Below are 279,998 nucleotides of genomic sequence, written 5' to 3'. Positions count from 1 at the left end.
AAAGCAGGTTACCCTGCATTGGTCTTGGTCCTACTCCAAGTCTGCTCTGTTTTTTTTTCTACTTGGGAACTGGCAGAGCTCTAGCGTGTCTGAGATGGCTCCCAGCTGCTAAGGAGGAGGAAGAAGGGCCTGGCTTCCCACGGCCACCGGAGGCAGAAGATAAGGGATTCCAGCCTGTGCAGGGGTAGTCTACTCCTGGGTCAGGCCAAGGGGCCTTCACACAGGGATGACTCTGGGTTAGACCAGAGAGGGTGGTGGACAAGCCTGAGGAAGGAGGAAAGCCCAGCCCATTCTGGACAGACTTTATTTATGGCTTTCTGCCTGGTGTCATAGTGTCCAGGAGTTGATCAGTCTGGAGGAGCAGAGAGTCTCCACTGAGCACCGCTGGTCTGCGGCTGGAGGAGCCTGCAGAGAGTTGCTTCAAAGGGTTCTGTCTTTTTTGGCTTTGCAGAGGGGCTTCTCGGGTTGCAGCTTCAAAGGCCATTGAGAGGCAGAGACTCTTTCTTAGGGTCAGTGTGTGAGGAACTCAGCCTGACACTGGGGGGGCGGGGCTTATCAGTCCCCAAGTTCATTGTTTCTGGTCGCCCCCAGAATGCTTGGGAATTGCGCCCATCCTTTTTCCCGCCACCCTCTCCACTTTTTTTTTGGCTGCGTTGCGTCTTCATTGCTGTTTGCAGGCTTTCTCTAGTTGTGGCGAGCGGGGTCTACTCTTCGTTGCGGTGCGCGGGCTTCTCACTGCGTTGGCTTCTCTTGTTGCGGAGCATGGGCTCTAGTGCAGGCTTCAGTAGTTGTGGCACGCGGGCTCAGTAGTTGTGGTGCACGGACTTAGTTGCTCCGCGGCATGTGGGATCCTCCCGGACCAGGGCTTGAACCCGTGTCCCTTGCATTGGCAGGCGGATTCCCAACCACTGCGCCACCAGGGAAGCCCCCCCCATTTTTAATTAGTCTTTAGGTTCTAACAATGCCATATCCCAATCCATGTGCCCAGCATTTGACACTGGCTTCTTGCTAATCTCTCAGGGCAGCTGGCAGATTTTCATGTCTCCTCTACCTCACTTGCCCAGGTAGGGGTCCCCCAAATGGATCCTCATAGAGTAGGGTACACATATCCCCCCAGGAGCCCTGGGCCCTCACTTTGTAAAGAGATGCTTCATTTGGGGGCAGTGATTTTTCCCTCTTACCCCTCATTCTCCGTCCTCCCTGTAAAGAAAACTAAGGTCTGAGTATTGACAGGGACAGATCTGGTCCCAAAGGCTCCAGCTGGGATTCATCTTTCCCATCTTGCCCTCCCCCTTGGGGATTCATGGACCAGGGTGTCACTGAGGGATCCCTGCATCTGTCATTCTGGCTCTTGGGCGAGTTAGCTGAGGAGCCTCCCTGTGGGCCATTGGCCTGGGAAGGATCTAAGGATCTGATAGGAGCCTCTCTAGTTTCCTCAGCTTGCAGACCATGGGAAATGTGGCCTGGGGAAAGCCCCTGAGAGGATGGATTCCACAGTGATTTGTAGGGAGTGGCCTTGGGCCGGTGGCAAGGCTGAGCTGGCTGGCTGGGTAGCCCAGGCTTCTAGGAGTGGGGACCTTGGGGAAGGCACTGAGCCTCTGCTTGCCATCCAGCTGCTCAGGGTCTCCTCCTCCTCTCCCCAGGGCCGGGGTTGGGGGGGCCGGCAGTAGAGGTAGGTGCCGGGGGCGGGGGCGGTTCACTTTGGCTGAGTTTGAGGAGGATCCTGCTTGGCCTCTTTCCAAGTCCAGTTATGTGACTTCCGGGAGAAGGGATCTGAGACCTGAGGAGCGGGGGTGCCTCTCTATTGGGGTGCCTGCAGTGAGCTGGAGCTGGTGCCTGCAGTGAGCTCTCAGGCCCAAGTGGGGCGAATAGGGGAGCCTATTGATACAAGGGAAGTGACGACCCACCTTCTTACAGTGTCACAGTCTACCAAGGAGCTTAAAGAAAACAAAAAATGAAAAAAAAAAAACCCCAAAAAACACAGAGTGCTGGGTTCACGCCGGAGAGTTCAGGATATTTTCCATGTATGCAGGGGTATACGCTCTTCTCCTCCGTCCTTAGGCCCAGCCACCAGGAGCCCCAGGGCCCCAGGCGCTGAGCCGGGCGAGCGTGCTCTCTGGAGGCGCAGCATCAGGCCTGGCCTCCCGCCCCTGCTGTCCCCGGTGGTGGAGCCAGAGTCCAGCTGAGGACGTGGGCTGCTGCCGGGCTGAGGGAGAGGAGGTTACTGCCCGCTCCTGAGGCTCAGGGCACTGAGCCAGGCCTCCCTAGCTAGCCCTGCTGCAGGAAGGGGCTCAGGGAGCCCAAGCGTTCGGGGCTCTGTTCTTTTCTTTAACTCTTGGGTTGTTTTTTTAGAAGAGAAGGAGTTACTGGTGCTTCAGAGCCCAGGTGTGGAGCTTGGCCAGGCCGAGCTGGGACTTCATGAACTGTAAGCAGCCTTTCCCTGGGCCCCTTCCCCCTCGGGAGAAGCCTGGGGCCCTGGGCGAGCTGGGGGCTCTCACCCGGGAAGAGTGTGGAGCAGCGTCTGGGAGGGGCCTCTTCCAGGCCCTGCCTGTGCCGCCTGGTCTGGGGACTTCCTGTTCCGGGAGCACCTGCCTCAGCGGGTTGGGTGTTGCTCAGGAGGTTTTGTGGGCGCCCTAGTGAAGAGGCCCCGGCTCCCACTCTGCAGGCCCCCGCCTCACTTCTTCCTCCCCTTCAGCTCGGGCACTGGTGGGAAAAACTCGAATCTAGGGTGCGTGGGGCTGGGCTCTCAGCTGTGGCCACCCTGAGTTTTTTCTGTCATCTCTAGCTGTGGCTCATTAAGGCAGAGAAGCAGGCTGACTGCCTCTCAACAGCTCCGATGACTCCCTTCCTGATGAGGAGAGACTTGTGGCAGGACTCCAGAGGTCCCAGACAGAGCCCCCCACATTGAACTCCATCCTCCCAAACGCTTCCTTCATGCCTCACTCCTTTCTCCTCCCACCCCCCCCACTCTGGGTCATGTTTCTGTCCGTCTCTGCATCTGGTCAAGAATCTGACCCTCCTTGGAGAGAACAGGGGTTGAGTGCTGGCTGAAGAGGTGGAGCAGGAATCTCCCGGTGCTGGGGGGGGGCGGGGGTCCTTTGATTTGGTGCGAGTCCCCACCCAGCCTGGCTTGGTTGGCTGGTCCTAGCGGTTGCATAATCTGGGCCTTGGGGCCAGCCCTGTGAAGCTGCCAGGGACAGTGTGTACGAGGCAGAGCTGCCAAACAGGCCTTGCAGGCAGCAGCCTCTGGGAAGGGGCGGGGGTTACTCCCCGAGGGGCTCCACAGAGATGCTGGGGAGCCTGACCTCGGTGGGAAATCCTTCTGCAGGCTTCTAAGGAAGCCACCTCTCATTCAGATTCCTCTGCTGATCCTAAGACTTCGATCCTTGCGTCCCCTGATAATCTTACCTCCCTCTCCAGCTTGGGATTGCCAAGCCAGCCCTAGCCTCCAGGCGGTGGGTGCGTGGACCACGCGCAGAGGCCAGGTGCCAGCTGCTCTCTCTCCCGCAGGAGCCACGGCTTCCCCTTCAGGGTCTTCTGGCGTAGGGGCTGGGGGCTGGGCAGTGGGGAGGTGAGAGAAGGGTCCAGTTGTGGGTGGTGAGTAGGGGCCATATGGCGGCCAGATGGTCTCTACTCCGCCTGAGGCCCCCCACTGGCTGGGACAGGCTCCACGCCATCCCGCTGCGGCTTGCTCACCTGGGCTTCCACTGCCTGATGGGCTCGCCAGCCTGTTGGACTGCCTTTCTCCTCTTAGTCACACCACCAGGCTGGCGACAGGATGGGTGTTGCGGCTGTGACCGTCAGCCTGCTCCCCTCACACTGCACCCAGCCACCTGGCCACGATACTGCCCCCAGGCTTCTCCCTCAAGTTGGGGGAAGGAGCGGATGGGAGTGCTTGGTGGGACCATCTGAGAGCCTCAGGAGTGCCTTGAAGCTGGCTGGTCCCAGGGAGCAGGGGCATAGTGTGCTAGGGCCGGAAGGTGGCTGGAAGTGGCGATGGGCCCTGAAGAACTCCCCCAGGCCCTTCTTCTCTCTGCAGGCAGGATTCTCCTCCCACCCCTGGGCTCTGCAGGCCTCATTCGCTGGCACGGCTGCCAGGGCGGTTGAAGGGGGCGGGGCAGGTGTGGTTTACACTTCTGCTCTCAGGCGCCTGCTCCCCTTTGTTCTTGGCACTCCTGCCCGGGCTCCGCGGGCTCTGCCGTGTGCTGCTCAGGGCTGGACCTGGCTGAGCAGAGGGATGGAGGGAATGGGTTACGGGCCCCATAGGGCCCCACCGCTGACCTGTGCATCTCCGTTGGCTCACTTCCCCCAGAGGCCTGGCATGTCACCAGGGAGCCGGATGCCCATGGCTGGCTTGCAGGTGGGACCCCCTGCCGGCTCCCCATTTGGCTCAGCTGCTTCACTTCGACCTGGCATGCCACCCACCATGATGGACCCATTCCGAAAACGCCTGCTTGTGCCCCAGGCTCAGCCCCCGATGCCTGCCCAGCGCCGGGGGTAAGACCATCCTGTTTCTCCCACCCCATCTAGTGCAGCTCTAGTGGTAACAGATGGTTTCCTTCTGTCCTAAGAGCTTCGATGATTGAGGAAGACTCCCAGGTCTCCTGGGGGAAGGTCCTGGGGACTGGAGAGGTAGATGGCGAGTGGGGGAGGTACGTTGGACCATTGACCTCTTAAGTGGGTTTCTGTCCTCCCAGGTTAAAGAGGAGGAAGATGGCAGATAAAGTTCTACCTCAGCGAGTGAGTATGTTGGGAGGGGGCCTAGGAGGCTCACCCAAGGGCTGGTTGGCTGAGGGTGGAGTGAGTCTCCCCTAACCCTGGGGTGAGGGAGAAATGGAGGAAGGAACCAGAGCTGCAGCTGAAACAAGCTGATGAACCCCTTCTCCCTTCCTCCAGATTCGGGAGCTTGTCCCAGAGTCTCAGGCGTACATGGATCTCTTGGCTTTTGAGCGGAAGCTGGACCAGACCATTGCTCGAAAGCGGATGGAGATCCAGGAGGCCATCAAAAAGCCTCTGACGGTGTGTGCAGCCCCAGCTACTTCTGGGCCTTGCCAGGCTTCTCTGCCTCTCCCTGGCCTTGTTTTCCAGGGGCCAAGCGAGGGTCTGTGATGGGCTAGAGCAGGATTTTTCACATTGTAGGATACAGCCCATTGAGCATGAACTCAATTTAGTGTGGTGGGGCCAGCATGTTCTCAATGAAATATAACATAGTAGAAATTATAATAATTCTTCACAGTAGTAAAGGACTTAACGACATTTTTATTTCATGTATTTATGTGTGTAGATCCTGGATCATGATTTAAAATGTAAATATTGTAGATCGTGGTCAGAAGTTTGAAAGGCAAAACTACAGGGTAGATGAGGATAGTTCCTGTCTTCTTCCCCATCCCTAGAGAAGCTTTATCTAGAACAGCCTCTTGAATGGTGAAGGCTTTCCAGGAGATGATATTCTGGGACCATCATGGGTGTTTGAGTTTCATTTAAAATAGGAGCCAGAGGCTTCTGGTTTGCCTGATAGCACCCCCTGTGTACCTCTGTCACACCACTGATCCCCCTGTGTTGGAACTGTTGGTAGTGCATCTGTCTCCCCTATGAAATTGTGAGTCCTTTGAAGGCCAGGACTGAAATTTCCTCTCCTGATTCCCAGTGCCTAACCAGGGGCCTGGCCCACAGTCACTGCTCTGTATTGATGTTGAATGAGTTCAGACGGGAAGATTGGGTAGCAGTGTTTTCCAACACACTGGTCCCCCTCTAGCTAACCGGTCGTCTTTCTCTCTTTAGCAAAAACGAAAGCTGCGGATCTATATTTCTAATACGTTCAGTCCCAGCAAGGCAGAAGGTGATAGCTCAGGAACCGCAGGGACCCCTGGGGGAAACCCCGCAGGGGACAAGGTGGCTTCCTGGGAACTCCGAGTAGAGGGAAAACTGCTGGATGATGTGAGTTGGGGAAGGAGGTGTCTGGAAGGGAGGTGGCCTGTGTGGGCCAGACAGTTGGGCACTTCCGGGGACGTCCTGCATGAGGGAGAGGGCACTGCTCACAGTTCATGCTTTGCACAGCTCTGAGCCAGTATGAGGTGGGAGATTTGTATGGTTATTACAACAGTTTTCCTGCAGATGGCAGTAAAGTGTCCTGAGGAAGGGGTGCCCCTTTCTAATTGGCTGACAGTGGGGCTGCATAGAGCCCCTTCCCTGTCTCAAGTCTCTCACTTTTCCCGGCTTCCTTCAGGGCCCAAGAATCTTCAGTACCCTGAGCTTCAGGGCTGAAACAATATTCCTCTGTTTGGGGCTTAGTATAGCTTAGGCTTGAGCGCTCATCAGCACCCCTATCTCACACCCCTTTGCATCCCCAGCCTAGTAAACAGAAGAGGAAGTTTTCTTCATTCTTCAAGAGCCTCGTCATTGAGCTGGACAAGGAACTGTACGGGCCTGACAACCACCTGGTGGAGGTGAGAGTGGGCCTAGGGTTCAGGAACACAGGGTAACATGCCAGGTGGCCAGAGAAATGGCCTTAGTCCCCTTGCAGGGCCAGGTTGTGTATGTTCATGCCCACCCCCTTGGTGATGAGCTCTGCTCCCCTCCCCCCTGCCAGTGGCACCGGATGCCCACCACCCAGGAGACAGATGGCTTCCAGGTGAAACGGCCCGGAGACCTCAACGTCAAGTGCACCCTCCTGCTCATGCTGGATCATCAGGTGACAAGTGCCCTGGGGCCATGTTTGGGGTCACAGGGACTCTCCTCTGGGGCATTGGGGCAGGTCCCTATTGTAAAGCCTGTCCCTGTCCTATTCTTTTTTTTTCACAAGAACCCCTTCTCTGACTCCCCTCTGTCCATCCCAGCCTCCCCAGTACAAGTTGGACCCCCGACTGGCGAGGCTGCTGGGGGTGCACACACAGACGAGGGCTGCCATCATGCAGGCCCTGTGGCTCTACATCAAACACAACCAGCTGCAGGACGGCCATGAGCGGGAGTACATCAACTGCAACCGGTACTTCCGCCAGGTTAGCTGGACGCCGTCCCCCCTCTAGTCTCGCAGCCTCTGTCTTGCCTGCGGCTTCAGAGCCCCACTGGGCTAGTTCTCAACCACGTTCTTCACACTGCCCCTGGGATGGTCCACTTCGCCGTGTGCCCACAAAGGTATCACCAACCCTCTGGTGCTCTCTCTAGATCTTCAGTTGTGGCCGACTCCGTTTCTCTGAGATTCCCATGAAGCTAGCCGGGTTGCTGCAGCATCCAGACCCCATTGTCATCAACCATGTCATTAGGTAAATGGGAAGAGGGGGAGGAAGGCTCCTCTAAGAGCAGTTTACCTTTGGCTTGAATTAAAGCCAGAGAAAAGCAGCAAGTTTGGTTTCCTGCTCCCCGAGCGTGTGCAGTTTGGCCCAGGTGGGTGGGGTGGAGCTGTGTGCTCACGCTTTCCCTCCCCTGTGTTGTGTGTAGCGTGGACCCTAACGACCAGAAGAAGACAGCCTGTTACGACATTGATGTGGAGGTGGATGACCCGCTTAAGGCCCAGATGAGCAATTTTCTGGCCTCCACCACCAATCAGCAGGAGATCGCCTCTCTTGATGTCAAGGTGGGCCCCTACCCTCACAGCCTCCTCTGGGGCCCACAGTGAGGCCAGTTAGGCTCTCAGGCATTTCCATACATGTGGCACCTTGGGATGGGATCCGAGTCCTCTGGGGTTAGGGCTGGAAACAGCCAGTCTGACACATGTACCCCTTTTCCCAGATCCATGAGACCATTGAGTCCATCAACCAGCTGAAGACCCAGAGGGATTTCATGCTCAGTTTTAGCACTGACCCCCAGGACTTCATCCAGGAATGGCTCCGTTCCCAGCGCCGGGACCTCAAGGTGTGCTCCTCTTTCCTGAGGTTGATCCCATGTTAAGCTCTGGGTGGTTGTGCCCCCATCACTATTCTTCCGGTTCCAGGGGCAGATAGATCAGGGGTGGGAATCATGTTCAGCTTTCCTCCTGGCTCTTTGCAGATCATCACTGATGTGATTGGGAATCCTGAGGAGGAGAGACGAGCTGCTTTCTACCACCAGCCCTGGGCCCAGGAAGCAGTGGGGAGGCACATCTTTGCCAAGGTGAGGCGGCTGCGCCCCATCTGCCCGCCTGTGGTTGAGCGGGACTGCACACCAGAGGGGAGGGCGAGCCGCTCACAAGCGCGGGCGGTCAGACAGGCCTGAGCCACCCGTCTCTCCCTCCTCCAGGTGCAGCAGCGAAGGCAGGAACTGGAACAGGTGCTGGGAATCCGCCTGACCTAACTGCTCAGGGATCCCTTCCTTTCTTCCCAGCCCTGGAGCCACCCCCTCCTCAGCCTGGAAGGGGACCGCCCTCTGGGGCACAGACATGTAGGATAAGGAGGGGGGAGGGGTGTCTCCTGTCACCCTCGGCTCCCCAGCTTTAGTTTCGTAAGTGTAGTGATAGGATTCCTTGTTGCTTGGTCCCAAAGCCTTATTACTTACACGTTGGCTTTAATTGGATTCACAGCAGAGGCCTCCTCTGCCCCCTGCAGGCAGGCCCAAGTAGGACCTGGAGGCTGTGCTTTGACATGGTAACCGAGACCTTTCAGAACCAAAGGCCCCTGGCTTTGCTTGTTTACAGACCCCGTTGGGGCGAGTGTCAGCGCTGGCTCTGGGGAGCTGGGCGAGGAAGAGGGGCACAGCTCACACTCTTCCTAGCCTTTCCAAACCAAAGTTCTTTGCCATTCCTACCAGCCCAGCCTTGCTGCTGGTTTTTTTTCCTTTCTTGGGTATTTGCACTATTCGTGGAGCAGGTTTTTCTATGCGGGAGCCACTTTTTTTTGTACAGGGGTAAGCTGGGGTTTTTCAGGGAGCCCTACTTGGTGTCTCCTTCCTTGTTTTCTTCTCTCAATCTATGCAAGCGGCTCTGGCCGCCATCATCTCCTGAGAGGCCAGAGGGCTGCCACCCCAGCTCTTGGGCCCGGGGGGTAACGCCTCCTAGAGGGAGGGCACACTAGTTCTCTGGCGTGGCCTGAGGCATGGGTGTGTGTGGGCAGGGGTAGGTACAGGGGAGAGATGGCGAGGACTATTGTCCTTTGGAGCTTGTTAAGGAGGGTGGGCCTAGGGCTTGGCAAGTGCCACTTCTGGCAGGTTTGGAAATTTCCAAATAAATCTTTGTTTATTGGTGGTGCCCAGACCTGGTGACTGAACAGTGCGGCCACTCATTAACAGACTCAAGTCCTCAAGGTCTTGTCCTGCAGAGCTTTATTTGAGGGACCCACACAAAGGACATCCGCCTCACTTCCACAGCTTCTTGATGGACATGTTTTTCTCACTGTCCTTTTGCATGACCTGGAGAGACAGAGCGAACATTTAAGTTAGAGACTGGGTGAACACGTGCCCCATCCCCACTGCTCCAGAGCCACCATCAGCAAAGGCGGAAAGACGGAGGCCTGTACCTTGGCTACTGCCATCTCGAAGTCCTCCTGGGTGACGTGGACTCGCCGCTCCCGCAGTGCGTACATGCCGGCTTCAGTGCACACGCCCTGAGCAGGGAAAGGAAGACAGGCGCTGGGGCTGTGCCCTGGAACCTGGAGCTTCGTGCTGCTGCCCCCATTTCCTTGGGCCCTCCAATTACCTTCACTTCAGCCCCTGATGCTCCTGGCATGAGCTCAGCAATTTTTCTCAGGTTGATCCCCCGGGTCAGGTTCATTTTCCGAGAATGGATCTTCAAAATGTCCAGCCGGGCCTAGCGATGGGAGAGGAAAAGCCTGAGCCCGTGGCCTGCCCTCACGGCCGGAGCCACTGCCAGCGCTGCCCATCACAAACCTCCTCATTGGGGGGTGGGAATTCAATTTTTCTGTCAATGCGCCCTGGGCGGAGCAGCGCTGAGTCCAGGATGTCAATCCTGTTAGTGGCCATGATGACCTGAGTAGACAGAGCAGGTGGCGTCAGCTAAGCCCTTCCTGAGGCTGCAGCCTCACCCGGGGCCTTCCCGTGGCTCCTCCCACAGCCGACCCCACTGCACCTTGATGTTCTTGGTGGCCTCGAAGCCATCCAGCTGGTTGAGCAGCTCCAGCATCGTGCGCTGGACTTCACTGTCCCCTCCGGAGCCTCCCTCCAGCCGGGAGGAGCCGATGGAGTCGATTTCGTCCATGAAGATGATAGATGGAGCGTGTTCTCGGGCCATGACAAACAGTTCCCTCACCATTCTTGCCCCTGCACAGAGGCCAAGCTGGCGTTAAGCTGATGGGCCCCCCAGCCCCCGCCGCCTTATAGTTTTCTTGTTTCTGGCCACAGTTACCTTCCCCGATGAATTTCTGCACCAATTCAGACCCAGAGACACGAATGAAAGTACAGTCTGTATGATGAGCCACAGCCCGGGCCAACAGTGTCTTCCCAGTGCCTGGGGGTCCGTACAGCAGCACTCCCTAGAGAACAACAGGACTCAGGGCAAAAAGCTGGCCTCCATGTTTCATTCAATGAACATTTATCGAGTGTGTGCACTGTGCTAGATCCCGTATTAGATGCTAGAGATAAAAAAATGAATGTCAAGGCCCCTTCTGGAGCTTATAACCAAACCACTTGGGTGGCCTGGCAGCATCTCTCCCCCAGCCCCTCGGCATGGGGAGGGCCAGCGTAAGCAGGCTCCAGTCTATCCAGCCTGGGGCAGGAGATATACAGTAGCAGCACGGTCCTCCCATAGAAGCCCTGCTCACCTTGGGCTGCGCGATGCCCAGCGCTTCAAAGAGCTCAGGATGCTTAACGGGCAGCTCAATCACTTCTTTGATCTCCTTGATCTGCTTGTCCAGGCCACCAATCATCTCGTAAGTTGAATCTGGCACCTTCTCCACCATCATCAGTGACACCAGTGGGTCTACCTTGTTGGGCAGGATCTTGTGCAGAGTGTAGCTGTCATTTCTGAGGGCCACCCGGCAATTGGGTGTCACCTGGGTGAGGAGAGAGAGGTTCAGGAAGTGGTGTGGTGAGAGCTGACCCCCCACCTCCCACCTCCCCAGCTGCACTCACATCATTGATGTCGATGTTCTTATCTACGTCTACGACAAACTTGCCCTCAGGATGTACCTAGAGAAACAACGGCTCATGACCTTCCTCCCCGACAGCCACCAAATCACCGACCTCACCCAGGAAGACACATGAGTCTTACAGTAACGTGAGAACAGTGTCCTCACTACACACAAAGGTATGGGAATGCAGTGGGCAACGGGCTGGTCCCTGGGGTCATGTTGCCTTTACCTTAACCAACACTTTCTTCTTATCCATGGCCCGGACTACTTCCCCCACATAGGAGCCCTGTTCCTGCAGCAGCTGTAGCTCTTCCCGCAACAGGCGAACTAGATGCGAAACAGACACAATGGCCACCCAGATTCTTTGGTGTCCCCCACCTATGACTTGATTCAACATGCATGAACTAAGCACCGTTGTAAAGTTTTGAAGGGAAGGCCTCAAAAAAAAAAAGTCAAAGTTCAGGTCTTTAAGGAGATTACGATGGGGCTGAGGAGAGAGATGTGCATGTAAACAGAGCATCATCTTGGACTGGGAAAAGCAATAGGCACCAATGTAAAGACTCACTTCAAACTGCCCACACACAGCCTTCCCATCCTTCCCCCTCACCTTTTGCATTAAGCTCATTCCTCTGTGCCTGCAGCCTCCGGAGATTTTGGCTCTTATCATTCACAATCAGCTGTGGAGGACAAGAAGCAAAGGGTGGAAAACAGTAGGCAATTAAGATCTTGGCCGAAACCCTCATAGGCTGATATGAGCCAAACGAGGAAGGAGCACAAGGCACCTGCATTCTCCATTCAGATTCTCCAATATGATTCTAACGACCCTATCCTGTCCTCCAAGAGTCCCTCTGGAGTGTAGGACAACCACAGGAAAAAAAGGCTGCTTGTCTAATACTGGTCCAGGAATAACAAACCATAGTGGAGAAGAATTAACAGCTGGCTCACATAGTCAGTTTCTTGCAGACTGGTAACATCGTAGAGTGGGAAGACCTCTGAGTCAGAAGCCTAAGTTCTAGCCCCATTGCTGGCAATTAACAGTTGGGTAAAGCCAATGAAAGCTATGTTAAAGATCTAGATCTGTTACCAAACTGCAAGCATCACCTATCCTGCCTCTTTTCAGGACTAACGTGAGAAGCAAATGAAAGCACACGTAATGTATTTCAAAAATGACAAACCAGACTTCCTTGGTGGCGCAGTGGTTAAGAATCCGCCTGCCAATGCAGGGGACACAGGTTTGAGCCCTGCTCTGGGAGGATCCCACATGCCACGGAGCAGCTAATCCTGTGCGCTACAACTACTGAGCCTGCACTCTAGGGCCTGCGAGCCACAACTACTGAAGCCCGTGCTCCGCAACAAGAGAAGCCACCGCAATGAGAAGCCCGCGCACCGTAACGAAGAGTAGCCCCACTCGCCGCAAAGAGAGAGCCCGCGTGCAGCAACGAAGACCCAACACAGCCAAAAATAAAAATAAATAAATTTTAAAATATATATATATATCATAGTCTCTTCTAAAAAAAAGTGACAAACCAAATATGATACCTACAAATGTACCTGGAGTTCAGAATTTTTCCTTGTGGCTCTCCTCCATCCAACTGACATTATTTTCCTTATTTCTGTGGTCCCTGCTCCCTGTTTAGGCTAGAGCACTGGGTTGTCCAGTTCCTTTTCATTCAGTCCTACGGAATCAGCATTGTCCAGACTCCTCAATTCTGTCTTCCCTCACTCTGCCCCAACCCTCCCTCTGATAAATCTCATCTTCTGATCCTATGTCTTCTCTTTTATAAGAAACCCTCTCATTCAGGCTTCTTCTAAGAAGAATGACTTTTGGCTAGGGGTACCTTTTACGTTAAAATTTGACTTATAAAGATGTTTAATGAACTGTGAATACTACCTTCTAAATGATGAGACTTGAGAGGAACAAGAGGCTGTTAACTTCATATACTTTATACCGTTGGCTTGTTACTTCTTCCACTGCGCCCCCAGTGGAATTATATGGATTTGCAGAAATCCGTTCCATCAATCCCTCATCCCCCTTCTAGCTCCCTCTGGACCTTTGGAGTCCGTTCTCACCTGGAGTTCTTCAATCTTGGACAGATAATACTGGCGGAGTCCACTGCCTGCCTTCCCCTCTTCCAGCTCCATCTGAAGACACAGTGTAATTAGTTACCAACAGGTTAAACATCCAAGGGATAAAGCTACTTCCAGCTTGGATTTCGGAGATTTAAGATTTGGGTTCTAAGCCCTCACTCCATCTCTTCGGAACCATTTCTCGTGACTAAACTAAAACAGAATGAGAACGGTGCCTACCTCTTAAGACTTCCAGAAGGATCAGGAGACGACACACCCGGGAACGCTACACAAACCCCAGGTGTTATTACTACAGGAGGAGCCAGCAGGAAGGACGTGTCCCCCGACTCCCTCGACTCGCGGAAGGATGGGTTCCCGCTCCCACCGCTCCTCTCACTTACTCGGCTTCCACCGGGTCTTCCACTCCCGGCCCTGCCTTGACCCGCCGGGGGAGGCGCTGACACAGCAGATCCGGTCCCAGGTAGGGCCCAGTCTAGACTGGCCCACCCACCCCCACTCCCCCCACCCTCTTGCCCCGACCGGCTGCCCACCTCGGATCACACCTGTTTCGCATCCAGCCCCAGTCCCCGCCCGACCACCGCCGCCATACCTGCTCTGGTCCGTCAAGCGCCATCTTCCCTCTTCCGCGGCCGGCATCAGAGCCGCCTTGGCGCGCAGGCGCAGAAGCAGGGGCTTGGGGACCGAAAAACCAAGGCAGAGAACAGTTCCGGGTCAATGGGCGGGGTGTGAGGACAGACGGTAACTTAAACAGGGGCCATGAGGGGAGGGGCGGCGGTACGTGAGATCAGGAGCTTTGAAAAGGGTTAGCAGAACTCCTAAATATTACTCTCCAGAAATTCGGTTTTGGTTAAAGTAACCATTTCTCCTGGTGCCAGCTTCCAACTTATAAAACCTGGGGACAGAAAATTTTTGTGGCCACGCTCAAAATGGCGGAAAACTTGGAGCCGGGGACGCGAGTGACGCAAGCGGAAGCGGAAATACGTTTGCTGCCCACACGTGCCGCTTCACGGGTGATAGAAATGGTGCTGGGTGGTGGTGAGTAGTGTGGACTGAGGCTCCGAGTGTGTGTGTGACGGCGAGTGGGAAACGAAGAGCGGAATCTAGTGCTCCGGGAAGAGACGTCCCAATTTCTGCTTTCTCTCCATATTGAGTGGCGCTCCCACCATGGGCAAAAAGGGCAAAGTCGGGAAGAGCCGGCGAGACAAGTTCTATCACTTGGCAAAGGAGACGGGTGAGTCAGGGTTCGCGCCGTCTGCGAGCGGGCGTGCCACCAGTCTTGGCCGGTTCGCCCCCTTTCCGAATATTGAGTTTTCCTTCCGTAGAAAGGGTGGTGGGTCGTAAGGCCGCAGAAATCCCGCTGGGAAAGCGCTTCACGGGCCTTACTTTGTCGCCGCCTCCAGGTTACCGTTCCCGCTCTGCTTTCAAGCTGATCCAGCTGAATCGCCGCTTTCAATTTCTGCAGAAAGCCCGAGCCTTGCTGGACCTGTGCGCTGCACCAGGTGGATGGTGTGTAACACCCGGCACCTGACGCTCCTTGTGGACGCGTTCTGGATTCCAGCCCTGGATGATTGAGAGTTGCATTTGGGGTGGGAGGGAAACAGTAATACCAACCTCAAATTTCTCTACTCCCCAGAACGTAAACTGCAGGGGGAAAGATTTGGACCGTGTACTTACGATATGATTGGCTGATACCGACCAGGGTTCTTGGTTTTCCCCAATCAATAGAAATGGACTAGAGGCCAGACAAGAAATTCAGGCAAGGTTTTCTTGGGGCCCCTGCTGCAGCAGGGAGGAGCGAAAACAAGTAGCAGGTTCCCTTGCTAGCCAGCTCCCCAAGGAGGGGGCTGGCTGGTTCCTTATATAGCGTGAAGGTGGGGGTGTGTCCGGGGGTCCGGCCTGAGGGGCGGCTTAGGTGGTTTGCCCACCCCTTTGGTGGAGCTGAGTGCTGGGGGGCATGTGCAGTGCCCTGCTGCCTACACCCTGTTTTTGCTCCCAACTCTTCAGAAGTGACAGTGGGGTGGTGTCTTTTTTGTGTGTGTCCATAATTTTTGTTTTCTTGTCCATAATTCACCCCAACTGGGTATGCATGCAATGTTTAGTCCCTTATAGTTTCTTTGTATTCTGTTGCTCGAGTTGTTTTGTCCAGGTGCAAGTATTGCAGCAAAGGGTCCGAGGTCCCAGCCTGTCTCGTTTCCACTGCACTTAGCAGGGACCCCTAACACCGGGGATGAGAGATCACATTGCTGAGGGAGGGGAAGGGACAGTCCAGGGTGTTTTAATCTTTACTTCTCTTTTATAGGCTGCAGGTAGCCACCAAATTTATGCCTGTATCCAGCCTTATTGTGGGTGAGTGACAGGTGGTGCTCCTGGATGTTCCAGGGGCTGGGAGTGTGAGACCCTGTGTTCTGCATTTCCTTTCTCCCTGCTTGAGACAACCTTTTGGAATACTCTGCCCTAATACCTTCTAGGAGTGGATCTGGTTCCAATCAAGCCTCTTCCCAATGTGGTGACACTCCAGGAGGACATCACAACAGAACGCTGTAGGCAGGTAATAGGAATCTCTCTTTTCCTGTTTCCTTTATATGTAGACATCCACATTCATTCCTCTTCCCACCCTGATCCCCTGAAGGCACGTTTTTCCTGTTAACCATGCCTTGAGCAGTGCCTGCATGTTGTTTATATAACAAGGCCCATAATATTGCGTGTCCGCCCAGCCTTTATTTATTCAGGAAAGAGGTCTTTGGAGTTGGAGGAAGTGCAGAGATTTCAGTGACATCCTTTCCAGCGAATTCACTAGTAGACTGTAAGGTCCATGAAAACAAACGTGTTATTTTTGCTATTGTTGTATCCCCTGTCCATGGCACAGGATTTGGCCGTGGTGGGCACTCAACAGCTGGCTGAATGAAGGGCTCCATTCGTAGCCATTTCTGTATTTCTGTTGCTGTGGTTTCTCTCCTCTGTAGGCCCTGAGGAAGGAGCTGAAAACCTGGAAAGTTGATGTTGTGCTCAATGACGGGGCCCCCAATGTCGGGGCTGGCTGGGTCCATGATGCTTACTCACAAGGTGCCGGGATCGGGGGGCATGGAGCTGAGGGTGGAGGTGGGCATGCCCTCTCAGGCTGCAGAGGTCCTCAGCTAACTGTCTCCCCCCCACAGCCCATTTGACACTGATGGCTCTGCGTTTGGCTTGTGATTTTCTGAGCCGTGGTGGCTGCTTCATCACAAAGGTTTTCCGTTCCCGTGACTATCAGCCCTTACTATGGATTTTCCAGCAGCTCTTCCGCCGTGTCCAGGCCACCAAGCCCCAAGCCTCTCGTCATGAATCTGCAGAGATCTTTGTCGTCTGCCAGGGTGGGCATAACTTCCCTTGTTCTCTTGATTTAGTCTCCCACCTACCAAAGCACGCTTTCTTATATATCCTATTATCTTAGGATTCCTGGCTCCTGACAAGGTCGACAGTAAATTCTTTGACCCCAAATTTGCCTTCAAGGAGGTTGAAGTTCAGGCCAAGACTGTTACTGAATTGGTGACTAAGAAGAAGCCAAAGGTGTGTTTGGCGAGTGGGGGCCACCCTCAGGTCCTGGGACTCGGGAGGTTGGGCCTGGTCAATCCTACAGACACCCCAGAAGGGACTGCTCAACATTCATTATTTCCCTTCCTAAGGCTGAAGGCTATGCTGAGGGTGACCTCACACTCTATCACCGAACTTCAGTCACCGACTTCGTCCGAGCTGCCAACCCTGTTGACTTCCTTTCCAAAGCCAGTGAAGTGAGTCCCCAGACTCGAGGGGTACGAGGGAGCCCCAGAAACATGGCCTGAACACCTCCCCGACTCTTTTCCCTCCTCCCGAACAGATCTCGCTAGACGATGAAGAGTTGGCACGGCATCCAACTACCACTGAGGACATCCGGGCGTGCTGTCAGGATATCAGGGTGCTGGGGCGTAAGGAGCTCAGGTTTGCACTGGGGGTGGGCATAGGTGCTGTGAGCCCCGAAGGCAGGGGACAGCCCTTGAAGGACGTGATGCTGGGTCTCTGGGAACAGGATGCTGCTGTGTTAGAGGTTTGGGGTGGGGGCCTGAACCTTAGGACTTCTGTGGCTCAAACGTGAAATTCGGGGTATGGGCCCAAAACGAGGAGGTGAGGACAAAAGGGAGACAGCAAGGTCAGGAATGGTATCTCTGGGGCAGGTCCCTACTGAACTGGAGAACGAAGCTTCGGCGGTATGTGGCCAAGAAACTGAAAGAACAAGCAAAGGCACTGGACATCAGGTGAGGAGGGAGCTAAACCAGGGCAATTGTTGACTGGGTGTTGAGGGGAAGCATCTGGGAAAATAACCGACTCCTGCAACTACTCTGTCAGCCTCAGCTCAGGGGAGGAAGAGGAAGGTGAAGAGGAGGAGTCCGCAGCTGGGATGGGGCCGCAGCCCTCGGAGGAGGAGGAGGAGCTGGACCGGACCCTGGCAGAGATGAAGGCCCAGGAGGTGGCGGAGTTAAAGAGGTGAGGGGAGCTGGGGAGGAGCTTGGGGAACCGCAAGGCAGAGTCCCTCGGTGGGTGAAGATGGGGAGAGAGGGTGAAGGCACGGATGGGGATCTTCAGAGCTGGGCAGCTTTAATTCCTCAAACCATACCCTCAGGAAGAAAAAGAAGCTGCTGCGTGAGCAGAGGAAGCAGCGGGAACGTGTGGAGCTGAAGATGGATCTTCCCGGGGTTTCCATCGCAGACGAGGGGGAGACTGGCATGTTCTCCCTGCGCACCATCCGGGGTCACCAGGTGAGGCGGGGTTTGGGGCCCACTGAGGGGACAGGAGGATCTGTTTGGGTATTTGGAGTTGGGGCGTCGGATGTCTTTTTGGTAAGTGTGCTGAAAGATCATGGCTCATGGTTGCTGTCTTCACCCGTAAATGACGTGATATGGGGAGATTGGGAAAAAAACAAGAGCCTTGTGTCTCAAAGGCCGGGAAAGAACACACCCCTAAAATAATGAAAGTAGGAAGATTTGTGAGTGTGGCGTAGATTTATCCTTGTAGAACTAGAATATCAGAACCAAGAGGCCCTCGTTGCAGGAAGCTCAGGTTATAGGCGATGCAGCCAGGGTGCCTGGGTTACGAGCACGTGTGAGGGAGGGTCTCCCTCAAGAGGGGCACAGCGTTCTTCAGTTGACTGAGACCAAGTTAGCACCTTGCTGCACCCGGCTGCGGGATGGTGCTTTCTGCCGAATACTGGAGTCTGCTTTTCCTGGTAAAAGCAGCATCACAAACAATGAGCTTTCGTGGCTCTCGTGTGGGAAGGTAGTAACCAGCTCGTATTGTTGAGGGGGCAGTAGAGCACAGTGGTCCTGGAGCAGACTACCACTTACGTGCTCTCTGCCTCAGTTTCCTTATCTGTAAAAGAAAATGATAGACCTACCTACTAGCGTTTTTGGAAGGAATAAAAAAAAGATGGTGTAATTCCTGGTATGTGATTCAAGAAATAGCTATAGTTGCCACGAGGAAAACAGATCTTGGAGTTGACATTATTAGTGAAACAGTGCTTCCTGTTAGATGTATACGGCATGGGCTTCTTTATTCAGTGGAAACAAGAGTTGTAGATGTTATTCGCTGGTGATAAGGTGCCTTCTGAAAGTAATTTTTTAAAAAGCAGTGTTTTAGAACATTTTAAAATCCGACGCTAATTAGACCGTGGGGTACTTTTCCATAAACCTGTTTCTGCTACCACTGAAGAAGACACAGCTGAATGATCTGGCCTAGAGTGGGATGTTTTAAATGGTTAATCCCATCACTTCCCTGTCTGTAAAAGAAGATATTATGTACTTGACACAGTGTGTTTTCTAGCGTTGCTGAGGATAAACTAAGGTGATGAATATGAAGGAAAAAAGCAGTATGTACCTTGTCAGTGCCCTTGATCTCTGTTTCTCTGTCAAACCTCAGTTGTTAGAGGAGGTAACACAGGGGGACATGAGTGCTGCAGACACGTTTTTGTCTGACCTGCCAAGAGATGACATCTACATATCAGATGTTGAGGAGGAGGATGATACATCTCTGGATAGTGACCTGGATCCAGAGGAGCTGGCAGGAGTCAGAGAACCTCAGAGTCTAAAGGACCAAAAGTGGTAAGGAGGGGGGAGGGGTGTGGGGAGGTGTCTGCAGGGCACCCTCAGCTCAAGTCCGAAGCAGAGCTGGTGGCAGGGCTTGCCAGTTGGAGTGTGGGCAGCAGCAAGCCCTCCAGGGCACTGACCCTCCACCCACTTTCCTTGGGTGTACAGTGTACGGTTTGCTGAAGTGCAAGATGGTAAAGAGGAGGAGGAAGAAGAGAATCCATTGCTGGTACCATTGGAGGAAAAGGCACTACTGCAGGAAGAACAGGCCAGCCTGTGGTTCTCAAAGGTGAGCAGAGGCTGGTGGCCAAGACACACAGGGACTGGCATTCCCTGGGCAAAGGGTGCCTGACGATTTCCCCATCGCAGGATGGCTTCAGCGGGATTGGGGATGATGCCGACGAGGCCCTGGAGATCCGTCAGGCCCAGCTGTTGTACGAGAGCCGTCACAAGGGGCAGCAGCTGCCACCACTGCCTTCCGGTGTGAAGATGGAGAACAAACCTCCCCCGTGCCAGGATGAGGCCCCTGAGAGGGCAGAGGCTCCTTCAGGGACAGAGGCTGCCACTGGCCCTGGCGGGGAAGAGAGAGATGACAGTTCTGACAGTGACAGCAGTAGCAGTGAGGGTGAAGAGAGGTGAGTGGTTGCAGCTGATGGGAGAAGAGCTGAAGAGGAAGCAGTGATTGTAACCAGTACTCTGTAATTGGGAGTTTGCAGCTCTGACTGCAGATGGAGAACTTTAAATGCTGATGATTCTAACTTGAGTGGTCTGCAGTACAGCCTGGGTGGCAAGATTTCTGGAAGTTCCCCAAGCATTTTTAACTAAGAACCAGGGGTGAGGTGAGTAGGAGTGGGCCCGAGTGGTGTGGCTAACGGTGAGACATGCGTGCACGGTCCTCCTCCCTCCCACAGCTGGAAACCACGCGGCAGGAAGAAGCGAAGCCGTGGGCCTAAGTCAGATGATGATGATGTCGGGTTTGAGGTCGTGCCTATCAAGGACCCAGGCGAGAGCTCTGCACCTACTAGAATGGGAGGCAACATGGAGGGGTCAGTGTTGGGGACTGAGCTTTGACTTCCTTCCTTCTTCCCTCTCTAGTGAAACATCGGATACTGGACCCTGAAGGCCTTGCTCTAGGTGCTATTATTGCTTCTTCCAAAAAAGCCAAGAGGGACCTCATAGATGACTCCTTCAGCCGGTAGGGGGCAGAAGGTCCCGAGAAGGGGTGGGGCGAGGAAGAGGGGAGGAATGATTTCTTTGAAAGCCTAGATTGGTGTCCTCTCCACCAAGGTACACATTTAATGAGGATGAGGGGGAGCTTCCAGACTGGTTTGTGCAGGAGGAAAAGCAGCACAGGATACGACAACTGCCTATTGATAAGAAAGAGGTGGAGCATTACCGGAAACGCTGGCGGGAAATCAATGCACGTCCCATCAAGAAAGTGGCTGAGGCCAAGGCCAGGAAGAAACGGAGGGTAAGCAGTGGGGCTGCCTGAGATTCTGGGTGGGTGGGGCAGGGGTAGGAAAAGAGGTCAACCTGACCGAGGTTCCCCCACCCCCCCCCACAGATGCTGAAGAAGCTGGAGCAAACCAAGAAGAAGGCAGAAGCTGTGGTCAACACAGTGGACATCTCAGAACGGGAGAAAGCGGCACAGCTTCGAAGGTGAGGGGCAGGGGGGTCACCCACAAAGGTACACGGGGGTGAAGGAGTGGTGGAAAGTCTCTAACCTGTGTCTTCCATTTACAGTCTCTATAAGAAAGCTGGGCTTGGAAAGGAGAAACGCCAAGTCACCTATGTTGTAGCCAAAAAAGGTGTGGGCCGCAAAGTGGGCCGGCCAGCTGGGGTCAGAGGTCACTTCAAGGTGGTGGACTCGAGAATGAAGAAGGACCAAAGAGCACAGCAACGGAAGGAGCAGAAGAAAAAGCACAAGCGGAAGTGAGCGGAGCCACCAGAACCTCTGAGGGACTGACTGTAAGGACGAGGAGCGATTCGGTGCGGCTTCTGGCCTCCTTTGTACCAGCCCTACCCACCCTTGCCTGCACGGCAGTCATCTGAAGAGACAGATTTGAGGTACCTGAACTCGTGGTGGCCCTGGGCAGTGAGGGGGACATCTTCCTGGCTGGAAGAAAGGGCTCCCGTTAAAGCCCCGCTAAAATGTCTTGTCGGTGCTGTCAGAGCCCACAACCCTCCTGTGGTGCTGGGCGAGAAGTCACACCATTTTTAGATCCTAAGGCGAAGTTCAGTGGCATTCACTGTAGTCTATTCTTGGGCAAGTGGGCCTCTCAAGTCTTCCCCCATTATCATCTGAATAAAACCAGGATGATTGATTGATAGATGTCTGACAACAGTTTAGTTCCTGGTAACTTGATAACTCAAAAAACATCTGGGTGTTCACACCATGTGCACTGTCCTACATCATATTTAATATGTCCCGACTCATGGTGACGTAGAAATGACAAGCCATCCACAGGTCCCAGTAGTAAAACATTTACTAGAGCAAGCAGAAAGGAATGCACATCTTAAAGAAACCTTCACAAAGTCACAAAATTTGATGTATGTGTATTTCTTTTCCTTTTATAAACAAGATAGATAGAACAAAAATCGTCAAAATCATTTCAGCAAAAGATTTTCCTACCATTATGGCAAGTTAAAAAAAATACAATGAAATAGGAGAAGACAATTTAAAAGCTGTTGTCAGGTTTTTGTTTTTTAAATTTAGCAACACTTCAGACCCAGAGCAGTCCTGTTTCCAGGACCCTCTCTCCCCCCTCAGCTGTAGGGACTCTGGATCTGGCAGGCTGCTGCTTCATGTCTCAGGACTGGACACGAACCTGGCTGGGAAACCTGAGCATCAACTCTCACTTAGAATCAGACCCCTCCCCTAACCTGCAGATGTTTGGGAAGCGCTTTGCTGCACATCCCCCTACCACCATGGACTAGGCTGCAGAAGCCTGTCTCAAATGGGGCCTGACTAGCCACAGAAAAAGAATTTTATTTGTAGGTGTTTTTAAGGTGACATTTTAGTAAAAAATATGTACTACATATAAACCTAGAGTGAGTTTTGTGCCCTGTAAGGCCCTTTCTTCCAAGATATCCTCAACTGACCTTCGTGACACTCACCCAGAGCCAAAAGAAGCTGCCCAACTCTGACTGTTTCTAAGGACCAAAGCAGCTTCCCAAGAAAACATCTGGAAAATTATCCAGATGACAGGGTAATGTCTCCAAGCTCCAGCTATCCACTAAGGGCAGGGGGTCCTTACACCTTGTGCCCCAACCCAGCCCTGAGACACCTAGTTACCAAAAGTCTTTCTAAAAATAAAATTAAAAGACAATTGATTTCACGCTTCAGCACATACCCTCTAACTGTCCCATCGACTTTTCTTGCGCTTGGGTGGCTCGGGGACAGCGAAGCCATCAGTAGTCTTATCTGTCTTGCTGTCCATCTTGTCCATCTTGGTGCTGTCCACCTTGGGGTCCACCTTGCTTTCACGATTACAAATTTCTTTCCTGCTTTCACCATTCCGACCATCATTTGCACCTCGGCTCTCTCCATGTCTGCCTCCACCTCCTCCATGCCTGTTCTCGCCATGAGGATGGCCATCAGCATGACGGCGCCCATCAGCGTGACGGCTGCTGCTTTCTGGGTAGCGGTATCCCTCTCCATGGCGACCACCGTCTCCATGACGTGGGCTATCGCCATGCCGATTCCCACTCTCTCCGTGACTATGACGGCTTCCACCCCGGTTCTCAGTGTATCTCTCTCTTTTCCCATTGCCACCCCCAATCCCTTCTCGGCCGTTATTCCCTGAAGCTGTGTTGTTGACTCCCTGGGCTCCGGCAGAAGGATAGGTCACTGGGGCACTGCTGAGGTTCCCAGTACTGCCAAAGCCTGGGATGCCCTTTGTGGCACTGGCAATGGGGCTGTCAGGACTGTTATGGCCCTGTTGTTGGGCTGAATTAGTTGGAACTGAATTCAAGCTCCCTGCACTAGTCCATCCACTCGCCCCAGCAGCAGAGCTTCCAGCCTTCTGGTTGGTTAAACTGGCAGCAACAAAGTGACTCTTGTACTGTGACTAAAAGAGAGACAACAACAGTGGGTAAGACAGTAAGTTAAACTTGATGGCCCAGCTAGTTAACTGGATGCCAGCTAGCTAACTGGAGGTATAGAAGGATGATGGGTTCAGAGTTCACAAGAGACACAGAATCAAGCTTGTCTTAGCTAAAAAATGGCAATTACTCTCAACCAGATTACAAGAGCCTTGGAGCCTTGAAGGCTGTTAAGGCAGGGAGGGAACACCAATCCTGCTGTAGGAGGAGGGCCCTGAGCATGACTGAAGTAGATGACCAGCAAGAGGGGTTTCTCTAGGCGCTACACCTGCAGCTCTAGGTAAGCTGCAGTTACGGTGATATTCGAAACTGAAAACAGGAGAAGGCCCTACCTAAATCCAGCAAACATCAAGTCTACGAGGCCAGCTACCATCTCAGGAAGACTAGGGCCCCTCCTCACTGCCCAAGAGTTACCAGTGAAAGCTCTTAACTAAATGCTTAATTTCAGACCGACCTGGAAAGCTGCTTTCATTGCCGTCAGCCGATCTCCCATGGCTCCTGTGGAGGGCTTGTAGGCCTCATAATTGCTCATTACATTGTTGTTACTTCCTCGGTCCTAAAAAATCAACACACTCATGAGGATGGAAGAGTAAGTAGGAAAGCCCACTGCCACAGACTGGGCCTCAATATACTGAAAACTGAAGTGGGAGCTGAAATGGGAATGGGAAATTTTTAGAAAGTTATGCTTTGTGAGAAAAGAGGCACGGTAATGAATCATTTAAAAATGCTTATGCCTTTCAACCCAATAATTCTATTTCTGGGAACTAACCAGAATGGTCAGACATGAGGTCAGATTATGCCCAAAGCTGATCACTTGGTATTATTTACAGACACAAATATAAACATGTTTATGTAATTATATAAAAATTACGTTAAGGCTGAAAAGGCCACAAGGCAGTACAGCACATACATGACTGCTCAGCCTCCAAGTCCAGACCCTAAAGAGTCTGAAACCTCAGCTTCAGTGCTCAGCACAGTGTGACCTCGGGTGCCTCCGTTTTATCATCTGTACTTACTCTGAGTGGCTGTGGAGACTGAGCTAACGTGTGGCTGCCCGGGCTGGCCCTGGCACATATTCAGTTCTCACTACCATCTATCTGCATGACCCACATCGTCATCATCACTGTAACATGGGGACAGATTTTGTATGTAACAAAGACACCAAGTTAACTGTGATGATGCAGAAATGGAGACTGGCAGCTTTCTTCCTTGGCTTAAGAAAGTGACAGGAAACAAAGTTAAGAAAGCCAGTCAGGGGGAGCTTCTGTTACTGTTCTGTGAGAAAAGCTAGCTCTCATATCTCTGGTTCGATTTCCCAGAATGTAGGAATCATTCCTGAGTTTAGTTACAAGCTGTAGCTGGAGTTTACAGAGTGACCCTCGGCTCTAGGCCAGTGCTGGAGGGCTGGTGGACAGACTGCTGGGCCCCACCTCCAGAGCTGGATTCACCAGGTCTAGGGTGGGGCACGAGTTTGCATGTGCTACTGGTCCAGGGACCACAGTTTAAGAACCACTGCTAATCTAAACTGGTATCCTGAGCACGCCTAGTCAGTCAAGGACACACAGGTGCTTCTTCAATAGAAAGTCACGTTAAGAGGCTCTCAGACAAGAATAATCCTAACATCCAGGACTCACCGTGTTCTCAGAGCCGAGGCCAGGCCGCTCCCTATAGCCTAGGCCTCCTCCACCAATGTTCAGCTTTTTCCCTTTCCCTCCTTTGAAGCGGGATTTCCGAAACCAGGCATTCTGCATTGAACACAATTCAAGGTTAAGACATGGGAGGAAGAGGCGCCCAGAGGAACGGGACGAGATCAAAAAGGAAACTAAATGGGAAGAACTTTTTGTTTCATCTTTTGCAAATGTATCTGTAGCAAAGGAGGAACTGTTCACAGGCACCACAGATTAGCTGCTTTTTGGTAGCTTCATCCGTCATATTTGTCAGGAGCCTTATCTAAGGCTTCCTTTTACTGCTCCTTCCTTCCTTCAGGGGCTCCAGGAAGGGAAGTGATTAAGATACACCTCAGATGCAGAGCTGTTACTCTGGCCATTTCTAACTTCCTTGAGGAAAATGAATTTATTCTCTATTTCTCAGACAATCTATATATAACATCTCTGGGGGTGGTTAGAGCTTTATCTGACAATCACATTACACTCAAAAAGTACCTGAGGGCTTCCCTGGTGGCGCAGTGGTTAAGAATCCGCCTGCCAATGCAGGGAACACGGGTTCAAGCCCTGGTCCAGGAAAATCCCACATGCCGCGGAGCAACTAAGTCCAAGTGCCACAACTACTGAGCCTGCGCCCTAGAGCCCGTGAGCCACAACTACTGAGGCCCGCGCGCCTAGAGCCCGTGCTCCACAACAGAGAAGCCACTGCAATGAGAAGCCCACGCACTGCAACGAGGAGTAGCCCCTGTTCACTGCAGCTAGAAAAAGCTCGCACACAGCAACGAAGACCAAACGCAGCCAAAAATAAAATAAATTTATCAAAAAAAAAAAAGTACTTGAAAGGTAGGGCAGGCTGGGCAAGGTGCTAATCAGGGAAGCTGATCAGTCTGAGAGCAGAGAAAGCCTGAGGCACAATGAGATGTAGGAAAATGCCACAGACAAAATACATCTTGTATTTAATTCAGGACTGGCTCTCCGCGAAAGGAAAGGAAACATTATTCTACTCTCCCCTGCAATGCAGGTCCTTTACTCCCAGGTCTGGAAGCACAGGCAGTACCACAGTACAACTGCATTATGGGTGAACAGTTCTGTAGGCTGGCCTATGAATTTGAAAAACACATAAGTCTCTACTATCAGTCTCTACAAATCCATTTGTAATTTGGGGACTGTGTGTATTAAGACAACTCAAGGTTGAATTCAGTAGAATGCCTCACTCAGTTTTAAATGGGTAAGCAGTGTAGTCAAAGGTCTGAGATCTAGGTCTGAGAAGTAGTGAAATACATTTTTTTTTTTAAAGACATCATACATTTTTAGCCCCCCAAAGAAAAAACTTTGGGGAAAAGGGCAGTGAGGAGACTAGTAGCTTTCTTTGATATTAGATTTGCTCACAAGTGTGACATGGGGCAAAAGCAGAGAGAAATGTCACAGGGACAGATTTTAGCACAAAGGAATAGCTGTTCAACATAAATGTTGCTGAAAAGAGAGGATGAGAGGACAGGCCAGATGAGTTTTAATGTCCTACAACACCAACCTACACTTCACAAGTGCTGCCTGCCCAGCTTTGCTGTCATGTTTCTATGTTATCTGCCTCTGGCATATTGAAATTTTTTCGCTTAGTTTTACAACCTGGAGCAACCTGAAGTGTGTCCAGCCCCTCACCTGCATGGCCAGATCTAGGAGTTCCTTGGAAACATGCTGATTGGCTCCTTCCAAGTTCCGGACAAGGTCACCGGCAAAATTGCTATCCTTGGGTGTCAGCAAGGTATAGGCCACGCCTTTCTCACCCGCTCGTCCTGTTCGGCCAATCCTATGCGTATGGGTATCAATATCTCGTGCCACATCGTAGTTAATGACAGTCTTAATTGAAGGAATGTCCAGACCACGGGCTGAAACAAAAAACAAAATTCTTTTATTCTTTATCAGGAGCCAAAACACCAAAGTGTCCCCAAATGCTAACCTAAGAACCCACATTCCTCTTATCTAAGCAAAGTACATGATTTGGTGTGCTGAGATACAGGCATGTAAGCTGCCCTTCTAGAACAAATGCCACTATCGTAGATTCTATGATGCTGGGTCAACTTAGTGTGTAAGGGACATCTATCTTCTACTATCAATAACCTGCCGTGGCCTCACTCTTGCACCAGAAATATGTAAAAAAAAAAAAAAAAAAAAAAGTAAAACCAACATCAAATGTGTCCTGAAGCTGAGAAGTGATCTCCTTTCTGCGAGAAAATACCAGTTTTTAAGGGTAGCTATTAAAACTCAGCAGAACAAACTCAAAAATCACACTTCAAAACTTTTTCTGATCTTGAGTGAAGTATGCCAAACTAAATAATCAATGTAAGGTATGTACTATATTCAGACACACAACAGGGGCATAGCCCACGATGTGACTGTGTAAACAATTTCTTCCCCAAGTGTCTTCCAACTGCAGGGATTCTTTTTTTCAGAGGAACATTAAATGAAAAGTGGTGGGCTTCCCTGGTGGCGCAGTGGTTGAGGGTCCACCTGCCAACGCAGGGGACGCGGGTTCGCGCCCCGGTCTGGGAGGATCCCACGTGCCGCAGAGCGGCTGGGCCCATGAGCCATGGCCGCTGAGCCTGTGCGTCCAGAACCTGTGCTCCGCGGCGGGAGGGGCCACAGCAGTGAGGGGCCCACGTACCACAAAAAAAAAAAAAAAAAAAAAAAAAAAGTGGTACCCAGAGCTCCAGACTGTAATCACGGTGCTCTGAACTGCTGCACCACGGGGTGTGGCCAGCCAGGCCAGCAGAGTGCCTTCAATCAGCCTCCTCAGATATTAAAGGTCTTATATAGCAAGACAGAGCACCCTTATAGCATGGTTACTGGGGAAATTCATACCCTACCTGCAACATCTGTGGCCACGAGGACTGGGATGTCCTTTTTCTTAAAGTCTGAAATAACCTTGTTTCTTTCACTCTGATCCATGTCACCATGGAGCAGGCCAAGACTATGACCCTCCTGTTTAAGGTTATTGGCTAGCTCTTCAGCATTGGCTTTTTTAGTAACAAACAGGAGGACACTTCCTGAAGAGGTAAACTCCACTAGACGCCGGGTGAGCCAGTTCCATTTACTAGGCCCAGAATGCAGAATCTCCACAATCTGAGTCACATCTTCATTTGCCTGAAAAGAAATAAATGAAAAAGATAATTGCGACATTTGTGCCACAGGGCACGTGAATTAGGACCAGCCATCACATTTTCTACCTGCATCTGGAAGAACCTTGAATAATCCCTCTTCTCCTTGGGCCTTTCTTCAGCAAGTCAAGTGTAGCTCAAATTTTACATCCCTTAGCAAATCACAGTGCTCTCCACCTCCCCTGACGTGTACATATACCTAATGATCTGTAAGCCCCAGTACTTTGCTCAATACTTCTCTATATGCCTATTCAGATTATTCCCAATAGAGTAAGCTCCTTTTCTGTCCTTCCCACTTACTGTTCCTAGTACAATTCATACATGCAAATAGAAGGCACTTAGTGATGAAAAGCAGACAATGTCAAAAAGCTAACTGCACAGAACTTTAATAAATATACCAAGCAAACTAAGGAATTCTCAAAGCAGCCTTAATTGATTTCCAAATCACAATTCAGAGAAATTTTCCACATAGGACATATTTATAGGTAAGGAAAAAAAAACCCTTAACTCATTTTCACCAGGCCTTTCAAATCTCCCCACTCCACGCTGTGCAGGCCTACTCCCACAATCACTTATGATGTCAGTTCCATCCTAACTGACCAGTAGTCTTTCGGGCAAAACCTGCTTTTACCCCAAAAAAATATTTTTTAAAAAAAACCTTTTATTCTGGAAAAAACTTTAACATTCAAAAAGAGTAAAATGAACAAAATCAACTCCCATGTATCCATCACCAAGCTTCAACAATTACTAACATTTTGCCAATCACGTTTCACCTATTTCCCCCAACCCTGGTGTTTTTAAAGCAAATTTGAAACATGTTGCCTCATCTGTAAACGCATAATATTTTTTTCTCAATAGTGAGAAATTAATTCCATGTCACCATAGTAAGAGAAATAATCCACTGGGATCCTATCCAGCCCTGCTTAGGGTTACCTCTCCAATATCCCCCTGCACCACACGAATAGGGTCAATCAGGATGTCTCTGGCCAGTTTTTCAATCTTTTTCCGAAAAGTTGCACTGAATAAGAGAGCTAAAAGGTAAAGTAAATTCTGTTAAAGAAACAATATGACTTCTTTTCTGAATACCCACTAAGCTTCCCACTGACACTGCTTAGTTTTTAAAAAAGTAAACCCACCTGAACTTTAAATTTAGTTTAAAAATTAATTCACTAAGAAAAAAAAAAACTTGCCCTTATTCTAACTTTATGCATTTTCAGTTAAGACGGGTCGTCAGCATGGTTCAGAAAAAGGCTCTTGACTTCAAATCAGCATATCTGCACTGTGTATTGCCTCTAGCCAGTGATAAAACTTTATGAATTGGGGCAAGTAATTTAATCCTCAGCCTTGGTTTCATCATCTATAAAAATGAGCAAGTTCTATCTAATGATCTCTAAGGTCCTGTCACCATCATTATCTTCCCCTTTATGGTTCCTCACTAGAACACACATGATCATTTTTGCTGCCATAGCTGTGAGTGCTTATAAAATAAATAGGTGTTTATTCTGAGTACAAACATGGCTTAATGAAACTGCTTCATACGTACTCTGTCTGTCGGGACGGACATGACTTGCTATGGATCGCACCTGGTACTCTGGAAGAAGTAGAACAGTAAAATTAGTATCATACCTCTGTATGACAGTTTGGGATGCCTGGGAAAAGTCATTTTAGTAAAAATCTTCACATGAGACATTATAAGAATTAAGGAAATTCTGGAACTCCTAGACCTATCACTCAGTATGAAACTCAGAAACACTTACCCCAGCACCATTGGCTGGGCCCAGGGATGATCCAATCCATAAAGATAGCTATTTAGAATTTTCACACAGCTGGTTAAGTCAAGGAGGACCGGAAAGCAAAAGGCCTTGAATGATATGACATCCACCTACCTAAGAACACAGACCTTGACCTTCACAAAGGCATATGAATAAAAATAAAGCCTAGAGATGATATTTCCCTTATATTCACAGGTACTTTCAAATGTCCTCAACCCAGTTAAGCCTAACATACTTTTCCTGAAAAAACTCCTAAAAATAGTTAATGTCTTAGCAATATCTCTATGGTCTAATCCTATCCAGGAGTATTTTTAGCTTCTCTCGTGCAGAGAAAAAATTAAGTCTAGAAAGATATGGAAAAAACTAGTATCATGAGGACGGGGACAGAAGAAACTGGTATTCAAGGCATACCAAATCCCATGTCAAACATTCGATCTGCTTCATCAAATACAAGGTAAGAGACTCTTTGAAGGTTGGTAGCTTTCTTCTTCACATGATCAATAAGTCGACCCTATGAGATCCAGAAAATGAATAGTAAGCATAGTCATCCCAGTGTCTGCTGGACACTGGTTCCAGGATCACCCACACTCACCTCCCACGAGGACGCTCAAGTCCCTTAAACAAAATGAAGGAGTATTTGCACATACAACCTACACACACCCTCCTGTATCCTTTAAACCATCTCTACTTATAATACCTAACGCAACGTAAATGCTACGTAAATAGTTGCCAGCACGCAGCAAATTCAAGTTTTGCTTTTTTGGAATTTTTTTCCCCTGAATATTTTCAATCCTTGGTTGGTGAAACTCACAGGGAAACCTGCCGATGTGGAGGGCCGATGGTATAAAGGCATTTACAAGAACTTTCTAGAGTTCCACTCCTGGGAAAAGTGCTAATACTCCAGTCTTAGACCGTAATAGACACTAGTCTGACAGCCTCAGACTTTACGCACTACAGAGCCCAAAAGAACAGAAAATCTGAAAACTCAACAGGATTCTTCCTTTACATTAATTTTGATTTAAATTGTGGAAAGATGGTCAGAACTATTTTTTGTGAGGCATTCTGAAATTACCTAAGTTAAAGCCTTATTAATGGGTTTTAATGTTTAAACTACAATCTTCTAGGCAGTTCTGACCATACCCTGAACAACTTTCTGATTCTTGGTGCTCTCAGTAAGCATCGATCCCTTTTCTAGGAGAGCATAAGAAAAACTGTTTGCTATAGAGGGGAATTCACAGCAGAGAGAATCTTATTGGACTGCTATTTTAGGCTAGCAATCAAAATTAAACCAAAGCCACCAGCTGTCATTGCATCAGAGTATTCTTAACCCTGCTTTACCACATTTTAGGGGAAATGCCCTCCAACAACTAACCATTTTTCTTCATACCAAGAGAGGCTGATATTTAAACCCAAGACATACTTACTGGTGTACAGACAACAATCTCTGCCCCTTCCTGAAGGGCCTTGGCCTGCTCCCACATGCTCCCTCCTCCATACACGGCTACTGATCGGAGATTATACGCTTTCCCAAACCGCTTGCATTCTGCGTGGATCTACAAAGTTGACATAATGACGTATTAACAAACTGTGACAACAGACACCTCTGTCATAACCCAAAAGGGAGCTATGAAAAACACACAGAATGCGATATCAATAGAAAATCAAAAGCCAGAAAATGCTTTAAAAACACAATTTTACTTATAAAGTAAATGAACAGAGTACCATTATCATATCTTAACAGGCTATCTAAAATCTTGTTGTGATTATTCTTTTTCACGTCTCTTCCCGACCCTGTTACTGCCCTTCTACCAGACAGAATGAATTAACCCAGGAGGAAAACTTATAATACAGTTCCCATATTAATTTGGTTATACAGAAAATCTGTAACACATAATATTTTCCAGAAGTTTCCTGGTAGCACAACAATGTGAATGTACTTAATGCCACTTAACAGTACATTTAAAAATGGCTAGAATAGTAAATTTTGTGTATTTCACTACAATTAAAAAAAAAGGTTCCTGGTAATTCTACCCATTTGACTGGCTAGTCCCTTATCAGGTAACAATATGGAGGGGGGCTTCTACACAAAGCACATACCTGCTGACAAAGCTCCCTAGTAGGACACACAATCACTGCAATTGGTCCATCACCCGGTTCCAATTCTTTCTGGTCCATTATATGAATCAACATGGGCCAGATAAAGGCCGCAGTTTTCCCACTGCCTGTTTTGGCAATACCAATCATGTCTCTACCACTTAATGCCACAGGTACACCCTAGAGAAAAAGAAAAAAAAAAAAAAATCCACTCCAAACTTTCAATTTTAAAGATGTGCTGAAGGAAATTCTGTGGAACGGTAAATGACTATTAATGACATTTATTTCCAATGGAACAAAAATGTCCTGGGCTACGCATACTGGCTATGGAATAACAAGAAATACCTGGAATTTCCATTAACTTCTTGATCTGTAGGAAATATTATCATTGCTAAAATTTTTAAAAATTTGTCCCCCTTGTGAAGGTAGACTGTCTCATCCACATACTGAACTGCGTAGAAATGAATAAAATCCATATATAAATGAGAAACAGAAGCTATTACCTTCAGTTATGAGAATTTTCAGGCCATGGACAAAGGAATCCTCATAATCGACAGTGCTAAACTTCTCCATGCACAAATTTTATTTTGTTCAGTCTAGGCCTAATGAACTATTTTCTTCAGATCATATTTTCAAGACATTTATCAGACACAAAAGAACATTTCCCAGCCCCTTAGCAACTTTTTTAAAAAATAGGTTAAGTAGATTTATTAATATAGGTTGCTTGTGAAAGACACAAGTGGGCAGGCAAGAGGGCTCTGCCCCAAGAACTAAGCAGACATTTTTATAATCAAAGGAAAAGTGCGGAGGAGGAGAAGACCACCTCATGTCCTAGGTCACAGGCCAGTTCCTAGGACAGGCTGCCAAGTGAGGGTCCTTCCTTGGCTTTGCACAGGAAAGAATTCAAGAGCCAGCCATAGTAAAGTGAAAGCAGTTTATTTAGAAAGACACACATTCCATAGACAGAATGCAGTCAACCTGAGAAGGTGAGAACAGCCAGCAACTTCTTAAGAGTGGTAAAAAAATTCACTTTTGCTCTTTAATTTTTAAACGTTTCAAAAATTCTATCCATGTCAATACAGTTCTAAACTTTCATTGCTTTGACTTGTTAAAAAAAAAAAAAGTCACAATGTCATTCTACTTCATTTTTCTTTCAATATGTTTTACTTACCTGGCACTGTATTGGAGTGGGCTGTGTGTACTCAGATTTCCGAATCTGGTGCATAAGTTGCTCATCAAACCCAAAATGAGCAAAACTACTTCCTGGTCTAGGAGGTGCAGCACCAGAAACCTAGAGATAAAGACAACTTGCAGGAATGACTTGTACTTCAAAACAAACAGCATTAGAAGTTCAAGAATATTTGCCTGTATCTACCTAGCATTTAGTTGGGAGTATGAAGAAGTGAAAATATAAGTCTGTAGCTAAGAGCCTACACTGTTTGAAAAGGTAAAATTCAAATAATAACAGGTCTAAAACCGCATATAAAAAACTCCAAGATAAATATTCCTGAGATAATAGTCATATCATTTTAAATGATTAAGGGCCTAGAAATCTCTTAAATCAAAATCAATTTTCTCATAAGAAATAAAAAGATGTTCAGTAAATTGGAAAAAGCCATTAATATACTTCTTCCATTTGCATAACTATTAACCAGGTGGTAGAAAAAATAAAATTTACTCTTGAAATAAAGAGTGCAAATGAGCTCCAAATTCAGACACGTCTATACCCACTAGTTACAAAGATATTGTCTACTGTCTCCAATTTCAGTGATGCCTGAAGAGCTAACATCCCGCTTAGTGATGATCCAGACACTGCCAAACGTTGTTTGAACTGCACCCAGGTGAAGAACTGGGCTCCACCTCCATCAAGGTTTCTCAGGTGATGCTGATATTTCCAACCAGGATTTCACTTAAAGGTTTTTTGAAGGGGTACTTCTTGGAAAACAGACAAGTACATACGTGTACACACACACACACACACTCCCACACACCTACCCTCAGAAAACACAAGTTCAAACATCATGTAGCAACTGGTAAGGCCAGAAAGTTGTCCACACAAGAGCATACATCACTGTATTATCTGTGTGTTTCACTTAACATCTAGCAGCACCCTAAACAATGTGGTCAGTGTGCAACCCAAAGCTTTGTAGTGGACAATTTAAACCATTATTCTGATATTAGTACATGCATATTTTTTAAAGTTGTTAATTTCTTCTTCTAATTAAAAATGCATGCTGTATATAGTTTGAGAAGCAAGTGTATCTTAATTTCGAAATAGTCTAAAACTTCCAATATTGTCCACATCTATTAATCTTGTCTCCTCTTCCTGAAGATGGGAACCCCTTGTCTTCATCTCTAGCCCACCCAACGCAGTTCTTAGCACACTGTTCTCACTGCAGAAATACTTGCTGATTAGTTTTAAGGTCACATGACCTATTGTTCCAACACAACACACAAAGTTGACTGAACACATACATATAGTATTCATGTGTATCACATGAAAGAATGAATAATCCTATCCTAAAACAGCTATAAGACTAAAACAACAAAATCAAGACACAAGAGCCCAAGGGATCTAATTATTACTTTATCAAAGATAGCTCAGGGACTATTAGAAAAGAAGTTCAAGATTATTTCAGTTTGGATAAGCAGTAATACTAACCCTGCACTAATTAACATTAATATGAATATTTGCCTTAATGGCTGACTTACCCGAAGATTGAGCTTATGCCGGAGATCTATTAGCTGCTGTGGGGTGAGGTTGGTTATCTCTTCATGTTCATTGTAAAAATTTTTTTCAAATGGTGGATAGTCAATCTGCAGGTCCAATTATTCAAAGTTAGTCTAGAATTCAAGAGTCAATCCTGTAAGTTTGATTTTAATGCAAAATAACCTTTCACAAATATTATACAAGTAAAGCCATAACCAGCTAGAGAGAACAAAGGAATTCATTTATTCATGACACAAATCCCGAAAGTACAGCCAGTACTTTTTCTTGTTCCTGTTTTCAATATAAACACCGACCTATTTCCTAAAGAGACTCTTAGGACACCTCAGGTTTGAACAGCCTTGATGCAGACTAGGGAATCTCTAATGCCAAAAAGGACTCAGATATTCCATCATATAACATTTAAATATGTTTTGCAGTAAGCTGTTCACCTAGATCTCGGCATTTAAAAACATTTCTAATATTTCCTTTGGGGAGAGCTCTACCTTTAGAGGGAGTTCCATTCTTTTTAAAAACATGGAACTGTTTACATAACTTTTAAGAAATGTATGGCCAAGCATTTCCAGTTCCAAAGAGGGAAGAAGTCATTTCTGCTAATCTTTCATAGCTTACTGTACTAAGAATACAAAACACTAGCATATTTACCACATGTGAATCTGGCTAAATGATTCTCTTTCTGACATGATATGTCTACAATAAACTTATTCTTTAAGGAGAACTTATGCCTTTCACAGGTGGTCAAAAATTTCATAACTCGAGATACAGCCTAAAATTAATTATCTTTCTATGGTACTATCAACAAAAAGAAAGAATTTAGTTTTATTATTAACAGGACCTTTGGTTATGCTCCCCACAATGCTGCACTAAGCCCTTTTCTTCAGTTCTCTTCTCTTACCAGAACAGAAGGTCCATGAGGGCAAGAATTTTTGTCTTTGTTCACAAAAATTTACAAATATGTAAATTTTTTACACACACACATTTTTTTTTTAACCCAGAAGAGAGGAAAAAAAAAAGAAGAATGTGAAGAAAGGGGTATCCTTTCTTCATATCTGGTCTCTCCTGGCAGACTTCTCATATTAAGACAACTGTGGGATACCCCAGGCAGGATAATGAAGTTTGACCACTTTGTCAAATATCTCAAATATTTTATTAAATGAATATTTCAAATATTTGAGCTTTTCCTTATTAGCTTTTCACTCTTTATCATGCATGCATCCTCCTAGATCAGTTTCAGATATTTAACTTGCCACATGTAAAAATGCCAACTCCTTATGTGGTAACAGCTGTGCCAAAGGAAACATTTAAAAAGCTGAATATAACCCATACTCCAGTCTAGACCAGTAGTTCTCAAACTTTTTAGTCTCATGTACCCTTTACACTTAACAGAAACACAATGAGCTTTTGTTTATGTAGGTTAAATCTACTGATATTTACTGTATTAAACTTAAAACAGACAAATTTTAAAATTCATGTTAAAGTAACAACAAACCCGGGAACCTACCTCAACATAATAAAGGCCATATATGACAAACCCACAGCCAACATTGTTCTCAATGGTGAAAAACGGAAACCATTTCCTCTAAGATCAGGAACAAGACAAGGTTGCCCACACTCACCACTATTATTCAACATAGTTTTGGAAGTTTTAGCCACAGCAATCAGAGAAGAAAAAGAAATAAAAGGAATCCAAATCAGAAAAGAAGAAGTAAAACTGCCACTGTTTGCAGATGACATGATACTATACATAGAGAATCCTAAAGATGCCACCAGAAAACTACTAGAGCTAATCAATGAATTTGGTTGAGTAGCAGGATACAAAATTTAATGCACAAAAATCTCTTGCAGTCCTATACACTAACGATGAAAAATCTGAAAGAGAAATTAAGGAAACACTCCCATTTACCTTTGCAACAAAAAGAATAAAATACCTAGGAAAAAACCTACCTAGGGAGACAAAAGACCTGTATGCAGAAAGCTAAGACACTGATGAAAGAAATTAATGATGACACAAACAGATGGAGAGATATACTATGTTCCTGGATTGGAAGAATCAACATTGTGAAAATGACTATACTACCCAAAGCAATCTACAGATTCAATGCAATCCCTATCAAACTACCAATGGCATTTTTCACAGAATTAGAACAAAAAATTGCACTATTTGTATGGGAACACAAAAGACCCCGAGTAGCCAAAACAATCTTGAGAAAGAAAAACGGAGCTGGAGGAATCAGGCTGACTTCAGACTACACTACAAACCTACAGTAATCAAGACAGTATGGTACTGGCACAAAAACAGAAATATAGATCAATGGTACAGGATAGAAAGCCCAGAGATAAACCCATGCACATATGGTCACTTTATCTTTGATAAAGGAGGCAAGAGGATACAATGGAGAAAAGACAGCCTCTTCAATAAGTGGTGCAGGGAAAACTGGACAGCTACACGTAAAAGAATGAAACTAGAACACTCCCTAACACCATACACAAAAATAAACTCAAAATGGATTAAAGACTTAAATGTAAGGGCAGACACTATAAAACTCTTAGAGGAAAACACAGGGAGAACACTCTATGACATAAATCACAGTAAGATCCTTTTTTGACCCACCTCCTAGAGAAAGGGAAATAAAAACAAAAACAAATGGGACCTAAAGAAACTTAAAAGCTTTTGCACAGCAAAGGAAACCATAAAAAAGATGAAAAGGGACTTCCCTGGTGGCACAGTGAAGAATCTGCCTGCCAATGCAGAGGACACGGGTTCGAGCTCTGGTCCAGGAAGATTCCCACATGCTGCGGAGCAACTAAGCCCGTGCACTGCAAATGAGCCTGTGCTCTAGAGCCCACAACTACTGAAGCCCGCGTGCCTAGAGCCCATGTTCCGCAACAAGAGAAGCCACTACAATGAGAAGCCGCACACAGCAAAGAAGAGTAGCCCCCACTGGCCACAACTAGAGAAAGCCCGCGCACAGCAATGAAGACCCAACACAGCCAAAAATAATAAATAAATAAATAAATTTATTTTAAAAAGATGAAAAGACAACCCGCAGAATGGGAGAAAATATTTGCAAATGAAGCAACGGACAAAGGGTTAATCTCCAAAATTTACAAGCAGCTCAATATCAAAAAAACAAACAACCCAATCCAAAAATGGGCAGAAGACCTAAATAGACATCTCTCCAAAGAAGATATACAGATTGCCAACAAACACATAAAAGGATGCTCAGCATCACTAATCATTAGGGAAATGCAAATCAAAACTACAATGACGTATATCTCCTCACACCAGTCAGAATGGCCACCATGAAAAAATCTACAAACAATAAATGCTGGAGAGGGTGTGGAAAAAAGGGAACCCTCTTGCACTGTTGGTGGGAATGTAAACTGATGCAGCCACTATGGAGAACAGTATGGAGGTTCCTTACAAAACTAAATATAGAACTACCATATGACCCAGCAATCCCACTACTGGGCATATACCCTGAGATAACCATAATTCAAAAAGAGTCATGTACCACAATGTTCACTGCAGCTCTATTTACAATAGCCAGGACATGGAAGCAACCTAAGTGTCCATCAACAGATGAATGGATAAAGAAGATGTGGCATATATATATACAATGGAATATTACTCAGCCATAAAAAGGAACGAAATTGAGTTATTTGTAGTGAGGTGGATGGACCTAGGGTCTGTCATACAGAGTGAAGTAAGTCAGAAAGAGAAAAATAAATACCATATGCTAACACATATATATGGAATCTAAAAAAAGAAATGGTTCTAATGAACCTAGGGGCAGGACAGAAATAAAGACACAGACACAGAGAATGGACCTGAAGACAAGGGGAGGGGGAAGGGTAAGCTGGAACGAAGTGAGAGAGTAGCACTGACAATATATACACTACCAAATGTAAAATAGATAGCTAGTGGGAAGCAGCCACATAGCACAGGGAGATCAGCTAGGTGCTCTGCGACCACCTAGAGGGGTGGGATAGGGAGGGTGGGAGGGAGATGCAAGAGGGAGTGGGATATGGGAATATATGTATGCATATAGCTGATTCACTTTGTTATACAGCAGAAACTAACACAACACTGTAAAGCAACTGTACTCCAATTAAGATGTTAAAAAAACCCCACAACAAACCCATCACACTTTAACATAAATGCTTTAATAAAAGTAACTTTTTTTTATAACTTTCCTTTACATTTTTGCAAATCATTCTAATGTCTAAGAAAATATTTCCTACTGCAAACTGTTGCAACGTTGTTTTGATTAAAGCCAAGGAAATCTGTCCTCACAAAGATATGTAGTTGGAAAAGGGACAGGAGTATTTATTAATAATCTTTTCAGATGCTTGTGGACTTTAACTCTTCTTCAATACTACACTAAACCTTGACAAATGGACATTTCTTAAAGATTATTTTCATTGTGTAATCTGAAACTGTATCAACCAACTTTTACATTCTGTTACATTACAATTCATCGGTCTATCACGCACTTTGAATGGAGCCTTTACTCACGCATGATTTTGTAACATCGTGTATTGGCCATTTGAAAACAATGGTTCACTGAAATGGTCTGCAGATCATCCAAAACATTTCATTATATAATTAAAAAACTACATATATCATGGTTGATTATCAACAGACTTTAAGTATTAGAAAGCTATCAAGCTCACCATGGTGAATATGTTTCCCAAATTCTAATTTTTGCTTGAAAGCTTGATTTTCTACCATTGGCAATAGACACTTGTTTTCCTTGAAGTGTCATTCATTTTCTCAAGTGAAAATGGTGTTCCATGAAAAAAAAGCATCTAGCTTAGCTCACAACTCGAACACCTAAGTGCCTTTCCTTGAGACAACTGTCATATTTTGGCATGCAATAGAAATGATTTGCCCTTCCCATTTTGTCACAGGATAAAAAGACATGTTAACATAAAGGTCAAGATTTAATAAATATTTTTTACTGTTTCATCAAGGATACTGTTAAGTGAAACTGGTTTGTATTTGTTTTGGGTTTTTTTGGGGGGAGCGGTGTGTGACTGTGATGATCTGGCAGGGAGAAGCAACTGGTGCTACTGTCCTGATTCATGTTAATGCATCAGCATTGCTTTTAGTCATTGGTGCAAATGCTGACACAGTGAAAAAGGTAAATGATCTCAGCATTACTATGAAAATTCTTTTGACTTTGTAGACTCTGTGAAAAGATCCTTCTAGGACTCCTTGGACCACACTTTGAGAACCACTGCTCCAGATCTAGAATCACTGTATGCAAGGTCTAGTCTGATATTTAACCTGGATGAAATACTGATTTCCCCCCCCACCGCAAGTGAGTACACTGATATCCTCATTTCCTTTTCCTGATTTAAGGGCCATGTAATTCCTGGTTCCACTTTGAAGGAACAACCCCTCATCTGTTCCAGATCTAGGAGAAATACTAAAGATTTACAGCAATTAAAAAGCAAATGCAGGGGCTTCCCTGGTGGCGCAGTGGTTGAGAATCCACCTGCCAATGCAGGGGACACACATTCGAGCCCTGGTCCGGGAAGATCCCACATGCCGCAGAGTAACTAAGCCCGTGCGCCACCACTACTGAGCCTGTGCCCTAGAGCTCGTGAGCCATAACTACTGAGCCTGTGTGCCACAACTACTGAAGCCCACGCGCCTAGGGCCCATGCTCTGCAACAAGAGAAGCTACAGCAATGGGAAGCCCATGCACCACAACGAAGAGTAGCCCCCGCTCTCCACAACTAGAGAAAGCCCGCAAACAGCAACGAAGACCCAACACAGCCAAAAATAAATAAAATAAATTTATTTTAAAAATAAATAATAAATTTAAAAAATAATTAATTCATTAATTTTTAGAAAAGCAAATGCAGGCCCACGGACCCACTGTGAGATGAAGATGGTAAGTGATGGTGCAGAAAACAAGTACAATTGCTTGAAAAAAACTGAATGTGAGCAAGTGACTCAGCTGTACCTTCAACAGTATAGGCTACAAAGTCTCAACCACTCAGTCACCTTCTGACTCAACCATTTGGTAAAGATGACAAGAGTCCAAAGAAATAGTCTCATGACATAATAAGGAGTACAAATCAGGATATTGGGAAAACCTAAATATTAAAGCTAAAGAAAACTATCAGCTTGAAAGAAGAGTCAAATTCAGCAAGAAACACCATACCTCTGAATGATCAATGGGAGGAAGAGGATCAATGATTTTTTTGGAAGGTGCAATTGGATTTCCATCACTATCATATTCCAAATTATCCTCCTCTTCCTCCTGAACCACGCCAGCAGTTGGATTCTCTGCCATGTACCGAAAATAAGCTTCCTGCAGGAAAGCACAAGAACATAATCATACCCAAGTATAAATGAGAACATTTCTGCTCCTGTAATTAGTGCATACAGTGTACAGATAACTGCACAGTTTAAATACCTACCAAGACTCTTACTAGCAATGATTCCTTTAACAATAGCAGTATTCAGAGGGACAATCAGAGGAAATGAATGAGACGGTTACTACCATAAAATGATTTAGCTTGCTTAAAAGAAGACATATATCTGTCTGTTCCACAGCCTTCCTCGGGTGGGGTGCCCAGAGCTGTGGAACACATGCTGTGGCTTTACCAATCCAAGTTTGGAAGGTGACACTGATTAGAAGGGTCACAAACCTGGGAAAGGCTCACTCTGGTTCCCTTCTCACCATCCCACAACTGAATGGGGAAAAAAAAATACTAACGAATAAAAACCCTAAAGGACAGTCATTTAATTAATGTTCCATCTTGAAACACAAGAATCACAAACAGAACTCTTAGAAACAGGTAGAGGTTAGATGTTGCTAGAGTCCATCCGTAGATCCCACTCTACTCTACTCCTTGACTTATCAGAAGAAACATTAATTTTGGATTAAAAAAATCAAGTTGAATAAAGCTCATATTTGCTTTTGATATCATAGTTGATCAAAAATTCCATCTTCAACATGGGGGAAAGTCACATGAATCTTTATATTACCAACTGGTCACACACGCAGAAAAGCAGCAAGTCAAATGACATTCCCTCCTGAACGTCAGGAATGGCCATTTCAGTGAAGGCAAGCTCTAGCTTGTCCCCAGTACAGACTTTGTGGGGTAAAAGTAAAAGAAATACTGCATAGGAACTCACTTGGTCATCTTCCTCTTCAATGTCATCTCGAATACCCCTGGAAAAACAAGCGGAGAAACAAACTTCCCTGCAAATGTTCCACATACCCAGCTCCATACTTATAGCACATTAGTGTTGAATTCCATACAGCACAGGAACTCTCAACACTAACAATAACAAAGCAGCAATAAGCACACTGTAAACTATCCATCCATCATACACGTCTGGTTTCACTCTGTAAGCCACAGTTTGCATTTCTTTTGAATGGGATGATATGGTACCCCTAGAAACATCAAATACTAACAAGAACATAGGGAGTAAAAACTTTTGAAGAGAGATACCCAAGGACCCCAGGCTTGTCAACCCCATACAACAAACACAGTACAGTGTTTAATATAAAGCATTTTATATTAAAAAAAAAAAAAACCTGCATTTGGTACATGCTAAAAAGACTGTCACAACTTTCTTAATGTGCCCCAGAGTTTCTAGCCCTGGAGTAACTACGTTCAGCCAAAATCCTTGGGGACAGAGAGAAAAACTACATCAACTCTTTTTAAAATTTGGGACTAAAACTCCCAAACAGTTCACATGGAGAAGCGGACCATCGCCACTTGCATCTCTCAGGAGCTGTGGACAGTATGGTTGCTTAGTTCCCATAAGCATCTCTTTTTAATCAGACTTTCTTCCTAACCTAGTGCACTTGGTATCCCTAAGGCAAGCAGCACCGCCAGTGAAGGGCAGCTGGAAGAGGATGCAGCACACAGTAAACGCCAAAGAGAGGGCTGAACCTCCATATGGCACAGGAACCTTGGGGAGGGCCTGAGCACTGACTGCCAAGTAGAGGTAAAAGTCCAACCATGCCTCCCTGTACTTGGTAAAAAAGCCTTAAGAAGAGTATATTCAGCAAGGGGACGAGGAGAATTCTCTTTCCTAGAAAATAAAGTATTTCAAGTTCTGACTAGTGGCTAAAGCATGTCACCCCTTAAATAAATTTTTATTATTTATTAAAAATATACACAGTTTTTTGTGTACAATCACCATTACTTCTTAAAATCAATCACACAGGCATAAGTCTATTTTATATCAGTTATGGGACAAGACTGAAAAATGAACCCAAACTTTAGTAATGATGCTCTCTCGATTCTCTCTGTAACTCATTCTTGTGTTTACTAAAAACTATTTATAGTTGAATACCAAAAAGAATGCTTTTTAATTACTATAAGAAATATTATTCAAGATACAGAAATAACTTTAAGTCATTTGTGTATTTTAATTTTTCTCTATAAACTTTGGGGGTATAGGCTTTGCAATACTGTAGCAATTTTTATGTAACTTTTGAGGGAGAAGAAAACAACTTACTTTACGTTTTTTCTTTCCTTGTCCTTTTCTTCAAGCCTCTTCATGTCTCTAGCCGCTTGATCCTAATGAAACAAAAGGCCGCAAGGAATCACCAACTAAAAACACTGAAAGGCAAATTTCTTTATAAAGAATTTTTAGATTCAAACAAGCACCACCACAGTTTTAGCTATGCATTGTAACAATTGCATTTCGATGCAATCAAATTGTTTGACAATTATTTTTTAAAGAGAAATACCCAAATGTTCTAAAAATTTGACTGTACATGGATTGCTTAATTTTTATCTGCAAATATACCATGCATGGAAAAATTAGCAAAAATTCTTGATTGATCACTTTTAAGAGTTAATGATATAATTACCAATGGGGCTAGTAAAAAGTGCAGATTTCTAGATCTGGCTCTGGGAAGGTGGTTCTCAGCCTGGGGTAATTTTGTCCCCCATGGACATCTGGCCATGTCAGGAGACACTTCTGGCTGTCATAACTTGGGGTGGGGGATTGTTACTAACATCTAGTGAGTAAAGGCCATAGATACTGCTAAACATCCTACAATGCACAGGACAGTCCACAAAACACAGAATTATCCAGCCCTAAATGTCAATAATCCTGAGGTTGAAAAACTTCAATCTAAATAAACCTACTACATCAGAATCCTTTGGGTTGGACTTAAATGCATGTAGTTTTTCCATTTTCCATAGGCAATTCTTATACACAGCAAATTGATAATTATTGATCTAAATTAATTCTTTGTTTTATACATGTGAAAATCAAGGTCAGAAGAATTAAGTAATTTTCCCCAAGGTTAAAACACATTCTGCATAACTGTTTCTTGTTACAAAGTAACGTGAGTTTTTCTGACTTCTTTGATGTAAAAAAAATGCCACTATATATAACCTGGCATAGTCAGATGTTCTATCTAATCAAAAGTTCCTGATAAAGAAGAATTATTTTAAAAAGAAATATTACACATAAACACTATTTTTCAAGGGACTGAGCTATACATAAGATATAGTAAAGCCTATGGGTGAAGATGACTATGCAACGTAACATAAGAAAAGGGCCACAAACACTTACAGAACATATTTTTTAGCCTACATAAATCTTTTTTGAAACACTAGCTAAAAATCAATCTTCATCTAGTTCAAATACTAGAAAAGTTTACACCTTCTAGAAAAGTTTACACCTGAGATCAGGGACTAATGCAATACCTTGGCAACAACACTCTCCCCAAGATCAGATAATATCCAATCTCTCTGTCCTAAAATCAGCAAAACCCCTTTGGATACTATACCAAAAAAATACCCAGAAGAATGATACTATATCAGAAAGATTTAACCTCCAAACAGCTTCAACTACTTGAAATTCCAAGCAAGTGAATGTGGGCCATTCTTGGATACTCCTACTCAAAAAGGGCTATGCCAGCATGCATCACCAAACATTAAATCTAAATTTAAACACAGAAAATCAAAAGTTGATTTTTTATTCTAATTCATCACTAGGGATCTGAAGAAATGAGAAACATAGCCCTTTGGGAAATGTCCATATCTCAAAAAGATGGGGGAAAAAAAAGACATGTATAAGACATCTCAAACACGACAAACCATTTATTTATTGCCTTTAGTTCTAGAGAGAATCATTTAACATAATCTATTTACTAAATTGCTACCATGTTGCAAAGCACATATATGTTCTGAGTAGTTTTGGTTAAGCATTATGACAGAGATACACAAAGCTACAAGAACTCAGATACTGAATGATATAGCAAAAAGAATATGGGCTTTGGAGTTGAATCCTGGCTCTGCTACCTTTTATGTATATATTCTTTGGAAAGTAATTCAAGATGTTCTAAATCAAAGGTGGGAAACTCAAAATACTCAATGGGTACCAATGTGACAATGAATGAAGTAAGCCAGGATAAGAAAAGTTCTATTCTTTTGACACAGACATGCTTTGCTTGCACTTTAGTAAGTAGGAATATTCTAAAGAAGCATGCCCTAATTTTTCTTCTAACACGTAGCTCTGAGTCTTACTTTCTAATATTTGATAAGAGACCCAAGCTCGAGAAAAATATTTCTCCACGCTAAGAAAATTACAGCACAAGTGTGATGGTAAATGGTTCTAAACGATGGCCTCAGTGTCAAGAAGACAATAGGGACTGATGGGTGAAGTAGGAAAAGGCTGCCTTGTCTAAAGCAGGCAGCTATTTCCTCAACAACAGGCTATTTTTTGCCACATAAGAATGCAGGCCTAGTCTTGCCAGATTTTCCACTTTTCAAGAGTCTGATCTTTTCAACAAAATCTACTGATCTTAAAAATGTTGGCTCATATTTTAGAAAAGCAATGTTTAGGCCAAACAAAAACACATCCATATTGGATTCTTTTTTTCCCCTACTTCCTTAGAGGAGAGATGAATTCTGGCTGAAGACTTTAGGTAACAAGTAACTGAGGAATCTAGAAGGACTTCACTTCATAAGCAATGAAGTGACAGTTTTTGAGCAAGAGGAGTCGCATGACAGGAAATCACTCTGTAGCTGTAAACACCACATCGACGGGAGAGCAGGGAGCCTAAAGCTGGGAGAGAATTTAGATCAGGCAAGAGTTAACGAAGGTGTAAGGTAAGATGACTATAGGGGACGTAGAAAGAAACAGATGCAAGAGATACTGTAAAGACTGACAGAACCTGGCAAATGACAAGAGGAAGGCAGCATCATGTACTGGACAAGAGCTAGTTCTCAGGACTACGAAGCAAGATGTAGGGCGCGGTCAGCTAACTGCTACGCGGCAGGAAGCTGAAATAAGCTGAGTCATCCTTCCTGTGGCCACTGCGCTTGCGCTAAGTATACTAATGAGGTTTTAAAGTAGCGACCTATCCGATGCTGGCTCACAAATCGCACCATCGGCGAAAGCCAATCACAGAGCGACACATGTTCTTAATCCCTATATAAGCAGACTGCTATAGGATTGCGGGGTCTTCCTTCCATCTTTCTTCAACCAAGCTGTGCTCCAATAAAGTGTGATACGAGAAGAATCTTGCGTGTGGCGGCTCGTTATTCTGCCGGTCAGAAACGGCTCGCCGCAGCAAGAAAAATTAGATTTGAGTCCCAGCTCTGCCACAGAGTACCAATGTGATTTGGAGAATGAATCTGAATTATCTTAGGGTTCAGTTTTCTTATTAGTTAAAAAATTATATTTATATATAGTTTTTCTGCCTATTCTCCTTTGTTATTCTGAGGATTAAATGAAGCAAGTCATGAACATGCTTGATCATCTGCTAGAAGAGAGGGAGAAGATGTGGCACATATATACAATGGAATATTACTCAGCCATAAAAAAGAAAACGAAATTGAGTTATTTGTAGTGAGGTGGATGGACCCAGAGTCTGTCATACAGAGTGAAGTACGTCAGAAAGAGAAAAACAAACATTGTATGCTAACACGTATATATGGAACCTAAAAAAAAAAAAAGGTTATGAAGAACCTAGGGGCAGGACAGGAATAAAGACGCAGATGTAAAGAACTGACTTGAGGACATGGGGAGGGGGAAGCGTAAACTGGGACAAAGTGAGAGAGTGGCATGGACATATATACACTACCAAATGAAAAACAGATAGCTAGTGGGAAGCAGCTGCATAGCACAGGGAGATCAGCTCGGTGCTTTGTGACCACCTAGAGGGGTGGGATAGGGAGAGTGGGAGGGAGACGCAAGAGGGAGGGTATACGGGAATATATGTATATGTATAGCTGATTCACTTTGGTATACAGCAGAAACTAACACATCATTGTAAAGCAATTATACTTCAATAAATGTTAAAAAAAAAAAAAAAGAAAAGAAGAGAGGGAAGAATCAAGGTGGTGGAGTAGTAGGACATGGAACTCACCTCTTCCCACAAATATACCAAGAATATATCTACAGGGACTTCCTTGGTGGTGCAGTGGTTAAGAATCTGCCTGCCAATGCAGGGGGCACGGGTTGGATCCCTAGTCCGGGAAGATGCCACATGCCGCGGAGCAACTAAGCCTGTGAGCCACAACTACTGAGCCTGCACTCTAGAGCCTGTGAGCCACAACTACTGAGCCCACGTGCCACAACTACTGAAGCCCATGTGCCCTAGAGCCCGTGCTCTGTATCAAGAGAAGCCACCGCAATGAGAAGCCACAACAAAGAGTAGCCTCTGCTCACCGCAACTAGAGAAAGCCTGCGCGCAGCAACGAAGACCCAACACAGCTAAAATAAATAAAATTAATTTTATAAATAAATAAATGAAAAGTTTAAAAAAAGAGGAAGTGGTACCGGACCCCCGCCCTTGGGAAGGAGCTGAAGGAGAGAAGTTCCCATACCCTGGGAAGTCCCATCCCCAGCAGGGAGATTAGCTGGGACAGAAAAGGAGCTTCAGAGGCTCAGAGGAGAGTGCAACAACCAGTTTGTGGCAGGCAGGACAGAAAGAGACCTACACGTAGGTCTGTGCCACCGCCCTGGGAGCCTCAGCATGAGAAGCTCGGCTGCTGGTAAGGGGGTGGGGGGAGGGTGCTGGAATGCAGGGTTTAGAGAACAGACCCCGGGGGAGGACTGCTGCTGGCTGTATGGAGACAGCCTGAAGGGGCTGGAGCGGGGCGCACAGCAGTAGTAGCATTTTCAGAAGAAGCCTGGGCCACCACAGAACCAAAGCACCAATGTTAAGTGGTATGCGAAGGGAGGGGTGGGGCTGCCATTGCGGCCTCCTTCCCCAGGCACTGGCCACTGCCTGGGCAGGCTTGCGAGCCACAGCTGCCACCCTAGCCCCCTCCCGCCTGGACAGGCTTGTGTGCCCCAGCCACCTCGGCAACCCCAGGAGCAACGCCAGTGGGTTGCCCACATGCAGAGGTGTGGGTGAAACCACAGCTGAGCCCCAGGGGCTGTGCGACTCACGAGCAGAGCTGAGATCTCTCCCAGCAGCTGCGTGACCACGGATTTAGACCTCTGCTGCCAACTCTGTAAACTCAGTGCCTGTGGAACAACCGAACAGACCACAGGTGCTCCCGCGGCTGTGATGGGTCTGGCTTTAGCAGTTGTGGGCTCTGTGGACCAGTATACGTGGGGGCTGGGCCCGGCCAGGGTCTGAGCTGCCTCCACAGCTCCCACAGCAGGTCCAGGTGCATGCCTACTGCAGTCCTGGGACCTGACTTCAGCGGATCTGTGCTGCTGGCCGTGCAAAAACAACGCCGGAGAGATACCAGGGCCTGCTGCTGGTGTACCCAAGGTTGAGGTGGGGCCGGGGGCCACACCAACAACACTGTACTCTGTGAACCCGCACAATGGGTGAAAGGTGACACAGCAGAGGGTACTCACAGATGAACAGCTCCAGCGGAGGAATACTCAGTGGCTCCGGTCCCAGTGGGAGCCCTCCAATCACACCTACCTCACACTGCGGATCAGAAATGCAGCTCAGAAACAGATCTGGGGGCTTCCACTCCAACAGCTAGGGAGCAGACCCTGCCCCTGACAGGACAGTGACAACCAGAGAGCAAAGAGGAGGTCTCGCTCAATGCAGGCTCTGGTCACACCACCAGTCACACCTCCTATCAAGGGGATAACGGCCGGCATACACTGAGGAAAGAGATGGCAGACATCCATACTAAAAACAGCCCTCACACCCAAAATTATTAAACCCATACAGGCTACACAGGGACGATACCACATAAAAATAGCCCTCCAAGACAACAGTAAATAATTGTTTCTCCTAAACTCATACAGCAAAAGCAATATGACTAAAGTGAAGAAGCAGAGGAACTACTCCAATTAAAAGATCGAGAGAATTCCCCTGAAAGAACAAACAATGCAACAGACCTCTTCAGTCTAATAGACACCAAGTTCAAAAAGGAGATAATGAAAATACTGAAGGAACTAAGAAAGGCTATCAACAGAAATACAGATTACTATAAAAAGGAACTAAAAACTATAAGGAGACAAGAAAAATTAGAGAATTCATTAGAAGAGATGAAAGCTGAACTAAAGGCTATGAACAGCAGAATGAATAATGCAGAAGAACAAATAAGTGATCTGGAAGATAGAATAATGGAAATCACCCAGTAAGGAGAGCAGACAGAAACCCAATCGAAAAAAAATGAAGGAAATATAAGAGACCTATGGGATAATATAGAGTGCCAATCTATGCATAACAGGGATCCTAAAAAGAGAAGAAAGAGAAAAGGGGATTGAAAATTTATTTGAAGAAATTATGGCTGAAAAATTCCCAAACCTTAAGAAGGAAACATATCCAGATACAGGAAGCACAGAGGGTGGCAAACAAGATAAACCCAAACAGACCTACACCAAGATGTGTTATAAAAAAATGGCAAAAGTTAAAGAGAGGATTCTAAAGGCAGCAAGAGAAAAACAAAAAGTTAATTACAAGGAAACCCCAATGAGGCTATCAGCTGATTTCTCTACAGAAGTGTTTCAGGCCAGAAGGGAGAGGCAAGCTACATTCAACATCCTGAAAGGGAAAAATCTGCAACCTAGGACACTCTACCCAGCAAAGTTATCATTTAGAATGGAAGGAGAGATAAAGAATTTCTCAGACAAGCAAAAACTAAAAGAATACAGCAATACTAAACCTATACTAAAGGAAATATTGAAAGGTCTTCCCTAATAGAAAAGTAAGAATCTATAGGAAAGAGGAGGACCTTCAAGATGGTGGAGGAGTAAGAAGCGGAGATCACCTTCCTCTCCATAAATATATCAAAAATACATCTACATGTGGAACAACTCCTACAGAATACCTACTGAATGCTGGCAGAAGACCTCAGACTTCCCCCAAAACAAGAAACTCCCCACGTACCCGGGTAGGGCAAAAGAAAAAACAGAGACAAAAGAATAGGGACAGGACCTGCACCTCCAGGAGGGAGCTGTGAAGGAGGAAGAGTTTCCACACACTAGGAAGCCCCTTCACTGGTGGAGATGGTGGGGGGGTGACAGGGGGGGAAGCTTCGGAGCCACAGAGGAGAGCGCAGCAACAGGGGTGCAGAGGGCAAAGTGGAGAGATTCCTGCACAGAGGATCGGTGCCAACCAGCACTCACCAAGCTGAGGCTTGTCTGCTCACCCGCCGGGGCAGGTGGGAGCATCAGATCCCAAGGAGAGGACTGGGGTTGGCTGTGTGAACACAGCCTGAAGGGGGCTAGTGTGCCACAGCTAACCGGGAGGAAGTCCAAGAAAAAGTCTGGACCTGCCTAAGAGTCAAGAGACCATTGTTTCTGGGTGTGCGAGAAGAGAAGATTCAGAGCACCGCGTAAATGAGCTCCAGAGACGGGCATGAGCCACGGCTATCAGCGTGGACACCAGAGACAGGCATGAGACGCTAAGGCTGCTACTGCAGCCACCAAGAATCCTGTGTGCAAGCACAGGTCACTATCCACACCTCCTCTCCCAGGGTCCCGTGATCCAGGGACAACTTCTCCAGGAGAACACATGGCACGCGCCTCAGGCTGGTGCAACGTCATGCTGGTCTCTGCTGCCGCAGGCTCGCCCCGCATCCATACTCCTCCCTCTCCTTGGCCCGAGTGAGTCAGAGACCCCTAATCAGCCACTCCTTTAACCCCCTCCTGTCTGGGCAAAGAACAGATGCCAGAGAGCGCCCTACATGCAGAAGCAGGGCCAAATCCACAGCTGAACCCCAGGAGCTGTGAGAACAAAGGAGAGAAAGGGAAATTTCTCCGTGCAGCCTCAGGAGCAGCAGATTAAATCCCCACAATCAACTTGAGATACCCTGCATCTGTGGAATATCTGAATAGACAAAGAATCATCCCAAAATTAAGGCGGTGGACTTTGGGAGCAACTGTAGACTTGGGGTTTGCTGTATGAAACTGACCACTTTCTGATTTTTATATTTATCTTAGTATAGTTTTTAGCGATTGTTATAATTGGTGGACTTGTTTACTGGTTTGGTTGCTCTCTTTTTTATTACTTATAATTTTATTTAATTTTAATAATATTTTTATTTTAATAACTTTATATTATTTTATTTATTTTTCTTTCTTTTTTAATCTCCCTTTTCTTCTGAGCTGTGTGGCTGACAGGGTCTTGGTGCTCCGGCCGGATGTCAGGCCTGAGCCTCTGAGGTGGGAGAGCCGAGTTCAGGACATTGGACCACCAGAGACCTCCCGGCCCCACGTAGTATCAATCAGCGAGAGCTCTCCCAGAGATCTCCGTCTCAACACCAACACCCAGCTTCACTCAACGACCGGCAAGCTACAGTGCTGGACACCCTATGCCAAACAACTAGCAAGATAGGAACACAACCCCACCCATTAGCAAAGAGGCTGCCTAAAATAATAGTAAGTTCACAGATACCCCAAAACAAACCACCAGACGTGATCCTGCCCACCAGAAAGACAAGATCCAGCCTCATCCACCAGAACACAGGCATCAGTCCCCTCCACCAGGGAGTCTCCACAACCCACTGAACCAACCTTACCCACTGTGGGCAGACACCAAAAACAACAGAACTACGAACCTGCGGCCTGCGAAAAGGAGACCCCGAACACATTAAGTTAAGCAAAATAAGAAGACAGAGAAATACACAGCAGATGAAGGAGCAAAGTAAAAACCCACCAGACCAAACACATGAAGAGGAGATAGGCAGTCTACCTGAAAAAGAATTCAGAGTAATGATAGTAAAGATGATCCAAAATCTTGGAAACAGAATGGAGAAAATACAAGAAACGTTTAACAAGGACCTAGAAGAACTAAAGAGCAAACAATGATGAACAACACAATAAATGAAATTAAAAATTCTCCAGAAGGAATCAATAGCAGAATAACTGAGGCAGAAGAACAGATAAGTGATCTGGAGGATAAAATAGTGGAAAAAAGTATCACAGAGCAGAATAAAGAAAAAAGAACAAAAAGAATTGAGGACAGTCTATGTCTCAGACACCTCTGGGACAACATTAAACTCACCAACATTCGAATTATAGGGGTCCCAGAAGAAGAAGAGAAAAAGAAAAGGATTGAGAAAATATTTGAAGAGACTATAGTGAAAACTTCCCTAATACGGGAAAGGAAATAGTCAAGTTCAGAAAGTGCAGGGAGTCCCATACAGGATAGATCCAAGGAGAAGCATGCCAAGACACATACTAACCAAACTATCAAAAATTAAATACAAAGAAAAAACATTAAAAGCAGCAAGGGAAAAGCAACAAATAATATACAAGGGAATCCCCATAAGGTTAACAGGTGACCTTTCAGCAGAAACTCTGCAAGCCAGAAGGGAGTGGCAGGACATATTTAAAGTGATGAAAAGGGGCTTCCCTGGTGGCACAGTGGTTAAGAATCCACCTGCCAATGCAGGGGACCCGGGTTCAAGCCCTGGTCTGGGAAGATCCCACATGCCGCAGAGCAACTAAGCCCGTGAGCAACAACTACTGAGCATGCGCTCTAGAGCCCATGCTCCGCAGCAAAAGAAGCCACCTCAACGAGAAGCCCACACACCGCAATGAAGAGTAGCCCCTGCTCGCTGCAACTAGAGAAAGCCTGTGTGCAGCAACGAAGACCCAATGCAGCCAAAAATAAAAATAAATATATTTAAAGTGATGAAAGGGAAAAACCTACAACCAAGATTGCTCTACCCGGCAAGGATCTCATTCAGATTCGACAGAGAAATTAAAACCTTTACAGACAAGCAAGAGCTAAGAGAATTCAGCACCACCAAACCAGCTTTACAACAAATGCTAAATGAACTTCTCTAGGCAGAAAACACAAGAGAATGAAAAGGCCTACAACAACATACCCAAAACAACTAAGAAAATGGTAACAGGAACATACATGTCGATAACTACCTTAAATGTAAATGGATTAAATGCTCCAAACAAAAGACACAGACTGGCTGAATGGATACAGAAACAAGACCCGTATATATGCTGTCTACAAGAGACCCACTTCAGACCTAGGGGCACATACAGACTGAAAGTGAGAGGATGGAAAAAGATATGCCATGCAAATGGAAATCAAAAGACAGCTGGAGTAGCAATTCTCATCTCAGACAAAATAGACTTTAAAATAAAAACTATTACAAGAGACAAAGAAAGACACTACATAACGATCAAGGGAGCAATCCAAAAAGAAGATATAACAATTGTAAATATTTATGCACCCAACATAGGAGCACCTCAATAAATAAGGCAAATGCAAACAGCCATAAAAGGGGAAATTGTCAGTAACACAATAATAGTAGGGGACTTTAATACCCCACTTTCACCAATGGACAGATCATCCTAAATGAAAATAAATAAGGAAACACAAGCTTTAAATGGCACATTAAACAAGATGGACTTAATTGACATTTATAGGACATTCCATCCAAAAACAACACAATACACTTTCTTCTCAAGTGCTCACGGAACATTCTCCAGGATAGATCATATCTTGGGTCATATATCAAGCCTTGGTAAATTTAAGAAAACTGAAGTCGTATCAAGTATCTTTTCCAACCACAACACTATGAGACTAGATATCAATTACAGGAAAAAAAACTATAAAAAAATACAAACATATAGAGGCTAAACAGTACACTACTAAATAACCAAGAGATCACTGAAGAAATCAAAGAGGAAATCAAAAAATACCTAGAAACAAATGACAATGAAAACACGACAACCCAAAACCTATGGGATGCAGCAAAAGCAGTTCTAAGAGGGAAGTTTAGAGGAATACAGTCCTACCTCAAGAAACAAAAAAAATCTCAAATAAACAACCTAATGTTACACCTAAAGCAATTAGAGAAAAAAGAACAAAAAACCCCCGAAGTTATCAAAAGGAAAGAAATCATAAAGATCAGATCAAAAATAAATGAAGAAGAAATGAAGGAAACAGTAGCAAAGATCAATAAAACTAAAAGCTGGTTCTTTGGGAAGAAAAACAAAATTGATAAACCATTAATTAGCCAGACTCCTCAAGAAAAAAAGGGAGAAGACTCAAATCAACAGAATTAGAAATGAGAAAGCATAAGTAACAACTGACACTGCAGAAATACAGAGGACCATGAGAGATTACTACAAGCAACTGTATGCCAATAAAATGGACAACCTAGAAGAAATGGACAAATTCTTAGAAAAGCACGACCTTCCAAGACTGAACCAGGAAGAAACAGAAAATATAAACAGACCAATCACAAGCACTGAAATTGAAACTGTGATTAAAAATCTTCCAACAAACAAAAGCCCAGGACCAGATGGCTTCACAGGCGAATTCTATCAAACATTTAGAGAAGAACTAACACCTATCCTCAAATTCTTCCAAAATACAACAGAGGGAGGAACACTCCCAAACTCATTCTACGAGGCCACCATCACTGATACCAAAACCACACAAAGATGTCACAAAAAAATCTACAGGCCAGTATCACTGATGAACACATATGCAAAAATCCTCAACAAAATACTAGCAAACAGAATACAACAGCACATTAAAAGGATCATACACCATGATCAAGTGGGGTTTATCCCAGGAATGAAAGGATTCTTCAATATATGCAAATCAATCAATGTGATACACCATATTAACAAACTGAAGGATAAAAACCGTATGATCATCTCAATAGATGCAGAAAAAACTTTTATCAACACTGATTTATGATAAAACCCCTCCAGAAAGTAGGCATAGAGAGAACATACCTCAACATAATAAAGGCCATATATGACAAACCCACAGCCAACATCATTCTCAATGGTGAAAAACTGAAACCATTTCCACTAAGATCAGAAACAAGACAAGGTTGCCCACACTCACCACTATTATTCAACATAGTTTTGGAAGTTTTAGCCACAGCAATCAGAGAAGAAAAAGAAAAGGAATCCAAATCAGAAAAGAAGTAAAACTGTCACTGTTTACAGATGACATGACACTACACACAGAGAATCCTAACAATGCTACCAGAAAACTACTAAAGCTAATCAATGAATCTGGTAAAGTAGCAGGATACAAAATTAATGCACAGAAATCTGTTGCATTCCTATACACTAATGATGAAAAATCTGAGAGAGAAATTAAGGAAACACTGCCATTTACCTTTGCAACAAAAAGAATAAAATACCTAGGAATAAAACAACCTAAAGAGACAAAAGACCTGTATGCAGAAAACTATATGGCACTGATGAAAGAAATTAAAGAGGATACAAACAGATGGAGAGATATACCATGTTCTTGGACTGGAAGAATCAACATTGTGAAAACGACTATACTACCCAAAGCAATCTACAGATTCAATGCAATCCCTATCAAACTACCAATGGCATTTTTCACAGAATTAGAACAAAAAATTGCACAATTTGTATGGGAACACAAAAGACCCCAAATACCCAAAGCAATCTTAAGAAAGAAAAATGGAGCTGGAGCAATCAGGCTCCCTGACTCCAGACTATACTACAAAGCTACAGTAATCAAGACAGTATGGTACTGGCACAAAAACAGACATACAGATCAATGGAACAGAATAGAGAACCCAGGAGAAAACTCCACATTACCTACCGTCCATTAATCTTCAACAAAGGAGGCAAGAATATAAAATGGGAAAAAGACAGTCTCTGCAGCTAGTGGTGGGAGGAAAGTTAGACAGCTGCATGTAAATCAATTAAGTTAGAACACACCAGGCACAAAAATAAACTCAAAATGGCTTAAGGACTTAAATATAAGATATGACACCATAAAACTCCCAGAAAAGATCACAGGCAAAACATTCTGACATAAATGGTACCAATGTTTTCTTAGGTCAGTCTTTCAAGGCAATAGAAATAAAAACAAAAATAAACAAATGGGACCTAATCAAACTTACAAGCTTTTGCACAGCAAAGGAAACCATAAACAAAACGAAAAGACATCCTATGGACTGGGAGAAAATATTTGCAAATGATGCAACTGACAAGGGCTTAATTTCCAAAATATACAAACAGCTCATACAACTCAACAAGAAAAAAACAAATAACCCAATCGAAAAATGGGTAGAAGACCTAAATAGACATTTCTCCAAAGAAGACATATAGATGGCCAACAGGCACACAAAAACATGCTCAACATCGCTAATCATTATAGAAATCCAAATCAAAACTACCATGAAGTAACACCTCACACCAGTCAGAATGGCCATCATTAAAAAGTCTACAAATAATAAATGCTAGAGAGGGTATGGAGAAAAGGGAACCCTCTTACGTTGTTGGTGGGAATGTAAATCGTTGCAGCCACTAGGAAAAACAGTATGACGTTTCCTCAGAAAATTAAAAATAGAGCTGCCATATGATCTAGCAATCCCACTCCTGGGCATATATCCACACAAAACCATAATTCAAAAGATACATGCACCCCTATGCTCATAGCAGCACTATTTACAATAGCCAAGACATGGAAACAACCTAAATGTCCATCGACATATGAATGGATAAAGAAGATGTGGTGTGCGTATGTGTACACACACACACACACACACACACACACACACACACACACAATGGATTATTATTCGGCCATGAAAAAGAATGAAATAATGCCATTTGCAGCAACATGGATGGATCTAGAGATGATCATACTAAGTGAAGTAAGTCAGAAAGAGAAAGACAAATACAATATGATATCACTTATATATGGAATCTATTGATAAATTATGACACAAACCAACATATGTACGAAACGAAAATAGCCTCACAGATATAGAGAACAGACTTGTGGTTGTCAAGGGAGAGGGGAGGAAAAGAGGGAAGGAATGGGAGTTTGGGATTAGCAGAGATAAACTATTATATATAGGATGGATAAACAACAAGGTCATACTGTATCGCAGAGGGAACTATATTCAATATTCTATGACAAACCATAATGGAAAAGAATAAAAAAGAATATATATATGTATAACTGAGTCACTTTGCTGTACAGAAGAAATTAACACAGCATTGTAAATCAACTATACTTCAATAAAATTTAAAAAAAAGAAAAGAAGAGGGGCAAATTAAAGGAAGAAATTAAAGCCAATGTGGGAATTCTCTGCCGGTCCAGTGGTTAGGACTCTGCACTTTCACTGCTGAAGGCCGGGGCTCGATACCCCTGGTTGGGGAACTAAAATCCTGCAAGCTGAGTGGAGTGGCCAAGGGAAAAAAAAAAAAGGCAATGTGATTGTGTGAATTTTGGTGCCATTAAGAGAAGTAAGATGAAATACCTGGCTGAGGAGGAAAAGATGATGAATTGCGTTTAAGGTGCCATTTTTACACCCATGTAAAAATGGTCAATATGATTCTAGAAAAGCAGAGCTGAAACCAAAGAGAGACTATGGAACTAAAGATATTAATTATTCACATAGAAGTTACGTTTTAGAAGAGGATGAGGTCACTAAGGAATGTATAAAGAGTGACAATAGCAAATCAATATAGCGAACTGTAGGAGAATCATATTTGAGAAACAAAGAGAATCACAGAATGACAGATAACAGATGGCTATGTAAGAATTTTTTTGGTACAATGATATGGTAGCTATGTTTTTTAAGAGTTATAGAAATACAGAAATACTGATGGATGAAATGATATGTCTGAGATTTACTTTAAAATAATCTGAAAGAGGGGTGGAGTTGTTAGATAACAAAAGACTGGCCAAGTTGTTAACTGATAAAGCAGGGTGAAGGGTACATGGGGGCTCATTTTATTACTCTACTTTTGTATGTGTTTGAACTTTTTCATAATAAATAGCAAATAAATAAATAGCAAATAAACAGAAAGGGAGATGGGAGAAAAGAACAAAATACAAAATCACAGAAGCCTAGTGAGAAGAGTTTTAGGAAGGAAGAGGTCACAAGTTTCAATTTCCATAGCAAGGTCATGAATGTTGATGATAATGTTGATAATAAGAAATAAACATTAAAAGTACAGAATACAGAATTTGTAATTTTAGCAAGTTCCTTAAGTTTAATTACCTTACATATTTATTTAATAATTGCTAGATTGAATGAGATAATATTCTTTCAAGAATATACCAAGAATTATTAAAACAAAACACACACAACAAACACACAAATTTTGAGCTACTATGTTCAAGGGATACAGTTCAAATTCCTAGGCACGAATCATCTCTGAAAATGCTACAGGGCCAGTGGAAGCATATTTAAGAAACTATAGAATACAAAAGCAAAATTCTCCCAATAAAGGGCCAAGAAACAAACTGACTGAGGACTAAAGCACTAGGTTAATCTGATCTATTTCTAATCACTGAAAATGTTAACATAACAGAGTTGATACTTGCCTCCACTTCAGCCATGAATGCCTCTAAGGGATCATCATCACTATCAGAATCTACTGGCTTGGAATGGAATTGCTGGCGGGTAGGTGAGTTTTCAGCAGGAATGTAAGGTAAATCAACATTGCTAGAATCTTCTTCCTCGTCTTCAAAATATCTGAAAATTAAGATGTATGATTGATAGAGTGAATGTTTAATTTGGGGTCAGGTGAATCTTTCATTTAACACAAATTTTTATTAAAGTATATGTCACAATTAAGAGATTTTGGTCCTTTGGCTTAGGACCTAATTATTAAATTATCACTTAATACATGCCAAATTCTAATACTGCAAAAAAAAAATCACAGCAGATTCTCCATTTCAATAGTGTCTGTTAAAAATCACATTTCCAGTTCTCTCAAAAGGGATAAGTTTTCAGTACAAATTTAGTATATCATTGTTGCATAGATATAGCAAATATTAAAGTGTATGCCATGGAAAAAATTACTTTGTATGAAATATTATAAAGCTAGTTTATTCTTCATAATCCGTAAAAAAAATTTTGAGATGTATTCATGAGGCTAGAAACTTTCTTCAGAAGTTCTGGGCTGTTTTCTGAGAACCAACAGAAAATTTCTAAAATTAAAAATAAATGTTCAGGAATATAGCCAATATTTTATAGTAACTATAAATGGAGTGTAAACTTTAAAATTTGTGAATCACTATGTTGTACACCTGAAACTTATATAACATTGTACATCAACTATACTTAAAATGTTCAATCCAAAATCCTCACCATACTATGTAAGTATTCAGAAAAGAATTTCAACATCTGTAAAAAGTATCACTTTCCCTCTAACAAATATCCCAGAAAAGAATATCTATGTAGCTATCAACTAAAACAAAACAAAAACATTGTTTAGATCTTACCTCAGAATTAAATGAAATAGTAATACAACCAAATATTAGTTTAAAGAAATCACTACTACAGCCTAAAATTTTATAGCCTTTCAAGTCTTCATTTTAAAAGCTCTAGCCACTGTTATGTGCTGCACACACACATAAATGCATATTCATTTATATAGTAGTTTCATTAATGTATCATTTAAAAGTATCTCTGAGCCGGCAAACTGTTCTCTACAATAATGATCCTTGACTTTGCTGAATCTTAAACACTTACTTCTGTATTTAATTGCTAAATAACATACCAACTTTTTTAAATGCTGCTGTGTACTTTAAAAACTCTGATCTTGAGGTGTTTTTTTTAACTAAAAAAAAACCTCAAGCAGTGTCACAACCAGGTTGGGAATAATAGCAATAAAAGATTTCTTCAGACTTGGCAAAGAGAGAAGTTATAATCTATAAGGAATTACAGCTCAAACTTTCAAGCCCCAGCTTCTTAACAATCACCTTCTTAGACATCAAGTTAAAAAAGGTAACCGGTAAATATGTTTCCTGAGAACTGTGGGCAAAAATCTGAGATCTTCCTACCACTATAAGATATTAAACATAACAGTTGTAAGGACTTGGGTATTGAGCCAAACTATGCCTCTGCCAGTTCTGACAACTGCCTGTGTTTCCAAAACAACTTGTATGGTGTAAACAAAAACTTCAGGGCTTCCTTGGTGGTGCAGTGGTTGAGAGTCCGCCTGCCGATGCAGGGGACATGGGTTCGTGCCCTGGTCCGGGAAGAGCCCACATGCCACGGAGCGGCTGGGCCCGTGAGCCATGGCCACTGAGCCTGCACGTCCGGAGCCTGTGCTCCGCAACGGGAGAGGCCACAACAGTGAGAGGCCTGCGTACCGCAAAAAAAAAAAAAAACTTCAGTAAAGACCATCAAAAGCCACATGAATTATTTAAAACTCTTCGGCCACATTTAGGTTTAAATGGCCTCAAATCCTTTTTGGAACAAGCAAAAGTGAAGGACCACAAAAGTATACTCCTTATGAATGAGTAAACTTAACAATTTAACTTGTTAGGAACAATGCAATCCAGTGAGATAACCACTTTAACAAGTCATATTATTATTTGAGAAACAAATGGTTTCTTTGCTTCAATTTCTGTTGATGGAATGAATACCTCAAAGCCTAACCTTTGCTAAATTACCAGGTATTCCCACTTACGCGTTTTCTTCATCAAAGTTGGCCCGTTTAGAACCAATTTTGTAGAAGGAAGGGAGCTGTGGTGGAGCCGACTTTCCAAATCCAGAAGAGCTGGTTGCCCCAAAGGCACTATGGGACTGCTGTGGGAGTTTTGGTTCCTCCTTCTTTCCCGCACTAATAGCGAAACCTCCAAAGCCAAATCCCCTCTTAGTGCCAGGGCCACCTTTATTCCAGTTCATGGTGTCAATGATTGATCTGTTAGGAACAAGAGACACTTACATAAGTTTAACTTTATAAACAGACCACTGATTTTTATGTCAGTTCCAACCTTTGCCTACAATTTTATTTTAAACCTTTGCCTCTCAATTAAAATTTTAACTTCAGTACAGCACAGATTGGCACAACACTATAAATCAACTATATTTCAATTAAAAAAATTTAACTCTGTACTTCAGATATGCAATATGCTAACCTCAATGAAACGGTCACATTTTCTGAAACACTGAAGAAATTGTTATTTCTTTTGTTGAGATCTCAATCTGAACAGGTATGCAGTATTTAATACCATGCCCTTCAAAAGGATTTGATTGCTCATTTAACATCTCATTCAGTTTGCCTATTGTTAAGGATAACAAAGAAATTTCCTAAGCACCGATCAAATGGGTTTAAAAACACCTTATCTCTTATAAGTCTTGGTTCCAAAAAACCTTTTTTTAATGACACAAGTTACCTACGTTTTATAGAATAGCAGAAAACTCAGAACGCGAAAAGGAACAAAATAAAATTACCTGAAATTCCTCTCCCAGATATGCAATTTTGTTGGTATCTTTTGCTTTTTTTCTATGCATATGTGTATACACAAACACACCCCATTTAAAATCAAAACTGAAACCATACTGTACAAATTGTTTTAGTTACTGATTTCTTCACAGTATGATACACATGAACATCTTTAAATGTCAATAAATACATTTCTCTACTTCTGTTTTTTTAAAGTTATGAAACATATCATATATCTTTGTGCATACTCTTATTTCCTTAGGATCAATTTTTTTAAATGCAATTGCTTAGCAAACGGGAATGTGCATTCGAAGTTTTACATTTACAGAAAAGTGTCCATTATACACTGAGTAATATGAGAAGGGCATAAAACAAGGTGGGTGGTATGATTCAATGTAAAAGCATGTCTTACATGTACAGAGATAGCTGGAGGGCTGCTTATCAAAATGTTAATAGCAGTTATTTGATTTTTACTTTTTTCTTTGTATTAAAGTTTACCATTAATAAGAAAAGTTTAAATGTTTATAATAGACTCTGAAGCCAATGTGAACAGAGTTCCAAAAACTGCTTTTTACAATGGCATTGTTAAAGGGACCAGGAACAGCAACAACACGCTCTACTTTTCTGGTTCTATGCCCCTCCCCCATATATAACCTATAGGTTTTGTTTTAACTATTATACAACACTTAGTTCAGTCTGTTTAGTATTAAAGTTGATTTATGCCATGTCAACCACTGCCCTTAGTTCCAGGTAGGGACTGTCTTTACCCATTTTGGACTTTGCATAAAAGTGATTCATGGCTAGAATAAGCACTTTATAAGTAATAGTTTACTTACACTTAATTTAGACCATCTCCTGCCTTCTTCAGGAATTCCTTAAGGGGAATCAACATAATTCTAGTGAGATGAGATTTGGTAAGAGTATTTACAAGCCAGAAAATTTTAGCATCTGATAGTATCGTTTAACCAATCTGTGAGCCTGGCTTTCCAAGGGCTGTTCCTAAGCAACAAAAACGATGGATTCTGAATTTTAACCTTTTTCCTAGTGTATATAATGCATAATAAGAGGCTAGTAATAAATAAGCCATTGAAATCAGAACGTAGGCAAAGGAAGGATGGAAAAAACCACCCTTGGTAGATGTTAAGAATTACATTAACAGGGACTTCCCTGGTGGCGCAGTGGTTAAGAATCCACCCTCCAATGCAGGGGACACGGGTTCGAGCCCTGGTCCAGGAAGATCCCACATGCCACGGAGCAACTAAGCCTGTGAGCCACAACTACTGAAGCCCACGCGCCACAACAACTGAAGCCCGTGTGCCTAGAGCCCGTGCTCCGCAACAAAGAGAAGCCACCCCAATGAGAAGCCTGTGCACTGCAGCGAAGAGTAGCCCCCGCTCACCGCAACTAGAGAAAGCCCGTGTGCAGCAACGAAGACCCAACGCAGCCAAAAATAAATAATAAATAAATAAATTTATTTAAAAAAGAATTACATTAACAATCTCCTAGCAGGAAGACTTTCAATGGTTTATCGAAAGCTTGCTGAGGAAGGTCAGGCAATGCATTGGGTGCTCGGCGTTTATAGATGAAAGATACAGTCCCATTCTCAAGGAGTTCACAGTGTAGTTTTAGCCAGCTTAAAAAAAAAAAAAAATGTGTTCTAATAGAGGTACTACACAAAGTGCATTTATTGATGGCCCAGGAGGAGGGTACCCAACCTATGATGAATTGGGGACAAGGCACAGTTTTTCTGGAGATGACACTGGCGTTAACTTTTTAAATCTGAAGAGGCATTATATCAGGGAAGAAGTGTCAGGAGAGGGAATTTTAGATAGAAGGCACTGTTAAGTGCTACCACAGAGAACTAGAAATATTGCAGTGCAGCTAGAGTTCTGTAGGACATTTGGGAAAATTGCAGGGCACATGTTCAGAAAGACAAGCAGGGCCCAGGGGAACAGTTTAGTATACTATGCTAAGAACATACCATACAAAACTATAGTCCGCCAGTTATAATTTTAAGCAAAAAAAAGGACACGTTTCAGATCAGTATTTTAGAATGATTAGATGAGAGACAGCAGGAAAAGTTGGACACAAGGAAAGCAGTTAGGACATTATTATAAAAATACAAATATAAAGTGACAAGGTACTGAACAACTAAGGAAGTGGCTATAAGGAAGGAGAAGGGGGGTTGTAGATCTGAGTTATTTACTTAGGTATCTATGAGGAAGAATCAACTGGGGTAACCAAATTAGACGTGGGAGCTAAGGAGGAAGGGAGAGTCTAGAATAACTCTGGAAGTTTCTGGCTTTTACAGATTGGGTGAATGGTGGTGCCATTAGTAGAGATGGAAACCTAGAAAAGCCAGGCATGGAGAAGCAGGTAGAAAGTGAGATCAGTTCAGTACCTATGGGAGAGCTAAGGACAGCTGGCAAGTAAGGTCTGTAACTGCAGAGAGAGATCTGTGATGGGGCCATAGATTTGATATGAGACATTTGCATCTGAGGTTACTGATGTAGATAAGCCAGCAGAGAGTGAGAAAAGGGGAGAGACAATCATAGTGTATGTCAATATTTAGGAATGGGCAGGGGAAGAGAAACTCACGTGGAAACTTGAGGACGAACGAAGAGGAAGGGAGGATAGCAGAGAAAGTGACACAGATGGTGAGACAAGTTTTACAGGCAGAAAGAAATGTCTAATGTTAAAAACTAAAAAGAAGACAGGTGAGATAAGAACTAAAAAGCCTCCGTTGAAGGAGTGGGGGCAGGGTTAAGGAATGATTGGTAAGTGGTAGAGGATGAAGACTAGGCCACAAGGAGTGCAGATTACTTCCTAAGCTGTTTACCAATGACAGGAAGGAGAGCATGAGGTGTTAACTAGAGGAATTTCGTTTAAGGAAGAAATGTAAGCATGTTTATATGCTAAAGAGGAAAAGCCAACAAAAAGAAAAACTAAAGATTTGGGATGACAGGAAAAATCATAGGAACAAGGTGTTGCAGAGACCTGAAGAGACAAGATCAAAACCTTTAATAAGGAGTAAGTAACTCTTCCCCCTAGACTGAGGATAGAAGAAAAGGATGGGCATAAATTAATCCTACTAAATAATAAAGGGTTCAAATTACAAAAGAAATAAATCAAATACTTCGTTTTAAAAATTCAACTTCTGCCACAAACAGGCAAGCAATGTGACTTTAGGGGAGTGAGAGTTGCTTAATGGTTTAGAGACATAAGACGCAAAATATGCGTTTAGAATATGCGTAAAGAAATATGCGTTTCTTTAACTCTTCGGAGATTTGGGTCAGCCAAAAGACTGAGAACACTTAAGTGCCCCCAAGCCTTACACTAGTGTGAGCTAGGTCACACTGCCCACGTTCCCTAACTAATTGCCTCTAGCAAGGCCAAACAACTGTGCTATCTATACCCCACTGACTAGAATGTCAGCTCCGTGAGGGCAGGAACTTTGCCTGTTTTGTCCAACATAGTATCCTTAGTGCCTAGTGTATATAGTACTCAAAAAATTTTATGATGAATGAATAACTATCATGCATTCAGGCTCTTCAGAATTCATCCCAGTATTTGTGAAAACCATCATCTCCCGTTATTACAAACCTTGCTATCTAGCCAACCAGTCCTGATTAAATCTAAGCCAGCTCATCCCCAGTGCACCACTAATTCTTAATTTCTTGACAACAGTTTTTCCTACTATTAGTCCATGTATATGGCTACAGATCCTTGACAAACAGAGGTTTGAGGGGCTGTAGCTGATATAAGAAGCACAAGATGGCCAACCTAATCTCTATTTGGTTTCATGATGTTCAAAGAAAAAGAAAAAAAAATGAACCCTCCTCTGCTTAAGCTATTGAGGCTATTAAAATTAATTTTCAGTCTCTAAGCAAACATTGTTTGGAGAAGACCATTAAACAGTTAATAAGAAAGTCAAAACATAGTAAGGATATTAAAAAATTAACTGTAGTCCTGCTATTCGTGGGTCTCCTCAAAGCTCCCTTTATTTGGTCTACACACACACACACACACACACACACACACACACACACACACACACACACACACACACACACACACACACACACACACACCCCTGGGCCTTCTCTCAGGTTACAATATGCCTGGTACATCCTTCCCACAAGCTGGCAAACTCATATCAAATAGCTCTGAAACTTCACCTCTGCCTCCATAAACACTTCTCAAATTGATGACAGAAAAGGTGAAAAATCACCACATGGCTTCTGACACCCAGGTAAAGCTCACAGACTTCATTAAAAACAACCACCAGCAACAAAAACAATCCAATTTTAAAAATGGGCAAAGGACTTGACATTTCTCCAAAGATATACAAATGGCCAATAAGTATATGAAAAGATGCTCAACATCACTAATCATTTGGGAAATGCAAATCAAAACTGTATCACCTCATACTCATTAGGATAGCTACTATTAAAAAAAAAAGGGCTTCCCTGGTGGCGCAGTGGTTAAGAATCCACCTGCCAATGCAGGGCACAAGGGCTCAAGCCCTGGTCCAGGAAGATCCCGCATGCCTCGGAGCAACCAAGCCCATGCGCCACAACTATTGAGCCTGCGCTCTAGAGCCCGTGAGCCACAATTACTAAGCCCGTGCACCACAACTACTGAAGCCCGTGTGCCACCTAGAGCCTGTGCTCTGCAACAAAGAGAAGCCACTGCAATGAGAAACCTGCGCACCACAATGAAGAGTAGCCCCGGCTCGCCACAACTAGAGAAAGCCCGAGTGCAGCAAAGGAGACCCAACGCAGCCATAAATAAATAAATTTTTTTAAAAAAGAAACCTACACAACAGAAAATAACAAGTCTTGGCAAGGATGTGGAGAAACCAGAACCCTTGCACACTGCTGGTAGGGATGTAAAATGGTTCAGCTGCTGTGGAAAACAGTACAGTGGCTCCTCAAAAAATTAACCACAGAACTACCATATGATACAGCATTTCCTCTTATGAGTATAGACCCAAAAGAACTGAAAGCAGGTACAGACATTTGTACACCCATGTTCATGGTAGCATTATTCACCACAGCCAAAAGGTGGAAGCAACCCAAGTGTCCAGGGACGGGTAAACTAAACGTGGTGAGATAAATATATAGCTATAGTATTCAGCCTTGAAAAGGGAGACAATTCTGACACATGCTACAACATGGATGAGCCTTGAGGACATCATGTTAAGGAAATAAGCCAGTCACAAAAGGACAAATACTGTATGATTCCACTTATATGAGGTACCTAGAGTAGCAAATTCAGAGACAGAAAATAGAAGGGTGGTTGCCAGGGATTGGGGGATGGGGAGTTACTGCTTAATGGGGAGACGGTTTCAGTTTTACAAGATGAAAAGTGTTCTGTGGACACTATGGTGGTGATGGTAGCAAAACAATGTGGATGTACTTAATGCCCCTGAACTGCCCACTTAAAAATGGTTAAGTTTTTTTACGTGTAGTTTACCAGTTAAAAATAACCTTGAAAATCTAAGAATCAGAATTCCACTTGCACATGTATTTTTAGATTGTTATTTTATCCAGTTTATGAGAGAATGATGCTGTCTAGACCTCAGTTTCTACTCTGAAATGCAAACATATTTGTGAAATTTCAGTTACATTTTTTCTCTTTAAAAAATAGTGCTTTTTAAAATAAAACATCCAATCTGAAAAGAATTAGCTGTATAATAGAAGCATAAACAAAATGTATAAGCATTTGCTTTAAAGAGAACAACCTGAGTTGGGTCTTAGAAATAACAAACATTGTTTTATATAGATCAATAGCCACTTTTTGCTATGTGCCCAGTACTGAGGGATAACACCTCTCCTTTCCCATAATCTATAAAAGGCGACTCTATGTGGTAAAGTATTAAATGAAGTATAGTGGGTCAGAAATAAATAGTGAAAAGAGAAAATGAATTTCCGTCTTTTTTCGGCAGGTGTTTGTTAATATAGTGGAACTAGGGAAAGTCACGCTCAAGGGAGATGAGCACTCAGATGCTCCGCAAAACCTTCTCCCAGGTACCTCCAGACCCTGGCCCCAAACCTCCCGGCCGTACATTTCTGACCCTGTCATTCCCTTCAATTCAACAGCTCTCCACAGTTACTCAATCAGGCTGGAATGAGGCTCTCCATTGTGGCAAGAACTACTTTACATGCACTTTGGTGAATGCTCTTCCCTCTACCTGTATACCCTCCCCACCAAATCCTATACCTACCATAGTCTTATCCTTCAAAGCCTATCTCAAATACCAACTCGTAGAACTATGACATGAAGATGATTCCCCAAGAGAAGTGGTATCTCCTTCCTCAAACTCCCTTTCTAGTCTTAAAACACCCAACACCTATTCATAACTATTTGTGTTCTTGTTTTATCTCTCCAACTCCATGTTACAAGTTCTATGGCTAAAATAGCAGGCTTATTCACTTTCTTCTCTTTTGTTTTCCAGAGAATACACTCATTATTCAGGTTTATTCAATATATGGGAGACCCAAGGCAATTTACAACTTGGCTAAATAGAAAAATTAAAGACAGCTGAAATACCTGCTTGGTACTGTTTTAGGCGCTGAAATGTTGTGATTTAGCAGAAAATCATAATAGCATAGTAAAGTAGTACAGACTATGGAGCCAAGCTGACTATGTTTAAACACTGGCTTTGCCACTAACTTGATGTGAACCTCATGGAAGTTACTCAGATTCTTTGGCCTTAGCTTCTTCATCTGTAAAATGGTGAGACCATCACCTGCTTCACAAGGTTGGTGTGAAAAAATGAATTCATACACAGAAATACACTTAGAACAAAGCTTGCCAAATAGTGCACAATATGTATTAGCTGTTCTGTTTATCATCATCATTTTTTCTCCAAAAATCAATCTCTCCATTGGTAAACGGAGAATATCAAGCTAGACTTCTCAGGTTTCTTTCAACTCAGGGATTCCATACATCAGTGCCACATGACACTGAAGATGTCAGAGATCACTACGAGCTGACAAATGGGGACAGGCTTCATAAGAGAGCTAGAACCCAGAAAATGGGGTTTTTTATACAGAAAGATGTAAGCTGAGTAGAGAAGTGTGAAGGAAGAAGACATTCTAGGGAGGAAAGCTAGAAATAGCAGTCTAGGGAGTTAGAATAAGTTGGAACATAAAGAAGATAATTTGGCGAGAGTTTATGTTTTGGACAATCAAATAAGATACGATCTAAATGACTTTAAAAATAGTGGACTAAAAACAACTGATTATAAAACTACATTATCACTTGTGTTTTGGGAGAAGAAAGATTTCTAGTGACAGCTGATCACCATCCACTCTAATAATCTGCCTTGAGAACAACTCACACTATAAATCTGTCGGTTCTTTAACAAGAATCTGTTCAAAACCCAAGAATTTCAACACATTCTTCTAAAGCCAAATACAAGTAAATGCTGGATTACACTTATTTTAAAAGCATCTCTCTTCTCTCTGCTGGCTTAAAGAAACTAAGAGCTGATTACGTAAAGATTTGATAAAACTAAAATATAAAGAACTGTACTCTTCCACAAATTACACTAAATTATTACAATGTAAGTCAGTTCTTACCATTTCTCTGCTCAAAACCCTAAGACAGTTCCCATCTCAGGCAGAAGAAAAATGAAATTTTCACAACAGCCTAAAAGGTCCTGGTTGTTCTGTGCTTCCCCCCACCCGCACCCCCGTCCCCCCAGTTCTTCCCTGACCTTATCTCCTACCACTCCCTCCTTTGCTCACAGTGTTCCAAGCATGTTGCTCTTCTAACTGTTCCTCTAACAGGCCAGCATTGTCCTTTGCAAGGTCTTTATACTTGCTGTTCCCTCTGCCTGGAATGATCATTCCTCCAGAAACTAGCTGGGGTCACTCCCTCACCTCCTTCTAGTTGCTTAAATATCAGCTTGTATGTAAATACTTCCCTGACCAAGCTATTTCAAAATGCAACACCTCCCCTTCCCTCTTTGCAGCTTTATTTTTTTACCTAAGGCATTAATTATCTTCTAACATACGGTATAATTTATATATGTGTTTTCTGTCTCTCTTTCCCTCACCAGAAAGTAAGTTTCATGAAGGCCGGGGTCACACACCTCGAACAGTGGTAGGGAACAGGCACACAGAAGGTATCAACAAAAATATTTCTTGAGTGAATGAATTGCAGATTAGGCCATATAATGCCCCTTCTGGGTACAGGAAAATACAACATACATTTTTTTCCCTCCACCGCTTAAAGTCTAAAAATTAATTTTGGTATGAAAGACTTATTGCCCACCTTCCACTGGGCTTGGATCTGGAAAGTTAAAGTGAATTAAAGCAGAATCTCTGCTCTTTAGGAGTTCGGGGGTGTGTATACAGGGGACAATAGATATACAAAGATCATTTACAAAAAGCAATATGTATGGGAAGCTAGAGGAATGTGAATGACTGACCAAAGGAGGGAGGGGCAAAGCTTCCACTAAGGTGATAAGGAAGCTATGATTCCCCCAAACTCTCGACTAGTACGACTGTTCTTCCTTATATTATTGGCGCGTATGCTTGCAACTCCATATAAATTATTTACCCACATCAGATAGGCTCCTAAGTAGGCCGCAAAAAAGTTTGTGTGACGATGGTGATGCTAATCACGGATGTACTCAAAGCTACACCAAGATTACCGACTATATCTTTTACTGTCCTCAGATTTGGCAACTTTTCCCTATCAGGTCCCCCGAGTTGGAGCCTAGCATCTGCTAACTGCTGCTGGCTTGGGTCAGAATCCTCCCCGCGGGTATCCCTCACCCGGAGCCCAGCACCCTGCAAATCCCTTCCCTTGCAGGGCAGGCGGCCGGGAGAGCGCCGCCTCCGGAACGCCGCCAACTGGGCCTCGTTAAGAGCTGCGGGAGAAGCGGGAGCCGTGGGAGGACGGCGAGGCTCGGAAGGGCCCCTCGAGGTTTCAGTCACGCACTCCTACTACTCCCCAGCCCCCTGCGCCTCGGCTTCCCCGAGGCTCCGCCAACTCTTTGTTAAGAGAGGCCGCGGTTCCCTGGCCCTCGCTAGGCCCCACAGTTGCCTTGCGGTGCCCCCGAGGGGTTACGGCCCCGCGTCCAGACCCACCTCGCACAAACCTGCTGCTGCGGCTGCAGAGGCAGCTACTACTACCGCCGACGCGGAGAGAATCCCACGGCCCGAAGTACGAGCGGTCCAGACCCCGTCCCACCGCGCTCCTCGCTCTCCGCCCCCTTCTTCGCCGCCGCCGCCGCCGCCTCCGCCGCCTCTCGGCCCGTAGCTGACGCGAGGAAGGGGAACAAAACCGGACATGCGCAGTGCAGAGCGCGGGCCGAAGGGCGGAGCCTGAGCTATGGCTCCCGGAAGGCGCCGCGAGCTCCTGGCCCTAAAGCTCCAGACTGCCTCACAGACACCTCAGACACCTAACAGGCACTACTGCTGGATGAAGAGTGTTCACGGCCCGTTTAGGAAGTGGGCCTGGAAGTGAAGAAAGTAGCACTGACTGGGAGCCGCCAAAAAATCCCAAGAAAGAGGCTCGAGTGGAAACCACATGTACATAAAATCGTCGATCCTCTAAAGTCCGCTCCTTTGCAAATGCGACCTGGGCAAGATTTCCCCGCGTGCCTCTGGCCACGTGGTCCCGTAGAGCATGGCGACTTTTAGCATCCGGAGCACGGGTTCAGCGTGATGACAACTTGACTGAACCCTAGTGGAGAGCACAGGGATAGGCGCGGGCAGTTCCGGCCCAGGGGCCGGGCTTATGTAACTCTCCCAGCTTCCACACCTCGCCTCAGCTGGGCGGGGGAGGAGGAGGTCTCGCTCGGCCCCCTGAGCTGTGTCCCGCCCCCGCGCCGTGCGCAGGCGCGGACGGGCCGCACGCATTCTACGTAACGGCTGGCGGAGGCTACGTGAAGAGTGGTGCGGCGTGACTGAGCTACCTGGTCAGGCTGTGTCCTAGAGGCGTTGAGGGCAGTAAAACCGCAGTGACCCGGCAGGCGGGGGCCGGCCCGAGAGGCAGGAAGGGTAAGGCGGCAGCCGCAGGAGCGCTGGGCCGGGTTCTAGCACTCGGTACAGGTAGGGAGCGGGCCGTGACGCGCTAGTCGGTGGGGTCGGGCTGGGCCGAGCGGTGACGCTGATTTGCGTGGCCTAACCAGGTCCCTTTTCCCACCCCATCCCCTAAGTCCAGCCTATGGTGACATGCCTCGGTCCCCGCGCCTTCTCGCCTTTCCCGATTTTCTTAAAAACAAACCAGACTTTGTCCACCCCAAGGCCCATTTTTTGTTGGGAGTTCTGATCAGGGTAGGAGTGACTTTTAACGGTTTTTGGGAACTTCCAGAACTGTGAGCAAATGCCAACCCACAGGGCAAAGTTAGAGCAAGCCCACAGCGTGCCAGCAGGAAGAATGGAGCGTAGAATTGATTCTGCTTGCTGGGGAAAGACTAGACCCCGCAGGCTTAACAGAAGCAGCAACCTCTGTGGTCCGTCTTCTCTGAAGGTTTCTAACATGACATGTTTTTATCCAACATGTGTAAGGAGACGGGAATGTCTCCATGATCTCCAGAAGCCTCAGGGTCTGGCCATTGTCAGAAAGGCCTACTCTAAAATGCCAACAAGGAATGATTCCTGCACTTAGTCCTCCTCCGTTTTTAAGTCCAGACCCAATCGCTGAGACTGCCAGGTGAGCTAGCAGAAGAAATCAGACCAGACTTGTTAGTGCTGGGGTGCCCTGCCCCAGGAGTCTCAGGACTGCCTCTCAGGCAGGGAGTTGTGCGTTTGAGAAATGAGTTGACAGGTGCACCAGACAGACTTCTGGGAAGGAAGGCCAAGGCACGGATGGCTTGGATAATTTTAACCTAAATATCCTTAAAGGAGCTCTGTTACAGGGCTGAGTTAACTTAGAAGTGCTTCTGTGGTGTGAACGTTCTAAGTGGAAATTCACTTTGAAATGACCAGACCTTTTGTCAGGGAGTTAATCAAGTTGACTGTGCCAGTGTTAACCTTTATTTGCTTCTATTTGAAAAAGTTTAAAACTGAGATCTGAAAGAGAAACACTAAAAATGAAGTATTTTTACACCTTAAAGGGTGTTCATAAGGCACAGTGGAAGGAAGTAATGGGAACTGCTATTTATTGAGTACCTTCTATGTGCCAAGCACGTATCTCTTGTAATATCCACTACAGCCCTGTGAGGCAAATAGTGAATGACTATCCCTTTTTTGTATGTGGGGAACAGGGGTTTAAGTAATTAGCCCAAGGTCACATGGCTGGCGAATGGTAGAGCTGATGTTTTGAACCAAACCTAACTCCACCAACATACGTGCTCCTTTTCATATGTCTTCCACTTTTGACTGTGAAGCTAAGGGTGTTTGGAGACACATCGCAAGCCTCTTTGAGGTTGTTGTCAAGAGGGCAGCTATGTTTTCCCATAAAATGTCCGCTGGTGTTAACGTCAAAGATCAAATATTGGAAAGGATATAATATTGGCCTATCCTTGGTGGCATATCTCAAATCATTGGTGGCATTTCTCAAATCATTGGTGCCTTTCAAAATTTATGAACTTTGTCCAATTTTAAGAACATTTCTTGAGCAGCCATGAGTTGCAAGGTATTGAGCAATAGCCTTTGATATTGAGCCAATTTCCTTTATGAATTTATGGTGTTGTAAATATGAGATATAGAATATTCACTATGCCAGAGCACCTTGAGAGATCAGTATTGGGTTGGCCAGAAAGTTCTTTCAGTTAGCGAATGTGTTGTTCAATAAAGTTCTTCACGAAAGTGAAAAACGTGTCTTTTTTGAACTTAAAACCGAACGAACTTTTTGGCCTACCCAATACATACTCCCTTTTGCCACCCATTCACTCTGTTAGTACTCAGCTCCCTGCATCCTGGCTTTCATACTTACCACTTCCTTGCAGTTGCCAATAATGACTTCCTTATTAACATTGGGAAATTTTTGGTCCATATCTTACTTGAACTTTCTGCAGCAATTGAAACCGAGCTCTGTTTCCTTCTTAGAAATATGCTTCTCCTTTGACTTCTGTGCTACCACTTCGACCAAAGTCTCTTTTTCTTTAACCATTCCTTAGTTTCCCATTCCAGTTCTCCCTATTATGCACAACTCTTAGCTGTTATGATTTGTTTCAAGACTTTTTGGTGCTTTTTTTTTTTTAAACCTAACTCTTAATACTCCCTGGGGATCTCTTCCATTCTCACACCATCTCTATTTCCAGCTTAGGCGCATATCCTGAACTCCAGGCTTATACTTCAAATGCTTCCTTTCCTCCCTTTGTAAAATAGGTTATAATACCTTTTAGGATATTGTGAAAATTAAGAGATAAATGTTAATCATCTAACATACTGCTTGAAAACACTTAAAACTTTTCAACAAGTATTAAATTTAATTTATTGCCTTCCCCCAATTTTTTCGCTCCTTTATTGCTTTTTATTTCAAGGATGACTTTGTCCAGCTGTTAATCAAGCCAAAACTTGGAATCACCCCAGATCTTCCTTCCCCACATTCCTTATATTCAGTCACTTTATGCTGACAAATATAATTCTTAATACCTGTCAAATCTGTTTTCCTGTTCATTCCCAATACCACTGCCAGTTCAGTTGTGTTTTATCTCTTATCTAATTATCTCAGCCACTTCCTATTTTTCCCACCTCAGGTGCCCTTTTCTAATTCACCCTCTGTGTGAGCTGTCAGGGTTAAATTGCAAATCTGATTGTGTCACTCTCTTACTTAAATCCTTTAGTTGATTCTAATCATCCAAACTTCTCAGTGTGGTATTTAAATAAGGATGATCAAATAAATAAATAAATAAGGATCATCATGATCTGGCCTGTGCTGGCCTTTTTAGCCTCATTTCCCCCATTTGGGTCGACAAACCCAATGTTCTATCATACCAAACTCCTAAAATGCGCTGTTTCAGCCCTCTGTGCTATAGCTGTTCCTCAGTCTGCAGTGCCTCTTCTTGAGTGCAGGAACTATCCTTTTATTTTATTTTGTAAAGAACATTTTATTATAAGAACGTAATAGAAAAATTAGAAAAGTATTCAATATAAAGAAAAATAAAGGCAAAATGTCCATAATCCTATCATACATAATAACTACTATTTACATGTAGATGTATGTATGACCTTCTAAACCTTTTTGTTTGTGTATTTGCTTCTAAAACAACTTGGGTTCTAACTTCATTCATAACAATTTTTAATAAACAAAATAAGTTTGTTTTTTGTATGTATGTATGGTTTAACCGGTTTCAGATTTTCCCTGTCATACTGTAACTCACGTCCTTGAAGCTAGGTTCTCTTGGCATAGTATCTGACATGGTGATATGCTCAGTGAGGGAACATTTTATTTGATATGATAGGATCATTTTATGAAAAGCAGTGAAAGCCAGAGGAGTTTTATATTATTCTTTGGGTAATTGGTTAGCCTTCATTGGTGATTGAACCCTTATGTAACAGAAGTCCTGTTTTAGAAGGATAACGGTAGTTTTTAGTGAGAAGTAGGGAGTAGGGAGAGAGTTGAGCAGGGGAGACCATTTAGGATAATACTGTGGTTCTTGAGTAGGTGGTGTTAGCAAAAATTGCTACTTTAAATAAGTAACAAAATCACTGCTACTGGCTTACGTTGGAGATGCTGCCTGAGAAGTGGATGATAGCAGGGATTCTGGAGGCAAAACTGGCATCAGAACATAGTTCTCTGTCACTTGGTGGTTGTATTACTTAGCATTTCTGTGCCTCATTTTCCTTATCTATGAAATGGGGATGTTAATAAAACCACTTTCTTCAGAGGGTTGTCATGAGGATTAAATTAGTTGCTTTTTGTAAAGCCTTTAGGACAGTGCCTAGCACTTTGTGTCTTAAACATGTGCTTTGATGATGATGATGATGTGCACACATACAGTTGATCTAAGAATGAATAGCTTTTCCATTCATGTATTATTTTTATTACAACCAACAGATAGTTGCATCTCATTCTTCTTTCATTATCCCTCTCCCAGTTTCTATATAAAGCTTTTAATAGGCGTTCAAAAACTGCGTACTGAATACACAGTGTAAATGGAAACCAACCTAAAGAAATTAAATGACTAGTACAAGATTTTACAGGTAACTAGTGAGAGAGTCCAGACTAGAACCCAGGCCTCTTGAACCTCAACTTATTATTCTTCACATAATGCTATCTGAAATGAACAGTATTAAATAAGAGAAAAGTGGGAGAGTCTTATATTTAATTTTTAACTGTTTACAAAATGTGATCGGTATGTGTAGAATGGCAGTCCACTTAGGGTTTTTGTTTTTGTCTTGTTTGACTCATTTTTAAGGGGCAATGAAAGCCTTCCATGCTTTCTGTGTTGTTCTTTTGATATTTGGGAGTGTCTCTGAAGCCAAGTTTGATGATTTCGAGGATGAGGAAGACATCGTAGAGTATGATGATAATGACTTTGCTGAATTTGAGGATATCACAGAAGACTCTGTTACTGAATCTCCTCAACGAGTGATAACCACTGAAGATGATGAAGACGAGACTACTGTGGAGTTGGAAGGGCAGGATGAAAACCAAGAAGGAGATTTTGAAGATGCAGATACCCAGGTAAAGGTTCTTTTTTATTGATTTCTTGGGAAAGTGGAAGGATGGGACAATGTGTAACTAGCACTTTTCCCAGACATTAAAAGTAATGCCCAGGTCTAAGGAGACCTTTACCCTCTGGTATGCTCATTTTTATTCAGTAGGTGGAGCTCTTCTAAATGATTGTGGTATGTTCTCACCTTTTACATTCAACAAAAAATGAATTGTATTTTTCTCCTCTATGGAAAGCCTGGATGGAGGATGGTGGAGTGGGGGTGGATATGTATTGGTATGTGGGTGGGTGGGAATTGTATCATTTAGAACTCAGGGTTGAAATGCATGGGGGGGGGGTCATCATTTGTTTAAAATATGTAAGATCTCTGTGTTCTGTGCTTGCTGCTTTCATGTTCTTTTTTCCTTACAAATGTTATCTATAAAAATGAGATAAAATTGCTGGTGATGTTAGTGGGGGAAAACAGATTGTGCCTCATTTTCGTAGGAGGGAGATACCGAGAGTGAACCATATGATGATGAAGAATTTGAAGGTTATGAAGACAAACCAGATACTTCTTCTAGCAAAAATAAAGACCCAATAACAATTGTCGATGTAGGTATACAGGTTTTGAATCCCAAACTAACCAACAAAATATCTTGCTGTCATTAATCTCAGAAATATAATTAGTGACACGTAGCTGGTGTTGCTGTAACGTGGGAGCCATGAAAGAGTTTGACATCAGTTCTTCTGATGCAGTGGACACACGGAAAAACAACCTGTATCTTTTGTTGGGTTCTTTTTATATAAATTTATTTATTTATTTATTTTATTTTTGGTTGCGTTGGGTCTTTGTTGCTGCGCGCAGGCTTTCTCTAGTTGCGGTGAGCGGGGGCTACTCTTCATTGCAGTGCACAGACTTCTCATTGTCGTGGCTTCCCTTGTTACGGAGCACAGGCTCTAGGCGCACAGGCTTCAGTAGTTGCGGCACACGGGCTCAGTAGTTGTGGCTCGCGCGCTCTACAGCACAGGCTCAGTAGTTGTGGCACACGGGCTTAGTTGCTCCTCGGCATGTGGGATCTTCCAGAACCAGGGCTTGAACCCATATCCCCTGCATTGGCAGGCGGATTCTTAACCACTGTGCCACCAGGGAAGTACCACAACCCATATGTTTTTATTTTAGCCTTCCTAGTTTTATTTACCAAGGAATGAGGAGGATAGACGTTGGGTTTATTTGGGAGGTGGGACTCGGAATCAAGATGAATACAGAGGGCTTTCCAGCGTTTCATCCCATTTGATTATCCTCATATTTCCTTAAAGAATCTTTTACAAAGATGACCTGGAAGGACTTCCCTAGTGGCGCAGTGGTTAAGAATCCGCCTGCCAACGCAGGGAACACGGGTTCAATCCGTGGTCCAGGAGGATCCCACATGCCTGCGGAAGCCCGCATGCCTAGAGCTCATGCTGTGCAACAAGAGAAGCCAATGCAATGAGAAGCCCGTGCACTGCAACAAAGAGTAGCCCCTGCTCGCTGCAACTAGAGAAATCCCACGCGCAGCAATGAAGACCCAACACAGCCAAATAAATAAATAAATAAATAAATAATAAAACCTTCATTAAAAAAAAAAAGTAACACTGAAAAAAAAATGATGACCTGGAAAACCGAAATGGGCATATTTTTCAAAGTATAACCATATTCAGTGACAGTTATCTAACGTATCCACTTCTGTTTATGGGTTTTCTCATTCTCCTTCATACCTTGAGTTAGACTTCGTCCTTCAGCCTCAGCCAACATTAAATGGAACAATTGTTCTTCTTTAGGTTCCTGCACACCTCCAGAACAGTTGGGAGAGTTATTATCTAGAGATTTTAATGGTGACTGGTCTGCTTGCCTACATCATGAATTATATCATCGGGAAGAATAAAAACAGTCGCCTTGCTCAGGCCTGGTTTAACACTCATAGGGAGCTTTTGGAGAGCAACTTTACCTTAGTAGGTAAGTTAGGCTAATACAAGTCTAGCCACCTGTTTGAAAACTTTCTGGTAAGAACTGCTTATTCTGCTCAGTGTAAGCATCTAACTACTTTCATGGACTGCTGAAGAGGATGCTTTTTTTTCTTCTCTCAAGGATCCCTTTTTTGTTAGGTTTTGCATAATGAATAAATTGCATTCATGAAATAATTTTCTCACCTTTCATCAAACATTTGCTGTACAGCTTCAGATAGAATGAGACAATCAGTGTTATCAAAACAAGTTGATAAAAATCTAGCCAAAAGCAAAGAATTTTGACATTTTAGGTAGCTTGTAGCTTGATAAATGCTTTCAATTCATCTTTTAGAAATTGGAAGTCCTTCAAAATTCCTTCAGGTTTTAGGCACTTTAGTGTCAGACCCACTGTAGAGATGTACAAGATGTACACTGATACCTTAGAGGAAGTCCTGTAATGGTGTAGTGTAGGGGGTAAGGTAGACTCACTCACCTTCACTTCAGTTTGGCTTTAAACACTTTGTTTCCCTTTGATAGCAAGCAAGTATCCATCTCTTCTGCCCTTTAGCAGGAATGTGTACTATGTTGTGCTAGGTACTTTGCATACATTGTTTCTTATTTAATATTTAGAACAATACTGTCAGTTGGATATAGTTTCTATAGTTTTCCTAAGGAGGGAACTGAAGTCCAGAGAAGTGTTAAAATTTGTCTAAGCTGTTCAACTGCAACCATGATATTAGAACCTAGTCTACCTGCTCCCAAAGTCCATGCTGTCCACTGTACCATATACTATTTCAGTACTTTTTGACTTGGAAATTAGGAAAAAAATAAGCAGCCTTTAATGCCTTCTACTTCCCTTGGTGTGTTTTCATTTGGTGTGTCAGTCTGCTTTACCTTGTAAAGTTGGACACTTTTTTTTGTACATTTGGACACTTTTTTGTACATTAATGAATTAAATGAAGAGAGGAAATTATTGGAATTTGAGCTTTTTGTAGCTCTTAATACCACTGTTATCATTTTGCTGCAGGAAAAACAAACTTGGATAAAGTTAAATGAAAGGAAACAGTGAGGGAGTGTTGAATAGTTAGTATTAATGGTATTTTTAATTCACTACATAGGTTTTTTTTTTTTTTTTTAACTTTTGGCAGAGACATTTAAACTGACTTTGCTCCATTTTGTACCTACTCTTGACATACTTATATTCCAAGCTGAATGTCGTTAACTAACAAGGACACACAAGTAATGCTAGAGTCCATAATTTTTTAATGGCAGCAATAAAGCATTTTAAAAGTAAAAGGAATAATGCCCATCTGTTGTAATCTATGTCTAAAGGAGAGTTCTATAAGATAGATAAGTATTGTTAACCTAAAGGTACCGTCATTTTGGGGTCAGAGTAGAAGAGTGTGTGGTGATTAGGCCCCAACATTTCCAGTGAATCATGTTAATGGTTTTACCCCTAGGGGATGATGGAACTAACAAAGAAGCCACCAGCACAGGAAAGCTGAACCAGGAGAATGAGCACATTTACAACCTATGGTGTTCTGGTCGAGTGTGCTGTGAGGGGATGCTTATCCAGCTGAGGGTAAGTAGGGAATTTCTGGTACAGTGTATATCTTCCTTTCATTTTTTCCAGTGTGATCCCAAGTCCTGTAAGATCAGTGTCTCATTTTTTTCATGTTTGACTTAAAATGAGATCTAAAAATCATCTTTTGGGAATTCCCTGGTGGTCCAGTGGTTAAGACTCTGTGCTTCCACTGCAGGAGGCCCAGGTTCGATCCCTGGTCAGGGAACTAAGATCCTGCAAGCCATGTGGCACGGCCAAATAAGTAAATAAAAATCATCTTTTTTACTGACTGGCAAATGTAGAGTATATTTGATGAAGCATTTGAGTCCCCCTCCAATGTCTTCTCCTTATAGCAAACAGAAATTGCAATTGTTCTCTTGGGCTTTTTGTTTTTTAGTTCCTCAAGAGACAGGACTTACTGAATGTCCTGGCCCGGATGATGAGGCCAGTGAGTGATCAAGTGGTATGTATTCTTCCTGCTGGTTTTCTCTGTACAGATTGAATTCTTAACTTCTTAGAGCTTGTTCTATTTCTTGCCAGGATTATATTTGGACTTTCTAACAACTTGTGTCTCTTGCCCAAAAAATGGAACCTTTTCTATCTAGACAGATCATCTTCCACTCAGTGTGAAACTGGGGGTGGAGGTGCAGGTGGGTGTGAGGAGACATATGTGCTTTTTGTGGGGAAAGAGGTAATACTTTGTCACCAGGTAGATCAACAGAATCAACCTGGATGATGGAGGTAAAACAGTTGTCACAGACCATTTGCCCTCACATCTGACTCTGCTTTTGGTATCTGCTTTTATCTTTGGCAGTAGGCTGGGGTTTTTTTCAAATATTTTTTGCCTCAAGTAATACATCTTGGGCTGAATGAGTTCATAACACAATATGGAGACCTTATTGTTTGGTATACTTTCTTTCCTTTGTTAAATTAACATGTTAATCTGAAAATTGTGTCCTTCATTAGAAATGCCACATTCCCCCTCCCTTCATTCTTCCAGTAAATAATTGTGCTGACTCCCACTGCAGCAAGAAACAAAAATACATGAGACAGTCTTTTATATAAGCTAGTAGAACAAGAAATGTATGCATATATATCAAAATACAAAGTAGTATTTGGTTAATAAGTGCTATATTGGTAATATAATTAGGTACTTTTTATTGGATTGAAACTCAATTGTTATTTTAAAGGTCTTATTGTTAGTTGGAAACCTGTTTCTTTTATTTATTTTAATTTTTCTAATGTGGCCGCTGATGATTTAACCCACTAGTTTTTAGAGCCTCCTCAGTTAAAACTCAAAGGAGGAAGTTTTGCTGCATCTTCTGCCATCTTTTTGTAGAAATTATTCTTTAGAGTGTTGTGTTAATCATTTTCAGTTCTTTCCTGAGGTAGATTTAATCTTCTCTTTTCCTCTGAGCCAGCCAGCCTTTTACGTTTTTTGCTGTTTTGGGGTTTTTTTTCCCTGCAATGAAAAGCAGCCTCAACAAACATATGGGTTTTTTATATTTTTAAGCCTTTTTATGTGGGTTCTGCTTAAAAGAGCAGAAAACCTTTCTTTAGCAGCTGACATCTTGCCAGATCTTTGCCATATTTCCCTTCATTAACATTTCCCTTCTTCCACATATATACTGGTAAATTTTGACCCAAACTTCTAAAGATATAGTTAATAAGACAAATAGGGCCATGTTTTATCATACCAGACTCTTTAGGCTATAACTTTATCTCTCTGGCCCAATGTCGAGTATTAAAAACTGTTTAACCTGCCTCTGGGGTGTTTCCAACACCAACAACCAATTCTCTGATTCTCCAGATACCAGTTGGGTGTCCAACAATTCAATTCAATTCTGATACTATCTACTTGGAGTTAATGCCAGATCCCACAAGTTAAAGGTCTCATTCCCACAAGATTGCCCACACTTCAGATGCCAGTTGCAGGCCCCGGGCCACCGTACTTCTGACTGCCCAGCTATAAATCTAGAGTTCCCACAGCCCTCCCCTCAGATTCAATAATTTTCTAGAATAGCTCAGAGAACTCAGGAAAACACTTTACTTACATTTACCAGCTTATTGTAAAGGCTGCAATTCAGGAACAGCCAAATGGAAGAGAGGCATGGGGGTGGGGTGGTGCACAGAGCTTCCATGCCTCTAGAGCTTGGGCCCCTCTTCATAGGGTCATTTAGGCTGTTGGCAGAATTCAGTTCCCTGTGGTTGCAAGTTCCTATTTTCCTGCTAGTTGTCGCTGGGAACTGCTCTTATCTCCTAGAGGCCATTCTCCGGTCCTTGCCACGTGGTTCCCCTCCACCCCATAGCCCTTTCACACTTTCACTCTTTCTTCAAGTAGGGTCCAGTCCCTTTTGAGGACTCACTTGATTAGGTCAGTCCACCCAGGATAGTGTCCCTTTTGATTAACTGAAAGTCACCTGATTAGGGACCATCTGCCATGTAACACAGCATAATCATGGTAATGATAATACCATCACATTCATAAGTCCTGCTCACATTCGAGGGGAGGATGTATACACCAGCAGGCAGGCATATTGGGGGCTGTCTTAGAAATCTGCCTATCACAGAACCTAACAGGTGAGTTTTGTTGTTTTTTTTTTAAAGCAAATAAAAGTAACCATGAATGATGAAGATATGGATACCTATGTGTTTGCTGTTGGTACTCGGAAAGCCTTGGTACGACTACAGAAAGAGATGCAGGATCTGGTATGTCAGGTTCTTTTTCAAATAATATGTGGAAACTGTGCCTCTTTATTACATAAATGTTTGACTTCAGAGCATAAAGTAATTATATCACTTGAACAGTTGTATCACTTTGAAATAGGTCAGTACATATTCTCTTGAGAAAAAAAATCCTTGTGCATAATAAAATATCATGTCTTACTTTCAACTACGTCTTCCTCTAGAGTGAGTTTTGTAGTGACAAACCTAAGTCTGGAGCGAAGTATGGACTGCCTGACTCCTTGGCCATCCTGTCAGAGATGGGAGAAGTCACAGAGGGAATGATGGATACAAAGGTAAATACAATAGAAGACATACATTTGTAGACCATTTACGGGGCAGTCTCCCTGAAAGTTACACTGTACAAATTCTTCATTTTATCTTCCTTTCCCACACAACCGGTAAAATACTTTCTTTAAACAATAGATTCACTTGTCAAAAAGACAGTTTTATTAGTCAAGAAATTCTCTCTAAATCAAGAACAAATTGTCCCTAGGATTGCCAATGGCTTTCAGGTTTTTTGAAAAAGGACTACTACTTTAATCCTTATCACCATGTCATTTAGTACGTTTGTTAAAGTTTCCGTTTGTGTAGAAGACAGGTATATAAAGAGCTATTTTTTTCCTATTGGTTATGTATGGTAACAGCACATCTTAGTATCATAAAAATATAGGATAGCTCAAAGACAGTTCTAAATGTAAGTTCTGGGTGATGTGGTTGTGAAGAATTCCTAAAATTATTTCAGATTTTATGTTCATGCTTTCACTCGTATTTTGAACACTATTTTGAGATATATTTTCAGCTGCTCAATTTTGATCATTGGTGTGACTAAAGAAGGGCAGTAGTTTCATCATAGGGAGAGTCCTTATTTAAATTTAATTTTTTTTAAGCTTTAGCCTTCATCATGTGCAAAAGTAAGGAGGATTAAAGAGTGAATATCTATGAAAAAAGAGAAGTGCATCAAACCTACTTTAAAAAAAATAATTTTCTTTTCTTATTTCAGATGGTTCACTTTCTTACACACTATGCTGACAAGATTGAATCCGTTCATTTTTCAGACCAGTTCTCTGGTCCAAAAATTATGCAAGAGTACGTATGAAATAAAAATATTGAAATCAGTTTTCTTCACTAGCTTTCTGTGTTGAAACACCTGCAAGGTGCTTCTGCAATTTCCCTTCCCAAATGAGTGAGGGAAGTTGGTGACAGCATCCAAGTTTTCCTTTGCTTTGACTGCATGCATCGTGAAGGTAATTGAAAACCTATGGGGGACAATCAAATAAGCCTCCCCAGTTTGCAATTGTCACCGCATGTATGCATCACCCACTCAGTGAGGTAAATGAGAATCTAACAGAATGGCTAATAGTAAGAAAATACAATTGGTAGTCTCTGTCCTTTGTAGTCTAGGGTGGTTGTTTTTTGGGGATTTTTTTTCCTTTTTAATTTATGATGTGAATCTGTGACGTTTGATTTGTGTTTGATTGCAGGTGTATGCATTTTGTAATTCATGGCCTTTTCCGGCTTTCTACTTTGAATGGTTGAGTGATTATATTCTTTCTAGTGTATTATCAGACACCCTTGATGCCCGTAAAGTTTCTGGCTTTATAGTAATGTTGTTCGAATGTAAATATTCAGGGTTTGAATTTGCTGTTTGATTTCACATCCTGTTGCAGGAGAGCGTATTTAAGTTTACCCTTGGTGTAGAATTGGTTCTGACCTAAATTTTTGGCTAAGAACTGTGGAGTTGAATACAGTTAAAAGCCAATTTGAATTTTAATTTTGTGTCAAAATCACTAAGGTAATCAAAATTACTTATGCCTCTAGATGGTGTTGCATCATCCTTGCCTTGCTGAACTCAGTAATAATGCTTTGGACAAAGTATCACATTGCGGCATTCATGGAGCATTTTGTGTGTGGGGGGAGGTGTGGAGGGTTGAAAGTCAAAGATTGCAAGAGGATTCTTTGAAGAGTCAGAACTAAATTATATATGCTATAGTAGATTATTTCTCAACTTATTCTGAGCCTGACTCAAAAATAAGATCCTTCATCATAGGAAGATAGATGAAGAGTTAGCAATAAAACATAAAAATCCATCAAAATAGGGCTTCCCTGGTGGCGCAGTGGTTGAGAATCTACCAGCTAATGCAGGGGACACGGGTTCGAGCCCTGGTCTGGGAGGATCCCACATGCCGTGGAGCAACTAGGCCCGTGAGCCACAACTACTGAGCCTGCGCGTCTGGAGCTTGTGCTCCGCAACAAAAGAGGCCGTGATAGGCGATAGTGAGAGGCCCGCGCACCGCGATGAAGAGTGGCCCCCACTTGCCACAACTAGAGAAAGCCCTCGCACAGAAACGAAGACCCAACACAGCAAAAATTAATTAATTAATTAATAAACTCCTACCCCCAACATCTAAAAAAAATAAAAATAAAAATAAATAAAAGGTTATTTAAAATATGGGCCGCATACTTAAATACAGGCTCATTTCTGGCTCCCCAGGTGAGATGGAATTATCCTGCCTGGAGGGGACATCACTGGAGGTGTTGAAGGATAGGATAAAGATACTTGGGAATGCATCCATCGGATAGACGAGTGGACCAGATGACCTGTAAAGCTCCTTCGGGCTCTGAGACTGTATTTAACTTGGGGATGCCAAGCCAAATACTGTGCTGATTATCTGCACAGTTATCTGTTCATCTAAGTGAATTGGGTGACTTATGTGCATGGAAAGTAACTCTCTCTTGCGTTCCTTCTAAATAGCTCTTTCTTTTATGACAGGGAAGGTCAGCCTTTAAAGCTACCTGACACTAAGAGGACACTGTTGTTTACATTTAATGGTAAGTGTTCTGTGTCCTGTCTGAGTTCTTTGTTTTCTGTGAGATGATCTTAAGGAGAGTATTGTTTCTTTCTAAACAATAGCTATAAAAAACTACATTAAAACTAACCCCAGGGACTTCCCTGGCGGTCCAGTGGTTAAGACTTTGCTTTCCAATTCAGGGGGTGCTGGTTCGATCCCTGTTCAGGGAGCTAAGATCCCACATGCCTTGCGGCCAAAAAACCCAAAACATAATAACAGATTCAATATTGTGACTAATTCAGTAAAGACTTAAAAAAATGGTCCACATCAAAAAGAAAATCTTTAAAAAAAAAAACCTCATGCCAGCTTATTGGTTTTTTGATTTCTTCAGTAAGAGATCCTTTTATATATTTTAATTTCTATTTTCTGCTGTATTTTAGCTGCCTAAGAAATTTGGAGAAAGGAGCCTATTAATACAAAAAGAAAAAAAAATTAATACAAGAAGTATGAATGCTGCCATTAACTCAATAGGAAAATGGTTTTGTTTTCCAGTGCCTGGCTCAGGTAACACTTACCCAAAGGATATGGAGGCTTTACTACCCCTGATGAACATGGTGATTTATTCTATTGATAAAGCCAAAAAGTTTCGACTCAACAGAGAAGTAAGACCTGCAGCCTTAAGTTGGAGGCTTTTATTGTGTTTTCCCCCGCAAGGGGCGGTGGGGAGGGGGCCCAGCTTTCGATTATTTCAGTGATTTTATCTTTGCTAGTTGACTTAAAAGTGCTACATGGGAGTGGTTTTATGAAAGAATATTAAATGGGATTTTGTATCTGTTTGGATTGAAATGGATTTCTTATGAATTGCTTTGTTTCCTGGGGAAAGGGCAAACAAAAAGCAGACAAGAACCGAGCTCGAGTGGAGGAGAACTTCTTGAAGCTGACGCATGTGCAAAGACAGGAAGCTGCCCAGTCTCGGCGTGAGGAGAAGAAAAGAGCAGAGAAGGAGCGAATCATGAATGAGGAAGATCCTGAGAAACAGCGCAGGCTGGAGGTAAGACAAACTTTTCTTATCACTGGGGTAAAACTCAGATTTATAAGAATGCCTACTTGCGCCATATTGGCTGTTAAGGTAATTCTGTGTAGGAATGTACACAGGCTGAAAGCTTAGCATTTTCTCAGCACTTGGGACAGTTGATAGCGCTGTAAAAAAAAGAATAATCCTTCCTGTTCAAACCATGTTAGATTGAGCCTCAATCCTGGAGAATGATATGAATTATCCTGTTCCCCCAGCATAGGCCCTTTTTGAAAGTTCCACTATCATCTTTCAAGCCAAACACATACTAAGGTAGAAAGAAATTTGGAATTTTAATAGAAGCCAGGACATGTGCCCTATGGTCCACATAAACTTGTTTTATAAAAATTTTATTTTGATTATAGAATTAGAGAATTCTAATATTTTTTCTTTGTATTTTGTTTTCTATTTTGTACATAAGTAGAATCTCAAACTCAAGAGCTTTAATAAGGCTGTAGTCTGTTATGTTTCAAACATCAGCATGTTCTCATGTTTTGTGAAGTAAGATGCTGCAGTCCAGCTCTAAAATTTTAAACCTTGTAAATGCTGATCAAAAACGAGGAGAACAAAGTTCTGGGAAATGTGAATTTTAATGTGAATAACCTCAAGAATTGAAGAAAATTCTTGTAAGTGGAGGAGGCAAGCTGCCAAGAAAAAGCGAGCCCCTGGACTTCCCTGGTGGCGCAGTGGTTAAGAATCCACCTGCCAGTGCAGGGGACACGGGTTTGAGCCCTGGTCCGGGAAGATCCCACATGCCCCGGAGCAACCAAGCCTGTGCGCCACAACTACTAGAAGCCTGCGCGCCGAGAGCCTGTGCTCTGCAACAAGAGAAGCCACCGCAATGAGAAGCCCGCGCACCTCAACAAAGAGTAGCCCCCAGTCCCCGCAACTAGAGAAAGTCCACGCGCAGCAACGAAGACCCAACACAGCCAAAAATAAATAAATTAATTTTTAAAAAAGAAAAAAAAAAGTGAGCCCCTGTGTGGCACTTTAGTTGCTGGTAGAGTCGTTAATGCTGTTGAGTGAAGTGCCCAGAGTACCACAGCCCTCCTCTCATCCTTTCTCATCAGTCTTTGGTTTGGTTTGGTTTGGTTTGGTTTAGTTGATGGGTATTTTTCCCCTGAAAATAGAGCTCTGTGTTTATGCAATCTTCTTTATAAATATAAATGGCTTTTTAACAGATATACAGGAAGAATCTACATGGACTCATTAATAGATAATGCCTTTCATTTTTCTATGAAAAAAAAGTTCTCCAGTTATTTCTAGAGTTTGAAACTATAGTAGGTTTAAGTAAAAGAGGGGCCCAGAACTTAAGTCAGATTGTAAGTTGCTTGTGGGTGTAAACCATGTATTTTTTTTTAGAACCACCACTTTATAGTATCTAGGCCTAGGTACCTTGTAAAAAGATCCAGTGAATTAAATGGGAAAGGAGCCAAACAAAACACAAAAAACCCTATAGTGAATTTCTGGCTTGAATGGCTCATTTATACCAATGATCTGGACCTTCCTGCCACTACTGGTAGAGCCTTGTTTTGTTTTGTTACATATTTAATTTGAAAAGTATAGAGAAACATATACACAGACATTAAAATTAACCTTAATTCTACCATGTAAGAACAATGTAACATAATCCTTCAGTTCCCATCCCTAAAACCAACCACTGTTAATACTATATAGTTTATTTAGTCCCTCAACTGTGTATATTCAGTGTACTTATTTCATTTCTTAATGTAGATCATCTTATAAACTTTTTATATTAAAAATATAGCAATCTTTCAAGAAAGTGTCTTTCCATATTCTTTTTTTTTTTTTTTTTTTTTTTATTTTTTTTGCGGTACGCGGGCCTCTCACTGTTGTGGCCTCTCCCGTTGCGGAGCACAGCCTCCGAACGCGCACGTGCAGGCTCAGTGGCCCGCATGTGGGATCTTCCCGGACCGGAGCATGAACCCATGTCCCCTGCATCAGCAGGCGGACTCTCAACCACTGCGCCACCAGGGAAGCCCCAGCAATTCTTATAACTATCTTCTGGAACGTTATTTGTGATGCCAGCCTAAATAGTATAGGCAGTATTCTAGTTTTGACTTTTTTTTAAACAAGTACTGAAATCTTAGTTTGCATTCCCTCTTTCTCTCTAGGAAGCTGCCTTGAGGCGTGAGCAAAAGAAATTGGAGAAGAAGCAAATGAAAATGAAACAAATCAAAGTGAAAGCCATGTAAAGTCATCCAAGAGATCTGAGTCCTTATGCCACCTGTAAGCTCTGAATTCACAGGAAACAAAAAATACCAGTTCATTTCTTATCTTAAAGTTTCCCAGTGACTGAGAAATCCTTATTTCATCATGTGTTCTGTTTTTGGTTTGGAGTTTTACAAAGGTCATAGATACATTGGAAGGACTCTGTTACAGTAATTTTCTTCCAGATAATCAAATTATTTTGATTATTTTATAAAAGGAATAATATATGAAATCTGTGTAGTTTCAAAACATCTTAAAAATTATAACATGAATCAGTACTTTTAGTGCTTGATATTTGAAGAAATATCATGAAATTTATAGATATATAATTAGATTGTTGCTTTTTGTTTAAACTAGGCAGTTGAAATGGCTATGAAGACTGACTCTAAACCAAGATTCCACAGATAACTTGGAATTGCACAATAAACATTGCTTGGTGTTCTCTTCTGTGTCTACATTAAACTTGTAAAAAAATAAAATTCAGAACACTATATGTGGTGTTGAGATTTCAGGGACTCAACAGTCTAGTTCAGTATATGTTTATAGGTGGGAGGTGCTGATGACAGTATGATAGGATATCTGTAGGCTTTAGGATACTTACATGTATGTGGAAAATTCTAGGGATAGATAATACAGGAGCACGGTTTCCTCCTTACCTGATACCATGAGCTAATGACAATGTGAATGCTGTATTTTAAGTGGTTGTATGTTTTCTTGAGTAACAAATGCATGAAAAATTAACTGCTTCACCTAGATGAGATCAGTGGTCTATGTGAAGTCACAAAAGTTTTCCTTCTTGGTCGCTGCAACGTATGGGATGCTCACGGAGAAGCTCTGTTCTCTGTGTTATGGCCATATCCCTTTGCTTCTCCTTCTGCTTTTATCTCTTCCACAGTTGAGGCTGGGTATATTCTTTCAAAGAAATAGCCATGAATATGCATAAACATACTTTTAAAAATGAACTTTCCTAGACTATTGAGAGTTCCTTCTGCCTCTTGAGGAAGGAACTCTTGGGGGAGAGGCCCATCTACCTGCACAAGCATTTAGCTTGTTCAGATCTCTGCATTTTATAAATGCTTCCTACTAAGAAAGCATTTTTTAAGTCACTGCTTGTACCAGGTAATTTTTGCTGGGGATGGGAAGGGGTTGGGTTTTTTGTGGGAGAGGGGTGGGTGGGTATTTTTTGTTGATGCTTTATGTGCAGGTGTGTTCTGAGGCAATAACAAGTTGCTGTGAAAACAGCATGTGCTGCTGCCTTTGTAACTGCATGGAAACTTTTCACATGGGTTTTTCTCTAGGTTAATGCAGAAATGTATAAACTGGGAGATGCAAATGTAATATTTTTTTTAACAGTTCATGAAATTAAGTTATTAAAATAACAAAATTTAATTACCTTAATGCTATATAATTCTAGAATTAGCCTTGTTTTACAAACCTTTAACCTGCATTTTAGAAATCAAAGTTGGTATGCTTAGCTATCTTTTGATTAATAAAAGCTTTCTTAAAGTCCCACACATTTGGACCATGGCAGCTAATTTTGTAATTTAAGCATTCGTATGAACTACCTATGGACATATATTAAACTAATTGAAAAAAGTCTCAGAGTGCCGCCTTTACTTTTCTGGGGTTGCCCTACAAGAGTATAAGCCCATAGTTGTTACCAGTTTTTGGTGTTTTGTTTTGTTTTTGGCTGTGCTGCACGGCTTACGGGATCTTGGTTCCCCAACGAGGGATCAAACCCGAGCCCTCGGCAGTGAAAGCGTGGAGTCCTAACCTCTGGACCACCAGGGAATTCCCACTAGTTAATTAATGTTTTATATTTTTAGAGCCCCATTATGTCATTGATGGGCTTCTCCCCAAAGTCCCCCACTAGAGTTAAGACACCATTGTCTCTCCTATGACTGAGAGGACAAAGAGAGGAGACTGTTGTTGACTGTCACACGTTGGAAAACCTGTCTTGTCCTCCAGTATTGTCTGCATTGCCTGGGCACTTAGCAATACCACAACAAGTGCTGGACTGGAAGATAAAGACTTGGCCTTTAGTGCCAGCAAAACCAGTTACCAATCCTTTGACTTTGGGCAGGTCATTAACCTCTTTGAGTCTCTGTTCTGATCTTCCTTCTACAAAGTAAGGGAAGTAATTATTTTCTCTACCTATCTCACATTAGGTCAACACTAAGAGGTAATATATGTAAAATTCTCCTGTAAATGGTAGCACTTCAAAAAATGTATCATCTAGGCCTATTCTCCAAGTGGTGTATTTTTGCTTTATTCTGTTTTGCTTTTCTTTCTCTCAGTGAAAACCAAGCAGATCCTTCCAGAGTTCTCTAACTTTATCTGCAAAACTTGACAGGGTATTATTGGGGCGGGGGGGGGGGGGGTATAGTTTACAATTCTGTTTCCTTAATAATAGAAACTTTCCTTGTCAGGCACCAGATGTGAAACTCTTTTCTTTAGATGGAACTTAGACCAAAGAAAAACATTAATTGGCTTTCTCATTCCACCCATCCAATAGGAATTGGAAACGTGAAAATTACTTAGAGCAGTGTTGTACAAGGATCTAGTTTTGGTGTGAGGGATGAAATACTGTACTTAATCACCCCAGATTCTCTTTCCTTACTGTTCCTGGCTCCATGAATTCAAATTCATGCTTTGAATTATTTGAAAGCATGTAAGAGGGAGAAGACAGTTATACCCGTAAGAGTGGCTTCTGTTACACACTACTAAAACAATAGTGAAAATATTTTCTCAGTTTCTGGAGTTTGGTGATGGGCTAAAGATTTATTTGCATTTGGAAAAAAAGTGTAATGTTTTTATCTGTGTACAAGTTGAATGCCATCTTCTCAGCTCTGTGAACTGAGAAATAATACCAATTTCAGAAGAAAGTTTTTTGTTTTGTTTTTTTTTCCCTGAAAGGGAGAACTTTGTGTCTACTACTATTCTGCTCTTAATGGCTATTATTAGGTTATATTTTCATCTTTTAAAATTAATTGTCCTCTTTAATTTCACCTATTTTGCTTTTCCAAATAGTGTAACTTTTATTTATATAAAAGACACCCAGGCCTTTTAAAATATTTAGTTCCATGGGAGTTATTTGGAGATCAGATAATATCATATCCGCCTAGGTTGTTTGTTGTATCAACTTTGCTTTCCTATCACATTTCCAACTTAAATGCTTAAATAGCTTTCTTTTGCCTCTTTTTCTTGCATGTTAACTGCATCACTTAGCAAGGTTGTAGCAAAGCTAGAATTGAAGCTATTTTCTGCTTCAGGAAAGAGGCCTGGGTTTGTGGGTAGGGACCCAGGTGCTGTCCTAGTGCTGTAACAAGTCTCTTTCCTTATCTATAAGTGGGCATCATCTACTCTGCCCTTTCTAAAATGCCTTTTCAGAGGATATTAGATAACATGCATAAAGTGCTTTGACATATAAAATGCTCTATAAATTAAATAATCCTGCTCAACTTGTTAAACTACACATTGTAAGCATTTCTAGCTCTCACTTGAGTATTCTAGGCAATTAGTTTTACCTTTCTCACAGTTAATTTATGTGGTATCTTAAAGAGGGCAGTGCACTCCGGGTGCTCAGAGTTAAAACAAAATAGCCAGGATCTTCAGTCCATCTCCATTCCTCCAGGCTTCAAGCAAGTTTCAGAAGGTTCCAGAAATCTTGGAGAGTCCCAGCCCTTATGATACAGAAGTGAAAAGGAATAGGGAGTTTGTACATCCTGTGACTCAAGTCAAAAGCAAAGCAAGGAGAAACTGAGTTTGTAAACTCTCAAAATTGACCTTTCATGACACCAGTTTTCTAAGTTATCTGGATTTTGGAGGCCCTTTTGTAAGGAAATTTGCTCCCTGAAACAGAGTCTAGGCCAAAAGTTTCTCAAAATATCTTTTGTGGGCAGTCCTGAAGATGATGAGATCTCTTAGCCCCCTTGACCAACTGACATCCAGTTAGAAAATGACATAGCTACTGGGCTGGACAGAACAAATGAGAAGTACTTACGTGTTTAAACTCCCCATTGTGGTGGCTGCATCAAGTCTGGCATCTTTCAGGCACTGACTCCTCTAGTATCCTTGATTCCCAAGACCACATGTGAAGAAGGTCTTTTCAAGAGAACATCGCAGGGGACGTCCCTGGTGGCACAGTGGTTAAGAATCCACCTGCCAATGCAGGGGACGCAGGTCCGATCCCTGGCCCTGGAGGATCCCATACTCTGCGGAGCAACTAAGCCCATGCGCCACAACTACTGAGCCTGCGCTCTAGAGCCCACGAGCAACAACTACTGAGCCCACGTGCCACAACTATTGAAGCCCACCTGCCTAGAGCCCGTGCTCCGCAACGAGAAGCCACCGCAATGAGGAGCCCAGGCACTGCAATGAAGAATAGCCCCCCCTCGCCGCGCACAGGAACGAAGACCCAACGCAGCCAAAAATAAATAAATAAAAATAAAGTAATTCAAAATAAAAAATTGCAGGGATTTTACTTCAATTTCTGCTACTATCTTGCTTTGTCCATTTACCGAGTTTGCAGCTAGTATCTTATTTGATGACAGAATAGTGAGGATACTGTTTTGGAATGTTAAAGCACTAGATAAGAGCAAAGTGATGTGTGTAAAATTCAGTGAGATCCTGAGATGCACTGGCAGAGTTCACATTCAGTTTCGGCATCAAATTTCCATCGGTCCCTGTTTGAATGGAGCGAACTTCTTCCCCATCGTGGAAGTGAGACCAGTATAAATCCGTGTCAAGGGTCGTAGCTGGCAAGGGCGAGTGTTCATTACTTGATGGCGTATATCCAGTTTTGGATCTAGCCCACCCCACCCCCGTGGGCGGAGTAAGTCACTGAAAAAAAGAAAAAAAAAAAAAAGCAGTGTCGGGGGCTTCCCTGGTGGCGCAGTGGCTGAGAGTCCGCCTGCCGATGCAGGGGACACGGGTTCGTGCCCCAGTCCGGGAAGATCCCACATGCCGCGGAGTGGCTGGCCCCGTGAGCCATGGCCGCTGAGCCTGCGCGTCCGGAGGCTGTTCTCCGCAACGGGAAAGGCCACAACAGTGAGAGGCCCGCGTACCGCAAAAAAAAGAAAAAAATCAGTGTCGCAGAAGGAAGCCTTGCTCCATCCCTTACTGCTTCATCCTTTCTCAAGCCCTGCATGCCTTGGCTTAGGCTAGCTTCCCCAGCAAGGCAAACCTGACAGTTTTCTGCAAACAGAACATGTCTCTCAGAGTTGTGGGTAAGGAAGGATCCAGGACCAAAAATGTCCAGAGGGGGAAAAAAAGATAGTTGAGATATTTTCCTCCTTTTACCTAAGGTGGCACAGAGAAAGGGTGGGATTCCCCTTTGTAGCTTGTCAGTCTTGTGCCCGAGAGGCCAAAGTGAGGGGCATTTGAGATATCTTCAAGGAAACTGCGAGACTGATTTTCCCACTGAAGTCCTACCACACGAAAAAAAGAAGTTTAAAGTACTCAAAGTAGCCAAGTCAGCAGACAGTGTTGGTTTGCCTTATTCTAGTCCCCTTGACTCTACATTACTGAAATCATCCCACTGCCTTCCTGTTTCGGGGATGGAGGCTCTGGAGAGCCCTTTTCGGACCCCGAAGGCCACACCGACGACAAGCTAGGTCTTTGGCTTCCACACGCGGGGGGGAAACGTGTCCCCTCCGTTGGAGACCGAATGCCCTCAGGTATGCGCAGCGCGTAATGAGGTAACTCAGCACTGGAAAACCGCTCTCTGAGAGGCCGCTGCTGAGGGCCGGCCGCACCAGCAGAGATGCGGAAACCAGGAAGAACTTCCCCACCTGCCGGGCCTAGCGGGCCCGGGCGGGCCGGGGCGGGCCTTCCTCTCCGGCGCGGGGCGGGGCGGGGCGCGGCGGGGCGGGCGGGGCGGGGTGGGGCGGGGCGGGGCGGGGCGGTTCTCTACCAGCCCTCCCTGGGTCCCTCTACTGCGCATGGCACGTTGCGTACCTCTCTCCCAGCAACTGGCCTGGCGGCAACGCGGCCTGAAACCAAGGAGGCGGAGCTGAGATTGGGTCGAGACTGCTTGCTAACTCCAGGACCAGGTACCGGGCTGGCGGGGCCGCCTGGTGCGCTCCAGGGAACGGTCCCTCCTGCCCTGACGCCGATTCCATCTCCTCGGGGGCGGGCCTCCGGCAGAGCGGCCATCCTAAGCCCCCCCTCGCCTTCTACGGGCCCCTTTTCACCCGAATTCTCGATTCCCGCGATGAGGGGCTGCAGCCCGAGAGCAGAATAGGCTTGGGCCTGGCCCGGAGACACCGGAGCAGAGTTGCCGGGCTCCCTCTCCTCTTCCCCCCTCATTTTCAGGTGGGAAACCTGGGGCCCAGGTGGCAATTTGTCCTGATCTAGCAAAGAGGAGGCATATCCTAGGCTGCCCTCTCCCCGCATCCCCCCACCACATCCCCATCTCATCCCAGGCTGGATAGCCAGGGGGTCAGGCCCTCGTAAGAACAGAGATCAGGTACTCCCTGAATCAGCCTAAACAGAGCTTCTGACTGTCTTGTTTTCCAAAATGTTTAAGTGCTCACAGTAGATTGGGGTGGAGATGAGGGGCGGGGGTAGGGAGGTGAGCGAGAGAGAAGGGGTGTGGTTAAATAAAATTGTTCAAGTTTTCAGGAAATGGGGAACTAACTTCTATGCCCAGCCTTCTGCTAAGATATCCTAGTATATTCTAACTTGACTTCTCCCAAAAGAGCAAAAGCCGTTCGAATTGATTCTTTTATTATTGTAATATCTGTTGGGGTAGAACCGTATTCCAATATGTATTTGTGGCATTAAAACAGTTTTTCATTGATTGATGGATACTTTTCTTTAGAGACCCCCGAGACTGTTTCTTGTCCCTGAGAGTTGAAGAAACCAAATCTTTCCTGATTTTCAAATCTCCTCAGGCCAGGAGCCTATTCAGCCATATGTTAGTGCTGAACGGGTTAAATCTGTTGCCCCACCCCCACCCTTTAACTAGGTTTCTTAGAGGTACTGTGGCGCAAATGCAGTGTTTATAGTTGTCATCGCAGACATGGAGGAAGTTTAGAAAACCAGTGACAAAAATAGGGAAAAAAGGAAAAATCAAAGTAAATGAACTCCTTTCTATACCACTTGGCATCTGGTCAACCTCAATGTCCAATCAGGTGATGCTTTTTCAGTCATTATATCTTTGCACACACAGTCTTGACACTTCTCCCTAAGCTTCTCTATTATCACTCATGGTTTCTAGAGCACAGGCTTTGGAACAGACCTGATCAGTCCTCCACCACTTGCCTGTGTAACTTTGTTTTTTTTGTTTGTGTGTTTTTTATTTTTTGGCCATACCACACAGCTTGTGGGATCTTAGTTCCCCAGCCAGGGATCGAACCTGCAGTAGAAGTGTGGAATCTTAACCACTGGATCACCAGGGAAGTCCCATGCCTGTGTAACTTTGGGTATTTAACCTCTCTGAGTCTTAATTTCCTGATATGTGAAACGAGGATCTATAATACTTGCTGTGAGCTGATCTCCATGAAGCATTTAGCACAGATCCTGGCACATACTAAGTTCACATAAGTGTCTGCTGCTTTTATTATTTTTACCATTATTAAGTTAACAGATACAGGAGTGCCAATATTAAGTGTTGGTCACAGTAGCCCCTGGGAATGCAACAGTGAATGAAATGCGTTCCCTGCCTTGACAGAGTCTCTCTTCTAGTGGAGGAAACTGATAAATAGGCAATTAAGAGAGTGGTAGGTATAAGGGTTGAATACAGAGGCCAGACATCTAACATGGGTAGGGAGGGGCGGTCAGGGAGGACTTCCTGTAGCACAGGACACCTGAGATGAGTAGTGAAGGACAGGTAAAAGTTAACAGATTGGGAGAGTGTTAGTGGTCCACAAGGGGAAGCAGGATCGTTAAAGTTTTTCTTTGGGTTCCACTTCCTACCTGCCTTTCAAGCTGCATGTCCTAAATATGGACCTATTCCAAGGCTTACTTCCCAGCTCTCTGCTTTTCTCTCACCATTTTCCTCTTTAGTGAATTTTTGTCGCCCATATAGCTTTAACTGCTAACTTCCAAGTCCACATAGCCATCTCTAACCCCTCTTTTACGCATCAGTCTTTTCAGTACTTCTCTAACTGAATGCTATTTCTACTTGGGATATATAACTGTTTTCTCAACCTCAGGATGACCTAAAAACTCAAACTCATCTTTCCACCAAAACTTCCATCTCTGAGCTTTCCCATTTTGTCTTTGACACGCTACTCTTTTCCCAGTTACTTGGGCACACACAAAAAAAGTCGGAGTCATCAGAGTTGTTCACAGTTAGAATGGGTTCCCTGATTAGGTAGTGAGTCTCTGGCATGAGAAGTTTTCAAGCAGAGACTAGATAACCTTATATTCAGGAGTTTTTTTTGTTTTGTTTTGTTTTTTTGCGGTTCGCGGGCCTCTCACTGTTGTGGCCTCTCCCGTTGCGGAGCACAGGCTCCGGACGCGCAGGCTCAGTGGCCATGGCTCACGGGCCCAGCCGCTCCGCGGCATGTGGGATCCTCCCGGACTGGGGCACAACCCACTTCCCCTGCATCGGCAGGTGGACTCTCAACCACTGCACCACCAGGGAAGCCCCAGGAGTTTTTAAAAGCAGTTCTTCCAAAGGGTGGAGGATAGGCTCGATGACTTATGGTGTACTTACTAACTAAATTTCTTTATTTTTCCTTCTCCCTATCCATCTATTTCTTAATATTCCCTCTGCCACAGGCTCTTATCACCACAGATGTGGTCCAGTATAATTGTATTCTAACTGGCATTCCTTTTCTGGGTTATTTTCACCTCCCCCTCTCCCATCGTTTTGCAGATTAATATTCCTTAGAATGTTCCTTAGAACAAGGCTTCTCAAATGTCAATATGATGGTCCACAGATCAGCAACATTACCGTCATATGGGAGCTTGTTAGAACTACCAGGCCCCACTTCAGACCTTCTGAATCAAAATCCGCATTTTAACAAGATCCCCAAGTGATTTACATGCACAATAAAGTTTGAGAGACACTACTGTAGACCACTGTTCTGTGTTTGTCACCTTTCTGTTCAAAACCTACAGTGGCTTCCTGCTGCCTGCTGAATAAGATCCGTGAGCTAGCATGCACTTAAGGCCTGTTAATTGTTCTCATATGTGTGGAGTTCTGCTTCTGTAACCGCCCTCACATTAATTGGAGAGTATATGCAAAGTGCTGAAATACTGCTCGGCACATTTGGTCAGTCCTTCAGTATTACTGAGTGCCTCCTCTGTGCTAGGCGCTACTCTAGAAACCAGGAGATACACCTGTGGATATGTAAGCACTAAATAATCAGCAGCTAATACTATTTTATGCTTGGAATTCCCATTTTCTTTAAGTCCTGTTTGACATTCAAGCCCCACCTCTTCAATGAAACTATCCAGGTCCACCTAGCTAACTGTAATCTTTCCCTTTGCTGAACTTCATAAAGTGTTGCCCATTTCTACTTTTGCATTCCCCAGACCTGCTGAATTAAAATCTTTGGAGGTGGGAGTTTGGGCGGGCATCCATAGATTTTTCTAACAACACAAATGAATTTGAAACACATCCTGATTTGGGAACCAGTGGTTCAGATCATTAGAGAAGCTGTTGAAGTGGCAGCCTAGAACCAGTTCTTGGGTCTCTCCAATTGGGCAGTTATATTTGTTTATACAGTGTTTTGGAATTGACTTTATTTTCTATTTCCAGAGCATAGATAATTCCTTCTGAGGATAAAAATCATCTCTTTATCTACATTAATATTCTCTTTCCTTTCTGTTGTAGACTACAGATGGACGTGGATGTTGTCTTCTCTTAAATTTCTTTGGCTTGATGCTTTGTGTTTAATGTTATTAGACAATGTGCATTCTAATAATCTTTTTTTCCCAAATTCAATCTATATTTTTACTATTTCGTAGCAGGATAAATTATTCTCAGCATGGTGGGGTGGGGCTTCTATACGATCAGTGTTGGGGTGAGAATAAATGCAATTTGGTAAAAATCTATAGATGATTTTGAAAGGCCTCCTCACTCCCCTGGATTGAAAACCATTGCTTCGCTTTCTCTGAAGCTGTTCTAAGGACTTTTAGATTCTGTGTACCACACTAAGTCCCCGCCCCCATTGCTGCACCACTGCCGCAACCCCTCACAACCCTACCCTACCTTAAAGAAAGGAGGGAAATGTGGCAGGGTTTTTTCTAGATTCTTCAAAAGCATTTCTGAGTATTTATTTTAATCATTTTACTTTTAAAATCAACTTTATTCAGATGTAATTCACCTATAACAAAATACACTTTTTTTTTTTTTTTGGTTTTTTTGGCTGCGCTGGGCCTTCTTGTGGCGTGCAGGCTTCTCTAGTTGCAGCGCACAGGCTCTAGAGCGTTTGGGCTCAGTAGTAGTTGCAGTGTGCGGGCTTAATTGCAGTATGTGGGATCTTAGTTCCCTGACCAGGGATCAACGGGCCCCCCTGCATTGGGAGCGCAGAGTCTTAACCACTGGACCACCAAGGAAGTCTCAAATACGCCTGTATTAAGTGTACAGTTTGTTGAGTTTTGACAGATACACTCACATAACCACCATGCAATAAAGATACAGAACTTTTCCATCACCCTGAAAAGTTCTCATGTGTCTCTTTGAAGTTGGTCCCTCATCTCACTGTTGGTCCCAGGCAAGCAAGATCTGCTTTATGGGACTTCCCTTGTGGCTCAGAGTTTAAGAATCCAACTGCCAGTGCAGGGGACACGGGTTCGATCCCTGGTCCAGGAAGATCCCACATGCCACGGAGCAACTAAGCCCGTGCGCCACAACTACTGAGCCTGTGCTCTAGAACCCGCAAGCCACAACTACTGAGCCTGTGTGCCACAACTACTGAAGGCTGCGTGCCTAGAGCCCGTGCTCTGCAACAAGAGAAGCCACCGCAATGAGAAGCCTGTGCACCGCAACAAAGAGTAGCCCCACTCACCACAGCTAGAGAAAGCCTGTGCGCAGCAACGAAGACCCAACGCGGCCAAAAATAATAAATAAAATAAATAACTTTATAAAAAAAAAAAGATCTGATTTCTGTTGCATTTTTACTTTTTCTAGAATTTCATGTAAATGGAAACAGTATGTAGATCTGTGTCTGACTTCTTTCACTTAACATGAAATTGTTGCCTGTATCAGTAGTTTGTTCCTTTTTATTGCTGAGTAGTATTACATTGGTGTATGTACCACATTTTAAAAATCCATTTACCAGTTGGCAGATGTTTGGATTGTTTCCAGTTTGGGGCTCTTGTGAATAATGCTTTTACAAGCATTCATGTACAAGTTTATGAGAAAATATGTTTTCATTTCTCTTGAGTAGATTACCTAGGAGCAGAATTGTTGGGTCATAAGAAGCTGCTACACCATTTTCCAGTGTGGCCATATGTGTTTGCATTCCCACCAGCAACGTATGAGAGTTCTGGTTGGTTGATATCAACACGTGGTATTGTCAGTCTTTATGTTTAGCCATTTTGGTGGCTGTTTAGTGGTATCTCATTGTTGGTTTATGAACATTTCCCTGATGACAAGTGATGTTGAACATCATTTCATGTGCTTAGTGGCCACTCATATATCTTCTGTTCAGATATGTTGCCCGTTGTTTAAGCTGAGTTGTCTTATTATTGAGTATAGAAATTCTTTATATATTCTGTATATAAAGTCCTTTGTAGACACACACACACACACACATATACATGCACACACAATATGTTTTCTCCCGATCTTTTCATTTTCTTAGTGGCGTCTTTCAAAGGCAGACATTTTTAATTTTGATAAAGATCAATTTATCATATTTTTTGTTTTATATTTCATGCTCTTGATGTTCTTTTTTTGAATCTCTACTTATCCCAAGATCATGAAGATTTTCTCCTCTGTTTTCTTTAGTAGTTTTAACTTTCTGTTTAGTTCTATGATCCATTTCAAGTTAATTTTTGTGTACGATGTTAGGTAAGGGTCAATGTTCATTTTTTCTAAACAGATATCAAGTTGTATCCAGACTGTCTTTCCCCATGAAATTACTTTGGCCATTCTTTTGAAAATTAATTGACCATATATGCATGGGTCTATTTCTGGATTCTCTTTTCTGTTCCACTGATCCATTTGTCTATCCTTAGACCAAAGTACACTGTCTTGATTACTATAGCAATAAAGTAAGTCTGGAAATCAGGTAATGTAAGTCATAACTTTCTTTTTCAAAACTGTTTTGGCTATTTTAGGTCTCTTGTATTTCCATGTAAACCTTAGACTCAGCTTATCAATTTCTTTTAGAAGTCTGCTGGAATTTTGATTAGCATTGCACTGAATCTGTAGATCAATTTGGAGAGAATTAACATCTTAATGATATAGAGTCTTCCAATCTATGAACATTGTGCAGACCTCTTATCTAGATCATCTTTAATCCCTCTTAGCAGTGTTTTATAATTTTAAACGTACAGGTCTTATCCATAATTTATTAAAATATTCCTAATTATTTTATGGTTTTGTAGGTATTATTGATGGTATTGTTTTTTAAATTTCATTTTCTACTTGGTTGTTGCTAGTATATAGAAATACAATTGCATTTTATAATTGACCTTTCTAAATTCATTTTAAGTATAATGATTTTTTTATAGAATACTTAGAGTTTTCTATGTATACAATCATGTCTACATAGAAAATCATAAAGAATTTTACATCTTTTCCAATCTATATGCCTTTTATTTCTTCTTGCCTTTTTGCATTGGCCAAGACCACTAGTACAATGATGAATAGCAGTGATAAGAACATTCTTGCTTTCCTTCTGTCCTTAGAAGAAACTCATTCATTCTTTTTACTGTTAATAGATGTTAGCTATAATTTTTTTTTAATTTTTGAATTTTATTTTTTTATACAGCAGGTTCTTATTAGTCATCAATTTATACACATCAGTGTATACATGTCAATCCCAATCGCCCAATTCAGCACACCACCATCCCCACTCCCCTGAAATTTTTTATACGTATCTTTTAGCAAGTTGACTTGGTAAATTCTATTTCTATTCTATTCCTAGTTGACTATTCCCAATTGACTAAGAGGTTTTTTTTCTTTAACTTGTGGGTTAGTGTTGAATTTTGTTAGATGCTTTTTCTCCATTTATTGAAATGATTGTATTTTTACTTGCTTACTCAGTTAATAAGGTAAAATGACATCGATTCATTTTTTAAAATTCCTTAAAATTGGTTGTTCTTTATTTGCAAACAACTTCAAACAAAGACAGTTTTGTGTACATTGACTCATTTTTAAATGTTAAACCAATCTGTTATTCCTGAAGTAAGCCCCACTCGGTCATGATGTATTATGCTTTTAGCCATTCTAGATATAAATTCTTAACTATAAATAGCAAACATAAGATAAGATCAGGATGATATGAAAAAAGATACATTTGAGAAATGGCCAAAGCTCTTGGAAATGGGTAACAAAAATGTAAAACTTAGTAGAAAGGTTGGAAAATAAAGTTTGAAGACGTCTCCTAGAAAGCAGAGAGTTGTAAAGTATGAGTGAAATAAATACAAAATTGGGGGCTAATTCTAGCAGTACACCTTTAACTATTAGAGTTTCTGTTCCTATTTCTTGTCAAAGAAATGATATTCCCCAGAATTGGAAGCCCCAAATCTCCACACTATAAAGGCTGACTAAGTGCAACTGACTAAGCAGCTAGTCCAGACCGCAGCAGGATGGAGGGCCTCTGGAAGGCCGTCTCCAGGGGAAAATTGGAATGGATGAGTTTGAGTGTATGGAAAAACACACTGATGAGACTAATAGCAGAAATGTTGAAGTATTTGGAAAAGTTAATAGCTACATGGAAAAACAAACAAGTGAAGAAATGAGGACATTATTAACTCTATTAAATCATTATTTTCCCCCTCTAGGGGGGGAAAATGAGTGTATGGGGAAGAAGACGTGGTCACCTCTGTTTGCCTCAGTGAAGAACCATGTTTGCATAGTCCTAGTAATGTAAATTTGGACTATTGTTTTAACCAAAATTTATGTCAGAACTATGTTGGGAGAATGAAGGCAGGAATGTAGGGTGCAGGAAGTTGATGTAGGAGAGCTTAGTCTTCCCCTACCATGGTAGGAAGTTAGTAGATAAATGTCTAAAATGGATAAGTCATGACACATAAACAGCATTTAAGAATGATGATAAAAAGGAGGATAAACAGACAAAAGAATTGAAGGTAATTGCTTCTGCAGAGGGGTCAGTGGAGGGTTGGGTCATGAGAAATTTAAAGATTAATTTAAACAAAAAAACCCTATAAAAAACTTCTCTTACAGATATTGCAGTATTTCAGAATGTATTTGGCCAAAGTACATCCAGGTTTATTGTCACTTAAAGTTTCTCTAAACAAATCTTTAGAATCTAGGAATTTGTAGGTCTAGCACAGTGCTTTGAATGGTAGACTCATAGTAAGTTTTTGTTAATCAACAAATATTTCTATAAAAGCAGATTTGACTAACAACCTGTGTCTATTTTCCTTTTAGGTTTAAATTTTTGAAATTGAAGTAGGTCTACACGTTAGGAACTCATGTCTTTTCTTGTAAGTAAACCAGAGCGAATTAGGGTGAGTGTTTCTCTTCTTCTGGCTTTACTATTTTTTATTTTCTGAAAAGCAGTGTGTTTGGCAGATATTTTAGGAGGTTTTTGGGGTTTTTTTTTATGTGATGTTCAGAATCATACAGAAGTGAGGGATGTAGAAAGTAAAGTAGGTATTGCAGCCTCCACGCCTAAGAAAAGAACTTGCAGGGACATCCCTGGTGGCGCATTGGTTAAGAATCCACCTGTGAATGCAGGGGACACGGGTTTGAGCCCTGGTCCGGGAAGATCCCATGTACCGCAGAGCAACTAAGCCTGTGTGCCACAACTACAGAGCCTGTGTGCCACAACTACTGAAGCCCACACGCCTAGAGCCCGTGCTCCACAACATGAGAAGCCACCACAATGAGAAGCCCGTGCACTGCAACGAAGAGTAGCCCCCGCTTGCCACAACTAGAGAAAGCCTGCGTGCAGCAGTGAAGACCCAACGCAGCCAAAAATAAATAATAAATAAATTTTTTAAAAAAAGAAACGAATTTGCAGGCAGAGGCTGGCCAGAGACATAGAATATACCCACCAGCTTGTCTGATAGAGAAGAAACAAGGTGGCTTATTTTATGATTATCAGTCATTCAACATTAAATGAGTTGCTGGCCCTTTTCAGTGTAGACGTGTACCCACTAATGATCTGCCTGTTTCCTACACATTTTCAGTGAGTTTGTGTGTGTGTGTGTTTGTTTGTTTGTTTGTTTTTTGCGGTATGCGGGCCTCTCACTGCTGTGGCCTCTCCCGTCGCGGAGCACAGGCTCCGGACGGGCAGGCCCAGCGGCCATGGCCCACGGGCCCAGCTGGCTGCTCCGCAGCATGTGGGATCCTCCCGGACTGGAGCACGAACCCGCATCCCCTGCATCGGCAGGCGGACTCCCAACCACTGCGCCACCAGGGAAGCCCAGTTTGTGTGTTTTAAAAATCAGCATCGGACTTCCCTGGTGGCTCAGTGGTGGGGAGTACGCCTGCCAGTGCAGGGGACACAGGTTCGAGCCCTGGTCCAGGAAGATCCCACATGCCACAGAGCAGCTAAGCCTGTGTGCCACAACTACTGAGCCTGTGCTCTGGAGCCCGTGAGCCACAACTACTGAGCCCACATGCCACAACTACTGAGCCTGTGCTCTAGAGCCCACGAGCCACAACTACTGAGCCCGTGTGCCACAACTACTGAGGCCCGTGTGCCTAGAGCTTGTGCTCCGCAACAGGAGAAGCCACCGCGATGAGAAGCCCACGCACCACAGCAAAGAGTAGCCCCCGTTCACTGCAACTAGAGAAAGCCCGCATGCAGCAACAAGGACCCAATGCAGCCGAAAACAAATAAATTAATTAATAAAAAAAAAAATCAGCATCAGATTGTAATCATTGGAACACCTTTTTGAACCCGGGCCCTTGGCAGTGAAGGCACGAAGTCCTAACCACTGGACCACCAGGGAACTCCCATCATAGGTTTTAATTGAAGGCTTTTTGAAAAATTTTATTACACCTGAGAACTTCACTAGCTAAAATGACCTCAAGAACAAATACTGGGTTTAGCTTCTTTACAAGCTTCCTAAATGATTTCCTAAAAGACTATCTTGTTTATTATCAAGTACTCAATTTCTAACTGCTGTAGTAATTATTTTAAAATTCTGTAACACTGTATGTGTACTGTGAGACATTGTGAATATACCACTTTCTTTTTTTTTTCTCTTTTGGCCGCACGGCTTGTGCAATCTTAGTTCCCCAACCAGGGACTGAACCCGGGCCACAGCAGTGAAAGCCTGGAATCCTAACCACTAGGCCACCAGGGAACTCCCTTAATATACCACTTTCTTTAAATATTAAGGTGTCAATTATATTTTGTGTTCCAGTGAATATAAATTTTTTATATCAATTTTTTAAATTTACAGTGTTCTTTTTTTAATTTGGAAAAAATTGATATAGAGAATGACGTTATAGTTTAAATTCATAGTCCATATTATGCAACTTATTTCTGAATGTTCCTTAATCTTCCTTTTTCTTATGTTTATGTGGTAAGAATAACTTATATTGGAAAGAGTAAACCTCGCTATTAATTAAGAGAAACAAAACAGAATCCCTCCTTAGCCTGAACTCTACCCAGTGGAAAGAATACCCCTAAGCCAAGCTTTAATACCAGCCCTTGAGTGAAATACAACCTTGATCCCATTGCTTTTATGTACGAGCTGCTTTTCTATTTCAACCTAACCTGATTCAGGTGAAACCAGACCGCTGATCAGTATGATGGAAATCCAATACTAGTTTGAAATAGTCCAGTAAAGTGAACCATAGATTAGTCATGCTAGTTTGGTCCTTGTAAACTTGGTAGAAAATGTAAACGTTGGTGATGTCTTTAGAAATCCCAGCGGATGAAAGAATATGCAGTTTGCTATTTCCTTTTACAAACTAATAGGGGCTTGTGAAAAACTGTTTCATCCCTATTTTCTGTGTGTGAATTCCAGTAGTTTTCAAACTGGCATTAATGATCCAAAGCATCTGTAATAGACAGCCATGGGATGAATAAGATGGAACCAAAAGGCAGTTTTATGTATAGGAAGGACAAAAGCATGCTTCATTATCAGGGCCAGTGCTACTTATTTCTCATCTGTCAGATTTAAGAATTGTTCATCAAATTAGGCAAAGAAGAATAGAGAAAGGAATTAATCTATTGTGTTCAGTTGATTTAAATCCAAGATTCTTTTCAAAACTTTTCCATAGAAATGTAGCTTAACTGTACTGCATGATTCGCTTTTTGTAGTTGTCTTTTTATCTGTCTAATGGCTGATAGTTAATTTTCTGTGGCTTGGAAGAAATACTAATTCTCTTTGGGGTTTTCCTCTTTAGCGGTGGGTCTCGGAAAAGTTCATTGTTGAGGGCTTAAGAGATTTGGAACTATTTGGAGGTAAGTACAGTATGGCATTTAGCCATCACTTCAGGATAAATATCGCTGCCTTTTTGTTGATTAAATCAATTTATAGAAATTAGCAATTTAAGGGCAAGTTGTTATATTTGTTTGGCTACAGCTGTTATATTTACTTGGCTCCTTTTTGAATCCATGCTTTCCCCAAAATTTGAGGACTAATCTGGCAGTTGTCCTTGGCCTGTCTCGATTGTTAGAAAGCCAGTATTTACTTAAAAGCACACGTGTTTCTTCTAAGTATTTGGCTATGAAATACATATTCTTAAAGGAAAACAAAGTAGGTGTTTAAAAGTCTCTAGCCTTGAAGATTTAAAAAATAAAATTATAGTCAGGACAAAGGTAGCAGTGATATAAAAGTTATGGTTTTTCTGATCAATCTAGTTGACTCATCTTTTCATGAGACTTAGAGACTAGAGAAAAAAAAAATCTGTCAGGATAAAAATACTAACTTCCTATTGTAAAATCTAAATGTTGATTCAGAAGTAAAGTAGGTTTGCAATTTTGAGGTTTAACAAATCCAGGCACTCCCCTTTGGCTATTTTCCAACTGAGCTGTTTTGGGAACTGTGATCTTGCCTTAAGGCAAGGAAAATTCTTTTTCTATAAAAATAATAGTAGTAAAGCCCCTTTCTTTTTATCTGTACACCATGATACTCTCTTCAGCTCCTATAGCTAAAGAAATGGGTTATCAGATAGAGTGTGTTGGTTAACTGATCCAAACTACCTCGAGAGGCTTGAGTAATTGAAAACTCAAACTTGCTAGTGACTAGGTAGCACCTATTAATTTATTTTCCCTACTGCCACTCAAAGAACTTCTGGAGTTGAATTATTCATAAACTTTGTCAAAGGGTTTTAGAGAAGACAAATAAGAGTTTAGAAAAATGATGAGTTATTTTTGTTTTGGTTATAAAGAATAAAAGTAATCTGCACAGTAAAGGAAAGGCTAGTGGAACAAAAATACTATGTTCTGGTGCTATTCTCATTTTTTTCCCCAGCATTAAGGGCAATACAGTGGTTTAAAAGTAAACATTGGCATCGATGGAAATTGAGTTGGAAGTCCAGTTTACATTAATTAGCTAAAAGTATTCCAGTTATGTGAATTAGATGAATGGATTTTGGTTTCAGTGTCTTGAGTGTAGGATCTCTGGATGTCTTTTGATAATTCCCTAGTCTCTGGTCTGAGGAGAATGAAGAGATTGTTCTGTATATTGTTTACAGCTTAATGAAGTGTATGTTACCAAGCTGATACAGCTTGGAATTTGTCTTCTGCTCTAAGAAGCCTTGGTTTGATTTCCTTTTACCTATTCACCTGGCTTATCTTTGACTTGTAAGAAGCCCCTCTTAAGCAGCCGCTCCTGCCATTTATATACCAGAAAACTGATGTCCGTGGCACACACACACAAATCTTATTTTGATAAATTGAGGCTAATTTACTCTGCACCCAATATCTAGCAATATAATTTAAGATATTTGGAGATGTGAAATCATTCCAATACTTTACAGTTAAAATCTTTACTTTGATCACTTTTCAGAATAGAGAAAATAAAAAGCACAGATACAGAATTCGTCTTCTTTTGGAGCAGAAAGTCATTTAAGTTGTCCTTTGCTTTATTCATATTCATCAGGAGTAGCAGAGAGCCAAAAAGCCCTTGCTTTATTTTCATTTAGAATAGAATGTATCTGACTGGAGAATCAAATTGGGTAATGGTCCCACAAACACATGTGACTGTATTAAAACTTTTTGTCTTTTTTTTTGGAAAACCTGTTTTCTAGTCCCTGCACTCCCTGGGAAATAGCCAACCATGCATATAATTTTATAATGAATTTTTTGTTCACAGTGTAAGACTCTGAAAGTAGCCTATTGAAAGTAACATTGTGTGCTGATGGAAAGTAATTGTATGACCAGAACTATAGCAGTTGAGTTGTACTCAGTAAAGAATACCCGTAGAATAAGAGCCTTGCCAAGTTTTGAAGAGCCATAGGTTCATGTTTAAAACTCCATCTATCTGCAGCATTTTTACTGTGGATCTCTGGGGCTGTGTGTGTGTGTGTGTGTGTGTGTGTGTGTGTGTGTGTTTATATGTAGCACTGCAGGCACTTTTTGCTGTAATGATTCTTAAGTGGTTTCCATTAGTAAATGTAGTCCTAAGTGCAGTAATTGCTGTTCTGAATGTGGGTGTGTCTTCTTCCAAAACCCAAAATGCCAACACTCAATCTCTCCACTCCAGAGCAGCCTCCGGGTGACACTCGGAGAAAAGTAAGTGATTTTCCAGGCTCTAGCACTGTGGCTTGTTGCATGGAGGTGACTTGTGGAATGTTGTATGTTTTTTTGGTTGGCTTATCATTTTATGTTTCTGCTCATCTGTCACTGAGTTTTATACATGGTATAATTGTTCTCCTTGTGGGGACTTAGGTTTCACGCTAGAGAGATTCTGATGTGTACTTTGAAAACTGAAAAACTCTCAGGCACTTTTTCCGTCTCCTCCCCTTTGTAGCCTTACCAGTCACCAGCCACCCCCACCAAAAACTAAAAGGGACAGTTTCAACACTCTAACATGTGGTTATCTTTCAGTGGCTAGTAGTACTAAGTTTCCCATCCTTAGTCTATTAATAATAGATTTCAGTCCACAGAGATAATATAGATCTCTGTCTAGATTATAAGGCAGGACGTCAAATCTAGTTTAAAAACAAAACCCCATGTTTTAAAGTACAAAACAGAAAATGTATTTTTTTGGCAGAAGTTTCAAGACTCTTGCCCTGCTTCTTACTCTTCTAGTTTATTTTACCAGTGGAAATAACAGCAGCGTGCCAAGCTGCTTTTTTTTTTTTAATTTGTTTATTTATTTATTTATTTTTGGCTGCCTTGGGTCTTCGTTGCTGCGCGCGGGCTTTCTCTAGTTGGGGCAAGCGGTGGCTTCTCTTGTTGCGGAGCATGGGTTCTAGAGCGCGTGGGCTTCAGTAGTTGTGGCATGCGGGCTCAGTAGTTGTGGCTTGCAGGCTCTAGAGCGCATGCTCAGTAGTTGTGTCTCACGGGCTTCGTTGCTCCACAGCATGTGGGATCTTCCCTGACCAGGGCTCGAACCCGTGTCCCCTGCATTGGCAGGCAGATTCTTAACCACTACGCCCCACCAGGGAAGTCCCCAAGCTCCTTTTGATACTGTGAATCAGTGTCTTATACAGAGAGGATAAGAGCCCTTTTCTCCATAGACGTCTTCCTCTTTTCGGATAACAGACCTTTGTGCCTTTTGCAGGCAGCTCCAAGGTGAGTGAAGGGTGATGCTGCTGACTAGGGATTTCTTTCTGAGTAAAGCTTGGCTGCGCTTTCCTAGCCAAGAGCACTTCACTATCAGATTCCAATATTTTCCAGTCAGGAGACCAAAAACGTGCCCTACAGGATCAGTTGGGTATTTTTCCAGAGTACAGCGCCAATTATATATAGTTCTTATATTTTCACAGCGGCTGACGTTATACCAAAAGTTATCTTGTGTGAAACCTTTGGGAGGTTGAATGTGCTTATTTGTTGGACATTTCATAAATATTGTGTTTGTGGGCTTTATTGCATTTTGTCTTTAAACAAGCTCTTTAAACAAAGTTATCCTTTTATGGTCATTTCTGGATAGCAGTAGCTTATGTGTTTTTCAAATGCTTCAAAATGAACAAAGTGCTTTTCATGGTGGGGGAAACTAAGAAAAGACTTCGATAGAATTCGTTTCTTTCTCTAGGCAATTTGAGATTATACATTATACTAATAAAACCGTGCCATGCTATGTTTAACGAGAATGGGCTAAATATCTCCTTTTCATCTGAATTTTGACCTTTTCTAAATCGGAAGCAGTATAATGGACTAACCTGCCTTTCTTGTGGTAAAACCAGACCAAATCTCTTCCTTTCAAAATAGTGCCTTTGTTTGTTTGTTTTCCTAAATAAAGGTCGCCTTCTGTCTGAGTTCAGACTATAGAACATCCACAAAGTAGAAAGCATCCATTTTAGGGTCATTTCCGGGGAGTTGGGGACAGAATGGTAGAGGGGTCACAGCAGCCACCAGACGAGTTCATTTCATGCGATTCTGGATTTGCCCAATGAACTTATCTTCCCAATTACCTAAAGAATTTCATTTTCTAAACCTAACACTTTGAAGTAGTTTTCCATAGTCAACGAAGACAGTAGAAATATTGTCAAGTTACGAACTAATCATATCAGTAGTTTAATGAATCATTTCTCACCTAGGCTCAACAAAAGTGTGGCTTCAGTGTGTAGCCTGGTAGGTAGTATGTCTTACGTGCACTCCTGGCAAGGAAAAGGGAGATAGGTAATTTTAAGAAAAAAGTATCCTATATGTAGTTTATCCAAAGGGAGTTATTTAAAGTGCCTATAAAAGAATTTTTTTAAATCTCAGGTCTCAGCTGTTCCTCATAGTCCTTTTTTTTTTTCAAATTAGAGAAACAAGGAGTTTGCCTAGAGATCAGAGGAGAGACCTTCAAATACAAAGTCATTCTAGGTTTGTCCTCGTTGGGGCCATATTGTTACCTGCTAAAAAATGCAGTCCTTTCTCACATGCAGGTGTCAGATTCTGATCTGTGAAGTTCCCCTGGTAACAGGGAAGCTAGGGAATGTGTTGTAGGAGGGCTGGCGTTTGCGGTATAAGTCAGCATGTGGAACTGTCTCCAGTGGAACCGACTGGTACGTTTGCTCTCCTCTCCAGCCCATGGGAATAACAAGGTCATGGGCAGAAAACCTCCTGAGTTCAAACGTTGCTTAAATAATTACTTTTTAAGTAGATGCCAGTACTGTTGTAGGCCTTGGGGAATACATCAGTGAAGGAGACAGACAGGCCCTGCCCCGACAGAGCTTGCGTTCTAGTAGAGAAGACAGGCAGTAGACAAAATAAACTGCAGTGACCGCTATGAAGAAAATCAAGCAAGATGACATAATAGAGTGACTGGGAGCTGCTTTACTCGGCGGGACAGAGTCTTCAATGAATAGGTGACATTTGAGACCTCAAGGATGAGGAGAAGCAGCGATGGGAAAATAGTGGGGCAGGAGTGTCCCAAACGGAGGGACAGCCGGTGCGAGGTTGCTAAGACTGCTGGTTCGTGGGGGTCAGGTGCGGTGGGTCAGGGCAGCCCCGTGTGGGGCGAAGTCGTGGAAGTAGGCAGCGGCCGGGTCGTGTGGATCCTCACAGGCCAGAGTAGGGGGTGTTGGGTCCGAAAGCAAGCCCCTGAGTTTTGTGTTAACCGGTGACACTGATTTTATTGAGGGCAGGTCGATACTTGAGAAAACAGCAAAACAGAGCAAGAGTCTGTGCAGCGGGTTAGAGGTATGAGGTGAAGCTGGGACTCCCCAAAGTCAGCCTAGCCGGCGGCGACGTTCTCAGCAGCTGGGGAGTCGCCGTGTCGGAGCTCTTGGTTTAGGCTTTTTGCTCAAATTGTTACCGAGTCCAAGCTTGCTCCGCTCGCCGCACACCAGGTCAATAAATTGGGAGACGAGGTGTTGAGGCCAGGGATATGACTTTATTCGGAAAGCCGGCAGACCGAAAAGATGGCGGACTAGCGTCTCCAAAAAAACCATCTTATCGGAGTTTGGATGCCAGTTTCTTTTATAGAACAGAGCGGGGAGGAGATGAGGAAGTAAAGTAAAAAGGCCGTAAGTTTTGCAAATATCACCTTGAATGGCCAGCCTCGGGGAGGGGATGTGTTCATTTCTTCTTTCTCGCAGCCATCCACAGGTGGACGGGGGTCAGGATGCTTCCCTGAACAAGCTTCCCTGAACAAAGGCACTTTGGTTTAACATTCAGGCAGAGGGGCAGGGTTCCCTGAGGCAGGCCATTGTGTATAGACAGTATCCTTTAGTGAACAAAAGCAATGGAAGCAAAGGTTAAAGTAAAACAGATCCAACATGGAGTCAGATTTGGTTCTTCCCTGTTACAAAATCTGTACTCCATTTTGTTCCTTGATTGTCTGTGTGAGGCACTGGCTGGCACCAGTATCTTGTTTTGAAGACAAGATAGTTTCAAGAAGCTACAGTGGCTATTAAGTCATCCTAGAATCTGTTTTCGGAGCATTTGGAAACACAGAAACCTGTAAAAAACAAAATCAAACCGACTTTAACTATCGATCAAGCCCTATTTAGGAGTCTCTGTTTTCTCCATTTTCTCTGTTCCATCTTCTTTGCTGAACAGGAGAGTGACCAAAAAGTAGACAGCAAAAGAGAGAGGGGAAGAAAAGAATTCATATTTATTGAATACCTGTGATACACCAAGTCGTGCTAAGCTCTTTATATATTTTATCTCATTTCATAGTCACAACAACCCTATGAAGTGGGGATTGTTCCACGGATGAGATGATGAAGATCTCAGGGCTTAGAGGGACCTGCCCAGGGTCACAGAGCAAGGGATAGACTGAGTTCAAGTTCTGCCTATCCCTGGCCCCTAAGCCTCGAGTCTTCACATTATACCATATATTTTACTTAAAATAGCCTTTCCCAAATCATCTTCCCCCAAATTTAACGGATGTTAGGCACAAAAAGACTTCTCTGGACAGGTATCTTTGGGAAATGTTAGGTTAAACGAAGTTATACTTTGTCAAATTACAGAACTTCTCAAAGCCCTTAATATGGGAGTACCGCTTGTGGTTGTCCATGAGAAGGAGAGTGCTGCATTTTGTAACTTAATTGGACGTGTAAACTTCTTTCATGCGTTAACTGGCAGGATCTGTGTTCCATGGGGCCTCCTTTGGGGAAATCCTGCATTAAAACAACTAGGTAGAAAAGTGGACAAGAGACAGAAATAGGCATTTTCACTCTGGAGAAAACCCACGTAGCCAATAAATGCATGAAAAGATGCTCAACTTCATTAGCACTCGGAAATGTAAATCAGACCCACAATGAGACTGGCAGAAATGAAGTCTGAATATACCAAGTGTTGGGGAAAAGATGGATCAACAAGAACATACATGTATCGCTGGCGGGAATGTAAATTGATATAACCATTGTGGAAAACCGTTTGGCATTTTTTTCTAAAGTCGAATGTTCATATACTCTGTGACCTCCAGTTCCACTCCTAGGTGTAAGCTTTAGTGTAACTCCTGCATTTATGTGTCAAGAAACACATTCAAGTGTGTTTGTAGCAGCACAGTTCATAATAGCAGAATGAAAAGTAACTGCAAAAGCCCCTTAGCATTGGAAGGATAAATTGAGGTATGTTCACAAGATGAGCATTATACAATATGGCTAAATACAACAATATAGGTGAATCTTAGAAATAGAAAGTTGATTAAGTTGGAACTGGGATTTGCTAACAGGGCTCAATTCTGCTTGACTGGGCTCCTCTTAACGTTAAGTGGTGCTGGAGGTAAAACCCCATTTGGTTTCTTTCGTCACTGGCAGCATCAACTGTTTTGAAACCAGATGTGTTTCAAACATCAGGCACCCCACCCCCACCCCAAGGTGATACCAGCACGTCAGAATATTCGCGAATCCAGCACTTTTCTGTCTCGTGCTGAGCCAAGAGCCTTCGTGTATTCAAAGACCTTTTCCTAATCAGAGGGCAGGTTTAGGAACGCAGCATATGACATGTGAGCTGGCCTAAGGCTCTTTGTTTCAGTTAGACATACATCTCAAGAAAGAGGATCCCAAAGAAAGAAAACTACTCACAGTCCCTAAATCGTACAAATAAATTTAGGTTTGGAAGAAGGAAACTGAACCTATTAAACTGAAGGAAGAGCCATTGGCCTGCCATGTATTTTGCCGGGCACTTTTCCATCAGGACCTCACATGTGACACCCACATCCTAAATGGCTGGAATCCAGCTTCATTTGCAGCCTGGGTGCACAGGGACGAGGGAGCAGGTCACTTCTGCTGCCTGGGATGATGGCTGAGACCTGACAGCTCTGTTCCCTGCCTGCAGCCCAGTGTGTTAGCTGTTTTCTGGCTTCACTTGGAAATGTCAGGGAATGATTGGTCTGGCCTCTTGGTTTGCTAACAAGGGGGCCTCTTATGGCCACATTTTGCCTATAGCAAGATTCAACATCTGATCTTTGGGTTTTTTTAGTCAGGACCTTAAAAATAGGACCCTAGGGACTTACCTGGTGGCGCAGTGGTTAAGAATCCGCCTGCCAATGCAGGGGACACGGGTTCGAACCCTGGTCCGGCAAGATCCCACATGCTGTGGAGCAACTAAGCCCATGCGCCACAACTACTGAGCCCACGTGCCACAACTACTGAAGCCCATGAGCCTAGAGCCCATGCTCTGCAACGAGAGAAGCCGCCGCAATGAGAAGCCTGCGCACCGCAAGGAAGAGTAGCCCCTGCCCGACACAACTAGAGAAAGCCCGCGCACAGCAACAAATACCCAACGCAGCCAAAAAAAAAAAAAAAAGGACCCTAATGCAGCAGGAAATTCAAGAGAAACCCCACCTCTCCATTCCCCTTCTCTTTTCTAAATGTGCCTTTCTCCAGACATCCTTTCCCAAGTAAGAATTTCATAGTTTTTAGCAAATGAGCCAGCTGTTGGGAAGGACAAGCAAACCAAGTGTTGACTAGAGCTGGCCCTTGTCCCCACCCCCACTCGTAGATAGCGCTCACGCTTGCTCTGATATTAGTGCCAGTGACTGCATTGAACAGCTGATGCTTTACTTTCTATTTCTCATCAAGTAGGGCTGGAACTGTTTCTTTGCTCCAGGGTCAGAGTTTGTATGTTTGTTTACATGCCAGTCTCCTTGTGGGTCTGAATTACCATCTCCCCACTCTCATCCCGTCCCCAAGTTCCTCTTACTAACCTGTTTTTCTTTTTCTTTAGACCAATGAGGCGAGCGCAGAGTCGATAGCATCCTTTTCTAAACAGGAGATCATGAGTAGCTTTCTGCCGGAGGGAGGGTGTTATGAGCTGCTCACCGTTATAGGTAATGTCCAGGACTGTCATGCTCCAGGGAATCATGGCAGCCGTCTCAGCATCCTCGGGTGAATGTGTGCCAGAAGCTGTCAGCCAGTTGGCAGGATTCGTGGAGACAAAACTGGCTTTTGTGGTTCTTCTATGGTTTTCTTCTTCCAAGTGTAGGGGAAGAGATCATGTTTCCAGGAGAGAAGCTCTTTTCAATTTTTCCTTTTGGGCTGTACACTTCTGGTGTCCTGGGCCATAGTCAGTTAGAATAGTTGGCTGAGAAGGAACTGATGGAAGAAAAATCAAGAAATAACAGAAATGAAAGTTTTAACTTGAATTTTCTTTTAAAATCAAGTCTCTTTAAGGAAGATGAAAACCTGTGTTGCTCTCGTCCCTGTTTATGGCATTTCCCTTTTCTTTTAGGCAAAGGATTTGAGGACCTGATGACAGTGAACCTAGCAAGGTACAAACCAGCGGGAGAGTATGTGACAGTACGAAGGATTAACCTAGAAGCTTGTTCCAATGAGATGGTGACATTCTTGCAGGTAATCGAACGTGAATGTGACACTTGGAGGGAGGGCTCTTAGTTCCAGCAGTAACCACAAGGCATCTTTACATCTGTCTTCTGAAACAGCTGGCGGGAAACGAAGGTAGACCAAGCCAGGAAGTTACGGAAGCTCTTGGTGAAGAATCTTGGGCATTTGGCATTAAGGGTTCTGTAACACTGCTCAGCCCAATTTATATTCCCCTCTTCTTCACCAGATCCTCCTGTGACTCATTTATTCACGTATTTATTATTCAGAGAGGCTAAGTAACTCGCCCCTGGTCGCTCACACTAGTAAGTGGCAGAGGCAGGCTTCACACCCAGACAGTCTCTTTCCAGGTGCGGGGCAGCTCGCCTGGCCACGGGCGACCGTCTTCCGACTCTTAGTGTCCTGTTTGCCTGAGGTTCCTTTCTTCTGGAGAAGCAAGTAGCTGCCCTCTTGTTAAACTGGGAGACACTGCAGGTCTAGTAAGTGCCTGGGGATGAAGGCTTGCCCTGGGAACTCCCTAGATTTAGGGCCTGGCTCAGTGTATTCTCAGTACAGTTGGCTGCAGCCCCTCCCCCTTCTTCAATTACAATGTTTTTCTGAACTCACGCTTATCTGACAGTGCTCCAATACCAGTTCATGTGTTCAGAGTAGTTTTGGGGTCTGAGGATGGAACAGAATGTCAGTCCCAGCTCAGTTATTTGGGAAAAAACTTACCTGAGTTTGTTCTAGAGCACATTTGAGCTTTGTGATTCTTGTCTTTATCCCGTACAGCCGTGGACAGGCAGAAGGTGCTGCTGCCTATTTGACCTTGGCTCATTTCCCAGAGGCCAGGACCCTGGAGTTGCTGTAGTTCTTTTGTCCAAATTTTTTTTCACATCTTTTGTCCAAATTTATTTTAAAATTCCATCGGTCTTACGCTTTTCATAGCTGCTTCTGAGGAAGGGAGCTCTCAGCCTGAGGTCGCTGGAGAAATCTATTCTAATGTTTAGTAGTTGTTGTTTGTTCTTTAATGCTTTCTTTCCGTGTTTCTATTGCTAACAACATTTTCCTTTATAATAGGAAAACACTTATTTGTTTTATCTTTTTTTTTTAATTTAAAAATTTTTGGGGTCTTTGTTGCTGCGTGCTGGCTTTCTCTAGTTGCAGCGAGTGGGGCTACTCTTCCTTGCGGTGCGCGGGCTCCTCATTGTGGTTTCTTGTCTTGTTGCGGAGCACGGGCTCTAGGCGCGCGGGCTTCAGTAGTTGTGGTTCGCGGGCTCTAGAGCGTAGGCTCAGTAGTTGTGGCGCGTGGGCTTAGTTGCTCCACGGCGTGTGGGGTCTTCCCAGACCAAGGATCGAAGCAGTGTCCCCTGCATTGGCAGGCAGATTCTTAACCACTGCACCACCAGGGAAGTCCTTGTTTTCTTATCTTAAAGAGGAGTTCTGTGCCTCGGCCCTTGAAGTTGAGCTAAGCTTATAACTTCCTAAGTCTGCAGTAGGCAGTTTGTTTTCATGGCCTCCGAGGTGGTGCACTGTGACCCTCTGCTGTGGTGTTAGCAGTTTCCCTGTTGGCAGGGAATGGTTTCTCGAGGTGCTTTAGGATTGGCTGGCAGAGCCCAAGTTAGGCAGAAGCTGGCGAAGGAGGGCTGGCTTCCCTGCTGAGATGGCAGAGCCTGGTTCCTTTCATACTGGTGGCACCTGCTCGGGCTGCTCCCAGGATTCTGAGCAGGGCACGCAGGGAGGCCTAGGTCCCCGTATTATTCGTGCTGCCACCTTCATGTTGAGCGTCCTCCTCGGGGCCCCTTGGTTCTGACTGCAGCTCACCATTGCTTTCAGGGGGAGCTCCATGTCTCTAAGCTCTTCAGCCATCCCAATATCCTGCCATATCGAGCCACCTTTATCGCAGACAATGAGCTGTGGGTTGTCACATCATTCATGGCATATGGTGAGTGGGGAAGGTGTCCTGGCAGGGATGGGTTCTAAGAACTCTGCTGTCAGCTTGCTCACGTGCTGTCACCCTGTGCTCCGTCCCCACGATCCTCTCCCTCAGGCTCTGCAAAGGACCTCATCTGCACACACTTCACGGACGGCATGAATGAGCTGACGATTGCTTACATACTGCAGGGGGCGCTCAAGGCCCTGGACTACATCCACCACATGGGATACGTGCACAGGTGCTTTCTTGGGCCTGTTAACCCTTTATAAGAGTGGTATCTGGGCCCACGAGCCCTCGAGTAAAGGTTGACTGAAGCTAGTGAAGCCAGAGTTTAAAGCAAGGGTCAAATCCTGCCCTTGCCTCTGCTGGGAGGGCAGAGCATTTACCCTGTCAGCGCTAAAGCTACTGACTTTCTCTTTACCGAGCAGCTTGGTCCCGAGTACGAGGGGAACACCTGACGTGGGCCTCTGCACCCCACCTTCTCCTTCCTTGGAGCACCCATACTGGGGTGTGCCCTGGAGTCAGCCCTATGCTGGGAGGCTCGGGAGAAGACAGACTGCTCTGTAGATGGTGTCCAGAAAAGCGGCTCGTGGTAGGGGAGATAATAAAACTAGGACCCCTACCTAACTCCACATACAAAGGAGCACTTCAGATAGATTAAAGGCCTACATGGGAACGATAGACTTAGATAGAAGGAAACGCGAGGAAATATTTTCATGACCTGAGGCATAACTTCTAAATGTTTTACATGCACAAAACAAGGCAAAAAATGGATGGAATTGATAATATCAAGATTAAAACTTCCTCTCCAATACAGGACACCAGGAACAAAGTTAAGAAAGGAGTTACAGCGTGGAAGGTGTTAGTTTTGTCTAAAACACACAGGAGATTAGTAACAAGGAAATTTTGTGATTCAATAAGAAAAGGATAGCAGAGCAACAGAAAGATGAGCAAAGGATGTGGAGTTTATAAAAGAAAACCTGAAAGACTAATGGTCATATGAACAGACACTCAAGTCTAGCAAGAATCAGAAAATCAAGTTAAAACAGGAGGATGTCACCTTCTACCCGTGGGACTGGCTGTAATTCAGAGGCTGGGTGAGGACCAGTGCGGTGAAGAGGTGGGTCTCCTGTCCGGGTAGTGGAAGGTGGCCCAACACAGCCAGTCGGAGTCACTTAGAACCAGGACCATCGGTGCTGCCTCTGGGTGCATACCCCAAAGAAACCCTCCCACAGGCCCATCAGGGGACATGTATGTGGACATCTTTGTTCATATTTGTGGTGATGAGAGGCAGCACGAGTGTCCTTCCTGGAAGAATGGATTAGTAAGTGTTAGACCCCACCCCAGAGTGCAGGTGGCATTTAGAAGCAACAATTAGGTGTATACAGTTGGCAGCACAGATGGGTCTTGGAAACATTACACTGAAGAATGGGCTGCATAGCACAGTACCATTAGGTCAATAGAAACCACATGAGAAAAAACAATACACTTTCGAGAATACCTACAAACAGAACGTACAGATTAAAGGCAGTAGATGGTAGAGGAAGCAGTGGTCTGTAAGCATAAAAGAGAACTTTAACAAAACATAAATAAGTTTTAAAGTCTGGTGACATGTAAATGGGGTCATGCTATTTTTTCTTTTTGTGTATGTTTGAAAATTTTCATAAAAATGCGTGTTCGTGTATATATATGTGATGTATATGCGTATAGTACACACACACACCTGCCAGGGGAGAGGGCTGACTGGGTCTAGTGTGTGAAGACAAAGGTTTGTGGTGTGAGGGGCTCCTGCTGCCCCGTGACCCCCTCCCCGCCCCCCAGGAGTGTCAAGGCCAGCCATGTTCTGATCTCAGCGGATGGGAAGGTCTACCTGTCTGGCTTACGCAGCAACCTCAGCATGATCAGCCATGGGCAGCGGCAGCGTGTGGTCCACGACTTCCCCAAGTACAGTATCAAGGTTCTGCCGTGGCTCAGCCCAGAGGTCCTCCAGCAGGTCTGTGAACTGGGTCTCAAGGGGCCCCCATTCCCCACCAGCTCGTGATTCCCCAAGGAGGCCTTCAGGAATTTCCGGGGATGGGGGTTCCCAGAGGGAGGGATTCCCTGGTGGCAGGTGGAACTGGGACGCTTCTCGCGCGGGTGTTCCACGCCCTTAGCAGCTGATCTCGTTCCCCCCCCCCCACCTGGGGAGGGTCCCAAGCTGCGCCTGAGGCTCCCTTCAAAGATGCTGCCATTTCCTGGGAAGAAGAGCGTTTGGGAAATGTTTGGCGCTCTCTACATCCCTGTCCTAAGCAGGAGCACGTCCTCCTGCTGCCACAGAGCATCAGCAAGGCATTCGTTCCTTCTAAAACAGCAGTGACCCCTCAGTAGTACAGGCGAGGAAAGTCTCCGCAGCCGGTCCCGATTTGGGGACAGGCCTTCTTTTCCTCTCCCCGGTTTTTGCTCCACTCGCTTCTTTCTCTAAGAACAATGGCCAAGGCTACAGTGTGGAGTGACCTGTGGCTCTTTTCTCCTGATTTAGAATCTTCAGGGTTACGATGCCAAGTCTGACATCTACAGTGTGGGAATCACGGCCTGTGAACTAGCCAATGGCCACGTCCCCTTTAAGGATATGCCTGCCACCCAGGTGAGCCTGCAGCCCAGGGGCTTCCTTCTGCCTTCCTGCCTGTCTGCCTTCCACAAACACTTGATGAGGAACCGCCACACGCAGGACACCAGCCTGGGATATTAAGATGAAAGACCCAGTTCTTTCCTTCAAGAGCCCCACCAGTGGGGAGATAGTTGTGTAACTGTTTACTTCTGTCAGTGGTAACTGTGGTGGTAATGGAGCCCGGGCGGGGGGGGGCGGGGGGCGGGTGTGGGCTCACAATTTCAGGCCTGGAGCCCACACACCAGGTGTCTATTTAAAACATATAAATTAAGCTAACAAAGTTTTATAGATGTATAAAATATGTTCTATATTCTTAACTTGATCCATATACCTGGAAGACCAGTTTCTAATTTAGAATTCTTAGACTTCTCAGGTTCTGTGCTACCACGTTCCAGTCAATACCTTTGCAACCTCCAGCCTGCACGTTCTGCTTCTGTTCATGCCCCTTTTAACCACCGCCCTTGGCTTCTAGGTATACATGCAGCCAGTGGCATCGTCTACCCTTGGAGACAGACCCAGGGAAGAGGGTTATCCAGGTCTTATCAAGTCCAGGAAGTGGACTTGGGTCATTTGGGCAAGGATTACCTGGGTCCCAAGTACCTGGAGCATGATCTAGACCTGAGAGGGGGTGAGGGCGGGCGTGTAGGCTCTGAGTCAGCCTCTCCCAGAACCCACAGACTGCTTGCCCTGTGGGGAGAGGAGGAGCTAGAGAACGGCCACAGGGTAGCTCTAGAGGAGGGGATCTGGGAAGGCTTCTGGGAGGAGGTGACCCTTGAGACTTGAAGGCAAATAGGAATTAACTGTGTGAAGAATGGGAACTGGAAGGAAACTCTTTTCGGCAGAGGGAGCAGCATGTGCAAAGACCCAGAGTCAAGAAAGAACAGGACCGGGGTTTCCCTGGTGGCGCAATGGTTGAGAGTCCGCCTGCCGATGCAGGGGACGTGGGTTCGTGCCCCGGTCCGGGAAGATCCCACATGCCACAGATTGGCTGGGCCCGTGAGCCATGGCCGCTGAGCCTGCACGTCCAGAGCCTGTGTTTTGCAACGGGAGAGGCCACAACAGTGAGAGGCCCGCGTACCGCAAAAAAAAAAAAAAAAAAAAAAAAAAAACAGGATCTGGGAAGAGCAGGTAGTTGTAAATGGCTGAAGTACGGGTGCTTCTGGGGGGCTGCTAGGTGACGTGGTTGGAGAAGGAAGCAAGGGCAGATCACAAAGGACTTTGCTTGTGTGCCACGCCAGGGTGTTTGGTTTCTGTCCCAAAGCATGTGGAGAATTGCTGAAGGAGTGATAGCATCAGATACATATTTTATAAAGATGACTCTCGCAGATGGATTAGTTCTGGCAGACTAGTTAGGAGGGTATGGAAATCTATCTAGGTAAGGAGTCTAGGAAGTCTAAGTAAGACAGAAACGGATGCTCAGGAAAGACTTAAAAGGCCATTTTTAGGTAAACAAGGTATGGATGCAGAAACAGCAGTGCCCAGGAGAACCTCCTGAGGTGATGGAAATGTTCTGTACCTGGGCTGTCCAGCGTGGCCGCCACTAGTCACCTGTGGCTGTGGAGCACTGTGGCCCGCGAGATTGAGGACTGGATTTTAAGCTGAATTTAAGTAAAGATAAATAGCTATGGGAGTTCCCTGGCAGTGCAGTGGTTAGGACTCAGTGCTTTCACTGCTGGGGCCCAGGTTCAAGCCCTGGTCAGGGAACTGAGATCCTGCAAGCCAAGTGGCATGGCCAAGAGCAACCAAAAAAAATCTCTGTCTCTGTCTCTGTCTGTCTCTCTCTCTCTGTCTCCCTCTCTCTCTCTCTCTCTCTCTCTCTCTCTCTCTCTCTCTCTCTATATATATATATATATGGCTACATGTGGCTGGTGGCTCCCATATTGGACAGCACAGCTCTAGAAGGATTTCCAGGTTTCTGCCTTGAACAGCTCACGAGGTCCATGAGGACAGCAGTCCCCAAGGTGGGCTGCTTTTACATGTGTGGAGTCTGAGGACTTCGGAACAGCTGCCTAGCCCGCCCCTGGGTGCACTGCTGCTGTGCAGCCCGCTGCAGTGACAGTCGGCCAGAATGAACCCCATCGGACCCACCTGGGCATGGCACACTGGGGCTGGGCTTTAAAGAAAGGACCTGGCTGCCACCTTGACCCTAGGGTGAGGGCTCTACAGTTGGAAGGATCTGATGCCTTACGAAGGGGGAGAGACTGCAAGCCCCTGCCTTCCAACCACGGCGGAGGCGGGTACTCCTTTGCAGTCCTCATTGTCAGTTTGGCCTTGCTAGGGTGTGGCTGCCAGTCCTTTGGAAAAGTCAGACTTTTTCCACTTCTTTCTTTACTTCTCCCGAATCACTCATGTGTTGGGGAAAGTATACTTGTGAAGAAACTCTATAGGCCTTCCAGGGGCCCCCTCCAGCCTAGCCCCTGGCTCTGTCCTCCCCAGATGCTGCTGGAGAAGCTGAACGGCACCGTACCCTGCCTGCTGGACACCAGCACCATCCCTGCCGAGGAGCTGACCATGAGCACCTCGCGCTCAGCGGCCAACTCTGGCCTGAGTGAGAGCCTGGCCCCCAGCCCCCCCAGGACCTCCAATGGCGACACGCCGTCCCACCCCTATCACCGCACCTTCTCACCCCACTTCCACCACTTTGTGGAGCAGTGCCTTCAGCGCAACCCGGATGTAAGGTATGTCTGCTGGGCTGGGAGTGGGCTTTGTGGGGAGCCCAGGGGGCTCTGGAGTGCAAGGCTGGGTTTGAGAGGATGCCTCTGTCCTGTAAAAGTCTGGGTTCCTGGGACGAGTCCAGAGCCCCCTCGGCAGGAGGGGTTTGCTAGGAAGCCAGCCTGGGTAGCTCTGGCTGTTGTTTCTTGGTGAGCTGAAGGAAGGAGAGGGGGCACTTGAGGGTAAGGTAGAAGCAGCAGGACTGGGGAAATCCGGGCACAGGGCTGATGCTGGTCTCTCCTCCCCTTCCTCTACAGACCAAGTGCTAGCACCCTCCTGAACCATTCTTTCTTCAAGCAGGTACAGTAGCACTTTCCCAAGGCTCCCTGGTTCTTTTTCTTGCCTGTGGTTCCAACCACCCTCAGTCCCCTTAGCTTTGGGGTCTTTAGATATTCTCTCCTCCTCCGTTCAAATCAGAGAAATGACCATGTTTCCAAAGCCCCTTAAAGGCGCTGCTCCTTCCTCCCAGAGACTCGTGGCTCCAACAGCCCATCTGTCCCTGGGCCGTGGTCCCTTGCCCCATGATGTCCTGAGACTCAAAGCAACAGCATCCACCCCCAACTCTCTCTCCTCCCCCAGATCAAGCGACGTGCCTCAGAGGCTCTGCCGGAGTTACTTCGTCCTGTCACCCCCATCACCAGTTTTGAAGGCAGCCAGTCTCAGGATCACAGTGCAATCTTTGGCCTGGTAACAAACCTGGAAGAGCTGGAGGTGGACGACTGGGAGTTCTGAGCCTCTGAAGAAGGTGCACATTCTCCATCCCAGGCTGCGTGAGCCTCCGGGACGCTTCCTGAGGGCTGGCTGCTCTCCCACCCTCCTGGGGGCAGATTGAGCAGAAAGGACATTTCTGCCAGGAGTGTTGGCTGCTTACTGACTGGGAAAGAAATTCCTGGAAGGAAACTTTTTTTTTTTTTTTTTACTGCTCCAAAGGCTTTTGAGACACGAGGGAATCCCAACAACCAGGGATTGGGAGGGGCCGGAAAGCTGACGTTCCCAGTCCTGTGAGCTCAGGTGACCTGACCTCTTCAGAAGGAATAGATGCTCTTCTGGCTGTGGCGGCTGAAGTCCAAGGCCAGGGTTTGACTCACCCACCCAGGGAACTGTGCGACTTCTTCCCACTCTGGCTCTCCTACCAGCCTAGTTGCGTCCTTCTCCCCTGCTCTCAGATCCTATAGGTCCAGAGGGGCAAGCAATAAGACTCCCCTCCCCTCGGACCTCTCCCTGATAACTGAAGGCAAGGGTATTGTTTCTTTATAAGCACTAGCTTAAGGCTAGGGCAGTCCGTCCTCCTCCCCCTTTTTGCTTGGGCCCTGACACCTGACACCTTCCCTTGGTTCATCTTTGTAGCTCATTCCTTTCCCACGAAGGGTCCATCTCACCGACTCCTGCTGGCCGCCTTGGTGCTTCCTCCAAGGGCCATAATTTTTGCCTAACCTGAGGGCCTGAGTCCTTATGCAGTGTTGGTTTCATCGCCAGAACAAATTAAAAGTTCCAGAGAATCCACTGGAGAGTGACATTGTTGTGTGTTGGCCATGCAGGCTCGGACGCGAGTCATTCCACCCCCGGTTCTGCCATCTGAGTGGTCCCACGAGTGCTTGTGGAAGCACAGCGGTGACTTCCTTCTTTAGCTAGACAGCCTCACAGCACACGTTTCTTTTAAAACCCATAATGGATTTGTCTCTTAACTATCTAACGTTGAGACGATTAATTTTAGCCTGTGGCCATCAAACTGCTTTGGGGCTGGAAAGGTCTGAGCGCTGGAGACCGGCCTCTCTGCAGGACCACTTCTGGGCCACTGGAGCCCAGGCAGAAGAGGCTCACTTTTGTCAGGAAAGGCGGTGGACGGGGTTGTTTTGGAACAGGACTCAGTGTCTCCTCACCGTTGGGACTCATACTCAAAGAGCAGGTAACCTAAGACCCGGCCCCCGCCCTTCCTGTCGTCCTGGCTGGCAGCCAGAGAGTCCAGGCCAGGGGGTGATTCTCACCTCGGGCTCCTGCGTGTGCGTCCCAGCCTGCACGCGCCCCCCAGCCGGGCCCCTTCCCCCACCAGTCTCCCCAGGTGGGTGCCCCTCTCTAGCCTGAGTACTTCAAATGTCAGATCAAGGAAGTGCCCCTCCCTCTTCCCTGTAGCTGCTTTAACCCATGAAATGCCCTCACTTTCCCTTTCCTCAGAAATTGTAACATCAGTTTTAAAAAGAAAAATAGAAAACCTCTTCCCCTGGGCAGTTACAGGGGTTGAGGGGAAGGGACTCGCACCAGCCGGGAGGGCGTGGGGAAACCTGAAACGGAGGGAGTGAGAAGGCCAGGTCACATTTATTTCCAGCCCTCTTGCCAGCTCGTTTTTTTTTTTTTTAAACCTCAAGTTCCCTTTTCTTAACACCCTCGGCAGCTTGTTTTTTTTCCCTCTGATCTGCTTGCTCCACCTTGCTGTCGGCGCCCCAAGGGCTGATTCTGTGGGGGCCTGAGGCACCAGCCAAGGCGCCCCAAGGGCTGATTCTGTGGGGGCCTGAGGCACCAGCCAAGCGCCTCAGAGAGCTTCACGTTTCTTGCATCACCATAGCCCCCTTTGAGCATCTGACGACAGGTGTGGAAGCTTGTCTGGTAAAGATGCCTGTTAACAGTTTTAGAAGTTCTCACACACCCCATCCAGGGAGTTCGGGGGGCTGCAGCTCAACCCAAACGTAAAACTTCCTCCGGAGAGGGAGGGAGGCTGAGGGGAAGAGTGAAGCACAGCCTGGGTGCCCTGAGCGAGCCAAGGGAACACCCGGGGGCTGGGGATGCCTGCTGCCCCGCTCACTGTCCTGCCAGGTGAGCACGATGAGCTGTTCTGTTCCTGACAAGGCTGTGGGCCTCGCTCTTTAGCCACTAGTTCTACTCCTGCCATCGCACGGCAGCTATGCTTAGGGCTATGCTTCGTGAAACAGCTTCCAGCTGCGACCGGGAGGTGGCTTCCCTGTGCTCCCCGCAGAGCTGAGGCTCTACCCCACAAGTGAGTGATGCTCCCTGGGACCCTTAGTGCCGTGTGCCGGAGAATCCCAGGCAGCCGGCTCGGCCTGGGGGGGCGGGGGGAGGAGGGGGGCAGTCAGGAGGCCTGGCCTTTTACGCCAGCCCTGCCGCTCCAGCTTTGTTACTTGAACGAGTCACTTTAAATCTTCAGGCCTCGCTCCCTGTGTCAAATGAGGTTTGGTTGAACCTAGGATTCCTTGTTTCAAGGATGGAGATCTCTTTCCCTGAAGGGGGTGCCGGCAGGGGCTGGGAGTTCGGGGGTGACGAAGCCCACAAAGTCCCTCCACAGAAGCGCTTTAGGACGGCAGCCTCTGGGCACCACAGCCGCAGGCTCCCGGTTTCCCTCTCTCCGGGGCGCCAAGAGAAGGCGCTGAGGGCTGGTGGCCGAAGCTGACCGAACACGGAGACCCCGGGGCCCTTCTGCGGCGCGGGCCGGGCCTCGCAGCCTCGCGTGGCCAGACCGCGTGCCCGGCCGCCCCTGCCATCTTCCTCGGCGGCCATATGGGCGCGCGAGGCGCCCCTGGCGGCGGGAGGACGAGGCGCCCGAGGGGGCGTGGGAGCCGCACGGGGACGCTGGGCGGGCCTCCGGGGCGGCCCCCGCGGGTCCTTCGTGCCGCAGGGCCCACGGAGCGGGGAAATGGAGGCAGCGAAAGGCGCGCCGGGTTATCGTTTTCCGCCGCGAGGGCCTCGTCGGGAGCGCCATTTGTCCCGCGACCCCAGTCAGCTCCACCTGGACTCGCCCCTGGCCCGAGGCCTGCGGCGCGGGTCCTCCAGCTCCGGTCCCTGCCTCTGTCCGGAGCGGGCCGACGGGGCGGCCGGTTTCGCGAGGATGGTGGGCGCCAAGGCCGAGGGGCGGTGCGGAGCGCTGGGAGAGCGGGGTCGGCGCTGGGGGCAGACAAAGGCGGGGGACGCCGAGCAAGGGGAAGACAAAGCGCAGAAAGGGGGTCGGCGGCGGCGCCGGGGCCCCGGAGGCGGCTCCGGGCGCTGCGGAGCCAATGGGCGGGCGCGGGGCGGGGGCCGGCGGGGGCGGTGCCGTAATAAGGCGGCGGCGGCCGCGGCCGCTCGGGGACCACTGGCAGCGGCGGCAGCTCGTGCCCGCGCACTCCTCGCACCCGAGGCGTTCCCCGGAGACCGACCCCCGCCCCGCGGCCCAGGCCGGGGCCCGGTGAGACCCGCGGGCGGGCCAGGGGAGGGGCCGGCATCACGCTCGTAATCCGGGCGGCCCAGGTCGGGGCTGTGGGCGCGAGGGCCGCCGCCCACGGGGTCCCGACGCCGAGCGCCTCCACCCGTCGCGCTCGCCCGTGGCCCCGAGGCCAGCGTCCGCCCTCCGGGTCCGGCCTCCAGACAGAGGCGGGGCCGAGGTCTCCTCGGCTGGACCCGCGGGAGTCCCGGGTCTGGGTTCCGGTACGCGGGATCGGGACGGAGGAGCGGGGCGCGCGGGCGGCGGCTCGGCCGGGCGGGGCGGGCGGCTCGGCCCGCGAGCGCTGTCCAGGGGCTGGGTCGGCCGAGCGAGGAGCGCCCGGGCCCCCGCGCCTCGGCCCCGAGCTGGGGAGGGTCGGGCCGGGGTCAGGCCGGGGCAGCGGATTCTGGCCGCGCCCCCCCCGCCCCCCCCAGGACCCGCCCTCTCCTGACCTCCCCTCGCACCAGGCGGGGTCCTGGTTTGCGAAGCGCTCAGGCCGCTGCGCGGAGCCCCTCCCCTAGTCACTGCCAGCTAACTGTTCTTTCCCCGACACATGGTTCCACTCAGGGACCCCTGCCCCCTGCGGAGCCGCGTGGGGGACGAGCGGGCCAAGGGGGAGGTGGGTGAGGGGCGGAAGTGGCAAGACCCAGAGCAACAGGAAATGACTTAGGGAAAGCCCCAACCGCGGTCCCCCAGCCCCTTGCCTGTAAACACCCCACCCCCACCCTGCGGGCTGGGGAAGGGCTTGTGGGGCCCTCTCAACCGACTTCCCCTTGCAGAACCCAGCGGGTGCCGCGGCTCCACACTGGGCCTCCATCGCCGCCAGCGAGCCATGTTCCAGGCTGCAGGAGCCACCCAGGCCACCCCCCCCCACGTAGGTGCTCAGCCGGGTGGGAGGGCACTCCATTCCCGCAGGTGTCTGGCCTGAGGGTGAAGGCGTGCTGAGCGGCGTGTTTGCCTGTCTCCCTTCCCCTCCTCCTGACTGTCCCTGGGATCTGGGCTGGTGATGGTCTGGGGCCCTCCTCAGCTGACCCTGCCCCGCCTGCCCTCTCCCTCAGGAAGCCAAAGGTGGCAGTGGCAGCAGCGCGGTTCAGCGCTCCAAGGTAGGGCCCTGAGGCTGGGGTGTGCGGGAGGGCGGGCTGGTCGCTGGTCAGGCCCCTGATGGGGTCTCTCCCGAAACAGTCCTTCAGCCTTCGCGCCCAGGTGAAGGAGACCTGCACTGCCTGCCAGAAGACCGTGTACCCCATGGAGCGGCTGGTGGCCGACAAGCTCATTTTCCACAACTCTTGCTTCTGCTGCAAGCACTGCCACACCAAGCTCAGGTGCGCCCTTGCCCTACCCCCGCCCTGGCCTTCCTGACCTGACCCGACCCGACCCGACCTGAGCGCAGCTGTTCTGCTTCTACAGCCTGGGCAGCTACGCGGCGCTGCATGGAGAATTTTACTGCAAACCCCACTTTCAGCAGCTGTTTAAGAGCAAAGGCAACTACGACGAAGGCTTCGGCCGGAAGCAGCACAAGGAGCTCTGGGCCCACAAGGAGGTGGACCCCGGCACCAAGACAGCCTGAGGCACCTCTCACCATCCACTCCCTCCTCCTTCCGTCGAGGGCCTGGAGCAGGCAGCGGGCAGGGTGGGAGAGAGGTTGGACCGGGCCCCGGCGGGGTCAGGGTGGGAAGGGGATGAGGCCGTCTTGCTCGGGCAGAGGGTCTTGGGGGCAGGGCTCTGCTTCGGGATTCCTTCCTTCTCCCTCAGTGGGTGGGGGGGTTAGGGAACCAGGACTGGGCTTTGCTCACCAGCCCGCTTCCTGCTGCTTCCAGCCTACCCCACCTTACCCCACGGCCCCCTGGGAAGGCCCCCCAACCCAGCTTCCCTATCTAGGTGCCTTTTCTCCAGCAAGGAGTCAGCATGCCCCCCTCAGGGTCCCAAGCTCCCTCACTGCCACCCAGGGCCCTGTGTGGCCCCCACATCTCCCCATCTACCTCTGCCCTTAGCCTGGTCCTGAGCCATGGAGACTGCAGGAAGGTGAGCCAGGATGCCCCCTGCTGGGTCTCTCCAAATGCCCACCAGGACCCAGTGGGGGAGGGGAGGGAAAGTGGAAGAGCCCCGCCCTCCTCATCCCCCCCCCCCCCCCAGGCGAGGCAGGGCATGCCCATTAGGGCTTGGGACCATCCCACACCACGGAAGCAGCAGAAGCTAAAGCACCGGCCAGGCTGAGAGCCACAGAGACTGGTGGGGAGCTGGCAGGGTCACGTTCCCCTCTTCTCCCATTTCTGCCGGTTTTGACTGTTGTAATCAACCCTGTTTTAAACACGTTTCAACAGATCCTGACTCTGTATTATGTGGCCTGATGGGGGGTTTTGTGGCAGGAAGGATACAGAGTCACCACACAGAAGTGAAGGGGGACAGGGTCAGCCCAAAGCACCCCTGGCCTTGATTGGTGGTGGGGGGCTAATGGTGATGGGTGTCAGGGGAATGAACACTGGGCAGCCTGAGAAAAGGGCGTGCGCTTCCCAGCCAGGTCTTCATACTGTCAAACCCAGAGTGTCTGATGACTGAACTCCACTTTGCCCCTCAGTCTGTGTTGCTTAAGGTCAGGCCGTCAGTGGGTAATGGTGCTGCGCCTCGCTGCACTTCAGTATGTTGGGGTACAAGACAGAATCCTTTTGCTGAGTCCTCGTCTGAGCCCCCTTTGCCCTGGAATGGTGGGAACCAACAGATCCAGCAATTTGTATCAAAGGTCTCCTAGTCTCTGTGCCCTTTCCCCATCTGTCCTCTTCCTCCTGCTTTTTCAAGCTCCAGGGAATGGGGCAGCCGTGGTCACCATCCCAAGCAGTCTAAGGAGAAACAGCTCATCTGCTCTTCTGAGGGGACAACAGTTTACAACAAACAAGGCAAGCTTGGAGGACCTAAGATCCTCCCCTGCCCCCACCCCCACCCCAACAGAATACAGGCAGGATGTCTGGCTTGTCCTGCCCCAGACCCAACCATCCCGATTTCCCCCAACTGCCTGTGGACTATGTGACTTGGTGGAACAAGAGGGCAGACTCCTGGGGGATTTGCTACCTCCACCCCATATACGTCCTTAAGTTCCTAAGTGACCTCATGCCCATAGAACAGGGCAGGGAGCTGGGCCTCAAACTCTGAAGGCAGGTGGGCGGGCCACTGTGCTATGTTGCCCCTGGAAATGGCAGAGCTAACAGCAAGCAGAGTTGGCACCCCGAGCCCGGGTCCTCAGAGCGTGAGGAGGGCTGCTGAGAGCCTCACTTGGGGCAGGTCCAACGTCTGCATCAGAGGCCTCAGATGGGGACAAGGATGGTCCTTCTCTGCTCCGAGCTAAGCAACAGCAGCAGATAGCCCTGGGGGAGCTATCAGAGAGGTGGCTCCTGGAGGTGCCCGATCCCTGCCCTGCAAGGATATGACTCAGGTGAGTCCTTCCCTGGGCTGGGAAGACCAGTGGATGCCACAAAGGTCCTGGAAACGGAGCCACATTGATACTTGGGTCAGGTGAGCTGACAGTGCCACCTCAGTGAGTCAGCTGTGGTAGAACCACCCTCGGCAGAGCTCCGAGGAATGGGGGGAAGAAAGGGAGCCACTTTTGAGCTAGCAGACTGGTACCAGCCAAGTCACACCACCCCAGGACCCCTCTTGGAGTCAAGTTCTCATCTGCTAAGGGAGGCAAGCTTGTTGCCAGGCGCCATACCCAGCTTCTCCCAGGTAGACACCTGTTCCCTCCACCCCCCAACCAAAAGCACTGCCACAGGACCCCTTGGGTATAAATGATCCCTTTTATTGTAAGTAATGCACGACACTGGCCTGGCTTTGCACTGCAAGCCCTCGGTCAAGATATAGTCAAGATAACTATGGCTGCAGGTTCTTCTGCACGATCCACAATTCAGACACAGACACAGAGCTGGGGTGGGCAGGAGGGTGGTGGAGTGTGGACTGTCCCCAGCCCTGGCCTCTCCGTGTCGGGCTGGCCAAGGCTGACATACCCCACGGGTTGATGAGCAAGTGGTGGCAGGCCCTTCCCACAGCCAGCCTGGGGCTGCTAGGAGACGGCCCTTCAGATCCTTTGGGCCAGGCCATCCTAGGCCCCACAACTTTTCATCTGGATTATTTAATAAAAAAACAATAAATTAAAATTAAGCAACAGCTTGGTCCTGAGGATGCTGAGCCAGCATGTCCACAGTTTTTGGCACACAAAAAATCAGGGTCGTGGTTTTTTGGAGTGTAGGATTTGTTGGCTTGTTCGCAAATTCATTTTTAAAAACATTCCCTGTGCGGCAAGACCCCGGGGGGGGGGGGGCGGGGGGGCTCTGTGAGAGCCTGAACCTGGGACACAGAGTCGTCTCATCTTGTCGGCACCGGCACCACGCCGTTTCCTGGCGGGGGTCAGGGACTGGGGGCGGGGGTGTGGGCCCAAGAAGAGTGCTACAGCCATCAGGACGGGGTCGTGGAGAGGCCGAGCTGCCGCTCGGCAGCTTTGGTCAAGGCAAGGGGCCAGTCCCCACCCTGGGCCAAGAGCCAAGGTGGAGGCAGGAGCACATGCTCACTGTCTTCAGAGCGCCTGCCTGGGGGTGCCTGACAGAGGCCCCTGGGGGAAAAGGATGGAAACAGGGGCCCAGGCCCAACTGGCACCGTGCAACACACATTCCTGCAAAACCAGCTGCTTTCATTTTCTCTTCTCTCTCTTGAGGCGTCCATCACCTGTAACAGTCTAGAATTGATATATATAAAAACCATCAAATATGATCTGAGATATAAATTAACAAGTACAAGGCCTCACATTACATGATGTGAAAAGGCTAAAAACAGCGATAGAAACTACATTCATAAAAGTGCATCGTCAACATACAACGAAGGCTTTGGCTTGTTCTGGTGCCCGTGGGGAAGTGGGCAAGGCTGGCAATGAGCTGCCTGGCGCTAATCCCCAGCTCCTTGGAGACACCCATCCCTGGGCACTGGCTTTTTTTTTTTTTTTTTTTTTCTTCCTTTAATGACAACTCCCAAGGAAACTGGGTGTTGGAGAGGGAGGAGCTCTAGCAATAGGCACATTTTTGGAGGGGAGGGGCCGGAAGAAAGGACCAGCGCCCAGGCTGAGGTAAATAAGGCCAACTCTAAGCTGCTTGGAGATACTGGCTCCCTGACCCCTGCTGCCATTCCTCCCCCATAGGAGCAACAAGGGAAAGAGGCTGAGACCTCATGGGGATGAGCAAGGCTGGCCAGGGAGGAACAGAGCTTTGCAGTTTGGGACACAGTTGGTGGCATCATAGAGAGCTCTGGCCTAGCAGGTCGTAACCCGCAGACAGCCTGATACAACTCCCCTGGCTGCCCTGAACGGCCCACTCAGGGTAGCCAGCTGGCTCAGATGCCTTCACTGTGTTGTCCATCGTCCTTTCTGCCCCAGGAGGGGAACAGGTGCCAGGCCAGGAGCACAAAGACCATGACCTTCAGCTCTTTCCAATCTGGCCCAAGGCCCAAGCCCAGAGCAGGGGTGCTCAGAGCCCAGAGGGCACACGAAGTCTCCAGTTTAGAAACTGGGTACAGCATAAGAGTGACTCCAACTTGTAAAACAGAGACAATTGCATTGACAAAACTGGGTCTCCCTCTCAGTGGGGGCAGTTCCACATCTCAGGCCCCTGCTTGAGGGTGGGAGGGGGTCAGGGTCATGGGGGCAGGCAGGACAGGCTCCTCCTTCCCTGAATAAGGCAGCATAACATTTGCTTCATTCATCTTTGGTAAAGGAAAGGGACTGGCAAGCTGGCCTGGGGCTCCAGGGGGAGTGCAGCCCAGGCCTCCGCTTTCCATTGGCTGCGGGATGCTGGGCTTTACCTCAGGCGTGGGTGGGCTCATCCAGCCCAGAGATGCCCTGGTGGTCTCCAGACATGGGGAGGAGAAACAAAATAACACTCTGAATGAAAGTAACACTATTCAGACCCTCGTGTCCATCCTGTGCCCCCAGACTCCCGGGGGTCTGGTGCTGACCGTGGTGTCAGGACACAGTGCCGAGGACGGGGCCCACGGCGCCTCGCACGCTGTTGCTAGCCCCTTCCCCTCCAGGCTGAGCTTAGGATGCTGGAGCTTCAGGTCTGGCAGGCTGGGGGCTCCCAGTCCGTGAGGCTGCAGCCACCCTACCTGGCTCTGGGCCCCAGCAGCAGAAGGGCACAGACAACGCTGGCTGGACTGCAGCTCCATGGTCCACAGCCTTGCCTGGGAGAAGCAGCAATTTTGCTGAGCCCCACAGCAGCCCCTCGCCCATGCAGCAGGGGGCGGCCAGCAACAGCGTGGCCTTGAGAGCTCAGTACACGAGCTGTGCAAACTGGTGTGTGAGCAGCTCCTCGGCCGAAGGTCTCTGGCGGGCCTCCACAAAAATACGCCTCAGGAAGTCCCGGCCGTGCTCAGAGATGTGGGAGGGCAGCTGAGGATTGGTGGGCTGGGTGGCAATCTTGAAAATGGCGGCCATGGCTTCATACTCTGCCCAAGGTGGTTTCTCTGTCAGCATCTCCACCACAGTGCAGCCCAGGCTCCTGGAGAGAGAACCCCAGTGTCACCCCCTCAACCCTCCCCAGGCTCCCAGCTGCCCTGCCCACTGTTGTCAAAGGAGGTGCCCTTCCCAGAACACACTGAGACAGGATGGGCCAAGCTGACGGTTGACACCCCTGTAGAGGGGTCCCCAAGGCCAGAAGAGGCTTCAAAGCCCCGTCAGCTTCGTCCATGTGGGCTTCATCAACCTACACCCACCCAGGTGCTTCCTGACATTGGGGAAGAGAACCACTTTAGCATGTTCAGAAAGAGCTCTGAGATAACGGTATTAGTTCCTGTTGCTGCTGTAACAAATTACCACGAACCTAGTGGCATAAATTTATTATCATTTTGGAGGTCGGAAGTCTAAAGTGAGTCTCACTGGGCTAAAGTCAACGTATCAGTGGGATGGTTCCTTCTGGAGGCTCTGAGAGGAGAATCCATCACCCTGCCTTTTCCAGCTACTAGAGGCTGCCTGCATTCCTTGGTTCATGGCCCGTGCCTTGCGTCACTCCAACCTCTTGTTTCCTTTGTCACCTTTTACTGCTCACTCTGATATCCTGCCTTCCTTTTATAAGGACCTTTGTGCTTATACTGAGCCCATCTGGATAATCCAGGATCATCTCCCCATCTCAAAGTTCTTAATCTGCAAAGGCCTTACTGTCATATAAGGTAACACAGGTACATTTACTAATCCTTTTGGCATTAGTATGTGGACATCTTCAGGGACCATTATTCATCCCACCACAGTAACATTGTAAGAGGAAGTGATGCTCTCACAACTTTCAGGCCCTTTCAGAGGATGGACATGAGTTAGGTAGAGCAGATGCAAGCCACCTGAGCACGAGGAGGGAGCGCAAGCCTGCTGCTGTTTAGAGACAGATCAGGCCTTCAGATTGGATCCCAGTTCTTTCAGGGATTTAGCAAACATCAGGGATGTTTTCCATGGCCTAAGTTCTCAGTGATAACAAAACAGTTGCTATTCAGAGTTAAAACACAGCGCATCTGCTGTATGTACTGCTGCAGGCACCACCACCTCTGCCCACACGGAGCCTGCAACCTGGCCTCGCTGGCCAGAGGTGAGTTCTCACTCCCTCCTGCCACACTGCAAAGCCCCCAAGCCTCATTTCTAAGTTGGAGCCGCTACAGCCCAGACAGGGAGATGGGGTCCCAGCACGTCCCCAGTGCTCACCACACGTCTGCCTTCCTTCCGTAGCCCTCACCGCTGATCACCTCAGGGCTCATCCAGTAGGGTGTGCCAGTGACCGAGCGCATGCCCGTGCCTGACATGCAGATGGTCTGCAGGCGCTTGCTGGCCCCAAAGTCCCCCAGCTTCACATTCCCAGCAGAGTCTCGGAGGATGTTGGCTCCTAAGGCATGAAAGGGCAGAGGCTGCAACCCTGGACCCCTGGGCACTTTCCACCATCCTCCCTCTGTCTCTCCCTCCCAGGTCAAAGGGCTGCTGGGGAGGATGGGGGGCTACCATGAATTAGACATGACCTGCACAGAACAAACAGGCTAGTGACGGGAAGCCTCAGCCCTACAGCACCAAACCATCATCACTATGGCCAACATCTGCAGAGCACTTCACAGTATTTTCCCAAATTGCTTAACTGATCTTCATGCCAATCCCCCAAGGAAGCAATTAGGGTTCCACTTTTCAGAAAGTTCGAAATGACCAGGTCGAAAGTTCCCAAGTAACTAGGTCACGGGGACCACACAGCCTGCCCCTGCTCACCCTTGATGTCCCGGTGAACAATCATGTTACTGTGCAGGTAGGACATGCCCTCCAGGATCTGCCGGGTGTATTTTCGGGTCACACTCTCTGTCAGAGCTCCGTAGGCCTTCAACTGGTCTTTCACTGAGCCCTAAAGCCACAGGAGTCAGAGGGAGTCACTGCAGGAAGGTGGTGGGAAGGGGCAAGGCTACTTCCAGCCCCCGGCATTCGGCGAAGGAGTGATTCTTCCGATTCCCATTTGTGATGTGCCAGGCACTTTGCTAGGGGCTGTCAGGCAGCTTGGAGAAAAGTCTGAGACAGTCCCTTCCTCAAGCAACAGATGACCCAAATCCAGAAGGGAGGTCTGTCTACTCTAGGTAAAGGCGCTACTTACTGGACAGTGCAGCTGCCCTGTAAGCCTCAGGTTAGGGTAGCCTGGGACATTTCTCATCCCACACCATCACTGCAGCCAGACGCAGGGCCTGCTGACTCCAAGTCCTGCCACTGCCTCACCTTCCCCCCTGAGCCTCTGGAGTCTCAGGTAATCAGACCCATGTCAAAGGGACCCCTCCTCCACAGCCCACAGCCCACAGCCCCAGGAGAGGTCCTCTCTTGCGTGTCCCACATGCATCAGGGGCACATACCCCCGGCATGTACTCCATGAAGATGGTCAGAGTCTTCTCGGCACGGTCCCGCAGGCAGCCATAGTACTGCACTATGCGCTCGTGCTGCAAGTTCTTCAGCAACTGGATCTCACACTCCAGTGCACTCACCTCCTAGGGGAGAGGCCCAGTGGTCACCTAGGCTTTCAGGGCCCTGGTTCTACCTGCCTAGGATCAGCTCAGCTTGCCCTATTCAGTGGCCTCAGAGGAGTCTGTCTGCCTTGGGAACTTCAGCTGGAGAAAAGGGGGGACTCTCTCAACTGTTTGGCCCTTGTCCACAATGCCGGCTAAGCCTTGGGATGGTGGCACTCCCATGCTGGAAGACAGCAGACAGTGGGGTGGGAGACGGGTTTGTGGGGGCAACTAAGCAGTTTAGATAACTGCTGTATTTATCCACTCAAACTGGAATGAAGGTCACATCCAAAGCTAAGCTCCAAAGACAGGCTCCTTCCTGGTCTGAGAGCTGGGAGACAGAGGCATCTGTTTGGTGAGGGTGGGGCAGGTACTGCTCTTTGTAGCACTGGCCATCACCTCCCAGTTTGGGTTGCTTGGTACTTTGGCACCAACTCAGTTCCTCATACCCAATCTCTCCCCTGGGCCAGGGTCAACAGCAAGGGAGCCTGGGAGGAAGAATGATGGGAGAAGCAACCTGTAGCATCTCGAGCAATTTGTGTAACGAGACAGGTATTTTCTTGAGAGGGAGGAACTGGAAGTCAGACCATGGGGAAGGCAATACCTTGCTTGTCTCAGGACTGTCTGGGTCAAACTGGACCTGCTTGGAAGCAAGTTCTCGTCCTGTGTCCACATCATAGCACAGATAGACCCTGCCAAAGGCACCCTGGCCCAGGAGCTTCCCCCGGCGCCAATTGATGGGGGCACTGGGAGCTACAGGAGAACAGAAGGAAAGAGCATTAGAGTTCGTGCACTTAGTTACCGATATCCTGCCTCATCCTACAGAGGCCCGAGCTGCCCCCTCACCCGGCATCATCACATCTCTCAGCATAGCATCTCCACGCCCATCTGGAACAGGCTCAGTGCCCTGGTCAATCAGACCTCAAGGCCCAAGGCCTGAGAAGCAGAGGATTGGCTAAAATAGTGGTTAAATGTTCATCTGAATTGATTAAATACCTTCATACTTCCAAGGCCCCCAAATATCTCATTATGTCAGGGATTAAGGAGACTGCTCTTCAGTTTAAACATGGAGAAACTAAAGGCCAGAGAGAAGTGCTTGTCACACAACAGTGGAGTGAGGACTAAGGTCCAGGGGATCTGCTGCCCACCCTCGGGCTCTTCCACTGGGTGCGGATGGGCCAGAGCTGCCAACTGCTGAGCCAAACAGCCCCAGTGGACCCGCTGGCCTCCCGCCCTGCAGCTGGTCTGAGCATCCCCTGGGCAGCCTCCACCTGGCCAGGGCCCACTCCTCACACTTGGTTGGCACGTTCCTCTCCTGCACAGAGAGGGCGTTCTCACTGTCCGCACTCCGCAGGCGCCCTCGGGGGTCCAGGTACTGCACCGCCAGGCCCATGTTCTCGCCATTTGTGCTCAGGGAGCGGCTGGAGGGCACCAGGGTGAACAGGTTGCCTTGATGACGCCGTATTCGGGGAAATGTTCTTCTGCCTGAAGGGTTGCAGGGCCAGAATAGAGCAAGTCAGACCCCTGGCCACAGGCTGAATGTGCAAACCGGGCCATAACAGCAGCTCCAGTTGGGTGAGCTCTCCAGAACCCATCTGCCCTCCTACCTGACTCGTGCCAGAATGGCTAATGTCTCAAGCATCCTGAGAATCAGGACAAATGCAGGAATTAGCAAGCAGCCAGATGGTTTAGGGAAACCTAGCCAAAGCGAAAGCATAGGGCTGGCCCCTATGTCCTACGTCACTCGCAGGGCCAATCCACGGCTGATCTATTTTCCTTGGCATTCTAACCCTAAACCTCTGAGGAAGCTCCATTCCGTTTGCTGCGTGAGGCAGAAGGGGGCGTTGGAGAGCTGGCGCCCTGGAGCATGCTGTGCACTCAGACAAAGGACAGAGTTCCCAGAGGCAGCATCAGTCTACAAATACCAGCCTCCCCCCACCCTTTTTTAACCCTGACTCTACTGCCTCAAGCCTGGGCACAGTTCCTCAGGAATAAAGGGAACATGGGGCCTGGAGTGCCTGGGCCACCCGCTCCAGTGGCTTTTCCTGGAGGAGCTTTAACCACATCCCTTTTGAGGTGGCCAGCAGGGGGCAGGGTGGAGGCACACTCACCATCATTGTAGTCCTTGTGGTGCACGGACACGTGGTAGCGCCGGGGGTAGGTTCCACCTTTGACCCCTTTGTCATAGAGCTGAGTTTCCCGATCTGAGTAGGAGAGAGGAATCACTGGCTTCTCGACAGGCCAATGTTAGTGATCCATTTAAGCCTCTAGGTCACCTGAGGCCTCAGAGCAGCAAGCCCGAGAATTAAAATACAGCCCTGGCTTCTCTTCCCAACTCAGCCATCAAAAGCAGACTGCCTACAGCCCCACCCGGACACCCCGCAGTGCTCACCCAGGCTCTGGAGAACTCACCCGAGAATTCCTGTCTGTTGTCTGGGAAGCTCTGGGCTCGGGACATTCGCGATTTCCGGAAGGATGGGCTAGAAAAACAAAATGAATCACAAAGTAGACTTCAGGGTACCTCCAAAGCAGCTCAACAGGGCAGAAGAGAGGATACTCACACAGACTGCTTCTCCTAGCTCCTTCCCACACATGTCATTGCATGGTAGGAAGCAGAGTTGGAGAGAAACAGCCCTCTTCTCAGCCTACTACTTTCTCTTCACTAGTCTGAGGCCCACATCTGACGGGACCCTGAATAATGAAGCCCTCCAGCGCTACCGACCTCCACCCTGGCTGCACAGTGCTTTATCTTACCCTTCCCTCCCACCTTGGTGACAGGGGAAGAGCTGCACAAAGCCCCTTGCCCAGCGCAGTAATAAAGATAGCAACAGCATCTTCCTTTCAGAGTAATCACCACCGTCCCATTTTAGAGACGTGGAAAACAGGAACAGAGAGGTTAAAGGGCTTGTCCAAAACTATTCAACTAATATTTGGTGGAGCTGGGTCTATATGGCTCCAGATCCCATGAAGGGAAGATGAAAGCTCTGACCTTAGGTTATGCTGGCCCTCAAGGAAGTAAAGTCCAGGTCACTGAGTCTGACTCCCAAGGAGAAGAAAACAAAGCATTGGAGGGACAGAGGAAGAATTCAAGAATCAAGTGAGTTATCTTCCCCAGCATCCACCTGAACGGTTCTTTCCCTCATGTGAGAGTGCCTTTGGAAAAGGTCATAGGTCAGAAGAAAGTCTCAAGGCAGTGATGCAGGGGCTGTCCCCTACTTCCCAACTGCTAGACCTTCTGTGGTCCTGTCCCACAGCTCCCCTCCCCCACCAGCGTGGCCACAAGGCTTAGAAGAGAGTTCAAAGCCAGAGTCAGTTCCTGTCCTGGCAGAGCTCTCAGTTTGCAGCAGCAACTCTGGCACTTTCACCTGTGCCTTCTTACTCTTTTTTTTTTTTTTTTTTTTTTTGCTGTACGCGGGCCTTTCACTGTTGTGGCCTCTCCCGTTGCGGAGCACAGGCTCCGGACGCGCAGGCTCAGCGGCCATGGCTCACGGGCCCAGCCGCTCCGCGGCATGTGGGATCTTCCCGGACCGGGGCACGAACTCGTGTCCCCTGCATCAGCAGGCAGACTCTCAACCACTGCGCCACCAGGGAAGCCCTGCCTTCTTACTCTTTTGGTTGGAAAGCAAGCCTAAAATAAGGCTGCAGATTGGATGCCAATAAGCAACTGTGACTGTTCTATGATACCTAGAGGGGAGACCACGCTCAGCAGCTCACAGGTCTGTTAGGAGAGACACGGTACAGATCCAGCCATGGTCACAAGGTGATTACCCATGTGAGCAATTAATCAGTTACAAAAAGAAAAGAAAATCCCCAGAACTGTTCCTTAGCCTCTGACCACAGTCCTAAGCCCAGCTGGATGTGGTCAAAATGTGCTCTTGGGCATAATAAGGTCAAGGAGAGAGACTGGCTACATCAATGATAGATATGCCAAAGCCACCAATGATAGGTGGCCAATGATAGGTGCCAAAGCCACCTCCAAACACCCCCGCTGACGGGCAAATCAGCTCCACAGAACCACGTGGTGTGTGAAGGATGACGCTTGTTGCCTCCCAAAGTGTAAGAACAAGATTACACACCAAGCATGCAGTGTGGTAAGCTAGGCAGTCTGAATATCTTGTTTTCTGGTTTTTATATCCCAGTTTCTTACTCCACCAGAAAGACTTGGAGAAAAAAAAAAAAGAAAGTAAACCCAAAGGTGATAATTCAGTTTTGTCCCCCAAGCAATGAAGGTTGAAGGTTGTCCAGATCTCAGCAATGAGGCTAAGGGTACAAGGGCAGCATGTGTTATGTGGGAAGTCAAAACATGTAAAGTGCTTGGAACAACAGAGCAAGCATTTAACACATGTGAGCTGCTATTATAACCTACTACATTCATCTAATTATACAAACATAACATTCTCCCTGTTTGGAAAATTAAGGAGAGGGCTAGGAATGCTAGCGAAAGGTTTCTTTCCCAGAAGCATGATGTTTTAACCATGGGCCTGCAGACCAATGTGCAGTTCAGGGACACACACACTAGCTGACTCCATTTCCTCAGCTCATCAGTTCCAAAAATGCCTATGCACTAACCCCCGAACCAGCCACAGTCTCATACCTGTCTGCGGACCTGTCCAAGGATTGGCAGCTTCCTGACAAGGAATTTTCAGCACTGCTCAGGGGATCCAGCATCTGCAAGGCAAGTCATACAATAAAACCCCAGCCCCAATCCCAGCCAGGTGACCCAGCCAAGGCCAGCAAATGGTCCTTTTTCTTTTCCAAAATATGAAAGTGCCCTTTCTCCGCCAGGGCAGTGGGAAGAATGGTTAGGAAGGTACCATTCTCCCCCGCAGTCTGAAAGGCAAGTTTCCAGGAGTGAGAAAAATGCCTGGCTGGCATCCCAAGGAGCTCTGCCAGGAGAGCAAAGCAGAGACGCTGCTTCTCTTGTTGACATTTTCTTGGCTTGTGAATGCTGGAGCCTGGTGCTGGAGATGGTCCTACCCTGCAGAGGCTTCCAGTGCATTTGGGTGGGACCATAATGCTTCTGTTTACACTCCACAATTTATAATTTAAAATTCATAATTTTATTGCCCTCATTTCACAGACAAGCCACTGCAGGTCTAGAAAGGTTAGGAGAATTGTCTGAAGTCATGAAACTAGTTAGTACACAGCTGACACAGAACAAAAATTTCCCAGTTCCTCGTTCTCCTGCAGAGCCAGTAAGTATCTATGTAAGTTAAAATGTTTCTCTGGCCCTTGGTCAAATGCAGTAACAAAAAGCCTTCAGATTAGCTTTTTCTCCAACTAATCTCCCCTTCATTTTGCCTATGGGGGGTATTCACTACCAGAGAATTTATTATCTGAGATCCAAAGTTAAACATTACATAGGGAAGCAGAGTATCAGAACCATGAAAATTCATGAACAGCTTTCATAAAATTGGTTTCCATCTCAAATTATCTCTTCCCATTTAATGCTGGAGTCCACCTCACCCATACTGTCACTCATATATTGTCATATATGATTTTTTTTTAAACTGCCAATCAAGGCAAATTAATTGAAAAGTAAAATCCCCAAAATCTTGATAAGGATATAGGATTTCCCCAAGAGGATAAAACCAACATGGGAAAGAATTGCTCCCAAACCATAAAGTGCATATTTGGCAAAGTTAGATCAGATAACAGAAGAACAGAGAATGAGCAAGTATAACAACATGACAGGTGTGACGAAGGAGGAAGAATACCAAAGGTTCAAGAAAGGCCTGTGGAAAATACACTGAACCCCGTGAAGGCTTCTGTAAAAAAAAAAAAAAAAGGAGCCTCTTTAGGACAGTGCTGCAGAAGTCAAAGAGGAAGTGAAGGAAGTTATGTTGTGCTAGTAAAATTTTTGTTAGAAAAATTAAGCCAAAAAAAATTAGCCTGAATCATGCTTTGTTCATTCTAAAAATTAGCAAATAGATGCAGCTATTACTCAAATCTGATTAAAGAAAAAACAAAATAAAGTTATCTTAGTTTCATTTTTCAAGAAAGTCCCAGTTGGATACTCTTTCACTATATTCTATGCTGTTTTGGTCTCTGTTAAGTGGATTTATCTTGAATGGCCCATTAGCAGCAGCAATTCTCTTTAGCTAAAGAGGCGGGCACTGGGGAAGGACCTAGGCATTCTCCTGCTTCCTTGGCCTCTTTCTAAAAGTCTATCCTCACTACAAGTCTAATACTCCCATGCTTTCCAGGGCCAGGCAGGTAAAGAAGTAAAAGGAAGAGGATATAGGACCATGGGGAGGGATAGAAAGCAAAGGCAATCAAACTCATTAGCAAAGTCACCCCTAGTACAGCTGATGTCTGGAAGCACTCTGGTTAGAGAAAATGGAAAGGATGGTCAGTAAGATATCCAAGAAGGGACTCTGCAGCTAAAAGCACTCTAGGTCACTGTTCTAAACATAAATTTACCTGGAAGGCAGGACTGTAGAAGAGAGAAGAGGCAGTTTAAAAATGCTTCTCATAGCCTATATAGTTTGAACAATGCTACACAGAGATTAGCTATTGAGGGGAAGAAAAGTTGTAAGAATCAGTTTTAGGAAAAAGAAGTTACAAGAATCAGGTTTTTTTGGTAAAATCCCCCATGTGATGGTGCTGGCCTTCTACTGGATGCTTTTACCCTTAAGAAATTTCCCCTCTCAAGATCAAATCCCAAAAGTTTATAAGACAGATCTTTTTCTTGCAATCAAAGCAAGCTCATTGAAAAAACTTCAGAATGAAGCCAGAGATCTCATTCTTGCTGAATTCACTAAGCCAAAGTGCCATTTTCATCAAGTGGGCCACAAGTTAAAAAAGCTAGCCATTAAAATGGGTAAGCCATTGTGGTAGACGCACCCTAGGATGTCCTCACTCCACCCCACCCCAGTAAGTCAAAGCCTTGCATATAACCCCCGCCCCTTGAGTATAGGTAGAACTTGTAATTTGCTTTTAGTCAATAGACTATGGCAGAGAGGATGGATTTTCGTTGCCGCGTGCGGGCTTTCTCTAGTTGCAGTGAGCGGGGGCTAGCTACCCTTTTGTTGCAGTGTGCGGGCTTCTCACTGCGGTGGCTTCTCTTGCTGTGGAGCACAGGCTCTAGGCGTGTGGGCTTCAGTAGTTGTGGCACATGGGCTCAGTAGTTGTGGCTCCCGGGCTCTAGAGCGCAGGCTCAGTCGCTGTGGCTCACGGGCTTAGTTGCTCCGTGGCATGTGGGATCTTCCCGGGCCAGGGCTCAAACCTAAGTCCCAGGCATTGGCAGGCGGATTCTTAAGCACTGCGCCACCAGGGAAGCCTGAGACTTCATCTTTGCAGACCAGAGCAAGAGATTCTTCTGCTGGCCTTGAAGAAGCTACCATATTTTGAGAGGGCCACATGGCAAGGAACTGCAAGTGGCTCCTAGGAGCTCAGAGTGGCCCCTGGCTGACAGCCAGCAAGAAAACAGGGACCACAGTGCTACGACCACAAGAAACTGAATTCTGCCAACCACCATGTGAACCTGGAAGGGAACCACAAGCTTCAGAAAGAAATGCAGCCTGGCTGACACTTGAGTGAAGCCTTGTGTGACCCTGAGTGGAGAACCCAGCTAAGTCATGCCTGGATTCTGGGCCCAAGGAAACTGTAAAATAATAAATGTCTGCTGTTTTAAGCTGCTAAGTTTGTGGTTGTTTTACTTAGCAATAGATAACTAATACAGCTGTCTACTATCATAAAAGTCCACCCAAAGGAGACAGTCCTACTTTGGACTGGTATACTCGTTACCTTTCAGTAAGAAATAGCAAAACTAAAATCTGGTTGAAATGCAAAACAAAATCTGTTTAGGACTGGTCACATGTTAAAACTCTGCTGAAATGACAGGTCGTTGTAAGGAAGTATACAAACAGCGGAGTGGTGTTCTGCAGGGAGACCAGTGAGAGGACCACGGAAGAGGAAGAATCTGTCAAATGCACATGCGGCGCCAAGGAGGCTAGGCAGCTTAGATTCTGTCTTTGGTAGAAATGGATATTTGGCCCCTAGAAAGGAAGAATTCATATTTTGGCAGGCCTGGTTTACAAAAAAGCTACTGGATAGGACTCAAGTCCCTCACCTACACACCATGCCCACTGAGAACTCCCCCTGCTAAGCGTGGTCTGACACGTCCCAAGACACACCCCAGCCCCAAAACCCCCATCCCCAGACTATACTCACGCACTGCTCGCTGGTCTCTGGGATGAACTCCCCCTCGCTGTTGATGCTGGTGTAGGACCCCTGTCGGGCAATCCGCTGCTGCCGCTCAGGCACGTAGCCAGGGGGAGGCGAGCTTCGGCCGGGGTTCTGGGAGCCTAGAGCACAGAAACACGACCTTTGACTGCAGAGCCAGGACCTGCAGCCTGAGAGGAGCAGACTTAGGGCCAGCTCAGACAAAGCATCTGCTTGGTGGTAGAGAGCTGGTTTGGCTCTTTGAACATCCTGGAGGAGAGGGAGGGCCTAACAAAGTGCTGAGGTTGAAGGAAACTTCCTGAGCCAGGCAGCTCCTCCCCCAATCCAAGGACCTCAAGAAGGAAGAAAAGTACTTAAGAGAAAAGTTAAAGAATGGTGGGTAGGGTTGCTCTTTGAAAGATAGTCTTTAAGGAGTTTAAACTATTATTTTCAATGTCCTTCAAGAAACTGACTCCTTCATTCTTCTTCACGAAGTCACTCGGTCAGAATACAAGGATCACGCGTTTCGTAGAGACGCTATTTTAATGAATTCGCCACCGAGAGCGCTTGGTGCTCCAATCTCTTGTTGGAGGCATCAACCCATACTCTCTCCAAGAACCACTGACACGATCTCGGGTGGGAAGGCTAACCTGAGGCTCTTGGTAGTCTGGCTTCCCCACGTGACTCCAGGGCAGAGGCCAGAAACCAAACTGCTCTAAAAACAGGCACAGAATTATGCTGGATTTCCACTTGCAACACCTCACTCACAGGGTAGAGGCTACCAATTCTGAGATAAGGAGGTACCTGAACCATGCCTTTCAAATGATCTCAGACAGCCCATGGAGGAAAGAGTCTGTTTGTCCAAGTTTTCTAAGCCCTGGCAGAAACTGATGCTGCTCAGAGTATACACTTAGAGATGCTATGCCATGAACTAACAAAGCAACGAAATCAGCCAAGGCAAGTTTTCTTTTGTTTCTCTGCCCGCCCCCCCGCCCCCGGCCACCTGCACAATATGCGGGATCTTAGTTCCCCGACCAGGGATCGAACCCTCGCCCCGGCAGTGGAAGCACAGAGTCTTAACCACTGGACCGCCAGGGAAGCCCTTCTTTTCTTTTTTATACTGTTACCTTGTCTTTAATTCTCACAACACACCTACAGCGGAGGTACATTATTATCATCCACAGTGTGCAGAAGGGGAAGCCAAGGCCCAAAGTCATGTGGTGTCTTAAGGGTGGTGCTGCATCTAGAAAACAGGCCTTGTGACTCCCAGTATATTTCAGCCAAGGCAATTTTGAGACCACAGTTTATTTCCAAAAGGGGCAGCCATGCTACTCATACATTCCCCATAAGCAATCCAAACAGAGGAGGGGGGGATCCCACCCATGGGGAAATGTGACAGCCTTTCTGCAAGGAGCAGGAGGGAGGCAAATATGGGGATTTCTTGATAGCACGAGGGAAACACAGTGCCATGTCTCGTGCAGCTCAGATTCAGAGTTGTTCTGTCAGTGATCACTTGTGAGTTGGATGCAAGATGCCATCTGGCCAACAGAGGGCTCGAAGGCAATGACAAGATGGAGGTAAGGGGAAATCGAACAAGAAAGTTACTCCGTTTTTCAGAGGGCCAGATGTCAAAGACCCATGCAGCCGGCCATTTCCCTTGCCACTGTAGCACAAAATGCCAGTGTAACCATGAAGAAAAAGATAGTTTTCTTAAGCCCTAGCGTGCCCTAAAGCACAGAGCGCTTTTTTAACACATGGCTTACAAACATTAGCCCAGTGCCTACTTCCCACTTCCGGCTTTGGAAAACATTCCAGTAGCCCACACGTTCTATGGAAATCCAATCCCTATGTTGGCAACATTTGTCAGCAGCAGAAGCGACCTAAAAAGGTGAGCAAGGTATAGTGAGAAAAGCCTAGGCTTGAAAATTAGATAAACAGAGGTTCAAATCAGGCTTTGTCACTTATTAGCTGAATGATTTAAACTCTCACCTAAATTTCCTCATTTCAAAAAGGAAACAACTATCTACCTCATAACCGTTTTTGGAAATTATAAATGAAATGTGGTAGCACAGGTACACATATACGTGGTAGGAACTCAATAGAATTCCATTCGTTCCCTTCACTCTGTGTAGCAGATATAATGGGTTAGATAGATTCAAGAGCCATTCTACCCTTCTAGTGTGCCTTCCAGCACTTCAGAAGTTCATCAGCTAAAAGCTATTCTAAGACCTCCTTTAGGTTCAGCCAGTTAGATGCACTTGTGTGAGATCTGGATGGCTTCCTGCTGTTCCTGGGCACAGTCCTAGAAGCCTTGGTTTTTCTGCTGCAACACCAGCAGAGACCCCACACCTGATCTCAAGACACAGGTGCAGGTATCCCTGTGTAAGTGGTGTGTGGACAGAGCACAGGGGCCCTGTGCTTCTGGATCCGGTGGCTTCCTCATTACAGAGGGAAGAGGAGCTCTGCAGTGTGTCTTTAGACTTAGAGTCTGTTTCTCACTCTTCATGATTTTACAAGCCAGAATGTGCACCAAATGCCTTCTTCCTGAAACTAGTCAGAGTGGATTCTGTTCTGTGCAACTGAACCCTGACCAATACATTCTGGAACGAAAAGGTATTACATATTTGACCTACAACAAACAAAAAATGTCTCTTGTGAGGAACTGATGAGAGAGAAAGAAAAACTCTTACATATTGATGAAATCCCACACACTAGTCCAAACTACCCCCAGGTAGGCTGAACTACCCTCGATCTGAGCATCAGAGCATCTAGGGTGAGACCTCCCCGGCACAAAAGATCCCTGGCCCCTCAACACCCATTCTCTCCTTCACTGCTGCCACTGAACTCTCCCCTGGTTTTGCAGGTGGGATGGGACTAGCTCACATGAGGCCAGCACTACAGACCCAGGAGGGGCTGGGGGAAAACAGCAAAGGTTTTCTGAGCTTTTATTTCCAGCCAGAGACTTTCACTTTTTCCAATACACATTGCTGCCTGCCGAGAGCCAGCCTTGTTATCTGATGGGCAATGGGCCAGGGGCTATTGTGCACAGGCCCACAGCTTGGGGCAGGAAAGGGAAGTCTCCCCAAACCAATGGCTATCAGAGGAAGCGAATGGAAAAACCAGGAGTTGGCAGAACTGCTCCAGAGCATTTTCAGTTTTGTTTTTATCTTCATTTCAGAAATTAGGGGCTAATGAGACACACAACAGCATCTGAGAACGAGTTAGACAGGGGACCTGAATAGGACAGGATACTGAACTGTAAGACTCACTGATCCTCGCGTATTTACCAGCAGGGACAACAGTGAGCCAGACAGCACAAACACAGTGCTATGCAAGACACAGCTCATCCTAGGTCTCAGAAGGCAGGCAGCTTCTCTGGGCCACCCTTCCCTGGCATTCCAGCCTGATCTTGCTCTAGTCTCATCAGGGCACTTACACCAAGGGGCCCCCTCTCAGCACCAGCTGAAGTAAAAGAACAGAGTAGTAATCCTGTGCTCAGAAGTGCTCTCTTCTGAACAAGGATTTCAGCTGCCAGCTGTCTGCATTCCTCTAGCGCTTGCTGGCTCTCTGCTTACCTCCTTGATCTGGGGCAGCAAAACCCTTACCCTATGATACGGTTGATTCTTTTGCTCTGTCTTCTGACTCAAAGCTGAAAGCTAGGTTCTCAGACTCTAGCCCTTCTCATAGGAGACTCCTGTCAGGAAGCTGATGCAGTCAGGAAGTTGCCTCCACAGGGAGTTAGTTCTAGGGCTTTGGGTCAGTGTTAATGTGCAGGTCATTGCAAGTACAAAGAGAAAGCTTTTTTTGGCCATCGACTATTTTCTCTAAACCTTGTTCTCTCTTAGGGAGCTGATGAGGGGAAGAATCAAATCTTTTTTTCTTCTTCAATATCCTCGCACTGGACCAGGTTGTGCAGAGCAGAGCTCCGCAATATTTTCATCTCGTAAGACCTTGAGAACATCCTGTGTTTCAACTTTCAAAACTCCCATTTTATTTTGAAGTTGTGACCACCACTAAACAGTTTCTGGTCTCATCTAGTATCACAGAAGAATTTTTAGCAAGAAGGAGAAAAAAATCCTGTGCAGTGAAGGCAGCTGACCTTTTTGTTTCCATGTATGTGGTCACTACCTCTGCAGTCCTGGTTTCCACTCTTGCATATCTTACCAGGACTGGAGGTGTGCACTGTGTATAGCTCTCTAACTTGTTACTGCCCGGGTGTCACTGTAAGTCATCTCATCCTTTCAACATTCCTTTTCCCTCTGCCTGAGTTTTTCCTCCTCTGTTCTCAGAGGAAGAGGGCTGCCCTCCTCCTTACCAAGGCACTGTAAGCCCTCTGCCTGGACTCCCCAGTTCACTCCCAGCAGGAGTCAGCTCCCCTATGGTCCCCTCTTCACCACCTTCAATCTCCTTTTCAGCTGTCTTTGTGCCTCCCTTCATAAACATGCTCAGATCTCTAGCCTAAAAAATATCCTGACCTTATTTCTGCCACTCCCTTAAGCCACTAGCCCACCTCTTTTTTTCTTTTATGGCCAAACCCCTTGAAAGAACTGATTGCCTCTACTCATCAGGTACCCATTCCTTAGTGGGGCAATCTGGCTTGCCCCGCTGTGGGACGCAGTGGCAGGACGAGGAGCGAGATGGAATAAGAACAGAGGCGAAGGACTTAAGATACACTAGACCAAATGGGAGTCAGATGTGGCAGGGACAAGTCCTTTAGTCGATGGCTTAAGGGCACCGCCCACTGCATTGTGGAAGAAACAGTGCTTGAGCTCAGCTTCAAAGGTGACAGAATTTCTACAGGCAAAGACACAAGGAAGGGTAAATTCGCGTAGGGAAATTCCATTTGCCTTGTCTGCAGATCTTCCCACAGGGGTCTCTCTTTTGGGTTAACACATTCCCTAGTAGTTTTTTTAAATTTATTTATTTATTTATTATTTATTTTATTTTATTTTTAGCAGACTAACTGGCTTGAAAAAAACCTGGAATTCAAGGTATGTATATTATGATGGAAAAAACAAAAGGTGAACAGGATAGCTGGTTTCAAATATCTGAAAAACTGTCATATGAAAGATGTTATCTGTGTTGCTCAAGAGAGCAGTACTAGAGTCAATGCGTAAAGTGAGAGAAGGCAGAATTTCGCTTCAAAATAAGGATGAACGTCGAATAAAGAGAGCTGTCTAAAATTGGGTTGGGCTTCCTTGCACTTCCTCATTACTGAAAATGTTGCAGTGGGAGCTGAATGACCTGCATGTTTAGTCTTTCACTCATATGCACTGGTAGCACAAGTACATTAATGCTGGTGGAGGAGGAGGGCAGAGAAGCCCCTCCTGTAGGTGGGGAGTTGGATCACTAAGGCTTCTCATTTAACCCCATTTGTATAGCTAGGGCTTCTCCTAGTCCCTCATGCTTAAACCTTGACTTCTCTCTTTCTGTTTCCTTCTATTCCAGAAGGCCTTACCCTGTACCAGCACAGCAAGCACTCAGACATTTGTGGATGAAAATGACAAGTTTGTGTCTCTTACTCTTGGTCTGTCCTTTCCAACCTGGCTGGTACCATGTAACGTCTTCTTCCCACCTTCTCTTACTTTCCCTCCTACTTCTCTGGTCACTCCTTTCCTGCGTCCTTTGCAGGCTCATCCTCCTCTAATTGGCCACTGTCTGGGTTTCTAAGGCTCAGTCCTAGGCCCTCTTCTCTTCTCATTTTGTAGTCTGTTTAGAAACTCTTATCTGGGCCCCTGGCTTCGACTTGACAATTTCCAATTGTTTCTACCTCTGGTTTTCTCCCCTCTGAGCTAGAGATCTGTATAGTTAGCTGCCCATCTGCTATCACCTCTTGGCTGTCTCTCTTTTTAAAAAAAAAAAAAAAAAAACACAAATATGTTTATTGGTGAATTGATAATCATACCAAAATATCCATAATTATACCAATTCAACCTGTCTAAAACTTAAGGTCTGCCCTTCACAGTGCCTGAAACCAGGCTCTCTTCTAGTCTCTGTCTTGGTGAAAGGCACTGCCAATTACCCAAATCCACAAACCAGTAATTTACGTCCTGTTCTCTCAACACCTGAAAATCCAATCCAATACCACAGTGGTTCGTAAACCTTTTGAACTTAGAACCCTTTTCCACTTCTAAAATTTGGGACACCAAAGAGCTTTTATTTATACAGGTTATATCAATTGATATTTACTGTATCAGAAATAAGGGTCAAAAAAATTTAAAACACAATAATACACAAGTACACATTCCATTAGCCATAGAGCAATGACATTACCTCAGGCAGGTAACCTCTGGAAAATTCCACTAGATATATGTGAGAGCCAAATCATGTCTTAGTATTATTATGAAAATAGCTTTGACCTTCCAGATCCTAAAAGGATCTCAGGGACCGCACCCCCCCCCCCCATGTCCCTAGACCACGATGCCATGTCCTGTTGGCTTTACCTTCTAAATGCCTCAAATCCACCTGTTCCTTCCTCTCTCCACTACCCTCACTAGCCTAATCCACGCTTCTGTCTTCTTTCACCTGGACCACTGCATTAACTAATACGGTTCTCCCTTGGACCCATGCTTGCCCCCCTGTGATTGGCTCTCCACACTGTATGCAGTTGGAGCAATCTTTTCAAAATACAAATCCGAATATGCCACCCATTCCTCTTCACTTAAAAATCCTAAGGTGTATTTTCACTGCTTTCAACGTAAGGACCCCAAGGCTCAGTCTCCCTCCCCAGCCTCAGCCCATCCTCCTTTCCCTTGTTCTCAGCTCTCCAGCCCTCAGGGCTTCCTTCTGGTTCTCAAACACACCACACTCCCTCTACCATGAGGCCTCCGCATGGGCAGCTCTCCTGCCTGGAGCTCTCCTCCCTATATCCCCTTTGAGTAAGTCCCCTTCAAGCTCTGGGTCACAGCCTATGGCTTCTCTGGCCCCGAAATCAGGTCACATCCTTCTGCTATACGTGCTCCCAGCACCACACACCTTCTGGTCGCAGCCTGTAATTATAGATGAATCACATCATGACACGTAAGGTCTGACTTCCCACAGGTGGACAAGGGCCATAGGGACGGGAACTGTGTGTTTTGCTTCCCATGATTCTGGCAATTATTTCTTGAATGAATAAATGAACAAATGAGTAAAAATGCAGTTTGACAGGGAGAGGGATACAATAACAAGACAATGTGATAAGCATTAGGATAGAGATGGGTACAAGGGGTCACTGTTCCCAGTGGCTCTCCACTGCCCACCGAACAAGCCCATGTGCAGACAAGGGTCCCCAGCCAAGGCAGGCATTCTTTCCCAGCCTTCTCTACTTCTCCAAATATCAATACACGAGCCAATCTGAAGGATAAGTGGGATCTCCACCAGCAAATCACTGAAATGCCCTCTCCCCTCATCCTTGCTTATGGAAATCCTCCATAATCTATAAAAATCCCAGAATGCATTTCCCAGGTCGTTCCAGTTAGAAATAATCTCTGCCATTTTCCAGCTTTTAGAAAGGCTGCCAGGCTCTGCCTGCTTCTCTCGTCAAACCCACCACTCCAAACCACCTGGGGTTCTCAGAAGCCACCACCTTCTTCTGTGATCGTGCCTGGCAGATGCCCTTTTCTGTGCCCGGAGTATCTGTCCCTGCACTCAGTAAATCTTCCTTAGTTTGTCAGCTCTGATGTTCCCTCTCTTTAGCGAAACCTTTCCCCAAAGTCCTGGGCGCCGTTGGTTACTGCCTGCTCTGTGCTCCCGCACCACTCTCAGCCTCCCAGATGCCTCCACCATGGCACTCATGCCAGCCCAAAGGCTGGTGCCTAATGCTTGCTGACTGAAGGAACCCAGGATCTGTGTGTGCTGGGAGGCTGTGTTGCCCATTCTCTAGAGAGATAGGAACTCGTTCATAGAAATCTTACTCCCCGTAAGATTTTAGCACTCTCAGACAAGGAAATTCCATATACGGCCCCTACAGTGAGGGCCCAGCATGTAGCTTCCACACACAAGTCACAGGAAATTGCTCAGGAGCCGGAGGCCCAATCACTGCCCTGTGTCCATCCTCACAGCTTACTCTGCAAAGGAGCAATGCTGCCCTCCTCCAGCCCCTTGCTCTCTACAAGGGCTCTGGAACAGAGGCCAAACTAGCAGAGATTCCCAGGTTCCAGGGCACCTGGATTTTAGGGCCAGAGATACTCTAGATAAGGTTTCCTTGTTGGGGTGCTGGCTCTCTCCTCAACCAGCTTATTGAAAACGCAGCCACCAATTATCCACAATGTTAGGGAAATATGAAACACATATACAGACTTTCAGCTTGGCAACACTTACTACCAGTGCTTGCTAGGGTTCCAGAAATTACTCAGTGAGGCAAAGTCAGTGCCTCAGCAACACATTCTTCCAGCTGCCCCCCGAGGAGGCTTATCACTCCCAGACAAGCTCAGTGACAGGACTGATGCTCAGACCTCCCCAAGTTCAGCTCAGGATCTCCAGAGAGCAGTTCAGTTTGCTGCAATTCTACCTGTATGGATAGAACCTGTATGGACAGCAGCAGGGGTCTCAGCGACGTTAGGGCAGCAACCTCAACAGAAATATTGTTAAGGCCGGACTTCCCTCTTGAAACAAACTGCACAATTCAAGAAATGAGCTTTCTCCTCAGACTGTGGGAAATGGGATCCAGAGCAAAACTGGATTGCCTGGTATAAGGCACAGACCTGATTTAGATTCCTTTCCTGGGGAGGCCCGTCAGCAGCTTCGTAGCTTTCTTCCTAATGAGCCAACTGTATTTACTATGTCAACAGTCTCCTGCCCTTCCCAGACAACTTAGTTTGACTCTCCAGGAGTTTCACTGGAGAAACTTTGTCCCATCTTCCTTGAAGCATTAGGACTCCTCAGGAATCACAAGCAAGAGGTTTGATGTCAAAACTCAATCTTGGACCTGATTCGTAACTTCACAAGTCCCCAGTCCTTTGGGGAAAGAATGGTCAAAAACGAGGGTATACTGCTGCTGGAGGTCTTCAAGCAGATGTTTGAGGAGATCACTTTTTCAGGACTGTTGAAAAGGAATTTGATTTTGCCACCACATCATGAGAGTGTAAGCTCCTGGAGGGTCAGGACTCCATCCCAGTCACTTGTCTATTTCTTCTCCCCAAAGAAAAGCATGGAACATTATTCTGAACAGCGTAGCAGTCAATAACGTTTGATGACTGTTTTTTAATAATTTTTAAAAAGAATATTTAAAAAAATACATGGCCAGATAAATTAGATGAGAGGAAAAAAGGGGTGAGATACTCACTGACAGAGAGGTGCCTGCTCCTGGGCTCAGGGGGCTGGTAGATGGTATTTATGTCTCCCGCAGACTGGGAAGCTTTGATTCGCACCTGCCTGGACACCCCGGAGTGGGGAGGGGAACTAGTCTGCAAGATAAGAGGAAAAAGGCTGAGCTCGTTAAGCAGGCAGGCTTAGAAAGGCCCCCCGCCCCTCCCTGGGCCTCCCCATGCTCTCAGCCGCCATCACGCTTTCAATACATGAGCTACCCAGCTTTCCCTCAAATCTCACTCCTCAACTCATCTTGGCAAATCACTGTTTACTCAATGTAGTTATCCAGCTTCACTGATATAGAGCACTGAGACTCAGTGCTCCAATTTATTAGGTGATGACCCAGACACAGAAGAATAACAGGCATTCCTGTAATAATGTGCCAAACAGAAAAGCGTTGTAAATACCCTCTCATAAAACTCTCCAGAGAGCTTGGGAAGAATAGCAGGAAAAGCAGGAAATTATTTCAGTGGCAAGATCACCTGCCACGTGGGGGGTCAGAATGGAGAATGGTGGCAACTTCTGCACCAAAAATTCTGGTTGATAAACTTAAAAAATAGCTTGATATGCTGCTTCTTCCCCAACCATAATCACTCCTGGAAAATTAAGGTAAGAAGGTCTCAGATGCTTCATATTACTGGGGTTTACATGTGAACCATCTCAGGATTGTGTTCATCTCAGAAAGGCTATCAAGGCACCATTCTGCCAGAGGTCAAGGACTTCAGAACAGGGTCAGCAGCCTTGCCACATCTACCTCACTTTGCACTGACCCTGCTGGGCCTCAAGGTGAGCCCTTGAGAGAAAACAAAGCAACAGAAAGGGACCCTTGCACTGAGAAAGCTTAAAACTGAAGCTTGAAGGTGAGCTAAGTGATGTCAGGATGTGCTCATAAATAAGCAGAGCACTGTGGAGAGTGGGAGCTCAGAATTTATAAATAATTTGGGTCAAAGTTTCTACTTGTTTCTCTCTCTCTCTTACCTCCTGTAAGAAAAAAAAAAAGGTCCAACCTAAACAAACTATATCCTGTCCTCCAGGAAAAAGGCTTCCCGCTCTCAGGGCTAAGTTCAGCTGCCAAGCAGCCTCCTCTAGTCCCCCCACGCCAGACTCTATCACATGCAGGGCTGTCTTGACAAACTGTCTTGCTCTAACGGGAAGTCAGACCAAGGGGAAGTGAGTGTTCTTGCTAAAGCCTCCAATGTGCAATAGCTCTCTGCCGAGGGTCAGAAAGGAAAAAACAATCAAAGCCACACGCTGGGGAAGCAGGCCAGTGAAGGGCAAGGAAAAAGCCACAGCCTTAGAGTCAGAAAGAGGAGAGCTGCACGCTGAGCACCCCAAGGACACCTGCTTAGACACGGGGCCTTACACAGGGTGGGAATTCAATACATCGTGGCAACATGAATCTGAAACGTATCAAAGAACATAGATTCTAAACTCTCAATTTTAAATCTAAAAGCTGAGCCAGGAGAGGAGGTTCAACAGCCAGCACGAGCGTAGGTTTCTAAAACGAAAGGCTGACTGTGGCAACAGTGGGAAAACAGATGAAGGGAATCAGGGAAGGTTTCAAAGCAGGGCTTCTCACATTTTCGTGTGCACACAAATCACCTGGGACCTTGATGAAGTGCAGATTGTGATTCAGTAGGTCTGGGCTGGGGCTGAGAATCTGCATTTCTAACAAGCTTTCAGGTGATGCTGACACAGGGCGGCAGCAAGGTCTTAGGAGGTGAGTCACACTTGGGTTTAAGGCAATGGTTCTCAGCCCGAGCCGACCAGCAGAACTGCCTGTGGGGTTTTTAACACCTCAGGCCAACTACAACAGAATCTCTGGGGGTAAGGCCGAAGGACTGGTGTTTTTTAAATCTCCCCCAAGTGTTTGTAATAAGTCAGTCAAGTTCAGAAAACCCTGATTTAAGGAGATAAAAGAGAATGGCATGGTAAACAAAAATGAGGTTGATGCAAGGATTCAGGGAAACTTGAACAAGACCTAGAAGTGGGCAAGAGAGGAAGGAGGAAGGTGGGACTAGGAAAAATAAAAGGGACCTGTAAGAGAGTGAAAGGAGAGCCAACAGGTATAAAGTGTGTAGCTGGCAGAACATTCTAAAGACAGCAAATAGAATGGTCATTTCATTTGACCATTCAATGAAAACCTCACTGAAAGGCTCTGGGGGTAGCAGTGTGCTGTGGCCGACACAAACAACATGAAAAATTACCAGGGAGCCACATGCACAAAGACTGCAGTCACTGGAAGCGAGGAGATTAGCAGAAAAAGAGATTATAAAAGTTGACCCACAAATCATCTCGATAAAAGATTTGGTGGTGTCAGACAAAGGGAACAGGTGGATTCAATGATGCAGGGGGAAAAGAAGAGGTGTGTGTGTGTTTGCTTTAGTTTGGTTCACGGAAACATGAGCTGAGAAATGGCACCTTGGATGTCACTAGTCCTCTGCTTCAATGGTGGCAACGAGACATTTCCATGATAGACCATGACAGTTATGATAGCTGTGGAAGCATCCAGGTTATTTAATAGATTTACAGCTTTAACATCCATGAATTTATTAAAAGCCTTAAAAAAATCTGCTTTGAAGCTATACAACTTGAATAAAGGATGCCATGTTTATACCCCTTATACAAATTCTTATTTCCATTTTGTTCTATGATAATCCTCAATATTCAAGGGGCTCATCCAAACTGAGATTAGGTGAACAAATCTGTGTTTTTATTATCCCTGCTCTTCAATGCGTCACAGGCTTTGTTTATACATAGGTATGCTTCGGCTTCCTTTCCCGACTAAAGAGTTCCAGGCTTTTTAGGCCATACACATATAAAACTGACCCCAACCCCTTAAAAAGTTTGTCTTCTCTTGGACCTTTCCTAGCTCAGTTAACCTTCTGAGCTGTGGGGAAGAGAATGACACATCTCACAAGTTTTCCTCACGGGCAACATTATACTTTCTGTTCTGTTTCTAATGAACTGTGAAAGAACCTGGGTGAGGTTTTCCAAGGACTACAATAATTCTAAGATCCCTTTCCTGGATGGTATCTAATACATACTGGACTATAGTCAGAACATCTGGATTCAAGACCAGCTCTGTCACTATCTACTGTTTCACCTAGGCCAAATCACTCTAAGCCTCAGTTTCCCCAGGGGGTAGACTGGCGATAACAGATGCCTAACCAACCACTCAAAGCTGCAAAAACCAAATGAAAGTTGAAAGTACCTTATACATGTAAAGTGTAATGATTTTTAAACAGGGGCCAGACTGAAGGTATTCTGCCCAACAAGTTTCGTTCTAACTTCCTGCACTTGCCCCATTAGTTTCTTGGAAAACTGAAAATAATTACCATTTAGATTATCCTTGATATCTTGAACTTAAATAGTGTTAAATTCATTGATGGGAAATTTGGGAAGTGGGCAACATTTAGATGAGAAGATTATAAGTTTACTTTTGTCAGAGAGAATCTGAGGTAACAAAACAAAATGCCATTCACAGTTTAAGATGGTTGGGTATTTAGTTTTTATCATATGCAGGTACAAGTGACAACAGAATGTTAAGCTTGAGATTATGTTATGACAGTGGAAAGGTCGAGAAAGTTATAAGAAAGTCAAGAGCAGAAAGATAAATTAAGAGTTAGATGCACACATGTTTAGAAAAGAAGTCTGTAATAGGAAAACAGCTAAGAGTTGATGGCCCAAGGCAGAGGGCTAGGGCAGCAAGAACTACTGAAGGAGACGGTGAAGTATCTTAAAATGGCAGTAAAACCAAGGCTAGAGAAAGACTCTTCAGATTAAGAGGAGGTTCTGTGATTGCCCAAATCCAGGAGTTCTCAGGTAAAAACAATATTGAAGCCTAAGACCTGGCCTTGGCCAGGTGCGATGGGAGGAGTATGACTTTCCACCTTGGTGAGGGATGAAGACAGAGGAAAGATCAGAAGCTGTCATAGAAGGATCAATAAAAAAGGAATCTGGAGAGTAGAAAGAGATAGTACATTTAGAAACAGGAATAAGAAGGGAAGTAAAGGTATAGGTGATAACAAAAGGTGGATGAGTTGACAGATTGCTAAAAATGGAGGAAACTAAGTAGAGAACAAAGTGGCTCACAGTTACCATCAAGAGGAGATGAAGACCAGGTTGATATGGTATCCTGGAGAAGTGTATGTAAAGTGTGATCTGTGGGCTGGTGCCAGGGTACAACCTGCGGTGTATACCAGTCCTCAACAAGGTAAATACCAAAATGGAAGAGTAACTCTTTAAGCACTTTTACAACAATTTGGCAGTGACTCATGTCTATTGAACTTAACAATAAAAGTTGTGGGCTTGTATTTTATACGTCTCTAGTTAAATTTTCCATTTCACTTTTCATGTTTTTAAAAAAGAATTCGTCCATAAAAGATTAGAAACTAGAAGAAAACTGATATTTCATCACAAACAGAGAAGCACTTCCAGAAGTAGGACTCCTAAGCACGTAGCAATTTTGGATCATGATACCTCTGTTTATTGAGAAGCCTGAGGTCTAGCTGAGGAAGTCCTCAAGGAAAGATTTCATCACCACCAATGCCACTATTAGTCTTAAATGCAAATCTTTATAAATGCAAAAAAAGGAGTAGCTTAAGTGTTCCAACAGTAGCAAAAATGGTTATTTAATTAAATTATGGTATAGCCACTCAACGGACTTATGCATCCTTATAAATTATAATCATGAAGACTGTATATTAACAGAAAAATGTACATGACAATGTTAAGTGAAAAATTAAAGTAGAAAATTGTATAAATACCATGACAACACTTATAGTGTGTATACATATGGCCAAAGAGGGGCATATGCAAAAATCAATCAATGTGTTACGGTGCTAGGATTATGTAAGACGGTCCTCTTTTTTTTTTAAGTTTACAATAAGTTATACTGACTTTATAATAATTTTAAAAAATACACATCCTTAGAGAGAGAGGCATCAACGTGGCACTTATTTTATGTGATATCTAATGCCACACCATCAGTGTCAGAGCTTAGATGGTCATCTTTCAAACAGCTCTGGTGTTGCAGCAGTATCTGCAGCTGAGTGCACCCCTTACTGGATGGGAAAGCGAATGCAAAGAACCAGTTGTCTACAGTTTCTCATCAGGGGAGTGGAGGGATCACAATCAGGGGTGCTAGCTCCCAGTTAAACAATCACATCATTAAACTAAACCCCAATTCCAGCTTCTTCTGTAAAGAAGGGGTTGGCAGAATATGATTTCTGCTTGACTCCTGCTAACAATTCAAGAAGTATTCACTGTGTTCTCTTAAGAGGATGGGCTCCAAAACAAGACACAGCTCCCGTTCTCAAGGAGCTTATAATCTTTTGGGGTAAAACTTACAAATATGCAACAACTAGAGGGCAATTACTTAGGAACCTATAAACTAGTGTGCAAATTATATCCAATGACTAAAGGAACACGGAATAATGAAAATGGTCTCAGTCAAAAATACTGACCAAACTGCAGCAGGTAAATCAAGCTAGAGCCTTAAAAAAGGTTGACCATGGTCTGGCAAAGAGGAAGCAGGAAGAACTGCAGAATAGTGGAAGTATGCTGAAGAACTTGGAAAGATGAGACTGCGGAGCTGAGAGGAAGGGTAGTTAGTGATAACCCTTGGGTGCCAGGCTAAATTTAGATCTTACATGATAGGCAACGAGGAAGGCCTACAAGGAGCAGGTGAGTAACTTGAACAGAGAAATGAAATAATAAAGTATATATTTTACTTCAGAATACCTCCCAAAACACATCCAGAAAAGAAGACATTGTGAGAGAGAAGACCAGTCCTCATGCTCAAGGACACTTCTATAATATGAGAAAATGTCTTCTTTACTCTAAGCCTTCCTAACCGCATTCTCCTGTGTCTTTCGCTAATCAATAGACAGTCCAAGGTGTCTTTAAAAATAAATGGTCAGGGGCTTCCCTGGTGGCGCAGTGGTTGAGAGTCCGCCTGCCGATGCAGGGGACACGGGTTCGTGCCCCGGTCCAGGAGGATCCCACATGCCGCGGAGCGGCTGGGCCCGTGAGCCATGGCCACTGAGCCTGCGCGTCCGGAGCCTGTGCTCCGCAAGGGGAGAGGCCACAGCGGTGAGAGGCCTGCGTACCGCTAACTAACTAACTAACTAACTAAATAGTCAGCATAAAGCACCATTCCATCTAAACTCTGTCCTGGTATGGAGCGTCCATAGTTCTCAGACAGTAATGTCAGCTGTCCACAGTTGGCTGTCTTCAAGCATAAGGAAAGGAAAGAGTGCCAAGAAACCTTCAGGAACATGCATCTGAAGAAAACTGGTAGAGCCATCAGTGATTAGAAGACAGACCCAGATTACAAGCATTCTTGTGAAATGTAGGCCCCCAGGGACCCTTTAGGAGAGGAAACTACATGAGGGATGATCCCTCACTTCTGAAGGCCCCCACAGATTGCTGCCATTTGGTAAGGTAGCAGCTGGTAAATTACAAGAGGCCCTTTAGACCATGGCCTTTTTTCCACTGAACAGAAGGGAAAGTTTGTTTCCTACATGTGTCCCAAGGGAAAGTCACGGTTGCCGAGGAGTTGTGGGAGTTGGGTTTACAAAGCATGATAGTCTCAAATCCTTGACAGCCTCTACTAATCAGCTCCCCCACGCTGAGCAAATCTCTCTTGCTGGGGTCCAAATCTAGTCGAAAGAACATAAATACAGAGAAAAAGAATTTCCTCCTTTATCATAAAATGTTTCCCTTCCTCCCATACCACAAGCCAAGTCACCTTCAGTTGCAATTTTAACACCAATGATCTGGCTTCGCAGTCAAATCAAATGCAGAAGGCTAAATGGCTACTGACCCAGTGGGCTGGGCCACACCTACGTTCTCGCTTTAGCAGTGACTAAGGAACACAAAATTCTGTCAAGGAAGCAAGCTGGACTCCTGAAGGACAGCAAGCTTTGTCTTCAGCTGTCAGGCCGTGACAGGGGCTACTTACATGGTTTCTGTCCTGGGACAGCAGCAATATCCTAAGGCTTTTCATGCTTGAGCTTCTATCCAAAATATCAATTGCTTTATCAAGATCATCTTGGTTCTTCAGCAGGATGGAGAGCTAGGACACAGAAAAAGGAAATCACATAAAACATAAGTCTTTAGTTTGCAAAAATAAGCAAAATAAGCAACAAAAAAATAAATTTGGAGGAAAACAATCTCAGTGGATACTATGGGGTCTTAAAAGATCTAATTGAAACCACAGAGATATTTTCTTTCCCTTTTTATTAAGTTTACAATTCAAAGATTTTTGGTAAATTTACAGAGTTGTGCAACCATCACCACAATTCAATTTCAAAACATTTCCATTGCTCCAAAAAGATCTCCTGTGCCCATTCAGAGTCACTCCCCTTTTCTACCTCTCACCCCAGGCCACCACTAATCTACTTTCTGTCTCTAGAGATTTGCATTTTCTGGACATTTCATATAAATGAAATCACACAATTCATATTCAATTCAATTCAATTCATAGCCTTTTGCATCTAGCTTCCTTCACTTTGCTTAACGTTTTTGAGTTCATCCATGCTGTAGCACATATCAGTACTTTATTTCAAGGTATTTTTTTTTGATGGTATAAAAATATTTTTTAAAATATTTTCAGTTTTTTTTAAAATTTTTATTTGAGTATAGTGGCTTTACAATATTGTGTTAGTTTCTACTGTACAGCAAAGTGAAATGAAACAGCTATAGTGAAACAGCTATACGTATACATATATCCCCTCTTTTTTGGATTTCCTTCCCATTTAGGTCACCACAGAGCACTGAGTAGAGTTCCCTGAGCTATACAGTAGGTTCTCATTAGTTATCTATTTTATACATAGTATCGATAGTGTATATATGTCAATCCCAATCTCCCAATTCATCCCACCCCCCCCCAAGATATTTTCTAAGAAAAGCTTCGTCTCTAAAAATACCCTTTACTCCAAAGCATCAAATCCGAAACAGTTATAGGCCCCATATTTCTTCCTAGATTAAGCAGTAGAATCATGTCCCATTCTACCCTGTGCTGACATTAACAGAATAAGCAGAAAAGGCACAGGAGGAGGAGGGGTCAGGCAGAGGATGAAAACGTTACTCAAATAAGAACACAAACTTAGACTGCATAGAAGGGTTTAGTATCTTAATGTATAAAGGTTAAAAAAAATCAGTGACTAGAACGAAAAACTACTTCCTCTGTTTTCATTCCACTGAAGTATTAAAGAGATGGTTCTTGAGGGTACAGATAAGCCTCACTCACTGTTAGAAGCAAAAGATATTATGAGTACTTAGTATTAAAAGATGCAAAACTATGCTTTGCCTAAGACCTAAAAAATGTCAGATCTTATGTACTTGTGGCAAACATAAAGCAAAAATCCAATTAATTTCTTCAGTTCCCCATTCAGAATACAAGGAAGTGAGAACTCTAAACCCCAGGCCAGGAAAAAACAAATAGTAAAAACAGTATTTAAAATAAAACCTCAAGACAACCCATGGAATGGGAGAAAATTTTACAAATCATATCATATTGTAAAAGAATTCCTTCCTGGGTAACACTCAAAGTAGGGATAAATAAGGACTGGTGTTGGGGGAGGCGGGGAAGGGGTGGGTGGAGACAGGGGAAGATAAAGAAATTACTGGAGTAGGTTTTAACTTAAAAAAAAAAAAACTACAATTTTGCAAATGTATGATAAGGGTCTAGTATCCAGAATATATAAAGAACTCTTACAATTCAACAATAAAAGGACAAACAATCCGATTTTTTAAAAGGGCAAAGGATTTGAATAGATATTTGTCCAAAGAAAATTAAAAAATGGCTAATAAGCACATGAAAAGCTACTCAACATCGTTAGTCATTAAGGAAATGAAAGTTAAAAACCACAATAAGATACCACTTCACATCTACTAGGATGGCTATAATTTTTTAAAAAAAAAAAAAAAAAGAGAGAATCACAAGTATTGGTGATGATGTAGAGAAATTGCAACCCTCGTACATTGCTGGTAGAAATGTAAAGTGGTACCAGTTGATATGCGAAAGTTGGGTAGTTCCTCCAAAAGTTAAATACAGAGTTTCTACAAGAACCATCATTCCACTCAGGTATATTTTAGAGAATTGAAAACATTTGTTCATATAAAAATTTGTACACAAATGTTCATAGCAGCATTATTTATAATAGCCAAAAGTGAAAACAACTCAAGTGTCCATCAACAGATGAATGGATACACAAAATGTGGTATATCCATATAATGGAATATTATACAGCCATAAAAAGGAATGAAGTATGAGACATGCTACAACATAGATGAGCCTTGAAAACATGCTTAGTGAAAGAAGCCAAACACAAAAGGCCACATATTGTGTGATTCCATATATATGAAATGTTCATAATAGGCAAATCCAGAGAGGCAGAAAGTAAATAAGTGGTTGCCAGGGACTGGGGAGTGGGGAGAATGGGAAGTGACTCCTAAGAACTACAGGATTTCTCTTTGGGGTGATGAAAAAGTTTTGGAATCAGGTAGTGATGTTAGTTACACAACTCTGTGAATACACTAAAACCACTGAATTATACAGTTTAAAATGTAAATTTAAAAATAAGAGTAAATTCTATGGCAGGTGAATTATATCTCAATAAAGCTATTATTACAAAAATATAAACATAAATAAAATAAAATCTCAACAGATTTTTTCATTTGTCGTTCACAAACCCTGACAAGGCAGGGTTTAGAGGGCAAAGAAAAGAAAAATAGTTGAGACATTTGAAATTAATAAGATGTAAGTAAATTAGTCAATTCTTGGTCACTGACATTAGCAGACTGCGGAAAGACGTGAATGATTTAAAATAGTAACAATTATGGGAGTTCCCTGGTGGTCTAGTGGTTAGGATTCCAGGCTTTCACTGCCATGGACCAGGTTCAATCCCTGGTCGGGGAACTGAGATCCTGCAAGCCGTGCAGCACAGCCAAAAAACAAAAAACAACAAAAAACAAAGTGATGAAAAATAAATGCTCAAATAAATTAGTCTTCACTGACTCAAAAAATAATGACAATTACTTATATTTGGCTTTAAAATCAATATCTGTATAAACATTTGAATAAAGGAATGCTCAACATTCTGGGCAGTCATTCCCTTGGCAAAAGAGTTTGAAAATGGATTTTGGGACATCTGAAATTCTTAATGGAAATATTAATGGGAAGAGAAACAAGTGGTACTAAATCATCCAGAAAAGTCTTTACTAACTAAAGAACACCTTCTTTAATGCTGATTGGCTAGCTGACTTCAGCCTCACTTTCTTATATAGTCACTGATGCTTGAGCTGCAATTTTTTAAACTTCTATGGATTTGACATTTGTATTTGGGGGGGAGTTCTCAAATCCTGTATTTAAAATGTGTTACTTTACATACTTTAAAATACTTACATCTGTGTTATTTATTAACTATAGAGTTAGTGGTTTATTTTTCAAATTTGCTGTATTTCTAAAATTTATCCAAAAAGCAAAAATCAGATGGTGTTATTTTTGTTAGCTATTTGGCAGTGCATATATCCAGTTGTGGTTGTACATTTTTATGAAGAGGACCACAGAGTTTTTGCCAACAAATGTCATCTCCTACAGATTTAAGCCCCAAAGTAGAGGAAATTCTTAACTTTTCAACCAATAAAATAAAACTACAAAGTAAGGGGACTTCCCTGGTGGCGCAGTGGTTAAGAATCTGCCTGCCAATGCAGGGGACATGGGTTCAAGCCCTGGTCCGGGAAGATCCCACATGCCGCGGAGCAACTAAGCCTGTGCGCCACAACTACTGAGGCTGTGCTCTGGAGCCTGCAAGCCACAACTACTGAGCCCACGTGCCACAACTACTGAAGCCTGCGTGCCTAGAGTCCATGCTCTGCAACAAGAGAAGCTACTGCAATGAGAAGACCGCGCACCGCAACGAAGAGTAGCCCCTGCTCACCGAAATTAGAGAAACACCGCACAGCTACTAAGACCAACCCAGCCAAAAATAAATAAATTAAAATAAATAAATTAAAAAAAAAGAAAAACTACAAAGTAAGGACCTGACTCTCAAAGAGCCATGAGGTTGCCCAGCTTTCCTGTCTTTCCCCCCAACTCAGTTCCCTCAAGGTGCAGGCTCCTTATTGGGCACAAACAGTGCCTTTCAGACTAATGCAAAGCACCAGCCTAAGCAGACTGCAGCCTCTAGTACGTTCCTTGGAGCTGGGAAAGCAGCCAAGTAACTGACATTCAAAAGAATTCCTTCCTGGGTGATGTTCAAAGTATGAATAAATAAAATGGCTGTTGGGCGGGGTTAGGAGGACTAAGAGTTAAAGAAATCATTAGAGTAGGTGCTAACGTTTGGAACCAGCTACAGTTAGAAGTTAAACTCTGAGAGAAGAATCCAGCATTTATGCCTGTCAATAGAGGATCTACCCACCAGTTTTCCACACCTCCCCAGCCCTACTGAACCCTCTGCTACTAAGGCTGTGCTGGAAGGAAAAAGATAACCTACAAAATGTAAAGGAGACAATATAAGCCCTGACCCTAATCGCGTACCTGATTCCACCATGGAGTATTAGAGCTACCAGCATTCAATGAGCAGAGGGAATGGACATAGCTATGTAACCTCCCATGTAATAAAAAAGAGAAATCGCAGAATTACTGGAATTAAGGAAAGAGGCTCCAGAAAATGAAAACCTGAAGATGACATTAAAGGAACAAACTAGGAAATCCTCAGTTAAACAGAGAGAAAAAAGGTAGGCAGCTGGGCCTCCCTTGCCCGCACACCATCCATCTTTCGTACCTCATTGTTCATGTAATGTAGATCAAGAGGCTGCCCAAACACTGTCGTCACCTTGTGCTCCACATCTTCATATCTTACAGGCCGGCTGAATGCTATAATTCTGAAAAGGAACAGAAATCATGGTTAACTGTATATTTTAAATGCAGGGTTTAGAAGCTATGGCTCCTGAGTGTTATCTTCCTTTTCTTTTCAACATAGAATTCTCTTTTTATTTTTCATGCAGCTTGCCTTTCTCTGTATTTTTTTCTTCTCTTACGTCTACCTTTATCTTTTCACCCTTCTTCTGAGCATCTCTCAGGTTTGTCAATAGTACCTATGAGCAGTACTCAATCTCAGCCATTGTTCTTCCACTTCATCTCAGCTCTTTCGGTCAATGACAGTGCAGTATCATAGGAGGATACCTGGATTTAAAAACTATGCTTCAAATATTCCTGTTAGGAAGAAAACCTGGGGATTGGAGCAGCAGTCCTGAAAACATGGTCTTAACTCCTATAAACAACTCAACTCCAGGACTTGAAAGGTCTCTTCCATTGTTCATTTTTGAGATGCCACAGTAATCTCAATGCTGATTATCCTCAGAACTGACATTTCCTGCCATAGTCACAGGAATTCCCCTTGAGTTGGTTATATGCCTGATCAGTTTTTTCTTAACCAGTGACACATGTGTGCATGTAAGTAGCGTTGATATTGATGCTCTTCTAGAGAGACTCTCTAGGTCAGTTCAAAGAACAATTTCTATAAATAGATGGTAGAGTAAGAACATGTTCAAAGAGGTCTTAAAATGATTTGTCGTTAAATGTCACAGCAAAATTTACAAGTGGGGATAGATGAAATAAGGTTGGCAAAATGTTGATAATGTTGAAGTTGGGTGACAGGTCCTTGGGGGTTGAGTATCATATTCTATTTTTGTGTGTGCTTGAAATGTTTTTAATTAAAAGCTTTAATTAATGCATTAGGTTTAACTATATGATACTGGAGGTAGTCAACAATTTTTGCATATAAAAGTGGCAATTTTATATGGGACCAACCCAACACTCTAAAACTTAAATAATTAAAACAAAAATAAGCAAAGAGGGACTTCCCTGGTGACACAGTGGTTAAGACTCCACACTCCCAATGCAGGGGGCCTGGGTTCGATCCCTGGTCAGGGAACTAGATCTCACATGCCTTTTGCAACTAAGAGTTCGCATGCCACAACTAAGGAGTCCACGTGCTGCAACTAAGGAGCCCATGAGCCACAACTAAGGAGCCCGCCTGCCGCAACTAAGACCCCACGCAACCAAATAAATATTTAAAAAAAATAAGCAAAGAGATAAACAGAAGAGAATATCAGAAACCCATATATATTATATATATATATATATACATACATATATATATATATGTATAAAGAAAATACAGGATTGAAAAAAATATTAGAGCAGGGAAGGTCTTCCTAAGCATTGCATAAAATAGATAAGACAAAAAGGAAGAAGACAAGTTTGACAACAAAAATTTAAACTTTTGATGGGAAAATAAACCATCAACAAAGTTAAAAAGAGGGTTTCCCTGATGGCGCAGTGGTTGAGAATCTGCCTGCTAATGCAGGGGACACGGGTTCGAGCCCTGGTCTGGGAGGATCCCACATGCCGCGGAGCAACTAGGCCCGTGAGCCACAACTACTGAGCCTGTGTATCTGGAGCCTGTGCTCCGCAACAAGAGAGGCCGCGATAGTGAGAGGCCCGCGCACCGCGATGAAGAGTGGCCCCCGCTTGCCACAACTAGAGAAAGCCCTTGCACAGAAACAAAGACCCAACACAGCAAAAATAAATTAATTAATTAATAAACTCCTACCCCCAACATCTTCTTTAAAAAAAAAAAGTTAAAAAGAAATACCAAACTTGGAGAAAATACTTGCAAAAATCAATAAGAAAAAGACAGCCCAATAGAAACACAAGCAAAGGATATGATGAATGGCTAATAAACACATGAAAAGATGCTTAATGTGATAGGGGAAAATGTATATTAAAACCACCTTAATCTGTTAGCATGTCTAGACTTAGATGAAATCTGACTAGTGTGTGGCGGACTAGCAGCACTCAGCCATCAGCCTCTATAGTTCTTGCCCTCCTCCACACTGACAGGAAGAAGTGCATGGTTCTCTCATATACTCCCTGCTCCCCCAGACTGGGAAGTGGTATAACCAGAGGAAGAAGCAATAAGCCACAGCAAAGAGGGATCTAAGCCATTTTTTAAAAAATTTATCTTATTGACGTATAGTTAATTTTACAATGTTATATTAATTTCTCCTGTATAGCAAAGTGATTCAGTTATACATATACATGCATTATTTTTCATATTCTTTTCCATTATGGTTTATCATAGGATATTGGATATAGTTCCCTGTGCTATACGGTAGGATCTTGTTTATCCATTCTATATATAATAGTTTGCATCTGCTAATCCCAAACTCCCAATCCATCCCTCCCCCACCCCCCTCCCCACTGGCAACCACAAGTCTGTTCTCTATGTCTGCGAGTCTGTTTCTGTTTCATAGACAAGTTCATTTGTGTCATATTTTAGATTCCACATATAAGTGATATCATCTGGTATTTGTCTTTCTCTTTTTTTAAAAGAAATTTATTTATTTATTTATTTTTGGCTGTGTTGGTTCTTCATTGCCACGTGCGGGCTTCCTCTAGTTGCGGTGATCAGGGGCTACTCTTCCTTGCAGTGCACGGGCTTCTCATTACGGTGGCTTCTCTTGTTGCAGAGCACAGGCTCCAGGAGCGCGGGCTTCAGTAGTTGTGGCACATGGGCTCAGCAGCTGTGGCTCACGGGCTCTAGAGCGCAGGCTCAGTAGTTGTGGTGCATGGGCTTAGTTGCTCCATAGCATGTGGGATCTTCCCAGACCAGGGCTCAAACCCATGTCCCCTGCATTGGCAGGCAGATTCTTAACCACTGTGCCACTAGGGAAGTCCTGTCTTTCTCTTTCTGACTTACTTCACTTAGTATGATAATCTTTAGTTCCATCCATGTTGCTGCAAATTGCATTATTTTGTTCTTTTTTATGGCTGAGTAGTATTCCATTGTATATATGTATCACATCCTCTTTGTCCATTCATCTGTCGATGGGCATTTAGGTTGTTTCCATGTCTTGGCTACTGTAAATAGTGCTGCTGTGAACACAGGGGTGCATGTATCTTTTGAATTATAGTTTTGTCTGGATATATGCCCAGGAGTGGGATTGCTGGATCATATGGCAACTTTACTTTTAGTTTTTTGAGGAATCTCCATACTGTTTTCCATAGTGGCTGCACCAATTTACATTCCCATCGACAGTGTAGGAGGGTTGCCTTTTCTCCACACCCTTTCCAGCATTAGTTATTTGTAGACTTTGTAATGATGGCCATTCTGACCAGTGTGAGGTGATACCTCATTGCAGTTTTTTTTTTTTTTTTTTTTTTTTTTTTTTTGCGGTACGCGGGCCTCTCACCGCTGTGGCCTCTTCCGTTGCGGAGCACAGGCTCCGGACGCGCAGGCTCAGCGGCCATGGCTCACAGGCCCAGCCGCTCCGCGGCACGTGGGATCCTCCCAGACCGGGGCACGAACCCGCGTCCCCTGCATCGGCAGGCGGACTCTCAACCACTGCGCCACCAGGGAAGCCCCTCATTGCAGTTTTGATTTGCACTTCTTTAACAGTTAGCGACACTGAGCATCTTTTCATGTGCCTGCTGGCAACCTGTATGTCTTCTATGGAGAAATGTCTAACTAGGTCTTCTGCCCGTTTTTCGATTGGGCTGTTTGTTTCTTTGTTATTGAGTTGTATGAGCTGTTTGTATATTTTGGAAATTAAGCCTTTGTCAGTTGCATCAATTTGCAAATATTTCCTCCCAGTCCATAGGATGTCTTTTCATTTTGTTTATGGTTTCCTTTGCTGTGCAAAAGCCTGTAAGTTTGATTAGGTCTCATTTGTTTATTTTTGCTTTTATTTCTCTTGCCTTGGCAGACTGACCTAAGAAAATAGTATGATTTATGTCAGAGAATGTTTTGCCTATGTTCTCTTCTAGGAGTTTTATGGTGTCGTGTATTATATTTAAGTCTTCAAGCCATTTCAAGTTTATTTTTGTGTATGGTGTAAGGGTGTGTTCTAACTTCACTGATTTACACGTGGCTGTCCAGCTTTCCCAACACCACTTGAAGAGACTCTCTTTTCTCCATTGTATATTCTTGCCTCCTTTGTCAAAGATTAATGGTAGGTAATGTGGGTTTATTGCTGGGCTCTCTACTGTGTGTTCCATTGATTCAAATGTCTGTTTTTATGCCAATACCATACTGTTTTGATTACTGTAGCTTTGTAGTATTGCCTGAAGTCTGGGAGGGGTATGCCTCTGGCTTTGTTCTTTTTCCTCAGGATTGCTTTGGCAATTCTTAGCCTTTTATGATTCCACATAAATTTTAGGATTATTTGTTCTAGTTCTGTGAAAAATGTCATGGGTAATTTGATAGGTAAGCCATTGGATTTTAATGAAATCTGGCTGGCTGAAATCAGTGGGCACCATAAAAGCTGTTATCATCTAGAACTGCGCTGTTCAGTATGGTAGCCACTAGCCACATGTGGCTATTTAAATTCAAATTAAATTTTAGAATTGGCTCTTTCAGTCCCACTAGCCACATTGCAAGTGCTCACTAGATACATGTGGCAAGTGCCTAGTATACTGGAGAACTCAGCTATAAGTCGGCCCTCCATATCCACAGGTCCATATCTGCAGATCAAAAATATCTGAAAAAGGGCTTCCCTGGTGGCGCAGTGGTTGAGAGTCTGCCTGCCGATGCAGGGGACACGGGTTCGTGCCCCGGTCCGGGAAGATCCCACATGCCGTGGAGCGGCTGGGCCCGTGAGCCATGGCTGCTGAGCCTGTGCATCCGGATCCTGTGCTCTGCAGCGGGAGAGGCCACAACAGTGAGAGGCCTGTGTACTGCAAAAAAAAAAACAAAAAAAACAAAAAAAAAATCTGAAAAAAATTCCAGAAAGTTCCAAAGAGCAAAACTTGAATTTGCCACATGCTGGCAACTATTTACATGGCATTTACATTGTATTAGGTATTATAAGTAATCTAGAGATGATTTATAGTATACACGAAGATGTACATAGGCTATATGCCAAGACTGCACCATTTTACCTAAGAGACTTGACCATCCAAGGAGTTTGGTATCCACAGGGGGTCCTGGAACCAATTCCCTCGGCTACCAAGGGATTACTATAGAACCTTTCCATTACAGCAGCAAGTTCTACTGAACAACATTGATAGGATATTACTATAAACCATAATCTATCCTTCACACAAAGCATAACATCTCAGGAAGATAATTTCTCTATAACTTTTCCTTCATCCATCGCTACCTTTCATTTTTGGAAATTATACTGCTGAATGTATTAGCTTATATCTACCAGGAAATCCATCCATATTGTAATCCTTATTTTTCCCTCAAATCAACTGTCCCAAACAATAATTAGGTGCAATCTAGATATGGGTTATCTAGATATGAGTGTTTTCTGGATTCTTTTGAGAGAATACCTTTCTATGAATTCAAAAGGGGCCAGCCTTTTTTTTTTTAAATCAATTTTTTAAATTTATTTATTTTTTTGGCTGCATTGGGTCTTCGTTGCTGCGTGTGGGTTTTCTCTAGCTGTGGCAAGCAGGGGCTACTCTTCCTTGCGGTGCACAGGCTTCTCATTGCGGTGGCTTCTCTTGCTGTGGAGCATGGCTCCAGACCTACGGGCTTCAGCAGTTGCGGCATGTGGGCTCAGCAGTTGTGGCTCGCAGGCTCAGCCATTGTGGCTCACAGGCTCTAGAGCACAGGCTCAGTAGTTGTGGCACACAGGCTTAGTTGCTCTGCAGCATGTGGGATCTTCCTGGACCAGGGATCGAACCCATGTCCCGTGCCTTGGCAGGCAGATTCTTAACCACTGCACCACCAGGGAAGTCCCCGGGGCCAGCCTTTCTGAATAAAATACCAGGAGATCACTCAGATGTCTCTAGCACAGTTAGAAAAACATCAGGCTCAGAGATAAATTTTCCTGCATTTGGCCTGGTGATGAGCCATTCAAAACCCCCAAAAGCAGCCCAAAAGTCTGGTCAAGATCAGAAACCAGCACTCCCAGGTTTGGTAAGATCTAAGCTGCTGCTACCACCTTGAATAACAGACATTTTTAGGCCAGTACTTCAAAGAGGGGTCTAACACCCAGGACAACCATCCCCACCAGTGTTCAGACATGAAGGGAAGGAGATCCTAATCTACAGTCCTCTTCTGCCCTCCTGAGGCTAAGAGGGAGGAAGGGTAGAAGTCTGATGCCCACCCTTCCAAAGCAAAGGGAAAGTCAGCCCACCAGAATGGATACCTGGCAATGACGAATGGGAAAAGTCACTACTTCTTTCCTCTTTTCTGTAAATTCTTATTCTATAAGGGCCTACAACATTTAGGTACATACTGTCCATATTCCCTGTAAAAAGTAAAGAAAGCCCACAATAACACTTTCTACAAAATCCTAAGACATGAAATACACGAAACCAGAGCTGTCTGGCACAGAGCAGCTTGAACTTGGCTTCCCCGCACCGACTTTATAAAGTCCTCAATTCCACACACAGTACACAAACAGTGAAATGCCATGGCTCCCGAAAACAGCTCCATAAAAAGAGAATGCAGTTTTCAAAACCTTGATACCAACACTGCCGCTTAGGGCTTCAAAAGCCTGACCACCTTAAATATTTGTGGTTTCGATCTGGCAGCATCTCTGAAACTAAACACATTCACTTTCTCAGTGTAAGTCCGCTCACTGTAACTGCACACCACTTAGGGAACAGGAATTCAGGAGCGTGTACTGTGTAATTAGGCTCCAACACAACTGAGCTTTTGATTTCCTATCTTCATACTTCTGAAAACTCTCTGCTGCTCCAAGTTTGGCAATCCCTCCAAAACCCAGTCAGGTCAGAAGTGTGAAAAGGAGCAACAATGAAGTGACAATTTAAGTTCCATGCTACTGGCAGGTCATAGGACAAACAGCTGGGGACAGAGCTCAGAAGACCTTCTTCCCTCCGGCCCTGGAACAGCCCTAGAATTCGCATGGCGGCAGCAGAACCCTGGCTCTGCAGACCACTCTTTGTACAATGTTTCCATCCGGCAACCTCTGACAACCTTGCAGACTTCCGAATGTATTTTTTTAAGGGAGAACAGCAGCCAAAGCTCTCCGGAGCTAGTTTCAAATTGGGCTGAAAGATGCCAGCAGTACAGAACTACCAGTACAAGAGCATTTGAAGGCACTAAGGTCCTCTGGTGGGACTCCTAAAGTAGGTGGATCTTATCCTGATGGGTATGCTCTTTGCCCCTCCAAATGCTCAAAGCAAAGGAAAAAGGGCGGGGCAGTTATCAATGGCAGAGAAAGGCAAAGAGGGGGAAAACAGGTACTGAAAAGCTTGCTTGGGCGCATGCTTGTGCCACATACATGCACACACAGGGTCTCAAATATCCCCTGACCAGAGTTCTGTAGGCTTTCTTAAAGGTTTTCCTTAAAATAACTTGAGAAATTCAGTGGAGTCATTTTTCTCCACTGAGAACTTCTACCTTGACTTCCTACAAAAAACTAAATACTGACAATGGAGAAAAGGATACAAGGGTTTTGTAACATTACTTTCACTTCCCTAACAAGGTAAAATACAGAATGCAGACTGAAAACTCCCTTTCTATGTCCTCAAATGAACTGAAATCTTTCACAACTGAGGGACTCGATGCAGCTTCCCATGACCTAGAGACATTTTAAACTTTTTTTTTCTTTTTCCGCTGAGTTGGGTCTTCATTGCTGCGCACGGGCTTCCTCTCATTGTAGCGAGCAGGGGCTACTCTTCGTTGTGGCGTGCGAGCTTCTCATTGCGGTGGCTTCTCTTGTTGCAGAGCACGGGCTCTAGGTGCGCAGGCTTCAGTAACTGCAGCTCACAGGCTCTAGAGCACAGGCTCAGCAGTTGCGGCACACAGACTTAGTTGCTCCGCAGCATGTGGGATCTTCCCAGACCAGGGCTCGAACCTGTGTCCCCTGCACTGGCAGGCGGATTCTTAACCACTGCGCCACCAGGGAAGTCCCAAGACATTTTAAAGAAAAACTTCCAATTCACCAACCTGACCCCTGATGTGGACAAAACCAGGGACACTCTACCGGGGATGGGAATGGTACCACGTAACAGGAGAATCCTCATCTCCCTCTGATGCCCATGGCTGGCACAGTGTCAGTGTGTCTGGAAGCCATGACTCAGTAGAGCTGGGGTCCTGACTTCCTCCCCTAGCACAATGGTGGATCTCACAGTAGCAAAATAAGAGCAGAAGAGTAAAACATTAGCAGTTGAAACGGCTTCCAATTTTAAGACCAGAAACAAGGTTCAATCAGTAGGCCAAACCAAGGGTGAAACTTTCCCCTTTATGCCCTATCAACCCCATTCCCCAGCCAGTGACCCCACAGGAATCACTCCAGGGCAATGGCTTCCACAAGCTGAACACTTTCTAAGAAATGCAGCATACATGAACACAACCACTCATCAGAAGGCAGACTTACCGCCTCTCCCCGTTGTGCTCGAACTTGATCCTGACGTCACTCTGCCAAAGAAATGATAGACAGGTTAGCGGTTTCTCTGGTGTGTGTCATTCCTGCCCTTCCCAGGTAAGTCTCAGGCAGTCCTTTAGCAACCTTAGGCAGACATCCCTGATGGCTCCTGTTAGAGCTTCTCTACCCCGACAGGCATTCCTTTCAATGAGTTCTAACCCCAGCGGCAACAAAGTTCTTGGGACAAGATCCTTTGGTGGCTGCCCCAGCTCAGGTGCTCTGCTCTGACATATCATTTCTAAGTTCACACATTCTCTATTTCCACAACTGGCTCTGGAGTTTCTCCCACTATATCACCACCTCCTGGCCAGCACACCGTTCCTTCTGGGCTGATGTAACTAGACAGAAAAAGAAACCTTAATACTGATACTTCCTAGCTCTACGACCACAACCAAGTTACTTATCCTCTGTAAGTCTTAGTTTTTCCATCTGCAAAGTAAGGCTAAACATACCTAATTCACAGAGTTGCTATGAGAACTAAACGAGAAAATGTAAGTAAAATACCTAATACATAGTAGACATGCAATAAATGGTTGCTGCTGCTACTAATGATTTCCACAATCCTTTCAAGGCTGCCCTCAGTGGGAGTAAAGTGGCACTCTGGACAAATACCTTATAGTTGTCCCCAGCTCTAGCCTAAATGGCCATCATGTGTACCCTATAAGCTCCAGGAGGACAGGGTTCATGTCTCTCTTGTTTCTGTAGCTCCAGTGATGAGCAAAGGTAATAGTATATATCTGTGCTTACAATATTTATTAAACGGATTGACTGAAGAATAGAGTTGGGCGTTAAGTGTCAGAAATTAAGACGAGGTAGGAGTGTTAGAATGTTAAGGAACAAATCAAGGAGGACGAGAGATACTGTAAAGGGCAAACAAACAATTTGAAGGAGTTAAAAATGACAGGAAAAGGGAGAAGATATTATAGAAGAAAAGAACAGGTACAGGGGAAAAAGAAAACTAAGATAGTCAGGAAACCAACAACTAATAGAGGGGGAGGTAAGAAAGTTCATGGTCAATGAATGAAAATTATACTGAGATTGACAAATTAAAAAACTGTGGCTTGGAGGAAAGAAGAGGGTTTCAGAGTATCTGAAGATGAAGAACACAGAGCAGACAGAAAAGATGACAGAAAAGGGAGAAAGCTGAAAGGTAGGGTGGGTGCACACAGGACTTCCTTTTCCCAAGAGATTGGGGGGCTAGAATTCCCTTCCAGTCAAATGAACTAGACCGGTGTTTCTAATTTACACTCTAAAACTTATTGAGGACCCCAAAAAGCTTTTGTTTATGTAGATTATATCTACTGATATTTGCCATGTTAGAAATTAAAATCGAGAAAATTTAGATTTTATTCATTTAAAAATAATTTAAAAACGTTATGTGTTAACATAAATACATTTTAATTAAAAAAACTTTAAAAAAGTGAAGTGAGAGAATGCCAGTCTCTTTAATGCATGGCTTAATAGGAGACAGCTGGATTCTCATATCAGTTTTTGCTTTCAAACTGTTGTGATAATACGTATTGTGTAGCCTCTGGAAAACTCTACTGTACATTCTTAAGAGTATGAGGGTATAAAGGGCAAGGAACATCTTAGTACTATTATGAAAATAGTTTTGACCTGATGGACCCTCGAAAGGTTCTTGAGAACTTCCTAGGGGTCCTAGAACACACCTTGAGAGTCAATGAATTAAAATATAAGAATACAGCCTCTAACTCACTATTTTAAAGACAGGGAAATGGAAGCTCAAAGAGCTTCATGACCCTGAAAAGCTCACATACTAAACAGTGGACAGCAAAGCTCCCCTGAGGAGTAGGCCTGCGATGTGACAACTTTTCAAAATACAGCCCTGATACAGTCCTTTCATCCTTTGATGTAACATATGGGCCACTTGATCCCATTACTAATAATATGACAACAGTTAACATTTACTGAGGATTTACTATATACTAAGCCTTGTTCTAAGCATGTTACATGTATCAATTAAACTAACCCTCACAACAGGTACTATTATTGTGTCTACTTTACAGGAGAACCTAATTTACAATGAAGTTAAACAAGTTCTCTCAAGATTATAATGCTTTAAAAGAAGCTCAGATATGGTATAACTTAAGTGTCACACAGGCAAGGGAGGTTTATTTTACTCACAGATGCAGGGCTTCAATGGGAGCACTGAAAGAAGGAAACTATCAAAGGATCTTTTGAGACCTTTTCAGAACTCATGGAGAAGATGGAGTAATAATAATGGAGCCAGCATCAGGAGACCAGGGTAGCGATCATGCAGGAAGCTATGGGGCCCGGGGAACCAGTAGGGGAGGCTCTGGCTGAGGCTGTGCGTAGGTGGAGATGGAGGAGGTGGCATGGAAAGGCAGTGTGCCCCCTCTGGTGTGCATTCCAGGTGAGAGAGACTGTGTGTGTATGTGTGCACATGCGCGTGTGAACATGAGCACACATGCAGAAAGGTGAGGCACTGCTGCAGAGGAAGTTATCATGGGGCTTCAAGGTTTGCATGAGTGACAGCAGTGTTTTCACTGTCTTCTTTTTCTCCTTCCCCTGAACTACTAAGCAGCTCCCGTGGCAAGGCCTTCCGAAGCACAGCGCCTGCAACACGCTGCCGCATCTGACATGCTGTCTCCAGCTTCCCATGCTGTCTGGTTCCACAATTAGCTCTGGAGTATCCCAAGTGCTCACCGCAGTTTGCAGCCCTGTCTGTCCCTGCAGCTGGGTTACCACTCCTTTCACCTCCTCCTGCTCACAGCCCAGCACACCTTGGTGTAGCACTCATTATTATTATATTTTATTAATCGATTCTATTTTTAGAACAGCTTTAGAGTTACAGAAAAGTTGAGCAGATAGAGCAGAGTGTCCATATACCCTTCTCCCCCCTCCACCCCCAGTTTCCCCTATCAGTAACATTAGTATGGTACATTTCTTTTTGTTACAACTAATTAAACAATATTGATGTGCTAAATAAAGCCCACAGTTTATTCAGATTTCCCTTTTTTCCTGTTGATTAAAAAAAAATTATTCCTCTGTTGATTTTTATCTAATTTTTTATAGTAATAAAAAACACATAACATAAAAACACATAACAATAGCTCTCATTCTAAACTGGGACATTATATTTAGATGCACCTATGAAGGAATCCCCTCTGTCCCTTTGTGGGACTGAAGGAACTAAATTTATTTCATGATGGGCCACAATCCAAATACTATTCTACTTGAATTCAGTGAGAAAGGGAATTAAACTTTTGCCTCAAACCACAAATCACTCCCACTCAAGACTAACCTAGCCTGTGATTAGTAAGCAGTGTGAACAAAGATGCCTAGCCTTCTGAATCCCTTGTCTGATGTGGCTACAGCCTTTCCAGAGCACGATGCAGGCTTCCATGTACCACATGGTGTGCCCAAATCTGCCAAGTTCCTAAATCTGAGTGACCCCTGTCAGGCTGACTAGAATAAGCCATGGATAAGGAAGTTCAGATACAGCTAACTAGATTCAATTCCTTCCTGCCCACCATCCTCCTTGCCCCTCCGAGGCATTTCGCACTGGTAGCGGCGTCCTCTGTCATGAGGTTCTCTCCTCTTGCCTCTGTGACTCTATCCCAAGCCAGGGAACCTGCCACCACTCTAACCACTTCTGCTTCTTTGCTGGTTCCTCTTCCTCATGCCTTCTCACACCCCTCCCCCAACATGTAACTGTGCCTCAATGTTTGGACTTTTGGCCTCTGGATTTCTCTCCCTCTTCTCACATCTTCCCCTTGGCAGGAATTAAAAAATCAGGCAACCTATAAATAGAAGATTCCCAAATCTCTATGTCCAGCCCCAATTTCTCAAGCGAAACCTCATCCGTCTGCCACAGATATAAGGCAGATAAGTCATTGTTAGGAATGCAGCACTAGAGTCAAACTGTCTGGCTTCAAATCCTGGCTCTATAACCTCCTTGTTGTAACCTTGAACTAATCTCTCTGTGACTCAGTTTCCTCATCTGAAAAGTGAAAATAGTGACAGTATCTATCTCATGGAGTTATCAAAATACTTAAATGAAATAACTGGATAAAGATATGAGAAAAGTTCCTGACACATAATAAGTGCTCAAAAAATGGTAATACAGGTCCTTTAGCCAAAACCCTTGGGGCCGAAAGTGTCTCAGAAAGCACTTTTGGATTTAGAGAGGTAGTGGTACATGTTCTGTATGTTAAGTGATGCCCCTCCAGGGGGAAGGTGTCTGGGCAGCACTCCACGGCACAGCAGAATGCTCACAGGCATTCCGTGCACCCCTCTGCGCTGCTTAGCCTCTCCTGAAGTTAGTTTGGGATTTTGTAACTACTTCTGACCAGCAGCTGGGAACAAAGTTGAGTTCTACACTCTCTTCCCTGGCAGCCACGTGTGCCAGGTCAATGGAGCCACCTTCAATCAGGGTCCTTAAGTGACTGTGGGGAACACTGTCCCCCCTTCCCTGTGCTGGCCGTATCTGTACAGTCACTAAGATTTAGGGTTTACCTGTTAAGAGCAAAAGCTAGTTTTTGTATTGAAAAGTATGAATATTCACAATTAGTCAAATAAATAAAGACTGTAAATGGCCCTGTGTCCATTCAGGCCAAGTTTTGTTGCCAAATGAATTTGCTGCAAATTTAAAAATAAAGAAATAAAATTTTAAAAACATCTTTTAGTTTGCAGTACTCTTTGGATTTTAGAGTTGCAGATAAGGGATTGTGTACCTGCAAAAGCAATATACACACATACCTCTCAGAGTATTTCACTGTAGTCACAAACTCAACCTAGCCATGTGTGTCTGCATCAACTACCCTCCCGAACTAGTCCCCCTTCTCAGTGTTGCCATTTCTAATACTGGCTACAGGCTCAAACCTCTGAGTTCTGCTTGATTCTTTCCTTCTTTTCCCTTTCTCACAGCCAGACAGCAAGTTCCAATTCTCCCCTCCAGGGACTCCAGTATGAGACTCTGCTTCCCATTCTCTCAGTTGTCACTCTCGGAGCCCCTTTCCCCTCCTGAATTCCTGAAGCAGCCTCTGTACTTCTCAGCTCCCCCCTTCCAGCACATTCTACATTCCTCCACAGTTTCAGTCATCTTAACCACCGCTTTCACCACACCCCTTCTTTGTTCAAAAAGTAATCAGTGATACCCATGACCTATGGAATAAAGTCTAAGTTCTTTACTGTCATTCAAAGCCCTCTGGAATGTAAGCTCACTCAGTTTACCTAATCATCTCACACCGTTTGTTCTCAAAGGGAACCCTCTCTCCAGCCAGATCAATGCCCACCCTATTTCCTGAAATATGCCATATTCATTCCTTCCCCTAGGCCTTTAATAATTCAGCTTCCCAACCTGGAGTGCCACACTTCCTCCTTTCCACCTAACTAAACTCTTATACATCCTTCACTGCCTGGTTCCAGTGCCACCTCCTCCAGAAATGACTCCATAACTCCTTCGGCTCAAGTTCGTCTTTTACTTTCCTGGCCTCCTGTGGCTCTCAGTATCTGTACCATATATTTAGGCATAGTCACATAGTACCTTAGTTTCTTTTTTTTTTACATATTTCTCATTTCTCATAAGACTGCATGATTCCTAGGGTACAGGGAATATAACTTATATTTCTTTGTCTAAGAAGGTTGAGTATAGGCCCATGTTGAACTGAATGGAGAGGTGCTGCTGCTGAGAAAGAAGTGCCAGTACAAAAATTCCGGTCTAGGCAGGTTCAAGTCCCCCGCCCACCAGAGCTACTTTGGTGAAAGGAAGAGTGAGAGCGCGCCCAGGCCTGGCTGCAGGCCTCCAGGCGGGGCTACGGATTTGGGAACTCATGGGGCAGTAGGAGTAACCAACGCTACCAAACTTAAGCAGACGTGACCTTCTCAAAGTTTGAACTCAACAACTGGATATGTAACCCAAGAAGACTCCCAAGAATTCAAAACAACCTTTATTAAACAAAGGCTTATGAACCTCTGACATGGCAGAGGCCCCGGCCAGCCCGTGTCTCCGGTGCCCTCTCTCTGACTCTACAGTGCTCCCCCTCCCTGTAGTTGCCATATACCTTTGGCTCCCACATCTCTGGCACTGGAGTCCTTACTTTGCCAAAGAAAGTAAATAAATGAGAAGAAAAGAGCAACAAAAATAATTTTATTTGTGTGACTCAGGAAAGTCCTAAGAGATCAGTGGAAGAGGTGATTATAAAGCAACCTTCTTCCCTACCCTAATTCTTTCTATATCCCCAGTCCCAGCATTGTGCCTGGCATGCAGCAGGGGCTCAGTGAGTATCTGAATAAATCAATGATGAAATAGTGTATTAGTTATTTACTGCTAGTTAATAAACTATCACACACAAAAAAGGAAGCTTCTTATAAAATAGAATATGAGGCTTGTATATTGTATTATGTTTTATTTTCAAACTAGCCAGCCTATCTTATCAACAACCCATGAAAGAGAAAGGAAGTCCTCAAGAGTCAGGTCTATCACAGTAAAAGCAAAAGACAGTCTGCTCAATCACTGACCCTGCGGAGGAACAGCTCCTAGAATTCTCCTCCTCTGTAACTAATAGCCAAGAGCCTGCCCTTCTAGCACCTGCTATGAAGAAAGCAACTTTTCCATTCTTAAGCACCCACTAGTGAACATCTGGAGGGTCAGACCCAGACCCTGGGCTCTGTTCAAGCCTCTACCTACCACCGTGATAAGATTCAAGGGAAACAGGAATCCATGGTAATAAGGATTCTATTTTTTCTTCTACTGGGACTTTCATATATCAGATTAGCTTCCTAAGTCTGCAAAGGACCATCTGATATATAGTAATGTCAGTCCAATAAAGGTAGAAAACCTTAACCCTTTCAGTTCCATGACAATCTGCATACTTCTGGTTAGATGCTTTCACTAGCGCTCATACCCACAATGCCCGAACATTAACAGAAGTGATGTAGTCACTACCACTTTACACCCGTACCTTGTTTTACAATGTATAAAATCTTTTGTATTCTGTCTATGATCTTACAACAACTTTCAGAGGTAGACACTAGGCCTGTATTTTCAGATGGAAAAACTGAGGTTTAAAAAGGTTATCAGACTTATACATGGTAAAATTACTGTGACCGGGAGTCAGAAGATCTGGGTTTGCTTCCTGGCTCTACTTAATATCTTTGCATAAGCACTTTGTAAACTTTAAAGTATTATACACATGCTTATAGTTTAGCTTATAGTTGTTGTTATTGCTGTTAACTGTTGTTGTTGGAAGCACTCTCTAAACTGTAAGATCCATGTTAATGGATTATTAACAACTCAATGACTTCTGGGCCAGTGCTCCTTTCACTACACTAAGCTGTCGCCCTCACAGAGAAATAGCACCTGTTGATAAAGCACTGTTAGTTGATGACTGCTAAAGGGTCTGCCCTTCATGGCCTATAAAACCAGCCACAGGCCCCAGCTGAGGATGTGCCACACATGTCTAAGAACATGCAGCCAGCTCTAACCGGCTGTAGGCTTCCAGGGACCTAATGTCCAGGTGGGAGAATACAGAGAGCACAGATCCTAACTCTTAGCAAATAGTTGAATAACCAAGCGCCTCATACCCCTGTACTTCCGTAGCTGCTCAGAATGCTCAGTTTTTCTCAAATGTATTCTCTTTTTCAATTAGTTGCCTAGCTTGTTTACTCAGGGAAGAGGGTATCTGAAGTCTTGCCAAGCAGAGGTATTAAATTATGATTTCCCGTTCTTCCAGGCCTCAGCCCCCAAACGATTCTGTCAGTGAACCCCCAGCTCCCGTGGCATTCCTTGCTGTGCCAAGCTTGAGCCCCATGAGGCTATGCCAATCTCAGCACTGCCATTCTCACTCTGAGGCGCTGCTTGCCTCTGCCAACATCATTCCATCCCTGAACAAACCACCTTTCCTGGTGGCCAAAACACTCGGGTACTTTCAACTGGGACTCTGCAATTTGAATCTTTAGCCCAATTTGACATTTCTTAGACCAATTTGGCATCTCTTAGCCATTTAAATTAGGTTTTGATCTTTCAGTCCTCTCTCCTCCTAAGCATGGACCTTCTGACAGAAGAACTGCTACTGGAGAAAACCGTTTAATCCTATCCTAGGCCCAAGCAAACAAAAACAAGAATTTTTAAAAAGGGAATTCACTGTGTAAACTGTAAAGTCCTACATTAACAGATTATTAACATCTCAAGACTCAGGCTGCGCTCTTTTCATTACATTGAGCTGTAAACACTTCTCCCCCTAAATGTTCCCACCATCCCCATCTCACCCCATCCTTCCTTGGAAATGCAATCACTGAGACTCTCTCTCTCCTTCTGCTTTCACGATTTTGCTGAAGACTATTTCTCCTGGTCAGAAGCTGAACATCTGCTATACTTCCCAGGAGAGACCATTCTACAACCTTGACTTTATTAAGGGGGATGCTATTTTGACGTTTTCATTGCCCTTTTACCCAATATTAGCATAAAACTTTGAGCTTCAACTTCTAAACAGCCATGCTAGTTCCAAGCTTCATATTCCCCCCAGATCCCCATGCCCCCTGGAATAGACGCTTAGCTGGGATTCCCACTGATGAGATTATCACAATGCATAGAAACTCATGACCTGTGTGGTGGAACGAATGTACCAAGGAGATGTGCACATCTCCAAGCATGTACTTAATTTCTTGCCCAACAAATCAATAGTCCCTTATACAGTATATAAAGTTGTGCTATCCAAGACAATAGCCATTAGCCATATGTAGCTATTTAAATTTAAATTAATTAAAATTAAATAAAATTTTAAATTCAGTTCCTCAACTACACTGGGCAGTACAAATATAGAACATTTCCATCATCACAGAAGTTTACTGGACAGCACTGACAGAGGTTGCTTATGAATAATACTGTTGTGAGAAATGGTGACAGCACACAGGTAATGAGTAACCAGTGCTCCCTGCAAATCCACTAAAACAATTTGTCCAGGAAATGAATTCCACACTCTTCCAGCACTAGTAGATTTAAAAGCACATTTTAGCTTTAACGGGTAATTTTGTTCCTTACCAAAAATTTCTTTTTCTCACTGGCCCCTGCACATGAGCTTGTAGTTACTGTGGGGCTGTTCAGAAGGGCTGAGCTGCTGCTGTTGTGTTTTTTCTTTAAAAGCAAAAAAACGGAGGTTAATAATTTGTATCCTTCATGCAACAGAAAAAGTTTGACGATATTCAAGTAAACCGTGGGTCCAAAGAGCTAGTACCGCTTGTTAAGATTATTTCCTCTATACTAGTCAATCCTTTTCACAGGCTTCTACCTTCATAACCACTGCCTTCACCCCAATAACACAGCAGCAGGCATGGTAAAAGATCAGGATTTTTCTTATAATAGCTCTTAGGCCTAAACAGGATTCCTAAAAGGTAATCTCCCTTCAAGGAATGATCAGAGACCACTCCACCCCGCCTCTTCTCCGCAGAGTCCATTTAGGTCTTCCAACTCAAGAAAGCTTCCCCTTTTCACCTACTAACTGACATCCACGCTAATAGTCCCATTTGGAGAAAGATCAGCTGACTGCAGCAGCGTTAACAAGCACACTCTACATAGGAAGACAGGAAGGAAAGTGAGGTCATTAGGCTCAAGCCTGGGGGAGGGGATTCACTTCTGGTAAAATGCTCCTTCCAAAAGCAGCTTTGAATAGAAGTGAGTTACAGCAAGTGAGAACCCACACAATTAGAATAATGTACAACAGTACAAGAATGGGCCCTATTCTGTTGTTCCCCTAGTTCTGTAAGGTAAACACAAAAAAATAAAAGCAGCTTTCTAAACTATTCCTTATGTTACAACTGAAACAAAAGGACTTCGGGTCCCTAGTTTTCCTAAAGGCAGGAAATACTCTGGGAGGCTATATCTAGCCAACCTCAGACAGAAGAAGTTCTAGCCCCTTATACTTTCTCCAGGAACCAAGAGCACTTCTGAAGAATTGGTAGACAAGGTGCAAATGAGGAGAGAGAAGATTAGCTGATAACGAAGAGAACCACAAGGAAGGATATCATCAAACACACCAAACTTGGCCATCTGATACCCACCAGGAAGGAAAGCTCCCCGTCACTCACTCCTCTCTGTGGGCCAAAGGGCCTAGGCAACAGGGAGGTCAGTGACACTGGAGGCGAGAAGAAGGTTCTCAACAGCGCACAACTTTAAATGTTAACAAAATAGAAGCTGTTTTCCTAAAGAAGCACACAACTCTCAATAAAACAGGCACTCTCAACTACCTGAGTTAATGGGGGGAAACAACTGTAAACAACAATAACAAAATCACTCATTGTTACTTTCAGAATATATATGATGTTTTATTAAATAAATTTCCCTTCCTAACTACATTTTAAATAAACCAATACTAAAATTAATTAATTTTTTCTGAGTATATACTGTAAGATAGCTAAAAAGTTTCTGAATTAGGGATCGTGAATCTGGATAAAATATTTGCCAAATGATCAGTAAAGGAAAAAGTATATGAATACTGTCCCCATAATTAGTGAAGAAATTATTCTAACTCTCCAAAGATGAAACAGTATTTACAAGGTGAGATGCACAAGGCATTGGGACTCCAGATCACAACCCACACCTGGTTAGTACATATCACTTACCATTTAACAGACTTAAGGGAAGGGACCAATAGCATTCAAGCCTGTATCAGAGTATCATTGGCTTCTCACATATTTGCCACCTGAAAACCCCTCCCCAACAAATTTAGTTAACAGCCATGGCCGCACACACCTGCCTATTTGGGTGACCCGTTTCTTTGTTCTTCATGGTCTCATATCCAGGCACCCGGGGACGTCGGCTCATCTGGAGGGCCACCAGATCCTTCATGATTGAGTTCAATGCCTCCTGTTCGTCTGCAAAGAAAGAGAGCACATGGGCTAAGGTACTTTAATACAGACCACAGAAGTACTTTCACAAATTATATAACTAACACTCAGGGAGTTCTGCCCAGGTGAGAGACCCTGTAACTATAATCTCATGAATTTGTTATCTGTGAAAAGTAGATAACTGAGGTCAGACTACGGCAATTTGAATTTTAATGGATTCTTAACAGCTCTCCAATCAGATTTCTGGCAGCAATATCTACCAGTTCACTGGGGGCAAGGGAGGTGTTCAAACAGACCAATTCTTCCAGTGCCAGAGAAACTCAACCAGGAATAATAGATGAAGAGTTGGAGTGAAGAACAACAAAGCACAGTGTAGTAGGGTACTGAGTGAAAAGATGAATTCATGGAGAGCTGATTATGGGACATAGTCAGTCAGACTTATTCCTAAACTATCATACACAGGAGAGCATATTTAAAAGGTACCAAACAAGGACCTCAGGTCGCTGCTTTGAACAAATGTTGTTTTACAAGCCTAGCCTCTGAATGCCCCCTCCCAACTCTTTACAATTTTATAGGCCTTCTGCTTCCCACAGGGAAGTCAAAAGGCAGTTCTATTGTTTTTCTTCCCTAACTGACCAAGCAATGCATTGTCTCTGCCTTACTGGTATTACTTTTAATCCCCCTTTCTTGACATAGCATAGATCACTACAGTTCTCATGCAATGAAGACAACTGGCCAAAACCCAGAACTTAAACCAGCCCAATTCCATGTTTTGCAAAATCCTCCTAGGCCCTTCAAGAGATCCTTGTCTACTCAAATAGCACTGGGGAGTTGAAAATAAATCTGCTGATCTGCAAAGAAACATGAGGAATGAGCTGTTACACTTGCTTTAGTGACAAATGAGTCACTTAGGGACTTGGGGCACACCTTAAAAGAAGTACAAGACTCCACCCACAGAGTGTGCCTATCTTCTGCGCTTTATCACTGTCCCTTGAAAATACTCTAATATCCTGTGGAAAGGAAAGAGCAGCATGGAGTATAGGAAGTAAAGCGGCGTTAGTTGCCTCTCCCCTCTTCCTAAACCAAATCTGCTTGGGTGCCCTACATGCCCTCTGAGGAGATGCAGCAAAGGAAGGAGAAGGGTGCCCCTGAAGAGATTTTTGTCTGCTCAGAAAAGTAAAATTAGATTTAAGACTTGAAGGAAAAACACCAGTAGAGTAGCTTCCCAACTAATTCCACTTCAAAATATATACAAAAGTATGAGAGTGATATAGTTGTAGTATGAAAAGAATGAGGTAAATGAGATAACGAATGAGGAAGTGGGTGTCTACAGAAAGACATCTGTCAAAATTAAAACACAGGGCTTCCCTGGTGGCGCAGTGGTTGAGAGTCCGCCTGCCGATGCAGGGGACACGGGTTCGTGCCCCGGTCTGGGAGGATCCCACATGCCGCGGAGCGGCTGGGCCCGTGAGCCATGGCCGCTGAGCCTGCGCGTCCGGAGCCTGTGCTCCGCAAGGGGGGAGGCCACAACAGTGAGAGGCCCGCGTACCGCAAAAAAAAAAAAAAAAAAATTAAAACACATACATCCCATCAATTATTTTATACTTTCTCACAATTTACCTATAGGCTCCTTAAAGGGAACTTGCTTGGTTTTTGTTTTGTTTTTTAACCTCCCAACCAAGATTTTAAAACTAGAGCATAACATCTAAGCTAGGATGACTAGATTATATATATGTATAACATATATATATAGGCTTATATATTAAATTGGCTTATATATCATTAAATATTATATATGTATAAATTTATTGGGCCAACTGTAACAGTAAATTGGGGTCATTATGATTATGACTAGGTGGGTGTTTTCTGAGGAGCATCCAGTGATAGTCCTAACAGCAGAATGCATATAGTTTTCAGTATCAAGGTAACCAGCCTTAGAATTGAGAACTTCAGTTGTCTCAACTCAGATACTGAAACAAGATGGATGTGAATATACACACACAGACACACGCACATGCTTTCCAAGTCAAATCCATGACAAGTATGACCAAAGAAATTGTTTCTAATTCTGTATAAGATGATGCTATTATAAGAGCTGGTTTATCAGGTTGACAAATTCTGTTTCCAGGAAGCTAACCAATTCCTGGCATTACTTAATGGATAAAACTTGTTTGGTAGTTCCAGTGGTGCGAACACACTAGAGGAATGGTTTGGTTCTATCTCTTGAAATCTGGGGCAAATGACCCAAGTGAAACAAAGTAATAGAATCTGATTTTGTGTCAAAGTTGCATATATTTCTAGAGGCAAACGGGTTCTTTTTTTAAAAAATAAATGTATTTAGTTATTTTTGGCTGTGTTGGGTCTTCGTTGCTGTGCGCGAGCTTTCTCTAGTTGCGGCAAGTGGGGGCTACTCTTCGTTGTGGTGTGCAGGCTTCTCACTGCAGTGGCTTCTCTTGTTGCGCAGCATGGGCTCTAGGTGCAAAGGCTCAGGAGTTGCGGCGCACGGGCTTAGCGTGTGGGATCTTCCCAGAACAGGGCTCGAACCCGTGTCCCCTACATTGGCAGGCGGATTCCTAACCACTGCACCACCAGGGAAGCCCTGGTTCTTAAACTGATACTTCAAACTGAGGACATGGATAAAGACAGGAAGCAAATCGAGTGGTTCTTTTAGGCATTTCTTCCTGGATTGGGATTTTAACTGAATTATCTGTGCTATCGTACTCTTTCCTTAAAAAATAAAAACAAACAAACAAACCTTTTAAAAACAAATAGCAGCTTTCTTAGAGTGCAGTAGTCAGTTATATGGACTTTGGAGTCAGAAAGACCTGGCTTTAAGAGGCCTTAAACAAATTACTTATTCTCCCTAAACCTCAATTTCCTCATCTGTAAAATGGAGATAATAAAAGTATCATTACACAGAGCTGCTGTGAAACTTAAGGGAAAAAACAAACAAACAAAAAACCTTACAAATTATTCCTCACGCTACCTAACACTTAGTAATGATGGAAAAAATGCTGGCTATTATTTTTAGTAATGGAGAAAAGGTTAATGTTGAAAAAAATGCTGGCCAGTATTATTAGCACTGGAGAAAAGGTTAATGGAGGCCACCATCTATCCTAATATTTAATTGTATTTCTGAATTTTTATTATTAATCATTAACAATAACCATTTACTGAATACCTATCATGTATTATACATTAGACAGTTTTGAAAGATACTTTAAGGTATTCAAACTCTAGGGGTAAAAAGACAAAACACACAAATACAAGGTTACACAAATAAAGAGACTGAATTAGACAAGAAACAAACCAGAATACATAAACACATGTGTAAAAAAATTTTTTTACAGTGTGAGTAGCAAGAGATTATATAGATGATTTTACAGAATAAAGAGTTTTCCAGAAAAGCAAGTTGTACCAGCTATGCAAGAGAGCTTTACAAATAAACTGAGAGAAGGACATGAAAGCAAGCGAGTGGTGGAGGAAAAGAAAAGGTCAGGGACTGATCCTCAGTGAATAGTAATGCCATCAAGTAGAGTAGGAAGAAGGTGTGCTGGCACAGAAGCCTTTAAGAGGATTGGGAAAAAACAAGGGTGACACCACAGAAGCTCAGACCAAAGAATAGCAGGGGCACGCAGAGGCCAGGCAGGTCCAATAGGGTAGTAGAGGCAGAAACAATTTTACAGGGAATAGAGAAGCTGGAGATTAAAAGAAAATTGGAAGTAGTGGAAATCAACAATTCACTTATGAACTTTCCACATGAACAAGTTGAGGCAGAGGTAATAGTATGCTATATAACCTTGAAAAGATTTCCGAAGGATGGGGTTGGTCTGACACACTTAAAAGCTACCAGAAAGAAGCACAGAGGAAGAAGTTAACTCTAGAGATTAGGAGGTCAAGGATCTAGGGGTGAGGAATATTCATAGAAAAAGAAAAGAAGGAATCTATGAAACAAGGTTTACAGTTCAGGCTTAAAAAGTGGAAGCTCTTCAGCAGTCCCAAGCAGACAGCTATCCATAATTATCCAGTGGCGTGTACTTTTCCTTCTCCCCATACCCTGACCTAAGGCATGGGGGCTGCCAGGCAACACACTTCTCTCTCATTAGTCCCAGCAGGAAGTCACTCTTCCAGACTGAGCTATTACTTCTATCTAAAAGCAGGGTCCTAAGGCACTCCCATTTACAAATTCCCTTGGCTTAAAACCCAGAAAAGTTTCCAGAAGCAACATGTCCTTCGATAAACATTGTTGTCCTGCATGATGCCAGACACTCACTCTTTTCCATATATACAACCCCCAAATTTAATCTTTGTTTTCATTTAACAAACTACTTCTTCACCTTGCTCTACCCAACTCTGCCAGATCATCTGATCACACTGCTCACTCAGGAGATCCTGTGCTTCAGAGTGTCTGTGAGTCAGATTTTACTATCTTACTGTTCATGACATGTTACATACTCACACTGCCTCCACCCTCTCCATACCTGGGCAAACATCATTTCATAGTAAGTATAAGCAAAAAGGTCTGATCCTCAATTCACAAGAAACATTTTTCCTTTTTCCTTCAAGGCCCTGGTTGAATCTTCGCTAAATCTCAAAGTCAAATTCTGGTGTTTATTTTTCTGTTTCTGGGATATAACTGCCCTTCAATATTAACTGATGACTTAAAATTAAAAAATACATATTACAAAGTAAGCTATTGCTTCCTCGTAAAAATCAATATATCACCATCATATTTTATTTTAATGGTTAATGAAATTGACCTTACAGGTCTGAGGACTATAGGATAATGTATGTCAATCCCAAAACTACAGAACTGATCTCTCCCTCCTATGTACCTTTACAGTTTTGATGAAGTACCTATAACACCTCATTGCACTGATTTGTTTTCATGTTTTTGGTTCACCTCACCTAACTGTAACTTCTTAAACACAGGATACATGTATGTACAGGGCCTAACACTATATCTGACACATAAGAGATGCTCAATAAATGGGCAAAGAAAAAATGGATAGCTTACATAGTCAGAACCAAGAAAACTGCTTCTTCCTCTATGTATTCCCCTAAGTAATGCTAAGTTGGACTGATACTTTTTACAAATGCCTAAAATTCAGTTTTAAAAACCAATCATCATTTTGTAAAGTGTCAGAAATCTAGTCGTGACATAGCCATGTTGATTCATTAAACTGTGATCCCAATTTCAATCAAAACAGTTGCTAACTATTTAGAGTATACACAGGTGGTCAGATTCTAGCTTGGTCTAATTGGAAGCTCCCAACAGACTTGAAACCCTAGAGACACAAGGCATCTGTAAATCACAATGATTCTGACTTCAAACCAAGTTATCAAACCAGAACCACAACATCCTAAATCCTATACTCAGTTCATGATCGTTTCCAGTAACATTTCCAAGTTGTTGCATAGTTTTCAGTAATACTTCCCACTAAATTTTAGATTGCATTTATAGAGTCCAAATAAACACTAGTAAATTAATCTTAGGTGTTATTAACAGCATGTGCCACTATAATTACTAAAACTAGGAGAGAATTTTGGTGTGACCAAGAAAAAATGACCAGTCAAGCCCAAATTTTTCTTTATAACCACATAGTATCAAAGCCAAAAAAAAAAAAAGACTATTTCCTATTATTTACAAGGATAAGTGTAATTTCCACTAGAAATTTACTGGGGCTAACAGCCAATACAAAATCTGACCTCTTTTCATTACCAACCCAAGTTGTCAAACAAGCTTGAGTCTGGGGCTTAGAACAGCTCAGGAAAATATGACTATTAACCAAGGAACCTGAAGGGCAGGAACTCAAATTAGTTTTAGTCCTTTCCTCACTGGGCTGGAGTTTAACAAGTATAATAAAAATATTAATAAGTCTATGCTTCTCTCTTATTACCCCTTGAATTTATTTAGGACTGCCTGCAGCAACTAAAGCATACTAACCTGGGAATTTGATTTTTCATCATTTATGTCACCAAAATGGAAACTAGTATTTAAGAGAGACTCTGTGTGTGTGTTTGTACATACATGCTTGCTGAGCCCTATACAAAGCAAACTAAAGGCCAGGTTCTAAGAGAATTCGTTATCAGCTCTAATTGCACGTCAAGGTCATCTACTAAAAGGAAACCGAGAATGGTATGAGGGGAGAGTGCTGAAGAAAGCCAGGCAGTGGTTCTTAAATCAGCTTGCCTAATATACTGCAACCACCAGGCAAGTTAATTCTCCCCTCACTGTCTCACTTTCTTCATGTAAAACCTGACATGGGGACAAATGAGAAGACACTGAATTTTTGGTCCTTTTTCGTTTGGGGCTCTGGACCCTACCTATATAGTTCCTTTCCTCCTCATTATTGTCTCTCCATATACTCACACACTTAAACTTTTTGAATTTTTTTTTTTTTTTTTTTTTTTTTTTTTTTTCGGTACATGGGCCTCTCACTGTTGTGGCCTCTCCCGTTGCAGAGCACAGGCTCCGGACGCACAGGCTCAGCGGCCATGGCTCACGGGTCCAGCCGCTCCACGGCATGTGGGATCCTCCCGGACCGGGGCACGAACCCGCATCCCCTGCATCGGCAGGCGGACTCTCAACCACTGCACCACCAGGGAAGCCCCTGAAAATATCTTGAAATGTGAAAACAGGCTGACATCTATTTTATTTCTAGGGATGCAATGTAGTCAACGCATCTGGACACTCTAACTGATTTAGCAGTTGAGAAAGTGGGAAGTAGGTCTGCACACCCTCAAGTATTTCACACTACCCTTTGGGACTTAAGACTGTCCCCGCAGGACAAAAAGGAAAGACTTAGAAAGATTATAGCAAGTGTAGGCTCACAAATCAATTCAAAGATTTAGTTCAATCATCAAATTCCAGAACACAAAATAAATGTATGAAACCTAGGGAGGACAAGAAGAATTATGTTCCCCATTTATAGTAAATGTTCAATGAGTATTTGGTGAATTATGTATTTAAATACCAGGCCTCACTGGGTTCCTTTTCTGCTTACTGTCACAGACTTTTCCCAGAAAAGCAAGCACTTCTGAAGTAAAGCATGGGAAGGAAACAGTAAGCCCAACAAATGAACAAACCCATCTCTTACTGTATGAGGGGCAGTATGGAACAGAACAAGGTAATTCATTCAAAGCCAGAGTGTAAAGATGGGCCGCAAAAGAATATCTGCCCCATGTGACACACCAAACATTTAACCCCCTACAGAAACGACTTGACCTTGCTATAGGGCAAATCAAATATTAACGTTCCCTCTTCACAGATGCAATCAATGGTCGTGCAAATGATCTTTTTACTGACTTTTACCCCTTGATTATTTATGACAATACCAAATACTTTACAAAACTTGCCATTGCAAACAACAGTATCAAAATAACTGATCCAACAAGAGAAGCAAAGTACATCTAAAATGTTATTTGCTACTTAATCTAGTCCAATAGTCATTTGGTAAATTACCAAAAAGGACATGAAATATAATTCAGTTCAAATGCTGCGTGTGGAAGACATTAAAAGCTTTTCTTAGATTACATCTTCACAACAGAAGTTACAAATATCGATTAAAAAGGAAATGATTTCATAGAGATTCTTTTGTGTAGTGAATGTTTCTCTCTTTCAAAAGTTGCATAATTTCAGGGATACAGTTAGATTAAAATAATGGATGTAAAACACTACTAGATTTTTCGAAAGGTAGGATGTGTATTATAAGTGGCAGCCCGCGACCAATTCCTAACCTCCAGCAATCTGCGCGCAGCTCGCATTTCTCAACCGCGCGGTTGACAACAGTGATTGCCGTTTTAATCACCTCCCAACCTATCTCCCTGCACGCCCTCCCCCCTGCGCTGGGGCGCGCACAGGGCTCGAGAGCAAGCCCCGGGAACTCTCACAGGCCAGCCTGTGTGAGCAAAGGGAAGGAAATGACACAGGCAGGAAAAAAAAGCAAATCAAGGAAAAGACACAACAGCAGCTGGGCCTGCACCAGCCTCCAGCCCGGGCCCCACACTGCGCTCGCGCTCCCCCGCCCTCGGGCTCGCGGTCCGGCTCGCTCGGCCCGGAGCGGGCTGCCTCGCCGAGCATGGGCCCTCGACCCGCCGCCGCTTCTTTGGGATGCGCCGGCCGCGCGGCCCGGAAGGAGGCTGCCGAGTGGGCTCCGTCGGCCGGGGCCGCCCCGGCGGGCCGAGAAGCCAGAACCCCCGCCCGGGCCGCGGAGCCGCTAAGCCGCGAGCAGGGCGGGCGGGCGCCGGCGGTCCGCAGCCCCGGCCCGGCTGGCTGTCCATGCCTGTCAGGCGGCGGCCCAGGGTCCTCCTCCCCTCAGTCCGGGGCGGGGCAACGCGAAGCAGCGCGGGCACAGGCCGGGGCGGTGGCGACACTCACCCATGGTGGCGATGGCGGCGGCGGCGTCTTGGGCCCGAGTGTCACCTCCGCAGCCGGGGCTGCATGCCGGGGGCCCGGGCGGCGGGGACGGCAGCGGGCCTGGCTCCGCGCAGGGGGCGCGGGCTGCGCTCAGGGCCCCCGCCGCCTCCCCAGGCTCCGGCTCCGGCTCCGCCCGCAGCCGGGCGCTGTGGCATGGGCAGGGTGGCCCGCTACATCCCCGGCGCTCCTCGGCTCGGCCCAGCCCGGCCTCGGCGGCGCCGCTCGGCCCGCCCGACCGCCAGTCCCTCAGTCCCGCAGTCGCTCGGTCCGGCCGCCGTTCTCCACCTCAGGAACGCTCCGAAAAACAAACCGCTGGTCGCGCAGCTCGCCCCCTTGTCTGTCACTCACCCCAGCACCCGCCAATCCTAGGCAGTCGCTGGACCTTGGTACCACCCCCCACTCACTTCACCAGCCAATACCAAGGAGGAAGTCGCTGCCCCCGCCACCCCTCCTCCCCCCGCCCCGGCTCTCTCTCCAACATCCTAACTCTCAGCCGCCAGCTAATCATCAGCACCTCTTGATGAACCAATCCCGCCTACTCTCTCAGGATGCCAATAGGCGAAGCCAAGGCAGTTTCCGAGGGCTGTCTACCGCCTGCCAATCATTGAAACAGCTCCCGGTTCACTCCGCTGCTAGCCAATCACATAGAGGTCTCTGAGCACCCGCCTCTGCGCATCCCTCGCAGGCTTGCCCTCCCTCTCTCCCTGGGAGGTGTGGGTCGCTCCAATCACAGCTCGCGCTTGAGGCTCCGCCCACATTCCCACCTCCCGTCAGTCACCCAAGGCTCGGCGGGCGCGCGGGCTGGCGCGGTTCCCCGCCGGCTACTTTGGGGCTGGAGTTTGGGAAGGCGGCTGGAGGGGCCCCTTGGCCTCCCGCCTCCCGGCTCTCGGCGGTCTCTGATGCTGAGGTCCTGCCCCTCCCTGTGCCCACACCGGGCGCGTAATAAGCGGGGAGGGTTCTGGCTCTGAGCGCTTCCCGGCATGTGGCCACCTCTGCCGCCGGATCCCCAGGCAAGTCCTCCGGTCCAGACGCTGCGCTTGCCGGGAGGCAGAAGCGGCTTACCACTGCCCGCCTTTTCCTGGGTCTCACACCTCCAGGGCCACACTCTCCAAGGGGCTGGGGTAGTGCCGGAAAGTGGGTCCTAGGAATCTGCTGGCCAGGGCCGAAACCATTAAGTGCAAAGCCAGAGAGGTTCTTTCGGGAAGAAAACTTTTTTTTTTTTTCCTGGTCATAAAAGCAATACAAGCTCTTTGTATTAAAATTGAAAAAAATAAAAATAAAACTTCCACCCCAGAGATAATTTTATCTTTCCTACCTAAATATACAATGTTTGATAAAAACGGCTTCACATTGTTTTGTAGTGTGCTTACATTTTATCGTAAGTGTTTTCCGGGGCCACTGAATATTGTTCCAAAACAATTGTACTGGCTGCATGATATTTCAAAATAGAGATGACCATAATTAATTTTCCCAACCCCCATTGTTCAACATGTTATACACCCAGATCTTCAGATTCCAAGTCCTCCACAATCCCGGTTCCCTTCCTCTGGCTTCTGTTCTACTGTAATATAAATCAGACGCCAGAATCATCTTCCTCTTGTTTTCATCTGTCAACTAAGAACCTTTAGTGGTGGCTTTGCCTTGGTATCAAATCTCTTAAGAATTACCTTAGATTTCTCTCTTCTCTCTTTCTTTACACCCACCCCTCCCCGCCACCACCACGATTCAATCAGGCCCCTTGTCTGTTATTTTTTTCCTCCAACAAGCTTTTAAGTCTGTCATTTTCCCACTTGAGTAGATCCCTACCCAGTTTATTGCAGTTCCTTAACTATAATAACTTCTCTTTTCTGGGAAGGGGAGGTAAAGCAGAGAGAACTAATATTTATCAGTCATTTTCTATGTGCCAGGCACATCCTCTCAATCTTTTCAGTAACTTTGAGGTAAGTAGTAGTACTGGTGTTTGAATGATGAAGGTGAAGCTCAGAGAAGGTAAGTATCATGTCCAAGTGGTAAAGCCAGGATCCACATCAGGGCTTTCTGACACCCAAAGGCCATGCTCTTGCACATTTCTCAACTGTTTTTTTCATTATCACCCCCCCAAGGAGAAAATTTTTAATTACTTAAATTTAAATTCTCCCTAATGTGAGAAATTAAATATTAAGGGATAAGATTTTGTCAGGTAGGGCTGAGCTTTGAAGCCCATATACCATCATATTATCGAAGATTTTTTTCACCTCGTAAGAATCATTTTTCGTCCTGTTGGGGATATCACCCTGTTAAGAATGTGTGTAATAGGCCAGTGCTGGAGGTCACAATCTGCCAATCTGAGGCTCAGATCTGACCCTTAATTTTACTGAGCTGTGAAATAAATATTTAAAAAAAAAGACATTTATGCCAGTGGAAATGTAGGGCCCACTCCTAGATTTAGGAATACTTGCCTGTATTCAAAGGTCCATTCAGCAGCTTCTCCTGGAATGTCTAAAACACAACTCCAATTTAATGTGTTTTACACTGAACTCTTGATTCTTTCCCCCTCCCCCCACAAACCTTGCTCCTCTGTTTTCCCAATTGTTAAAATACAAACCTAGGAGGCGTCTTCCTTGATTTCACTTTCCCTAACATCCCTATATCCAGTCATCCAGCAAGTCTTTTCAGCTCTCCTTTCAAAATGTATCTGAATCCAACTACTCACCACTTCCACCCTAGTGCAAGCCACCACCATCTCTACTGTATAACTGCCCTAGCCTCCTAACTGGTTTCCCTGTTTCCTCTGTGGCCACCCAGCAAATGATTCTCCACACAGCAGCCAGAGTGATCCTTGTAAAATGTAATTCAGATCATGTCACTCCCCTGCTCTCAACCCTCCAATGGCTTCCCACCACACTTAGAATAGAATCTTCCAGGCCCAACAGGAGCCGGCTCCAGCCATCCTCTCCTACCACAACTCTCCTGCTCCCTCAATCGCTCCAGCCACACTGGCATTCTCACCATACTTTGAACCTACCAAGCTCAGGACCTTTGCACTTGCCATTTGTTCTGCCTAGAATGCTCTTCCCTAAGATGTTCCCACAGATAATTCTTGCATTGCATTCAGGTCTCTGCTTAGATATCAACTATTAAGAGCGCCTAAACACACGATCCAAAATAGCCCCTCTCCCCTCCATCATTCTGTATTTCTACATTCTGCCTTATTTTTCTTCATAGTGCCTGAAATTATATACTTAGTCTTTCTTCCAACTACAATGAACATAAGCCGTGTAGGAAGAGGGATTTTGTCCTGTTCACTGCGCTATCACCGGCACTTTGAACAGTGCCTCGTACATAGTAGCACATGCAATACAACTACATTAAGTCTTTAGCTGAAAAGAGCCTTCTGATTTTTCTTCTACTTTACTATCAACTGCTTTCTTTGAGGGCTTCATTTCTGTTGCCTGCTGCTTAACCAGCCATCTCAAACATTCCCATGCTGCATTTACCATACTGGGCTTTCTTCTGAACTTCAGAGGCATCACCCATTGAGTACCCCACAGGCACCTCAAATTCTACAGGTCCAAATTGAACTGATCATTTTCCTCCATAGTTCTCTATATCCTCTCTCCATCTTCAGTTCCCCAAGCTGGATGCTTCTGAGTTATCTAACTTGGAGAGCTCTTTCTCTCCATTTCCCTTCCCCCACAGCTAATCTCGACCATGTCTCCAATCTGTCCACTCCTCTCCCAGCCCCAGCTCCACCATCCTAGTTCAAACCCCCAAAATCTCTCACTTGGATTACTTAGTTTAACAGCCTCTCAAGATCACTCCCATCACAGGCTGATCCTTTAAAATGGATACCTGATCCTGTCATGCTCTGCTTAAAAACTTTAAGGCTTCCCTGGTGGCACAGTGGTTGAGAGTCCGCCTGCTGATGCAGGGGACACGGGTTCGTGCCCCGGTCTGGGAGGATCCCACATGCCACGGAGCGGCTGGGCCCGTGAGCCATGGCCGCTGAGCCTGCACCAATGGAGCCTGTGCTCCGCAACGGGAGAGGCCACAGCGGTGAGAGGCCCGTGTACTGAAAAAAAAAAAAAAAAAAAAGATGGTCTAGCATCTCTCACAGCACATTCAAAAAAACAAATATTTGGGACTTCCCTGGTGGCACAGTGGTTAAGACTCCGTGCTCCCAATGCAAGGGGCCCAGGTTTGATCCCTGGTCACGGAACTAGATCCCACATGCATGCCACAACTAAGAGTTCACGTGCCTCAACTAAAGGAGCTGGCGAGCCACAACTAAGGAGCTCACCTGCCGCAACTAGACCCGGTGCAACCAAATAAATAAATATTTTAAAAAACTCAGAATTCACAAGATATAAATTAATTAGGCTTCACTCTACTGGCTCTTAAAAATAGTCAAAGTGCTCAACATATAATCCTAAAAAAAAACAATTATTTGTTGAATAAATAAGCGAACTTCAAATGGGTATGTTAGTAATGGAATGTAATTTCCACAGGTGTGCCCTTTTAGCTATGTATTTTATCTACTCTATGTTGTCTCTCTCCTCACTCTTCATTTTCCCCATGTGAAGGCTCCCAACTGGGCCAGGCCTTCTCAAGTCTATTCCCCTAGTTTTACACTGAGTAGATGCTCCTGGTTAAGCACGTGAGCCACTCCTGACCCCAAGACTCATTAGGCAGCCAATCACACACCAGCTGCACATTTTCCTTTTTTCTTCCAAGAGCACAGGACACATGACAGGGAACAATAAATACAAATGAATAAATTTCCTTAAGGGATAGCTCAATGCATTTGGTGTAAAAACAAAAACAAACCAAAAAACCTATCACCTAATTTGATGAAAATTCTTTTAATTCAGAGGTAAAGTGGAATATATTCAGATTACCAGTTCAACCAGTTAGTTTATCTGCATTGTTAAGAAGTGATGTACACAGAAGATTTTTACATCTCCTTTACATTTTTATATATGGACATTTACTTCTAAAGAAAAATTGCTTTTCGTTTTGAAATTCCACTTCTATAAATTTATCCTAAAGAATATTTTGCAAGAGAGCAAAGGTAAAGAATGTTCATCGTAGCATCTTCTGTAAGATAGACAACCCAAATGTCCATTGATAGAGACTAGTTAAATAAATTATGGCACATTAATTAATACAATAAAATACTACGTAGCTACTAAAAAGAATGAAGCAGACGTCTCCATTCTAATACCAAAAGGAATCCAGGATATATCTGGGGGCAGGGGGCGCAGGAGACAGGTTATAAAGCAGATATATATAGGGTGATCACATTTCAGTTTTTAAAATAGTTCTTTCACACTTAGTGGGAAAAAAGGCCAACATACACTGAACACTTCCTATTGCCAGGCACTGTTTTAAGTGCTTAGCATATATTAACTTATTTAATTCTCAAAACAGCCTTATGATATAGATGCTATTATCCCCATTTTATAGATGAAGAAATAAGTACAAAGAGGTTAAGTTCTTCCCCAAGGTTGCTAGCAACTGACAAGAGTCAGAATTTGTGCCCCAGAAGATTGACACCAATGAGAAGAGCAGACTGTTAATGGTGGTTGTTATTTTAGGAGGTTAGGATTAGATGGGACTTTAATTTTTTTGCTGTATATTTCTATAACGTTTGACTTTTTAAAAAACAATAAAGGTTACCTTTTTGGCACAAACCAAAGAAAGATAAAAAGAGGAAAAAGTAAAAACTTCTATCCCATTCACTGTCTGGGGATAGAATAAAGAGAGAAAGTGATTTCAGTCAAGACGAGCGTAGTATCTATCATGACACTCTCTTTTGTGAGATCTACTGGCTCACTTATTTTCTCTTCATAGAATGTCTTCAGAGGAGTCCTCAGGGATTCAAAAGTTGAGGACTCTTAGAGTGTGAAGCTTTATTGACAGCTGTGCTATATATTTCCGAGAGAGAAAAAAAGTAACTCAACCACACGACTGAATTTCCAGAGTTGGCTAGAGGCAGAGTCTTCACTGTTCCTGTCTGATTCAGCGGGGGCCCCTGGCAGAGTTGGGGCAGCTACATACCACACGAGCGCTTCTCGTAAGAGTCAAGGCTATGGACAGAGCCTGTCACTGATACTTCCATCCCACTGAAAGGAAACTTGAAAATGAGCCCGAGCCAGCTCAAGGCTCTAAATGATTTTGTGTTGCTAAGACAATGACCAAAGATAAGGCAAAGGCAAGCCAGGACCAGACGCTATTCTTCTGACTTTAAGGTACACCTGAATCCCACCCTCTCACATGCTGTCTCCCTAACAGGACAATAATGTGACTAGTTTTCTTTTTAAAAAAATGCTTCCCTGATAAAGTAACATACGATTATTGAAAATAAAACTCAATTATAACATCACCACCCAGAGATAACCAGTTTTGATATTTTGGTATACTTCCTTCTAGTCTTTTTTTAAAAGTTCATATATAAAGTATGATATATATTTTAAAATTTGGACCATACTATACATATAGTTTTGCATCTTTGTTTTTCACTTAACATTATATTGTAAACATTTTCTCTGACATAAAATATTCTTTGAAAAATAATTTCTAGTGGCAGAATAACTCATACCCTCTTTACTTAACTATTCAGTTAAATAGTTAACTATTTAACCTGTAGAGCTAAGGGTCTCTTTACCAGATCTAGAGGCAGAGCAGGTCCAAGTAAGCTTTCATTTCTGCCTTTCCCATAGTAATTGCAGGAAAGACTGCAGGGCACCGCCAGGGGTCAGTGCAGAGCTGTTTAGTATGTCTTTATGCAAGAAAACTGGTTACACAAGAATTCACATTAACAAATCCTATCTATTAGATTAGAGGACTATTCACATGAGTAACCAAGTTCCCTTCTAGAGCAGGCTTCCTTAGTACGGATTTCTCAGATCAGCATGACCACATTCTTCCAAATTAATTTATATTCAACATTTATACTAGACCTTGGTTTATTTCATACAGATGTAGTTCTCACCTGCTTGGTATGAGATCATCTGTGCATAAAATACTTGGCCTGACTATTTCGTAGGTTTTTTTTGAAAATCAAATGAATAAAATATGAAAGTATCTTATAAGTTAGGAAGTGGCATTTAAACTTTACATTGCCCTATTTTAATGATGTGCTATTCAGATATTTAGATGAGTTATCTCCTATAAAAACTAAAGAATGCCAGGTAGTACCAAAATTATGAAATGAGGTATAACAGCATATGCTTTGGCACGATAACAGGTTATTTCATTGGTTTTCCTCCCTCTAGCCTTCACTCTCCAGCTGTTGAAGTCATCATGGAATTAGTAATCTGTTTTTCCTAGAAGGTGAAGTTATCATTTAGCCAATCTGGTTTTAGTTCTTTTCCATCCTCATTTACCTACGAGTCCTTCAGGAAAATTACTCTGAGCTCAGAACTGGCTTAAACAACTTACAAGAAGGTGGATAACAGGGATCAAAAAGCCGCTCCGGGACCGACACGCCTGACGGGCTCCAGCACAGGTGGTTGGCACTCCTTGTCTCTCTAAACCCAGAAGTGGCTCAGGAACAAAAGGCACCAAGGCCCCTATTTCCCACCTGGCCAGGCTTCTGACTCAGCCTTCTTTCTGTTCTTATCTCCTTTCCAGTTCCCAGTGCCCCATCATCTGGCATCAGGGATGGAAAGGAGCCAGGGCTGGGCATTCTGGGGATCAAGCAGCTTTCAAAACCAGCTTGGTACAGCCCTTCCTGAGCGCAGCCCGCTGACAGGTCCACTCTGAGCAATCTCAGAACACAGAGGGACCCAGGCAAAGCAGGGCCTGGAGTCCCTTATCACTGGCACTTGATCTCCTTCGGGGCCACAGCCTTAAGCTCTCTGACAGAAGAAGGGTACAGAGGCCACACAAAGAGAACAAGGATGCGTGCACAGCACCTCACATTGCCCTGGGACAGCTCTGGTAGAGAGCAATCCTGTGTCTTCCCCATGAGGTCCTACGTCTTAGAGTGGATCTAACACAGGGCATCAATTGAACAGCCTGTAAGTGCAGTTCCTGGTACACAGTAGGTGTTTGATCAATATTAGTTATGTGAAAGAATGACAGGTTTAAGCCATTAGATGAGCACTAGAGCACAAAGTACCTGGAGGGAGCTACATTTCTATGGTCAATCAAAAAAATAAAGTCTTGGGATTGGAGTAGTGGAACTAAGCCTACAGACTTGAAAGGAAGTCAAGAGGGTCCCAGCAACTGGACACAAACCCAGGAACACTCAAGAGTCAAACAACAGCAGTGCGGCAAACCCAGATCAATAACTGTTATTATTTAAGAGCAGTTTCTAGTACATGGGCCCTCAGGGCACCTACCATCCCCACAAGGGCCAACTTCCTGAGATCAGAATCTGACCAGCTGACTGGCCTCACTCTGCATCCAGAAGGATGTGGAGGGGCTCACCTGGGAGGGCACGGAGACACCAGCAGAGCTGACAAATAGGCTTCACAAAAGTGCAGGGATTCCGCTGACCACAAACTACAGGTCTTCTGCTTCCTAACCTGCTAGACCACCCACCGCCCTGACCTGCTTGAGTCTCAGAGGATGCTGCAGAAGCTTGTGCTCCAGAATAGGCTGCCAGGGGCACGTACAGCCTGGCTACTCAATGTTGTCATAGACGTGGATCACGTCATTGTGGTTGCCGAGAGCCTGGATGAGATGGGCAGCCTGCTCCAGGTCAGGGTCAGCCAGCCGCACCTTTGTGTTGGGGATGAACTCTAGCATACAGGACACAGAACACAGGCCCAGGGAGTCCAGCTTCTTCCTCACTTGATGCAGTGAAGAGGCATCACAAATAAACTAGGAACAAAGGAAAGTCAGGAGGTAAGTAGCCAGGAGATAACAGGACAAAGCTGGACAGAAGTTTGCAAAACCTGAATGGAATTACTGTATCACTGGGTTTAAGTCTTCACTGGCAGAAACAGAGTTTTCAATGTTCTGAATCCTTCTCATCGTCCTCAAGAGAGTAAGCCCTATCCGGTATTCTCTTAGTAAATGTCTGTGCAATATGTGAGCTCTTTATCTCACCTGTACCCCGGGCACAGGAAAGAAGAGACTGACAGAAGCATGCCTTAACATGTCAATCAGGGGCCTCTCGGAAGTCCACCAAACACTAAGGCTTCACACTCACTTTAAAAATGTTCGTTTCCTCTTCATCTTCAGTTTCCTTGACATCCTCAGCTCCTGCTTCTATTGCCAGCTCCAGGGCACGCTCCAGATTCACAGCTTTCTTCTCTTTGTCCTCCACTCCAACCACGATCACCCCCTTTTTGTCAAAGGAGTGGCGAGCTCCTTCAGCCATCATTCCCCTAATAGGAAAGGAAATGGGCCAGAAAGAATGCCTTTAGACACTCATTCCCACCCAGCCCCTGGAGTATAAACAGACATGGAGCAGCTCTCTTCCTGAGGCAGATGCAGCTACCACTGGGCAAGGGAATAATCCAAACATAACCCCAACCTTCTATTTTCTGCCCTGTCTGGAGTTTGGAGGATGCAAAGACTTTGCTCATCAATTCCTGTGCAATTAAGATTCCATTCCTGGTTGTACATTTTAAGACCTGGACATTATACAGACAGATGGGATAATGGGACAGAGAGCTCGTTCTACACCTGATGAACAAGTCTTTTGGATCCTGCCCAGTACAGAACACATTAAGGGAGAATAAACGATCCCATTTGGATTCTGCTAAGGATGAAGTGTGTGTAAAACTTGAAACGCCACCAGGAACAACAGTACTTTCCCTGCACAGAATTGGAACCTAAAGACTCTGTACCCTTCTACTCTCCCCAGACACACACCTACCCATTCTTGTTCAGGATATGTTTGATGTCCGAGTGGCACTTGGAGCTACTGTTAGATAACGCCTCAATGAGAAGAGAAGAGCCACCAGGGCCTCGGCCCTCATACAACAAATAAATGTCCTTGGTTTTCTGCAATAAACAACATAATCACATTTTCCGGTTTCCTAGTTCCCTCCTACATGCCAGCCCAGGCACCACAGGCACCACAAAGTTGACTCCATGGGATGGGCTCCCTGGGCTGGAGCCTAGGCTGTTAAGCTTCAATTTTGTCCTCCCCTCTGAGAGGAGGCCCTTGGGACCAACTTTTGAGATAATTGGAAGTACTATCCCTTACTTGGAAGGCAGTCTGTTTCTCTTGTCCCTGAACAATCAATCTGCCATCTCCCAGCTTTGTTTTCGCCCCTCCCCAGCTGAATCCCACATCCACCCCGCCATAGCGCCTACTAAAACTCATTCTCGTACACCTTATCCCGCATGAAACCCACCTGTGCTCCTACCCCAGCGCTGCTGAGTACTGCCACGTGAAATGACACATCTGGGCCTTATCAAATAGCATAGCCTCAAAATTCAAACAATCGATCAAAAACTCTAATGACCAATCTCATCTGGATCTCCCACACTGCCTCTGCTCATTCTTTGCCCGCGCATCCGATCTTCACCACTCTCTCCATCACCCTGCCCTGCCGTCTTCCCAGGAACTCTCAACTGATGACTTCTCCCTTCCTCTTTCACAAAGGAAATTAAGGACACCAGGTGGGGGAAAATCCTCTGCCTCCACCGCCTTATCTGCACCACACCTGACAGGAGGGCAGTATGAATGACGGTTAGGCATAGGCTCTGGAGTCTGTCTGGTTCCCAGTCTGTCATTTTCTGTGTGACGTGGTCAAGTCGCCTAATCTTTCAGTGCCTCAGTTTCCATTTAAGGTTGTTCTGAGGAGTCAGTGAGGTAATGCATACAAAGTTCTTATCAAAGAAATTGGCCTGGAATAAGCACTCAATAACTGTTAGCAATTAAGATGACTACTACTTCCTCAGATCCTTCCCCCTTGTCCTAGAGAAGAGGTGTCCCCTCAGCTGGGCTTGCAGACAATTCCCACACCTAGGCTCTACATCCCAGCCCCTCCCACTATCACTATCATCTGCACCCTCTGTATTTCTACTGGCTTTTCTCCTTTAAGGCATAAATATCAGAAAAACAAACCCTTCCTCAAACTAACACCAGGGCTTTCCCCATACTGTGGCCCTTCTTTTTACCCCATCTCCTCAAAACTCAGCTCAGCAATCCTAGGCTATATAGTTCTGTACGCTGTCTATACATCCTGCTCCTGACTGTGCTCCCATAACCAATGGCCGAGAGAAGAGTCACCAGGAGACTTTGGGCTGAGTGTCAACGACATCACTACCCTTCTCTGATAATTTAAGGGGTATGTGGTGGCCTTCCAGACATGTGCCCTGTAGGGACTGTGATCAAAAACAAAGTTAAACTGAGGACACACCTCCATTTTCAGTGCTGCCTCAATTGTTGCCTTGGGCATGTGCTTGCTGCGACACACCTCTAAGATGCTGGCCAGGTTTCTATTGAACTCGGGGTTGGGGCCTCCTTCTGAGATAGAAAAGAGTAAGCAGAGACATCTCATTATGACATGAGAGAAAAAAGGGATTTCCGCCTCCTACCCCCATCAGCCAAAAGAGCGACAAGTCAGCACTTAGATCTCGGCTTGTTGAGGACACTTTATCCAGTGTTTGACTGAGATCTGGGTAAGTATTTTGGAAAAGAAGTTTTCAATTCGCTCTGAATGAAAGGCCGAGGATCGGGGTGGGCCTGGCCCAACTCTAGGAGGCAAGCAAAGCCGTGGGCATAGTGAGGGCAAGTAGCTACCACCGGGGGGTGACCGTCAAGTTCTCACCTTTAACCGCTAGGCGAATGCTCAAACTGAGCTTAGAGAAGATGCGACTCCTTTCGGTGTCCTTGGGACCCTTGATGTGCCGGACTTTGGACCACTTGTTGTGCCCGGCGAGGACTTCTGCCGTGAGGTGCAGCGTCCGGCCCTCACAGGGGCTACAGCCTGGGGACTCAGGCTGGAAGGCCGGGGGGAAGCGCGGACGAGCCACCCGGACCCCGGGGCCTCGCGCCCACAAGCACTGGGCAGCGGCCCTGCTCAAGGTGACAGGGGCCCAAGCCGCCATCGGCTCCGACCCTGGGCCAAGGTCAGCAAGAGCAGTGGCCGAGGTCAGTCCGCCGAGTCCGCCACTGAAACAAGCAGGTCCAGAGCCTGCGGCCTCCTCAACCCGTCACTGGAGAGCCAAAGGCTCAGGCCCACCCCGGGGAGCCGGAACACGAAGTACGCCGCACCTTCACCGCGGCAGCCCAACCCGGGCAGCCGGAACACGAAGTACTCCGCACCTTCCCCGCGGCAGCCGGGAGCGGGTACATTCAATCGTGTAGCACACTTCCTTTTCCCGGTCCGTTCCAAAAACGCGTCCCCACCGCCCACAAAAGCCGTTCCGTCGCGTGGTACTTGCTTTTCTGTTGCTTGCAGCTGCGCAGAGCCTGGGCGGAGGTGGGGCAACCCTGTGCTCAATCCGTCCTGGTTGCCTGGGGAACGCCGGACTTTACTTCCCACGATGATCTAGTAGAGATACATCTTAGTTATGAAACTGATTTTGCTTCAGAATGACTTCCCAACTCTAAGCAGGCCTAGAATGATAAATGTTTTGTTGTTGCAAAGAAATAGGTAGTTCAATCACTTCACTTTAAGGTAGGGAAATCGCCGCCCAGAGATGTGATTTATCCAATCATTTAGTCTCTCTGAACTTCCTCTTCGATATCTGTAAATAAGGATGCTCCTACTTGCTTTACCAACGTAAGAGGGTTGAAAAAAGCTCTTGGAGCGTTAAAGTAATAAAATCTTATGTAAATAGCAGCAGCAATCATAGTGATGAAGTCCCTAAATGCAAGAGACGCTTGCCATCCTGGAGAGGGAGGATGATCAGAAGAGTTTCCTGGAGCCTAATTCGCCTCTGCATTTTCCCTCTGCTCTCACAGAAGAGAAAACCGATGCCATTAGGAGGAGAAGGTATAGAACAAACAAAGCAGGAACTGTGAACAACTTTCCAGTGGCTCCCCAGGCTGGTGAGATTAAATCCAAAAACTTGGTGTGTTAGATAGAGAGCAGGTTAAGTTTGTGGCCTCTGGTCCGAACTGGTGGGTTCAAACCCCGGTTGTTACACTTACTTGTGTAACCTTGGGCAAGTTCCTTTACTTTCCTATATTTCAGTTTTCTTACCTGTAGAATGGCCTTGCTATGATTAAATGGGATAATGGATAAAATACACAGGCATAGGTTTTATGTTATTTTTTAGCTATTATGTAAGAACCTTCATAATCTCAGATCTACTCATTCTTCTGGTCTCATGTCCTGACACTACAGTCCAGTTGGAGGGAATTATACTCACTGTACTCTGAATACAAGTCTTTATCACCTCTTTGCCCCTATCTGCTTGGAGTGAACTTCACTGTCTCGGTGATAAAATCTTCATCGTGCTTCAAGACCCAGTTCAGCTGTCCCCTCCTTGGTTAAAGCCTTCCTAAGAGTCCTTCTTTGAGTTTTTAGCTGTAACTAATAGTGCACTTATGAATTATTAATTTATTATTTTTTATTATCGAAGCTACTTGGGCTGGGCACTCTCCTCCTTGTACTTTGCAGATTATGCAGAAACACCAGATTGCTCCTACTGCTTCTCCCAATTCTTGTATTAAGCACAAACCTGTGTCTTTGCTGTTCTACCTCACTTCTGGCTAATTTTTGTTCTTCCTTCAAGATTCAGCTCAGGCATCATTTCCCACCAGAGGAAAACATCTGCAAATTCTCCGTTTGGGTTCAGATGCTCTACTCTGTGTGTTCACATAACCCTTCATACATGTCTGTACCTTAACACTTACTTTTTTAATATCAAAATGTTTGTCTCTGCCATGATATTAAATTCTTTGAGAGCAGGACTGTACTCCTGTGCCCAGTACAGCTTTTTTTTTTAACAAAAACTTTACTGACATGTAATTTAAATATCATACAAATCACCAATTTAAAGCGTACAATGTTTTTTAGTATATTCAGATTTGTGCAGCCATCACCCAAATTTTACATTTTCATCACTCCCTAAAGAAAGTACCCATTAGCAGTTACTCCCCATTTTCCCCAGTTCCCCCAGTCCTAGGCAACCACCACTTTACTTCTGTCTCTATGGGTCTGCCTATTCTGGACATTTCATATGAATGGAATCATACAATATGTGGTTCTTTTGACTGGCTTCTTTCATTTATCATAACGTTTTCAGGGTTCATCCATGTTGTTAACTAATGTTCCATTGCATGAATATACCACGTTTTATTTATCCATTCATCAGTTGATGGACATTTGGGTTTTTTCCACCTTTTGACCATTCTGAATAATGCTGTTATGAACGTTCACATACAGGTTTTTGCGTAGACATATATTTTCATTTCTCTTGGGTATATGCCTAGGAGTGGAATTGGTGAGTCATACAGTAACTCTGTTCGATCTTTTGAGGAACTGCCAGAGTGTTTTCCAAAATGGTTGCATTGTTTACATCCCTACCAGTAGTGCATGAGGGTTCCAATTTCTCCACATCCTTGCCAAAACTTGTTATCATCTCTTTTTGACTCTAGCTGTTGTCATCCTAGTGGGTATGAAGTGGTATTTCATTGTGGTTTTGTTTGTTTGTTTTTTCTCATTGTGGTTTTGATTTCTATTTCCCAGATGACTAATGATGTTGATCATCTTTTCATGTGCTTGCTAGCTATTCATATAGAGTATTACTTTTTGTAATTTAAAAATATAGCTTAGGGGCTTCCCTGGTGGCGCAGTGGTTAAGAATCCGCCTGCCAATGCAGGGGAGAGGGGTTTGAGCCCTGGTCAGGGAAGATCCCAGATGCTGCGGAGCAACTAAGCCCACAAGCCACAACTACTGAGCCCGCGTGCCACAATTACTGAAGCCCGCGTGCCTAGAGCCCGTGCTCCATAACAAGAGAAGACACCACAATGAGAAGCCCGCGCACCGCAATGAAGAGTAGCCCCTACTCGCCACAACTAGAGAAAGCTCGCGTGCAGAAACAGACCCAACACAGCCAAAAAAAAATTATTAAAAATAATAATAATAAATAAGAATATAGCTTAACATAAATGTTACTTCAAGTAGCAAAAAGCAAATGAAGGAAATCTATAATCACAAATAAGAGTAGAGGCCAAGGGTTTCCCTGGTGGCATAGTAGTTGAGAGTCTGCCTGCCAATGCAGGGGACACGGGTTCGAGCCCTGGTTTGAGGGATCCCACATGCCGCGGAGCAACTGGGCCCGTGAGCCACAACTACTGAGCCAGTGCCTCGGGAGCCTGTGCTCCGCAACAAGAGAGGCAGCGACAGTGAGAGGCACGTGCACCGCGATGAGAAATGGCCTCGGCTCGCCGCAACTAGAGAAAGCCCTCGTACAGAAACGAAGACCCAACACAGCCAAAAATAAATAAATTAATTGAAAATAAAAAAAGAGTAGAGGCCAAAACAAAGTTTGAGATAGTCCTGGTCCAATCAGCCTAAACCCACCAGGGCAAAGCTGTAGTCCAACAATGTCAGTCTATCAACTCACTGCAACAAGGCAAACTGCACACCAGAGGGATGGTGGAGTGTCTCACTAAAGGAAAAGATCTCTATTATATAATTATGGGAATGAGTGGAGGTTAGGTGAAATTTCAATGAAACAGGGTTTGATATACTCAAAGGAATACAGAGTTATATGAAAAGAGAGTCAACATCAGCTCTGGACTGCAAAGTAGACCCAAGGTTAAGTTTCCTTGAAAACTACAATGTTAAATGTGGAAAGTTGTGTTCAGAAAGCCCTGAAGTTCTACACCTGGGTTGGAAATCAAGGCTGCTTTTCTGTCAAAGCAACTTAGATTCTCCAAGCAAGACTGTAAGGCTTCATTCTCACTGGACATAATTTCAAACAGCAAACTTCCCGACAGTCTATGATTTTATTTTATTTATTTATTTATTTTTGGCCACACCACGTGGCACGCAGGATCTTAGTTCCTCGACCAGGGATTGAACCCTGCAGTGGAAGCATGGACTCATCGCTGGACCACCAGGGAATTCCCAGTCTGATTTTAGAGAACAGTTTCTTAGTGAATTTTTAAAAGCCACCCAGAGAAGGGAATTATTATCTGATAAGTTGCAGTGTGTGCTTGGGAGAAATATTGTTTCCTGTTAACTTTGCACCTGGTTTTATCTGTGTCTGTTTATCTGTGATGAATGGCAGGGCAGATTTTTACTTTCTCAGTCTGAGCTAATATTCATGTCTCAAAATGAATTCACAGGTGACTGAACCATCCCTAGAGACCTGGCTGTCAAGATCATTGAAAAAAAAAATTTTTTTTTGGCTGCTTTGGGTCTTTGTTGCTGCACGCAGGTTTTCTCTAGTTGCTGTGAGCAGGGGCTACTCTTCGTTGCAGTGTGTGGGCTTCTCATTGCAGTGGCTTCTCTTGTTGCAGAGCACGGGTTCTAGAGCACAGGCTCAGTAGTTGTGGCACAGGGGCTTAGTTGCTTCACGGCATGTGGGATCTTCCGGAACCAGGGCTTGAACCCATGTCCCCTGAATTGGCAGGCAGATTCTCAACCACTGTACCACCAGGGAAGTCCCTGAAATTTTTAACTTACAATGAACCTTGGATTCTAAAGACTGGCTGAAGGCATCATTCTACTAGGTTTGAACAGGTGTCGTCTAGTACTAACGGCTCTCAATGAATAGAACCACACTCATTACTATTCCAGATACTCTTGCTAATTTGATGGTATGGTGGAGACATTACTTTATTTCCTCTTCCTAGGCACACAGGAAAAATATATTCCTTGCAGTTAGGTTGAATGACGTGACTAAAGTGGAAGGCACTTACTAAATACTGGCTCACTGAACCAATCAAAATGTCTTTCTTCTTTTCCTTTGAAATGGCTCAACAAGAGCACAGACTGAAAATAAAAATAAACAGAGGGAGTATTCATCTAGGACTAACAGCATTTGAATAGCAGTGGGATAAAACTCCTCCATCCTATCACATTGGGGCACAGGCTCGGGAAACCAGCTTGGACTTGGAAATTCTAGTCAGCCATCAGAGCCTGATGTCCTCACCCAGGGGACGTGGGAGTTATCATTTCTTGGTCAGCCTTCACAGCCAACAGATTACTGAATCCTGATTAGCCTGTCCCTTAAATCTCTTCGGTTGTGCCCTGCCCTCTCCTTCCCTGCTGCTCCTGCCTTAGTGAGGCTTTTGCTTTTTCTTATTTTGACTATTTTAATAGGTGAGGTGACTCCTTGTCTCACCCCCACTCAGAGGCATGTTCTTCACTGCCTCCTAAAATGCAGAACTGAGCATGACTTCCCTCTGTGTAAATTTTCCAAAGTCTCGTACAGGAGGAAGGTCTAAACTTTCTACAAAGCACAAGACCACCTGCTCCTGCTCTCCTCTCTAGACCCACTTCCCACCACTCCCCACACAAAACCCCACATCACCTTACCATTCTCTGAATAGAGCCATATTCTTCTTGCCTCTACAGATTTATGCATGGATGTTCTCTCTGCCTTAAATATCTTTCTTTACTCCCAGAAGACTCCAACTCAGCCTTCAAAACCCAGTTCATAACTACAAAGCTACAGTAATCAAGATAGTATGGTACTGGCACTAAAACAGAAATATAGATCAATGGAACAGGATAGAAAGCCCAGAGATAAACCCACGCACATATGGTCACCTTATTTTTGATACAGGAGACAAGAATATACAATGGAGAAAAGACAGCCTCTTCAATAAGTGGTGCTGGGAAAACTGGACAGCTCCATGTAAAAGAATGAAATTAGAACACTCCCTAACACCATACACAAAAATAAACTCAAAATGGATTAAAGACCTAAATGTAAGGCCAGACCCTATAAAATTCTTTAGAGGAAAACATAGGCAGAACACTCTATGACATAAATCACAGCAAGATCCTTTTTGACCCACCTCCTAGAGCAAGCGAAATAAAAACAAAAATAAAAAAATGGGACCTAATGAAACTTAAAAGCTGTTGCACAGCAAAGGAAACCATAAACAAGACGAAAAGACAACCCTCAGAATGGGAGAAAATATTTGCAAACAAAGCAACCGACAAAGGATTAATCTCCAAAATATGCAAGCAGCTCATGCAGCTTAATATCCAAAAACAAACAACCCAATCCAAAAATGGGCAGAAGACCTAATAGACATTTCTCCAAAGAAGATATACAGAGTGCCAACAAACACATGAAAGGATGCTCAACATCACTAATCATTAGAGAAATGCAAATCAAAACTACAATGAGGTTATCACCTCACACCAGTCAGAATGGCCATCATCAAAAAATCTACAAACAATAAATGCTGGAGAGGGTGTGGAGAAAAGGGAACCCTCTTGCACTGTTGGTGGGAATGTAAATTGATACAGCCACTATGGAGAACAGTATGGAGGTTCCTTAAAAAACTAAAAATAGAACTACCATACGACCCAGCAATCCCACTACTGGGCATATACCCTGAGAAAACCATAATTCAAAAAGAGTCATGTACCACAATGTTCATTGCAGCACTACTTACAATAGCCAGGACATGGAAGCAACCTAAGTGTCCGTCAACAGGTGAATGGATAAAGAAGATGTGGCACATATATACAATGGAATATTACTCAGCCATAAAAAGAAAGAAATTGAGTTATTTGTAGTGAGGTGGATGGACCTAGAGTCTGTCATACAGAGTGAAGTAAGTCAGAAAGAGAAAAACAAATAGCGTATGCTAACACATATATATGGAACCTAAAAAAGAAAAAAAAAATGGTTCTGAAGAACCTAGGGGCAGGACAGGAATAAAGACGGAGATGTAGAGAATGGACTTGAGGACACAGGGAGGGGGAAGGGTAAGCTGGGACGAAGTGAGAGAGTGGGGTGGATGTATATACACTACCAAATGTAAAATAGATAGCTAGTGGGAAGCAGCCGCATAGCACAGGGAGATCAGCTCGGTGCTTTGTGACGACCTAGAGGCGTGGGATAGGGAGGGAGGGTGGGAGGGAGACGCAAGAGGGAGGAGATATGGGGATATATGTATATGTATAGCTGATTCACTTTGTTATACAGCAGCAACTAACACACCATTGTAAAGCAATTATACTCCAATAAAAATGTTAAAAAAACAACCACCAAAATAAACCATTCAAGCATCCTTCGTCTTGTGAAGTTTTCCCTGACCCTCTCTGGCTCCCACCCAGACACAGGTGATCACTTTCTCCTCAGGGCCACCAGAGAACCTGAACACACCCATCACTGCACAACACTGCCAGTGTTTCTTTATGGAGATGTCTCTTCTCGTTGACTGTGAGCGACCTGAGGGTCATGGCCCCCAGCAGACAGTAGGTGGTCTGTATTTTGTTAAAGGTGATGAATTAGGCCATCAGATAGTGTGATGGGCTGGGCTGGAGGTCTAATCCCCCAGCCAGTGTGTCTGGAACATGACCACAGTGGCAGAATGGGAAGAACTGAATTCATCACAAGAAGAAATTCAGTCAATCTATACATGTTCAAGTTTTATTACAAAGTATGATGGGCAGAAAATACGGTACTTCTTATACAGGAGGCTGAACAGAATGAAAGGGTGAAAATTAGGTTTAATATATTCAGAAAGCAAGAAATAAAATCAGAGATAACACTCCACTTTCAGGTGCCTTTGGCTCACTGAACCAATCAAAATGTCTTTACCATCATGGTTTCACAGCACAGTGTTAAAAAATTTTTTACAAGCCCTGTGTATAATCAATCCTGTGAAAATGTTTTTTTAAAAAAATGGTTACAGTACAGTTCTGCAAGGGGCAGCTTCCTCTCCACCTGACCATGGGATGCCACAAAACCTATAATGTAGAGGAAAAGTTTAAATATATAACAGGAAATTAAGTTCAGACACACTAGGCTAAAGGGGACAGAAATGGACTGGCTAGCGCTTAACACTTCAGAGAACAAGGAATCTCCATTTTCTCTACATAGAGATTTGTACAATCATGCTACAAATTCACGCTCGGGGGAGGAAGGATGGAAAGTCACTGAAAGAGGGGTCATCAAATACACAGGAACCATATCAAATGATCCATATTCGACTCAAGCAAGTCAAAGCTTCAGCTCCACGAGTTTCATAACACACTGTATTACCACAATCAACCCAAGGTGAGAACATTCTTTCAAATAGCAGGTATCACAAGTTCTTATTCACTGGGTTTTCCCAAAGGCCAGTACTTGTAAGTTTTCCAGCTCTTACACAGACTGCCAGTATCCTCCTTCCTCTTGAGTTTATACTTTGATTAGCTTATCTGTTTCTGGCTTGATACACCAGTCCAAGCCTCTTGGAAAGGCACCTGCATGTTTCTACACTTAAAAAATCACATCTAGGAAGTAGCCTGAGAGGAGCTGGCCCATCCCATGTGGTCACACATTTAACTCTGACCACTAGCAGCAATGACAACGGTGGGAAAAGAGGACGAGGCTCTGCAACACTGAGTAGCTGGCCCAGCCAGTGCAGGGATGGCAGTTCTTGGAGAGCCTGGCCCAGGGTTCACAGTGACTGCTCAGCTCAGCTTTCCTCCCAGGGAAAACCCAACTTCAGTGCCAAGCTGACCCTCCCTCCTCATCCTGGAGCACAGACAGGAAAGGGAAGAGGCTGCTTTGGGGCTTCTACTTTACTGGTCTCCCTTCTCCCAAGTCAGGCAGTCAAAGGAGCTGGGGACAGTGGAGGGAAGTTACTAGGCTGGCCTCCCGTGGTTGGCAGACCCTGCAGCTCCTACATACCTTACAGCCTAGGAATTCAAGGCCCAGGTTGCAGCAGGGAGGAAGTTCTACAGTGGAGAGGCAGTGGGAAGGTAAAGAGGAAGAGAAAAGACAAAAGGGAGGGGGGGAAGTCAGCATGACTGTTTACAACCTCTGCTTCTTCTCTCTACAAACCTACAACCAAGAAGAGCCATTGTCTGGAATGATCGAGGGACTCCCACTCCTGCAAGTTTCTACCACCAAACGACACTAGGGCTGAACTGCAGCAGGAAGGGGTCCCCCTGTCCCCCTGTCCCCAGTTACCCCACATCACAGGCACCTGATGAACAGTCCAGGAAGGCTGACACAGGCCGAGAGCACAGTCTCACTCCACAGCCACATGACGGTCTGAATGCTTCCCCAGCTCAGACCTTTACTGCCCTCTAATATTTTCTCCTTTGCTACCACTGCTTTTCCCCCACATCCTAAATCTCCTCCTAAAATTTCAGACACACCTGCCATCAAAAACTCATCGGAGTCTTAATGTTTTCTGTTTCTTAACCAGTTCTCTGAGAGCCGATCCTGGTTCTGATAAGAAATTCTCACCTGGCTATCAAGTTTCTTCCCTCTTCAAGTCCTCATCTTTCAGCCTGGCTCCTCCCTGGAAAGAGAGGCTTCTGACTCTCCTGAGTGTAAACAACTCGAACTCTTGAGGGACCTGGATCCACTCACCAGCTCTCTGATGGGGAACCTGAGGCCTCATCTATTCAGCAGCCCCCTCCCCTCAGAGCAGACAAGGAAAACAAAGGCGGCTGCGGCTCTGGGGGCCAGAAGCATGTCAAAGGGCCACAGCCCAGAGAGCCAGAGCCCAGAGGTGCTGCCGCAGCCTTTCCAGTGCAGTCCCGGCAGTGGCTCTTCTCATGTTCAAGGAGTGCAGAGACAGAGCCTCCCAACCTATTCTCGCTGGCTGGCAATCTGAGAACCTAAACACATTAAACAAACACTTGCTTTTGAAACTACAACAGATCTCTGCTTCCTGTGGCGTGGCTGACTAAGAGGCTTTCTAAAGCCTGAGACTACAGAAATCCCCTCCTCAGCCATGAGGCCATCTGGCCCATGGCATAAAGGGAGAGTGAGGGAGCCGGGACTTCAAAATCCCAGCATGCCAGCTACTGTGTGTCTGTGTCTGCTTGGGGGGACTGGGGAGTCTCACCTGGGCCCAAGTGGGATGTTGAAAGGAAGAGGACCAGACCACACTGCAGGGCCTAAGGAGGGTGACAGGGCTGGGAGTCTGCAGGGCAAGGAAAAAAAACATTCAAAGTTGTTGTTTTCCACAGTAAATAGCAACTTTATCCAAATATATCCTTATTCTTATTAACAAATTTTTTTTCTCCAGATTATTTTCAAGTTAGAGTGGATAAATCTTCTCAGCACTCAGACCACAAAAGTGGAGATCAGGAAAGGAATCTTAACCGAGAGCTCAGTGTAGTTAAGCCCTGCCCCAGCAGGACCAGCTCCCTCTACCACTAGACCTTCATTTCAGACCCTTTTCCACAGGAAGGAACTGACAGCCTCCTAGAGCAAGTGACACTCAATTTATACTTGCTACCCTTGAGGGAAGGACCCTGGAACCATCAAACACAATAACAAGCAGAGGAGTGTTCTGACCAAGAACTGTTCGCTTTACATCTCCAAATGATGCAGTGCAAATCTGGTGGTAAGTGCAGGAGAGATGACCTCAAGCAGACGGCCAGCCAAAGAGCCTCAAAATCAGAACAATGTATAAAGGGAGAAGGGGAAATACCCTGACTAAAAAGAAGAGCCTTTTTCTTTGGGCCAAGCCCCCGTGTATTAAAGCAAAGAGCTATGACTTTGGGGATACAAATACATCTGCTTCTGAAAAGTAGGACTCAACCAAGAGAGTTTAAGTGTGCAGAGGACAAAGCTAACTGCTTTGTTTCTCAAAAGCAGATGAGAACTGGACAAAACCATTGGCCTCAAGGTCTGCTTCTCTCCTGCTCTCGGATGCTCAACTCAGAGGGTCTCAGAAACCTTCCGGCACTTGGCAGAGCGTGGCAAACTCCCCCTGCCACCCCGCGCCGACTCTGAGCACGTCCCCAACTCTGCCTGCCCAAGGATTCACCTACCACCGGAATCACACACAGGCCCCCTCCACGGAACTCGCTCATATAACGGACACAGACACCCACAGCCTACAATCCAGTACTGCTCAGAACCTAAGCTGGGGTCAGGGTGGCTGACAGGGGTTTGTGGAGTTCTGAACTGGCTGACCCTGGGTCTCTGAAGCTTTTCTTGCTCTCTATATAACTGATGGCCTGGGATCACCACAGCCTATTGGTCCACCCTTTGCAAGAGCTGACAGTCTCCCACACTCTAAAGGAGATCCTGCTCAGGCTAGATGCTCAGACTGTGCACCTGTCAAGCAGGGCTCTCTCACCTCAGAGCACTCTATCCAAAGAGTGGCCAATATACTGCCACTCACAGTAAACTGAACAGAGATACTGAAGTTCACCTTATACTTCATTCTTGCCTATCATTCAAGACATGAAAGAGACGGGCCGGGGGCTTATATCTGGAGGGAAAAACAGACTCTCAAACTAGGTACTGGAAACATGCTCTAAGCTCAGCTTTCCTGCCACTGTTCCCCTCAGTCAGGCGCCCCAATCAGCCTGGCTAGCTCAGAGCTAACACGTGCCCAAGAGGTCCTGGGGGGCTGGACAGGGGTACTTCCGGGAGTTAACAGAAGGAGTCCCATGTCTGTTTCGGAGCTCAGAATGCCCTTGAGAAGAGCCAGGCTGAGCAAAGGTGTGAGAGCTGGCTGACTTCAGAGCACCGAGGCGGTTTGGGACTCCAGGTCAGGTATGTTCCGCTCAGGCAGTGATTCAAGAAGGCAAACTGCTCATGGGGTCAAGGACCTGGGGCCAGACCCAGGCAGGGAGGGAAGAGAGGAAGGTGCTAACAGGGAGGGCTATGAGACAAAGGAAGAGACCAGGGAGTAAAATTCTTTTCGTAAAAAAATTAGCCTGATAGATAAAAAATATACAAAGTTGAAGTTTGTTAAAGACATTGATAACAGGAGGAAAGACAACTTTGAACTGGCGTTTGTTCCCACCTAAGTGCTCACATGGACACGGACACAGATTGCTGCCTCGGGCAGCAGCAGACAGAGACGTCTGGGACAGATGAATACAAACAGAGCCGGTGCCCACAGTGCTCATTAACACAACGGCTGACAAACAAATATACAGAAATTTTTAATTGAGGAACCAAAGGACATGAGGAAAGGAGAGAAAATCTTAAAACTCAGCCTTGGGCTGAGGAGGCGCCACACGGCACTGAGTCCGGCCCAGAGAGCAGTGGGGCGACTGGCCGGGAACTCCTAGAGCAGCTTCTAGGAACAGTGGGTGCAAAGCAATGAAAGACGTACTGGCCACCGGAAACATGTTTCTTCTTACTTTGGGGGTGGGACAGAGGCGGGAAACACACAAGCCCCTGCCTCGTGGGCACGGCGCCACCGACACTACACTCTGAGTATCTCCAGGCAGTTGTTGTAGCAGATGGCAATCCAGTCGGGCTGAGTCGACGCCCACTGCACGTTGTTGATCTCTCCCTCGGCTGTGTAGGCCAGGATAGGGTCCTCGATGGCCCGAGGCATTTGCTGGATGTCCCAGATGAGGGCCTGATGGTCATCCGCTATGGACACAGAGAGCAAGCGAGCAAGGTCACAACTCAGGCAGTGAGGACCATGACCCCTGCATCTGAGCGGGGATCGCAGTTTACAAAGCATTCATTCACCAAAACCCCAGTGAGGGAGGTTTTACTGCAAGCCGCCATTTTATAAATGAGGAAATGTTAAGGCACATGCCCCAAACCACAGAGCTATGCAGCAGTGAGTGGCAGAGCCCGGACGCAAAGCAAGGCCGCTGCCTCTGACCCATTCACCACAGCAGAGCTGGGATGGCGGAAGGGACTTGGATGGGCACCTCATCTCATCTGGGGCAGGCATCAGGAAAGGAAGAAGGGATGGGATAAAAACGATCCCCAAACATGTCATTTTCAGCCACTTAAAGTACTTGAGTGATTAAAGATCCCTCTCTGACGATTCAATTATTTAATGGGATTCTTTTCCCTCCATCTTATGGACATTTATACATCAATGAGGTGTTATACAGATAATGAGATACAGTGTTGTGGGGACATGTGCCCAAGAAAAGGGCCCTGGGAAATACCAGAAAGAAGGAAAGCACCTTAAAAAGACAGATAAGCACATGAAAAGTGCCTGGAAAGACATATATCAAAATGAGACCAGTGGTACCATTAGGACCGCAAGGTAATGAGTTATGTTTACTTTTCTCTAGTTCCTAAGTGATGTGTGATGTGGTGGTCATGTTACTTTTACGATCAAAATAATAAGTTCTTAATTTAAGAGAGGAAAAAAAGGGCAATGACCTTCCACACCACAGTGTCCCCTAGTCCCATCACCCATCCCGACGTGAAAGCCTGTCTCTCTCCTGAATAAACTAAACCCTCAGAGGCCGCACAACCTGGGCATGGGTGAGAGACACCCTTCCCAGGACTATCTGCATCAAGAGATCTGGGAAGTCGTTTTAAACACTCGGCACCTCTAAAGCAGTAAGTGCCTTTTCCTCAACCTCAACTGAGCACGCTCTTCAGCACCAGCTCCTGCCACTGGAAGGACACAGGGTGGGTGCGGCACCCAGGGCAGCAGCAGGTCTGCAAAGGCGGCCACTGGGAGCCGAAGGTGGGCTTCTGCTGGGTGGGCTGATACTGTTCTCCTTTCTTTCTTTTTGCTCCTCCTGCCCTTCCCTAGCCACACTCCTGGGAAAAAGCGGGCAAGAGTGAAGAAGTCAGGCCACAACATGAGGCATGCAGGACGGCGTTGGGCCTCAACTGCTCCACAAGGAGACAGAGAGGCATGAGCAGAGGGCCCCAAACAGGAAGAGCTTCATGCCTTTCGAACTCATGCTAAAATGGCAGAAACCCACCAAACTACATCGCTCCTCTGGCACCATAATGAACAAGGAAATGAGGATGCCACTGATTTGTGAGGAGGGGAAAAGTATGTTAGGAGGAAATCCAAGGCTCTGAAAAAGATAAGGAGCACAGCATTATGGGGCTAGAGTGGAATCCTGTCTGTAAAACAAAGGGACAGGTATTCATATGGGAGGGATGTGTACACATGGATCCACCTAAAAGGGTCTGGAAGGAGACATACCGACCGTCGTGAGTGGTGCCACCTAAACAAAGTGGGGCTGAAGTAGAAATGGGAAAGGAAGCAGAGAAGATGACGTTCACCTTCCTTTTTTTTACATCTCTGTATTGTTGAATTTTTAATAGCAGGCATTGTTTCTAGAATACAAGCACACTGACGGCCAGCGTATTTTTAAGGGGTACTCTTTTGGGTCTGGCAAATGGAGAGATGGGAACTACACGTCACACACCACGGACCCGGGCAGGCTGTGCAGGCCCTTCCATGCACCCAGAACTCAGGGCAGGGGGCATGTGCTTTTGGTATCTCCCAGGCGACAGGCCCAAAGAGCCAGTTACATCCAAGAGAGACTGCGCCCTCCTTCATGCTCCTGGATGAGTCCTCTGTGCCGACCTAGATTTCAGAGGCGCACAGTAGTTGGTACAAGCCTATAACGGGTACACGATGTAAGTAGTATACAGATGCTCTGACATCACTGAGGGTACAAAATCATCTGGAAATCCGGACTGCTTCAATTTCACAAGCATAGGGAGGCTCTCAATGGAGTTACTCTGTGTAAACCTCTCAAACTATCCTTGGAATACAGTAAGGATTACAATTCTAAGGAGACAAGAGGAAGATCTCCTTACCGCTCCCTCCCCATCGCCCCCTGCCAGTAATTACCTGCAGTACAGATGTGGCAGGATGAATGTGGGGCCCAAGCAATGCCATTGACACATGCTCGGTGGTTGTTTAACCTGGCGACAGGCGTGCAGGGAACTCGAACGTCCAGAATCACTACCTGCAGAAATAACAAGGAAGAGGCCCAGAAACTTCAGGGTGTGACAGAAAAAAACAAGACACTACACAAGAGAGAGAAAAAAAATTTGTTTAACTTGTTCATTTGTAGATTTAAAGACTCTTAGAGACAGAGGGTCTCGGCACAGCTAGTTTCTAGTCTGTGTCATAAGCAGCTCAGGGCCTTTAGGTTGCAGGGGAGAAGGCAGAGCAAGTAACATGAATTTGAATAATCCACCAAGTCCTATTAGGTGCATGTGCTAAGGACTCTGTGCGTGCTCAGCTGGGCAGCATGGAAGCCCTCTCCCCAACCCCTGCAGCAAAAGTTGAAAGGTAAGCAGCCCAAGGTACTGGTTTCATCAAAATAAAATTCATCACTGCATCATCTCCACCCACGGTCTACTGCTTTTATCAAATAACAGGCTACAGAGTTGCCACTTCCACATCTGTTCACTAAGGCTGGCAGAATCTGTCCAGACTACAGAGGGGAAAACTGCCTGTTTCTTTACTCGGCACCATAAGCACAGCAGATTTGGTTTACTCTTTAGATACTGCTTTTCTTGGCTCCGACTCCAACTCTCCAAGTAGTAAAAGTTCTTAACTCACAGCCCTTGTTCTAGATCAGGTTTTCTCAGTTTCAGCACTCCTGACATTTCGGGTCGGATAATTCTGTGCTGTGAGGAGTGGTCCTGTGCACCACAGGACGTGCAGCAGCATCCCTGGCCCCCACCCACTAGACACCAGTAGCACTGCCCCTCCCCCTCCCACCCCGAAGGTCTCCAGATATTTCCAAAAATCCTCTGAGGAGACAATGGCGACCAGTTGCAAACCATTCTTCCAGATACAGTAAGTACGCAGAGCCGGAGCTGAGTGGCAGGGCCTATGTTAGCCTCAAGCGGGGCTCTCACCTCCATTCCGTCCATGGCCATGGTGGCCAGGTAGTTGGGGTCCTGCTTGTTCCAGCAGAGGCGAAGCAGTGGGTGATGCTGTGGGTCTTCATAAATGATGGTGCTGTGCTCTAGATGACGGAGGTCAAACATCCGCACCGAGCCATCAGCACCCACAGAGGCAAACATGTCCCTGCCGCCTCCGGCCCGGCTAAATGCAATATCATAGACCTGTTGGTGAATAAGAAGCGTCAGTCGGATTCAGCTCTGTTACCACCCTTTCCTGTAACAGGGAAATCTGCTATCCCTAGTTCATCCAAACCCTTGTTCATGACCCAGAAGGAGGTAAACAAAGCCAAACAGCGCCTGTGAGGACTGGGACCTGAGAGTGCTAACATCAGTGACTTTCCAAAGAGTGAAGGTCATTCTGCTCTGGAAACTGGCTGGCTTCTTCTCACTTCCTGCTTTCCAAGGATTCTTCCGCCACCTCCCGTGATAAAACAAACAGCACATACCCTGCTGACCAGCAGAGCACAAGTAGCTCGGAGCAAGTATTCTGTAGGCTTGGACAGGCTCAGTGAAGCGAGAGCCAGTGGCTGTCTCCTGCCACCCTGTTACAAGATGGAGACATTTGTTTCCTGGGCCTTCGTGGTTTCATTTGTGTGTGATCAGAGGCAAATCCATGAGCACATTAAGGCCAAGATCATCGATTTGCTGGGTGGAAGCAGCCACGGTTCTGCTGAGAAACCTGGACCTGAGATTCATTTGCGAGAAAGAAGTAACAGAGTTTTGAATCTTGGGAGGCTCAGGTGTTCCTATACTTACGGAGAGGCTTAATACCGCTCTCTTGTCCTAGGACACGCTATCTCTTCTCCTAGTTGGTTTGTACTCATAAGTGAATCAATTTAGGTTTTGAATCATTGTTTTCTGCACTTATTACTTGCTACAAACATTGCACTCTGCTAATGTCTATGAGAAAACAGAGGCAGAGAGCAACAGAGAGCCAGACAAGCGGAGAGAGAGAATCTGAAAAAGGAAAACAAAATGCCAAACAAAACCTATCTTCTGGGGCCAAGGGCAAAGACAGCTGACTTCTGGGGAGACATGCGTGGAATCCCTCACTCAGGACCGTGACTCCAGCCTTCTGGAGGTTCTACCTGCTAAGGGACACTGGCAAACAAGCATCTGTTTCTATTCAACCTCGTAACTTCCTTTTCCTCTGGCTGACTATGAAGAAATTACACTTCTCTTTCTGTAGTAGGAATTAGGAGTGGTTCAATGGGGCACTGGGCTGGTCATCACAAGGAGGCCTGACAGATCAAGGCTCTGTCCAACACCGACCAGCTACCTTAGGGCTGGGCTGTGTTTATCCATATGTGCACCCAGGGTTGGCTCCCAGTAACTCGCAGGGACAGGGACACCATGGCAGCACCACTAAGCAGTAAGGTTCTCACAGGCAATATGGCCGAGTGTGTAAAGCTCAGCTCTGACTGCTTCTTCTTCTGTGCTCCACCAGTGTATTTCATCATAAGCCAAGGGAGGGAAATAACTCCCAGATATATGCTACCCTCCTCTGCACCAATCTGCCAGCAGCAACGAGAACCTCCTGGCAAGTCTTTACTTCAACAGAGAGAGGTGGGCTGAGAAAAATCTAAGGTGCCAGGAGGCGTCATGTTCCTCTCAGAACAACCACCCTTCGATTCATTTCTTCGAGGCCGGGGTGCTGGCCCAGGGCCCGTTGGCTGTTGAGATCGCTGCTCCCATTGTCTACACTGCACTACCTCACTGCAGCTCCGGTGTGGCTTCTCAGCTTTACCATCATCTGTGTAAGCAATCTCCTCATTAAATCCCCTCAGTTTAAATATTTAAAGTAGCTCTAGGTTTCTGGGTTGGACCCTGACAGAGGACAGCAGGCTAAGCTGTCACAGAACCAAAATGCGGCAACCTGCTCCACTTGATGCCCAGAGGGCTCCCAGAACCTCCTTATACCGATCTTCTCGGCAGGACAAACTCTTCCCTCGCCCCTTGGCTTATGGCAGCCAAGTCCAGCAGATTTGTAACAGATCTTACCGTTGGGAGCACAGAAAGCCAAAGAACAACCTCTCACTAAGAATGATAATCTAGTCACCAGCTTTCCATTCTGTGGACAACCTCAAGTTTCTCACCTCATGTCAAGGCATCCTTTTTATTGGTACAGATACTAATAATCTTCACTGTGCAGGGTACGATAGAAAAGAAAACACTACCCACAGGAAACGTCCTATAATTTTTCTGGTAGAGGACCAGCATGCAGCGGCTCTGGCAGTTAAAGATTTATGACCACTTTACAAAATCACTCAGAAGAACGCTTTGTTAACACAATTACAGATAGCTTCCTTTGGCTCTTCCAATAAACACAGGAGAAACATCACCATCAAAATAAACCATATTCAATTCCAAATAGTCTTAAAGTATAAGCATTAAGTGAACATACTAGAATTTCATAAAACAAGTTTAGAGAAAAATTAATGATTTAGTTTTGTCTGCCAGGAAATATTCCCTCTTCTTGCCTTCCTGCTCCCAAAAAAGTAAATATATTTCAAGGTAAGTGTTACTCTAAGATTATTTTTTAATCACATCCAGTCCAAGTTTGTCTATAAGAGATCTCATTATTAAAACCCAGTAATCTCTGGCACAAACAGAAAAACAACAGACTACAGAATGCTTACACCAGCCAAAAAAAAAATACACTCATTTACAACAGTGCTGTTTTCCACTGTTCTGACACATTACTATTTTCAATTTAAACAAGACGACGTCAGCATTATGATTTTCCATGTCATTTGCAAAACAGGGAGAGAACAGCCTGCCTTCACGCTGAAGGCATAGAAAGCAGCTGCGCACCAGCATCAGTACCTCTTTGTCATGGGCAATCAGCTGGGTCTTCACATGGCCGGACACAAGATTCACTCGCCCCAACACCTGCCCGGTCTCCAGCCCCCATATGGTACACGTCGTGTCAATGCTGGAGGTACCTGGAAACAACCAGTGCAAGTCAGCAGCTGACGGGGGTGAAGTTCCCACGCCAGCTTCTCTCCTTGTCCCTATTCATCTATTCAGCCCAAGAGACAACGCACTGCAAACACTTCTTGAGTACAGGGATGGAGACCCCAAAAGAGTCACGTGGGCTTCCCTGGTGGTGCAGTGGTTGAGAGTCCGCCTGCCGATGCAGGGGACGTGAGTTCGTGCCCCGGTCCGGGAAGATCCCATATGCCGCGGAGCGGCTAGGCCCGTGAACCACGGCCGCTGGACCTGTGTGTCCGGAGCCTGTGCTCCGCAACGGGAGAGGCCACAGTGGTGAGAGGCCCACGTACCGCAAAAAGAAAAAAAAAAAAAAAAAAAAAAAGAGTCACGTACTCCATCCTCACCCCAGGGCCTTGGACTCTGCCTGGAGAGACAAGACATGCACACGTGGGAAGCTCAACTCCACAGGAGGAATTAATAACCACATTCCATATTTAGCCTCTTCCCCACTCGGCCCCATTTTAGGATGTTGCACGGACCTCAGGGCCCTGGTTAAAAACTGGCCCAGTGTTATATCTGAGAAAATGTATCTTTGCTTCTTCACACTGGAATACACCCTCCCTCACTCCCTTACCTAAAAGATAAGGATCCACCTCATTCCAGTCAAAGGAGGTCAGAGGAGCACAGAAATCCGAGTTCTTGTTATTGTTTAGCAAACATTCCAGCCTGGTCTCTGTTTCACCAACCTGAAGGAACAATAATCTTTAAAAACTCAGCCAGTCTTATCTTCACAAAAAATCTTTAAAGCCTCTTTTAGTCCATATTTTAGTAAATTTAAGACGTGGGGGACATTTTTATCATAGAGTAATAAAAACCAGAGGAACTACTTGAATGCTACTTCTTTCCAAGCTTTCTCCTCTGCCCAGCTTTGTTTCCCAAATTTTCACCCCCAAATTCTTCTAGACAAGAAGTCTTCTCACTCTGCCCAAACCGGGGCATCTGTACCCTGCCTGGCTGGACGCCACACCTCCAGCTACAGGAGAGGCCATGGTGACGGCTCGGCAGAGGGGAGGCGAGGCTCCAGGATCCACTCCCATGCTGCACTAGAAGCAGCGGCCTGGATTTTGTTTAATTTACTCAAAAATATCCTGGCTGTAAATAGAATAAGAGGCCGCCGGTGTCCCCACCCCTGCAGAAGGCCTTCGTGCTTACATCACGGTCACTGAGCCTTGAGCTTCCAGGCCGACTGCAGTCGGCAGCAGGACTTGAAGGAATCTTGGCTGGACTCACTAGGAAATCTGCTGAGCCAAACAAGCTCAGTCCAGATCCGCTCCCACCTGTTCTCCCGGCTGCAGTGATCTGGCCTCCAGCCCCGGCCTGTTCTCCGTGAGTCCACGCTGCTGCGAGCAGCTGACTCTGCGGAGGCCCGTCAAGCACCTGCTTACCCTCCACACGCGGAGATAGTCGCCACTCGTCGCCAGCAGGTCTGGATAGACGCCTTTTGTGTCAGGGATCCACATGAGCTTTGTGGTGGGGTACGGATGGTCGAAGGTGTTCCGGCAAATAAACTCCGAACTCTCTTCGTCTAAACCAACAAGCTGGACCTGTAACACAGCAGAATCCAGCCACGTAAACATCTGCTTCTCGGGAGCTGCACCAAATACACCAGACCCCTGTCAGTGACAGCCGTCCTGACGCTGTACTACCCTTCACTGCAGAGGCAAGAACTAAGAGAGAGAGGGCATCTAGTCCAACGGGCCTGCTGCTCAGACGAGGAAACCCAGCCTTGGAGGGGTTGAGTTACACTGAAGACTGCAGAGCTAGTCAGAGGCAGAGACAAAATCTGAATACAGGTTTTCTGACTCCAACTCCTGCCCTCTTGATCCAACACCCTAGAGCTGTGTTAACTGCCCAGCTGGTTACCTTCCCCCACAAGCCGAGGCACTTGACAACGTGCAGCCGTGGTTTTAGTGACCCCACGACTAGAAGTGCTGTGGACATTTAGTGACAGCCAACAAAGGAACGTCTCACCTAAAAAGGCAATCGTAGGGGCTTCCTTGGTGGTGCAGTGGTTGGGAATCCACCTGCCAATGCAGAGGACACGGGTTCGAGCCCTGGTCCAGGAAGATCCCACATGCTGCGGAACTACTAAGTCTGTGAGCCACAACTACTGAGCCTGCACTCTAGAGCCTGTGAGCCACAAGTACTGAAGCCCACGCACCTAGAGCCCACGCTCCGCAACGAGAAGCCACCGAAATGAGAAGCCCGCTCCCCTCAACCAGAGAAAGCCCATGCGCATCAACGAAGACCCAACACAGCCAAAAATAAAAATAAATAAAATTTATTTTAATAAAAAAGGCAATCATCCACAAACCGCCTCCTCCTCTAGCCCCCCACCCTCGCCCCCACTGGCTGGTAATATGCTGACACAGAAGGCTGTGCCAAACAAGCATTCGGGAGCCCAAACCACTGTAACTGGCAAAGCAGCGGGTACTGTTGATGAGAAAGTCCCAGCTGGTCTGGCCACCTTTTCTTTGAGTCAGTTTTGGACCAATATTGACTTCCATCCTTTGCTGTCCAACTCAATCTGGCTCAGTAGGAAATGCCACCTGCTATACATTTGCTTATGAACTTCCACCAGCTGGAAGATGGAATGGTAGGGAGGATAAACGAGAGGATAGGCACTAACCATATAGCAGAAAGAATTCCTTCCACTCCTGTCTTGCTGACTCCAGTCTCAGATACCAGTATCTTCCTATCTTTTTTTTGTTTAAACAATTTTATTTAGGTACAATTGCATACAATAAAATTCACTCACTTTAGGTGTACAGTATCACTGAATAATATTGCATTATGTGGGGGCTTCCCTGGTGGCGCAGTGGTTGACAGTTCGCCTGTCAATGCAGGGGACACGGGTTCCTGCCCCGGTCCGGGAAGATCCCACGTGCTGCAGAGCGGCTGGGGCCGTGAGCCATGTCCGCTGAGCCTGCGCGTCCGGAGCCTGCGCGTCCGGAGCCTGTGCTCCGCAACAGGAGAGGCCACAACAGTGAGAGGCCCGCGCAAAAAATAAATAAATAAAATTTTAAAAGGTGTACGGTGGGCTTCCCTGGTGGCGCAGTGGTTGAGAGTCCACCTGCCGATGCAGGGGATGCGGGTTCGTGCCCTGGTCCAGGAAGATCCCACATGCCGCGGAGCGGCTGGGCCCGTGAGCCATGGCCGCTGAGCCTGCGCGTCCGGAGCCTGTGCTCGGCAACGGGAGAGGCCACGGCAGTGAGAGGCCCGCGTACCGCAAAAAAAAAAAAAAAAAAAAAAGTGTATGGAAAGGTTCTGAGGAGGCATAGAAACGGAAGGCATCCCCAGCAAGTGGGGCAGAGTTACTAACTAGATGGCCCACTTGGCGGGCAGCAAGAGGAACCAACGGAGAGAGCCCCGCAGAGGAGGCTGATGAAACATGCCTAGGGCAGGCTCGAGAGCCCTGACAGCAAACTGAAAACAGAGGTGGGTTTTCCCCCGTGAAGGCGTCTGAGAGGCAGCGGTAGGACTGTGAGACCGTGGAGGTATGAGCATGGGGCCTGGTAATGCTGGGCGGGACTGACTGGATCCAGGAAGAGGCTGGAGGCGGGGAGCTCAGCCTGGAGACCCACAGGGGAACAGGTGGGAAAGGTTAAGGGCCTGTGGTGACCGGTAGTGAGAATGGCAAGGGATAACCCGAGATGGCCACAAGAAGGATTTTGACAGAATGAACAGTTCTTATGGAATTAAAAAGTTGACATTCTGACCTTTGCAGAAAACAAAATGTAAAGGAAGATTCTAGATGGAACAGGGAAAATTGGCATCAGGCTTGGTGGGGGAAGGAGGAGAAAATAGATGAGAAGGTAAATTTTGTGGCTCACTGGGCAGAATAAAGCGTAAGCCTCTCATATAGATTCTGAGCCAGATATTGCATTCATCTATTTATTCAAATATTTACCTAGTGGTTATTAGGTGCCAAGCCCTAAGTGCTGGGGATGTGGCAGCAAGCACAAAATCCCTCTTTCTAGCCATGCAGGTAAGGCTAAACTAGAAGGGGAAAATGCTGCTACTGCTAAAAGTTGCTTTCCAGCCATTGGAGGCTTCTCTGCAAACCTCAAAATATCAGCTCCCATGAGCACGTGCCACTTAGGATCCACTTAAGCAGGCATTCAAAGCTTTCGCTAGCCTACCTTATCTTCCACTTTCATTTATCTAGTCAGTGCTTCCCATCCCTCTCCTTACACTGCCCTCACTTATAAAATCCTCATACCTCCTTCCGTTGATCCAAATCCTGCCCAGTATTAATAAAGAACGGTGGCATCAGCCTTCCAGGCCTCCTTACTTGCTAGTTGTAGGACCTTGGACATGTTACTTAACTTTGCTAAACCTGTTTCCAATCTGTAAAGTGAGGATATTCACAGTACCTACACCTCACAGAGTTGTATGTAACACCTTTTGTTTGTAAACTGTTCAGTATGATGCCTTCCTCAGTGTATGAGCTTTTAATATTCTTACACCTCACCTCCTTCATAAACCATCTGCAGTCTTCCCAGCACAGTGGTCTCTCAGTACTTATCTATTCCATCCATTTGGTGACTAATCCCACACTGCCTCATGAAAGCACCTGCATGACTGTCTTATGCTATTTCTCTTAGTAAATGCCTTAAAAACAGGGCCTGTAGGGACTTCCCTGGTGGTCCAGTGGTTAAGAGTCCGCCTTCCAATGCGGAGGACGCAGGTTCGATCCCTGGTCAGGAATCTAAGATCCCACATGCCGCGGGGCAACTGAGCCCGTGTGCCGTGACCACTGAGCCTGCACGTTCTGGAGCCTACATACCACAACTAGAGAAGCCCGTGATGAAGAGCCCGTGTGCCACAACCGGTACCCGACACAGCCAAATAAATAAATAAACATTAAAAAAATAAAAAATTAAACCTACACACCATTGTAAAGCAATTATACCCCAATAAAGATGTTAAAAAAAATAAAAATTTAAAAAATTTAAAAAATTAAAAATTAAAAAAAAACAGGGCCTGGGTCTTACTCCTGCTTGTACTGCCAACAGCAATGGTTTTCAAATCTGGCAACCAGATTTACCTAGAGTGCTTTACACATTCCTGGGCTCCCCACCGTTAGCCCAAGATTCTGATTCAACAAGTGTCAAGTGGGGCCCAGGAGTCTATATTCTTAAGACCCTCCCTGGTGATCTGATTCAGCAAGGTTTGACAACCTCTGCACAACAGTACCTAACCTAGGGAAGAAGCCAGGAAATGGCTGGGATCTTTCCTGATCTTCCCAAAGACTTCATGTGTTTGCACAGACTCGTGTTTCATCCTTGGCCTAACTCGCTTTAGCTCTTCTGCTCCAAATTGCCAACCAAGTACTGAAAGGAATAACACTTTGCTTTCACTGTTATTCAACTGTTGTTCATATACGCAGATGTTAAAAATTTAATGAAAGAGAATGTAAGTTCTCTTGAATATTCATATAATACAGAATGAAGTGGTAAAGTCTCCCATTAACTTCACCCTCAATTCTACTTAGTGACTCTCAAACCAGTTTGATATGAACTACTTTCCAAATGTTTTTCCAAACAAAACACCAAAAAAAACCCCAGATAAGTTTGGACCATAAAATGTATTCTGTAACTTGCTCTTAACAACATCTTGGAAGATCTCACGTCCGTACAAATAGCTCTACCTCATTCTTCCACAGCAGACTGTGGTAAGCACACCATAATTTAACTATTCATAGTTACTGTGGTTATAGCCCATTGTTTTGCTATTATAAACAATGCTCTGTACATATATGTGTAAAGGCTTTTATTGGTCAGATTGCTAAAAGTGTAACTGCTGCATCACATTTTAGATGTTAATACCACAGGAACTATGAGATAATAAATGTGTGTTGTTTTAAGCTAAAAAAAAAGTCACAGATTCTGTCCAGCAGCCTTTGAAAAGGCTGCTTCCATTTACACTTTCATTAACAGTATATGAGGGTGCCAATTTCCCCATACCTTTGAAAACACTGAAAATAATCTTTTAACATTTTTGTTAATCTGAGAGACGAAAAATGGCATTTTACTACTGAAGGTGAGCACATTTATTATTTTTACTTCTGAATAATAATTTTTAAAATGAGTGCTTATAATGGACCAAGTATAAGCATTACACTTACTGCTTTACATGCAATACCTCATTTAATCCTCTCAACATCTCCATGAGGTAGGTACTCTTATTCTTCCCACTTTCCTAAGAGATGGAGTAAAAGAGATGTTAAGTTTCTTGCCCAGGATCACAAAGGTTATCACTTCCCCATACTATCAGCAACACTAGAAGCAGTAACTTAATTTTTATAAATTTGAAAGGGAAAAGTAACATCACAGGGTCAATTCTCATTCCCCTTAACTACCTGAGGTTGAGTATCTTTTCCTGTTTATTGATCACTTGCATTTTCTCTTCTACAAACTGGCTATTTATACTCTGTTCATTTTTCTATCACACTAAGTAAATTAGCTCCTACTGGCTGTCATGTTTTGAAAATATTTTTCGTTGTCCTATCATCTGTCTTTTGACTTTGTCCACAGGATATCTTTTCACATAGAAATGTTTTATTTGTATGTACAGTTGACCCTTGCACAAGGTGGGGAGTTAATGCACGTATAATTTAGTATCTGAGTCCTCTGCATCTTTGGATTCAACCAACCATGGACCCTGTGTAGTACTTAATTGAAAAATATCCACTTATAAGTGGACCTGTGCAGTTTAAACCCGTACTGTTCAAGGGTCAACTGCACTATAGCCTGTCAATCTTTTCCTTAGTTGACTCTGGATTTAATGATTGGCTTAAAGATCACCTTCTCTGCGCACCCTCCACTGCCCCAGTACAAATTTCATAGTCAATTTTCTTTTACTATGTTTGGGGGACTGTTCTTTACTTGATCTGGAATTGATTTTCATATATGACGTGAATTAGGGGGCTCTAAATTTTTCTGCCGTACAATTTATTTTTTTCCCCAGTGAGTTAAAGTTCTATCTTATCAATAACTACATTTCTATATATACTTAGTTCTGCTTTGGAACGTGTGTGTGATTGCACCAACTATATGTGGTATTGGCTGTAACTATACCAATTCCAGTATGTTTACTCTGATCTGGTAGGCAAGTGTTCCCCTCTCTGTTTTCAAAACATCTTTTCCCTTTTTTTTTTTTGGACATCAGTATACATTTATTTTTAAGACTCTGGAGACAAATAGTATTCCAGTTCTAGCCTCGCATTTACCTTCTACGTCACTTTGGGGAGTTACTTAGCACATCTGGGCCTCAGCTTCCTCATCTTCCCATAAGTTCTGATATGTATTATTTTTACCAATCAGCTGGTTTCCCTTAAGAAAAATTTTTTTCTTAATACATGGCCAATTTTTATAAATTATCTTTTTAAAAAGTGCATTCTATTCCCCATATAAATCTTATATACTCAAGTATATTTTCAGGTATTCACAGTAGCACAATCTGTAATAGCTGCAGATTTGCAGACACTGCTCCATGCCTTCTATCATCAACTGTGGCTAGCCTGACTTTTCCTTCCCCTCTTCAAGAGGATGTGATCATTTTGCCTGAATGTCCAAAGATTCTTTCTTCACCCTAGGAAAATGTAGACACTTTCCTAGGAAAGTTTTCAGTGCCAATTGTTTTGTGTCCATTTCTCTTGAGATATAGTTTGAACTCATTACTTCAAACCTTTATTCTATAAAGTCTTCTTTAATGACATATTTGAGTTTTTGTGTTTCATTTCTTTGGTCTTCTTCAGAGACACCAATTATACCTAAGTTAGACATTCTTTATTTTCTGCATCTATTACAGACTTTCTAATTGTTCAATTCCACTTCATTTTCTCAATCTGTCTTCCCTATCTTTCACTGTTTTCAGCAGTTTGTATTCATTTTAATTCTCTTTCTAATGTGGCTTTTAGGTCTGTGATAATTTTTTTTTCTCTTCCACTTTTTTCCTGGGCTGCACCTGCTGGTGGTCCCATTTTCTCTTGTCACCATGCCTATTTTACCTGATCTCCTGTATCTCCACCTGGAGTTCTTTATTTTCTTAAGTTCTTTGAATTCATGGTGGCCATTAATTTTCAACTAAGGTGAAAACAATTTTCTAGTGTAGATACTTTACCTTCCATTTGTTTCCCATTTTTTCCCCCTCCTTTCTTATAGTATCTCTCTATTGCTACTATGCTGGTTCCTGAATGAGGCAAGTTCTTTCTAGATGATCTGAAGGAAGTTCCTATGGGAGAGAGGTCAGGGCCATGTTCCAAGTTAGCATAAATACATGAGGCTTTTGCATCTTCCCAGCCAACAGAGATGAAGAGCTGTCAAGCTGCTCACAATTCAATCTCTTCCAACCTGCCTCATCTAGTGCTTCTAGAGACGATGGCATGTCTCCATGTCTCCTTATACAGCTTAGCTTCCCTCTCATCCAAGGTGTCAAGTGCGGTCTAGAGAAGCTCCTGCTGCCTTCTGTGCACCCTCTTCTCACTGTCCCAAACAAAGGATTGTTGGTTTTGCCCATCAAAATCCTATCCTGGAGAACTGTGCTCTTCTGAGTTTGAATCTGCAGCCACAGACATCCTTTCTCAGCATCTTCCTATACCCATTTGATTTTCATTATACTGCCATCCTTCCTCACTTATTGTGGGAGCGTAAGGAAAAAGTATGTCTTTAATCATCTTGTCAACATTTAGGTTACCCCTCTGCCTTTTCTTTCCTCCATAGTCTTCCCTGTCCTCCTGTTAAACTTCTTCTATCTCCCACCTCCACTGCCTTTCTGCAACTATTGTTTCACAATGCTTTACCCCAACATGTGAAACAAATGCCCCCTAGAAAGAAAAGACTGTGAAATAAGATCATTTTTACTTATTTTTAAACTGTGGATATTACTATGTCAGATATCTCCTAAGGAGCAGATATAAAACATAAAATATTTATTCCTTGGAGGCATGACCACACCTTCACTTTCAATTACTTTCATGAACAACAACATAAATTACTATTCACATTACTCATACCTTGTATTTTTTAAAATTTAAAAGCTGCTGTGTTTATCTTGTTACTATGCTCCTCGAGGGAGGAGACTGTGTATCCCGCTTTAACTACATGCAGTGCTAGTACCAGAACATGAAGGTGAATGCATATGAATATGTGTGCACATATATGTAATTAATAATAATAATAAAAAAAACCCGGGGCTTCCCTGGTGGTGCAGTGGTTGCGAGTCCGCCTGCCGATGCAGGGGACACGCGTTCGTGCCCCGGTCCGGGAAGATCCCACATGCCGCGTAACAGCTAGGCCCGTGAGCCATGGCCACTGAGCCTGCACATCCAGAGCCTGTGCTCCGCAACGGGAGAGGCCACAACAGTGAGAGGCCCGCATACCGCAAAAAAAAAAACCAAGTTATCTAAACCAGTAATACCACTCTTGACAGTAGAACATTTCCCCACAATTGTTAATATAACCAAAATCAGCTAAGGCAAAATTCTGACAGAATAAACCAGCTTTTCTTGGTCTTTTCCATTTGTCCTCCTTTCAAGCCTGTTCCTGACTGATTATTGTTGATCAACATCTGCAGAGAGGTCCTGCCTTGTCAAACTCTGAAATGAACTCTGGCACAGCACCCCTTCAGCTCCTGGCTCTGAGGCTAATCAATCAGCTCTGGCATCACAGCCCCAGGCAGGCCAGACTACCTACAGAACACAGATTCACTCCTTGTTCAAATCACAGCATCTCCAGTAAGTCTGTGTGAACCAGGTTAGGGCAAAAAACAATATAGCAGAAGTTTTATTCAGTGGTCTCATGGAGGAATTAGTCCCCTCACTGTCTAGAAAAAAGAAAGGAGGAAGTTAAAACCAGAAGAGTTTTATACTTTAAATTCCCCTGCTGACACTCTTGGCAAGGACTGATGGAGCACTGCAAAATTTTAAATATCTATCAAAAATACTTATGTGTATTAAAACACTTTCTCTTTACTGCTACCAATCTCAAATCTGCTAAGAAAGGATACAGAAGGTTACCAAGTATCATCGCTGTGCCTAAAACACAACAAATAAGTATTTGTTGAATTAATGAACAAATGAATGAGAATCCTGAAAGGCTGCCAGAAATACTGAGAAATGAAAACTTATATGCCAGGGTCAAAACCATTATGTGCCAAATACGCAGTGGTTGGGGGTCCGCCTGCCGATGCAGGGGACATGGGTTCATGCCCCGGTCCGGGAGGATCCTGTGTGCCGCGGGGCGGCTGGGACCGTGGGCCATGGCCGCTGGGCTTGCGCGTCCGGAGCCTGTGCTCCGTGGCAGGAGAGGCCACAGCAGGGAGAGGCCCGCGTACCGCAGGAAAAAAAAACAAAAAAAAACCATTACGTGCCAAATAGATAAAGTAATTCTACATTAAAGATCTCATAGGAATCAACACAGGCTGACAAAGCAAGCATTCATCCCATGTGCATTTCAAGTACAAGGTAGTCTTACTCAGATTCACTACCAGTATTCTTCAAAAAGCATCAGGTATACCTATGATTTCTCTCCTCAGAACCTCAAAAAATGTTTTCTAGATGCCAAATCTTAACGCACATATGGTCAGCTAGTTAAATATTGGGGCAAAATAAATCCCAATCACGCTGTCAATTCTATTCAAAACCAACCCTGAAACATGCAACTAAGTGGAATAGAAGCCCAGGAACTGCTACCCATCTTTCCCCATAAAACAAGGGAAATACCACTCGTCTAAAGATGACAGATATTGTCAAACCTCAGGAGAAATACCAGAGTTCTTTTTTTTTTTTTTTTTTAAATTTATTTTGGGCTGTACTGGGTCTTCGTTTCTGTGCGAGGGCTTTCTCTAGTTGTGGCAAGCGGGGGCCACTCTTCATCGCGATGCACGGGTCTCTCACTATTGTGGCCTCTCTTGTTTCGGAGCACAGGCTCCAGACCCGCAGGCTCAGTAGTTGTGGCTCACGGGCCTAGTTGCTCCTCGGCATGCGGGATCTTCCCAGACCAGGGCTCGAACCCGTGTCCCCTGCATTAGCAGGCAGATTCTCAACCACTGTGCCACCAGGGAAGCCCCAGAGTTCTTATATCAGAGTTACTGTGTCTAATCCAGGTAGAACAAGAGAAAATGGGCTTAAACTAGCATATTACACTACTTGGAGTCCGACAACAAGAAGCTTCTACACCACAAAATGGGTTTGGTTGAAAGAAACCAAGAGAATTTTTTCCCCTGGGTCTTTAAAAGGCAAAGGAATGAACATAATGACCTTTTGAGGTACCTTTCTGACCTAAGGTCCTGATTTTTCTCTGGAAAATACAAAAGTCAAATTTACCTAACACCCATATAATGCTCCTTGATTATATTTCGATTACAGATAGAGTAGTGATGATGTTTAAGTAATAATAGCTAACATTTCTAAATTGCTTACTATGTGCCAGGCAGAGTTCCTAACTCCATTACATATATTAACTCATTTAATCTTATTACTCTCATTTTACAGATGAGGAAACTGAGGCACAGAGTTTCATTTGCTTAAGGCCATACAAAACTGGTAAGTGGCAGGGCTGAGATCTCAACCCAGACTACCTCAAAGAGGCTATTTGGTAATTGAGCTTTTTTCATGGGATGGAATCAATATTTAGGCACATGCAGATGCAAAAAGAAGGATTCCTGTCTCTGGTCAGGAGATGCCAAGGTAACTCCAGGGTAATGGTCTTAGAGCACCACCTGGACCACCTGTGTCTGAATCACCTGGGTGTCTGTTAACTAGTGAAGCCTGAGAATGTATAAGTCCCTCAAAGGATTCTTATACACAAGCTAAAATTTAGAAAACCATTCTCCAACACCAGTGTTCCTCTATCCCCAAGCAGAGACCACAAAAAAACAACATCAAACACAATTACCAATAGTAGGACTCTTTATTCCAGGTGTAGTTGATAGAACCTAGTTTACTCCACAACAATTCCCAAATTTATTCGGATGATGGAACACCTGGAAGTCAAGTTGTTCTTGAAATGCTAAGAGATTTAATTCTACCGAACTACAAATAATTTTACTACAGGAAAATGTGATGACATGAATACAAAATTTTTCTTAAATTATAATCACGTTTTCTTAATGTCTCACAGTAAAAAAAGATGACCGTTTCTAGGCTTTTTCATCAATGTTAATTTGCTGTGTCAATTTATTTTGTCCTCTACTAGCAATTACTATTGACAGCAAACAGGAACCAAAGGTCTGAGAATTTCAACCAATAATTTTAAAATTCCTCTAAAATATGAAGTCTGGCACCTCCATGTCCAGGTTTCTCCGAAACTGAGCCTGATAATCACTGTGTTAAAGTGAGATTTATTGCCCGCCAGCCCCTAGGCACAGATCCTCTACAGCAGGGTTTCTTACCTTGAGGTCCATGAACTTGAGGCGGAAAATCACATTTACATTTTCACAAACCTCTAGCTAAAATTTATCATCTCCTTCCATTACAAATGGAGGCAGCTACTCACCATGGCATCAAGATCTGTGAGTTGTTACCAATAAAAATCACTGATTTTTTCATATCACATCAAAGTGAACATCTTGAAATGCTGTTTACCCTCATCCCTACTTCAAGATTAATGATTATAATGGATGATGTAATTTAATGAGTTAACTTAATTAAAAGTACAGATTATCACTTTTTTTTGTTTTTTGTTTTTTGCAGTACGCGGGCCTCTCACTGTTGTGGCCTCTCCCGTTGCAGAGCAACAGGCTCCGGACGCGCAGGCTCAGCGTGTCCCCTGCATCGGCAGGCGGACTCGCAACCGCTGCGCCACCAGGGAAGCCCCCAGATTATCACTTTTTAAAAAATGTTTTTAATAACTATACCTCAGGGCTTCCTATAATCTGGGGATGCGGGTTCGTGCCCCGGTCCGGGAGGATCCCGCATGCCGCGGAGTGGCTGCGCTCGTGAGCCATGGCCGCTGAGCCTGCGCGTCCAGAGCCTGTTGCTCCGCAACGGGAGAGGCCACAACAGTGAGAGGCCCGCATACCGCAAAAAACAAAAAAAACGAAAAACAAACAAACAAACAAAAAATAACTATAGCTCAATATGATTGGTTTCCTTTGTAATCCTATGTATTTTATGCATTTGAAAACAGAATTATGAACAGAGATCTACTGGCTTCAAACTGCCAAAGGTGTCCATGACAGACACACACACACACACACACACACGCACGCACACACACACAAGTTAAGAACTCTGACCTAGATAGGTGAGGGCACAAAAACAGTAGGCAAGACACTGCACTGCCTACATCATGCAAGTGAACTGAGAGAGAGGTAACCGCTTAACCTATTACCCCTGGGATCATCAGACCACGCGGCCTGTGTGCCTGTGGCACAAAGAAGGGGCTCCACATGGTTACTAAATGAAAGGACAAACTTTGGGGTAGAGTCCCTGCAACGGAGGTTTGACACCAATTACTCCACTGATTCCCCCAGCAGCCTAACTGTGGCTCAGTTTCTCCTCTCTTAGAAATGGGACTACTGCTTACCCAAATCGACCCTGGAAGAACTTGCAAGGAAAAAAAATCTATCTGTGTGAAAAGATTCAAGCCCTTTGAAAGATATATTTTACTTTTCTTCCCCTTTTAAACATGTATCCTTAAACAACAGTTCTAATGTTCTCAATTTTACTAGTTCAGTTTACACATCAGGGCCTTGAATTCCATTCCCAGCTCTGCCGTCCACTATGGGCCATAAAGAAGAAAGAGGCACCAGAGAAAAGAAAATAAAGCTATGTCTTGTCAGGACTCTCTGCTTTCTGTGGGCAATGGGTGGACTCCAAGATCAGTGCATACTCCCCAAGATTTGTTTGTAAATTGTGATGTCTGGGTAATGAAAGTCCATCGTTTTCATCACTTTCTCAAAGGGGATTCCAAAATAGTTAAGACCTAACTCTAGAGAAACAGATGTGCTCCTGAAAAACTGTCAACAAAATTACAATGTTCAAATGTTTTTTACAGGACCTTTATGTGTAAAAAGAACTTTCCTACAACAAATTGTGGGTCAGAAATAATAAAACTGACCTGTGCAGTGCCCCACAGCTGGTCAGTGGACCAGACAGGACCCAACCCAAGAGCACCTGGCTTTCTTCCCTGCCCCATGCCTGTCACCATCCAACACTTTATTCTTCTTAAGTCACGGTGTTCATGATGTTAAGCAGGTGTACAGGCTTTCAACACCGCTAGGCACGGCTCTCCGTTGCTCTGATCACTATCAATCACGTTTACTCTAATACAATAAATGGAAGAGATTAAGGAATAAAGGAAAGAAAACTCTTCCCACTAACTTATTCAACAACTTTCAAAAATAAATTTATGCTGCACTGCCAGCTTAAAGCTTCCTCCTACTACCCGTGCTTCTATGAAGGATTCTCAAATTGTGGATGTCCAGAAAGACTTACTACTCAAGATTACATATCTGTATTAGCACGAAAGATGCCAAGAAAAAAATACGGCAAGTATCATCCTTCTCTGTTCGGAAAACAATGGCGGGATTACAGCCATTGGCCAAGATTTCCAAAAAGAGGGTCTCTTTGAAGAGGACGAATATGAGGCAGCAATAGCAATGGCAATCCCGGCAAAGGGCTGGGGGAATCCAGGAAGAGTACCTGGGGGTGGATGTAGGGGGCTGGGAAGCCTGCGTAGTTAACAGTCCTAATAGCGATCTAGCGTGGCCAGGAGTGACCACCGAGGCGCCAGCATTTTCTTCACAGCCACCATTCCCTCATCCTTCTTCCGCCCCCTAACTGAAGCAATGCGGCAGGAGCGGAGGGGATAGGAGTGATAAATGGCATAGCTTTGGGGTGTAAACCTGGGTTTGAGACCTGTTTCCGTCACGAAATAGCTGTGTGACTCGGGCAAGTCACAACACGGTGCCTCAGTTTTCCCATCAGTAAAATGAGAGTAACTACACTCCTGACTACCCAGGAATGCTGCAAGGATTAAATGCGATAATGAGAGCGAAACTGTCTGCACAGGGCCAGACACAGAGGAACCGCTCCGTGGCGCTAGGGCAAGTCCGCGGGAGGGTCCTGGGGTCTGGGCTCCGGCCCGGAAAGGGCGCCCCCGGGGCCCGCTCCCCGCCAGCCGGGTTCCGAGCCCCTGCCCGGCCCACCTTGTTGTTGTACTCCTCCACGAAGCTGCCCAGCGCCAGGCGAAAGCGCTTGTCGGGCCGCACGCTCCAGTTCATGGCGTAGACGGTCCAGGGCGCTTCATACTTGTAGATCTCCTTCCGTTTGCCGTGCAGGGACATGGTGGCGGCGGCGGGGCCGCAGTGCGGACCGGGACGGCAGCGGGCTGCTGAGGGCGGGGGCGCCAATCGGGAAGGGAGCCTGGCCTGGAACCCAGGGGTCCGAAGGGAGGCGGGGCGGGGGCGGGCAAGGACGGCCTAGCCCGGAAGAGGGCCCGCAGCGAGAGACAACGAGGGCCGAGCCCAACTCCCAGTTTCAAACCTGCTTCGGCTCGGACGACAGCCACCTTCCGTTTGAGACACCGCCCCGCCCACCCGGGACGGAAGCTACGCGACCCTCGCAGCGGCGCCGACCGTTGGCTGCCTGACACGTCCTTTCGAACGATGCCTTCTCCTCATTGGCTATTGTACCCGGGGCTTCTGAAACCTCCTTGCTATTGGTGTGTTTTGTCATTCCAATTACTTGCCCCGCCCAACTCCGCGGGGGGAGGCGCTTTCACAGCCCCAAAGGTCATTGGCTGACAAAGATGTCAGTCAGAGAGATAAGAGGGCAGTGCGGGTGAATGGGGGCGTGGGTGCATAGAATCTAGCGCGCTGGCTTACGGGCCTTCAAGTTCTAGGTCAAGTCTGAGCGTGAAAGCTCTTGTGACGTGCTCTGACTTCCCCACAGCAGCTGCTATTTCCAACGGCTTCTCCACTCTGTCGAGTGAAAAAGAAAAGTCTGCCTTACCGTAGGGCCTGCTGCATTCCGCGGCACAGAGCTCCGCGGCCTGGCTGCCTGGCCTGCGCCAAAGGGGAACCACCGTAATTCCCTGTCGTGCCAACGCCCCCGTTACGCCGGAATGTTGTTCTCCCAGCGCCCCAAGGCGAACACACCGTTGGACACGCCGATGTACTCAGGGCCAGGCCAGCTTCAGTCAGGCTTTCCTGCGCTATCCTGGCCACTGTAGAAATGCTCTGAATTCTAGGGTTGGTCTTCAGCAGGCAGCAGCCCGACCAGTGTGGCTCTCACTTTTTATTAGTTCCCATTCCATCTTTTCCCCACCGAGGGTCCCAAGGCAAATGCTAATCTAGCCCTAAATACTATATCTGTGTCTTGAGTTTGAAATGGAGAAGGGTCCGAACCTAGGTAACATCTCTTTATAATTTAAATGGTTTCCAATAATTTGCTTTCAACAAAACTAAAGGAGGATTGAATTGTTAGATATCATTAAATATAGTTTTTAATGATAAATGTGATTGTTAACACAGCTCAGAAAGAATTCAAAGAATTGAGTGACACTGTTATATATAACAAACCCCTTATAGTACTATCTACTTATGCGAACAAGTTTTCTCTGTGCTTCTGTTTTACTCTAATAAAAAATTAATATTCATCCACACACATGAACTAATTGAGAGGAAAATTCCCTCTTGTAAGTGATGTATATCCAATACAATTTTAGTTTCTATAAAAATTTAAAGAGATATTTATGTTGTTTTGAAAAACCTAGTACTAATAAGTGTAACCCTTAAAGCCTTAGTAAGGTTACAATTACTTTAAAAATTTTTTTTTATTATTTTTTATAAATTTATTTATTTCTTTTTGGCTGTGTTTGGTCTTCATTGCTGCGTGTGGGCTTTCTCTATTTGCAGCGAGCGTGTTTTCCAAACAGATATGATGAGGTTATTAATAATAGACTTTCAAGCATGGAAATAAATTACATGTCAGATAAACTGTGGATGGAATAGAGTGGAATTATGAGCAGAGAAAAAGGAACTATGTTAAAGAAGAGCTTGCTCTCCTGTTTTTAAATGAATGATATTGGCTTCTGAATCACTGCTATTTGGATTGAAATAGATTGATATGAATGCAACAGTTTATAAAGTGTCAATATTTACAACACACTGGAAATTATGTCCTCTGCAACTATTTATTTATTTTAAAAATTTATTCATTCATTTTTTTGGCTGCGTTGGGTCTCTCTAGTTGTGGCGAGTGGGGGGCTACTCTTCGTTGCGGTGTGTGGGCTTCTCATTGCAGTGGCTTCTCTTGTTCCAGAGCACGGACTCTAGGCGCATGGGCTCAGTAGTTGTGGCTTGCAGGCTCTAGAGCACAGGCTCAGTAATTGTGACGCACGTGCTTAGTTGCTCCGTGGCATGTGGGATCTTCCTAGACCAGGGCTTGAACCCATGTCCCCTGCATTGGCAGGCAGAGTCTTAACCACTGCACCACCAGGGAAGTCCTGTCCTCTTCACCTATTTAAACTTATCAGGAAATACTTCAGATGTCAACTAAAAATGTGTGAGGGGAAAATAGATTTTCAAAATTCTTTTAGGGAGTACTGCAAAAGGACAGGACCACTGACTTTTCTGGACAACAGCCAATTTCAGTGGAGTAGTTGACTGCACATGTTCTCAAGCCAGACCATCTGTGTTGAAATTATGTCCTCCTTTTGATATGTTTTTGGGAAATATTTTTTTTAAATCAAAGTATAGTTTACACATAGAAGTGCATATGTTTTTACAACCTGAAACACACTGATGCAATCAGCACTTAGATCAGGAAATAGAAGAGTACCAGCACCCCAGAAGTTTCCCTCCTGCTTGGGTAAATTTCTTAGTGTCTCTCTGCTTCTGATCCCTCATCTTTAAAATGGGGATAATAATACTGACCCCATATAGTTGTTGTAAAGAGTTGATGAACTAATATCTGCAGGGCAGTCAGCACGGTGTCCCCCAACACAGGGTGAGTGCTATGGAAGCGCTGGCTGTTGTCATGATTCCCTATGGCCACCACGCCAGCGCCTCTCTGCTTCCCTTCACCCCAGCCTGGCTAAAAGCCCCCTGTTCCGGGGACTCCTGAACATGGTGGATCCACCTTCAGGTCCCCAACACACAGCTCCTTGGGAGAGGGACTTGGAGAAGATCACAGCTGTCAGTTACAGCACAATCAAGGACCTGATGACCCTACGTAAGTTACACACCCAGCCCAACATGAAGTGTGCAGACTTTATTAGCTCTGAGACACTCACTACATTGTCCCCTAGGGTCCCAAAGGTCCTCACAGAACCATCAGGGGCAGAGTGGCTGGGGGCTGGAGTTCTGTCCCTGATGTGTCCACTACAGAGGACACTTTCATCTCCAGCTGGTTCACAAGCTCTCGGCGGGAGGTCTTGACCAACCTTGGGGGCTGGCTGGGTGGTGGGGGAGAGTTCTGAGCTGGGAGGTGATCGTACTTGGCACAGAGCAAGGCTCTCACACAGTAGATCAGGAAGGTCTCTGTTCTTCACTGAGCCCTCTGTCCCATAAGCTACCTCTACACCTGAGGCTCACCCCCCCTCCACCAGGCCTGCTGTCTAAATAGAGACCTGCGGGAGGTTGGGAGAAGTCCTGAGCCTCTTGGCCCAAGCCATCTTGGGTCACCTGGATTGGCAGTTTGTAGCTACTCTAGGTAAATGGTTTTCAGTTTACAGGCTGTCTGCCTCCCCCAAATCCTTAACTGTCGCCTCACCCGCCTTCAGTTCCTTCCTGGTGTCTATTATCTTGGGGTACAGTGGCTCTAGCTCCTCACAAATCCAGGATCTGAGCCATGTCTCCGGAACTCCAGCTATTTGGGGACAGAGCTGAGGTGTTCAGGGAGCGAGGGAAAGTGAGGACCACAGACAAGTCCCTGTACCTCCAGGGGATGCAGAGGCGAGGCCAAGGGTGACGGGAGCCCCTCAGGCTGCTTCTGTTCTGAGGACGGTGTTGTAGTTTTGTCCATTTCTGTGGCTGGGGCCAGCATCCTGGAGGAGGAGTTCCCGAGCTTCGGCCTCCATTCGTCCAGGTCACCATAACTGGGGGCCTGGGAGGGGCAAGAAAGAGGGAGGCATGCAGTACGGGGAGCCTCCCCAGGCCACCCCGACTTCAGCGATGGGAAGTGGCAGGAGCTGTGTCCTGCTGCCCTTGCCCCAGATGTGGCGTCCCTGGTCACAATCTGGGCTCTGTCACCGCCTGTCCAGGCTGCCTGTCATGACTCAGACCATAAAGGAGGACAGCAAAAGTCATAGCTGCTCTCGGACCACAAAGGCCGTGGGCTGGATGCCCACTGAGACCAAGTTAAGGGTGGGGGAAGACATGCAGCTGCCTCCAGGCAAGCCCCTGGGGATCTCCTCAGCTGCTTACCTGTGCAGGGGGCAGATCGCCCTGGGGTAGTAGTCTAGTTCCTGGACTCTGAGTTGCTGAGGTTGAAGGAGACAAGGCCAGGTCATTGGAGGCAGGGGCTCCCAGAATGTAGCCAGTGTGGTCCTGGGGCGGGGGCTGCTGAAGGAGCTGCAGGATGCGGCTGAGGTCTGAGGACATGCGTGATTCCAGCCTGTCAGGCAGAAACCCACAGTCGGAGTCAGGGTCAGGGCTGGGGCTGGCAAAAGCAGTTTAGGTCCTGAGGGCAGCTCTCGATTTTGCAGCCTGCATGCTGTCCCTGCTATTTCCCTGCTGTAATCCACAGCCCCTGCCCAAATTCCCCTTAGCACACCCCTGACTCTGATAATAACAGTGATCAGGCACGGTGCATACATCATTTAGTCCTCATAATGAAGTTTTTTTTGGCGGGGGGTGGGTAACCAAATTACTTTATTTGACGGAATGGTACTATGGAAAGAACTTAAGTAGATGTTTTGGTGCACCTTAGGAAAGGTGAAGGTAACCCAAACATGCATGCACTGCCTTGGTGACCAGGGACGTCATCCCCGTGGCTACAAGAAGCCAGCCTAAGGCTTAGCTCTCCTTAACACTGTTTCCCAGAGGGTGCCTGTCAAAGAGACACTCTGGCCTCATAATGAAGCTTGACGTGGGTATTCTGGTTATCCCCATTTCACAAAAGGGAAAACTGAGGCTCAGAGTGGTTAAGTAACTTGTCCACAGTATTGCTGGTAAGTTGCAGAGCCAGAATTGGAACCCAGGACTATAGTGCCCCCAAGCCCTCACTCTGCCACCACAGCCGTACCATCCACAGGCCACACCCCCTTTCCAAGGGCCTGTGGAATTTGTTTCTGCATGAGGTTATGCCCATCTCCCCAGAAGTCCTCCTTGGCATGCTCCAGGGTTTGCTGGGACAAGCCATCCAAGGAATTGCACTTAGCGACAGGGATGGGGAGGTCTGCAGCTAAATGGGGCTGGCCATTCTCAAACCCATGGGGCACCCAGCGATGTCCCTGAGGCACCAGGAGGGGGCACCCGTGCCTAGCCTGCCACTGGGCCTGCCCTCTGTGGCTGCCCCCACCCGTGGCCCACAGGTCACTCACCTGTTCATCTGGGCCTGGAGCTGCTCTAGCCTGGAGCCTAGCTCCCGAGGCCAGCAGTCTGGGTCTCCCTGAGGGTTTGGGGGGCTCTGACTTGGCCTGGGGGGCACTTGCTGCAGCAACTCAGGCCAGCGGCCAGATGCATCTGAGATGCTCAGGGAAGGGGCTGCACCTGCACAGGGCAAGGGAAACTTGAGCTTCGGTTCATCCGGTTCCATAGGCCTGACCTTCTTGAGCAGAGCCCGGGCCCCTCCCCCTACCTGCCATGGGAGCACAGGGTGGGAGGAGTGGATCTCCTTACCTGGGCGCCCTGAAGTACGAGGTCCTACCCCCATAGAGGTCTGGCTTCTGGGACCCAGAAGGCTGTAGCCCTGGGAGGGGGCCTGGGGCCCCAGCCTGGCGGGGGTGGGTGGCTGGCTGGCTGGGAACGTCCAGCCCTGGCCTCACTGTCCAGGGAGCTGCCGCCCAGCAGGGCCCTTGGTGCCTTGATGTGGAGCCCCAGGGGCTGGCCAGTATCTACCCCTGAGGGCAGCCCTCACTCAGGCTCTGAGGACACAGGGGGAGGAAGGGTACAAGGGCCTCCGACACTGAGCCTAGGGAGGGAGCCCCTCTCCACTCACTGAGGGGACTGGGGAGGCCTCTCCCAGGGGAGGCAGATTGGGGAGGACCTGAGAAGGGGCAGGAGGCTGGGCAGGGGCTTCGGGCTGGGGAGGGGCAGACACTGGTGGGGGCTGGCTTTGCTCACCTGACTGGTTGTCACTGAGGAAGAAGCCTTGGTGGTCCTGGCTGCCTGGGGCCTGTTGGGGTGATGACTGGAGACCCTCGCCTGCCTTGTGGAGAACGAGAGCATCAAGTAACAGGGACCAAAGCCAGGACAGGGCCTCTTTGCCCTCCCCTCCCCCTCCCCCCGTGGCCCTGTGGCCACTAGGTGAGAAAGTGGTGACAGGTGGCTGGGCTCCCTGACTGTGCTCCCGGCAGCTCCTCTCCTGTGTGTGTGTGTGGGAGATGAACAGGGGCTTGGAGACGTGCAGACCCCCACAGAGTCCTGCGAGAGGCCGCCTTGAGCAGCAAGGTTGGGGTCGTGGGAGACAGGGGGACTGTTCTCCCTTTTTCCCCAAGGCCCTGGTGTCCCCGCCTTCAGCGTGGGCCAATGGGGCGATTTCCTCTGAGGAGACGGGGTCTGGAAGTCCCAGTCCGTTCAGGGGGTGCCCTCAGCAGTGCCCCTGGCAGCCCACCTTCCTGGCACCATGAGATTTGAGGGTATCCAGGGGCTGCAGATATCCCAGGCCATGGGGATCACATCCCTCTTGCCCTGGAGTCCAGCCACTGAGCACTTGGGCCACCTGATGGCTCCTGGCTGCTGGACCTCCCCCAAGGCAGGGTCTTTGCAAGATGTCCCCTAGGTGGGAAGGGGGCAGACCGGGGAAGGGGAGGACAGCAGAGGGCAGAGGGTGCGGAGGGCTGTCCAGAGCATGTAAACCTGCCTCAGCACCACCTCCAGAAGCTGGGTGTGGGGCTGGGCCAGCAGGACCCCTCCTCCTGACACCGGGGATGGGGGGCTCAGCATCGGGGCCTCAGCTGCTGCTGCCCCTGCCGGGTGTGCCTGCCCCCGCCTTCCCACTAGCTGGTTCCAGACCTGCTCCTCCATACAGACCCTTCCGGGCACTTCCACTCCATACTGGCTGCCCCACGCCTTGGCAACCCTGAGCTCCACAAATATTTGGTCTCCCTGCACACCCTTGAGACTTCCTTGGTTATTTAACTATGCAGCTCTTTCTTTTTCCTGAGTTATTATAATCTCCTCCACTGAGTGATAAACTTGAGAGGAGAGACTGCTCTATTACTGTTTATACCCCTGGGACCTGGCACCGTGAGTTCTTGGATGGCAGACACCGCTGCCCCCGCCTCGCACCCGCCCCTTGCAGCTTGGTAGGATGTGGTGGGAAAAGCCCGGGCTATGGAGATGCACAAACTTGAGTCCCATTTTGGCTGCGCCATTGACTATACGGCTTACTGTATGGCTGTGTGGCTTTGGTCATTTGTCCGCTATGACCCTTAGTTTCCTCATCCGGAAAATGGGGATAATAACACCACCACACTTGCGAGAAGACTAAATGAGATCATGTAAAAGGAGCCCAGCGCTTACCACATAGTTGGTGCTCGATAATTGGTAGCTACCTTCATATTTAGCATTATGTTGGCCATGGTAGGCACAGAAGAAATTATGGTAAAGGATGCAGGAGGGGGTTGAAAGGAAGGCAAGTGGCCGGATGGGTCCCTTTAGGCCAGGCAGGCCAAGCTCTCAGCCGGCTGACTGGCCACTGCCCATTACCAGCTGGCCGAGGGCCACCCCCCACCCAGCCTATCCAGCCCGGACTCACATCCCGCAGGTTGAAGGTGACTTCCAGCTTACTCCAGAAGCTGTCTGCGAAGGCGGGGTACATGTCCAGCACCTCCAGCAGGTCTGCCCGCTGGATCTTGTGCAGGTCACAGTAGGTCAGGGCCCGTACATCTGCACTGGACTTGCCCGGCCGGGCATGGAGGCTAACGGGCTCCCCAAAGATGTCATTCTTTCCTGCCAGCCAGAGGGGCGGGGTCTTTCTAGGGCCTGGCTCCAAGCTCTCTTCTGAGGAGCCTCCCTGAGGACCGCTTAACCATGACCTCACCCCACTTCAGGGATCCTTCTGGGCTGGGGCCTGGGAACAAGGTTGGATGTGCTGGCTGAGGGGTGCTGCAGAGACCCCTCCCACCCCAGCATGTGGGGCCCCTTGCTATCTCCAGGCCCCTTGGGACCATCCTCTATTAGACTCCCCCCTCCTGTTTCCCACTTTCTTTGGAACTGCCCCTACCACCCCCATCCAGGGGACAGTGGGCAGTAGGGACCCTAGAGGCTCCCTGCTTAATCTCTTCTTCTCCGGGCTGCCGCGGTGCTGCAGAGTGGACGGGACCCAGCGTCAGGAGTACCCAGCTCCCCAGGGGAGGGCCTGAGGCTTCCCTCTCTTCGTGTTCCCGCTCCCTTTGTGGGGCCAAGTGACCAGCATGGCCCCAGCAGAGGAAGCCTGGGAAAGTCACTTCCTCTCTCTGGACCCCAGTGTCCTCATCTCTAAAATGGGTATAACCATATCTGCCTTGTCAACCCCCATGGGCTACCCAGAGAAGCAGATGTGATGCTTGAGGAAGTGGCTTGAATAGCAAGACGCACCAGACAGGTGGATGCAAGGCCCGGGGAGGGACAGATGTCACAGGGTGGACACGGGCTGGATACAGGGGCACGTGGTGAGGGTATTGGGCCCTCCTGGCGCCAGATACTGTGCTAGCCACAGCATGTCAACATGAATAAGATGCTGTCCCATGCACAAGGAGCCCCCCAAATCCCAGAGAGACAGATTACAGAATGATCTCTAGAGCCTTAGAACAGGGAAGAGCCAAGAGCAATGGGGCTATGGGGGAGGGAGAAGCTCGTTCCACCAGGAGTGGTTGGGAGCAGGGAAGAGGGGGGCTTACAGAGCAAGTGAAGTGGGGGGGGCTGTGTTGTGAGACTCTAGGAGGACTGGAAAAAGGCAATGGGGTGGAGGAAGCAGCATGTGGTCCGTGTGGCACAGTCAGGGCTGGGGGCAGAAAGCCCAGGGTCAGGGTGCCAGGGACCATAATTACTTGGATGGCCACTCCCCACAGCAAAGTCCAGCCCCCCAGCCTGGCCGTACCACACAAGAGGTGCTAATTGCTTGCACAATGATGGACAGAGGCCAAGACATGTGCCCCAAGAGAACCGGATAAAAGGTCATTTACAGAGGAAGGGACCGAGACTTGGAGAAGGAAGGGACCCTCCAGGGTCACATATGAAACCCAAGAAGCTGGAAATCTGGGCAACATTATAAAGTGATGGTTTTCCAGTAGATGAAGGATTATGACCTAATGTCCATTTCCACTCAGGACAAAAATGAGAGGAGTTCATGTCTCTAAATAAAACTTAAATTGGACTGGCTTCTTAATTATTAATAATAATTATTGTCTCTCCCACACGGACGGTACTTCTAAGCTTGGCTGAGACTGAGGGAAGGGCTCATAGAGGAGCCCGTGCTTGAGCTCAGCGTTGAAGGATGACTGGGGTCCGCCAGGCAGGGGTGCAAGATAGGTGCTCTGAGCAGAGTGGCAGCACGTGCAAAGGCACAGAGGTGTGACAGATGGGCAGGTTTACAGAACTAACTAGTTTGTATGGCTGGAATGTGAACTACTGGGGGGAGGCTGGCAGGACTTAAGGTGGCCAGAATGGGGAGGGCTGTGCATGCCATGCACAGGGGTTTACATTTGTTCCATGGGTCATGGGACCCATGGAAGGATTTTGAGCAGAAGAGGAGTATGCCAGATGTGAATTTCAGGTCACCGGCAGAAGGTGGAAGATGGAGTATGGCAGGAGACCAGACTCAGGGCCATGGGAAAGGAGCTCCTGACACCTGCCCAGGAAGGACACAATGAGGGGTGGACCCAGGCAGGGACAAGTAGACAGGTATGGGACAGAGCGAGATTAATGAGGGGAACAGACAGGGCTCCGTGGCTGCCTGGATGGTGGCGGTGGGGCAGAAAGGAGGAGGGTGCTTCTTTGGTTGACTCCCAGGTCTCTGGCCCAGGCAACGGAAGGTTCACAGTGATGGGGATGCCGACGGAGCTGCCTTTGAGGGCAGATGATTTCAGACTGAGATATGCTGTGTGGTCTGCCTATGGAATATAAGAGTGGCCATGCCCAAGAACACATGGGGTAGTCCAGTCTAAGGAGAGACTGGGGTCGGGACACAGTTCTGGGGGTCCTTGTGGCATAGGTGAGGCTGAGATCACAGGAGCAAGGAGCTGGCCCAGGTGAGGATGTAATGGGAGAAGAGAGTGAGCAGCACACTTGGTGAACACCAGCCGAGGGCAGGCCAGAGGGAGAGGACTGGGTGGAGGGGCTGGAGTAGAGCCCGGCCATGGCGAGCAGGGGAGGGTGAGTGACGGCCTGGGCAGGGACTTGGGGTGGGCTGAAGTCAGCGGGAAGGCAAGGAAGATGAGCTCTCAGACAGCTGCGGTGACCTGCCCAACGTAAGTGGCAGGGGCTGTGTGTGCCCCAAATCTGTCCCCTGTCCAATGCTCGCATCCTTCCTCTGAAGTGTCCAGCTGTCCCTGCAGCTGCACCGAGACTGGGGACCCCCCTCCATCCGAGGCAAACCCTCGTCCTCTCACCCTGAGCTTCCCAAGGGTGGGAGAAGGTCAGAAGCTGCCTGGACTTCCGAGTCAGCCCCGTAGCCCTGGAATCCCTGCTTGTCCACCCACCAGACATCTCTGAGCATCAACTTCCCTATCAGGAAAATGGAGCCTGTGGCAGAGGTTAGTTTTAAGGCTTGAGTGAGCTGGGTGTAAAGCTCCCCCGTGGCACACGCTCTGCACATGGCAGGTCAGCAGAAGGGGCCACCGTCATCATTGGGAATGGTCTGGTCCAGGCAGGGCACCCCACACGCCGGCCTAGCCCTCCCCGCCAGACGCACCGAGGATGGCCACCACTACGTCGTCGCGCAGGATCTCGATGGAGCCGCGGGAAATGAAGTAGAGCGTGGAGAGCACGTCGCCGAGGTGCACCAGAGTGTCCCCGGGCGGCGCGTGCGTCGTCTTGAACTTGATGGCGAGCGCGCGCAGGCAGCCCTTGCTGGCGCCGTGGAAGGCCGGGCAGTGCTGCAGCAGCGCGCGGTGCAGGTGCAGGCAGATGTCGGCCTGCAGGCACTCGGGGAAGCCCTTCAGCACCTGCGAGAAGGGCGGTCGCGTCCAGCGGGGCGCGGCCGGGGTGGGGGTGGGGCTGGGGGAACGGGTGGGGAGGGCTCTGGGGACGCCCTGCGCCCGCGGGACTTTGGCCTCCCTCGGGGAGTTAGCCAGAGCTGAGACTTGGGCTAGGTCGCCCGCCCCGCCCCAGGCAGAGCGGCGGGGGCTCACCGCGTTCATGTCGATGCCGTTGGTGTAGGACCAGGCGTGCTGGAAGTACTCCTCAAGGCGCTGCCGCAGCGGGTTGGGGATCTGGTGGAAGCGGATGAACTCCTTGACTCGCAGCATCTGCGTGTGGTAGCGCGCCGTGCCCGAGTACAGGCGCTGGATGATGGCCGACACGTTGCCGAAGATGCTGGCATACATGAGGGCTGGGGCGGGGAGCGGGGGATATGGGCCGGGGGCAGGGTGCGGGGTGAGCTCCTGAGCATCCCCACCAGGCCACAACACCTCGGGGCCTGCTCCAGGACCCCCTCCCTCTCCCTGGGATCCCCCAGTCAGGGACCCCTCTGTCCAGGGCAAAGTCACAAGTGCCCAGGACGGCGCCAGGGCACATGGGGGACAAAGACCCCTGGGCTTCCTGCCCTCCTCCCTCTGCCCTCCCTCCTGGCAGCTTCCTGGGCCCAGAGGCCAAACTCCTGAGAAGATGAAACCAGGGCAATGAATTTTTTTTTTGGGGGGGGGCAATGAATTTTTTAAATTCAGATATGTTTTCTCTTTCAAGTTGTAAAAATATAATAAAGGGAAAACTCTTGGTCTCTTGTTTTCACCCATTTTCCCCTCGTTTTTGTTTTTCTGGGCTTTAACATCTCTAAATACTTCATGGGCGTGGACCTATGCTAAGAAGGGCCCTGGACTTAGTTTAATGCTCTGCTGTCACCGTCTTGAAATTCTTAATAATTTTGTTTTAACAGAAGGCTCCATGTTTTCATTCTGCACTGGGCCCTGAAAATGATGTAGCTTGTCCTGATCCCTGGTATATAGCGAGGGCTACATGGGTGTTAAATTCTGTGTATAGTTGGTGTACACATATGCAAAAGTTCATTGTGCTGCCAACTTAGGATCTGCCTATCATACACTCTCTATTATATCTCATTACAAAACTGAAACTGGGATTCTATGAGTAAGGCCCGGGACACTCACAGCCGATGAGCATGACGCAGATGGAGAAGACCTTTTCAGAGTTGGTGTTGGGTGAGACGTTGCCGAAGCCCACGCTGGTGAGGCTGCTGAAGGTGAAGTACAGGGCCGTGACATACTTGTCCTGCACGGAGGGGCCTGAGGCTGGGTCGCTGCCATTGTAGCGCTTGCCGAGCTGCGCTCCCAGGCTGTCCAGCCAGCCGATCTTGGGTTCCAGGTAGGGCCGCTCCACGTTGCCGATGGCGTACCAGATGCAGGCCAGCCAGTGTGCGATGAGTGCAAAGGTGCACATGAGCAGGAAGAGCACTGCTGCCCCGTACTCAGAGTAGCGGTCCAGCTTGCGAGCCACACGCACCAGCCGTAGCAGCCGAGCCGTCTTCAGCAGCCCGATCAGGGTTGTGGTCTGGAGGGGTAGGGAGGGGGCGGGGACACGGAGTTGGGGGTCAGCCCTTGAAAGGCTGTGCTTAAGACCACGTTTATTCACTTGCGAATGTGGTCACATAGTCATTCAACAAACACTTATGGAGAGCCTGCTTTGGGCCAGGCTCTTGGCAGTGGGGCACAGTGCAGGGCCTTAGGAGCTCTCAGTGTAGAGTTCAAAATAGCCATATGTTTGCTCGCACAAAAGTCTACAGGGAGCACAGAGGAAGGGGAGGTCAAGTCTGCAGCGGCAGGGCAGGGAAGGCTTCCTAGAGGAGGTGGCACAGGAGCTGAGTCTTGAGAGAGGAGGCTGGGTCTCCAGGCAGACAGGAGGGAGAGGTAAAGGGCACTCCAGGCACAGGGAGCAGCATGAGCAAAGGCATGGAGGTGTGAGAGGGCACAGTCCACGTGGAAAACCAAGGGTGATGCTGCAGCTGGGAGCACAGAGTAGAAGATGGTGGAGGAGTGAGGAGTGAGCCTGGAAGGTGGGCAGGGGCTGCTGCTGCCTGCGGAAGGTGGCCGCAGGGCCCACAAAGAGCTTGGCTTTTATTCCAAGCCACTGGGGAGCCACTGAAAGTTCTGAAGACTGGGTCAGATAAGGGACAGGGTCAGACAAGTGATCTGAAACTTGCTCTGGCCTCTGCGTGCAGGGGCTGAGGCTGGCAGGTGTGGGGCTGGGGCAGAGGTGGGTAAGAAGGCCACTTAGTGTGCAGGCAGGGGCAGTGTGGGTGGAAAGTGGGAGGGCGGACTTGGGGATAGATTTGCTGGGAGTGGGTGGTCATGGGAGCAGGTAGTCACGATGGACACCCCGTGCTGGACGGGCTGGGTGACTGGGTGACTGCAAGAGGCAGAGCCGATTTCAGCGGAAAGCTGATCCCGAGAAGGTGGGTCAAAAGGACATAGTGGGACTGCAAGCTACGAGAAGAGCAGGAAAATGCCCTCACATCAGCTATGAGAAGCAGGGTGGGCATAGTGGAGGGGCTGGGGCTTAGGAGGGGGTCAGGCTGCATGGAGGGACAGCCTGTGGATTCCTTTTCTAACGCCAGGGTAAGAGTGGTTTAGAAGTCAGCACGAGGGGCTGGGGCACAGGAGTGCCCATCCCAGAAGGGGCAGGATTCTGGAGCACAGGGAGGGCACCCAGGCCTGGGGTGCTCAGCTGCTCCTTCTCCAGGGCTGGGAGATGACAGATGTCTGAGGCCCCCGCTTTCCACCACCACTTGCTTTGGCAAAGGTGCCCAACGCCAGGTACTCTCTGCACCCACAGCTGGGGCACAGGGGATGGCCACAGCGGCCGGCCTGAACGGGGTTTGCTCACCTCATCAGAGCCAGTACGGAAGATGAGCAGGTCGAAGGGGATGGCGGCCACCATGTCGATGAGGAACCAGCCCTTGAAGTAGTGGACAGCAATGCGGCGGGGGTGGCTGACCACCTCGTCGTTGGCGTTGACGTAGGTGGTGCGGAAGTTGATGACGATGTCCACGACGAACATGATGTCCACGATGAGGTCCACCGTGGTGAGCGGGCTGCAGGTGTAGCCACAGTCCGCGCGCTGAGGCTTGTCCTGGTCGCCGAGCAGGAAGGCGGCCGAGTAGGGCGTGAAGATGGCCGTGTAGATGACCAGCAGCAGGATAAGCCAGTCCCACACGGCCTTGAAGGGGCTGTAGTGCAGGAGGGTCCCGCGGTGGATGCGCGGTGCCTGCAGCTGGTACTCCGGCAGCACGTCCGCACCCAGGGACAGCACCTGGGGGTAGGGACCGTGGGGCAGTCAGCAGGGTGGCCGCCGCTGGTGAGACGGGTCTGGGAGGGGTGCAGATGCAGGGCTGAGGCCTAGGAAGGGAGATGTGGGAGAGGGTGGGCGATCTGGGCTGTGCCGGGGAGAGGGGACGACACAAAGATGGGGTGTGCATGTATAACAGGGCAAGTTCTTAAGGGGACAGGTGTGCAGGAAGTGCAGAGAGGAGGGGGGTTCCATATGAGGGGTGCAGCTCTGTCCCACAGTGACCCCAGGTTTGAAGCTCACAAACTCCCTCCCAAACAGGCCAGCCTGGAACGGGTGGAGACAGGGCTGGGGGAGGGGAGAGGAGAGGGCCAGGCTCAGGCAGATTGAGAGGGTGGTGGGGCGGGGGGCGGGGCATCAGTCCTCTCTGGTGGGTTTGGGAAGTTTCCAGTGGTCAGGTTCCCGATGGGAACAAGTCACCCCCAAAATACCCTCTGCATTCCTGAGGGCCCTGTGGAGCCTGGACCTGTGAGGGCCCTCCCTGGGGCCAACCCTCAGAGCCTCCGTGGAAAGAACCAAATTTGGGGGTGAGTAGCTAATCTGAGCCCTCGACAGGTGCTGTGTGCCGGAAGCCTTGACTCCTTCACACGTCCGAGGGGGTTTTGATCATTACGTTCAGCTGAACGCCCTTCTGCTCTGACCCTCTGACCCCCGCCTCCAATCCTACGGCCAACACAGGATCATCAGGGCCCAGTCCAACATACCCAGGCTCTGCCCAGCTGCCGAACACAACAAACAGCTGGGGCAGCAGGAAGGCATGCATGCGTTTTGAAGCCAGACCTCCCAGGTTGATCCCAGGTCGGACATTGCTGTGTGTCTGTCTTGGGGCAAGTTTTTTAACCTCTGTGAGCCTCTGTTCCCTCACTGGCAGAAGGGGATGACAAAGGACAACAAACTCCATGGGGCTGTTGTGAGTAAATGAGCTGGTACGTCTCAACGGCACATGTCGCTCTACACGATAATTCCTCCTCCCCACTCAACCCATGTCAGACGCTGCCCCGACAAGGATGGGGCCTGAGGGGTGTCTCACGGACCACGCCCCACCCCCTGCCCAGCACTACCAGATAGGGCCCTGCCGGTGGTCCTGGTTTAAGAAAATCTACCATGTAAGGTTCTGACCTTGCAAACCAGGTCCATTAGCAGATGGGATCACAGTAAGGAAGATCCACCCAAGGGCTGGTTCCAACCAGACGGTCCCCCATCTGCCATCCAAGGCCCTGGGAGGGGCCACAGTGTCCCCACCCTGTGGTGACCTCCAGCTCAGCCTTGGCCTCGGCTCCTGTTTTGCCTCCCCAGGATGTTTCCTCTAACCCTGCACAGACTCAAACCATCTTTTCCAATGTTCTCCCTGCTCCTTGTAAACACCCTGACCACACAGCTGTCCCCCACTGACTTAGAGCTGCAGATCCCTTGTGCCGCACGTCCGCCTCATATGCCCCGCACTTGGTCCACACAGGGGCTCAACTAAAAGGGGCCAAATGAGCACTGAAAGCCTGGCTGTCATGGCCACCTCCGCCCCTGGCTGCTCAAGACCAGCCAGGATGAAACTGCAGAGCACGGGGAGTGGGAGGGAGGCAGTCAGACTTTGGGGGGATAGGGTCCGAGGAAGTGTACATCCTCAGGACTTCCAGACAGGGGTGCCATCTCCCCCACCACAGACCTCCATAGTCTCCCATCGCCTCTGAGGCCAGCACGAGGCCCTTCTCAGTGGGCTCTCAGGACGTAGGAACTCAGGTGTGGGATCACAGCCCTCTAGGCCCTTTGAGTTCGGGTTGAGGCTGGTGTGACTTCCGTGCTCTGGGCCATGCCAGCCTGAGCTCTGTCAGGCTCCTCCCCACCTTAGGGCCCACAGGCAGTGGGTTAGTAAAGCCAAGAGGGGCTGGGGCAGGGGGAAGGGCAGCAGGACAGGTTGGGTGCGGGCAGGGACCACGAGCCCCAGCCAGCTCTGTCGGGCTTCACGGGCAACTTTCCAGTCCAACAGCCCCCATGGCCCCTACCACCAACCTGAGGGCCCCGGGGTGTGCAGCTAGGTGGGCTTCCCAGGTCATTGGGCCACATTGCCTGACCTCCAAGCGCCCAGCCCTCAACCTGGGGTCCTTTCCCAGGGTTCCTGTGCTTGGTGAGGGGCTGGGTCACAAGGAGTTTCTACTCCATCTGCTCCGGCACAGACAGTGCTTCAGGTGAAAAGGGGTAGGGAGGCAAAAGAGCTGCTCCCATCCGCTTATGAAGCAAAGTCCCAGGGGAAGCTGGAGTAGGCGCCTACCTCGCCCTGCAGCCCCTTGCCCATCTCTGGCCTAGGCAGCCCTCAGTGCTTTGTGGGGCCAGCACACTCAATGTCAGATGAGTCCTCAGAGACAGTGCGGTCCAACTCATTCCTCCGGATGGGAGCCCCGGGGCCCAGTAAGGGCATAAGGCCTCTTGCCCAAGGTCACAGAGTGGGCTGGTGGCAGGGAACCTGAACCTTGGGCACGGCCCTCTGCATTTCCCCCTGGATGGTCAGCTGGGGACTGGGGCACCAGGCCCCAGGAGGAGGGACACGGGGGTCAGCTGGAACAGAGGACCCAGGGGGGTTCGCCTTGGCCTGGCCAAGGTGGGGTGGTGGGGAGGGAGGCATTTCGGGCCTGATCCCCAGGGACCTGAAGATGCCAGGGCCACCTCTCCTCTGCCTGGATTGCAGAAGGATCCTGCCATGGGGGGGCTGGCTGTCGCCTCAAAGGCAAGGGGCAGAGGCAGGGCTGGGGCTTCCCCATCCACTTCAGTATGGCCCTGACACTTCTTCTCTCTGCTTCTCCGGGACTGGCAGAGCCTTGGGTGGGCCTCCATGGTGACCTGCGGGTTCCCCCCTCCCAGCTCCTCCAGGCCTAGGATGTGGCACTAGTCACAGGCTCTGCTGACCCCATCCTCCCCTGGTTCTGGGAGCTGAGCATCAGGGTGGTGGCCTTGGGGTTGGTCTTTAGGTCTAAAGAATCAGACTCCAGCAGGACAAGAGGCCTGGAGCTCAGACCAGACAGTAGGGGGCTGGGCAGGCCGGCTCCCTCTGCTAGCCCAGCCCCGGAGGAGTCCAGTCCATGGCCTGAGGAGGGACCCTCAAGGCCCAGCAGAGCCCCGTCCACCCTGCCCTGCAGGCCGCACCTGGGTGACCTTCTCGGTGACGTTCTGGGTCCGCTCTACCACCTTGTGGGGTGCGATGATCTCAATCTCCGTGGTGGAGCCCGAGCGGTGCTTCTCCAGGTTGAATTCCACGAAGTTGAGTGTGAACTGCGGGATCTGGCTGATGGTCCTGTACTTGACCCTGCCCTGGCCAGGTCCCTGTGCACCCGGCCTGCCATGAGAGCCCTCTGAAACCAGGGCTGGGGTCAGAGCAGCCAGGGCTGGGGGACCCACTGCTCTACCTGGTGCTCCCCGCCCCTCCCCGGCCACCTGCTCCCCGCCTCACCGGAGCCCAGGAAGCTCTGGGATAGCAGGCGCTGGGACAGGCTGCGGCTCCCTCGCTTGGCCAGGAGCTGGGCCAGGTCCTCAAAGTTGAGGATGAACATAATGACGGCCCCATCCTCATTCTTCACGGGCACCACATCCACGAGGCAGCGGAAGCTGGAGGCTGCAAACACCGTGGGGAGGGGGTGTCACTGGAGGGGTCCTCTCCTGCAGGAACCTGGCCTGGGGAAGCTAGGGAGTGATCTGGGTTAAGGTCAAGTTAAGAGCAGCCGTGGGGGGTGAGGAGGCCTGCAGAGTCACCAGAGCTATTGGGCAGAGGGTTGGTGACACTGCCCAGCAGGTGCCCCACCCACAGGGCAGAGGTGGAGAGAGCAGCTAAGCTTCTCATTAGAAAATAATGTAGCATCGGGCCCAAGTCCACACTCAGCCCTCAGCTCAGGGCTTAACCTTGAGGTTCGCTTCTGCTGTAATTAAAGCCGAGCAGATGGGGGTGGATTAAGTGGGGAGGTGAGGTCGGGTGTTCTACCCCCATGTAGCTCTGGCTGGCCCTGGGTTCAGCTCCCATATTCCCGTCTCACAAAGATGTCCTGCTCCCCTGATGCTGGAAGGAACTCACTGTTGAGAACATACTGAGTGCTGGGCACTGAGCCAGTTGGCACATGAGGCCGCAAGCTCCATGGTGGCACCCAGTGGATCCCTGGAGGGCCCACACGGACCCCTGTTCCGCTGAGCCTGGGGTTCTGAGAAACTGACTTGCTGGGGCTGGCTGGGGCCCTGGAGCGGGGAGCCCTGGGCTCTCAGTACATAACAGTTTGGAGAGGGGAGGGGACTTGTCTGGAGCGAGGACACTGGAATGAAGGCCAGGCTACTGCTCCAGGCCTGGAAGGGGCCCATGGTCTCAAGGCAGAGGTGCTGGTGCTGGGACTGGGGGTGGAGGCGGGGCAGGCAGGGCAGTGGCCTGGGGTCTGGAGAGGGAGAGGGAGATAGATGGCAGGGTGGGGGCAGGATGGGCCCTCCAGCCACTCTCCCTGCTCTCTCAGGAAGCCCAGACCCAGCCATTGACCCCACTCTTCCTCTTTCTCTGCTCCAGGGTCTCACTCCCCCTTCCATAGGTGAGTGGAACAAAACAAGCTAAAACTTCCCTGTACCCCAGAGTCCAGTCTGTGGGCTGGCTGGATGCCCCGTGAGCCCCCCTCCATGGTACCCGGTCATCCCATGTCCCTCAGTTCAAAGTGTTGGTGGGTGTCAGGCCCAAGGGTCAGGATGGATGCTAAGGGCAGGGGCCTCAGGTAAAATGACTATCAGGAGGCAGGTTTGTGTCTGTCCCATTTGCCAGCTGCCAGGACCTGTTCCAGGTGCTGTTAACTGAGTGAATGGAAGAATGTGTGTAAATGTGAGTGGGTGGGAGGCTAGCTCACAGGATTATTACTACTTTGGGTTTCACCAGAATCACGCTTCCCCCAGCTGCCCTCTGGTGTGCTTCCTCTCACCATTACTGCTGGGGGGCAGCCAAGCTTCCCCCATCCTCCCTCCCACGTTCCTCCCTGGGAGCAGGAATCTCCAGGATCAGATTCCCGGACTCCCAGGCACCAGGCGTCAGGCAGCCATCTGCCAGCTGCTGCATTGGGCCCCACGGGAGACATCCACCCCGAGGAGAGGCTACCCGCTCGCCTCTGTGACCCACTCCTGGGCTCGCAGTGCTGTAGGCCTGCCTCCCAGGCCAGAGCCTGGTGCTCTTGTCAGCCCGGGGCATGGCGAGGCTTGGGTACTGGGACCCACCCAGGAAGCCTCCTTGGCCAGTGACCTGAGACACCGCCCCCAAGGCCAGACTATCTCCTCACTCTCTCTGGCACTGCAGAAATCTGGCCTGGGAGCAGGCGGGGAGAGGGCAGACCTGGGCAGAGGGCAGGGCCTCCAGGTTCTATGCTGCTAGGGGTTGCCAAGGCCCAGTCTGTACCCACTGATGCTATCTTTGGAAAACTGAGGCTGGGAATGGACCAAAGACCAGCCCATCAGAGCAGTGAGGGCTGGAAGGGGGCCGTGCGTGACACCCTATGCCTGACCTTCACGCTTGCTGCCTGTGGGGTGGTGGAGACAGGAGGCTATCAGGATTTGGACGAGTTCAGAGCATTCTTTTCCTGATCCCTAAGCTGTCCTTGCTCATGAGCACCTGTGTCCGGGTGACCGGAAGGGGGTGAGTGTGGTCACCCTAGGTTGTGCCCAGGAGTGGCAGTGTTTCTGTGCCCTTGCCCGCTCCCTGGACGGGGGGCCACAGGCTGTGCTCATTCTCCCTTCCAGGGGCTCCTCCCGGTCACCTCTCTGACCAAGGGCAGCAGGCGCATCTGCCCCCTGGGACACCTCACTGCTCTCCGCTCTGCTCTGTGTCTTGGATGTGTCCCTTCCTTCAATTTCTTATAGTCCCCGCCCCTCCCCTATGAGCCTCCCTGTTGTCTATTGCCCCCATCTCTTTACACACCCCCGTCCAGCATGTGGTGAGCCCTCAGGGAGGAGCTGGTGCCACAAAAGCTGCCACTGAGAGGGCGGCTCCACACCGCCTCCCGACTTGGTCTTTCTGACATTCATGGGTGGGTGTAAAGAAAACACTGGGACCTCAGACCTCAGCCCTTGCCCTACCCTCCTGATCTGGAGCTGAGGACTAGAGGATCCCCAGGCTTGCGGATTAAGGGACTCTCTGGTTTGGGGTCATCAGAGAAGAGGATCTGGCCAAGGCAGGCAGGGATGGGCCCCTCTGACAGGCCCCCAGTAGGGGCGTGGGCCGGGGGGGAGATCTGAGTGCCCTCCATCCCTCCCTGCAGACTTTCGTTCGTTCTAGTCTTACGGCCATCCCCATGCCTTCCAGCTGTTAGGTTCTTACTTGTCCCAGTGAAGGCAGATGGCGGCAGAGCCAGTTTCTCAGGGGTCTCTGAGCCCTGTCTCAGGGGGTAATTTTTGTCACATGCCCTGGCCTCTTTGAGCCCAACTTTACACAGCTGCACAATGTGGAGATATGTGGACACAGACCTTCTACTTTGACTTGGAGAACTGTCAGGGGATTACCCCTTTAGAGGAAAAGAGGATTATAAATCAGCTAGAATTCTGTCCAGGACCCCTTCCCTTCTCACCTCCCTGGAGTCAGAGGGGGGAAAGAGGGGGGAGAAGAGGTATCGTGAGGAGGGAAGAAATCATCATTAGGATGCCCTCCAGCAGGGCTATAAAATGTATGTGACTATGATAAAAAACAATCATGCAGTCAGAGTGGACCATAAGGTGAACATAAGCTATCTGAGCATTACATCCTTCCCTTAGGGGAATGCAAGCCAGGAGGTTCCCCTTTCTGGGTTCCGGCCAGCTTGGGGCAGGTCCAGGTGGTCAAAGTCTTGGACTATAGGACAGGGAAGGGCTTAGGATGGGGGTGGGAGTAGACTGGGATTTATGGGGCACCAGGCATGTGGGTAATTTTTCATTTTCACCCAGGGACAACCTCCAAGACTAGGTCTCTAGGGCCCCTTCTGATTGCTAGAGGACCCCAGCAGGGTTCTGAAGACCGGAGTCCTGATCTGAGGGTCAAGGCTTGGCCTTGACCTCTACCCCCTGCCCAGGCACATGCAGCGTGCTGAGGAGACCCTAAGAGCTCTGATTTGACATCACTAGGAGTCTGTGGTCAGTCCTCACCCCTCTGGGGCCCAGGTAGAGCTCTGGGGTCAAGGGGAGGGACAGAGAAGGACTTGTTGTCCGCTATCATTTCCTGCTGTCCCACCCTGTTCCCCTGGGACCCTTCTCACTCCTTTGACTGTCACCTCCTCTCTGCAGTGGTGTGAGGTCACAGCTTTTAAAAATATTCTGACTTCATTAACCCTGTGAGCGCTGCCAAGCTAAGCCAGGTTCTTCCTAGTCCCGTAATCACTACCCCATTCACATGGGTGGCAGCAGCAGGGGACAGCCAGAGGTACAGCCAGGACCTGACCAGGAAGCACCCGGAAGCCCTTAAACACACACACATGCTCAGGTTCACACTTACACTCATGCTCCACACACACACACACACGAGGCCCCTGCTACCCGGCTGTCAGCACCCCTCAGCCCCAGTGCCTGCCGTTTACCTGCACTCCAGTGGTCCTCATTCCTTCTTCCCCAGGGAAGGCCCTCTTCTGAGGCTTCCTTCCCCCAGAGTCCTGCCTCCAAACACAGAGGCTGTTGGGTTCCTTTCTCCCCTCTTGGGATTATTCAGACCAGATATCTCTGAGGGAAGAATCCAGAGATTTGGGGTCCAGTCCCAGTTTGGACCCAAGCAGTAGAATCTTGGCCAAGTCCCTTCTTTTTCTTGGGCCTTGGTTTCTTCATCCATGAAAGGAAGGGATTTATCTAAGCCAGTGGCTCCTAAACTTGGCAAAACACCCAAACTGCCAGGGAGATTTTTACAAATACACCTGCTTTGTCCTCCCTCCACACCTCTGAGTCAGCCTCTCTCTAGGGAAGGTGTGTTTTGGAAAACAAGCTCCAGGTAATTCTGATTCAGAACCAGGCTGGTGGGGCCATTGATCCAGGTGATTTCAAAGGGACTTTCAGGATCCTAATTCCCACTCCTCTCTTCCCTCCCCTCACGGATCCAGTGAAGCACTGGGGGGAGGGTCTTAAAGGGCTTCATGATTTTTCATCCTCAGCCCCTGACCTATGCTTTTGTTCTGTTTGCAGTAAGCTTGGGCTGGCAATAACATCCCAAACAGGATGAGCCTCCAGGTCATGGCAAACTCCAGACCCTATCTCCCCAGGGAGCTAGGGCTTGGTGAGCCAGACCCAGCACTCTTTTCAAGCCAGCTGCCCCTTGCCTTGCCTCGCCACAGAGGCCTTGAGGGGGTGACTCCTCCCCTAATCCCCAGAGCAGATGGAGATGAGTAAAGGTTAATTTCCATCCCAGCTGCCTGACAGCTGGGGCTGACAGTGACAGAGTGGACAGCCAGGGGACCAGGGACATGGGGGAGGGATGGTGGTGTGGGAGGCCCTGCATGGGGCCAGGACCAGTTGGTGGCTCAGTCTGGTCCCTGGCCTCTGAAAGGGACCTCAGAAGGCATTTCATCCAGTGTCCATCACTTCACCCTACAGATGAGGAAACAGAGGCCCAGAGAAGAGACAAGATTTATCCAGACCCTTTGGTCCTCTGGGTCAGTGCCCTTCCCATGGTCACTCTGCCTGGACAAGAGAGGGGCCAAGCCTGCCTTGCAGAACCTGTGGCCTGAGGGCACCTCACCATCCTTGCGGTAGTAGAGGATGTCCACCTTGCACTCCTCGGCCCCCAGCAGGGCCTGCGCCAGGCGGGACATGGCACTGCGTGGGGTGTTGGGGCCTGTGAGGAAGTCGCAGGTGCACGGTCTCTGCATCACTTCCACTCGGGAGTAGCCGAAGAGTTCACAGAAGCCATCGTTGCAGTAAATGATGGCGCAGTTCTCCATCTGAGCATTGGCGATCAGGAACTTACGACCTGGGGTGGGAGGTGGGAAGCCCATGGCAACCAGGATCAAGCAGCAGAGAGGGAAAGATCATAGGGACTCTTGGGAGCAGTCAGGGGGGATCTGGATGGGGGAGCAGAGCGGTGATCAGAATGGGGGAGGGGGGAGGTCAGGTCTGGGGAGGGTGGGAAGACCACGGAGGCCAGAGCCATGGGGGAAGGTCAGGGGACTCCTGGGAGTAATGAGGGGGTGGTCAGGAGGGGGAAGCAGGAGAGTGATTAGAGGAGTGAGGGAAGGGGAGTCAGGGCTGGGGATTGTGGGAAGACCAGGGCAGGAATGAATGGGGTCGTGAAGAGGGAGGGAGGCCCAAGGCTTCCTGGAGGCAGGGAAAGGGGTGTGACCAGACCGGGGCCAGACCTGGGTGAGCTCCTGGAAAGACCAGAGTGGCTAGGGTTAGGAGGTGAAAAGGAGGGTGAAAAGGAAACCTCTGAAGGAATTTGGGGGGGTGGGGGGCGGTTCAAGAGGGAATTGGTACAGTGATAGAAGGGGAGGTCAGGGCTTGGAAGGGGAAAAAAACAGCTCAGGGGTGGAGGGGAGCACTGCGCTCTGCCCACCGTGCTGTAGAAGAGAGGGCAGCATTGGAGGTAAGCGGGGGCTCCCTGGGGGAGAAGGTGTTTCGGGGACACTAAAGAGAAGGGTTTTGCGTTCAGCCTCAGGTACCCCCCCACCCTGCTCTATCTGAAGTTAGTAAAGGGTTCCGGCCACTCCGGCCACCGAACCAGGGCTCCAGATCGTGCCCCCACCCGACGCACACACTCACTCTGGCCCTCGAACTTGCGGATGATGGTGTCCAGGTAAGTGTTTTGGGGCGCGACGTGGCCCCTGCGGACCGGCATCTTTCGGCTGCGGCCTCTGCCTGGAGCCACCAGCGCCCCGGCTCCCTGCGTCTCCGTCTGCCCTCTGGCTCCGCAGCGTCCGGCTCCGGGCGGGCGCCGCCCCCGGGGAGGGCCGCGGGGCTTCGTGCCCCGCCCGCCCGCCTGCGTCTACCCTCTGCTGCTCTCCCCGGCCCTCCCCGGCCCTCCCCCGCCGGCCGCTCGCCGCGCCTCCTCCCCTCCGCGGCCGCCCGGGAGCTGTCCGCGACGCGGTGCTGAAAGAAGCCGCGCGGCGGCGGCTGGGCGGGGGCAACTTCTCCGGGACTCAACGGGGCAGGGGCGGGGCCCTGACTCCTAGGGGGCGGAGCTGGGCGGGAGTCCCGCTCCAGGACTTCTTGGAGGAGCTTCTGCTCTGTCCCAATGACCTGTGGTCTCGGCCCCTCTCAGACCCGCTCCCGGTACCAGAGGGCAGTCCAGACGTTGCCAGGCGGTCTCTCTCAGGCCATGGGGGGTCGGGGGGTGGTGGCGCAGAAGGGGGTGCTAGAGGCCTCAAGTGGTTTTCTGCTGAAGGTCTCTTTCCTGATCTGTTGGGCTGGACTCCAGCAATGGTACGGTTAGACCTCTTGCCCATCCTTACCAGGTGCGCTCCAGCTGAACCCCAGTGCCCACGTAGAACTCCTAGTGGCAAGCCCATCCAGGACCTGGTCCTGGCAGAGTGATGTACAAGAAATATGCAATGAGGTGCTTTCTTGAGCTCTTAGCATACAGGCACTGCTTGGGAAGAGAACAGATTTAAAACCACCTATTAGCAACTGACCACTGATTAAAGTGTCTGAGTACAGGTTGAAAATGAATACAATAGAATAAGCAGATGGGGATGGGGTGAGGTTTATTGAAAGAGGCTTCTTGGAGAGGAGGGAGAGAAGGGGACCACAGTTTACTGAGCATCTTGGTGGGCTTGGAGCTTTGCAGAGGGTCCAATGGCCAGTTTCAAGCCAGGCCTTGGAGGGCAAGCATTCAAATGGGGCATGCACTTCAGGCAAAGGCTGATGGTGGGATCAGTGCAGGGGTCTGAGCTGGGGGGGTGGGAGAGGTCAGGTGGGAGAAGAAGGGAATGATAAAGACCCTCAGATGCCATTTTGAACATCTAGATTTAACTGATGGACAACTAAGTTGTTTAGCAATTACGCATGAAGGAAATAGTCCAGTGAAAGAAATTTTACAATGGCGGGTGGGGGAGGGAAGATGGACAAGGAGGCTCAGTGAGATTTTTGCTGGAGTCCAGGTGAGAGGCTCAGAGTCCTGGGTCGGATGTGCCTTTGCCACGCAGAGCCACAATGCCTGCTGGGGGCCTCGTTGGCCACTGTGGCTGGGGGATGGCAGGGCTGCAAGTGTGGCCTCCTGCTGGGGGCAGAGTTGTCCTGGCTGACCCTGTGTGTAGGGGGATAAGCTGTCTGTGGAGGAAAGGTGGGGCTGTTTCTCATGGGCTCAGTGTGTGGGGTGCTGAGCTCTGAGGAGGGATTTGGGCAGTGGGACACTCATTCATTCACTTACTCAAACATTTTCCAAGTCCCCACTATGTGCCATGGCCTGTGCCGGTTACAGGTGTTACACAGTGTCCTGCCCTTACAGAGCTGACAGCTAGTAATGGGGACAAATAAGGACACTGCAGCACAGCAAAGCAAGAGCAGTGACAGAGACATCAAACGAGGAGCCTGTGGAGCCTGCGGTCAGAACAGGAAGTGCTTGGGCTCAGCCAGAACTCAAGAAGACCTCTTGAAACCTGGGCAGAGGTAGGATCCATGGAGGTCTCAGCCTATGGGTACAGTCCTTCTGTACCCTGAACCCCTGAATTCTGGGCTCAGATCCTTAATCTAGAGAGAGCCAGTTCCATCTTTTGGCCACCTTCCCACTAGCTCAACTGGAGCTCCTGTGCCTCCCCTCTGTGGTTACTGGCTGTGATGCTACTTCTCCTCAAGGTTTCCCTAATCTCCGACAGGCATTGATTCTCAGCCTCCCCAGCAGCCCCTGGGGCCTCAGTCCAAACTCAATAAGTTCCCATATATTGGGTGTGGCATCCTTGGGTTAGACAGACAACACAAGAAAGAAAGGGTGAGAAGAGGCAGGAGCAGAGGCCTTCCCTCTCTCCTCCTAGGTTTGCCCCTGGAGTACTCATTCCCCAATGTCCTCCTAAAGCTCTCCCTCCCCATCCTCCCCTCCCCCACTGAGCCTGGAAAGGTGCTGTTTGCCCTGTGCTCAATCCCCAGGGCAACAGCCCAGGCAGCAGGTGTGTGTGTTGAACCAGGCCATCTATGGAGCGCAGTGGCTGGAGATGAGCTTTGTTTAAATATTAAAGAAGTCAATCATTAATCAAGCTTCTCTTGGTGCCCAGCTACCCACTCTCTCCATTTGGGAGGGCCTGGACTGGGGCAGGGAGGGCCATGGGGCAGTTTGTAAGGCTACTTGCATCTCAGACAGCCAGCAAGCAGCTTTTGGGGGCTGGATTATGCAGCCCAACACAGGGCAGGCCAGAGGATCAGCAGAAAGAGGTGCCGGCCAGTATACAGAGCCTCGTGCTCGTGAACTGGGCGCTGATGATTTGTACAGGAGCGTCTGGCTCTACTTGAATACATTTTATAAGGGGACTGAAGCAGTGTCCAGTTTCTAACCAGAGCAGATTCTCCTCGGGTACTGCAGTCCCTGTCCAGCCCCACAGTTGGGCTCCTAAAGAAAGCATGACTATGAAGAACAAGTTCTGGGCATGAATTGGGGCTGGGGGATGGCTTGGAGGAACAAAGCCCCTGAGTCACTAAAACCATGGTTCCTGCGCCCCCAGGGAAGGAGGCTGGCCTGGAACCCAGGGCGTACATGGAATCACACAGTCACATGGCCTCACATACACGAGTTCACACACACACAGTTACAACTCCGCATGGACCCAGATCTGCCACAGCTGCACCCATTACAGCAGGGCACTATGTGTGCAAGCGGCCCCCTCCTCAACCTCCCCAACGTCCTCTCTGGCTTGGCCACCCTCCTCCTGCCCCCCAGCCTCACCAGTCACACTGGTGTCTAGTCCCAGCTCCACCATTCAGCTCTCATCCACGGGGGCTTCCTGCTGTGCTGTGTGAAAATCCGAACGGTCAGGCCGGTTGAGCGCAGCATCAGGATGAGGCAGAGGCCCAGCAGCAGCCACTGTTCTTTGTCAACTTGGTGGGGCTCCATGGCTGTGCCTAGAAAGCAGGCTTTGGGTGGTGACTTGAGTGTCCTGTGCTCTGGTGTCCTGAGTACTGGTGTCCCGCGCACTGGTGTCTTGGGCCAGTGAGCTTTTTTTCCAGGATGTACAGCCTGTAGGCCAGCAACAGGACCACCAGTAACATGACAAAGCTCAGGGCCAGCAACACCCACTGCCTAGATTTGGCCTGGGCAGGGTCCAGCTCCAGACCCAGGAATGCCTCCCTGTCTGTTTCTTTCTCTGTGAAAGACACAGGAATCTTGCCAAGCAGGTGGAACTGGGGAGGGTACCTCATGGTGATCAGAGAGGATCTGACTGCCACGGGCCTTCTCCCTCAGCCTCTGGCACCCACCTTCCAAGCCAAAGTTGAGGGCCTTGCCTGGGAAGGAGAGTGAGAAAGAGAGCAAAAGGAAGAGAAGGAAGGGATGGTACAGATAGGGCTGTGTACCACATGGGACCCAGCAGTGGCTCCGTGCAAGGGTCGGGAGGCAAGGTGCCCACCCCGTGCTCAGAAGCCAGCCCGGCAGTCTAGCTGGAGAGTGGGCAAGGAAGCATCCGAGCGAGCTAGTGGCTGGGGCGTGGGCTGTGGTCCCGGCCGAGGCTGCATCAGGTGCAGACAGGGCTCCACAGCAGAAAGTCAGGTCATAGATGGGCTAGGGGTGAAGGCTGGGTTGCAGTAAGGGCTGGCCCAGGGCAGGCTAGGGTAGGGCTTGGGGCTAGAACAGTGGTGGGATTAGGGTCAGATTACCAAACCTTCAAAGGAACAGCTGAAGTCTGGCCAGCCCAGGATGTCCCCACGCCGCACATTCTCGGTGACCAGCCAGTTCAGCAGGGGCTTGAAGTAGGTCATGAGGGCCTTTGTACACACCTTGGTCTCCCCGGTTATCTTCTGCAGGGCCTCTGGCCAGGGCTTGCTCAAGCCCAGCTTTAGGACATCCCTGGGAGAGTGGGTACAGCTGTGAGGCTGTGTGGGGGAGTCAGCTGATGCTGCTGGGACCCCTCCGTATGCCCAACCCCGCCTTTAGGGCTGTGATACCCAGACTCTTCCAACAGAGCTCAGCACAGTGGATAAAATCATAAGCTTTGAAATAACACCAACCTGTGTTTGAGTCCTCTGTGGCTCAGCTGTGGGACCTTGGGCAAGTACTTAACCTTTCTGAACTACAATTTCCATATCCATAAAATGGAGAAAATAACAGTACCTATCTCCTAGGGTTGCTGTGTTGGCCAAATAAACACAATTCTCGGAGCATACTAGGTAGGCAATAAATGTTTGCCTAATATTATTATTATTATTATTACTACTACTACTGTGATGATTATTGTTCTCCTGGACTCAAATAAGCCTAAAGTCAAGAGGGAAACCTCATGTTTCCCATGAGGTGTTCAGTGTTAGTAGAGAGAGGTCACTCTTCAGTCTCTCCCGGTCTCACAGGGAGCGTTTGGGATGATTAGAGAGATAATAAGCATGGGATGTGTCCTGTGCACTGCCTGCAGCGCTGCAGAAATGTCAGCTCTGTCTCAAGGCACACCTAGTGCTTGGTGGCAGGGGGTCTAGCCTTAGGCAGAGGTAGCAGGAGGCGTATGTTGATGCTTCTCAACCTGTTTCCCCTGATCCGACCAGGAGAGAGGTGGGGCTGAGAGGCCCAGAAGTCAGAGTGTGGAATCTAGACTAACAGGACCCAGGTGCAGATCCAGCAGTGCTAGCTACGGGCCGCACAACCACAGACAGTCAGTTTAAGCTCTCTTAGCCTCAGCTTCTTCATCAGTAAAGCCGGGTTCCATTAATACTTGCATCTCACTGTGGTGAGGATTAAGTCACATCATGGCAGCACAGAGGGCTTTGCTGCTTGCAAAGACTTATACACATCGCTTAATAAACAGCTAGGAAAGAATGAGGTGGGGAAGCTAAAGGTCAGTGGATCCTTGGAAGAAACCACTGGGGGGAAATGTAGTTATGAGCCTAGAGAAATGGAGGAGAAAAGTCATCAAGATAGAAAGAAAAAAACAAACAAAACTAACTTTAAGTTAGAAGATTTTTATCAGATGCCAGGTCCTGGGAAAAAGGAAGGACCTGGTGGGGGAAAAGTTTCAACCACTCACAGTCTGCCTACTCAGAAATAGTCTTTCAGGCTGGGCGGGACAAGAGGTTTGATGTGGGCAGCACATGAGACTTGCAAGGGTGACAACTGGGCACTGCCTGGAGCCCTCAACTCCAACGTGGCAGCAACGGGCCCCATGGACAGGGTCAGGTCCTCATGGCTGGCTGGGTGAGGCAGGGGACTTTGGGAATTTGGACCAAGTCCACTTTGACCCTCTCTTCCCAGGAGAACCAACCCAGAGGCTGTCCCACGGCAATCACATTTAGGAAGATGAGTCAAAAATAACAAAATCAAGTTTTAAGCTGTGTTAGGCAAAAGAGCAGCCAAGGATCTTGCCCCTCCCCTTCTCCCCTGCAAGCACGTGCCTGCCCCATCCCTCCACAATATGCCTAGTGACGACCGGCAAGGCTTCTACATGCTTGGTGTCAAGTCACACCCTGGGAGCCTTGTGTGCCCTGTGTGGAGTGGGGGTGGGAAGTGATGAGAATGACTGAGCTCAAAAGTCCCAGCGACCAAGCGGGATGAAGGCTCAGAGTCAAAAGTGAGTTGATGTTGGGAATTCCCTGACGGTCCAATGGTTAAGACTCCAGGCTTCCACTGCAGGGGGTGCGGGTTCGATTCCTGGTCGGGGAACTAAGATCCCACATGCCACGCGGTGCGGCCAAAACAAGAAAACACCACAAAACAAAAGTGAGTTGATGTATAGAAAATGGATGTCTGCTATTTTTTCTACTCCTGCGTTGGGGGTCAGAGATCCCTCTTTGATCCCCTGGCATGACCTCCTCACTCTCTTTACATGTTCATCAAAGCCCTTTCTTACTGCACCATCTCCTTTCTTGGATTACGGTTATTGATTTATCCTGTGGCCCATTGCCCCCTGCTGGACGCAGGGCAGGCTGGTTGGCACGTGCACAAGTAAATGTTTGCTGAATGAATAAATGATAGGCAGCCAGAGACATGAATGCAGGAAGCAGAGAGGCCTCTTACGTTTCACACATTCAGAGAAGCTCAAACCTGGGCAGTCAACTAGAATAAACTGCTGTAGTACGAAAAGATAGAAAAGCAAATAGACTAGGCAGACAAGAAGGCATGCAAGGTGTAGCCCTCCTGCAAGCAAAGGCAGGGACCAGTCCTGCAACTCCATCTGGCCTTGTGGTTACTGATGAATGGCATGGTGGAATCACAAATGTGCTCATTAAATTTGCAAAGGATACTAAATTATTGTGGGTAATTATTAGGATACTAAAAAGAGGCTTTGGGGCTTCCCTGGTGGCGCAGTGGTTGAGAGTCCGCCTGCCGATGCAGGGGATGCAGGTTCGTGCCCTGGTCCAGGAAGATCCCACATGCCGCGGAGCGGCTGGGCCCGTGGGCCATGGCCGCTGAGCCTGCGCGTCCGCAGCCTGTGCTCCACAACGGGAGACGCCACAACATTGAGAGGCCCACGCACCACCGCAAAAAAAAACAAACAAAAAACCCAAAAAAAACCTCAACATGACCTTGACATGTTAGGGTAATGGACCTACTGAAATCGGTTGAAACTCAATGGGGAAAAGACCATGTCACTGGGTGGGCCTCATGTCTCAGTGGTTGGAGCGCTGATCTTAGGACCAGTGGACTAGGTCAGCTTCACCAGACCAGTATCGTTTAACTTATGGAAGCAACAGGGTGAAAGATATTGTGTTCTGGAGTCAGTTTGGGCCTCAAAGCATGACTCTGCCACTTCCTAGTTGAGCGATGTGCACTAGGGGATCACATTACCTCTCTTAGCTTTGGTTTCATCATTTACGAAATGTGGATAATAATATCCATTTTGCAAAGTTATGAGCTGCTAATGTGAAACACTGTAAGAGCGCTTGTTAGAGAGCCCAGCCTGTAGCAGTAAATGCTTCCCACCATCAGGTCAGCCTCTCGCCCCACTCCAGGTTTGCTTCAGGACCAGAAAGCAGTGCCACAGAGGCAGGGATGGAAAGGATGGGCTAGATACCAAGTGCAGGAAAAAAGACTGCGGGTAGGGGGTCAAAGTAGACCACAGCTGATCAGAGTGTGCCAAGAGGCTGGTGTGAAAGCCACCTGGATCGGCCTGGGAACTGGGTTCAGATGCTTCCAAGAAAAGGTGGAAAAAGCAGAGTGCACCTTATCAAATGCTGCTGAGAGGCTAGGCAAGCGACTTGCCAGGAAAGAATAAGGGGATTCAGATGGAAGATGGAGGCAGAGGCAGGACTCCAACACTGGGTTCTGATCTGGGACAGTTTGGTTTATTGGCTATGTGAGTGAGGGAGGGAGAGAGGGAGGGAGGGAGGGAGGGAGTGAGTGAGTGAGTGAGTGAGTGAGTGAGTGTGTGTGTGTGTGTGTGTGTGTGTGTGTGTGTGTGTGTGTGTGTGTGTGTGTGTGTGTGTGTGTGTGTGTGTGTGTGTGTGTGTGTTAGCAGGAGGGGCTAAACAGTCTCTCTGACCACAAGGGGCTACACAAGAGGAAATGAGCTTTGATTAACATAGGAGAGACTGCAGTCTGACAGAAGGAAGAACTTCCACTAGAACACAAGCTCTGCTCAGGGGGCCTAGGGTGGCCAGGTGAGAAGAGGGGCCCTGGGGCAGGCTTCCTGCAAGGTGGGGAAGGGGAGCCAAGGACAGGGGAGGGAGGAAGGCACTCACTCCAGGAGCTTCCCAGCCAGCTAGGAGTTATAGAAGTCGCATCAGTGCAGGGGCCCCACGTGGCCTGAGGCCTTGCAGAGTGCTTCATGGAACTGGAACTGGAGCACGAGGCTGAGGAAGTACCTGGGGAGAGAAGGCAAGGCTGGCTAGGGAGGGGTGGCAGAGGTGGGCCTGGGTCCGCAGTCACAGTGGGGTAGGCTGGCCCTGGAGCACTGCAAGGGCTCTCCTTCCTAGCCTTCTGAATCAAACCTATGCTGGCCTCCCTCGTTCCTTCCCTCCTCTCAGGGACATGACACACGCTTTCCCATCAGCTCTGCCCTCCACGCGGGAGCTGACGTAAAAGCCCAGTGGGTTCAGGGCATGGCCCTCAGAAGGCTGTGCCGTCTGATGGGAGGAGGTGGGGAGGGTGCAGGGGGACGTTTGGATCTGCTGCCTTCCTGGAAATCCTCAGCCTGGGTCCTATGCCCCCAACTCCCAACTCGAAGAGCCGGTTCTTCTGGCAGCGCCCAGACCTTTACCGAATGTAGGGCAAGCTGGCAGAGATGTGGAACTTGGCGCCCGGATCAAAGTCATCCTCTGTCCGAGGGACAGTGGGGCACAGGCCCTGGGACTTCAACCTGGGGGCGGGGGGCAAACTGGGGGCTTGATAGTGCCATCCGGTAGGGTTCCCAGAGCCTTTTCCTTTTGAAACATTTGCACAGCTATCAAAGCGACTTGGCATGCAGAGGACACTTAATGCATTTTTACTGATTAAATAAATGAGTTGAAAACACACGGGATTGGGAATCAGAATCAAATAACAATAGTGAACACTGAGCACTTCCTCTCTGCAGGAACCGTGCCAAGCTCTTCACACAGACTCACTCAACATTGTCCTGGTTCTGGGGGCACAGGAGGGAATAAGCTAGGCAAGGTCACTGCTTTCATCCTAATGATGGGGGACGGTTGTAGACCAACCAACAAGGTCGTTTCATCTGATAAAAAGTGCCGGGGCTTCCCTGGTGGCGCAGTGGTTGAGAGTCTGCCTGCCAATGCAGGGGACACGGGTTCAAGCCCTGGTCTGGGAAGATCCCACATGCCGCGGAGCAACTAGGCCCGTGAGCCACAACTACTGAGCCTGCACGTCTGGAGCCTGTGCTCCGCAATAAGAGAGGCTGCGATAGTGAGAGGCCCGCGCACCATGATGAAGAGTGGCCCCCACTTGCCGCAACTAGAGAAAGCCCTCTCACAGAAATCAAGACCCAACACAGCCAAAAATAAATAAATATTAAAAAAAAAAAAAAGTGCCAAGAGGATACCAGGGGATAACGGGGTGGGATAAATTGGGAGATTGGGACTGACATATACACACTACTGTATATAAAATAGATAACTTCTGAGAACCTGCTGTATAGCACAGAGAACTCTACTCAATACTCTGTAATGGCCTATATGGAAAAGAATCTTAAAAAAAAAAAACAGTGGATATATGTATATGTATAACTGATTCACTGTGCTGTCCATCTGGAACTAACACAACATTTAAGTCAACTATACTCCAATAAAAAAAAAAAAAAAAAGAAGTACCAAGAAGAAAAGAGAGTGACATCCCTGTGGTATAGTACTACTCCTATTCCCATTCTACAGATGAAGAAAACCGAGGCTTAGGGATCAGGGAATTGGTAGCAGGACACAGAACAGTCATGGGCAGACCCTAATAACGTTCATGTTCAGGTCTGGTTTTGCCCCTCTGAGCTGTGTGACTATGGGAAAGTTATTGTCACTGAGCCTTGTTGTAAAATGTTGTCTGTGAAATGGGGATAAAATGACCCATCTTTGGGATGAGACAAAGACTGTGAACAAGCTCATCGTTTCACTGTTGGCCCACTGGAGCCTTGAACTATCCTCTGAGGGAAGTTCCTCTCTCATTGACAGGTTTTTGTTCAAGGACCAGGGAGTTGCCGTCCCTCTCCCTCAACCCCAGGTTTCCATCACTCAGGTGGTGGTGGGCATGGGCGGGAGAGGAAGGAAAAGGTCCTGGGCAGGCACTTCAGATGGCTGGTGGGGGTGCCCTCGGAGGGGGCACGAAGTCAAGACTCCGCCAGTCCCTCCAGTGAGGCCTGGCCCTGTATTCAGGGCGGGGGTGTGAGGGTGAGAGGACAAAGGGAGGGGCGCCCAGCTCTGCCATCCCTGGATGGCGGTGTGACCGCAGGGTGGTCACACCTTCTTCTGTGAATGGCCAACGTAAGGGCCTGGTGCAGAGCTAGCAGGCCCATCAGGGTCGTCTGTTGCAAGCAGACCTGAGCTGGTCAGTCTGAGGCCTAGTGAAGATGGAGGAGCCATAGTCATGGGCAGTTATTACCCAAGCAAACAGCCAGGGGTCAGTGATGGGATGGACACAGGTGCCCCTCGCTCAAGACTGATGCCGCCCGACTGCTGGTGGTGCTCCTTCTGTTGCCCGCAGACAGGTCTGGGGATGCTAAGTCAGAGGCAGGTGTGTGTGCGTGTCCAGGTAGCAGGAAAGGGGGCACTGGGCCTGCCCCTGTCCCATGAGGACTCTTTCCACAGGAGGGAAGGATCTCAGCCCCCCAAACACCCCTTCTGCTGGTCCCACTGGTGGGCACAGAAAGGGAGGGGGGGAGCAGGAAGGCCTGCCCGGCAGGCAGTGTCCTGTTCTTGGAGGAGCCCAGGCGCAATGAATGTGCGAGCTTCCCGGGCTCCCAGGATCCCCAGAGAGGCTAAGGGGGCTGCTCAGCTGGTGCTGCACTCGACGTGATCCCCCACGACTGCACGCTCGGGCCCCACCCACTTCAGCAGAAACGCTTTTGTCCGGTGACAGCAAACAGCCAACGCCACCCCAGGGCTTCCCCATGGCCCCAGGTCAGCAGCATCTCACTCCCAGCTCTGCCCTCACAGGAGAGGCAGCAGCGCTCTTTAGTAGCAGGTGGTACCCTTGAGGCTGCCCTGAAAGCCCTGGGAAAGCCCACAGCAGCGCTGGGCCTGGGCAGTGCGCCCGATCAGCGGTCCTCCCCACCTGAGGTTCCACCACTCCTGGTTGTACACGGCCTTCTCGATGGTGCCGTCAAAGACCTTCCAGTGAAACAGGTCCACCAGGTAGGCGAAGGGGATGAAGGCGATCTTCTCCAGGGCAACGTTCATCAGGAAACTGACCTCCTCTTCTGGGGAAAGTGGGGCCGTTAGGAGGCTGCTCCCAGTTCCCCCTCCCCTCAGCTTTGCCTGGAGAGCCCCAGCTGCAGCCCCAGGCCCAGACTGGCCTCCTATGATCCCCTTGGTCCCCATCACCTTCATCCTGGTGCTGGTGGCTGAGCAGGGCTCTGTTGAGCAGGTGCTTATGGGAGGAGGCCGAGAGGGTGATCACCGACCCCACGGCCTCTTCAAAGGCTGGGTTGGCGCCTGTGTGGAAGATCACAGAGAGGTTCTTGTACTGCAAGAAGTACTGGATATAGCCCATCTGGTGGAAGATGGAGAGCAGATCTTCTATGGCCACTTCAGTGCACTTCTTTATCCTAGGGTTAAAGGGCAGGGGTCAAGGAGCATGGGGATGCCCTGGGAGGAGAGATTTCTCCATTCAGGCTCTGTTAAGGGACGGGGGTGGTCGAGCCAGAGACCAGCAGGGCCTTATGCTGTTACTCCAGGCCTCACATCCAAGCAGCGGTCAAGCCCTTTGCTCTCACCCACCTGGCCCACCCCCCGCCCCTGCTGCCCTCCTGAGCCAGGCAGACAGGTGGAGAGCGGAAGGAGCAGAGGCAGGGGGTGATGCTGGCCATAGGCTGAGCACCTGAAGTCCTTCCCCTCGTAGACATCCCAGGCGGATGCGTGGCACTCCACCTCCCGCCCGTCCGTTGGCCTTTCCATCATGGCATTTTTCCAGAACTCAGGAGGGGTGGAAAGCAGCCCCAGGGAGGTGACGAATTTTTCAGCCTCTTGGAACATTTTCTCAGACTTCCACTGCTGTGAGGAAGAGGAAGTGCGTGGGGCCCCACTCAGGGCTGCGGAGTGGGCAGGGGCAGACCGAGGCCGAGCGCTGACCTGGCCTCACGTGATCTTCGTGATGTCCTTGGGGTGCTTCTCCGGAAGGGCAGGACCAGGTCTAAGACGCTGACCCAGGACTGAGTCCACATGTTGCCTGGAAGGGGAGGGGGAGGGCTGAGAGGAGGCAGGAGACCGGCTCTCCCCCGCCTGAGCGCCTGCCTGCTCGCCTGCCTGCTTGGAGGCCCACTCCGCCCGCCCTGCCTCTGCCGCCAGCTGGGGTTTTACCCAGAACGTGGGCTGGGATGGGCTCCCTCGGATCGATGAGCTCGGGCCCGTAGAAGCGATACAGGGCCCGGCGCACGCAGGCGCACGCAGGCGCACGCAGGCGTGCAGGTTCACGTAGAGCGGCTGCAGCTCCTGGAAGAGCTGCTCCAGGTCTTCTTCCAGTGTGTCGGACTTGTACGTGCACCGCCATAAGGCCCCCATGTCTTTGTAACCCAGGAAAGGGGAGGGGGCTCAGAGGCGCTCACCACCCTTCAGCCTGGCCTGGCTGGCAGGAGACCCAAGCACCTTCTAGGGAAGCCACTTGACCTCCTAGATCCTTAGGGGTCTTCATTTGCCAAACAGGAAAAACACCTCCCAAAGCCACTGTCCGTATTAGATGAGATCAGGGTGGAAAGGCACTTAGCAAAGTACATACTGTGTGCTCTTCCCCTTGCCTGGTTGGATAGGACCTGGGTAAAGCCCTGTTCCGCTCTTCACCCACCTCAAGCCCTACCCATCCAGTCCGCCTTCCTTTAGCTCCTCCCAAGGACTTCAGGATGCTCTTTTCTTCTTGCTGCCTGGCTCGTTCCATCTTTCAGGCCTTGGATAAACGTCAGCAAGGCTTTCCCTGACCACCTAGCTGAAGCAGGGCTCCCCTATTCTCTCTCTGCAGCCCCTTCCTGCTCAGCATTCATCCCGGCTGGCAACAACTGGAGATGTGCGTCTGTCCCCCAGCGAACTGTAAGCCCTAGGAGGGTGGGCACCTTCTTTGTCTTTTCACCTATGCATCCTCAGAACCTCCCCAGCACCAGCACACAGTAAGTGCCCCATCCCCGTTCGTGGAACCACACAATGAGTGAGCCACCTTGCCCTCCCCAGTGGCAGGGCTCAGGGTTCCCATCTCCAGGTCCTACCACCACCCTTCCCCTCTGCAGACTCTGCTTCGCCCTTCCCAGCATTGCCCTGAGCCCCACGCAGTACCTGGTCGGCCCCCGGCTGGGCTGACTGGTAGGTGTGGGGCGGGGGAGGGGCCTCACCGTTGAGCTTCGCAGCTGCAGGTAGCGCTCGAAGGTGCTGCGGAGCTGGTGACCCACAGCATCCCGCCAGCCCTGCCAGGCCCACAGCAGCTCCCTCTGGTCCCGGGAGGAGGCCGTGACTTCCTGGAGGTCTGTGCCCGGAAAAGGAGCCAAGGTGGGACCCCACTCCGGCTGGTGGTCTTCTGCCCTCACCTGCCCCAGGCACCCACTCTCCCCGCCCCCCCCAACAGGGCAGCTGGGACCAGGGTGGGAGTCTAGAGGCTCCTGGAAGGGGCTGGTGCTGAGACTCTGGGGCTGGGAGGGGTGGGCTCGGGTGCTCCTCAGGCTCCAGGGGCAGGCAGGGCCCCTCGTTCAGGCACACCTGGGCCATGCTGTCTGTGGTCTCCATGTGGACCACAATCTGGTTGTACTGGGGGGACGGGTGTCACCCAGGGCAGGCCGGTACCTGTGGGCCCACCCCGGTACGAGCCCCACCAGCCTGGAGAGGCAGGCCCGGCCAAGGCATCTTCCCGCCAGCCTCTGCTTCCCTCCTCCTCCAGAGGAAGCTCTGGCCCTGCCTGCCAACCTCCCTCCTGCCCCCGGCGGCTCCCCGTCAGGCAGCCCACCCACCCTGGAGACCTGGGGGCCTGTCCTCACCTCCCGGAGCTCCTCCTTGGGCAGGACCGCCCTGTCCAAGTTCTGCAGCTTACTCAACATGCGCTTCACGGCTGGGTCCTGGAAGCTGGCGACCTTAAACAGGAGGGCCCGCGTGCCAAGAGCACAGCGTGTGCTGGGACCGCTCCACGTCCTTGTCCAGCTGGAAGGAGGGTCACTGTGTTTGTCATGTGAGGCTGAGGGAGAGTGTCAGGGTCTCACAGCCCCTCAACCTCCTCCCAAACCCCACTTTTTTGTTAAAAGATTTTTTTTTGATGTGGACCATTTTTAAAGTCTTCATTGAATTTGTTACAATATTGCTCTGTTTTGGTTCTGGCCGCTAGGCGTGTGGGATCATAGCTCCCCGACCAGGGATTGAACCCGCACCCCCTGCATTGGAAGGTGAAGTCCTAGCCACTGGACTGCCAGGGAAGTCCCCCAAAGCCCACTTTAAGGGTTTGGAATCATTAAAAATTTGCTAAGAGGGAGAAAGGAGGGAGCCTGGTCCTTAAAAGCAAGCAGGGGATATCTACAAGGGGAAAGAAACAACAGACTCTTACTTAGAGATCTTTAGGGCTACCAAGAGGCCTGGAGCTTACAGTCTGTTTTGACATGTACTTTGGGGCTTCCCTTTTTCCTCTAGCTCTGGAAAGGGGGCAAAAAAGTGTGGTTCCCCCCCATCCCCCCACCGAGACCCCTGAGAAGAGCAAGGGGAGAAGGGGCTGGGGTGGAAGTGGTACCACACCATCTCCCCGCGGTTCTTCTTGGTGATGTTGGTGACATAGTTCCAGGTGGCCTCCATGAACTGGTTCCACACAACTTAGGCTGTACGCTCATAAAACTGCAGGAAGGCCTTTGCCACGGCCTCATTGTAGAGCTTGTCTGCGGAGAAGGAGACGGGTATAATGCTGCCCTGGGAGGCGTCTGCCCCTGCCTGGTGCCCTTGTTTGATCCCATGCTCCTTCAGGTCCCAGCGCTACCTGAGTTCTGATCAGCCTCAGTCCTGAGCCATGGCAAGAGCTGCCCATAATAGAAGAACACAAGTAGGGAAGGTCCAGGGCAAGTCCATCTTGTTCCCATGGCCAGGAGAACAGCAGAGCTGGGTGAGGCTATGGGCTAATCACGATCAAGCTCCATATTGTAACATCAGGGGCCAAAGGATCAGCCATTGAACGTCAGAACTGGAAAGCCCCCATCTACCTTCTGGTCCAACTGTCCCCATTTTACAGGTGAGGAGACTGAGGTCCAGAATGGTCTAGCCATACAACCTGATTCACACAGCTAGTCAGTGGCAGAGCCAAGAGGAGAACCAGGGCTCTTGACTTCTACACCAGAGCTTGTCTCACTCTACTCGGTCACTTCTCCCTGGCACTGGAGCCACCCTTGGCCATGACCAGGGATTGATGCGTCTCCTCCCTCCACAGGCTGAGATTACCTCTGAGCAGGTGGGTGGGAGGATGGATGGATGGAAGGAAATGACATCTCCGGGTCTCTGGACTCTGGAAGCACAGTTGTCTCTCCGTGTTCTTCTGACTTGACCTCCTATGTTCATATTTTTGGCCTTTTTCTCTCTTGTGGGATGTATGACCATCCCAGGGCTGTGCAGGACCCTTCCTCCCTTTCCCTGTTCTTACACCTGCTTCCCCAGGGAGAGCCCGATACTATGAGTTTGCTGTCAGGAGGAGGCACGGAAGGTAGAGGACCATCTACTATGATAAAAATAGTACTTTTTGGTTGTTGTTAACTATTGTCATCATGCTATACATTACATCCTCAGGACTTATCTTGTAACTAGAAGTTTACACTTTTTGACTGCCTTCACCCGTTTCACCCACCCTCCCACCCTTGCCTCTGGCAATCACCAATCTATAAGTTCAGTTCAGTTTTGTTTTGTTTTGGGGTGTTTTTTTGTTTTTTAGATTCCTCATATAAGTGAGATCATACAGTATTTGTCTTTGTCTGACCTCTTTCACTTAGCATAATGCTCTGAAGTTCCATTCATGTTGTTGCCTTCTCTTACATGGCTAAATAGTATTCTTGTGTGTGTGGGTGTGTGGGTGTGTGTGTATGTGTGTGTATTACATTTTCAGTGTCCATCAATGGACACTAAGGTTGTTTCCGTATCTTGGCTATTGTAAATAATGCTGCAATGAACATGGGGGTACAGATGTCAAGATACTGGTTTCATTTCCTTTGGATACATACCCGAAGTGGAACTGCTATATCATACGGCAATTCTGTTTTTAATTTTTTGAGGAACCTCCATACTGTTTTCCAAGTGGCTGCACCAATTTACATTCCCACCAACAGTGCACAAGGGTTTCTTTTCCTTCATATCCTTGCCCACACTTATTTCTTGTCTTTTTGATAACAGCCATTCTCAGAGGTGTGAGGTGATATCTCACTGTGGTTTTGATTTGCATTTTCATGATTAGTGATGATTAGTGATGTTGTGCACATTTTCATGTACTTTTGGCCATCCATATGTCTTCTTTGGAAAAAAAAGTCTATTCAGATCCTTGCCCACTTTTTTTTTTTGCGGTACGCGGGCCTCTCACTGTTGTGGCCTCTCCCGTTGCGGAGCACAGGCTCCGGACGCGCAGGCTCAGCGGCCATGGCTCACGGGCCCAGCCGCTCCGCATCATGTGGGATCTTCCCAGACCGGGGCACGAACCCGTGTCCCCTGTCATCGGCAGGCGGACTCTCAACCACTGCGCCACCAGGGAAGCCCCTTTGCCCACTTTTTAATCAAATTGTTTTTGTTGTTGTTATTGAGCTGTATTCGTTCTTTATATATGTTGAATATTTAACCCCTTATCAGATATATGATTTGCAAATATTTTCCGCAAGTCTGGGGGTTGCCTTTTCATTTTGTTGATGGATTCTTTTGCTGTGCATGAGCTTTCTAGTTTGATGTAGACCCACTTGTTGATTTCTGCTTTTGTTGCCTTTGCTTTTGGTGTCAAATCCAAAAAAATTCATTACCAAGACTGATATCTAGGAGCTTACCTCCTATATTTTCTTCTAGGAGTTTTATGGTTTCAGGCTTTACATTCAAGTCTTTAATCCATTTTGAGTTAATTTTTGTCTATGGTGTAAGATAAGGGTCCAGTTTCATTCTTTTGCATCTGGCTGTCCAGCTTTCCCAACACCATTTATTGAAGACATTATCCTTTCCCCATTGTATATTCTTGACTTTTGTCATAAATATATTGACCATATAAGCATGGGTTTATTTCTGGGCTCTCTATTCTGTTCTACTGATCTACGTGTCTTTTTTTTTTTTTTACATGTCTGTTTT

At 46.7% G+C, this 279,998-nt stretch overlaps 13 protein-coding genes across 48 annotated transcripts in view; 5 read left to right on the top strand and 8 right to left on the bottom strand.

Moving 5' to 3' along the window:
* Positions 1–9,153, top strand: part of SMARCD2 (SWI/SNF related BAF chromatin remodeling complex subunit D2) — a 10,037-nt gene extending 884 nt beyond the window's left edge. The window contains exons 2-14 of one of the 4 annotated variants that reach the window (XM_033846850.2): positions 2,353–2,425; positions 4,313–4,497; positions 4,698–4,740; positions 4,897–5,019; positions 5,782–5,937; positions 6,351–6,446; positions 6,590–6,691; positions 6,837–6,998; positions 7,165–7,262; positions 7,438–7,573; positions 7,729–7,851; positions 7,987–8,088; positions 8,215–9,153. In XM_033846850.2, the coding sequence (XP_033702741.1) occupies positions 4,322–4,497; positions 4,698–4,740; positions 4,897–5,019; positions 5,782–5,937; positions 6,351–6,446; positions 6,590–6,691; positions 6,837–6,998; positions 7,165–7,262; positions 7,438–7,573; positions 7,729–7,851; positions 7,987–8,088; positions 8,215–8,268 (1,371 nt within the window). In that variant the 5' untranslated portion in view covers positions 2,353–2,425; positions 4,313–4,321 and the 3' untranslated portion in view covers positions 8,269–9,153. The other 3 variants (XM_033846848.2, XM_033846846.2, XM_073798099.1) reach the window with 3 other exon arrangements.
* A 61-nt stretch (positions 9,154–9,214) lies between these two features.
* Positions 9,215–13,797, bottom strand: PSMC5 (proteasome 26S subunit, ATPase 5). Of its 2 annotated transcripts, XM_004321171.3 has the most exons (12): positions 13,672–13,793; positions 13,065–13,136; positions 11,602–11,671; positions 11,224–11,321; positions 10,996–11,052; positions 10,686–10,916; positions 10,271–10,397; positions 9,995–10,185; positions 9,796–9,894; positions 9,605–9,715; positions 9,426–9,512; positions 9,215–9,318 (listed from the first exon to the last, which is right to left on the bottom strand). In XM_004321171.3, exons 1-12 carry the CDS (start codon positions 13,693–13,695, stop codon positions 9,265–9,267), a joined length of 1,221 nt encoding a protein of 406 aa, XP_004321219.1. In that variant the 5' UTR covers positions 13,696–13,793; the 3' UTR covers positions 9,215–9,264. The 2 variants fall into 2 exon arrangements, with proteins under 2 accessions (XP_004321219.1, XP_073654203.1); XM_073798102.1 differs by lacking the exon at positions 10,996–11,052 and having other exon boundaries at positions 13,672–13,797.
* Positions 13,798–13,917: 120 nt separating this feature from the next.
* Positions 13,918–21,502, top strand: FTSJ3 (FtsJ RNA 2'-O-methyltransferase 3). Of its 2 annotated transcripts, none has more exons than XM_004321172.4 (20): positions 13,918–14,313; positions 14,483–14,588; positions 15,382–15,428; positions 15,551–15,630; positions 16,046–16,145; positions 16,238–16,432; positions 16,513–16,628; positions 16,745–16,849; positions 16,936–17,036; positions 17,270–17,350; positions 17,442–17,579; positions 17,716–17,851; positions 19,008–19,189; positions 19,343–19,463; positions 19,544–19,809; positions 20,086–20,177; positions 20,270–20,369; positions 20,462–20,645; positions 20,739–20,833; positions 20,918–21,502. In XM_004321172.4, exons 1-20 carry the CDS (start codon positions 14,247–14,249, stop codon positions 21,108–21,110), a joined length of 2,505 nt encoding a protein of 834 aa, XP_004321220.2. In that variant the 5' UTR covers positions 13,918–14,246; the 3' UTR covers positions 21,111–21,502. The 2 variants fall into 2 exon arrangements, with proteins under 2 accessions (XP_004321220.2, XP_033702736.1); XM_033846845.2 differs by lacking the exon at positions 13,918–14,313 and adding an exon at positions 14,716–14,838.
* A 140-nt stretch (positions 21,503–21,642) lies between these two features.
* Positions 21,643–70,837, bottom strand: DDX42 (DEAD-box helicase 42). Of its 5 annotated transcripts, none has more exons than XM_019944294.3 (19): positions 70,392–70,837; positions 62,121–62,158; positions 60,526–60,759; positions 58,430–58,580; positions 43,189–43,250; positions 41,851–41,887; positions 40,871–41,020; positions 34,676–34,780; positions 33,135–33,254; positions 31,967–32,143; positions 31,294–31,422; positions 30,281–30,380; positions 29,641–29,688; positions 29,031–29,128; positions 27,807–28,083; positions 26,602–26,828; positions 24,913–25,023; positions 23,733–23,834; positions 21,643–23,244 (listed from the first exon to the last, which is right to left on the bottom strand). In XM_019944294.3, the coding sequence occupies exons 3-19, from the start codon at positions 60,741–60,743 to the stop codon at positions 22,531–22,533; spliced, it is 2,826 nt and encodes a 941-aa protein (XP_019799853.1). In that variant the 5' UTR covers positions 60,744–60,759; positions 62,121–62,158; positions 70,392–70,837; the 3' UTR covers positions 21,643–22,530. The 5 variants fall into 5 exon arrangements, with proteins under 5 accessions (XP_019799853.1, XP_019799854.1, XP_019799852.1 ...); XM_019944295.3 differs by having other exon boundaries at positions 70,403–70,837; XM_019944293.3 differs by lacking the exon at positions 62,121–62,158 and having other exon boundaries at positions 70,392–70,836.
* Positions 70,838–71,152: 315 nt separating this feature from the next.
* On the top strand, positions 71,153–89,819 carry CCDC47 (coiled-coil domain containing 47). Of its 3 annotated transcripts, none has more exons than XM_019944299.3 (13): positions 71,153–71,306; positions 75,614–75,882; positions 76,358–76,465; positions 77,672–77,846; positions 79,297–79,418; positions 79,798–79,863; positions 82,008–82,109; positions 82,310–82,420; positions 83,128–83,213; positions 84,898–84,956; positions 85,469–85,578; positions 85,800–85,967; positions 88,124–89,819. In XM_019944299.3, exons 2-13 carry the CDS (start codon positions 75,619–75,621, stop codon positions 88,202–88,204), a joined length of 1,452 nt encoding a protein of 483 aa, XP_019799858.1. In that variant the 5' UTR covers positions 71,153–71,306; positions 75,614–75,618; the 3' UTR covers positions 88,205–89,819. The 3 variants fall into 3 exon arrangements, with proteins under 3 accessions (XP_019799858.1, XP_019799857.1, XP_073654202.1); XM_019944298.3 differs by having other exon boundaries at positions 71,178–71,357; XM_073798101.1 differs by lacking the exon at positions 71,153–71,306 and adding an exon at positions 71,817–71,961.
* A 4,324-nt stretch (positions 89,820–94,143) lies between these two features.
* Positions 94,144–123,944, top strand: STRADA (STE20 related adaptor alpha). Of its 12 annotated transcripts, none has more exons than XM_033846833.2 (13): positions 94,144–94,273; positions 102,745–102,800; positions 105,685–105,742; positions 107,988–108,016; positions 114,554–114,656; positions 115,058–115,179; positions 116,983–117,091; positions 117,197–117,320; positions 118,904–119,075; positions 119,601–119,705; positions 122,166–122,407; positions 122,699–122,741; positions 123,021–123,944. In XM_033846833.2, exons 2-13 carry the CDS (start codon positions 102,789–102,791, stop codon positions 123,171–123,173), a joined length of 1,272 nt encoding a protein of 423 aa, XP_033702724.1. In that variant the 5' UTR covers positions 94,144–94,273; positions 102,745–102,788; the 3' UTR covers positions 123,174–123,944. The 12 variants fall into 12 exon arrangements, with proteins under 12 accessions (XP_033702724.1, XP_033702721.1, XP_033702728.1 ...); XM_033846830.2 differs by having other exon boundaries at positions 102,745–102,824; XM_033846834.2 differs by lacking the exon at positions 94,144–94,273 and adding an exon at positions 94,405–94,535.
* A 2,514-nt stretch (positions 123,945–126,458) lies between these two features.
* On the top strand, positions 126,459–128,949 carry LIMD2 (LIM domain containing 2). 2 transcript variants are annotated; one of them, XM_033846842.2, is made up of 5 exons: positions 126,459–126,612; positions 127,407–127,501; positions 127,686–127,730; positions 127,810–127,949; positions 128,035–128,949. In XM_033846842.2, the coding sequence occupies exons 2-5, from the start codon at positions 127,460–127,462 to the stop codon at positions 128,192–128,194; spliced, it is 387 nt and encodes a 128-aa protein (XP_033702733.1). In that variant the 5' UTR covers positions 126,459–126,612; positions 127,407–127,459; the 3' UTR covers positions 128,195–128,949. The 2 variants fall into 2 exon arrangements, with proteins under 2 accessions (XP_033702733.1, XP_033702735.1); XM_033846844.2 differs by lacking the exon at positions 126,459–126,612 and adding an exon at positions 126,636–126,851.
* A 1,444-nt stretch (positions 128,950–130,393) lies between these two features.
* On the bottom strand, positions 130,394–202,063 carry MAP3K3 (mitogen-activated protein kinase kinase kinase 3). Of its 6 annotated transcripts, none has more exons than XM_033846826.2 (17): positions 201,927–202,063; positions 184,271–184,392; positions 182,564–182,656; positions 173,491–173,531; positions 164,910–165,009; positions 160,082–160,195; positions 153,092–153,212; positions 143,836–143,969; positions 140,255–140,328; positions 138,073–138,140; positions 137,772–137,864; positions 136,954–137,145; positions 136,265–136,413; positions 135,511–135,642; positions 134,888–135,017; positions 134,342–134,519; positions 130,394–133,154 (listed from the first exon to the last, which is right to left on the bottom strand). In XM_033846826.2, exons 2-17 carry the CDS (start codon positions 184,364–184,366, stop codon positions 132,926–132,928), a joined length of 1,944 nt encoding a protein of 647 aa, XP_033702717.1. In that variant the 5' UTR covers positions 184,367–184,392; positions 201,927–202,063; the 3' UTR covers positions 130,394–132,925. The 6 variants fall into 6 exon arrangements, with proteins under 6 accessions (XP_033702717.1, XP_033702718.1, XP_033702716.1 ...); XM_033846827.1 differs by lacking the exon at positions 201,927–202,063 and adding an exon at positions 201,494–201,595; XM_033846825.2 differs by lacking the exon at positions 201,927–202,063 and adding an exon at positions 192,746–193,118.
* Positions 201,048–214,752, bottom strand: TACO1 (translational activator of cytochrome c oxidase I). The gene is made up of 6 exons (XM_019944317.3): positions 214,675–214,752; positions 204,505–205,227; positions 204,094–204,200; positions 202,599–202,726; positions 201,927–202,104; positions 201,048–201,595 (listed from the first exon to the last, which is right to left on the bottom strand). The coding sequence occupies exons 2-6, from the start codon at positions 204,782–204,784 to the stop codon at positions 201,395–201,397; spliced, it is 894 nt and encodes a 297-aa protein (XP_019799876.1). The 5' UTR covers positions 204,785–205,227; positions 214,675–214,752; the 3' UTR covers positions 201,048–201,394.
* DCAF7 (DDB1 and CUL4 associated factor 7) lies at positions 212,229–238,957 on the bottom strand. Of its 3 annotated transcripts, XR_012328752.1 has the most exons (9): positions 238,596–238,957; positions 229,587–229,643; positions 224,825–224,983; positions 224,014–224,125; positions 223,272–223,390; positions 220,398–220,607; positions 219,376–219,493; positions 216,938–217,175; positions 212,229–214,752 (listed from the first exon to the last, which is right to left on the bottom strand). XR_012328752.1 is itself a non-coding variant. In XM_019944315.3 (8 exons), the coding sequence occupies exons 1-8, from the start codon at positions 238,731–238,733 to the stop codon at positions 217,003–217,005; spliced, it is 1,086 nt and encodes a 361-aa protein (XP_019799874.1). In that variant the 5' UTR covers positions 238,734–238,957; the 3' UTR covers positions 212,229–217,002. The 3 variants fall into 3 exon arrangements, 2 of the variants coding, with proteins under 2 accessions (XP_019799874.1, XP_019799875.1); XM_019944315.3 differs by having other exon boundaries at positions 212,229–217,175; XM_019944316.3 differs by lacking the exon at positions 229,587–229,643 and having other exon boundaries at positions 212,229–217,175; positions 238,596–238,955.
* A 964-nt stretch (positions 238,958–239,921) lies between these two features.
* On the bottom strand, positions 239,922–260,720 carry LOC101337887 (voltage-gated inwardly rectifying potassium channel KCNH6). 2 transcript variants are annotated; one of them, XM_073797071.1, is made up of 12 exons: positions 260,588–260,720; positions 256,489–256,650; positions 256,185–256,390; positions 252,591–253,016; positions 250,859–251,258; positions 249,887–250,086; positions 249,448–249,700; positions 246,313–246,506; positions 244,677–244,761; positions 243,935–244,103; positions 242,817–243,006; positions 239,922–242,496 (listed from the first exon to the last, which is right to left on the bottom strand). In XM_073797071.1, exons 2-12 carry the CDS (start codon positions 256,586–256,588, stop codon positions 242,260–242,262), a joined length of 2,460 nt encoding a protein of 819 aa, XP_073653172.1. In that variant the 5' UTR covers positions 256,589–256,650; positions 260,588–260,720; the 3' UTR covers positions 239,922–242,259. The 2 variants fall into 2 exon arrangements, with proteins under 2 accessions (XP_073653172.1, XP_073653171.1); XM_073797070.1 differs by having other exon boundaries at positions 249,448–250,086.
* Positions 260,721–261,549: 829 nt separating this feature from the next.
* Positions 261,550–263,670, bottom strand: LOC141277279 (voltage-gated inwardly rectifying potassium channel KCNH6-like). The gene is made up of 2 exons (XM_073797077.1): positions 262,752–263,670; positions 261,550–261,963 (listed from the first exon to the last, which is right to left on the bottom strand). Exons 1-2 carry the CDS (start codon positions 262,825–262,827, stop codon positions 261,572–261,574), a joined length of 468 nt encoding a protein of 155 aa, XP_073653178.1. The 5' UTR covers positions 262,828–263,670; the 3' UTR covers positions 261,550–261,571.
* An 11-nt stretch (positions 263,671–263,681) lies between these two features.
* Positions 263,682–279,748, bottom strand: LOC109551402 (angiotensin-converting enzyme-like protein Ace3). Of its 5 annotated transcripts, XM_073797075.1 has the most exons (11): positions 276,701–279,748; positions 276,065–276,195; positions 274,821–274,917; positions 274,570–274,742; positions 274,074–274,297; positions 273,805–273,949; positions 270,792–270,914; positions 266,792–266,976; positions 266,329–266,417; positions 265,861–266,036; positions 263,682–264,234 (listed from the first exon to the last, which is right to left on the bottom strand). In XM_073797075.1, the coding sequence occupies exons 4-7, from the start codon at positions 274,722–274,724 to the stop codon at positions 270,833–270,835; spliced, it is 606 nt and encodes a 201-aa protein (XP_073653176.1). In that variant the 5' UTR covers positions 274,725–274,742; positions 274,821–274,917; positions 276,065–276,195; positions 276,701–279,748; the 3' UTR covers positions 263,682–264,234; positions 265,861–266,036; positions 266,329–266,417; positions 266,792–266,976; positions 270,792–270,832. The 5 variants fall into 5 exon arrangements, with proteins under 5 accessions (XP_073653176.1, XP_073653175.1, XP_073653174.1 ...); XM_073797074.1 differs by having other exon boundaries at positions 265,861–266,417; XM_073797073.1 differs by having other exon boundaries at positions 263,682–264,257; positions 265,861–266,976.
* Between the last annotated feature and the right edge of the window lie 250 nt (positions 279,749–279,998).

This window comes from Tursiops truncatus, chromosome 20 (assembly GCF_011762595.2).
Source record: "Tursiops truncatus isolate mTurTru1 chromosome 20, mTurTru1.mat.Y, whole genome shotgun sequence".
In the NCBI taxonomy this organism is placed as follows: Eukaryota; Metazoa; Chordata; class Mammalia; order Artiodactyla; family Delphinidae; genus Tursiops; species Tursiops truncatus.
Note: the sequence above shows the minus strand (reverse complement) of the source record. Positions and strands in the feature narration are given on the sequence as shown.

Excerpts from the sequence above, each read along its gene's own strand:
- PSMC5 (XM_004321171.3), bottom strand. The coding sequence starts at position 13,695 with ATGGCGCTTGACGGACCAGAGCAG. Across the intron at positions 10,917-10,995 it reads AGAACATCGACATCAATGAT|GTGACACCCAATTGCCGGGT; the intron begins GTGAGTGCAGCT and ends CTCCTCACCCAG. Across the intron at positions 9,716-9,795 it reads TCCCACCCCCCAATGAGGAG|GCCCGGCTGGACATTTTGAA; the intron begins GTTTGTGATGGG and ends TCCCATCGCTAG.
- STRADA (XM_033846830.2), top strand. The coding sequence starts at position 102,789 with ATGTCTTTTCTTGTAAGTAAACCAGAGCGAATTAGG. Across the intron at positions 114,657-115,057 it reads TGAGCTGCTCACCGTTATAG|GCAAAGGATTTGAGGACCTG; the intron begins GTAATGTCCAGG and ends CTTTTCTTTTAG. Across the intron at positions 115,180-116,982 it reads AGATGGTGACATTCTTGCAG|GGGGAGCTCCATGTCTCTAA; the intron begins GTAATCGAACGT and ends CATTGCTTTCAG.
- DDX42 (XM_019944294.3), bottom strand. The coding sequence starts at position 60,743 with ATGAACTGGAATAAAGGTGGCCCTGGCACTAAGAGGGGATTTGGCTTT. Across the intron at positions 32,144-33,134 it reads CCACTCCAATACAGTGCCAG|GGTGTACCTGTGGCATTAAG; the intron begins GTAAGTAAAACA and ends CTTTTTCTCTAG. Across the intron at positions 29,689-30,280 it reads AATGTTTGACATGGGATTTG|AGTACCAGGTGCGATCCATA; the intron begins GTATGCCTTGAA and ends TACTTCTTCCAG.
- LOC101337887 (XM_073797070.1), bottom strand. The coding sequence starts at position 256,588 with ATGTTCATCCTCAACTTTGAGGACCTGGCCCAGCTCCTGGCCAAGCGA. Across the intron at positions 244,762-246,312 it reads TCACCTTCAACCTGCGGGAT|GCAGGCGAGGGTCTCCAGTC; the intron begins GTGAGTCCGGGC and ends GTTCTCCACAAG. Across the intron at positions 243,007-243,934 it reads CTCCAGGCCCAGATGAACAG|GCTGGAATCACGCATGTCCT; the intron begins GTGAGTGACCTG and ends TCTGCCTGACAG.
- LIMD2 (XM_033846842.2), top strand. The coding sequence starts at position 127,460 with ATGTTCCAGGCTGCAGGAGCCACCCAGGCCACCCCCCCCCAC. Across the intron at positions 127,731-127,809 it reads GCGCGGTTCAGCGCTCCAAG|TCCTTCAGCCTTCGCGCCCA; the intron begins GTAGGGCCCTGA and ends CTCCCGAAACAG. Across the intron at positions 127,950-128,034 it reads CACTGCCACACCAAGCTCAG|CCTGGGCAGCTACGCGGCGC; the intron begins GTGCGCCCTTGC and ends CTGCTTCTACAG.
- DCAF7 (XM_019944315.3), bottom strand. The coding sequence starts at position 238,733 with ATGTCCCTGCACGGCAAACGGAAGGAGATCTACAAGTATGAAGCGCCC. Across the intron at positions 224,126-224,824 it reads ACTATCTCCGCGTGTGGAGG|GTTGGTGAAACAGAGACCAG; the intron begins GTAAGCAGGTGC and ends TTGTTCCTTCAG. Across the intron at positions 220,608-223,271 it reads TGATTGCCCATGACAAAGAG|GTCTATGATATTGCATTTAG; the intron begins GTACTGATGCTG and ends ATTCACCAACAG.
- LOC109551402 (XM_073797073.1), bottom strand. The coding sequence starts at position 274,724 with ATGTTCCAAGAGGCTGAAAAATTCGTCACCTCCCTGGGGCTGCTTTCC. Across the intron at positions 274,298-274,569 it reads TACGAGGGGAAGGACTTCAG|GATAAAGAAGTGCACTGAAG; the intron begins GTGCTCAGCCTA and ends CTTTAACCCTAG. Across the intron at positions 270,915-273,804 it reads CAGGAGTGGTGGAACCTCAG|GTACTTCCTCAGCCTCGTGC; the intron begins GTGGGGAGGACC and ends TTCTCTCCCCAG.
- TACO1 (XM_019944317.3), bottom strand. The coding sequence starts at position 204,784 with ATGGCGGCTTGGGCCCCTGTCACCTTGAGCAGGGCCGCTGCCCAGTGC. Across the intron at positions 204,201-204,504 it reads CATTCGCCTAGCGGTTAAAG|AAGGAGGCCCCAACCCCGAG; the intron begins GTGAGAACTTGA and ends TTTCTATCTCAG. Across the intron at positions 202,105-202,598 it reads CATATCCTGAACAAGAATGG|GGGAATGATGGCTGAAGGAG; the intron begins GTAGGTGTGTGT and ends CTTTCCTATTAG.
- FTSJ3 (XM_004321172.4), top strand. The coding sequence starts at position 14,247 with ATGGGCAAAAAGGGCAAAGTCGGGAAGAGCCGGCGAGACAAGTTCTAT. Across the intron at positions 19,810-20,085 it reads AGCAGTGAGGGTGAAGAGAG|CTGGAAACCACGCGGCAGGA; the intron begins GTGAGTGGTTGC and ends TCCCTCCCACAG. Across the intron at positions 20,834-20,917 it reads AAAGCGGCACAGCTTCGAAG|TCTCTATAAGAAAGCTGGGC; the intron begins GTGAGGGGCAGG and ends TTCCATTTACAG.
- MAP3K3 (XM_033846825.2), bottom strand. Across the intron at positions 137,865-138,072 it reads CAACAGACAGGAATTCTCGG|ATCGGGAAACTCAGCTCTAT; the intron begins GTGAGTTCTCCA and ends TCTCCTACTCAG. Across the intron at positions 136,414-136,953 it reads GAGGAACGTGCCAACCAAGT|CTCCCAGTGCCCCCATCAAT; the intron begins GTGAGGAGTGGG and ends GTTCTCCTGTAG.
- CCDC47 (XM_019944299.3), top strand. The coding sequence starts at position 75,619 with ATGAAAGCCTTCCATGCTTTCTGTGTTGTTCTTTTGATATTTGGGAGT. Across the intron at positions 79,419-79,797 it reads GGATGCTTATCCAGCTGAGG|TTCCTCAAGAGACAGGACTT; the intron begins GTAAGTAGGGAA and ends TTTGTTTTTTAG. Across the intron at positions 85,579-85,799 it reads AGTTTCGACTCAACAGAGAA|GGCAAACAAAAAGCAGACAA; the intron begins GTAAGACCTGCA and ends TCCTGGGGAAAG.
- LOC141277279 (XM_073797077.1), bottom strand. The coding sequence starts at position 262,827 with ATGCCGGTCCGCAGGGGCCACGTCGCGCCCCAAAACACTTACCTGGAC. Across the intron at positions 261,964-262,751 it reads CCGCAAGTTCGAGGGCCAGA|GTCGTAAGTTCCTGATCGCC; the intron begins GTGAGTGTGTGC and ends CTCCCACCCCAG.